The sequence below is a fragment of the Mustela erminea genome, chromosome 14, assembly GCF_009829155.1.
Source record: "Mustela erminea isolate mMusErm1 chromosome 14, mMusErm1.Pri, whole genome shotgun sequence".
Taxonomy (NCBI): Eukaryota; Metazoa; Chordata; class Mammalia; order Carnivora; family Mustelidae; genus Mustela; species Mustela erminea.
Window position 1 is genome coordinate 67,307,591 of NC_045627.1, and position 266,126 is coordinate 67,573,716.

General features: G+C 41.2%; 5 protein-coding genes and 1 long non-coding RNA gene across 15 annotated transcripts; 4 read left to right on the forward strand and 2 right to left on the reverse strand.

Annotated features, from left to right (window-relative positions):
- The first annotated feature begins 8,298 nt into the window (after positions 1-8,298).
- SLK (STE20 like kinase) lies at positions 8,299-67,137 on the forward strand. 2 transcript variants are annotated; one of them, XM_032311830.1, is made up of 19 exons: positions 8,299-8,475; positions 25,193-25,357; positions 27,562-27,610; positions 27,942-28,091; positions 34,266-34,338; positions 34,508-34,702; positions 35,538-35,619; positions 37,224-37,352; positions 37,690-39,060; positions 40,984-41,114; positions 41,332-41,455; positions 44,588-44,767; positions 47,164-47,256; positions 55,092-55,221; positions 55,910-56,034; positions 56,985-57,173; positions 57,730-57,855; positions 58,766-58,879; positions 63,408-67,137. In XM_032311830.1, the coding sequence occupies exons 1-19, from the start codon at positions 8,326-8,328 to the stop codon at positions 63,552-63,554; spliced, it is 3,723 nt and encodes a 1,240-aa protein (XP_032167721.1). In that variant the 5' UTR covers positions 8,299-8,325; the 3' UTR covers positions 63,555-67,137. The 2 variants fall into 2 exon arrangements, with proteins under 2 accessions (XP_032167721.1, XP_032167722.1); XM_032311831.1 differs by lacking the exon at positions 47,164-47,256.
- Positions 67,138-69,318: 2,181 nt separating this feature from the next.
- Positions 69,319-121,837, reverse strand: COL17A1 (collagen type XVII alpha 1 chain). Its single transcript, XM_032311829.1, has 57 exons — positions 121,635-121,837; positions 115,570-115,632; positions 113,594-113,638; positions 112,063-112,167; positions 110,957-111,088; positions 106,954-107,001; positions 105,759-105,794; positions 104,565-104,612; positions 103,040-103,183; positions 101,601-101,759; positions 100,923-100,994; positions 99,395-99,466; positions 98,580-98,648; positions 97,348-97,509; positions 96,899-96,979; positions 95,731-95,775; positions 94,645-94,824; positions 93,907-94,128; positions 93,580-93,609; positions 93,368-93,394; positions 91,965-91,991; positions 91,801-91,863; positions 90,958-91,062; positions 90,229-90,291; positions 89,593-89,628; positions 88,972-89,025; positions 88,683-88,718; positions 88,175-88,210; positions 87,465-87,527; positions 86,282-86,317; positions 85,948-86,019; positions 85,155-85,181; positions 84,196-84,231; positions 82,297-82,332; positions 81,972-82,052; positions 79,999-80,034; positions 79,395-79,472; positions 78,444-78,497; positions 78,273-78,314; positions 78,065-78,118; positions 77,349-77,408; positions 77,011-77,037; positions 76,701-76,733; positions 76,540-76,605; positions 76,189-76,239; positions 75,576-75,701; positions 74,696-74,833; positions 74,136-74,201; positions 73,693-73,797; positions 73,277-73,366; positions 73,062-73,172; positions 72,465-72,611; positions 71,856-72,215; positions 71,126-71,263; positions 70,824-70,886; positions 70,584-70,664; positions 69,319-70,217 (listed from the first exon to the last, which is right to left on the reverse strand). The coding sequence occupies exons 2-57, from the start codon at positions 115,619-115,621 to the stop codon at positions 70,165-70,167; spliced, it is 4,479 nt and encodes a 1,492-aa protein (XP_032167720.1). The 5' UTR covers positions 115,622-115,632; positions 121,635-121,837; the 3' UTR covers positions 69,319-70,164.
- On the forward strand, positions 72,608-79,401 carry LOC116572667. Its single transcript, XR_004278465.1, has 3 exons — positions 72,608-73,068; positions 74,477-74,623; positions 77,735-79,401. It is a non-coding gene; the product is annotated as an uncharacterized LOC116572667 (long non-coding RNA).
- LOC116572666 lies at positions 87,524-95,283 on the forward strand. The gene is made up of 5 exons (XM_032311832.1): positions 87,524-89,467; positions 92,217-92,321; positions 92,409-92,551; positions 94,457-94,688; positions 94,894-95,283. Exons 1-5 carry the CDS (start codon positions 89,171-89,173, stop codon positions 95,110-95,112), a joined length of 996 nt encoding a protein of 331 aa, XP_032167723.1. The 5' UTR covers positions 87,524-89,170; the 3' UTR covers positions 95,113-95,283.
- Positions 121,838-156,060: 34,223 nt separating the features above from the next.
- On the forward strand, positions 156,061-159,630 carry SFR1 (SWI5 dependent homologous recombination repair protein 1). 4 transcript variants are annotated; one of them, XM_032313466.1, is made up of 4 exons: positions 156,061-156,141; positions 156,911-157,032; positions 157,658-158,068; positions 159,325-159,630. In XM_032313466.1, exons 2-4 carry the CDS (start codon positions 156,937-156,939, stop codon positions 159,514-159,516), a joined length of 699 nt encoding a protein of 232 aa, XP_032169357.1. In that variant the 5' UTR covers positions 156,061-156,141; positions 156,911-156,936; the 3' UTR covers positions 159,517-159,630. The 4 variants fall into 4 exon arrangements, with proteins under 4 accessions (XP_032169357.1, XP_032169356.1, XP_032169355.1 ...); XM_032313465.1 differs by having other exon boundaries at positions 156,098-156,516; XM_032313464.1 differs by having other exon boundaries at positions 156,098-156,323.
- Positions 159,631-161,903: 2,273 nt separating this feature from the next.
- Positions 161,904-264,769, reverse strand: CFAP43 (cilia and flagella associated protein 43). 6 transcript variants are annotated; one of them, XM_032312947.1, is made up of 38 exons: positions 264,579-264,769; positions 262,765-263,018; positions 257,697-257,793; positions 254,791-254,958; positions 253,132-253,282; positions 247,675-247,834; positions 244,616-244,683; positions 241,572-241,703; positions 236,916-237,032; positions 233,193-233,273; positions 230,096-230,244; positions 227,675-227,778; positions 224,433-224,573; positions 223,481-223,662; positions 221,824-221,973; positions 219,600-219,730; positions 217,316-217,463; positions 216,501-216,602; positions 215,665-215,742; positions 202,395-202,520; positions 197,129-197,233; positions 195,978-196,094; positions 194,834-195,061; positions 193,027-193,233; positions 190,738-190,827; positions 190,362-190,442; positions 189,584-189,709; positions 185,086-185,205; positions 182,190-182,297; positions 179,433-179,519; positions 177,882-177,970; positions 175,932-176,145; positions 174,679-174,791; positions 173,325-173,484; positions 166,450-166,614; positions 164,515-164,595; positions 163,692-163,872; positions 161,904-163,462 (listed from the first exon to the last, which is right to left on the reverse strand). In XM_032312947.1, the coding sequence occupies exons 1-38, from the start codon at positions 264,641-264,643 to the stop codon at positions 163,296-163,298; spliced, it is 5,043 nt and encodes a 1,680-aa protein (XP_032168838.1). In that variant the 5' UTR covers positions 264,644-264,769; the 3' UTR covers positions 161,904-163,295. The 6 variants fall into 6 exon arrangements, with proteins under 6 accessions (XP_032168838.1, XP_032168841.1, XP_032168840.1 ...); XM_032312948.1 differs by having other exon boundaries at positions 161,905-163,462; positions 163,692-163,845; XM_032312950.1 differs by lacking the exon at positions 241,572-241,703.
- Between the last annotated feature and the right edge of the window lie 1,357 nt (positions 264,770-266,126).

A 266,126-nucleotide genomic window follows, 5' to 3' on the forward strand; every position in this document is an offset into this window, starting at 1 on the left:
GTTTGGCCGAACCCCTGGCCTCTACCCATCAGACACCAGTAGCATCCCCCTCCCCAGCTGTGACCACCAAAACTGTCTGCAGAAATTGCTAAATATCCTGGGGGCCTGGAGAACAGACAAAATCACCCCTAATTGAGAATCACTGGGCTAGAAGATACTATTTCTTTTATTATTTGTTTAAATCCCTCTTTTCCATCTAGAATAGCAATTCCAAGAAGCATAGATTTTTGTTTGTTTTATTAGGTCTGTTTTGATTCTGATTCCCCAGTCCTTAGGAGATTGTCTGGCATATAGCTGAAAATCATACTGTCAGTTCAGTGAGGGAGTGAATAAAAGGTAGCAATTCTTTTTTTTTTTTTTTTTTTTTTTTGGTATGGGTTCCACACCCAGCCTGGAGACCAAATGTGGGGTTTGACTCATGACCCTGATACCGAGAGCTAAGCTAAGGGGTACCTGGGTGGCTCAGTCGATTCAACTTCTGCCTTCAGCTCAGGTAATGATCCCAGGGTCCTGGGATGGAGCCCCACATAGGGCTCCCTGATCAGTAGGGAATCTGCTTCTCCCTCTCCCTCTGCCCCTTCCCTCCAATCATGCGCAATCTCTCTCTCTCTCAAATAAAATCTTAAATTAAATAAATAAATAAATAAATAAATAAATACCTAAGCTGAAATCAAGTCAGACACTCAACTGACTGAGCCATCTGGGAGCCCCTAATTTTAAATAGTTATTAAAAAGTCAATATGGGATACATATTTTGTATTCAGCTGAACACTCCATCACAAATAATCTGTCCATTTTTGTTAGAAATGAAGTTCACAGGGATATATATTGAGAAAAATTTACTTCTAATAGGAATCTATATTGGTTCATTTCTTCATGTAGCAATAAGAAAAATGAGCCATGGAAATAGAGAAGATTGTGATTTTCCAGACAAATGGGGAGTGTCTCATGATTGTGTTAATAATTTGCTGTAATAAACCACAAACGGGGGTTCGTAATTGCTGTGATAGCTTTGTGAAAGAGGAACTTGCAGTCACAAAGTTTTCATTAAAAACCTGGGTGAGATGTCAGATTCTGAAAGAGTAGAAGAGGAAATGAGGAAGAGTGCAAGAAGGTAGCAAGGACCTGGGAAGTTATTTCTTTAGAGCAAAAGCCTGAACATTTCTTATAGAAGATAGGCATTGACTTTACTCTGAAAATATCCCTCCTTCCCTAGATAATGCATGTAGTAGGATTTCTCAACTCACTTGGTAAATTTCTTTTTTTTTTCTTTAAAGATATTATTTTTTTAAAGATTCTTATTTATTTATTTGTCAGACAGAGATGATAAGTAGGCAGAGAGGCAGGTAGATAAAGAACGAGGGGAAGTAGGCTCCCTGCTGAGCAGAGAGCCCAATGCGGGGCTCGATCCCAGGACTCTGGGATCATGACCTGAGCCGAAGGCAGAGGCTTTAACCCACTGAGCAGAGGCTTTAACCCACTGAGCCACCCAGGTTCCCCTAAAGATATTATTTATTTGATAAAAAGAACATGTATGTATACGAGTTGGAGGGGGGCGAAGAGGCAGAAGCAGACCCTCTGAGCAGGGAGCCAGATGTGGGATTTGATCCCAGGACCCTGAGACTGTGACCTGAGACAAAGGCAGATGCTGAACTGACTGAGCCACTCAGGCGTCCCTCACTTGGTAAATTTATTAAGGGTCATCTCAAGAAAAATTTTCAGGGATGCCTAAGTGGCTCAGTCGGTTAAGCATCTGACTCCTGATTTCAGCTCAGGTCAGGATCTCAGGGTTGTGAGATTGGGCTCTGCACCGGATGTGAAGCCTGCTTAAGATTCTCTCCCTTTGCTTCTCCCCCTGCCTCTCTCTCTCTCAGAATTAAAAAAAAATTTTTTCAGTGTACATAGGATTCTCAATGATTTTTGACAGACACGCTCTGCTTTCTTAAGTTCCAGCTGCATTTATTTACTCTTTAGTCATAATTAGATCAGAAAAATGGACACAGGGTGCTTGGGTGGCTCAGTGGGTTAAGCCTCTGCCTTCGGCTCAGGTCATGATCTCAGGGTCCTGGGATCGAGCCCCGCATCGGGCTCTCTGCTCAGCGGGGAGCCTGCATCCCCTCTCTCTCTCTGCCTGCTTCTCTGACTACTTGTGATCTCTGTCTGACAAATAAATAAAATCTTAAAAAAAAAAAAAAGAAGAAAAATGGACACAGGTACTAATATGTAAGGCAACTGAAGTTAGGCTCACAATGAGAACAGAATTTTATAGTTGCAAGGGCTCTTAGAGATCATTTGATCATTTTGAAGAGGCAAACTGCTACAAAAATCTTACCTGATCAGTTTTCCTATTTTCTGGGTGATTCTGAATGGTTTCATTTCCCTGAAGCCATCTCTGTTAAAAACTGAAGCTCATGTGTAAGACTCAGTGTTGAGAAGCCACTTGCCCTTAGAGCCAGTTAATGACGGGACAAACAATTTTGAGCCAGTGCTCTAAAGTATCACATCCAACATATATCTTATGAAACAAAGACTGAAGACATATAATACATAAGAGTACGGAGCAATAAAATAGCACAAAGTCTTTCATCAACTCTAGAGGACTGACTTCTTGAATTCTGCAGTTAGTTAATATCTGGATGAAATAAATTCCATATTGACTATTCAAGCCTTTACGGTTCAAAAGATGTTAGTGTCTACGTTTTTTAAACTGTAATTTGAATGCCACTTGTAAAAGAAGTATGTCTGTACAATTTCATTTTTTAATTTCTCAAGATCTGAACATGTTAAGACTTGCCATTACACTGCCAAAAGCTTATGATTCATTTCAGCAGAAGTAGCTAGGAATGAGGAGAGGGTGGGAGTGTGAGTGTACCAATGTTGTATGACGCAAAAAGGGAGATGAAGTGGAAAGCAGGATATTTTTAGATTCCCCTTTTGAAACAAAAACAACTTAAATCAGGTGATTTGTTTACTTTAAAATAGGAAAAAATAACCAAAAATCGGATTTGGAATTCCTGAAAGACACACAATCCTATTTTAGGAGAACAATTGCTATAATTGCAGGTTATTTTCTTAAAATACCTGAAAAAAATGCTTTCTAAAAATATAACTCCACAAGGACAGAAAAAGGTATTTACACCACAGAGCACTTGAACACCAAAGGAATTTGCTACTTCCATGTAACCTATGCAGTAGTATTTAAAGAATGTGCTGGTAAATTTAGTGCCCAAGTCAGAAATAAGGAAGAGGAAAGAAATGGACATGTAATTTACTTTCAGTAGGCACAAAGTTCTTTCAGTTTCATTCATTATTCAACAAAAATTTATGGAATTGGAAGACACTGAGTTTGACACATGGGATGTAAGGGTGAACAAGAACCAGTCCCTGCCTTCAAAGCACCCTGGCCTAAAGAGACAAACATACACATATCATCACATATACACATTTTCACACAGGAAAGTACCTACACATACCCATATACACATATATTCACATACCTATACATACATTCACACAATATATGTACGCATGTTCATACACAAATATACATACATGTATACTCACGTACATATACACCCAGAAATACACACCCACATACATGTGTGTTTGGGAGTTAAAGACATAGAGACAGTGAGTAGAGTATGTTTTCAAATTAAGAAGGGCAGGAGAAAGAAATCTCAGCGCTAACAGTCCTGTGAGACAGCTATTACAGAAGCTCAGAAAGGCTAAGGAAACGGTCTCAAAGGACTTGCTAAATGCTAGGGAGTATGGTTTCCCAAGACTCAGATTTAAGTTCCAATCTGCTGTTATTACCTCTGAGGCAATGACCGTGTTATTTAACTCTCAGTTTTCCTTGCTTTTCTATCAGGTCAGCGATAACACCGGCCTTACTGGGTTGATAGGAGGTTGAGATGAGATGATGGGTGAAAACCACTTAGCACTTAGCCTGTCATGTACTAACCACTCAACACATTTTCAATTTTTGATGATATACTAATGGTTATCCGTGAAGGTTAGTCATCTCGTAAATGGTGAAGACGGGTCTCCCCTCACCCAGGTGTTAGTGAGAATGTTTTAAACTATTTTTAAAGTGGGTGGAGCCAAAATGTGTGTACTAAATGAATACATGGTCACTGCTTAAACTTCACTTTTACGGGTTAAAAAATTCAAGGAAGCCAAATTATAATTTATAAATAACATAAACGTCTTAATATCATGGTCATTACTGGGAAAATCTACATCTGTCTACATGACATCTCCTCTGGTATTATTAAATAATTTCTGTGGCTATAACTTCATGGAAAAAATGTATAAGCTATTATTAACTCCATGATCATCTCACCAAAACATGTTGGACTTCATCACCTCATTGATACAATACTAACATCATTTGATATTATTGATTGATATGATGAGTAAGAAACAAAGGCAGCCAACATACATTTGGAAAGGGGTTACACCATTAATTATCAGATAATTGCATATTAGAGGTTATTTTGGGTTATCAGCTTGGCAAACATTAAGAATATGGGACAATACCTTGGTGCTATCGAGGGTATGGTAAAACTGGCACTCTCATACGTGGTTGGTAGAAGTATACATTAGCACAACCTTGTAGAGGCCAATTTGGGAAAAAGAAGTTCTAATATGAATATGGTCCTTGACCCTGCAATTCCACTTGAATTTTGTAGTAAGGAAATGTAATACACAAATGAAATACAAAGATGTTTGCACATGCATGCTCACTGCAGTGTTATGATGACCCCAAATTGGAAACTACCTATACACATAACAGTAAAGAAATGGTTAAATAAATTATGGTAGAGCTGTACACTGGGACTCCCTGCACACATTAAAAAGGATTAGACTGATCTATTTGTCATGGAAAGATGTCCATGATCCATACTGGATACTGTTTTTATATTTAAAAAGGGTATGCATGGGGGTGCCTGGGTGGCGCAGTGGGTTAAAGCCTCTGCCTTTGGCTCAGGTCATGATCTCAGGGTCCTGGAATCGAGCCCCGCATCGGGCTCTCTGCTCAGCAGGGAGCCTGCTTCCTCCCTCTCTCTCTGCCTGCCTCTCTGCCTCCTTGTGATCTCTGTCTGTCAAATAAATAAATAAAATCTTAAAAAAAAAAGTGTATGCATAGAAAAAATATGGTTAAATATATCTCTATAAGTCTAACTTTTTAAAAGTAGCTTTATTATGGTTTAATTTATACACCATAAAATTTCCCATTGTAAGTGTACAATCCAATCATTTTTAGTCAATGTATAGAGTTGTGCAATAATCACCACAATCCAGGAGTGCCTGGATGGTGCAGTCACTTAAGCATCCAACTGTTGGTTTCAGTTCAGGTCATGATCTCATGGTCGTGGGATCTGGTGGTCTGTGGGGCTCCCATCCTCACACTCTGCACTCAGTGAGGAGTATGCTTGGGATTCTCTCCCTCCCCTTCAGTCCCTCTCCATGCTCTTGTGTATGTACATGTGCTCTCTCTGAAATAAATAAATCTTTAAAAAAAATGACCACCATCCAGTTTTAGAACTTTTTTGTTACACACCCATCCCCAAAGTTCCCTGATGCTCATAGGCTTAAAATTTCACAGTGTCTAGGATGGAGGTGAAGTTGGGGAGGGGAACGCAGGAGGAGAAAATGACAGGCAGCTTTGTAGTTGATAATTTCTGTATTATTTGAATTAATTTACAACAAGAATATGCTTGCTCTCTTTTAATTTGAGAAAACAGTAAAGGGTTTTCCGTTTTTAAAAGAACAAAAAAAAAAAAAAAAAAAAAAAAGGAAACAGGTTTATACCCTTTGACCCAAATCTACTTCTGGCAATTTATCCCAAGGAAATAATCAAATATGTGGAAAAGTATTTGTGAACAAAAGTATTTATCAGTGTTTTATCTAAAACAGAGAAAAGTTCTAAGTAATCTAAATATCTCATGATGGAAGAAAATAATTACTAATAATACTGGAATATGAAAAGTACAGGATGTAAACTCTTATATGCAATACAATTTTATCCCAGTTAAAAAAAAAAGTTAATGCACAGCCAAAAAATTCTGTTTGGAAATACTGTATGTATCTTACCAATGGTTATCTCTGGATGGTAGAATTACAGTACTTTTTATTCCTTGCGCATTTCTTAATTTTCCATAATGAGTATGTTACCTTTACATGTAGTGCCACCTACATAAATGACACTAATTAGAATGGGTTATGGTATTGTTTTCACAGGTGTATACATTTTTCAAAACATTAAAATGTTTATTTAAAATACGTGCAACTTATTGCATAACAATTATACCTCAATAAAACTATCTGAAAGACAAGGGGATCTTGAAAATAAAATCAGGGGCACCTGGGTGGCTCAGTGGGTTAAGCCTCTGCCCTCCGCCCAGGTCATGGTCTCAGGATCTTGGGATCGAGCCCCCACATCGGGCTCTCTGCTCAGCCGGGAGCCTGCTTCCCCTGCCCGCTCTGCCTCTCTGCCTGCCTCTCTGCCTACTTGTGATCTCTCTCTCCCTCTCTGTCAAATAGATGAATAAAATCTTAAAAAAATAAAATCCACAATCATCATAACCTTACTGAAAGAGGAGTTTATTGTGCCATTTTGGGGCTGGAGGGCAAAATGGTTGCGGGGGGTGTTATATAGATAGTAACACAACATTTTCTCTAATAACCAACCTACCTTCCTTCCTTCCTTCCTTCCTTCCAGGGATCTGCCTTGCCATTATATGTCAGGAAGGTTGCCAGGTTCTTGGATACCAAGATGAGCAACAAATCACTGGCCTGAAAGAGCTCTCGTCTGTGGGAGGAGGGGAAGGCAGGTCACCAGCCGCTTACTCGAGCCAACGCCCACATCAGGGCCCTAGGTGTCTTCCACTCAGGCTGCCCAAGGGGGCCGGAGCCAGGTCAAGAAGTGAAGTTCTTAGTCAGTGGTTCAGATGGAGTCACGAAGGGTAGCACCAGGGTTACGACTGTGGAAGTGGATAGGAGAAGGTGCATGACCCTCCAGGGAGTGTCGCGGTCATCACTTGAGAAGTGAGCTTAAGCTGTATTTATGTATCAATGCCTCTCTTACCGGCACACTTGTACAACAGCAAGAACGAAAACAACATTTGCCTGTGCAGGCAGCATGTTAAGGGCTTAGATCTATTGCCTCATTTATTCTTCGCCACAACTCTCCCGGGTCTGCATTTCACCATGAAGAAACTAAAGCTTGGAGAGGTTACCCGCCCAAGGTCACAGAGCTGGCAAGCTCTGGCTCCCAAGCTCCCAGCCACAAAACAGACTCCCTTCTCACAATACTCTGGCACCCCTTAGAGAGGAAAAGTTCCACCTTCGGGCCCCAAACATCAGCTCCCCTTTCACTCTTTACATAAATTTTCCAGATCCACAACGGAGGCAACATCGGCTAGCGCAACCAACAGGGTCGTGTCCACCCGGCAAAGCCACCAGAGCGGTGGGCTGACAAAGATTTGGAGCTTGGAGGGCAAACCTGTAGCGACCGTCAAGGGGCTCGGAGTCCCGGCGCCCATACTCCACGCCCCTCCAGGCGGCCCGCAAGCCCCTCCCGGCAGCCACAAGGCAGAGCTCAACGCGCGTGCGCGGGGCCAGAGGGGACGCCCCCGCGCGAGCGCGCGGAGAGCGGGGCGCGCGGCCGAGGGAGCGCGGGCGCGTTGCGGCGTCGGCGTCTGCGCGCGTTCCAGGACGAGGCTGTGTGGGCTGGGGAGCGAGCGAGGCGGCGGCGGCGCCTCAGAGCCGAAGGGACGCGCGGGCCTCGCGCCGCGGGAGCAGACGGTTGCGGAGGCGACCCTGGGCTAGTGGCCCGAGGCGGGTGAACTCGGCCTGTCGACTGCCCGGCTCGGGGGCCGCCGGCCGCGTCCGTCGCGCGGAGTGGTCGCCGCCCCAGGAGACTCGCCGTGACACGGGCCTAAGCCGCGGCGACCGCGGACGTCCGGACCGCTCGAACCCGTCGGGCCGGCCCGGGTGGGGACTAGCGTCCGGGCAGGTGCCGCCCCCTGAGGGCCGGCCGGGCGCCCGGCGCCCACCCGCACGGCACGCGGGCCGGGCTCGGCGGAGGGGCCGCCCGTGCAGCCCGCAAAGGCCCCCCCGCGTCCTCGCCCCGAGGGCCGGAGCCCGCGTCGCGCCCCGCCCTCCCGGGGCCCGGCCCGGCCGGAGCGGCGGGAGCCGGGAAAGCCCGCGCCCGCGGTCTCCGCCCGCCCGCCGGGCTCGCGCGGAGAAGAGGGAGGAGAAACTTTGCCTTTTATTGTTGCCTTTAGTCCTTAAGTGCAAGGAACTCTGCCAGGAGGAAAAATGTCCTTCTTCAATTTCCGTAAGATCTTCAAGTTGGGGAGCGAGAAGAAGAAGAAGCAATACGAACATGTGAAGAGGGATCTGAACCCCGAGGAGTTTTGGGAAATCATAGGAGAACTGGGGGACGGAGCCTTTGGAAAAGTGTACAAGGTAAGAAGGAGAAAACGGGAAGTTGCACTTGTTAAGATAAAACTGCCCCTGGTCCGGAGTGGCACGAGGATTTCTCGCTCCCCTGGTCCGTTTCCCGTCTCTTGCCCCTTCTTTTGACTTCGTAAAGGTACAGTAGAACTTTATTGAGGTTCTCATCCAAGGAGTAGCTAAGACCGGAGGGTGTAAGGTTGAACAAAATGGGGCCTGTTTTGTAGTTGAGACTAATAGCTAAAAGGAGGCAGGGTTATAGAGTCTCCTCTGTCAAACTTTAAAGGAAACGACGGGGTTCGTTAGTTTAAAGGAGGGGTCTGGTTTTTAAAATCAGAAACTCGGTTTGCTTTTCAGTGGATTTTTATTGGTCTATAGCTGTTCGCATTCACTTATGGGATGCTTGGACTAAAGCAGTCCCCTTTTAGGGTCCAGACGCATGTATTTGGTTTTATCTATGGCTAATACACACCCGTCTTCTTGGATGAGAGCAGAGTGACTGCTGCTTGCAGGCTCTTCTTCAGTTGGTTGCTTGACAGCATGCTCTAAAACGGAGTGGAATTTCTGATAGAAATTTTCCAGAAGAAAACCTGCATCTGGTACTAGTTTCTAAATATAATTACAGCAGTCCTTGACTAGAAGTCAATACTAGTGCTTAAGAAATTTTTAAAAATACCCATATATGCAGACATATTTTTATGTATGTTTATTTCAGTTGAGTTTTGATGTCTCAACGTGAAGGATTAGTGTTAACTGTTTGTTATTTCATAAGCAGTGTATGAATGATGTCATTGGAATATTTTCATCCTGAAGGGTGAGGTTTTTATGAGACTCAGTTCAGGAGGAAGGACCCACAGGGTTGCCTAGAAGTGAAAACATAAATAACTTACTTTTATACAGGGTTTTGCAGTTTTTAAGTCACTTTCACGTAATTCGGCCCCCCACCCCCAGACCCTGAGACTCAGAAAATTTTTAAAGTCACCTAAGTCACAGTCTAGATTTGAACTCTCATCTTCTGACCCTGTACTTACTGTTGTTTTTTACTTAATGTCCATTGGTGGAAATGATAACATTTTTCTCCTAAGTATCATCACACTTCTGCCTTTGCCCTGCCTCAAATGCCTGTCACAGCTCCCAGTCCTTATTTTTTCACTTAAGCTGGAATAGCTACTCCTCTCTGTGTGCTTTCAAAACATGTTGTCACATGGCTACTATAGCACTTGTTACATATTGTAGTTAATGATAAAACTAGGGCCCAGAATTATGATACACATTTGTGTGATATTCCTGTATTGCCTGAGCACATGGTGCATCTCTGTATCTGTTGGATTGAAAGAACGTTTGTTACCTGCATGTGAATGGTATTGAAGCTATCCTATGCTGTCAACGTTGGCAAAATAAACTTCACTGTTTGTGTGGAGGGTAGAGTATGGGTTGCAGCAAGATCTTACAGTATAGTGTAAGTAAGACAGGAAGAGCTTTTAGTGCTGTGGGAAGATCACTTTTGGGAGTCAAGAATTGTCTTTTAGTGCCGTCTGTCACAAACAAGCTTTGTGGTCTTGAACAGAACACAACTTCTGTGGGTCTTCATTTTCTTAGCTGGAAAATTCTGCATTTTCCTAAACATTTGTTTAGATTCCTTCACGAACTATCATACTGTGAATACGCAGTTATCTAAGAAAGGTAAAAATAAATCCTCAGGGCATATGGAATCCAGTAGTTAGAATGCGCTAGGTGATTATGGGCAGTTTTCATGGTATAAATGTTTTATCAAATAGAAACAGTGTAGTATTGGCTACACTGGCTCTGGAGTTGGACCATATATGTAGGCTCTCTCAATAGCAGCCTGTGACCTTGGACAAATTCCTTATTTTTAAATACTAATTTTTCTCATCAGTAAGACTTGCTTGTCAGTGTGTGAGAATTAAAGGAATAAAGATAAGGCATGTGGAAGGGCTCAGCGAGTGGTAGGAATTACTGTTAATTACATTTAGAGCTCAAAAGTAAAATATGGGATGAGACAGGAAAAGGAGCCTACAAAGATAGTAAACCATTTTCTTGTTTTCCCATGGCACAGGCAGATTGTGGGGATTTCATTTTTAATGACACTTTCTGCAAAATGTAACATATCTTCCTATAGTGAAACATCAATTGAAAATTTTCTGAAAAAATAAGAGACTTACCCCATGTAGTTGAACACTACAAAATTGTGTTAAAGATAATAATTGTGAGCTTGATTACTATTTAAGGGTGATATTTAAAGAGTATGTGTTCTTTGCATTTTACTTTTTCATTTCACTATTCTGTACTTCCAGGGAATGGGCTCTGAGTTTTTTTTTTTTTAAAGAAAATTTAAAATTTAAGCTTACATGGCCTGTTTTGCCTTTTTCCTAAAAGTTTTTTTGTTTTCCAAGATCTCTACAAATTTTAAATTTATAAACTTCCTTTTTGTGGAGGAACAAGCTAGCAAACCTTGATATTGTATGTAGTAGTATGTAGTAGAAAACTGTTTCTAAAACTGATTCTTTCGTTTGCTCATAAATAATAGTAATTGTTACAAAGATCAATGGTGAACAGGCAATCATCTCATTTACATATTTAGTTTATTTGAAACATTTTTCTGTCATACAGTTGTATTCCTTCGACTCCGTTCAGCACTATACAACTGTAACAGTTACCTTCTTGCCTGAAAAATCTTCACTATTTTAAATTTATTTTCTCTTTTAAATGTAGTATTATTTGACTTATTAACGAAGATATGTAGTATCTCTCACAGTTTTTTATGTTTGGATTGACATAAAATCATGTTTTGAATAGAAACTGAATTCCTGTGTGCTGGATGAAAGTGATTCTTTTTATGGCCCTTGATGGACATGTGCCTTTTTTCAAAAAATAGTGAAATACGCGTGTGAGGTTCATCGTTATCACCTACAGTTGTAGTTTATTTCCATTTTGCATGGATTCCATTTTATGATTATATCACCATTATTTACCATTGTACTATTAATGGATATATCATTCCTTTCCAGTTTTAGCTGTTATACAAGTTCTGGTGTATTTATATATAAGTTTTGCTAAGAGTTAACTCTGGAGGAGAATTGCTGGGTTATAGAGTAGTGTAACTTTAATATCACTAGTGATACCAAACTATCAATTTACATTCCCACCAGGAGTGTATGAGTATTTCCTTGCTTTGCATCTTTTTTTCCACATTTGGTATTGTCAGAATTTTTAATTTTTGACAATCTGATGTGACTTTTTCATTATGGTTTTAATTCATCTTTGACTACTAAGTAATTCTTTTTATAAGCTTATTGGTAATTTGGATTTCCTCTTTTGTGTTCAAGTTTTTAATTCTTGTTCCTATTGGATGCCCTTTTCTTGTTTATTTGTAGTGTATTCTGAATTTTAACCATTTACTAAATATATCCTTATTTTGTGACTTGTCTTTTCATTTTCTTTATGGTGCCCTTTTATGAATAGGAAGTTCTTGATTTTAATGTGGTGCAATTTGTCAGTTTCTTTGTTTCAGTTAATATTTTTTGTATTGTGTTTAAGAAATTATTTCCTAACCTGAGATCATGAAGATAACCCCTTGTATTGTCTTCTAAAATCTTTATGATTTTGCCTTTAACAGTTAAGTTTCCAATTCACCTTGAATTGGTTTTTATAAATGGTTTGAAGTAGCATTCTAATTTCATTTTTTTACCTTGTGTGAATGCCCAGTTATCCCAGAACCTATCATTAGGGGTAAACTTTTTTTTCTCAGGGTCCTATTATAAATAGGACCCTATAATAGGACCCTATTTGACAGGGTCCTATTATAAAACATCTGTTTCTGTGATCTCGATTTTCTTCCATTGATCTGTTTCTGTTTCTGTATGATTTCTTACTTATTTAGGAGAGCATTAAAATAAGTCCTCTGCTAGAGGAAACTTCCCAATGTTCTTCATCAACAGTATCTAGTAGGTCCTTGGCTCTTAGTGCTTGCATGTACATTGTAGAATTAGCTTAAGTTCCACAAAACCCTGCTGTGTTTTTTTGGAGAGATTTTATTAAAATTATAAATCAATTTTGAAAAAATATCTCTGATACTGAGTTTTCCTATTTATGCGTATGTTTTACCTCTAGGTCGTTTTTAGTATTTCTCAATAATGGAGTATAATTTTTCTTCCTAGAAGTGTTGGGAGCTCAAACTGCTTCCAGAGTGTCTTTTTTTTTTTTTTTTAAATGGATTTATTTATTTGTGAGGGGGAGAGAAAGAAAGAGAGCAGGATACAGAGCATGAGTACAAAGAGGGACAGAGGGAGAGGGTGAGAATCTCCAGTGGACTCCCTGCTGAGCACAGAGCCTTGACAGCCCGATCTCACAACCCTGAGATATGGCCTGAGCTGAAGTCAAGAGTTGAACACTTTTTTTTTTTTTAAATTTTCATATATTTGAAAGAGAGCAAGTGAATGAAAGACAGAGCAGGGAGAGGGACAGTGGGGGAGGGAGAAGCAGGCTCCCCACTGTGCATGGTGCCCAATGTGGGACTCAATCCCATACCTTGAGATCACGGCCCGAGCTGAAGGCAGACGCTTAACCAGATGCTTAACTGACTGAGCCACCCAGGCACTTCAAGAGTGTCTTAAATGCTTTGTATTTCCTTTTGGAGTTTCCTGTTTGTTTTGGTTTTATATAGTCTTGAGTTAGTCTTCTGAGAAAGGATCCATGGGAAGGTACTTTTTAAAAAAATCTTTTCTTTTTGAATACATCTTTATTATAATGTTATGTTTGATATATAGTTTGGTTATAGAATTCTAGTTCAAAAATAAGTTTATCTGGGGAACCTGCCTTTGGTGGGGTGCCTGGGTGGCTCAGTGGGTTAGGCCTCTGCCTTCAGCTCGGGTCATGATCTCAGGGTCCTGGGATCGAGCCCTTTGTTGGGCTCTGTGCTCAGCAGGGAGCCTGCTCTCCCCCTACTCTCTGCCTACTTGTGAGCTCTCTCTGCCAAATAAATAAATAAACTATTTAAAAAAAAAAAAAGCATCTGCCTTTGGCTCAGGTTGTGATCTGACTCGGGGTCCTGGGATCAAGCCCTGCCTCGGGGCTCCCTCTTCAGTGGGGAGCCTGCTTCTCCCTCTCCCTCTGCCCCTCCCCTTGCTTGTGTGCTCTCTCTTTCTCTCTCTAACAAATAAATAAGTAAAATCTTAAGTTTAAAAAAAAATTTTTTTGTTTTGTGATTCTTTGTGGTCTTTTTCTTATCATAGCTTTTAAGATTTCTTTTCATCCCCTCCCTGTTCACGGTGATAAATTTTTTTTTTTTTTTAAGATCTTACTTACTTGAGAGAGAGAGAGAGAGAGTGCGCACATGAGAGGGGTGAATGTCAGAGGGAGAAGCAGACTCCCCATGGACCTGGGCGCCCAATGTGGGACCTGATCCCAGGACTCCAGGATCATGACCTGAGCGAAGGCAGTCACTTAACCAACTGGGCCACCCAGGCGCCCGGTGATACAAACTTTGATGCAGGTTTTCCCTGTGCTTTTCATCTTGCTGGCCTCTTGGTTAGTTCTTTCAATCCAAAAACCTATATCCTTTGGTTCTGTGACATTTTTATATTATTTATTTGGATCAACCCCCTAGGTAATGGTTTTTGCTATGGTCTCAGGATTTCCCATGTTTCTATATTCAGTGGATACTTACACCATACTTTTATTCTCAGAAACATTTGAGACATTTGACCAGTCCTTTTCTTTAAAAAGCTCATCTTTTGGTTTTTAGATCACCACATTTTTTTAATGTTTTTCCCATTTCTGTGTCTATTCTTCGGATTTTTGCTAGCTTTTTTCCCCCTTTTGTAACTTTTAAGTATTGGGCTACCACAGGACTTGGGTATAGGCCCTGTTTTCTTTTTCTTTTCCTATGAGAGTCCATCTTCTCCTGTGGCTTCAGTTACCGTCTAAATGCAATTTATGTCTCTATTCCAGGACCTCCTCCCTTTTGAATTCTAGATGTAGTATCCAAGTATCTATTAGAGATTTCCACTTAGATATCCCACAGTTTTCTTAAACAAGTGCAAAATACAAACTAACCGAACTCTTGATGTCAGCTCCATATTTGCTTCTTTTATGTTCTCTGTACGGTAATTGACATCTTTATCTACCAGTTACATAGGCCAGAGACCTGGAGGTCATTCTTAACACCTTCTGCTTCCTTACCTACCAAACCCAATGTAATTACCAAGGCCTGTTAATTCTATAAAATATTTCGTGAATTATCTTTTTTCTTCACTGTCGCAGTACTATTCAAAACTGCCATTACCTCTTACCTAGATTACTGCAAGTTATTGGTGCATTTTGAGCTTCATATAAATGTAATTATTTATGTGTTCTTTTGTGTCTAGCTTTTTTTGCTCAACAGTTTAATTTTTTCTGTATAGGTATCCAATTATCCTGGCACTATTTACTGAAATGTCTATCCTTTTCTTACTGCTTTGCAGTGCCTCCATCATATATCAAGTGTCCATATACCCGGTATAAATTATTTCTTTAGAACAAATTCCTAGAAGTAGAATTGTTAGGGCAAAATAAAGATCATTTATTAATGCTTGCTATGAAATTACCCTAGAAAGGTTGTGCAAATTTATTTTTCAATTAATTTTTAATTATACAATAAAGAATGTCTATTTATTATAAAAATTAACTTACTAGAAATAAATTTAGTCGTCTTGACCATTACTCCAGTTACGGTTCCCTCTTTTATATCCATAATTGTACCTATTACCAGTTTCATATATATATTTACAGATTATTTTTGTGTGTACTTTTATATGTGTACATGAGTTCTACTTGTTAAGAACAGCCCAACAGTGGTCTTTTTCTGTTCCTTTCTTCCTTAACCTGAATTCAGTGTTCTTATTCTTTAAAAAAAGTTATTTGGTTTTTCAGTGGGCAAAGTATCAGTTTATTTCATTTTACATTTCTTTGATTTCTAGAGAGATTACACATTTAAAAAAATAATTGAATTATCCATATTCTAATAGAGTGTTTTCTTGTTGATTTGAATGTACTTTATTATTAATTTTTTAAAGATTTCATTTATTTGGGGGGGAGCACTGCTTGGGGGGAGAGGCAGAGAGAGAGAGGGACAAGCATACTCCCCACTGAGTAGGGAGCCCTATTCTGGGGCTCGACTCCAGAACCCCAGGATCATGACCTGAGCTGAAGGCTGACTGAGCCACCCACGTGTCCCTGAAAGTACTTTTTATGTACTATGGAAATGAATATTTATCATAGATGCTGCTGTTAGTTTATAGTTGCCTTAGTTTATGCTGCTTTTTTGATATAAAGACATACAATATTCCTTAATCTAGAAGATCTGTCAGTGTGTTACTTTGTTCTTGTTTTTTCTTTGCTTTCATGCTTAAGAGAAATCTTTCCTACCAGAAATTAGGTAAATATTTATACATTTTTCTTGACTTTTTAATAGTTCAGTTATAAAGAATTTTACTTTTAATTCATCTGGAATTTAATTTTCTCTGTGGATTGATATGAGGCTTCATTTCTACCCAAAAAACAAAAAAATGTATATTTATCATTTTCAGAAATTTAAATGCTATTGTTTTGAAAATATAGCAAAGTATAAAGAATATATAAAAAAATTTTACCATCCAGATAATTTTTGTTAGCAGTCTTTTAAAAACTCAAGGGGATAGGGGTGCCTGGGTGGCTCAGTGGGTTAAAGCCTCTGCCTTCTGCTGGGGTCATAATCGGGACCCTGCGATTGAGCCCCGCATTGGGCTCTCTGCTCAGCAGGGATCCTACTTCCCCCTCCCCCTCAGTCTGACTCTCTGCCTACTTGTGATCTCTGTCTGTCAAATAAACAAATAAATAAAATCTTAAAAAAAAAAACAACAAACTTAAGGGGAAATTAATATGGCTAGATTTTTGAGCAGTACAAAAATGAGAAAATTTAAAAATGAAAGCCTTCCCCATCAGTTCTTCTTTCCAAATGGGAAAGAATTCTTGTTAAATAGGTTTGTTACTAGTAGTTATATTAATAGAATTCTGAAACTACCTTTGTATATATTATAGGATAGAGCAAATGAGTTGATATATTGATGTTTTAGAAACTAGGGTTGAAGTTCTGGGAGAAAGGAGTTAGAAACTTAGAATAGGGAAAAGATGAGGAAGAACTCTGTGACGCTGATTTTTGAATTTGCAATTTCAGTTATTCAGATAATAAATATACACACACACACACACACACACACACACACACACACTTCTATTCTTTCTGAAATGGCCTACAAATAATTATACTATGACTAGTATTCCCAGCTCTTGGCTTCTTCTTCTTCTTCTTCTTTTTTTTTCTTTTAAAGGGACTTTAAATATCTGTTATTTAAGTTTTATTTATTTTTAAGTCGGCTCCATGCCCAACATGGGGCTTGAACTCACAACCCTGAGTTTAAGAGTCACATGTTCTACCACCTGAGCCAGCCAGGTGCCGCACTAGCTCTTGGCTTCTAAATACCATTCCCCACTAAAAAGAACCAGAGCTAATTGAAATGGCTCATCCAGGTGTACGGTAGGAAAGTACAGAAATGATAAAATTGAAAAGTGTGAAAGCCTTCCCACTAGTCCTTTTTTCCCCAAAGGAGCCTGGAATATGCCAGAAAGCAAGGACATGCTCAAAAACTAATGGGGACAGGCCAAAGATTTAAACAACAACAAAAAAATCAATGACAAAATAGTAACTTAATAGAAAAATGGTAGTTAATATACACAGATTGATAAAACTAGAAAAACCACCGTTTTGCAACCTTTCTATAATAATTCAGGCAAAGATTATTGATAGATGCTAATATCATTGTGTGAAAAGTTTTGGAGGAGCAGGATTTATATACATGGTTTGAAAGTATCACCCTATAAGGGTACTTTTTACATTAGAGAGATCTTGTGTGTACTGTCTTAAGTGATCAAATAAGGCTAATCACCAGTAAGAGGACAAACTGTCATTATGTGTTTTCTGATGTAATTCAATGGGAAATATATAATCACCTAATGTAGTATTCTTGTCAAAAATAGTTAGCTTAAATCTAATATAAAGAACAAACAAATCCAGATAATGGACATTCTACAGATAAAAGGTTAGGGGCGCCTGGGTGGCTCAGTCAGTTAAGTGCCTGCCTTTGATCCAGGTCACAATCCTGGGGTCCTGGGATCCAGCCCTGTGTCAGGCCACCTGCTCAGCATGGGGTCTGCTTCTCCCTCTGCCCCTCTTCTCTCTCTTACTCACTCTCTTTCTCAAATAAAGTCTTTAAAAAAGAATGTTAACAATAAAGGATTTTTTTAAAAGACATTTGAGGAGGGACAGTGCAGTCTGTTGAGCATCCAACTCTTGGTTTCAACTCAGGTCATGATGTCATGGGTCGTGGGGTCAAGCCTTCTGTCATTGGGCTTCCCGCTCAGTGGGGAGTCTGGAAGATTCTCTCCCTCTGCCCCACCCCTCATGCATTCTCTCCCTCCTCTCTCTCTCTAAAATAAATAAATAAATCTTTAAAAAAGTAAAGACAGGGTGCCTGGGTGGCTCAGTAGGTTGAAGCCTCTGCCTTCGGCTCAGGTCATGATCTCATGGTCCTGGTATTGAGCCCCACAGCGGGCTCTCTGCTCAGCAGGGAGCCTGCTTCCTCCTCTCCCTCTGCCTGCCTCTCTGCCTACTTGTGATCTCTGTCTGTCAAATGAATAAATAAAATCTAAAAAAAAAAGTAAAGACATTTGAGGACATTTGAATATGGAATAATATTAGATATTAGATCTATGTTAAATTCTTTGGGCGTGACAATTGTGGTTATGTTGGAGAATGGCTTAGTTCTTGGTGGACACATGCTGAAGTTTTGGAAATTGAAGTGCAGCTTACTTTCCATATGGTATAGTAAAAAAGAAATGCCCATATGTGTGTGTCTGTGTGTACATATCTATATGTAAAATATATGTGTATGTATGCTTGTGTGTGTATATGAGAGCCAGAGTACCAGATGTGACAAAATGTTAATAGTTAGTGACTTGGTGAGGGTTAATATGAGTGTTCAGTGTTCAGTTCATTCACTTTCTCTGTAGGTTTGAATATTTCAAAGTGAAGTAAATACTTTTATTATTAAACATTTTAAATTGAGGTATAATTGATATATAGCATTATATTAGTTTTGGGTGTACAGTGCAATTATTCCATATGTGTATATATTGTAAAGTGATCACGATAAGTCTAGTTAACATTTGTCACCTTACATAGTTACAAAAATGTTTTTTCTTGTGATGAGAACTTTTAAGATCTAGTCTCAGCAACTTTTTAAAAAATTTTCTTTTATTTTTTAAGATTTTTTTATTTATTTGACAGGAGAGAAACAGTGAGAGAGGAAACATGAACACGGGAAGGAGGAAAGGGAGAAGCAGGCTTCCCAATGAGCAGGGAGCATGATGTGGTGGGGCTTCATCCCAGGATCCTGGGGTCATGACCTGAACTGAAGGCAGATACTTACCAACTAAGCCACCCAGGCACCCCTCTAGCAACTTTTAAATATATAGGGCAGGGGCACCTGGGTGGCTCAGTCAGTTAAGCAGCTGCCTTCTGTTGCAGTCCTCCTGGGATCAGGCCCTGTATCAGGCTCCCAGGGAGCTTGTTTCTATCTCTCCTTCCGCTTGTGCTCTCTTTCTCTGTCGAATAAATAAAAATCTTTTTTTTTTTTAATATTTTATTTATTTATTTTACAAAGAGAGATTGCAAGTAGGCAGAGAGGCAGGCAGAGAGAGAGGGGGAAGCAGGCTCCTTGCTGAGCAGAGAGCCCAATGCGGGACTCGATCCCGGGACCCTGGGATCATGACCTGAGCCAAAGGCAGTGGCTTAACCCACTGAGCCACCCAGGCACCCTATAAATAAAAATCTTAAAAAAAAAAAAATACAGGGGCTCCTGGGTGTTTTAATGGGTTAGAAGGATTAAGGATTATGCCAGCAACTATTAAGTTATTGTCTTTCAGTTCAAACACACCCTTCTATGCTCTGTTTTATAATGCTGTTCTCAGTATTTGCAAACCACATTTCTGCCTTGTCAGCTGCTCACTTTTAGATTTCTCATGTACAGGGTGCTAGAGGTAGGCGGTAGGGAGGAGAAAGAAGGGACTTGCATGGATTTTCTCTTTTGTCTCCTGTGGGGTCCTTGTCTCTCTGCCTTTGTGTGTGACCACCATCCTAGTGGAGTTGTTCACCCCAGCAACAGCGGTTTCTTTCTGTAGCAGCAGTTGAATCCAGTTTGTAGTTTTCCAGGACTCAAGAACTGGCCTCATCAATGTCTTTCATAACACCAGCTGTATTTGGCTAGGCCTCTCTTCCTTGAAAGACACCCCACAGGAACCCCTCTTACAAATCAGAGATGTTGGCACCAGCCAAGCAGCACTTTCTTCTCAGGGATCTGAGTTCCAGCTGTGTAGAACCTTCCCTGCAAGCCCTGGGGTCTTACTGATTCCAGTCTTCTACTTGGACTCCTCTGGTCCTAAGGATGGTAGTTTCTCCTTGCACTTGTTACCTCCCTCATCTTTAATATTCTTTCTTTATCTTTTTAGTTACCTACATACTAACATAATTAATAATGATATTAAATTCTGTTGAGATACCTTTTTTCCCCCCTGTGTCTGGGCCTTTTCTGATACAAAGATTTGTAGTGAGATTTGTAACTTTTATTTATTACTTACAGTAAACCAAATGGTGCCATTGTTGGTTTAATTATTACATCCAGAGGAGTGGAATAATGGAGTTTGTTGCTATAAAGTACTTTAGAGATTATCTAGTGTTAATTATTTTTTCCCCTTTATGTCATCCATTTATAAGAGAGATCTTAAAAATCTCCAAGGACATCAGTAGAAGCATGCAGAAACCAGATGACTTTTAACACCATTTGGTCTCTTACCGGGGCTCATATTTTATGATGTTCCTCTTCAAGGACAGTTCCTCTAGTCTTTTTCCTCCCAAAGTGTTACATTAAAATAATGAGAGTATAGCTTATCTTTCACTGGCTTATTTCCTCTGACTCAGAGGAGGGTGAGTTCTAATTATTGTTGGTTCAACTGTAGTCTCTTTCTTTGAGAGACAAACTTGATGCCATGTTTTACTAGTTATGACAGTTTTTACTTTTTAGCATTTCTGAAATTGGGATATATCTTTTATCTATAGATGGCTTAGTATTGTTGGCCGAGTGACATTGTGATCTATCTGTCATTGCCTGTGCATGTGAATTTAGTTGTATCCCTAGTGTCATATAGTTGCAGCCCCTTGATGTTTCAGTCAGTAAACCTTTTGAAGGTAGAATGTGAGACCTGGTTGTTATCTAAAAATCTTTTAGCACCTTGGTTAAGATCAAGAAAATATCAGCTCTCTAATTGCAAAATGGGAGACTGTGGTTTCAGAGAAAATCTTGGTTGACAGTAGTAGAGAAGCACTGTTTTAAGCCCCAAAACTTTTAATGGCCAGAGAATGATATCCTGTGGAAAAACAGACATTAGATAACTCAGTGAAAAGGTGATTCAGAGTCAGACTTTAAGTATTTAACTTCTTATTTATGCACAAGGAGAATAGACAGACATACAATAACAGTTCTTGTCTAAATGTGTCCAAAAGAGCTAAAGAGGTATAACAGGGGGTGCCTGAGTGGCTCAGTTGGTTAAGCATCTGCCTTTGGTTCAGGTCATGATCCTGGGATGGAGCCCTGCTCAACAGGGAGTCTATTTCTCCCTCTCCTTCTGCCCCTCCCTCCAGCCTTGTGCTCCTTCATTCTCTCTCTATCTCAAATAAATAAATAAAATCTTTTAAAAAAATAAAAAGGCATAACATTAAGAGTTCAAAAAGAGGGGCGCCTGGGTGGCTCAGTGGGTTAAAGCCTCTGCCTTCGGCTCGGGGCATGGTCCCAGGGTCCCGGGATTGAGCCCCGCATCGGGGCTCTCTGCTCAGCAGGGAGCCTGCTTCCTCCTCTCTCTCTGCCTGCCTCTCTGCCTACTTGTGATCTCTTGTCTGTCAAATAAATAAAATCTTAAAAAAAAAAGTTCAAAAAGATAAAATCTTGTAGTTGAATTGACAGTTTTCTTTCCTTAGTGGAACGTAAGATGGTGCACTTTTTTTTTTTTTTTAAGATTTTTTTATTTGTTTATTTGACACAGAGGGAGCACAAGCAGGGGAAGTGGCAGACAGGGAGAGGGAGAAACAGGCTCCCCACTGAGCAGAGAGCTGAGGTGAAGGGCTCCATCCCAGAACCCTGGGATCACTGACCTGAGCTAAAGGCAGACTCGTAACCAATTGAACCACCCAGGCGCTCCAATTGTGGTGCATCCTAGATTTGACAAATGTGGTAGATCAGAATATTCTTCTGAAATGGTAGCAACGACCAGTATAAAGTCATCTTTTTATCCAAAACTTATTCTCTGAACCTTAAACATTAGGGTTACTTAATTACTTAATTAGTAATTAGTATTGCTTTTTACTTCTGTTTTTTCTTAAGGAAGTAAAACATAACAATAGTCTACTTAGGAAAATTCTGTATACAGGCTGATACCTGATGTGTTTATTCTTTTCATATCATTTCCACAGTTAGATAATAGGGCCCTAAGAAATCTTTCATATGCTGATGTATTTTAGTACTTTATTTCTTCTAATAAATAAGCTGATTTTATTTATTTTTAAAGATTTTATTTTTAAGAGTTTGGTATTCTTTTTCCTTTGTTTAAGGTATTAAATGGAGTTTCACTGAAGCAATGATAACATATAATATTGAAATGTCTTTTAAAAATACCTAATTATAGGGGCGTCTGAGTGGCTCAGTGGGTTAAAGCCTCTGCCCTCGGCTCAGGTCATGATCCCAGGGTCCTGGGATCAAGCCCTGCGTTGGGCTCTCTGCTCCGGGGGGGAGCTTGCTTCCTCCTCTCTCTGCCTGCCTCTCTGCCTGCTTGTGATTTCTCTCTGTCAAATAAATAAAATGTTTTTTAAAAAATTAAAAAAAGTAAAATAAAATAAAATAAAAACCTAATTACGGGTGCCTTGGTGGCTCAGTGGGTTAAGCCTCTGCTTTCAGCTCAGGTCATGATCTTAGTTAGTTAGGGTCCTGGGATCAAGTCCCCCCCCCCCCCCACATACCTTCATCAGGCTCTCTGTTCAGTAGGGAGCCTGCTTCCCACTCTTTCTCTGCCTGCCTCTTTGCCTACTTATGATCTCTCTCTCTCTGTCAAATAAATAAATAAAATCTTAAAAAGAAAAACCTAATTAGTATATTAAGATCTGATTCTTAACATTTCAACAAATGATCTTGGCTCCTACAGTGTATTTGGAAGCCTTTCATTTATAATAAATGGAAATGAGAAGTTATTCAGCTAAAGAAAGAAAATGGAAAAGTTAAAGTACTAAGTTCAAAGAAAAATAACCAATGGAAGTATAGGAAAACTGGAAAGTGTAATGATTCAGGTAAAGAAAGGGCTTTAGCAACAAACCTGGATTTGAATCCTGATTTTGTCTCTTACTACATGACCTTGGGAAAGCTTTTTAACTTCTCTAAGTTTGTATATCCTCTTTTAAGGATAATAATATATCATGCAGTTGTTGTGAGGATTAAACAATAGTAATAATTACACCTAACATTATTGAATCCTTACTGTCTATGGCAGGCATTTTGTTAAATGTTTATATGTATTTTTTTCATTTGGCTAATATATATTTTCTTAATTCTCACAAACTTGTAAAATGTTAATATGTCTTATTGATGAGGAAACTAAAAGATTTTGTGAGGTGCCCTAGGCAACACAGTTAGTAAGTGATAGAACAAGAATTTGAACCTTAACAGTGACTCAGCAGAGCCTGTGATATGAAATACTATTCTATGTGCGTATGAAGCACTTAGCACAGTGCATAGCTTTTGTTAGTTAATATATATGTTTAGGCTATCTTTTAAAAATAAGTATGTGAAGAGAATGAGAAGAGAAGCCACTGATTGGGAGAAAATATTTGCCAAAACATATCTGATCAAGGACAGTTACTCAAAATGTATGAAGAACTCTTAAAACATTGCAGTTGGAAAATCAACATTTTCATTAAAAAATTGAGCTAAATATCTGGACAGACATCTCACCAAAGAAAATATACGGTGACCAGTAAGCATGTGAAAAGATTCTTGACATCATATGTTATTGGGAAATTGCAAATTAAAACAGGTGGTACTACTGTACACCTATCAGAATGACAAAGAATTCTTACTGACAATAGGAAATGCAGGTGAGGATGTGAAACAACAGGAATTCTCATTCATTGCTGGTGGGACTACAAAATGGCATAGCTAGTTTGGAAGGCAGTTTGGCAGTTTCTTGTAAAACTAAACGTACTCTTACCATATGATCTAGTGATTGTGTTCCTTGGTATTTACCCAAAGAAGTTGAAAACTTACATCTAGGGGCACCTAAGTGGTTCAGTTGGTTAAGCGACTGCCTTTGGCTCAGGTCATGATCCTAGGGTCTTGGGATCGAGCCCCACATTGGGCTTCTTGCTCAGTGGGGAGCCTGCTTCTCCCTCTTCTTCTACCTGCTACTCCACCTGCTTGTGCTCTCTCTGTGTCAAATAAATAAATAAAAATTCTTTAAAAAAGGGGGGGGCGGCGCCTGGGTGGTTCAGTGGATTAAGCCTCTGCCTTCGGCTCAGGTCATGATCTCAGGGTCCTGGGATCGAGTCCCGCATCGGGCTCTCTGCTTGGCAGGGAGCCTGCTTCCTCTTCTCTCTCTGCCTGCCTCTCTGTCTACTTGTGATCTCTCTCTCTCTCTCTGTCAAAGAAATAAATAAAATCTTAAAAAAAAAAAAAAAAGAGGGGTACGTGGGTGGCTCAGTGGGTTAAGGCCTCTGCCTTCAACTCGGGTCAGGATCCCAGGATCCCAGGGTCCTGGGATCGAGCCCCGCATTGGGCTCTCTCCTTAGCAGGGAGCATGCTTCCTCCTCTCTCTCTGCCTACTTGTGATCTGTCTGTCAAATAAATAAATAAAATCTTTAAAAAAAAGAAAAGAAAAGAAAACTTAAATCTACACAAAAACCTTCACAGCTTTATTCATAATTGCTAAAACTTGGAAATAACCAAGATGACTTCAGTAGATAAATGGATAAACTTAGGACAATTCAGTCCTAAGAAGGAATGAACTACCAAACCATGACATGGAGGAAACTTAAATTCATGTTACTAAGTGAAAGAAGCCAATCTGCAAAGGCTACATACTATATGATCCCAACTATGTGACATTCTGGAAAAGCTGAACTATGGAAGCAGTATCAAGATTAGTGGTTGTTAGGGCTTAGAAAAAAGAGAAGGTTGACTAGGCTGAGCATAAAGAATTTTTAGGCAGTGAAACTATTCTGTATGATATAATGGTAGATACATGTCATACATTTGTCAAAACTGATCGAGTAAACTCCAAGAGTAACTTCTAATGAAAACCGTGGTCTTTGGGGTTGATGTGTCAATGGAGGTTCGTCAGTTATGACAAGTGTACTACTGTGGTACAGAATGTTGATAGTGGGAGAAGCTGTGCCTATGCAGGGGCTGGGACCTGTACTTTCTGCTCAGCTTTGTTGTAAACCTGAAACTACTCTAAAAAAAGTTTATTTAAAAAAAATGGAAAATAAAATTTAAAAAATCACGTATGCATTTTGTGACATTTGTGATGCTTTCATTTTTAGGCCCAGAATAAAGAGACCAATGTTTTAGCTGCTGCAAAAGTGATTGACACGAAATCTGAAGAAGAACTTGAAGATTACATGGTTGAGATTGATATATTAGCATCTTGTGATCACCCAAATATAGTCAAACTTCTGGATGCCTTCTATTATGAGAACAATCTTTGGGTAACTATTTTCTGTTGATCTATAAGAGCCAAAATGAGTTAATTTTCTGAAAGAGGTTTATAAGTTGTGAAAACCTATTACCTCTACTGTTTAATTACTTATGTTACTTGAATTGATCTGATGAGAGGGTCATTAACAACATAATTATCCCTAGCTTCAACAGATGTTCAGATGTGTATTTCCATTTGTATAGTATTTCATGATTGACATTGGATCCAAATAGAAAAGCTTGATTAAGAATATTAAATTTCTGGGGCACCTGGGTTTCTCAGTTGGTTAAACCTCTGCCTTTGGCCCAGGTCATAATCTCAGGGTCCTGGGATCGAGTCCCACATAGGGCTCTCTGCTGATTGGGGAGCCTGCTTCCCCCTCTCTCTCTGCCTACTGCTGCTCTGCCTACTTGTGATCTCTTTCTCTGTCAAATAAATAAATAAAATCTTTTTTTTAATAGTTAAAAATTAAAAAAATATATTTTTATTTATTTGACAGAGATCACAAGTAGGCAGAGAGGCAGGCAGAGAGAAAGAGAGGAGTAAGCCGGCTCCCTGCTGAGCAGAGAGCCTGATGTAGGGCTCCATCCCAGGACCCTTATATCATCACCTGAGCCGAAGGCAGAGGCTTTAACCTACTGAGCCACCCAGGTGCCCCAATAAATAAAATCTTAAAAAAAAAAAAAAAGAAAAGGATATTAAATTTCCCAAATTATGGAATTATACAGTCTTTTCTTGTTTGTAATTTAAATTTAGACATTTACTTAAAAATTTTTTTTTAGAAATATCTTTTGTTTTCTTAGAAATTATTTATAATTTCTTACTCTACACTTTTTGTAGATCATGTAATGAATTATAGAACACTTTCTACAAATGTTAAGTATTTATCTTCTGTATCTTCTATATCATCAGACTCACCTTTGGTGTATGATGTAGTGGTTAAGGCTGAATATAGAAATTTTGTTCATTTTTAGAAAATATTAGGCACAAATACATATAGAAATAAAATAATATCTGTTATAACTGGTCAGGCATTTTCTCTGCACTGATACTAATTTAATCAGGAGACCTTACTGAAATGGGAGTTTTTGTTTTTCTCCTTGAAGGAGAGTGTTACGATGGAAGTGTTAGGAGAGAAGTGTAGGTAGTGTAGTGCAAGTAGTACTTTGGAAATTGAAAGCCCTATATTTTTTTGATCCTGCTGCTAGGTAGGAGCTTGAATAAGTCAGTTAACCTCTGAGTCTGTTTACTTATCTATGGGATGAGTGAGCTACCTTCCAAATTATTTCTCACATGATACAACAAATTTGAAAACAATTTGTAATTGGCAAGAATCTGTAAAAAATTACAATATATACAAAGGTGAAAAAGTCAGGAAGCTACACAATTTGACAAAAATAATTTTTAATAATTATCTGTAGTTATCATCTGTGTGGTATCCTCTAATGTAGTTGTTCAAGGCTCTAGTAGAATGTTCTCAGAGATTATAGTGAAAGTGAACTCCTGGACAGTAAACAGGTAAGATCTTTACTTGAAATTGTTGCAAAATAAAAAGTTGGACATCTGTGAGGGACAGGCTAGTGAGAGATGTAGAATTAATCATCTATAATTAATACTTAAAGGAAGTATATATATAAAATTACAACTGTGATGGAGTAAGACGGAAAGGTACGTGGTGGTTTGTACCAGGGAGATCTGGGAAGACATCCATCATAATGTGATTGATAATTGAGCTGGGATTGGAAACTTTGTGTGTGTGTGTGTGTTTTGTGTGTGTGAGAGTGTGTGTTTGTGTGTGTGTCTTTTAAAGAAGTCTCTAAGTATTTTGAGGATTTATTCCTATTAGAAAAGTTAAAAAATAGGTCTGAGCACTTAAATCACAGTAGTTACATTAAAAATGAGTATAGTAAAATCTCTTGGCAGTGTTGAAATGGATATAAAATACTGTTCCCAAGAAAAATTGTGTACCTAGTACTTTTACAGAAGCAGGGACACTAAAAATGGTGATCATATGTCTACAATGTGTTTGGGCTTTTTCAAAATGTGTTTCATTAAGACTCATCTTTTTTGACAGGAAATCTTTATGGTGTAAAGATATCAGCATAGTATTATTTCCGTAACCTAGTTATTCCTTTATCTTTTTTGCTAAATTGAAAAAAAAATACTCAAACTCAGTGTTGAGTTAGACACATGCTTTTTTTTGTTTGCTTGCAGATCCTTATTGAATTTTGTGCAGGTGGAGCGGTGGATGCGGTGATGCTTGGTAAACATCATTTTGTTCTTTATGTATATATTTTAAATTATATTTAATCAAAGGATTTCAAACATTTAACCATATATATACATCTTGAATATATGTCCTGAGTGAAGCTCAGTAATCAGCTTAATTACATTATATATTCTTAAATAATTGTAACACAATTCTAAAATGAAATGTTGAATATAAAATATAAAGAAAATAATCTTTGTAGATATTTAGTTCTAATAAAATAATTCACTGAATGTTACCTTTGACATTGATGGTGAAGGTATACACCTTGTAAATGTGTTTTCACTGTATAACAATGCAGATTTGTTTACTCTTTTCGTTATAGAACTGGAGAGACCCTTAACTGAGTCTCAAATACAAGTAGTTTGTAAACAGACTCTAGAGGCCTTGAACTACTTGCATGATAATAAAATCATCCACAGAGACCTAAAGGCTGGCAACATTCTTTTTACCTTAGATGGAGATATTAAGTTGGGTAAGTTTCTTCCCTTAAATCAAACATTTAAATTTGTGCTGAGATTTTCACCTGAATATACGTGACTTAATATTGTTTTGTTATGACTTAACTGTGTAAAACATGGAGAAATTACTTCATGTTAATTTTTAAAATACTTCCTTGGATAAATAATTCATTAACTCCCAGAATTCCTAAGTATAGGCAACTTATATAAAGACACTTTAAAAAGAAGGTAAGAAAGGATGGACTTCATTTTCAAAAAGACAAACTTTAGAAAGCCGGCTAATTCTTTTTACTTCTTAATTTTTGTATGTAGTTACTTTTAATACATTTAGAATGAGAGAATATATAAAACAGCTAACTTTTTATCTTCATTTCCAAAACTCATGTCTAATGTGTTTCTTTTCCATTGTTTAGTTTTATACTCCATTTTATAAATAGAGTGTCCTGGCCAAACTAACCAAGTAGACCTGAAAAGGATGCCTAAAATAAGTATCAAGGACCAGAGTGTTTAATTTTGTTTTTTACACTGCGCAAATAAATGATAACTTCATAAGAAGAAAATAGATGTAGATTTTAGATGGAAAACTGATTAATTTCCTATGTATACAAACAAATGGAAGATACAGTTATCTTTAACTATACTCAAGATAAGAATTTAAAAAAAATTTCGTAATGAAGTCTAAATATATGTAATTTGGAAGGATGAAAAGGAAAAAATATATTCACAGGCCATCTTGTGATACCGTTGATCATAGTCATTTCACTTTTTTTATGACACCTAAACAGATATAATTTGGGATGCCTGGGTGGCTCAGTCAGATATCTGCCTTCAGCTCAGGTTATGATCGAAGTGTCCTGGGATTGAGTCTCGTTGCCTCCTCAGTCAGCAGGGAGCCTGCTTCTCCCTTTGCCTGCCATTCCCCTTGCTTGTATGTGTGTGTGCGTGTGCTCTCTCTCTGACAAATAAATAAAACCTTAAAAAAGAAAAAAAGTATAAGTTAATATACTAAATTTTAACCTTTTTATTGTGAAATAATACAGATACAGAAAACCACACAGGTAATTGTGTAGCTTAGTGATTTTGTAGCTTTGTAGATGATAGCTTTGTGACTACCACTAGGTCAAGAAATAGAACTAGCAGCACTTCCATGTGTCCCATCTTAATCAGTGTCCCTCTCTTCTCCACAGGCAGTCTGTCTGGACCTTTATAGTAATCACTTCCTTGAGGTTTTTTTTTTCTTTTTCTTTTCATTTCTTTATGGCTCTATTACCCAATGTTCATCTCTTGACTTTAGAATTTAGACTTGCCCATATTTAAAACCTCATTTTTGTTCTAAGTCTCTTAATTTATAGGATCCCACCCCCTCCCATCTCTTTCTTTTCTTTACATTTTATGTCATGCATTTTCATGGGGGCCAAAATTGGTTCTTTGGGGGCAAAAAAACTTAGATATTATAATATTTAATAATCCTCCAAATGGCCCACAGAAAACAAACATATAGTATGTCTGCGGTGTTAAAATTTCATGGAAGAAAGGAGGATTAGGAAAGAAAGTCTAAAAAGGCTCTGTAGGAGAATGATGATAAAAAAAAGGTTGAGAAGCATTGAACTAACTATGAGACCTGGGTATTGGACCTTTTGAGTTTCCCTCAATCTGCATTTTGCCAATTGTATACTCATGATCATTTTTAGTAAGTTTCTCTTTGTATTTCCTTTAGATGTGCGGATAAATGCAAAGGCCTCATCAGTCTCAAATTTGATTCTTTGGCAAGACTATATATAGGTGGTTTTGTGTCCTTTCACTGGGAGGCACATGTCTGCCTTTAGCTTTTTTTTTTTTTTTTTTAAATGTTAGCAACTGTTGATGCTTAATGCTTAGATCTGTTCTTTGGTTTGAGTTTGCAAAATGAGAATTATATCACTTTGTTTTCGTTTACTTTTTTGATAATAATTTTGATATAATTATTCACCAAGTATTTTATTATTTTTATTTATCATTATAAAATTAAGAATAATTATATAAGATGACACTTTCCTTCAGCTATTTGGTTCCTGAGGAATATAGTTCATATGGACGAGGAAAAATGCTTGATTCCTTCTTTATATTTATGTAGCTTTAAAGACCATGAATTCGTTCTCTCTCACCCTCAGTTGGTGACCAGTATTTTTAAAAATATTTTTAACTCATGAATATAATTTTATAGATGTGAAATCTACTATAATTTTTATCTTAATTAAAGCTCACATTATGCCATCTTTGATCAATGGGCGCCTCTTTAAGTGGTATGTTAATCCCTTTGATATGACTTTAGTACCCTTTGATAGCTTCCTTGTTACTATAGGTTAGGTTGAGGTGTTTCAGGATTATCTTATATATTTCCTGCCTCCAACCTGTAATTAGCCATTTCTTAAAGAAGCTCTAGTTTTGTTTTTGTTTTTTTTAAAGATTTATTTATTTCTTTGACAGACAGAGATCCCAAGTAGGCAGAGAGGCAAGCAGAGAGAGAAAGGGCGAAGTAGGCTCCCTGAGCAGAGAGCCCGATGCCAGGCTCAGTCTCAAGACCCTGAGATCATGACCTGAGTGGAAGGCAGAGGCCTAACCCACTGAGCCACCCAGGCACTCAAAGCCCTAGTTTCTTTTAGTAAGATATGGTGTTTCAAGACTGTGTGTGAATGTTAGAAGTGATTAACAGTTTCTGGTTTGGCCATGATTCTAAGCCTTTCCAGAGGACAGAGCTAGGCTCTCTGAGTTCGTATGTATTTCCTCATCAAATTCAGGATGTTTGTTTTTGTTTTGTTTTTTATCCTAACTTCTTCTGTATTACATGTGTATCTCCTTCTATCCTAAGAATCCTGGTTCTCAAGGGCATTGGTGATAGATTTAGAATATCCCATAATTACTTATTTTCGTTCCCTTCTCTGTATTTAATGCTCACCAGCAGTCCTTACTATGGTATCTCTTTGGTCATGTTGGTTGTCTGAAGTTTCTTCTCTGGTAGATAACTCTGGAGGGGTTCTCTGAGTTCTTACATAATGATAAAAGTTCTACCCGTATTTATACTTTGAAGGTCAGTTTTCTGGATAGAAAGTCCTTGGCTTACGTTTCTTTCCTTGAGTTATCTGAAATATGTTACCTTGTTTTCTTCTGTTATAAAGTGTTACTGTTGAAAAGTCTGATGATAATCTGATTTTCTTTCTCTTTCAAGTCATGTACTCTTTTTGCATAGATGCCAAAGAGTTTTTTTTCTTCAAGGACCAATAATTTGACTAGACTTTTCTCTAATATGTTCTTCTAATATTCAAGCCTTTTTTTTTTTCCAGGAAGTTTTTCTGGAAGTACAGGTTTGAGTATTTGTTCTTTTCCCTTTCATTGACTATCTTTTTTAGGAACTTTTTGGTTTGTTGACTTTTCCAGTCAGCAATATTTAAGAACTTTGTCCCAGATTCTTTTTATCTTTCTTCATTTTAAAAAAGTTGTGGTGAAATATAAAAGTTTACTGTTTCAACTATTTTTAAGTGTACAGTTCTGTAGCATATTTACATCGTTGTGCAACCATCACCACTATCCATCTCTAGAACTCTTTTCGTCTTTCCCAATTGACACTCTGTACCCATTAAACACTAACTCCCAATTCCTCCCTCCACCCCTTGGTCCTGGCAACTACCATGCTACTTTCTGTCTCTATGAATTTGACTACTCTAGATACTCATATAAGTGGAATCATATAATATTTATCTTTTTGTGACTGGCTTATTTTACTTAGCATAATGTCTTCAAGTTCAGCCATGTTGTAACATGTCCATTTCCTTTTAAAGGTTGAGCAGTGTTCTGTTACTTATATGTTCCACATTTTGTTTATCAATTCAGCCATTGACAGACACTTTACCTTCTACCTTTTGGCTCTTGTGAATAATGCTGCTATGAACATAGATATGCCAATACCTGTTTGACTCCCTGCTTTCAATTCTTTTGGCTATTCTAGAAATGAAATTGCTGGATCATGTGGTGATTCTGTATTTAATTTTTTGAGAAACTACCATTTTCCATAGTAGTTGTACCATTTTACATTCCCATCAGCAATGCACAAGGGTTTCTCCACATCCTTGTCAACACTAGCCATCCTAATGAATGTAAAGTGGTAATGGGTGTGACTTTGTTGTGCTTATTTGTTCTTGCATTTCTTCTAGTTTAGTCTTTGTTTCTAAAATGACTTTTTCTAATTTTTCTTGAGTTCTCTCACCTCATAATTCACGTTTTGTAATTCTGATGTATGTTACTCTTTTATGTTTTCTATCTTTTTTTTTAAACTCTGGTAGCTCTTTTAAAAATAGTACATTATCATTTTGATCCATTTTGGTGCACATTTTTCTGTAAATGTATTCAAAATCTTAAATATAAGAACATACTTTTGTGTAAAAGAGTGCATATCTTTAAAAATAAGTAAATTATTGAAGATTTAGGAATACCAAAATTGTCGAGTTGGTTGACATTTAAAACGGTTGCAGTTTTTGTTTTATTAATGTATAAATACTTAGAGAACCTACTATTTCTGCGATACCCTGTTACATGTACACGAATGTAAAGTACCATACTATCCTCAAGAACTATTTAATACACCACAGTAACAAAATTTTTATGATTTTATCAGGTCATATGGTTACAAATGGAAATAAATGGGTAAAATGTTTTTTCAACAGACCAACATATACATGCGGCATAATTATAAATAGAACTATAAAGCGTACAGCAACCTTAATTTTCCCCTTTGCACAACAATTAAGGTACCTTTTTGTCCATCTTTAGTTTACCTCCTGTTCATAAGGGTGCTTAGAGAAATGTGAGTGTTGACAAAGGACCGTTGTTTAGGTCTGTTTCTGGATCTCCTTCCCCAGTCATATTTGGGGGAGGAGAAAGTTGAAAAGAAAAGAGCATTAATAGCCTCTAGGAAAATACTTGAATAAGTACTGAGCTCATTTTACCTGAGTACAGAACCTCTTCTGGCAGGAATTCAAATTGTGGTTTCAAGTCCTTCCTCCAAAAGCATAAGAGAAGCTTGTAAGCTGAGGAGGTTTGGATAGTGGTAAAGAGTCCTGAATAAATCTATTTACATTGTATCTTCTACAGATAAATCTTCCAAGTTTAATATGTTTTATTTGCTTACTCATTTATGAATTTCATTATAAAACATTAATGAAATATCTGATGTAATAAAGGATTTTGTACACCCCATTAGGAAGCTTGAAATTCATTCTACAGGCAATAGATAGCTACCACTGTCTTTTAAATGGGAGAATTATGTGGTCCAACCCCCCCCCCCACCAAAATTATGTGGTTCAAAAAAAAAAACCACACCATATAATAGACACAAATAATTAGAACACAGTCAGTATTTCATGAGCTTTAAGAGTTCTACCAACAAAATAGCAGAAAGGTTAAAGTTACAGATATGACTGCTAATGGTAGCTACCATTTACTGAGTATATATTCTGTGTCACTTTTGGGGGTATGAGCACCAAATACTGGATTTTTGATATTTATTCATTTTGAGAATTATGGCATTTCAAACATGAAACTTTAAAGGTTATGTATAAATGGTCTGAGGTAATTATGCAGCAAGAGCAAATTGTGTTGCTGTTGTTCCCTAAGCTGAAAAGGTGAGATTAATAACTGATAAAGCTATAATGTTGCTGTTCTCTATAATTTAAATCAGAAAACATGGTTTTTGATTTTTCTCTTTATAATTTTATGAGGAAATTAGCAAGACATATGCTGTCATAAAGGCTACTTTGTAATTTCTGCTTTTCACCCTATAGAAAAAAATGTTTGTTTATCAATTTAATTATATCATTTACCACTAGTTGACATTTGCTTTGAGGTGTTATTAGACTGATCTTTTTTAAAGTTACTATTTGTTTTTATCAATTCTGAAGAATTCCTGATCTGAAGATGTATAAGGGTGGTAATATTAAGTGTATTAATGATAAGATATTTTCTTTGGCAGTTTTTTTTTGAGGGTGTTGTGGTGAAAAGGGTGCGGTCAGAATTAGGATGGTAGAGGAGTTACTCTATTTTGTTTACCCTTTAATAAGAGTGGTCTTGTTAAAGACTTGAAATGCTTTTCCCTATGTGAAGTACAGTGAGCTTTGCTAAAAACTATTAATACTTTGTATGATTGCTTTTATTTCTAGCGGATTTCGGAGTATCAGCTAAAAACACAAGGACAATTCAAAGAAGAGATTCCTTTATTGGCACACCATATTGGTATGTATTCAACTTTATGGATTTATAGTATTATGTCAGAAGCTCTTATCACCTATTATCACTCATTAATTTTGCTCACATAATTGATTATACTGTCTATCTTTTATGTAGCTTGCAATTGTTATTCTTATATTAAACATCTTAACTTTTCAATTCTCTGTCTTCATAGGATGGCTCCTGAAGTAGTCATGTGTGAAACATCTAAGGACAGACCCTATGACTACAAAGCTGATGTCTGGTCCCTGGGTATCACTTTAATAGAAATGGCTGAGATAGAACCACCTCATCATGAATTAAATCCAATGCGAGTGCTGCTAAAAATAGCAAAATCAGAGCCCCCTACCTTAGCACAGCCATCAAAATGGTAAAATACTCTAAATGAAGCCTTTTACAAAGCAAAACTTGATGTTTTATTCTCCCAGCTTCTCAAGGGTATTTAAGTTTCGTTACATGGTACAAAGTTTAGTTACGTGGTATTTAAGTTTAGTTACATGGTACTGTATGAGTAGAAGACTAATTTTTGGTAGGTTTTTTTTTTTTTAAGACTTAAGAACCACACAAACTCTTATAACTAACTTTTTCCATAAATTTGAAAGTATCAGTGATTTGAGGTCTACATGAAGCAACTGTATATAATATAGTATTTTTTTTTTTAAGATTTTATTTATTTATTTGACAGGGAAACATAGCAAGAGAGGGAACACATGCAGGGGGAGTACGCCTCGAGAGGGAGAAGCAAGCTTCCTGCTGAGCAGGAAGCCCAGCTGTGGGGCTCGATCCCAGGACCCTGGGATTAGGACCTGAGCCAAAGGCAGACGCTTAACAACTGAGCCACCCAGGCGCCCCTATAATACAGTATTTTCTATACTGTAAGAAAGTGAGGAATATATGTGGTTAATTTATATTTGTAGAATTTAATAGAAGAGTTTCTGTGATTTTTGGCATACTTGGGAATATATGACTATATAATGTCTGAAACTATGACTCTACATACATATATATTTAATTTTATATTTACAAACGATATCTTAATATTCATCTTAAATATTATTATGAAATCTTAGTATTCTCATTAACCAGTTTTGTTATGTTGAATAGTATTACATACGTTAAAAAACACAACTGTAACTTACCAGAGTTTTGTTTGATTTTAATAACAGAAAATAAAACAATATCATTGTTAAAATTTTATTTTGAAGGTCTTCAAATTTTAAGGACTTTCTAAAGAAATGCTTGGAAAAGAATGTGGATTCCAGGTGGACTACATCTCAGCTACTGCAGGTAAGAGAAGAGAAATATGATGACAGTGATCATGTCATTGTTTTAACATCTTGTTATGAAGAATACAATTCCAGATTCATTCAGTGTATTTTCTTTTCACTCAAGTTTCCCTGTGGAAGATTGGAATACGTTGTAGTAGTATACATTTGCTCTACAAACGTATGTGTTGCCATTACCAAAAGGCATTTAGCTTACAAGTCATTCCTTTTGTACTTTTTTGATTAAGTTTAATTGTATTTTTTTTATTCTGTTAGTTATTTCCATTTTGTTAGTTATTTCCACTTTGTCTCTCCAGTTTCTAGAAAGCAAGCCCCTTGGGGGCAGGGGTAATGAGCTAATTAATTTTTTTTATATCTCTTACAGTGAGGATAAATATTCAATAATATTTGACTGTTAAGTTTTAAAAATATGGTGTTAAAGTGATTGGATCAGTTTGTTTTATAGGAGGACCTATTTGTAATATCTGAAATAGAAACTTGTTAAATAATATTACAGGTAGACAAACAGAATGACAAATCTTGAGGCTGTTACTGTTAGATTGAGTTACTTTTGCATCCTAGTATTTTAGGTTGATCTGTTTATCTCGGGGAAAAAGCAGAAAAAATTGCCTTGCTCTGTGCAACAGGTGCATCCCTAGAACACACTTTCTCTTATTATTTTATTACCCCCACTTTAGAAGGTCTTAGTCTGTGACAGGCACTATTAAGTGATGCTGAGTGTACAAAAATGAATAAAATGTCTTCTTACTCTGAAGAATATTAGAACCATGTCATAAAACCAGGTATATGCAGACCCTTTTTTTTTTTTTTTTAAGATTATATTTATTTGAGAGAGAAAGGGCATGAGCAGGTGGGAGGGAGGGGGAGAAGCAGGCCCTCTGCTGAGTGGAGAACCCAGTGCAGGACTGGATCTCAGGACCCTGGGATCATGACCTGAGCTGAAGGCAGATGCTTAACTGACTGAGCCACCCAGGTGCCCTTATTTGCAGACACTTCTAACAGAACTCTAAAGCTTTTTGTAATTCTTTTATTGAGGCTTTTTCTAGGATTTATATATATTGTTACTTTTTTAAGAGCTAAAAATGTATCCATTTGAAGCTTGCTTTAAAATTTAATTTAGATTATGAAATTTCAAACATAGAAAAGTACATGTACCCAGATATGTTATCATTTTTGACATATTTCCTTCAGATTCCTTTAAGAAAGTACATAGTAGGGGCGCCTGGGTGGCTCAGTGGTTTAAGCCTCTGCCTTCGGCTCGAGTCATGATCTCAGGGTCCTGGGATCGAGCCCCACATCGGGCTCTCTGCTCAGCGGGGAGCCTGCTTCCCCCTCTCTCTCTGCCTGCCTCTCTGCCTACTTGTGATCTCTCTCTGTCTATCAAATAAGTAAATAAAAGATCTTTAAAAAAAAAAAAAAAAAAGAAAGTACATAGTTGCAGGCAGCCCTATTACTACTCAATCCCCTTCTCCTCCTTCCTTGCCCAGATGCAACATTATCTGAAGTTATGTGTATTCAACATTATCTGAATGATATGTGTATTATGTGTCTGAAATTTTATAAGTGTTTCAGCTGTTATTAAGTATGCTCTTAATGCTTGAACAGCATCCCTTTGTTACGGTTGATTCCAACAAACCAATTCGAGAGCTGATTGCAGAGGCAAAGGCTGAAGTAACAGAAGAAGTTGAAGATGGCAAAGAGGAAGATGATGATGAGGAAACAGAAAACTCTTTGGTCAGTATTTAGAAACGAAATGTTATTTAGGTCATATTTAAAGTTAGGTTTTGAGGTGTAATTGCACCTGTGTCTAAAGATTAATTGATAGGTAGCAGTATAAAACCTTTAATTTTAGGGGTGAAGATTAACAAGTTTGCCTTTTGCTACCCATTTTTGTCATATTTATTTGAAGATTTCTTCTTTAAATTATTTTTATAACTTCATCAAATTTTAATTAAGATATTAAATCATTATGTATTATTTAAATCCTTTATCTATATACAAAATATATATTGTTTTGGACTCCATCTTGAAGTTCTGTTTTAACACTAAAAATGTGTAAAATATTTTTTAGCCAATACCTGCAAGTAAGCGTGCCTCATCTGACCTCAGTATTGCCAGCTCTGAAGAAGATAAACTTTCACAAAATGCTTGTATTTTGGAATCTGTCTCAGAAAAAACAGAACGTAATGCTTATGAAGATAAATTTAGCAGCAAAGTTCTTAATGAAAATCTCACCACTGATGAACCTGAGAAAGCTCCACAGGGTGTTAATGAACATATTAATGATGCTCACTTAGAAGCTATGGCTGAACTTCATAATAGAACAACAGTAATCGAGGAAAATGGAAGAGAGGAAAAGAGACCCAAGCTTGAAAATTTGCCTGACACAGAAGACCAAGGAATAGTGGACATTAATTCAGTCAGTGAAGGAAAAGAGAATAACATAACTTTAGAAACAGATACTGAACAGAATCTGAAACCTGAAGAAGAAAGGGATCAGGAAAAACAACAGATATTTGAAAACAAGATTATGAAATCTGAAGAAACTAAAGATACTGCTATTCAGACAATGGATTTAGTTTCTCAAGAGACCGGAGAAAAAGAGGCAGACATTCAGCCAGTTGAAAATGAAGTTACATTTACAAAGGAAGACAGCCAAGAGAAATTGGGAAAAGATGACAAAATTCTAGAAGATGTGATCAGTGATACAAGCAATTTGATAGGAAGGAATGAGGCAGGAGATGTTGCTCAGAAGGCAGTTGAAAACAATGCTGAGGATGCTCAGGGTAATGATGGGAAAGAAGTGACTGAAGTAGACCAGAAATTAGTAAGTAAGCCCACAGAGGGTCCCGAGGCTGGTGTTACTGAGAAAGTTCCTATTAAAGATGTAGTGGAAACTAATGAGATAGATCAGAAATCTGTGGAAGGTAAAGATGAGGAACAATTAATCAACAGTTTAGAGAACATAGTGAAGACCAATGAGGAATCTGGGACAAATGAAGATGAGGAAATTACTGAGTCCAGTAGCGCTGAAGAAAGAAAGGTCAGACGTGCAGTAACTCATACGGACCACAAGGCTTTAGGAAGTGAAACTCGGGATGCTCATGAAGCCACTGTTCAGATAGATACAGAGCAAAAAGCAATTCCATGTGAAGTGCCAATTAAAACAGAACCTCAAGTGACTCCGTCTTCACAGCCCAGTGAACTTCAGCCTGTTCCAATACCGAGTATTAATATCAACTCTGAAGATGCAGAAAATAAAGGGGAAATAGGTGCTTTATCAAAAACTGAAACTATGCTGGTTCCAGAATCTGAAAATCAAAAGGAAAATGATACTGATTCAGGCACTGGTTCCACTACTGATAATAGCAGCATTGACTTGAATTTATCCATCTCCAGCTTCCTTAGCAAAACTAAAGACAGTGGATCAATATCTTTGCAGGTAAGTATATGTGGGTCCTTGTTTGGGTTTTTCATCATTTTGGCAATTTACAGCTTAGGTGAAACAGACATTTTGAAAATAAAACAGCACTAAATCAGTGTAGTACCAACCCTCTAAAACTCTTAAGGCCTCTGAAGGCAATCAACTAAAAAGAATGAAGGAGAGAGATGCTGGATATAATCTTTTGATTTTTATACATATTTTTGCCAACCTAATGTAAACAGTAGAAGTTACTTGGTGTGGTTGAGTTCTCTTATTGCACATATTTAGATATATTTTAGGAAGAATCCTTAATCTATGAAAGAATTGAGGAAAGAATGATCACTTTTTAAGCACATTTAGAGTATAACAGTCCTTGATTTACCAGTGGCCCATACATTGTTGCCTCCTCTGTCACAGTTATCACTACTGCTGTGAGAACCACTATGCTAAAATAAACGAAAAGTCAAAAACTAAAATGCAGAACACTTAGAGCTTTTAGAGCCATTCTCCAGTCTTAGTGTGCTTAAGAATTACCAGGGGTATATATGATTTAGGGATATTAACTAGACTTAATGGTGTTAAATGGTGATCATTTACCAATACATGCAAATGTTGAATTGTTATGTTGTACACCTGAAACTGATAGACTATTTATTATATGTCAAGTATACTCAACATGAATAAATTATTTTAAAAATGAGTTTCAAGGGGAGCTATGTGGAGGTCTGGGGTAGGGCCTAAGAATCATTATTTGTAACAGAAGATCCATGGAATTCTGATACAGGTGAGCCATAGACTTCTTAAATACTCTGGGTTGACAGCAGAAGAGAAGACTGTACAAAGCAGGAAGAACTTAGGAAACTGACCTTAGAAGCTCCAGGGCGTGACTGATGAGTCTGCCTCTCTGCACCAAATTATTACACTTATTACCTAGATTGTTTTCAGTTAAATTCCGTTAATTTGAACGGAATAACCTTTTTTAAAAATTCAAATACTTTTTTTGAGAATTAAGGTGATATTAATTATAGATACTTGAGTAGGGACTGAAGAAAATAGGATGTTTGGATTTACAGGGTGGCATACCCACTTGAGGTTTTAGGGGAAGCCTGGCTAGATAGGGTTCCATAGTCCAGGGCTTAGAAAGAGAAGCATGAGTATACTGGCAGCCTGGAGAGTTGAACACTAAGAGATTGCAGAAAGATGATTGGAAAGTGCTAGAGACAAACTAAAATCCTAAGGCATTTGAATTTAAGTACTTTCATATTCTCCTTTTGCTCCTTCTGCTTTCAAATCCTTCCCCCATTTCAAAATTATTTGCTCTCAGTATTTATATATATGCCAACTATCTTTTTTGAAATGTTATTCTTCTGTTATTTCTATTTGGATTTAAAAAGCATTTGGATACCAACTGAGGAATGGAATTTGGTCTTGATAGAGAATTGTAGGCAATAACTCAGGCAGTAGAAGCATTATCTTTCTAGTAACTCTAAAATCACATGTTCATCCCTGTTTCTGAGATGGAGGAGAGCTGTTGATATTATTGTTGCTGATGAAATGGATTTTGATTACAAGTCCTGGCAGTGTGTAAAAATTACCTGGGGAGTCTTTCTAGAATGTAAATTCTCACCACCCTGTTGATTCAGGTTCTTTAAGGAATGAGCCCCAGGCATTCATTTTTAAGTGTTTTTTCAGTGATTCTAAAACTGAAAAGCAGAGGTATCTGAGAACTTAAGATCAAAAGAGGAAGAAAAATGATTAACATGTAAAAGTTAGCTAATTAGTCATTTATGTGAATTGTTTTTTACCACCTGTGTCTAATTACAGTGTGGTGTCATAAAAATTATACATTCACAGCTCTGTGTTGTGTTTTGTTGAGGAGAAAATGTTTTCTGTCTCCAGTATTTTCCATATAAAGCCTAACTAAAATAAAATCTCACTCAGGAAACAAGAAGACAAAAGAAAACATTGAAGAAAACACGCAAATTTGTTGTTGATGGTGTAGAAGTGAGTGTAACAACGTCAAAGATAGTTACGGATAGTGATTCCAAAACTGAAGAGTTGAGGTTTCTTAGGTGAGTAGAGAACATAATTAAAACTGGTTTTATGACTTCCTTTCAGTCTCTGCAAAGGGTGAAGAAATAGAGAAACAGGAGTTAAGTCTTGGCTAATTTTGGATTATTCTTATTACTTTGGCATTTGAAAATATTGTTAAAGTTTTTTTTTTTAAAGCATTACTTCAAAGGTATAATTTTTGCTATCTCCCCCATTATTGCTGTTAAATTTTATCAGACGTCAGGAACTTCGGGAGTTAAGATTCCTTCAAAAAGAAGAGCAGAGAGCCCAACAACAACTCAATAGCAAGCTACAACAACAGCGAGAACAAATTTTCCGGCGCTTTGAGCAAGAAATGATGGTAAAGTCTTAGATTTTGTACCATTTTGTTAATACTGAAATTTAGTGCTTTAAAAAAACCCCACTTTTAGAACTTGTTCTTTGATTATGAGCTTTTCTCTGGCTTTGTTAGCATTTCTGGACTTTATCTCTTTGGTGTTCTAGTATGTCTTTTTTCCTTTTGCATGAAAGGATCTTCTATCTCAGTCTTCCTGTCACTGACTTAACAGTGTGATGGGTGTCTTCCAGTTTTCTTTGCTTAAAATTTATCATGAAAACCTGGAATCATAAAGCCAGTGGATGGTCTAGAAAGTTCTTAGGTGTGCCTATTTCTGCATAATTTTTCAGTGTTAAAATTTGACCTCTCAGACTTAGGAACCAAGATTTTAAGGCAGTCTAGAATAGTTTTCCTCAAGCCTGTCTGGGTATTAGAACTACTTGGGGCTTGTTCAAACACACTTACTTCTCTACTTCTACAGTTAAGCTTCCATATCCTTATTCACAACTCCTAGAGAAATTGGTGCTGATAAGCCAAGGGTAATTGTCATGGAGTCTTTCAATTTTTACCTTGTTTCCAAACTTGGAAAAGAAATAAGTAGTGTGTTAAAAAATTTTGGTAATTTATTGAAACATCTAGCTTAATGAAGGTTTTAAATAATAGTTCTTTTGCTGTTCTTATAAGTAGTAAGGATTGTTTTCTGTGAAATATGGCATTGTTGATTACATTTGTTGAATCATACCTGAGAATTCTTTTTTTTTTTTTTTAAGATTTTATTTATTTATTTCACAGTTAGAGATCACAAGCAAGCAGAGAGAGAGAGAGATAGAGAGAGAGAGAGAGGAGGAAGCAGGCCCCCTGCTAAGCAGAGAGGCCGATGCGGGGCTCGATCCCAGAACCCTGGGATCATGATCCGAGCCAAAGGTAGAGGCTTTAACCCCCTGAGCCACCGAGGCGCCCCCATACCTGACAATTCTTAAGAAAATAATGAACTTTTATTCTCATTGACTATTGTTATAGTACTCAATATTCTTTTTTTTTTTAAAGACTTTATTTATTTATTTGACAGAGATCACAAGTAGGCAGAGAGGCAGGCAGAGAAAGGGGAAAGCAGGCTCCCTGCTGAGCAGAGAGCCAATGCAGGGCTCGATCCCAGGACCCTGAGATCATGACCTAAGCTGAAGGCAGAGGCTTAACCCACTGAGCCACCCAGGTGCCCCAGTACTCAATATTCTATTTTCAAGAACCTTATAAAAATTACGCCTCTTTTCCCCCACAATATTTTCTAAAATGTTTTGCTTTTTACTTATTTTTTTCTTTTATTTTTAGTTTTTAGGGCTGGGGGGAGGGGTGGGGGAGAGGGAGAAAGAATCTTAAGCAGGTACCATGCCCAGGCTGGAGCTTATTGTGGAACTTGATTTCACAACTTGGAGTTTGTGTCTGTGCCGAAATCAAGAGTCAGATGGTTAATAGCCTCCCAGGAGCCCCTTCACTTGTTTTTTAAATAGTCTTTACAAATATTAAACTCTGCCTATATCCAAAATTATATAATATTCAAATATTAAATAAGCAGGAATCTTTTATTGAAAGAGCAGATTTATAATTTCAAAAGATTTGTCTCAGTGAAATAGGATGTTTAAGATTCTTAATGGGGGGGCACCCAGGTGGCTCAGTTAGTTAAGTGGCTGCCTTTGGCTCGAGTCATGATTCCAGAGTCCTGGGATCGAGCCCCGCATGAGGCTCCCTGCTCAGCAGAGAGCTTGCTTCTCTCTCTCCTCCTCTCCCTGCCACTCTGCTTACTTATGCTCTCTCTCTAGCTCTCTGTCAAATAAACAAATAAAATATTTTAAAAAAAGATTCTTAATGGGGGCAGGCTCAGTCAGTGTGTAGCTCAGTCAGTTAAGTGTTTGCCTTCAGTTCAGGTCATGTTCTCAGGGTCTTGGGATTGAGCCCCTTGTTGGGCTTCCCACTCAGTGGGGAGTCTGCTTCTTCGTTTCTTCCTCCCCTGCTTGTGCTCTTTCGCACGCTCTGTCTCTCTCAAATAAATCAATAAAATCTTTAAAAAAAAAATCTTAAGACTAAATCTTAATATGACAAATAATGGTACATTATTAAAATAAACTTTGGATAATACCTTTGATTTATCAAACATTTATTGGATAAATGTTGAAATTTTTCTGACTTTAGTACTTTATAGCAACTGGATATTCTTCTGGATGGTTTAAAAATTTTAAACATTCTACTTTTTGTATAATAGACAAAAGTATTTTCTGTGTTAGAAAAAAACCGAAATGCTCATTTTTTTTTTAAGATTTTATTTATTTGAGAGAAGAGCGATAGCGCATGCATGCATGAGTTGGGGGGCAGAGGGAGAGGGAGATGCAGACTCCCCGCTGAGCAGGGAGCCTGATGTGAGGCTTAATCCTGGACCTGGGATCATGACCTTAGCTAAAGGCAGATGCTTAGCCCACTGAGCCACCCAGGCACCCGAGAATTCTTACCTTTTAAAAAAATTCCTTTACGTGTTTTAGCACATCCAGCTTTTTCAATATTGCAAAGGTTCTGTGTCACATCACTAATTTTTCTCTTTAAATTTTATTAACATGTAATGTATTATTTGTTTCAGGGGTACAGATCTGTGATTCATCAGTCGTACACAATTCATAGCACTCACCAGAGCACATACCCTCCCCACTGATCATCACCCAGCCACTCCATCCCTCCCACCCCCCTTGCCTCCAACAACCCTCAGTTTGTTTCCTGAGATTAAGAGTCTCCTATGGTTTGTCTCCTTCTCTGGTTTCGTCTTATTTCATTTTCCCCTCCCTTTCCCTATGATTCTCTGTCTTGTTTCTCAAATTCCTCATATCAGTGAGATCATATGATAGTTGTCTTTCTCCAATTGACTTATTTCACTTAGCATAATACCCTCTAGTTCCATCCACATCGTTGCAAATGGCAAGATTTCAGGGTTTTTTGATGGCTGCATAATAGTCCATTGTGTATACATACTACATGTTCTTTATCCATTGATCTGTTAAATTTCATCACTAAATTTAAATGCCGGGTATGTACTCTTAGTAAACATCGTCATTATAACGAGTTTAATATGAATGATAGAAAAGTTAAATGATCTTGAGCAACATTGTTTTACAGAGCAAAAAGCGACAATATGATCAAGAAATTGAGAATCTAGAAAAACAGCAGAAACAAACTATTGAACGTTTAGAACAAGAGCACACAAATCGCTTACGAGATGAAGCCAAGCGCATTAAAGGAGAACAGGAGAAAGAGTTGTCTAAATTTCAGAATATGTTAAAGAACCGAAAGAAGGAGGTAAGTGTAACTACTGCTTTTAATTACGAAAGCTTTTTTTTTAAATGTACACTTAAGACCACAGAATTAGGAATGATACTTGAGAGTTAAATAGTAGTCATTCATTCTTTATTTTGGTCTTCCCAACAATTATGTAGGGTTGTAGGAAGGTGAGGTGTTATCCCATTTTACTGTCAAAAATACTGGAGTAGAAGAGGTTTTTAGTGGTCTGTTCAAGTTCACAAACTACCATTAAATGTCCAGCTAAACCTTGAACCAAGTCTTCAAATTAAGTCTAGTTCATTTTCCTTTCAGTCTGTCATTTTTCCTTTATTAATATAATAGTAGAAATTGTTCTTTCAAGAAAACAGTAGAAAATAGTAGAAATTGGTTCTTTCAAGAAAACTTACTATGTTGTGTTTCCAGGTGGCAACAATAGTTCATCTTATCATTTATTTGTAATATTTAATTCATACTTAAAGACTTTTTCTTGAAGAATTTTTTTTTCTTGGTTAGCATTGTGCCAAAACAAAAGCTGAGTACCACTGAAATTTGAAATTATAAGTCCATCAAATTGAGAGATACTTTAAGAATCACATATGGAAAATATCTGTGTAAAGTCGTTTCTTTATAGTGAATTATTAAATTTTTCCTGAAACTGTTCCATATTGTTAAAGAGTCTGTGCTGTTATTTACTATGAAAGATGGTCACTGATTCAGAAAGAAGATTTATATATTGTATTAATGTCTTTTTCTTCCCCAAATTAAAAGAGTTTTACCTACTAGTAAATGTGATTTTATGATTTATCCTGTACTAATACACTAGAGGTGTGGGGGAAGAATTTACCTTTTCATGATAGAAAAGACCCCAGGGATAATAATTATGATTTAGTTCTATTAGGATTGGAATAAAAATCTCAGCCAAACCTGTAAATGCATATTCACTTTTGTTGTACTTCTAAAATACTAAGGTTCATTGAGATTTAATTATGAATAAAACTGAATATAATATTAAGGATCTACTTTTAAAAGCATAGAATCTAATATTAATAAATATTATGCATTCTGTAATTTCTTTAGGTAAATAATGAAATGGTATATAATTTTATTTGAAGTAGCTACCATTTCTAAAAGTTAGTTTTCTTACCGCTTAGTATTTTATGTAGGTTTCTCTATATTCCATGATGTATGACTTGACTGAGGCTCCGTGTCAGTTTTCTTGAAACTATGAATAGTTTTTATTGAGAGGTTATTTTTTAATACCAGATTAAATTTTTAAAAGTGTATAGTTAAATATATGGCTGTAGTTATTTCCGCTGTTTTGGGTTTGGAGATTTTTAGCTGGTGAACATGTTTGAGATCATGATATGCATATTTTAAATAATTATATTAATGTATTTTCTTCCTTATCGCTAATTTCTTGCATTTGGGGAGTCTCTTCCTTTTAATGGTGATTTGGTTTCATGAGGGATTACTGATGGGGAATTTTAAATACACTCTTTTCAATCAAAATCCGTCTCTTTCATAGACCATCAGTAGCATGTGGTGATTTGGAATCTGATTGCTTTTGGTGCTTCTACTTGTATAAACACATGATTGTTTTTCATAGTTGGGTTACAGGTCTGCTGTTAGGTGGAATACATATCTAGGATTTTGAAATGATTAAAGAAGGAACTTTAAATTATACTTCATCTTATAATATATTTTACCTGGTGTAATAAATCATAGCATACTAAACTCTTATTTTGTGAGTGCTTATAATACTGACATTGACAACTAAGTCTGGCTTAAATTGTCAGCAAAGAGAATATTATTCTAATACAACACAAAGTTATCAAATACGTTCATTTTTATTGCACCATGTATAAAATGGTGTGTTTTCTGAAAAAGGAAAACATAGTCCATTTATTTCTTCTTTTGTTTTTTGTTTTTTGTTTTTTTGGACTCATTAAATGAATTTAATTTAGAGTTATTTCTTTGGTTTTATCAAGCCAATTATGAAATTTTGCACTTTCATAAGTGGCATTAACTTTGCTTATTTTCAACATTTCAAACGATGTCAATAGATATGTTTATAGTTTTATGATCTTCCAAGAAGGTCAGTTGAGTTTATCATCTTTAGTTCAGAATCAATGGTGCTGATAATCCTTTACTGATTGTTTTGGATCTTTAAGAGAGAATAATATGTAGGGATAATTAAGCATCTGATTAACCTTTATGTGGTGTGATGGCCCTTTCTGCACTGAGATTAAGCATGTTCTATCCTTTCATTCTTTTTCACCGAACTAACACCTATGTTATTGCATGTTGAACTTTTTAACAGCTTTAATCTTTGACTTGTAGCTTGTCTGCTCACATAAATGCTTGCTGTGGAGAAAGTATTATTTCCCCACCTCCTGCATGCTTATACACTGTAGGTTATAAATGAAGTGGAGAAAGCACCCAAAGAGCTGAGAAAAGAGCTCATGAAACGCAGGAAAGAGGAGCTTGCACAAAGCCAGCATGCTCAGGTAACAGCAGCAGCTTAATGCTACTAAAAACAGAAAGCAGTATTATTCTCGCAGCTCAGTAAACCATGGTTTAAAGGGCAAACTCCTGCTTTACTTATTATATGATGTTGACTTCTGCTCATACAAAGGTTCCCAGAGCATTCTTTATATAGAACTAAAATCACACTAATGGTGACATTTAAATGTTGCTAATAAGAAATTAAGTGGAATGTTTGGAAAGCTGACTCCAAATGAATTAAACAAGTATGTTAATGTGTAATCCATTGTATTCTTATTATAATCATGATGGAAGCTTATATTTTTAAGTAGTCAGTATTTGCTAGCAGATTTTTATGACATAATATAGAGGATTAGTGTACAGGCTTTGTGCATATGAAAAGAATGCCTCTTTAAAAGACCATTACTTTATAAAGTTGGAAGTTAAAAGAACAGGGTGAATGGTAATGTTAAATGGAGATCTGATATTTATTACTGTTAAACTCAACAACATAATTTAAAACCAGATTTTGAATATTAAGTATGTTTTTCTTTTTGATTCAGAATTGAGCAGTTAAAATATACTGCCTGTATAAACTTGATTCTAGATTATGATAAGCCTGGGCCTACAAAGAAGGGTGAATTATTTACAAAACTAAACAAGATAGTATTTTAAACAGATTTTTTTAGAATTCTCTCACATGACTCTATAAGGTCTTTTTTTACTAGGAATTGTTTTTTCTTTAAGTTTACGCTCAGCCTGGAAGCAAAGAGAGAAGTGAGGTCAATTTGTAGTTACATATCAGTTAAAGGAAGAAGAGACATGGATTATATATTAATGACTGTTTTCCATTATCATTTTAATGTGGAATGTGGTTTTATGTGATTTAAAAAGTGTTTCCCAAACTTTTACAGACCTGTGAATAAAGATAGAAACAAAAACCACTGGGGACCATAACAAATGGAATGACATTTAAAAATCTTCTCTTTTTGCCCAGAAGGATTTTTTTTTTTAAGATTTTATTTATTTATTTGACAGACAGAGATCACAAGTAGGCAGAGAGGCAGGCAGAGAGAGAGGAGGAAGCAGGCTTTCCACCCAGTGGAGAGCCCGATGCAGGGCTCGATCCCAGGACCCTGGGATCATGACCTAAGCCGAAAGCAGAGGTTTTAACCCACTGAGCCATCCAGGTGCCCCAGATTTTTTTTTTTAAGATTTTATTTATTTATTTGACAGAGACAGCAAGAGAGGGGATACAAGCAGGGTGAGTGGAAGAGGGAGAAGCAGGCTTCCCACTGAGCAGGGAGCCTGATGCGGGGCTCCATCCCAGGACCCTGGGCTCATGACCTGAGCCCAAGGCTGATGCTTAATGACTGAGGCACGTAGGCGCCCCCAGAAGGATATTTTTATTTTATTTTGAGAAGGGTGTTTGAAACTGCTGTTTACTTGTCACCATCATTTTAAAAGAGGGAATATTTTAACACCATGAAAAATAAGGAAGATATTTTGGAATTTAAAATTTTAACAAAACTAGCCTATTTTAATAAATTTGATGCTTTAAAATTTTTTTTTTTTATTTGAGCCAGTGAAATATTTTGTCTTAGCTTAGTGTGGGAATTACTAGTTAAAGTAAGGGGTTCTTGGAAGGCTCAGTTGGTTAATCCTCTGCCTTTGGCTCAGGTCTTGATCCCAGGGTCCTGGGATTGAGCCCTGTGTTGGGCCCCCTGCTCAGCAGGGAGTCTGCTTCTCCCTCTCCCGCACTCTCTCTGTCAAATAAATAAAATCTTTTGAAAAAATGATAATAGCAAGCACAGCATTTACTATGTGTCAAGCACTATTCTAAGTACTTCACCTGCATGAACTTAGTGAAGTCACAACATATGAGGTGGTTACTCTCACTACTCCTGTTCTGCAGGGGAGGAAATGAGAGCACATGTGAACCACCACACTCTACTGCTTCTCCTGTCTAAGCTGTTATTTCTGTGTCCAATCTAAACTCCTGTCAGCTTAGTGCAGTGGTCATTGGTCATGTGTGGGTAGCTGAAGAGGAAGTCCTTGCTTGCCACACATTTAATTTTGGATAATTTGGATTTCAAACAAGAACAATATGATTTTCCCTCCTATAGGAGTATAGACTTTTTCAATTCCAAAAGGTTAACGTTTCAGATGCTAGAGCTGAAATTGAGAATTTGGTATTGAAGGAGTTAGGTGATTCTTTGTTTACTAAACCTTTGTTGGTGATTTTTCATAAAATTTTGGACGCTAGCCTATGTTTTCAACTAAAGCTGAAAGCAATAGTGAAAATTTTTTTGTAAATTTAATGAAGAATTTAGCAATCTAACAAATTTAAAAATATTTCCCCTTTGCTGCTGCTTTTACGAAGGTGCTAAAACAATAACTTTGCAGAGTCTATTTTAAATTTTCTTAGAATTTGTGAATCATAGTTATACAGTCATGGAGCCAGGATGTATTTGATCATCTAGTTCAGTGGTTTTTAAACTACTCCCAGGAGCTCTTGAGTTTTGGAAGAAGCACCTCGAGGATCCTTGAAAAAGAGAGGACTGTGGAGCTCTGGATCCCGGCTTCCGCTTCATGTAACACAGCACCGTTTCATCTGTTTCATACATTTTATGGTATATTTTTTAAAAGAGGATTTGACTGGTTTAAGAAACAACAATACAAACTAGAGTTCAGAAACCATTGATCTAGTTCCAAACCTTCCTTTTACAGATGAGAAAGAGAACTGTCTGTTAAGTAAGTTGTTCTACACCTCCTGAAACTCAACATTTGTGTGATTATTCTTTCCATTTACAAAAAGTCATCAGCTGTGTTCTCACCTGGGAGGTGCATTGTATTCTAATCCACAGGGTGTTGCTCAGGTCATGATTCAGTCTTTTCAGTTGTCATCTTGTGCAGTCTTCAAGGCCCAGTTGCAGGACGTAAGTCCCACGTGTCTGTGGGAGGATGCCTTCTCTTGTTTTATCTGCTTTTTCTTCAGCTCACATGTGCCTTTTCATTGTTCGCTTCATTTGTTAAAATCTAGAAGACTGATAGATGATAATGTCAGTAATGACAATAATAGTAATAACCTGAAACAAACTTTATAGTGCGGTATTCCTCAAAGAGTTTCCACATTTGATTCTCACTGCCACCACCCTAATATGGGGATGGAGTGTATCCATTTTACAGATAAGGAAATCAAGGCACAGAAGACTAAGTGGTCTGTTTAAAGTCAGAAAAGACATTAATGGTAGAGCTGGAATCGGAACACTTATAATAGTGTTCATTTTTCTGTCTACCCTCACCACAAATTTTAAGATTGTCATCTTTTTCAAGAAATACCTTCCCAGTAGTATTTTATAAGCTTTGCACATGTGAGAAATTGAATGCTGTGAGTAGATTTTTATCTTTGTGTGAAGTGACATTTTGATTGCATTTATGTTTACATATATGTTTTAATTATGGATATGGTCAGAAAAGCCATATTAAAGTTGGTGATTGAAGTTCCATTTAAGTCTAGTTTTCACTATTGAAATTGTCCGTAATGAATAGTGAGTTTCTGTTCTCCTTGCTGTAGTTTTAAATTAAGTCTGGAATTCCAGGCTGTATTCTTTCTCACAGTTTCTATAGGGAAGTGACTAGCTCATTTAACTCTGTAATTTTTGTTTGTGATATTTGATATACACAACTGGAGTAGATAGAATACAGCTTGATTTCAACCCCTCCCTTCCCCTCTCCTGAAATTAGACTTTTTCTTCTTTTTATTGGCAACTACTGGGCTCTATTGTTATCTAAAGGGTAGGCAAAACACTAATTTTTTTTTTTAACGAGAGGGAGAAATTTTGAATTACGATCACTTTTCTGATCATTACCATTTTTAGCTTTTCTTTTGAGTTAGGATCAAATTCTGTACAAATAGCCCAATATATCATAACCCTTTCCTACAGTTTTCTAGAACCCAAAGTTGTACTTTTAATATTAATAGTTATCTGATTAATATGATAAAATTTCTTATCAGCATTTAAACTTGTACTTTGAAAGGGCATTCATTTTACAGTTTATGTGTTCATTCAGTTAAAATTATTTGTTACTTTTAGTGATCAATTCACATCTTTTTTTTTAAGGTAAATGTAATTTGTTCAATCTTTTTGGAATGTAAGATCCCTTTTCTTTTAGATCCTGAGAGTAATTTCTGATGAAAAATTCTAACATGAATATACTATACTTTAGGAAATTTAATGAAATTTAGGAAATTTAATGAAAGCTCAATAATATTAAAATTTCATTTCATGGGGCGCCTGGGTAGCTTAGTCGTTAAGTGTCTGCCTTCGGCTCTGGTCATGATCCCAGGGTCCTGGGATCAAGCTCCACATCAGGCTCCCTGCTCCATGGGAAGCCTGTTCTCCCTCTCACACTCCCCCTGCTTGTGTTCCTTCTCTTGCTGTGTTTCTTTTTGTCAAAAAAAAAAAAAAAAATCTAAAAAAATAAAAATAAAGTTTCATTTCTTTTGAGGTAATAAAATATATGAATTAGTATGTGAGGGACCTGGACATTTCAGGTAAATTTTAGCTTTTTTTTTTTTTTTTTTTAAGATTTTATTTATTTATTTGACAGAGAGAGGGGCACTTGGGTGGCTCAGTGGGTTAAGCCTCTGCCTTCAGCTCAGGTCGTGATCTCAGGGTTCTGGGATCTAGCCCCACATCGGGCTGTTTGCTCATCAGGGAGCCTGCGTCCTCCTCTCTCTGCCTGCTTGTCTGCCTACTTGTGATCTCTGTCTAACAAGTGAATAAATTAAAAAAAAAAAAAAGATTTTATTTATTTATTTGACAGAGAGAGAGAATAAGCAGGCAGAGTGGCTGGCAGAGGGAGAGGGAGAAGCAGGCCCAAGGCTGAGGCTTAATGACTGAGGCACCCAGGTATCCCAAATTTTAGCTTTTTTTTTTTTTTTTAAAGATTTTATTTATTTATTTGACAGAGATCACAAGTAGGCAGAGAGGCAGGCAGAGAGAGAGGGGGAAGCAGGCTCCCCGCTGAGCAGAGAGCCCGATGCGGGGCTCGATCCCAGGACCCTGAGACCATGACCTGAGCCGAAGGCAGAGGCTTAACCCACTGAGCCACCTGGGCACCCCTCAAATTTTAGCTTTAATATAGAAAATTATTTGAGTCACCTGGCTGGCTCAGTTGAAAGAGCGTGTAACTCTTGATCCTGGGGTCATGAATTTGAGCCCCACGTTAGCTATAGAGATTACTTAAAACGAATAAATAAATAAGTGAAGGAAAGAAAGAGAGCAAGAGAAAGAAAATTATTTTCACAGTATTCTTGACTATGTAATTATCCAGATTCTGCTTAATTATTTAAGTCTGTGACTCTGTAAGGCACCTGATGTCTTTGCTAACTCTTGTGATCAGAAGCGCTTGCATGCATAGCCTATCTTACCTGTTAATCGTTGTTTTATCTTCTGGAGCAGTTCTAACCACAATGCTAATTCTGCCTCCTCCTATATAACAGTCTTAGCTTTTCTTTTCTCCTTATGTATTAGCTGTTTCAGGACATACTTTTGTAGTTCCTCCTTTCATTCATTGTATGTCATGCTTTCCAGACCCTGTATCCTACCTTTCAGTTTTCTGTGGTTTATGTTTGAACTTTTGAAAATGCGATACCAGGGAAGGGGCCCACTGCTCTCTGTATACACAGACGAAACCAATTTGTAACCAATAGAGTAGAAGCTCCTTAAAGGCAATATTGTCTTTTTTTAATTTTAGTAACCCCATAACTAGTACAGTGTCCAACATTTACTAAGTACTTAGTAAAGGTTTTCTTTGAACTGAACTCTCATCTTGCTTAATCTAGACATAACTATACTACAGTAATATAACCAAAAATTGAATTGACAAGGAATTGCATTCACTTTTTTAGTGGCACTGGCTTATATTTACTCTTCTAATTTTCGCATAAATATTAGTTCGGCCCTATCTTAAACTTTTGCATTTGATTTGAGTCTACATGTAATGTTTATATCTAGAGTAATTAAATACTGAGCCCATTGTTTCTGTCTGCACAGATATATTTTAAAAGTCCTTTATGCAAATTAATGGTACAAATGTTGAACAAAAAGAAAACCCTTTGATATAGCTACAGATTATATTTTTATTATACAAGTTTACATTCAGAAATTTTACAATGAAATTAGAGGAACAATGTAATTTTTATTATAGGTGATATTTATTTTTGGGAAATGTAAAGCTTAAACAACTTTCTTTGTTATAATTGCTTAAAAGATAGGCATGGAGATTTTGCATCTCTTTAAAACTCAAAAGGCCTTATTCTAAATAGTTGAAATTAAATATTGTGGATATTTTTCTGTGATAAAGTATTGTAGGTGACTATAGTCTATTCACGGTTGTATTTTATAGAGGCAGTTCGTTAGTCTTTCTGCTAGTGTGTATTTGTAATTATGCTAAAGTACAAATTTTGACACAGATGAGAGAGCAGTATTTATTTATTACTCTGTATGATTTTAACAGGACGTCACGAATGGTACAACCTAGTTCTTGCCTCCAAAGACATAGTAGTAAAGCAAACACCTTGAGGAACACTGCTAGACTCACTCCTCATGTATTGAAGATGAGGCTGGTAGTGATCCAGACCCTGTCAGACTCTGTCCAATGCATAAAGAGTAGACCCACATGGATCTTGGGGTTTTGTCTTCTCTAGGATGTGCAAGGGGAGGGATTTTCGGTGGAGCGCTGCTTCAATCCTAAATTTCTAAATCCATACTCAAAATTATCAGAATATCCCTTTTCTAGTCACAGACTGCTGTAACTGCCAAGAGAGGGATGGAGAGCTGAACATTTACTGGCAAACCTTATGTTTCTTCATTTTGGATAGTATTTCTTCTTTCTGTAAATGTGTGATCTAGCACAAAGACCAAAAGTCACTTTAACATTTCCTTTTCTTAAACATTCACTTTAACATTTTCCTTTTCTTTTTCTTTTTTTTTTTTTTAAGCATAAATTTGGCACTTGGGCAAAATAGTATGTACTTAGTAAATATTTGTTGAATGAATGAGTGAATCCCCAACATGCTGGTAGAATTCTCTGATTATCAGGAATTTTGTATATATATATTTGTAAAACTTAACTCACTTTACTCTTCTTAGTTTACTTTTCTCTAGCAATGTACTGTTTCTCATTTTCTACAAACTGTTGTTTCTTTTAGGCAACTACTGTAGATATAGAAGCTGTATTTCTCTGTTAGTGTAGTCATGGTATTTCTCCCTAACTCTATTTCTTGGAAAAATAGAGAGATTTAAAATTCTGATATGTGTTTTACTTATTTGCTCTTTATTCTCTTTTTCCTAAAAGGCATTTCTTGTTTATTCTTGTTGTGTCCACACCATAGTGTAACGAACAGTCAGTTTTGAAGCTCTGAATTGTTTTTTTCTTAAAGCTGTTCATGTAATAGGGCATTTTAATTATGAGTGAATTGTAGATCTCTTTTGTATGTATTTTTCCCCCCTCTGGTGGGCAGCAAAACAAAGTTTATTGAGAGTTTAGTAAGGGTTATTGAGTGATAGTGCAAAGCTCCTGAAGAGGGAGGGGACCTTAGAGGGTTGCCTTGTGTATTATTTTTAATAGTGAGTTTAGAATATTTTCTATTTTAGTACTTTTCCTCTGGGCTTGAATTGAGTGACTAATACATTAATATTATATATGCTATATAATTGGTGAATTTTAAATCCAGTTAACTTGAGAAACTTGGCTTAGAAATCTTGTTAACCACTAATATAGTCATACAGATAAATGGATGTTTCACTCAGTAGATGCTTATTAACTGATGGTTAACTGTGTCTAATAGGAACAGGAATTTGTTCAGAAGCAACAACAAGAATTAGATGGCTCTCTGAAAAAGATCATCCAGCAGCAGAAGGCAGAGCTAGCCAATATTGAAAGAGAGTGCCTGAATAACAAACAGCAACTCATGAGAGGTATATGAAATTACACAGCATATGTATGTTGCAAAATGATACCTGAAGACATGGCTCTGGTGTGTGGATATATCTCATATCCATTATATCAAACAATTGGAAATTATTTGATTGCTCTTCTTTGAGTGGTGAAAGATAAAGAAAATTGAGGTTAATAGGAGGAAAAACTATGTTAAATTTTAAGAATTTTAAATTTTAAAATTTTTTATAAAGTTATATACTGTAAGACATGGAATAATTGCCTTTATGATAAGAGAAGTAAACAGCAAGCATTTATCCTTAAAACATCTTTTTGTTCAGATCATGCTAGAACTTTACCTGAATAGTTTTGGATACTTGTTATGCCTTACGATTGTTGGTATACTTAATGGCTACATAATGGAATGGAATTTTAAGCACTTACTTCCTTTAATAAAAAGCTGATATTTTAAAATTTCTCATTAAGGTGATTAAAAGGAATTTTGGTGTTAGTGATGGGACATTCTCTGTTTATAGGACATGAGAACAGAATGGTAAGGGGTGATAAATATTACCTGTACTCTGGTAATCTTTCATTTTTAGTTCAGAATGTCATTGTGTGTTTAAGTTAGTATTTATAGAACACTTTTATATGAATATAAAAATGAAGACCAAAGTACATGTGTAAAAAGAACAAAGTGACATTTTGAAAATTGCTTTCTTCTTCTAGCTCGAGAAGCTGCAATTTGGGAGCTTGAAGAACGACACTTACAAGAAAAACACCAGCTGCTTAAACAGCAACTTAAAGATCAGTATTTCATGCAAAGACATCAGCTACTTAAGCGCCATGAGAAGGTTAATGAAAGGAAAATTGGTTTACTTTTTAGGGGCACCTGGGTGGCTCAGTGGGTTAAGCGTCTGCCTTTGGCTCAGGTCATGATCCCAGGGTCTGTAGATCAAGCCCTGTGTGGCAGGCTCCCTTCTCAGTGGGGCGTCTGCTTCTGCCTCTCTTTCTATCTCTCTCGCCATCTCCCTGCTTGTGCTCTCTGCTCTCCCTCTCTCTACCTATCTCATAAATAAATAAAATATTTTTTAAAAAAATAAAAGTTTACTTTTTAAAGTTTACAGAATTTTTTCTGGAACTTCTACTTAGAGAATGAATTTTAGATTTCTTTCTTTTTTTTAATCCTAAAATGTATTTGGTGAGGTTTAAATAATTAATCGTGTCTTATCATGATCGCAAACTTCTTTCTGAATTTCACGGAACGTGACTAGTACAGTGCTTTAAGTCCTCTTCTACATTATAATCTTCCTGTCTCAAAGGTAGCTTTTGCGGCTCCATTTATGGTCCAAGTATTTTAAACATGTAGGCTCCCTGACTTAGTAAAAGAATTTCAATATAAGACTCATGAGGGGCCCCCGGGTGGCACAGGTTGGTTGGGTGTCCCGACTTGGTTGCAGTCAGGTCGTGATCTTGGGTTTGTGGAATCAAGCCACACGTCAGGCTCCTGTACTTAGCATGGAGTTTGCTTGAGATTCTTCCTCCCTCTCCCTCTGCCCTTCCCGCTTGTGCTCTCTTTCTGTCTCTAATATAGGTAGATAAATCTAAAAAAAAAAAAAGATTGTTATTACCAAAAGCTTTATTTTTATTATAAATTATATTTTGAGTGAAAGCTTGCTGGTGGTTGATAATGCAACAAAGGAAAGAGCAATTTTGAGAAACAACAAAATGACATGTTTGAGCATACATGTGGGTATTGAGTATTGAGTTATATCTACATCATAGGATTCTGTTTGATACTTAGGAAACAGAACAAATGCAGCGTTATAATCAACGACTTATTGAGGAATTAAAAAACAGACAGACTCAAGAAAGAGCAAGACTGCCTAAGATTCAGCGCAGTGAAGCCAAGACTCGAATGGCCATGTTTAAGAAAAGCTTGAGAATTAACCCAACAGCCACACCAGATCAGGACCGTGACAAAATTAAACAGGTAAATAAGCCAGTTACTCTCCTCTTTTTTAGATTTAAAAAAATTGAGTGTCCTTTAGAAGTGTCACGTAATTATGTTGTAAACATTTCGAGCCACCTTGGGCTTGTTGATGTTCTCTTTGGCTTTATGAGTTGGGGCTAGATATGTGGCATATACCAACTTAGTTTTCCTACACTGGTGGCCACAGAGGGCAAAGCCCTCTGTCCCGTGCCCCACACCAGATCTTGGGCTAGGCTGGTCCTAAGACCAGTCTTGCGAATTAGGTGACTTGGACAACTTTTGAAGTTAAAACATAGAGCTCAGTTTGCTTCTGTAGTCATGGGTCCCACACACAAATGAACTGAGGTCACTAAGCAGATAGGAGGAATAAGGTTTTAATCAGAAGCACCCCCTCTCCCCACCAAAGCCATAATGTAGATTCCAGCTCAGGTTACAGCATATTATTATTACTTGCAACTTTAGTTTATTTGTACTTTAAATCTTGTTAAATTCCTTAATTACTCCTTTGGAAGATGAAGAAATTACATTGCTTGTTAACCATTTTTCTTATTTATAGTTCGCTGCTCAAGAAGAAAAGAGGCAGAAAAATGAGAGACTGGCTCAGCATCAAAAACATGAAAATCAAATGCGGGATCTTCAGCTGCAGTGTGAAGCCAATGTCCGGGAGCTGCATCAGCTGCAGGTCAGAAACAGGAGCATGGAAACTGAGCTGGTGGGGACGGGGCCGCACAAGCGGCTGGTCCGGACAAAACGGTAGCTGACCAAAATAGAGTATGCTTTCCTCACGAAAATGCTGGGATTGAGAGGTTTTGTTTTCTGTATAGACCCAAATAAAGAGCAGGTTAGTATCGTCGGCACTTACTTAGCTCTTATGTAACATGATTAATATAAACATGAGGCTGCATTATAACCTAAGAAGTTGAGTCTTTCAAAAACAGTACTGAGTAATTTTAGTTTATTTTGCAGAGAAACTGAACCAAGTTTTCAAAATGAGATAGGTGGTTTTGTTATCAGCTTTTGAATTTAAAATTTCATTTAGGGAGAAATAGATCGTTTTCTTCTAGGTGTTTGAAAATGATAAACTAAAGAAATGAGAATTTTTCCCCTAAGAAATTTAAAGGTTACTTTAGGGGGACTGTTTTGGGGCCTTGCATGGAATATGCAGCCCATCTGGTATGTAGCCTAAAATGTTTAAAATTTCAGAATAGTGTGTACATTATGGATACTCCACATATTTGCTTAATTTACTAGAGTAGAATAGTTCCTAATCCCACATTCTGGTAACAGTGGGTAAAATCCATATAAGATGCCCTTAAGTTGTCAGTTTTATGAGCAAACCTTCTTAGAAGAAACAGGATCAAACTAATTCTGTTTAAGTTCTTTTCATATGGTAAATAATAGATCTAGCTTGTAAACTTGCAGAAATGAAGCTATGACTCATTTCATAGTTCTTAGCCTTTGGTTTTCAGGGGAGAGCCTGAATCTCAGTAATAGTTTGATGTTTAATAAATGCTTTATTATTTGAAGATAATTACATTTGTAAAAAATTTCTTAGTTGATCTGAAAGTTTTTAATACAAATTTTGTTTTCAGAATGAAAAATGCCACCTGTTGGTTGAGCATGAGACTCAGAAACTGAAGGAGTTAGATGAGGAACACAGCCACGAATTAAAGGAATGGAGAGAGAAATTGAGACCCAGGAAAAAGGTAATTTTTTAAAGCTTTAGATAAATATGTTTGTGTTCGTCCATGTATCCACCCAGTTATTAACTGTTTAATACATGTCAGGGACAGGAGATGAAGAGACCCAGTCCCTGTCTCCGCAAATGTTCAGAATGTAGTGACAAGCAATTACAGTTCAGTAGGATCATTGCTGTGAGGGAGGTGAGCACAGGAGATAGGAGCACAGTGTTGAGGCCAAGGACAAGGAGTACTTCAGTCTTCCTGGGAAGTTCGGGAGGCTTTACAGAGAAGATGCCTTATAAGCCAAGTGAGACTTCAGGGTGAGTAAGAGCTTGCTAGGCATACAGACAGGTTGGGGTGTGATGGGCAGTGTAAGTACAGAGAAGTGAAGGGGTGAAAAGGATGTGTGTAGGAATCACAAGTCGCTCCCTGCCGTTGGGGTGCTGGGTGAGTGTGCCTATGTGTAGGCATTAAGGAGGGAGAGAAGGAAGAAAGTGAGGGTAGCTTAGTCTGGACAAGTTGACAGGAGCCAAATTACAGGGCCCTCGTGTGATGGTAAATTCACGATCTAGTAAAATAGGAAAGGCTCCCCTTCCCCCATCTAGCTATCAGCCATCTTACCATTTTGTACTTCCTTTTTGACTCCCTGTTGGACTGGCCTGATTGGTCAACCTCTTCAACTCATTTTTTTCTATAACTATGTGATCTTCTCCCTTTGCTAACTCTCAAACTCAAACCTTTGTTTTCTCTTGGCTTTCCTGCCTGCTATAGCTTTCAGCTATTCCTTTCTTCCGTTTATCCAGTTAATCAGTCAATCTGTCAAGAAAAATCTGCATTTAGCACTTACTGTGGGCTAAATGTTTCTAGAAGAAGTGAAATGACCAACTCACTTATTAGTGGGGCTTTTTAATTTAAGGTTTATTTATTTATTTATTTATTTTTTAAAAAGATTTTATTTCTTTATTTGACAGAGATCACAAGTAGGCAGAGAGGCAGGCAGAGAGAGAAGAGGAAGCAGGCTCCCTGCTGAGCAGAGAGCCCAATGCGGGGCTCAATCCCAGGACCCTGGGATCATGACCTGAGCTGAAAGCAGAGGCTTAACCCACTGAGCCACCCAGGCACCCCTAATTTAAGGTTTATTTATTAAATTTTTAAATTTAAATTTTAAGATTTTAAATTTAAATTAAATTTAAAAAATTTTTAAAAATTTTATTAAATTTTTAAATAAATTTTTATTTATTAAATTTTAAATTAAAATTTTAAATAGGTAATACATTCATTTGGATTGGAATTCAAAAGGTGCAGAAGGGTGTTGTTTGTTTTTTCCTTAAAGATTTTATTTATTTATTTGACAGATAGAGATCACAAGTAGGCAGAGAGAGAGAGGGAAGCAGGCTCCCTGCTGAGCAGAGCGTCCAGTGCAGGGCTCAATCCCAGGACCCTGGGATCATGACCTGAGCCGAAGGTAGAGGCTTTAACCCACTGAGCCACCCAGGCACCCCCATTTTTTCCAGTTTCTTTAACTTTCTGTAGTCTAGCTTTCTCCTCAGACTCCCCAGTTGAACTCATTGACAGTAGACATAAGTGATGCTAAGAGCCAAATCCTATGGTATTATCTCACTGTTGTCATTAGAAATCTTGTTTCTTAAAATTCTCTTCTCAGGACGCCTAGGTGGCTCAGTCAGTTAAGCATCTGCCTTCTGCTCAGGTCATGATCGTGGGGTCCTGGGATCAAGCCCCACATTGGGCTCTCCCCTCATTGGGGACTCTCCTTCTCCCTCTGCCCCTCCCCCGCTTGTGCTCTTCCTCTCTCTCTCTCAAATAAATAAATCTTTAAAAAAAAATTCTCTTCTCGTCCGACTTTTATGACCTAACTTCTTTGTGCTCTTTATCACTTTTTCTTTGTCTAGACATCTCACAGCTTTACACCCTTGATGATCCTGTGCCTAGTCATGGCTTCATCTGCTGCATATTTAAGGACAGTCCCAGGACCTGTATAGTAGGGATTGTATAAAGTACAAATTCTGAAGTCCTATAGATCTGGGTTCAGATCTCAGTGGTGACATGAGTAATTTTGTCACTTAACATTCCTGCGCCCCGTTTTACTCATTTATAAAACAAAGATGACACTGGGTCCATAATTGGGATTGTTAAGACCCAAAAGAAGTGGTACATGTTCTGTGCACACATACCTGAGCTGTGGTCAGGGCTGGATAAGTAGTTGCCACTGCTGTTACTGTTTCTTGTTTGTTACTATTGGTTCATGCTCTAAGCAGTTGTTTCCCACCTAGATGTTCCATTTCTTACCTCATTCAGGCCTGTATTCCAACATCATCTCACAGAAGATTCCTTTTTCTGATGACTATATATGAAATAGCCTCCATGCCTACTTCAGACAGTCCCTATCTCCTCACCTTTGTTTTCCTTCACACCATTCTTCACCACCAGACACATTTATTTATGGTCTGTCTTTTCCCACAAGAATGCATGCTCTTTGAAAGCAAGAGTGTTATTTCTTGGTTCACTGGTATATATCAACTTATAGAATAGTTCCTGGCATATTGTACTGATCAATACATACCTATTGAACATTGACTAAAGATTGTAAGCTCAGTGGAGATAAAACTGAACTTAACAGGGGCGGCTGGGTGGCTTAGTCATTAGGCGTCTTGCCTTCGCCTCAGGTCCTGATCCCAGGGTCCTGGGATAGAGCCCCACATCGGGCTCCCACTCTGCGGCAAGCCTGCTTCTCCTTCTCCCACTCCCACTGCTTGTGTTCCCTCTCTTGCTGTGTCTCTTTCTCTGTCAAATAAATAAAATCTTTAAACAAAAACAAAAGCAAGATGCCTGGGTGGCTCAGTTGGTTAAGCAACTGTCTTTGGCTCAGGTCATGATCCTGGAGTTCTGGAATTGAGACCCACATCAGGCTCCCAGCTCCGTAGGGCTGCCTCTCCCTCTGACCTTCTTTCCTCTCGTGCTCTCTCTCTCTCTCTCAAATAAATCAAATCTTAAAAACAGACAAACAAAAACCCGCTGAACTTAGCAGGCCTTCTCTGTCATCCCCATCTCACTTTGTTCCCGTGTCCCCACGCAGCACAGTGTGCTTGCTGACATCCCTGCCCTCTTTTTTGTTTTTAAACATCCCTGCCCTCTTAATTGACATCCAGTCTAAAAACCTGAATTGTCTTTCATTTCTATCACATCTCATTTCAGTGAGATGACAAATAATTTTAACTCTCTTTGTGTTATTTCTTTTTCCCATTAATATCATTCTGCTGCTTAAAAATGTTCAGTAATGTCCTAATGGGCCTTCTGATCTCAGATTCCTTTTCCTTTCTTCCTACTTGTCTGCCATCAGAGTATTTATATTCAGGAACATCTCTGGCACTGGCCTTGTGGTGTTGATAAATCTTTAGTTCTATCAAAATAAAATAGAAATGCTTCAGTTTGACTTTGTGGCTGTCATATTGCCATACATTGGCCACCAGCAAACTTTCTAGTGTTACCTCCCACAAGCTGCTTTGTTCCCTATTCATATTCTGGTATTGGGTATAATCACCATTACTCATACCACATCTGTGGTTTCCTGCCTGTGTGCAGGAATTGTCTCAGGCCGCTCTGTCTGGCATGCCTTCTGCATCCTGTCAAATTCTTTTCTTTCCTTAAGATTGAGCTTATGTTTCACCTCTTGTGAGAAGTGTTCCGTCTCTTTCCATCTTCTGCTCTACTTTGTGCCTTTGCAGCAGCACGTATCCCTGAGTCACTTGTCTGCAAAATCACTGATCCCCCAAGTGTTTCTCCAGCCATTACTATATACACTCTGTATTATGGGGATGTAAAGATGATCTGGCTTAGGGCTTACTTTCAAACAGCTTAAAGTTCGGTGAAGAAGAAAAGACATGCACATCAAAAATCAAAATAAAATACAGAAAATGGAAAGTGCTGGGGTGCCTGGGTTAGCTCAGTGGGTTAAAGCCTCTGCCTTCGGCTCAGGTCATGATCCCAGGGTCCTGGGATCGAGCCCCACATTGGGCTCTCTGCTCAGCAGGGAACCTTCTTCCCCTTCTCTCTGCCTGCCTCTCTGCCTACTTGTGATCTCTGTCTGTCAAATAAATAAAATCTTTAAAAAAAAAAAAAAAAGGAAAATGGAAATTGCTATGTAGGAAAGAAAGGTAGTAGTTAATAAAAGGAGCCATCTGTTGAGTGTCTGGTATGTGTTGAGTATATCACGATCACATTTAATCCTTACATAACAACCCTGTGAGGTAGGTGATACTCTCCCTGTTTTACAACAGAAGATCGGGATGATTCTGTAATAGAGAGGAGTTACGTCATTGATCCAAGTTACACATTCGTATGGCTGAGCCAGAGACTTCAACCTAAGGCTGTGCGCAGCCTAATCTAACAGTTGAGCACTCTGGTCTTCTTTAGGAGAGGTCTTCCTATCCTTAGGATAAGATGCAGAGTGTTTGAGCAAATAGTTTTATTGTTGGCTGTCCGAGTAAATTCTGTTTGTAATACCAGCACATTTCTTTTTCCCTTCCTTTTTAAGACACTGGAAGAAGAGTTTGCCAGGAAACTGCAGGAACAGGAGGTGTTCTTTAAAATGACTGGGGAGTCTGAATGCCTTAACCCATCAACGCAGAGCCGGATTTCCAAGTTCTATCCTATTCCTAGCTTGCATTCCACTGGGTCATAACAACAGGAAGCGTTCTGTGGTTGGGTTTGGCTTTTTAGATATGTCATTCTGTTCTCTTCATCTTCTGCCACAATCTGTATCAGAGAGCTTATGAAGACAATCACCCGCCTCGCCTTCTAGGTGTTTTTTGTTTGTTTGTTTTGTTTAGCAAAGATGAAGGGAAAGGAACCCAGACAGATGCTGGGCCATGTTGGCAAAGTGGCATCTTGCAGTAATTCCCTAAGGTGATTTTGTATATTAATCTTAAAAATTGTGTTCTTTAGACACTGTTACCTGAAAAACTGTTAGTATTGATGTTTGAAGTTATTATTATTTTTTTAAAAAGCTGTTAGGCCATTGAGTATTAGTAAATATCTTTTTACCTGGCCTGACTTCTCAGTGATGCCTAAATTCTATAGCTGCAACTCTGCTGTAGAAAGTTGGAATAACTTTCTTTTGGTGAATCAGCTCTAAGTGATAAAGCTATGAGTTGCTCAAAATACCATATCGATTGAATAAATAAGTCTATTTTGTCTTTACATAGCAAAGACTTTTAAAAAAGAAACATTATTGAAACTATTTGTCTAAAGTAATTACCTGTTTAGTCATGAGTTAATAATTAAGGGTGCTAATTTTATTAAAATAGTGCCTAAAACACTAAATTTCAGTTGAGTCTGAAGTACTATTTCCTTTTTTGATTCAACAGGGACAAACATCCTCAGCATTAAGCATTATTGTTTTTTAAATCTTGTTCCTATTACCATTCCCCATAGAAATTTTAAACCTAAAACATATGTTGTGCAGAGTTGGAAAGATTAAAAAAAGGTAGCTTTGAGATACTGAAATTGGAAATATAACACTCACCAAATTGAAAGAAGTATAGACTTAGGGTCCTAGCTTATTGTCTACAATAATCCGTGAGCTGGTTGAGTGACCTCTCCCATCCTAGCACATTTTGTTCCTTGAAAACTCTGCCTGAGGCCTTCAGGCTCTGAGTTACACTTATAAATGTATTTTCTGACATTTATTGTAAAAGAGGCATTTGTTCAGAATACTTTTTTCTTATTCAAAAAAGGATTTAAATAAAATATTTAGGCAATGTCAGAAATGACTTTGTTGTTGAGAGAAAGTCATTTGTATTTTGGTTTTATTTAGTTTTGTGTTTAAATTATTTACTTTGATTTGAGTGGGAGAAGCCTGAATATCATGTGGTTGCTGATACATGTAATTATTAATGAAATGTTCACTCTTGGTCCCTCTTGTGACTCAGAATTCCAATCCCAAGTCCGGTCAGACAGTATTATGCAGTGTACTTCGGTGGCTGAGATGGCCCATTTGTAAATGATGCTTGCTGTTTGCCATTTTCAACCTATTCACTTTTAAGAGTACTAAGTACCAAACTGCAAACTTTTCAGTTTTTACTTATATGACATTTGAGGCTGGTGAAAAATTTAAGTGTAATTTTGTGGGAACACGGATTCATAATAAGAAAATGTAAATATCTGTAGCACTTTCTTGCAGTTAATTTGAAAACTTTGAATGCTGGACCTTATCTTGTCAGTGATTTAGATGATTTGAAAATGCATGTGATTTTAATTTTGTAATTGTTTTGACAAGCATAATTTCTTGGACAACTTTGTAGGTAGCCTTAACTTCTGGCCAAGTTTGTTTTTTATATAAATATATATACATATATATATATATTATGTATGGTTGTAAATTCATACACTTATCACATTGAATGTGTTACTGTATACAAAACTCTTTTAATGCTTTATTCTCAAATGCTGGGTTGAAAATGTTTTGAAAGCCTTTTAAAGTATATATCTTTATAAAGTAAGTAATATTCAGGATGATGATGGAAATTGTTTATATTATTATGCTAAAAATGACAGTATAATGTTACCCAATGTATTTAATGATTTATTTGCAGAAGGAGAGAGGAGGAAGGTTCTCATACCATTCTCTCTGTTGAAATTTTCAGTTTATTGGCTTTATAAAAAAATATTTCAGGTAGTGTACACTTATTCAGTATCTTTTAAAGAATAATCCTGTGTCTTAAATAATTTGTGACACATAATTAATTTGGTCTGAATATTTGATTCTTTTTACTCCTTTCAACTTGACATGAGAGTATTGAATAAAGAAAAGAGGCTCAGAGTAGAACGGTTGACACTCTGGTAAGTTTGTTAGCAAATCTTGTAAAACCCTTAAAACTGCCTTTTAGATTCAGTGTTCATGTAGGGGTTCTCTTTCAAATACGACCATATTCGTGTGGGGGCAGGACTGCAAAATGATACATGTGTAGAGGTGGAACATACATTTTAATGCTTAAAGTTACATAAATCTTTTCAAAGAAGGTGTTTTGTTATAGAATATGCTGTTCTAACCCAACCTTGCTCACTTCTTATTGGGCCCTATATCCAAATAGATAATAGTGATCATTTGGGGTTTTTTTATTTTTTTTTATTTTTTTAATAGTGATTGTTTGTTCTTGCATGAAGTGTAGGTGAGGAGTTGGGGAGGGGCACAGACTTCTTTGAAAGAGTACAGTCAGATCCATTCCTGACTTGGTGGTTTTGTTGGCAGTGGCAGAATGTGCTATGAAATGCGTAAAAGAAATTGTCCGTGTGCGCCTTGACGACAGCCTCCCCCTTCTCCCTGTGTGCTGTGGATACGCCACACACTGCACTTCTGCAGGCCTAGCTCGCAGAGCTGGTTGCACCAGGTTGCCTTTCCTTGTCCTGTCAGTCGTAGTTGGGTGTGAATTGCTGAATTAGCTGCTATTCTTTATGAAGTCACAATTAAGCTTTTTCCTACCCTTTTCAGTGGGGAAGCTGGGGAGGGGGGGCGGTGGGGATAAAGAGGAAATTGAGAGTGCTTATACTTTGTTGAAAATATTAGAACTTTCCTGTGACAGGATACAGCAAATTGTAATTAAATATAAACCAGAACCAGAGCTACCTCTAAGTAGTGTTTCCTCAAGCACAAAGCTCTCAGGCATATGAGACCCTCTTTAATGGAGAGTCTCTGATTTCTTGAGCATCAGTGAGTTCAGAAGTGACTGTCTTTTGTACTCTGTTAGTTCCCTGGTAACTACACACTTTCTCCCATTCCACACTGTGCTTAAATGACAAAGACTCTTCTGAGAAGCCAAATTCTGTCCAAGATGAGCTCTAGGTATTGTTGATTAAAGGAAAGCCAGGAACTGGAGTGGAGCAGGAGAGTTACTTACCAGTTCTGAGAGTCTTCCAGTGAAATAAATCACTTCTTTTCGGGGAAATGATCTTTTATAGAAAATGAGATATTTTAAGTGCTTTTCTTGAAGGCACAACAGTTAATGCCGCTATTGTTGCTAGTCTGTGGCTGACATGGTTTTGACATGGCTTTAAATTTTCTGCTAAGCTTGAGTAGAATGTTACACCAGTTTTAAATGTTGGCTGCAGCTTTTGGTGATTCTTTGCTGATTTTTGCATAATAACTTCATGAGCTAAATTTTCAGGAAGAATTCTGTTTCCTATTATGCCTCTTGTCTATTTGGGAGCAACATGTCTTTTCAATCATGGGATTGACAAATGAAAAATAAAGTTATTTCTTAATCTACTCTGGGAAGCAGTTTTTTGTTAAGAATCTTTGATACTGGGACGCCTGGGTGGCTCAGTTGGTTAAGCAGCTGCCTTCGTCTCAGGTCATGATCCCAGTGTCCTGGGATCGAGTCCCACATCGGGCCTCTTGCTCAGCAGGGAGCCTGCTTCTCCCTCTCCCTCTCCCTCTGCCTCTGCCTGCCGTTCTGCCTGCCGTTCTGTCTGTGCTCGCTCTCTCCCCCTCTCTCTCTCTCATAAATAAATAAAATCTTTAAAAAAAAAAAAAGAATCTTTGATACTGCGTTGTCCTTCTTGAGAACATTTTGCAGCATTTTTTGGTCCTAGTTTTATTTTTAACCCTCACAGTCCTCCAGGCCTTTGGACCCTTCTAGATTTACCTGCGTTCCTACCTGACCCGTCACCACACACAACAATGTAGTTTTTACTGGTAACTCAGAGCGGGGTGTCTTTCAGCATATAAACCTCTCCTTTGGGTGGTGCTTAAAATAGTTCTGTATATACATACTTTTGTATGTATATATATGTAAATTTTTCTTCCCTTGGAATGGATTATTTTTCTTGCCAAACATTTTCACTTAACCAAATGACCTCATTTCTAAAAATAATCTCGTTTCCTCATTGATATGTTCATGCAAGATTCATACAAGATCCAGGCACCGTCATCTGGCAAGTGTTCAGCTTGGCTGGAGGGAGGCATGATGTGTCCATTTCTAACCCAGGAGCATCACACACTATCAAGCTCATTCTTGACTTGTTGTGTTTTTTAAGTGAAACAAGAGGCTCAGATCCATCGCCGTCCAGCTGAGGACATATCTCATGTCTGCCCGTCTTCTGATTCTGTCCAGAGAAGGTAGCAAATTTGACTTTTACCCTTTTTCAGTTGCACATAGGACCCTGAAGATTCTGGATAACTTGGAAAGGTAAACAAAGTAACGAAGGACCACTCTGCTCAAGTGTGATTAATATAAAGGTAAGGGCCAATTAATGGGGATCTAATACTTGATCCCCCAAAGCTACTATTACAAAAATAACTTGATTCAGCCTTTAAACAGTTAAAAAAAGGTGTGATGCAGTCATTCATTTATACACAAGAATTTTACATAGTGAAAAGTTTGAAATTCTCAAGGTCTTACGAACTTATTTTGTAGAACTCCCATGCTGATTCATAGCAGGTAGCGGTCAGGTTGTGGTCAAGCTGGCCAGCGGACCACACAGAGTGTTTGCTCACCAGGTGTTGCTCTTAGCAGTTTTCAATGCACAACTAAATGGTATGTTTTTTCCCAGGATCGTATGTGAGGTACTTGGAAGAGACCACATGGAAAGTAAACTATCCAGACTTATAGAAGGTAGACCCAGAGAAGTCAATTCATTTTAGTCCCATTTTTTAATGATCCAGAAGTGGAGAGTTATCGCTGGTCACATTTCACAAGTTGGCCCAGTGTAGCCTTCTCTGAGGTTGAGTGATTTTACTGTGCATTTCTGTGGGGCTTTTGATATTTGTACATTTTTCTTTTAGGGAGTTTTGGTCGTTGGTCAAACATACATTGTTATGTGCATCCTACAATCAAAACTCTTTTGTTCCAGGATAAATCACTCCATTAATTGCAAATAATCTTGTTGCCCATCTGTTGCATATGTGTTTATCTCAAATAGTGTATGTTCAGGGAAAATCTTCAGATGCTTTGTAATCGTCCAGAGTGAATTAGTAGTTGATCAAGGTCTCCCTTTAAAATCTTGGTGACTAAACAAATGCCAAAAATCTGTGTTCCAAACACAAAGAGTTTTGTTTTCTTCTATGGTAGTATGAAGAGTTCATAGAATATGGCTGACCGCAAACTTTTTTCCCCTCTATCTTTCCCTTTCTTGCCCTTTGGTTTTCTTTCCCTCTTTTTCATTCTTACTCCTTGTCTTCATTTTTCATTCTTTCCTCGTCTCCTTATCTCCCTCTCCTTTTCCCCACTTTTGCCTCTCTTCCTCATCTTTTCTCTTTTCCACGTGATTACCTTTTTCACTCCCGTCTGTCCCCTCCTTGTCTGTCTTTCCTCCTGTCCTGCCTCTATTTCTGTCTCCACCTGCATCCCCCATTCCTCTTTCCTACTTTGTCTCCCTCCCCCGTCCTCCCCTTCTCTTTTTCATTCTATTTCTTCCTCTCACTTTGGTTAGATGGATCACACTAAACAGAATATTAAGAAAAATTTAATAGGAAATTTTTGCAATTGAAATGACTTTTCATCTAACAGACCACATACATGTTTTAGATACTTAAAAGTGCTTAAAAAGCAACTCTGCCCAGTCCCCTGTGCCATTTCCCAACATCGAGTTTCCTATTTTCCTTCCTTCTTCACTGCCCTCCCCCTCCCCCCTTGCTGTGGTCTAGTTCAGTAGAACACCTCTCTAAATGCTAGCGTGCCCCTGTAGAAGCAGACCATACCTACAATCAGACTTTCTAAGCAAGTGGGAATAGGATATGTGGTGAGAAATGACTATTAGAAACCCTGTCACCACTTCAGGGGAAGTGAATTTCTTAATTTTTTCAGTTGCAAGAGTTGCTTCTTAGCCAACTCCTTTCTATGACTAGAGAATGCAGAACAAACGGGGAGGAAGGAGCAGACAGCACAGCCTCGCAGGGATAACCAGAACAACCGCATCCCTGTCTTCCCTTCTCTGGCTCATTCATAGGCAAAGCTCAAGGACTCCTAAGCCTACTTCTAGGCGCTGGGCTTCCTCGGGCTGCAGCTAGAACTAAGAGCTAAAGCAGCCCAGGGCTCAGGTCGCTCGAGCAGAGCAGCCAGGCTTGAGCTCTGCAGCTGCGGCTGCTGTAGCGGCATGCTGTGGAATGGTTCAGGTTTCCACTGGATGATATGTCTATATAGAGAATGTTCCAGACTAACACAGGTGTTCTATTTAACTGTCTGGCTGTGCTGTCGCAGTAGGAAGGGAGCCTCCAGCTTCCGCCCTAGGAGAGATGCTGACCCGAGCGCCATCAGCCACTGCAGGAAATGGAGCCAGCGGCTGCTCTTCCAAGCTCATGGCTTGATGCCGACGCTTCTCTTCCTCCGCCCCACATAGACTTGGTCACCTGGAAGTTAGAAGAGGAGAAGGAAGTTAAATATCTTGTGGCCTGTGGGCCTTCAGCTTGGGCAATTACATAGCAACTGTAACAACTGCAAAACAGGCTTGAAAGATGAACTCTTTTGTAAGACTTGGTGTATTTAAATTGTTTACCCTATTTCATCACCAAGTGGTTAAGCTGTTCTCTTTTCCTGCTCTTTTCTGCTCGAATTGGCAGTCTTTCCTTTCTCCCTGGCTGTTCATTTCAATTGTTATGCAAATGATGCTGATGGCAGCATCTGCCGTTAGTAATTGGCATTTGCCTTACTTTTCCAGACTTGCTCTGCTCTGAGCATCAGCCTCCCAGCACTGCAGAAACTCAGGCAAGGCTTACCTTTGTCTCCTTTTTCTCCCTTGTGCCCTCGAGGCCCGGGTGGCCCAGGCCGGCCTGGTGGTCCTGCGGGGCCCCTTTCACCTGGGAGTACAGAGAGGGTTGTGCTTAGTCAAGGGAGGGCTTGGGGCCTGGAGAGGCCACACACATAGGTTCCCAGACAGCACTGGCAAGGGGGCGGCTTCCCAGCAAGAGGGGGTGGTTACACAGGATCCTGGTGGCGGTTTCCCTGCCACCACTTACCTTTGGGTCCTTGGGTGCCCACCTCTCCTTTCTGCCCAGGGGGGCCTGGAATGGCTCCATAAGCTGCAGGGGGAGAAGACTGGCCTCAGACAAGCGGTCATTCTAGAGCTTGAGAGGTAAAGGGATTTGTTCACGGAAGCACAGGAAGGGAGTGGTAGAGTTGGGACCCCAAAAAATCAGAGTTTATCAGATTTTCAGCCTATCAGGTGTTAATAGCCCAAGGTTTTTCAGGAGACTGGTTTCTCCCATGTGAGACTGTGCAGCAGAGTGAGTGTTAGGAAAGCGCCCGGCGCTGCCCTTACTTCGGAAAAAGTCCATGAGGTCCTCGGTCACATTGCTGTAGGCAGAGAAGACCTTGCTGATGCCGGGGGGGCCCTGGGGCCCTGGCTGGCCCGGCGGGCCCTGGACAGTGTAGGCCATCCCCTGCAGCAGGCCCTGACCTGTGAAGCACCAGAGTGTGGGCACAGGCAGCAGAGTCCCTCGGCCCCCTCCCCACAGAAGAGAACCCTCAGACTGCCAGCGTCCCACTAGACGAGGTGGCAGCAAGGGAGAAGCCCTGCTGGCCTCTTTTGTCGGCCTCCCCCGCCCCCCACACTGTGGACTGGCCTGGGACTCTGCTGCCACAGCCTTTCATCAGAGGCTTGCTGACAGCAAAGCTGTGCTGAGAAGGTACAGGGAGAGAGGACTTCTTAACCGAACAACCTTCCCTCAGCCCCACCAGAAACCATCCTTGTCATAAAGACTTTTCAGAACCAACACTAGTTAGCTGGGGAAGCAAGTCCAAAGACCCCAACATGCCCCGTTCTCCACAGCACAGGCCCTGTCCTGGGGCTCCTGAATCAGGCTGCCAGTGAATTGGGTCTGGGCCTCCTGCCTTCAGTCCCTGCCCATCTGATTTGAAAAGTGCTGTCCCCACAGCCTAGGCATTCCAGAAGCAAGAGGGTGAGTTCCTGGAGCCTATAATTTGAGCTGCCCACGGGCTCCCCGCCTCCACCCTCCCCACAGCACCGAGGCCTACGGGTCGGGACTTACGTTGCAAGCTCTCAGATACCCGAACAGCCAGCTCGTTGTAGTCCAGACCTCCGGCAAAGCCAGCTCCGAACAGTCCACCTTCACCACCGTACATGCCACCTTCTGCTGCTCCCCCGTAGCCTCGGTCCAGGCCCATGTCCAGGCCAAAGGCCCCCCCTTCACCAAGGGAGCCTCCACTGGATCCTCCTATGCCCATGGAGGAGCTGTAGGAGGAGCCCCGGCTGACCGACGCGCTGTGAGAGGAGGACCTGCTGCCCCGGCTATAGGAGCCGTCCATGGACACGAGGCGGCTGTCCCCAGGCGGCCCCTGGGGTCCCGGAGGGCCCGGTGGGCCCACGATGAAGCTCCGCACATCCGGGCCTGCAGGAAGGAGGCCGCATTAGTTGGGGCTTAGGTCTGGGGATGGAGAGGAAGGGAGTTAAGAGGCCTCTCCCAAGGTTTCACGGCCCCGAAGCAGGATGCGAACCTCAAGGCACTTGCGCTGGAGAAGGAGTGCTGGTGAGGAAGAACGTGGGCTCTCCCCGCATTTGGCATTTGGCCCCCCGGGTTCGTTCAAGCACCGGCTGCCCTCTCCCAGGGAGGAGCAAGGTCTGGGAAGGGGGCACCTACTCGTGAGGTAGCTGATCAGTTCACTCCGGAAGCTGTCGCTGTTTTCGGCCGCGTAGGTTGCCAGAGCTCCCGAGACCCCTGGAGGCCCTCGAGGACCCGGAGGGCCAGGAGGGCCTGGAGGGCCAGGGATGGAGGACACGCCAGCAGCTGAATGGGAGGCCAGAGAAAGAGAAAGGTCAGGGATGGCCCAGTGGGGAGGCTGAGTTTCCAGCCTGTGCTCAGGGGTGCAGCTCCTCTTGGAAAGAAGGGGAGGAGGGAATACCGGGGGTCCGGCTCCTGGCATTACCCGGGAGCCACTGCTCAGACCTGCCTTTCCACTCCCAGTTTGGAGCCTCACTCGACCCAAATCCCATCCCCCTCCCCCCGTTCTCCTGCCACACAATCACACTTCTGTTCATGACACACACCGTTCATGACACCTCTGAGGGCTGCACCTGCGAGTATGGCCTCTCCCAACAGTCCCCTTGTCACAGCTGAAAGCACCTCAGAAGCAAGGGTGTTGCTCTCCAGGACCTAGCCCTGTATGTGCTTTAAGAGGACCGGGTGACTGGCCCAACAGCTTCACCCTCTCTGGCTGCCCTCCTCCCTGAGCCTTACTGTGCAGGTAAGAAGAGAGGTCTTCCACGCTGATGCTGGACCACACGTTGCCTGGGATCCCTGGGGGCCCAGGGGGGCCGGGGGGCCCAATGATGCCTCTGTATTCAGACCCTGAGACACCAAAGAAGAGGCCAGAGTCCGTGGGGGGTCTGGGCCAAGGGCCTCTGCCTTCCATCCCCAAGCCACGTGGACAGATGGCTCCTGACCAGCCTTACCTTGAAGCAAGGAGAGGAGCTCTTCATAGGATGTTCCTGGCAAGCCAGGGGGTCCCGGAGGGCCAGGAAGCCCAATGCTGATTCCAGAACCTGAGGAACAAGACCCCAAGTTGTGACAGATTCACACTGCATGGGTGTGTGCGAGTTGTGTGTGAACTCCGTACAGGACAGTGGCCTAGCCACTCACTCCTGGCTTCCCTGGCCGGGCTTAGCGGGCGACCTGCTCTGGGGCCACAGGTGGGAATGGCTCTGAACACGGCCCAGTCCTCCTGGGCTTGGTGCCACCTGGCAGGGGAACATCAGGGGCCAGTGCAGACAAGTTCAGTGCCTCCCCCCCGCCACCGCCCCGCGCCGCCCTGCCAGGGCCCTGCTGACCGTCTGCCTGCAGGGGGCAGGCCTGGAGGGCAGACACTCACTGGACATGTAGCTGAGAACGCGACTGCTCAGCTCGGCGTAGTCCAAAGACTGGAGGGACCAATCTCCAACCAGATACTGACGCAGATACTGCCTCACGTCATCCCCTGCAAGGACAGGCTGCACTGGCGTGGGCCCCCCCAGGCCACAGGGCTCCCGCACCACCACGCGGCCATAGCTAGGTCCGCCCCCACAGGCTGGCCCCAGAGTTCTGGGGTCTCAGTCCACAGAGGGGAGCTTCCAGGTACCCAATAAGGCACCTGCTGGTTACCTAGCACTGGGGACGGGGACATCTGCTGCCCTCGTACCCCGGAGTATGGACTCAAGGGGCCAGGATGGAGGAGGGGCACCTCCTCCCTCTGCAGCCCTCACCGGGCTCAGCTCAGACCTGGACCAGCTGTGCCTCCAGAGCCCCCACCTACAAGCCCACGCTGCAGGCACTCACGTTTCAGCACAGCCACGATGTCCTCAGAGGAGATGGAGGTGGAGGAGCTGATGCTGTACCCCGAGGCTGTGGGGAAGGAGACTGTGTTACCCGCTCGGCAAGACTGAAGCACCCCCTCTCCCCGCTGCGGCCCCACCAGGACCGGCCAGCCAGCCAGTCCATTTGTGGAAATGAATCATCGGGGGCGGGAGGGGCTATTGGGGATGCGTGGAAAAAAAACAAAGATGGTTTTGGTTTTGTGTTTGTTTTGTTGGGTAAGAAATGAAGTTTGTCTTCCAGAGTATGCTTTAGCCCAACTCCTGCCAGATCCCGCCAATCTTGTTCCCTTTTCAAACCCTTAGGGCACGTCTGTTCATCACAAAAAGGCTCATTCCGTGTGGCTCTGCAGTGTGGCCTCCTCTTAACCTGAGCAACCCCTTCTTGAAGCTCAATCCCAGTGGCCCGAGAGCCACGAATTCAGAACTGAACTCCACATCCAGAAGGGCAAAGTAAGTGCGGGTGCTCTGGAACAAAGTGACCAAGGGCAGGAGAGGTCATTACAGGGGTGGGGCGAGGCTCACTCTGCAAGTAGCTCCCGACACGGCTTGCCAGCTCTGAGTAGTCAAAAGTCTCCCCTGCAATGGTGGTGACAGGCCCTGGGGGACCAGGTGGTCCAGGGGGACCCCGAACTCCAGAGAGATATGCCCGAATGCTGTCGCCTGCCAACAAAGAAAGCAAAGTCAAGCCTGTCCCCAAGAGGGCATGTCTTCCCCCGAGATGACCTGAAGCACTGGGCGGGATGCCCTCCCCGCCACATACATAGCCCAAGACGGGGCCAGCAGGAAGCCTAGACTCCTGGTTACAGACAGAGAAACTGAGGCCAAGCCCTGCACTGGGTCGGGTGCTACTTGAAGACTGAGCACAATGAGGCTCTGACAAAGCTCTGTGCCCACATTCGTGGGCTTCACAGCCTCACATACATGAGGAGTACAGGGATGAGGCTGGGGGCGTACATTTGTGTGAAAGTGTGTGTGTGGCTGTGTGCACATGTGGACAAGCGTGTGAGTGTGGGTGAGGACCGGACCAACCTGTGTGGGGAGCGGTGAGAAGGCGGGTGTTAGGGGAGCGCATGGACATGCGGTCCTGGCTGCAGGTGGATTTCTGACCTAGGCTTGGCCTACACACTGCTGTCCTCTGCCACATGCACGCACGTGCGCACTCATGCACATGCAAGCACACCCCTCTGGCCCTGCTCGCCGCCTCCAGCTCCCACCCACTCCCCTCTGCCACTGCCCCGCACTGGTACAGGCAGTGGGACCTGCCATGTTTCCTTACATAAGGAGGAGGAGACTGGAGGCTTCCTGAAATAGCCGGGCTCCAGAAAGCACTGGAGATGCCCCAGCCGGAGCAGACGTGCACGCACACACGCATGTGCACACACACTCAGACCCCGGTACTCACTCTGCATGTACTCAGAGATGTACTGCTGGATCTCCCGGCCAGAGCTACTGATGGAGCCTGGGGGCCCTGGGGGGCCTGGGGGGCCTGGGGGGCCTGGCACGAACATCGTGCTTGACGACGATCCCCCTGCAGGAAGGAAAGCCTTCTGAGTCTACTAAGAAAAGCCCACCAGAGGGTCGGAGAAGGGCGCAGACACTGCTTCCACAGCCCGAGGACAGAGGATCTCTCTGAGCAGGAGAAAGAGGGTGGTGGCAAAGAGGAGGGTCCCTCCAAAAAGAGGAAGGGAGTGCCTGGAGCAGCCATGTCTGAAAGGGGCTCAGAGTTGCGCTTGCCCAGGCCAGACCCTCCCTTCAGCAACCTGCTCACTAGCCCAGAGGCTCCCTCCCCTCCATGTCCCCCTGGCCCCAGTGTCTGTTCTGTTCCTCACTGCCCGTCGTTAGCCACCTTGCTGGGCAGGGGCCTCCCCTACCACCCCCACCAACTCAGAGCCACCGTCAAGGCAGCACCGAGGCCTAGCACGTGGAGAAGAGACCTGATCAACACTGAATCGTGAGTGAAGCGGTGTCCTTGCTTTAATTAGGGGAAAAGAACTCTGGTCGCCTTTGGTTCTTACCTTGAGAGAGACCACCAGGAATGCCAGGAGCCCCTGGGACCCCAGGATCACCTGGAATCCAAAACGAGAGGCGCTGTTGGCATCCCCTGGTCCAGGAACCCTGCCCTGGTTAAGCCCAACCGCGTCTATCCGCATGTGACTCCACAGCTGGCGCCGTCTCTCCGTTTCTGCAGTGCCGCCACAGGCTCCGCTCAGGCAGGGGTTGTCCTCACGGCCTCCTCCCCCTCCCTCCAGCCTCGCCTTCCTCCCACGCCTTGAGCATGAGTGCTCCCTGCCTTCTGTTCGGACTCTGGGTGGCATTCTTGCGCTGAGACCTGTAGACCTGTCTTCTTGGCTGTTCCCCTCACTGACCTTTGTCCCCCTTGGGTCCCCGGGGGCCGGGTGGTCCCTGCAGGTTGAGTCCAAGGGAACTGGAACCTGGAAGCCAACACCACACAGAGCCCACAGAGCCGTCAGCCAGGGCTGAGGGCTCCGGTCAGAGCCAGCAGTGGGGGCGGGGGCTTAGCACTTACCGGAGGTGGAGAACCCGGGGAGGCCTTGCTCGCCTGAGGGACACACCGGAGAGGGGTCAGTCAGCTGTGCTCCTCTCCCTCCTCCCCAGGCCCAGCCCTCAACCCCCCTTCCCTCCCAAGCTTCCCCAACCTAGAGCTGCCACGGGCACACGCACCCTGCGCCCGCCTTCCCAACCATTCAGATGCCCACACGTCCGCCCGCATTTGAACAAAATGCATTCACAGGATGCTCAAGGCTCTCAGAGGATCGGCTTTTGCCACCCCAACCCTCCCCCACCCCACATTTTGTCTGATGCCAGCTCTACTATACCTTGGTGTCCTCGGGGGCCTGGGGGGCCTGAGGGAAGGAGAGAGACAGGAGTGAGACGCATACCTACTGGGTGCCGTGGCTTCAGGGGGCCTGTAGGGGCAGGGCTGGGGCTCTGTGCTGGAGCAGACACGGGGCGTGGGGCTCCTTGTGCCTCTGCTCCCAGCAGGCCAGCCCACGCCGAAGCTTCTACCCACTGTGACCCTCACCCCATGCTCCCGCCGGCCGAGCCCCTGAGGTGATGCAGGAGGACACACACGTGTCCCAGGTCGTCCCCCCTCTCCTGCCCCCCTTGAGTAAGCAGGGGCACACAGCCTTCTGTGCCCTGAGACAGGACTCACCTTGGTCTCCCTTGGGGCCGGGGGGTCCCGGGGGGCCGGGGGGCCCTGAGAAGAAGGTCTCTGCGGAGGAGAAGGAGTTTGGAGTGCGGGCACGGTGGTACTTGTGCGACCACAGCACCCAGCACGGAGCCTGGCACACTGCAGCTGCTCCCTCCACGCTTGGCAGAGGCACGGATAAATAAACAGACGGAAAACCGGAAGGTTGGGTAGAAATGAAAATGAGAGAAGAAACTAACAAAGATGGTTGGATAGGAAGATGGTGGAGTGGATTTTCCATGAGGGACAAATTCTGGGCTAACATTTGCTCGGAAGTTATTTCCATGTGTTTCCGCGTCACACTGTCAACATTTATTTCCTTTCACGGGTGTGTCCTGTCTACTTCTCAGACCAAGGCTTCCCAAGGACGGAAACCAGGTGCCCAGTCATTAACCAGTCAGCCCAGAAGCTCCCCAAGCGCAGAACTGGCTCCCTCCCCTCGAACAGGTTAGTGGGCTCGCTCAGAGTGGCTGGGCTGGTATGGGTTCTTGTTCTACCTGCAGAACTCCTGCTCTATGGAGTTTATGCGAACACCCTGTGGTAGAAGGTCCGAAGGAGGAAGCATGGTGAGCAGGTCAGGAAGACCACATGCCTGGGACCCCAGCACTCCTGGAGCCAGGGCTGAGGTGGAAAATGGTGGGGGGGAGGGGAGGGCTTGACGCTTGACTCTGTAACATTACCTGAATTGGTCAGGAGAGATCCTGGTGGGCCTGGTGGGCCTGGCAGGCCTTCTCCTAGATAAAAGAACCACCAAGACTTTGTAAAGCCCAGTCATGAACCAAGATCCCTCTGCCCAGGAAAAGTGGCAGGGAAGCTCTTTCCTGAGAGCCAGGCCTGGGCTCTGGGCACCATGGTCTTGTGTCTCTCACCAAGGAGCTTAGCTCTCACCTGCTGGGCCTCGGGGTCCTGGCGGGCCTGGAATGGAAGGTCCTGCAGAAGAGTACAAGCAAGAGGCCATGCTGAACTCGGGGAGCTGACCTATGCTATGAACAGGATCTCAGCTTCCTAAGTGCCATGTCCCCCACAATTCCCCACCTTCCAATGACCCGAGATGCTCACCTGGAGGCCCAGGTGGTCCAGGTGGGCCTGGGGGACCTCGTAAATCAAGACCTTCTGTGGAGGGAACAAAAACAGAAATGAGCGGAAACTTTCATGAGGCTGTTCTCTGCCGGCCTCACCCCTCATTAGGATCGTCAGTGCCAGGGCCCCGCGCCCCACTCACACCCCAGAGGCCGGCTCTGAGTCATTGCGCAGGGCCCTCCAGGACCCCCTCTGCTAGCAGTGCTTCTCGCTCACAAGCAAGGCAGGCCAAGGCCGCAGGCAGACTCCCTGAGAGCTAAGTACGAGACTTTGGGATCAGTCCAAGTTCAAGCTCCTGCTCTGCTCCTTCCAGCTGGTGGCTTTGGGTGAGTTCGCAATCTCTTTTGGCCTCTGTTTGCTCTTCTCTAAACCAGAGGCATAAGACCTATGTCGAGCCCTGTGCAGACCCAGGGAGGTCCCGCAACACAAGTCTAGCACACGGTGACTGTTGGGCCATGCTTGGCTATGGTCTTTGCTATTCAGCTGTCTAAGTGGGAGGCCCAGTGCATGTTTGCAGGGACTCTTTAAAGGACTCTGGGAACAGAAGAACCAAGAACTCACCCTCCCAGGCCGGGCCTATGGCCAAGAACCCATGGAGCCCGGTCCCTACTGAGTGGGGATGCAGACTCTTGCCAGCCATTCTCCTAGCACCCAGCTCACTTCAGAATCCTGATGTGACCCCAGTTCCCCTAGAATCCCAAGAACCTCTGACAGCTGCCCCATCCCAGTGACTCACCCTCTAGAGCTGACAAAAGCCCCGCTGTTGCTTTGAGGCCAGCATCGCCTTTCAGAGCCACTTGTCATTCCCGGTCCCAACTGGGGCCCAGGATGACGCACTGGTCCAGCTGCTGTGGGCCCCCAGTGCACCACCACCCATCCCGCGCCCGTCCCGGCGTCACCTCATCCCCAGAGAACACGGGGGGCACTCACGGGTGGAGAGGACCTCAGCGATGGAGCTGCTGCTGCCCACGAAAGATTCACCAGTAAGTCCTCGCTCCCCACGTGGGCCTGTGTGAAGGACACAGGGTCACGTGAGCACCCTCTGCAGTGACCCCACCCTGCTTTCTGTCCAGAGGGCCTGGAGCCATGCAGGGGTGATGGCCGGGGCCGGAGAGCCCACTGGGAACATTCCTGTTTGCAGCCTTAACAGCCGCGGAGCAACTGCACCACCTTTTCCTAAATCCGTTTTTTGGTGTTTGGATAAATCACTCAACAGTGGCACAGTGATCGGGTCTGGTCACAAGAGGCGTGACACCTATGAAATAGCCAAGCTTGACCCTGACTGGGGGCCACAGAGCCTTGCTCCCCTGTCTGGAAGACCCCTACCTTCTCAGAGACACAGGAAGAAGAGCGGTGTTTCTCCTTGCAGTTGAGGCCCAGCGAGGCTCTTAGGGAAGCACCAGGTCACCCCCTCACCTCCCTTCCCCAAATGCAGGTCTGTCACCTCACTTAAAGATGGGGTCCCAAGTCCAGCCTGGGAAGGAAGCCTTCCCCACTGAGCCCACAGTCCTATGTTCTTGTGGGACGGACATACCTTGCTGTCCAGGGAGACCAGCTGGGCCCACAGGACCTAGAGATGAAGTTGGGAAGAAAAGGCTTTACCACACCTCTAGGGTTACAGTTCTAGAAAGAACTGAAGAAAGGGCAGGTTCCTGGGGAGACACGTAGCTTCCTCCCAAGGCACAGTACAGTGGCCCAAAAAGGTCAGCTTGCTTCCTTGAGAGGAATAAGCAATTTGAGACCAGCTCTGTGGTCCATCCTGTGAGAGTTCCTTTCCTGAACCCAGGGCTCTGCGACAGGCCGGGCTGCCCTCTCTGCCCACCCTCCCGCACCCTGCCGTGGTTAGGGCCTTTGCAGCGCCCTCAGTATCCTCCTCTCACGGGAGGGAGCGAATCAGAAGGCTGAGCCATACGTGCATTGGTTCTATTAAATCATCCACATCACTTACATGTAACATTTTTTAAATTAAAAAATAGCGGGGGGGGGGGGGGCGCCTGGGTGGCTCAGTGGGTTAAGCCTCTGCCTTCAGCTCAGGTTATGGTCTCAGGGTCCTGGGATCGAGCCCCACATCGGGCTCTCTGCTCAGCAGGGAGCTTGCTTCCCCCTCTCTCTCTGCCTGCTTGTAATGTCTGTCAGATAAATAAATTAAAAAAAAAAAATAGCTAGGGGCGCCTGGCTGGCTCAATCGGGAAAGCATGTGACTCTTGATCTCAGGGTCATGAGTTCCAGCCCCACACTGGGTGTAGAGATTATTTAATTTAAAACAAACAAACAAAAAGAAAACCCTTTATAAAAAATAGATAACACTTGGGGTGCCTGGGTGGCTCAGTGGGTTAAGCCTCTTTGGTTCAGGTCATGATCCCAGGGGCCTGGGATCGAGTCCCGCATAGGGCTCTCTGCTCAGCAGGGAGCCTGCTTCTCCTTATCTCTCTCTCTCTGTCTGTCTCGCTGCCTATTTGTGATCTCTCTCTTTGTCAAATAAATAAATAAAATCTTAAAAAAAAATAGATAACACAATCACAGGTATTTTGGAAAAATAGAAAAAAGTATCTATAATCCCTTAACCTGTAAGCATTTCATTTTCTTTTTTTTTTTTTTTTTTTTTTTTTTTTAAGATTTTATTTATTTATTTGTCAGAGAGAGTGAGCACAGGCAGACAGAGAGGCAGGCAGAAGCAGAGGGAGAAGCAGGCTCCCTGCTGAGCAAGGAGCCCGTTGTGGGACTCGATCCCAGGACACTGGGATCATGACCTGAGCCGAAGGCAGCTGCTTAACCAACTGAGCCACCCAGGCGTCCCAGCATTTCATTTTCTTACAGCATCTTTTCTCATCTTGTAAAAACACAGGTGCAGCCTCAAAGGACACGCGCTTCTCAATAACGGCTCGAAGGCTTTGTTGTTGCACAGCGACCATACTGTGGCTGGACAATGTGGAGAGGGTTTCTCCAGATTCCTAGCATTTTTTTTTTTAAAGATTTTATTTATTTATTTGACAGAGAGAGATCACAAGTAGGCAGAGAGGCAGGCAGAGAGAGGGAGGAGGAAGCAGGCTCCCTGCTGAGCAGAGAGCCCGATGCGGGACTCGATCCCAGGACCCTGAGATCATGACCTGAGCCGAAGGCAGCGGCTTAACCCACTGAGCCACCCAGGTGCCCAGATTCCTAGCATTTTTGTTGCCCTTAATGCATTTTATATAATTGTTTTCCAAAAGGCAACAAATTGAAGTCACACATAAGCTCCAGAGGCGGAAGGACGAGGGCCAAGTTGTGCCTCTGCTGCTTCTCAGCCAAGGGAGTCCTGGCCCTGCCTGAACCGCCACGGGTGAGTGGGGCCCTGGTGAAGCAAGGCCTGCGGGTGCATGGGGTACCTGCTAGGGTGTGATGGGCACTCGCTAGGCTGGGCCAGAGGGGGCTTCTTACTCTTCTTGGGGTTCAGGATTTGAGCCAACATTGCTGTCCTTCAATGCAAGCTCAGAGGTGCACTGAAGAACAAGCAAGAAAACGACTGACCTGGGGCACCTGGAGGTCCTGGTGGTCCCATGGCTCCAGGAGGCCCCGGCGGGCCCGGAACAGTGATCGTCGATGACCCCTCTGAAAACCGGAAGCACATGAACAGGGACCCTCAATCTTCTTGCTCAGAGGTGCTTGGCCCCAGCCAGCCTGTGGGCAGACCAGGCTGGGGCGTCCTGCCCCCACCCGCCCCCGTGACCTCAACCCAAGAGCCCTCCCCACAGCTGCCAGAAGCCCCGACTGGCGCTGCCTGAGGCTGCCAAGGCAGAGCCAGGGCAGACGCCCAGGACATGAGAAGGAGGACCACCCTCCCGGGCCTGCCCACCTGAGGTCACGATCCTGCCTGGAGCTCCAGGTTCCCCTGGGAGGGAAGGAAAAGGCGAACAGTTATTCCCAGGACCAACTGGTGGCTCCATAAATCATTGCCAAGGCTTCTGATCGAGTGTGAGAGCCACTTCTGGGCCTCCCACCCTTAGGCTAAAGGCCTTTTAATGACTCACAGGGGAGCTCGCAGGATGCATTAAGCCCAAATCTCAGGGCCAGAAACCCTGAGGCCACATCAGGCTTCCAGGCCCACATCAGCTCTTGGGAGCAGCTGGGTCTCCGCGGAGGGGCTTCCTCAGAGGTAGGAGAGTCTCCCTTTCCGCCAGGCCAGAGGGAGTCTGACGAGGAGTCATCCCCACTCCCAGGCCCGGCCTCACGGGCTCTCTCTGGGAGCTGCCTCAGATGGAAGAGTCCCAAGAGGCCAAGGGACAGAGGCCAAGAGCCTGGGAGGGGCAGCCTGGTCCGTGCAGTGCCCCTCAGGATGCTAATTCCTGGGACAGTAGTCACAGGCTGTGCAGAGTAGACTGTGGCTGGTAAGTCTAGGGGAGCTGGAGGTACACGGGGCTTGAGAGAGCTCTTTCCTGCCTGTAGCTGAGAGGGTCGAAAATGCAAATGTGGGTAGAGGACTTCCAACAAGGGGATTCAGGTTCCCACTTTCCCAACTTATGGACCACCGGACACTGCCTCCATGAGGCACCTCTCGGGACTGGAAATGGATGGACTCCAGGGAACTGAGTGAACAGAGTGGAGGACAGAAAAACCTTTCCCCTGGGAGCTCCTCGGTGGCCTCTTCTGTCATTTCCCATGATCTGTGGGCAAGCCCATCACCCGCACCATGATGGAGAGGAGGATGACCCTTGGAAAGTAGAGCGTGGTTCTGTGCTTCCTATCTGCCATTCCCTGCGGTCAGGGTCAAGAGGAGAATCTGAAATCCCTCCTGGACAGCAAGTCAGAGGCCCACAAGAAGGAGAGGGTGTCTGGTATCCTCAGGGATCCCCAATCCATGAATAGATCTATAGCCCCAGAGGTTAGTCTGCCTGAGATGCAGGAACCCAGCTGTTATCATTGTGGAATTACATTAATTTGTCCCAAATGAACTTCCTGGCCCAACTAGTCACTGGCAATAGTTTCTGGAAAGTAGTAATTTCATTCCTAGGTTCTCCCCAAGATGATAGTGACTGCTCATGTCAAAATAGCTCCACGGAATGTCAGGATTTGGGACAGGAAAAAGACAGATGAAGAAAGACTTTATCCCTGGACTGGCTCGGGGTTGGTATCTAGGGGTTGCAGAACTGAACAATGGCAGAGGAGTCGAGCAGGACAAGAGTGTCCCCTGCATGTGGGGTTACCACGCTGGCTCTGGTCAGACCCCTGCAGAGGACTTCCTCCTCTTGGAACTTAGACCTTGCCCTCTGAGGGGCACTGAGGTGCTTCTCCCCCGCTGGCAAAGGTTGTGGGGTACACAGGTACATGGAGGCCTGCGTGAATGAAAAGGACGAAGGAGGTCCCTGTCCCAGGGAAGGGTCACTCTGGGGGGGACCAGCCCTAAGCCAGGGAGACAGAATATGAACAGGGATGTTTTGAAGGCAAGCCACGAGATGCAAAGGCTCTGAGAGGCAGCACCCTTCCAGCTCCTGCTCCAGCAACGGCCTGGAGATGCCTGGTATCAGGCAGGGTGCAGGATGGAGGCAGGAGGTGTGGGTGTGGGGCTCGAGGATTCAGGACTCTGGATCTGAACGGAGTCCCTGGCTCCCCAGCTGCACTGCCTTCTGCTAACACCACTAGATGCCACTGTTGATCCAGACTCCGGCCAGAGAGGGGCTTCCCTCCTGCCCGTCTCTCCCTTCCCGCAAAAATGACTAGGAAAAAGAATGAATTTCTGAACTAGAAAACCACTTACCTTTAGCTCCTGGTCGGCCAGGGGTACCAGGAAGTCCTGATGAGAGGAAAACAAGTCAGTGGGAATGCTTGAGGACCTGCAGTTCCAGACCCCAGTGGCGGTAACGGCCATGGGGCTGTACCATGGCCCCAGGGAGACCCCAACAGAGCCACCTGCCTTTGCCTTCTGCTTTAGTCTGGGGGCCCCTCAGGGACTCCTGCTCTGACCGCTTCTCCCTCTCTGGGAAATGGGGCGGCCACTGGGTTTGAGGGAGGCAGAGGCCTGCAGATGCAGCTTTGGGGGATCCCAGTCGGTCTGGATTATAAGCCCCACTATAGCTGCAAGGCAGCCCTGGTCCCCACATTTCCCAGCCATGGAGGGGAGTAAGGGCTGGGCTGCTGCTTTCCACCTTGCTTTGGTCTGTTGAGCTCTACGAGGAAGCATGTCAAGGAGGCCCGTGCACTCAGCTTGTGGGGGGACACCTGCCGCTTGATTTTACTTCACATCTTCACCTAATTGCCTTTAGGAGCTGGGGCTGGGCATGGTGACAACTTCTGAAATCCAAATGCCAGCGCAGCTGTAGAACAGACTGCCACTGAAGTTGTCCCAGGGACACTGGGCCTGTGCATGCAGGGAGCCCCCTTTCCTACCCGGCCAGCGAGAGAGGGGGCCTCCGTGGGGCCAGTGCAACTCCTGTGCCTGGGGCTTCCTCGGGGCTCCTGCAGCCCGCACCAGGCAGACCCAAGCGGCCCATGGTTTAACTTCACTTTTCCACAAGGGCTTTCTGGATTGTTTTGTGTGTATTTATCGTTCCTCGGGTGTTTAAGACTCACAGTGAAAGGACCTGAACCAATCTGTGGGGGTCGGGGGGCCGCAGGGAGGAGAGGAAACCCCAAGGTGACTGGCGAGGCATTTGCCAAAAGCTGGAAGCAGGAGGCTGGGCAGGGGTCATCTGGAGGTGGGAGGGGCCCAGGACTCACCCTGAGGTCCTTGGGGTCCGGTGAGACCTACGGAGAAGGGGGAGGGAGGGAGAGAAAGAGATGGAGGAGGGCTGAGGAGCCACAACCTCAGACTCCAGGGTCCTCCCAGTGCCGGACAAAGTGTTGTTTGGACTTTGCCGTGACAGGACCATTGCTCCATCAGGCGATGGATCTTAGCCTGCTTGGGGTCACACACTTCGGCATCTGAGAGCCAAGAACCCAGCAAGCTGATACACTCATGCTGGCCCCCCAAGATTCCCTCCCTCGGTGCTCCCTATCTGAGTGCCCACCAAAGGAGCCAGGCGGCCCCCCGGCCCGGAGTAGGCCCCTCGACTGAATGCCGCCCTGCCCTTGCAGCTCTCTTGGCTTGCTTTGGTCTGACCTCCTGTGACCTGGTGGCTCTTGCTCCTACTGGGCCTTGAGCAGAAACCCTAACAATGGCCCCTCTTTTCAGACTGGGGGGTATTGGTGAGGGCCCAGGGATGGCCAGAGGGGAGAAGGACAGGGGTGCTCAGAGTAGCAGAGTATGGGTGGAAATGGCCTTAAACTCTGCAGTTTTTAAGACATTCCTTGTTCCTGCCTAGAACTCATTTTCTGTTAATCTGTCAGTTGTACATCTCTGTTGTCCAGATCTCCAGAGCTGGTGCTGTGACAGCTGAGATGCTGGAGGAAAATGGGATAAGGCACACGCACTGGTGCGTATACACACACAGGCATGCACGCACGCGCGCGCACACACACACACACACACACACACACACAGGGCTGTGGCTCCCTCTCCCCACTCTGTTACCTGGCTTTCCTGGGTCTCCAGAAGGCCCTTGTGGTCCTCGGGTTCCAGGCATCCCCATCAGACCTTGTTCACCTGCAGAGAGCAAGAGCAACATTGAAAGGTTTTCCTTTTAGGAAAGCTGAAGCAGCCAGCATATCTGAGCCTCTGGTTTCTTGGAATTTTACTGAGGAACTTGCTGGCAGGTAGAAAGAAGGGGAGTAAGACTTGGGCCTTGCAGGGTCCACATGATGCGTGCCCTGCTGGCATGAGGATCCGGGGGACTAGGCACAGCCTGCTGCGACGTGGGCAGGGCAGGCCTGGCAGGGAGTGGGAGGAAAGCAGGACAGTGACCCACCTCTTGGACCCTGGTGTCCATCGGGGCCAGCGGGTCCTAGGAAAGCAGAAGCACAGCTCATCAGTTACCCCAGGGAGTGACTTGGGGCCTCCCTCCCCCGATTGCCCTGCAGCCCCTGCAGCCTCTCAGCGGGTTGTCTCCCAGTGAGAGCCGAGGGGCCCCTCTCACAGCTGCCAACCAGGGAAGAAGCCTCCTCTTTGGGAACCCCCTCTGGCTGCCCCTTTCTCCCTGGCCTCTTCCCCTCACCCAGGAATTGTGTATTTTCCTGCAGGGAACTCACAGGTCAGCAACTCCCTGCTGCATCCCCAGGGCCTGGGAGATTCCGCTCACACCAGATGCCCAGCGCATGTCTGCCTCGTTCCCTCAAGGTCCTGGGAATCGAGGTCCTCCAAGCTCTCCTCTCCTCTGGGCATTACGCTAACCTCTGTCTGAAGGGGCGCCCTCCCCTTCTCCCCTCTTCCCCAACCTTTGTCTGTCCTCACTCATGTTGCCTCTCCATGGAGTTTTCCACGCTGACCACAACGCAATCTTCCTTCCTTTCTAAGGCCACAAGACATGCCCCTCCTCACCCCTCTGGCTGGAGGGAGACCTCCGCAGCGCTCTCCTAGCACTCTGTACCTCAGGGCACCTGTCACCTTGTACGAGCTTTGTCTTCCCTCCTGGCAGGTAAAGCATCTGACCTGCCCCACACGGCAGCCTGCGGGCGCCCAGAGCTTTCTCGCTTTTAAACAAACGCCAAAGTGAACACACCACAGCCCCACTGGTGGAGCTCAGACCCTTTTGGGACTTGGTGCTAAATGCCCCTCGGAGGGTCGGTGGCCAGCTTCCCCGTCCTGGTTGACAAGCACTTTGCTAAGTGTCGGAAGAATGCTTAAGCCCCGGATCTGGCCGGGACGCCCGCTCTGGAGGGCCGGGGCCTGCAACGCTACGGGTCCCGGAGGACCTCGATACTCGTCTGTCCTCCCCAGTGGCCAGAGAGGCTTAGAGGCAGGGAGCAGCGTACATGGGCCACTCACCCCCCAGGAGTGAGAAACCCAGAGACGACTGCCCAGGCCCAGCAGCGACCTGCACACAGGCCCTCTGGCAGGGGCCGGCAGACTGGGGAATAGGAGAGGCAGCTCCAGAAGCAGGAACTCAGCTCTGCGGCCATGACCCGTGGCATCGGTTCCTCTGAGACACTCACCGACTGCTCCTTTGGCTCCGGGCTCACCCACAGCACCAGGCAGGCCTCTCAAGCCCGGCTCACCTGCAAAGGAAACAGGCCAAGCTGCCTGGAGGCCTCCAAGAGACGCGTGCTAGACACCTACAGGACGCTCCTCTCTCCCCGCCCTCCCCCAAGACTGCCATCTGCCCAGCCAGGGAGCTTGAGGTGACCGACAGGGGTTGGGGACACAGCCTCTGCTTAGCGGCGATGGTCAGGGTCCCCAGGTGGGTGTAGACATGCCCAGAGCCATGTCGGGGCTGAAGCTTACTCCCCGGCCCCACACAGTTGCCCCTGCAGCCAAAGCACCATTGCTCTGGGTTCTGTTTTCCATCATTCAAGGTGGCAGGAGGGTAAGTGGATGAGAGGCTCCCAAGCCTCTGCTACTTTGGGAAGAGTGTCATTGTCCCCACGGGATCCCCCCCAAATCATCCAAGACAACCAGAAACTCCCTTTTCTGTTCCAAATGTTTTCCATCTGGACTACGCATACATTATGATGCTGGCTTCCACTCCCTTCACTATTTTATCTTGTGTTCTTGTTTTTTGTTTTGTTTTCTTAGATTACAGGTTTTCTGGAGGTTTTTAGACAGAGATCTGTCTCATGCTCCTGTGGTTCTCTCTGCCTCCAGGGCCCAATGGATTTGCTAGAAGTCTTTAATGGATCACAGCAGATGCCTGTGCAAGACTGACCTGTGAGGCCTCGGGGTCCTTTCTCTCCCTGGTCACCTGAAGCAAACACGGGGCAGGGCAGGGTGGCAGAAGCATTAGTCAGGAGCCAGGAAAACCCCCTCACTCAGTGGGACAGAACCCCAGCGTCGAGCAGTTCTGTGCCCACGAGCCTCGGTCAGGAGGATGATGGTGAGGACTGGGCACTGGTGAACCAAGGAGCAAGCCTGCCCTCCCCCCAGGGTCACCCACAGACCGCCCCCAGCCCTACTGGCACTCAAGTGGGTGCCACAGGTACGAGGAGAACCAGACTACAGGGCACATGCCTCAACCCCGTATCCCGGCCCCCTGTGGACCACCCGACCATAGTGCTATGACATGATGGCTGTTTCCCTTCTTCCTGCCTCAGTGTCCCTAGGTGAGAGGCTGGGCTGCAATGTGCCCTCACACACACCCCCAGACTTTGAGGCAGGGGTCCCTTCTGAGCTCCTAGCAGTCAGGCAACAGGCCTGTCTGAGCAGCAGTAACGTACCTTTGGGTCCTGGTGACCCCAGAGGTCCTTTGTCACCTGAAAAGATAATAGACAACTCTGTGTAAAGAGCCCTGAGTGGAGAGGAGCAGTGACCAAGAAAGGGCAGGGTCTGTGTGTGCAGACAGGCTCTCCCGCCATGCTGACCTCCCCTCTGCTCACGTACCTGTCAGCCTACACTAGCCACTGGTCACAGCTGCCAGACCCTCCCGGCCCCCCAGATGCTCCTCCTTGAGCGAGTGGCATCTACAGGGCGATGTCCCCTCCCCTCCAGGTCCTCTCCCAAGCTTACCTTTGATACCAGGAAGTCCAACTTCCCCTCGGAGCCCTTGGGGACCTATTGGGCCTGCAAATGAAGGAAACCACATAGGCAGATGAGGGGGCCCAGCTCTGGGGCTGAAGGGTGTGCACACGGGCACAGATGGGCATAGACGTGCACACGCAGGGGCACACGCACCCTGGGGCCACATTGGGGGCTGCTTTCTCCGCAGATGCCTCCCCACATCCCTGCTCCCTCGTCCGGGGCCAGCTCCCGGCCCGTGTTACCAGGCCCTGGGTGGGGAGTAGGGCGGACACCCACAGAGTGGGACCTGGGCAGAGACAATGGCCTGTGGTATGGTGTGCCCTGCGGCAGATTCCCATGGCGGCAGAGAGGCACGGGCCCCCAGGGAGGAGGTGCAGGGACTCTGCTTGGGAGCAACAGGCGGGGACTGCCTGCTGCTGGAGCCGGGTCGGACCGGATCTCACTGGAACCACTGGCAGCCGGACCTCAGCTTCAGGGGATGCACGTACAGACGGGTCTCCTGAAGGCTCACTTTATAACTACCTCTTTTGCTCTAAAAAAGGTTTTTCCCTTAGGCATCCCTTTCCTTTCCCCAGAAAGAGCATCTATTTATATAAACAGCACACTGACCTGGGACACCCCGTGGGCCAGGAGAACCGCTGGAACCTGAGAAGGACAAGACAGCCACCATCAGGGACAAGGCGCAGGCCAGGGAGGTCCGATCCCACGGTGAAGGGTGGGGGGTTGCTCACTCCCAGGTGACCCCACGTCAGTGGGTCTGAGGGTGACCCAAGTGCAAAGCTCTCCTTAGGGAGGCAGCTGCAGTTGGTGGGACCGGTCAGAGAAAAACGTCTGGGCCCGGGCAGCAGTACGGAGGACAGTTGGCCACATGGGCGTCACACTCAGAAGGCCCCGTTCGCCCTGAGTTGTCCACACGTGTTGCTTCGGAACAAGTGTGTCTGGGCACAGTCAGGTGTGGAACTTGTCTGACTGTGGACTTCTTGGCCCACCCACCCAGTTAGGGGCCACATAACGGGGCCACTGGAGAGAGATGGAAATATGGTCCCAAATTTCCATGGAGCCAAAAATACAACCCCAGTCCTGACCCCCAGAGACTTTTTCAGGGGGACACTCTTTGGGCCCACTGTCCTAGTGCAGGCCCGGGGCAACAGGTTCTGGCTGCCAGCATCCCTGTGCCTGGACCTCTGTAATCTATCCTGGTCCTGGACGTGGCAAATCTGGGCACCATCCTCGCACTTGACTTACCTTTGGGACCCACAGAACCTGGGACGCCAGGTGGGCCCTGAACACCAGGTTCACCAGCAGCCCCTGGGGAGAAAGGAGACGCCCCTCAGTTTGGTGTCATTTGTGGGGGGACAGTTCCCAGGCTGCTTGTGGCCTCTGATCCATCAGATACCTCCTTGAGACCACAAATCTGCAAAACACCTTCAGTTTCTGCCCCCAGAGCCTTTATTCACTTTGCACGAGGTCTGGCACCCAGCGGGTGTGCGCTAATTGTTGCCCGGTTGAACAACACTTTTAAGGGAAAGTCGAACTAAAACTAAAGCTTCTTGCTCATGCTCTTTTGGCGTTTCGAGCATTTCTGGTGTCTGTGCTTGGTTTCCGCTGACCAAAGCAGACTCGTGGTTAGGAATCTAATGTAAAATCTTCCCCACCTCCCCCAGGGCTGGGCCTGGGTCTCCTTCCCTGCCCAGTTCTAGCCACAGGAGGCTTAAGGACTTACACCCTAGCCTGCCTTCATCCAGGCCCTGCTCTGCCCAGAGCCCTTCACCTCAGCCATGACTCTGCTTCTCCCCCTGACCGTGTTCTTTGTGGATTCTATGCCCTGCAGGTTCTTAGCTTCAACCCGAATGCACAGCCCGGCCCACCTCCCCCATGAGAGCACAGTTTTAGCAGGGCCTGGCACAGAGCCTGGCTTGAGGTAGGTGCTCAGCAAAAGCGAATGAAGGGAAGGAGGAAGGAAGAGCCTCTTACCTCTGTCACCTTTCTCTCCAAACCCAGGAGGCCCTGGTTCACCACGAGGTCCCATGGGGCCTTCTCGCCCTCTCTGGCCCATGGGTCCCTCCATGCCTGGCTCTCCTAAAGAAAGGACCAGACATCTCAGAGTTCGGGTCCAGTGCCATGGCTCAGAGCTCCAGCGGCAGCATCTCGCCGGCAGAACACCTTCCTGGAGCCTCCGCCCTGCTCTCCTGGCTTCTCCCCTTACCCCTGCAGCCCAGGCTCAACCCAGAAGCTAGAGTGACCCTTAGAAAATCCAAGTGGATCACAAGCCACTTCTGCCCCAAACCTGCAGATGGCTTTGTAACTCACGGGGAAGAAAAGCTCAGTGTTACCACATCCTTCCAGGCCCCACCCCTCTGCCTCCGCCTGGACCCTTAGTCTTCTGGTGGGCTCCAGCCAGGCCTCCCTCCTCCCCCTGCCCGCCCCCCCCCACCATGGCACACTCTTGCCCCAAGGCCCGGGGCAGTGTTTCCCCCAACTCCTCACCCCAGCTACCTCACCCCCTTCCAGTCTGCTCAAGTCTGTTCAAAGGGCACCTGCTTCTCAGTGAGGCCTTCTCTACAACCTTATTTAAATTTACCCCCTTGGCGTTCCCAGGGCCCTGTCTGGCTCTGTCTTCCCCATTTCACGATCCATGATCCATGCCCGACCCTGCTCCATACTTCACTTATTTGTCAGGTCTGCAGACTTTCTCCCCAACCCAAAGATGAGCAGCTCCTAAAACGTGGCCTGGCCTGGCACACGGCAGACACTTAATAAACAGCTACTGAATCAACGAATGAATAAGGAAACGAAAGAATGGTCAGAGGTTCTTACCCACACTGCCTTTTTGTCCCTTTGGTCCTTCTGGACCCGGATGGCCCAGGAGCCCAGGGAGGCCTGTGGAAATACAAAACTACCTCAGCCCTGTTTTCCCCCTAGAACCAGAAGCCAGGGCTGAGCCGCCCACGACACCGGCCACGCCATCAGAGGTTACGCACCTGGAGTCCCAGGGAGCCCTCGGTCGCCTGTGGGGACAGAAAGAAAAGTGAGAAGTCAGAGGACCAGTGCTCGCTACCTCAAAGAGACACTGGTAGAACTAGTTGGTTTGCCAAATTTAGTAAATATACGGGACGCAGATAAACACTAAGTATGTTTGTAGCCCAAGTATACTCAACGCGATATTTACGACATAGTGACAATGATTTCTCTGAAATTCAAATGTGACATCTTGTATTTCATGGGAACTGGAGAGTCGGGGACTCCAGAACCAGCTGTCCTCACATCCAGCATGCTCAGGAGCAGTGTGTGGCCTGCAAGCTGGAGCCTTCCAGAAGGGAGCTCGTGTAGTGACCCAGGTGAGGGGTGGGGAGCGTGGGAGTCCGGAAGGGAAATAGAAGCCATCGGATGGAGGAACGCCCATTCCTGCACTGGACTTTCTCCAGGAGGAGGTAAAGCTGGGGACGGAGGGCCGCCCCGTCACCTTGAACAGTGGTTCTCAGAATGGACCATGCTCCCCTGGCCTCAGAACCACCTGGGTGAGCAAGACCCTGGACTCCCAGCGCCACCCACACCTGCCGGATCCCAGGTTCTGGGGGCGGGGCCCGGCCTCTGCTGGCACTTCTCTCTCCTACACACTGAAGCTTATGAACCCCACCCTGTTAGATCAAGGGGTGCTGCTGCGGTCATTGGGTTTGGAAACCTCTTCCACCCACAGGCCTGTCCCACTGATTGTCAACCACTTTTCTGAAGAAATAGATACATTTCCTATGGCAGATGAATGTGTGTCACACAAGTTAGCCCACAACTGTTCCCCAACTAAGACGGTGGGGCCCCCTTTCCTGGGAGTATGTCCCGCCTCCTTGCTATACACTGCCCTCTCCCCGAAGTCGGGTGGTGTTGCTCCTGCTGGATTCCCCCACAGGACCCCTCTTTCTGTTTGCTGGGAGTCACTTCCAGCCTCCCCCACGAAGACCCCTGGGAGCTGGCTGCCCGACCTGGGTCATCAGAATTAACTTGCGGGGAGAAGGGAGAGATCCAGTTCCACAGGATCTGATTCCTGGCAGGGCCCAGGAATCTGTATTTCTAGAAATCTCCCTAAGGATTATGTACAGTTCCAGGCCCTTGAGCTGCCCTTTGGAGCTGAGGGAGACGCAGGCCCTTGATACATTCAGAGTCCTTGTGGGGGGAGTTCCGAGAACCCTGAGGACGGATGAGGAACGGTGATGCCCCAGAGACACAGAGCCCTGCTTTGTCACTAAACCCCCAAAAGCCCAAGGGTCTGCAGTCCTGACATGAGGGAGAGTTGGCCAGGAAGACAGGGTGTTGGGAGCCAGAGCCTGGCTGACTGCCTTAAACCGGCCCTTACTAACATTCCGGGTCAAAAGCGCCACACTTGATTTACCTTTAGGGCCTTGACTTCCCATGTCACCTGAAATCAGACAGATAACGAAGAGTATGAGATGGGATGAGAACCCGAGGGCCGTTCTCCGCCCTCCCGACAGACACCGCAAGATCTTTCCACTACTCATCCCGCAGTCTGGAAAATTTCCAACCAGAAACCCCCGTCCAAGGGCAGGAAAAGAGACCAGGGTCAAGGCCCAGTCTACCTAGTACCTTTCGGGCCGGGGCTTCCTCGGAGATTTCCTACAAGGGAAGGTACACCTGGAGTTAGTGGCACATCCCGTGTGTGTCACACACATGCACACACACGGACACACAGACACACACCAGGTGGACTGTGGTGGGAACTAGCACCCAGACTCTAAGGGGTGCGGGCTGTGTGACCTGGGGCAGTCTCCTCACCCCGCCTCCAGGCCGACGTTCCCAGCAGTCAGATAGGATCGCAAGGCCAGTCCCCCTCCCCCTGGGACCCAGCCCTCAGGTCCCAGGCTCTACCCCACCCCCCCGCAGGAGCAAACGAGGGGGAACAAGGATGCTCACCGCTTTCCTGCTCAGCCTTCAGCTTGTCCCTCACGAACAGCCAGAGCACCTCCTGACTGTGGTGATCAAGCCCCAGGCCCCCGGCATCTGTTCCCACGCGGGGGGCGGTGCCCAGCAGCCGGTCCTTATTGGCGCGATCCATCTTCTGGTCGTAGAGCAGGACGTCGCCCCGGCCCTGCTCCAGTGCGGCCACCCGAGCCTTCAACGCCCGCACCTCCTCAGCTGCAACAGGGGAGACAGGCTGTCAGGGGGTCTCCACGCGGCCCGAACTGGAGCTCTAGGGACATCGTGCTACAACCCCTACACACAGGGCACCTGTCGTGATGAACAGGGGGGTGGGGGGGTGCACGTGACATGGCACTGGGGGGTCGGCCTTGTCCTGTGCTGTGGCTGCGGCGAGGGCCCTCCTCATCCTCGTCCTCCCCCTCCTCCTCCCTGGGGGTGGGGGCAGGGGCCACACAGAGGCCCACGCAGGGCAGGCAGAAGGTGCGAAGCGGCTCCGGGAAGGCCTGGCCTGGTTCCTAAGAGCCGCCCTGTGCTTGCTTCACAGGCTGTTCCGCGGACAGAGGGCCCCCGGCTGGGAGCCACACCGGGACCCCAGGGGCTCGGAGCCCCATCTGCTCATCCACAGTAACAGGGGGTCCACACCCATCCTCTCCAGTCCCTCTACCCTCCACACCCGGGAACTGCAAACTCCCGCCCTCTGCACGGGCAGGGGGGCCCCCTACAGGCACGTACCCAGAGCGATGAGGCCGAAGAGCAGCCCCAGGAGCAGCAGCCAGGTGAGCAGCAGGCCCAGCAGCCACTTCCACCAGCTGCAGCAGGAGCCGCAGGGGCACCAGGCGGGCGCCGCCCCCCACGGACCCCCACCGCCCCCGCCGCCCCCGCCACCCCCGCGGTGGTTGTAGTTGTGCAGATCTGTGGAAGACAAAGGAAGGGTAAGGTGAATGCAGTAGACTCGTGCCCTCTTCCCTCCGAATTCTCTAGGTTTTGGAGACTTCGCAGGGGCTGAGCCAATGCTGGTCGGGGCTGCAAGGCCCTAAAGGAGAAGCCGGGCTCAAGGATGGAACACAGGCCCCGGCTGGTGAAGAGCACGCACCCGACCAGCCTGGCTGTGCCGACCAGAGGGGGTCCCTGCACCTCGGTTTCCTTTCTTATAAAATGGGGTTAAGAGCTTGCCTCCTTCTTAGAATGATTGTTGGATGAAGGAGAAAAGGCACTTAAGGTAGTTAGCACAGGACAGGGCACAAAGTTTAAAAATCCTGATGACGACCCCGGATTTCCTACCACTTCCTGCATTTGATTATGGCCAAACCCAAAGCCTTCCCACCTCCCCATCTCCGTTCCCATGGCTCCTTCTTCGTAATCCCTGCTGTGCCTGGAATTAAACTCAGGGTGGCCAGGAAGTTTTGTGGGTTTTGTTTTTAGTGGAAAGGGTTTTTAGTGTCTAAAATAGGCTGATAACCCTTGACCTGCTTCTCTCTCAAAACTGTGGAAGCAAGTGAGCCAATGCAAAGGGCGGGAGGTGTGCAAGTGGTCTCTGTGGCCCTCGAGGCCCAGGTTGGGGCTTCTGGCTCCTGGCCTGCTGAGAGACCCTGGACTCTGGGCGGCAGTGCCCAAGGGCACACGCGGGGCCTCCTGCTGCAGCCCTGCTCCAGACCCCAGCCTGTGGCCCTGCCGTCCTCTACCCGGCCACCTTCCAGAATGATTTAGAGGTGCGGCTCCCATGTGCCCCAGCTGTATGTGAGGGGGCAGTCATCCTTCCGTTCATTACCACCAGCCCCATCAGCTCCTGTCCCCGCAGGACCTGCTGTTGTCACCCACCTGCGGAGGCGGCCTTGCCCTTGGTGGACACAGTCTTCACGTCTCCTGGAAGGCAAACACCAAGAACACAGGTTTGGACCTGAGCTTTTGAACTGCAGGAGCCCACAGGACAGCCTGTGAGCTGACTGTGGGCAGAACCTGAAGAAACGATGCCATCCCAGCAGCAGGGACATTCACTCACTCAATCCTTGTTGATAATGTGTTTGCAACAATTCCATCGAGAAACACATGGCTTGACAAGCCATTAATGGTTGGTGGGAAAAGCAGGGTCTCAACCTTCTTGTGACCTTAAATCTTTCAAGTCAAGACACTTTTGGGGTTCCACGTTAGGGGCAACATTCGCATCCAAACGATCAAGGTGCTTGTGAGAAAGGACTCTTGATTTCTTGGTTCAGGGACTCGGAACACTTTCTTCACCTGGGGCAGGGGGCTGGAGGGCTAGTGCGGGAGCTCCTCCTGCTATCCAACCACGGAATGCTTGTGAGCACATGTGAAGTTTTTTGGGAAAACTGTTTACAGCTTTCTTCAGCTTCTGCAAAGCCTCTTTTAGCTCCACAGCCCCATTTCCACCCTAAAATGTAAGTCTTCTAAGTGAGCATTTCCTTAGAGTAGGGCCTGCTAAAGACTGTAATGGATTGAATTTGCATTTTGAAAAGATGTTCTACGGCCCAACTCTCCTCTTTCTTTACTGACCTCCCTGTAGTCAGTGATCTGGGGATAGTCTACAGGGCCCAGCTCATGCAGAGAAATGCAGCTAGCTGGGACAGAACCCAAGTATTTGGAAAGAAAAAAAAAATAATAAACGTAGCAAGTGCTTTGCGAAGCATTTTCTAGTAGTTCTGAAAATTATGGGATAGGGAATAAGCAGAGAAAAACAATCCCGCCACCCTGGGAAGGCGTCTGCTGTAGTCACATGCGTGTGTGCACACATACACATACACATACACATGCACACACAGCCCGAGACCATTGCAGAGTTTGTAGGAATACAGCCTCTGATTCAGCAGGTCTGGGCCAGGGCCCGGCACTCTGCATTTCCAACAGGTTCCTGGGTGGCGCCCGTCCTGCAGGGCCAGAGGCTGCATTCTGAGCAGCGAGGTCTCAGAGGATAAATAAATGAGAGGCAGACAGATAAAAGTCAGAGGGACAGTCTCCGATTTCCTCTCACCATTAGCTTCTGATACCAGGCAAGTGTCAGCTGTGTAGGCAGCTTGCTTCTCTTTCTTGAGGGTGTCATCTGAAAAAGATGCTGTGAACACCACCCAGGATCACCCAAGGTATTCTGTGCTCCTGCCCCCACCCCAGAGCCGCTCCTGGGTGGACACGGGGTAGGAAGAGGGCCCAGCTTCCCTGAGTTCATCTCCCGCATCTGTGTTTGTGCATAGGCTTCCTGTTGCCCAAAGACCCCTCAGGGAGTATTTTACCAGAACTTTCCTGAATGTTAATCTACATTCAAGGCAGACCCTGGAACACCCTATTCAGGCAGGCATTTTTCATTTGAATGGGGTGACTGGGGTTTTCTTATTAAAATGTCTCCAGCCACCTTGCGGGGGACATTCGGTCTCCTACAGGGTCTGCCTTTCTTGGGAAACCTGCCTAGAGTGGGCCCCCTCCTACTTGCAGCGATGCTGGCTGGGGAGGCAGTGAAGACCTTCCCGCTGTCCTTGGTCATGATCAGCAGCTCCATCTCCTTCTTGGCTGGCGTGTTGTCTTTCTCCAGAATCAGGAATTTACAGTCCTTGTGCAGGACATCATCACTCTGGACATTTGTGGTGCAGGCTGGAAAGGAAAGGAGCCAGCAAGGAGGAGGACAAGGGAGAGAGAAGAAACGAGAAGAGGAAGCAAGAGGACAAGAGGAGCGGGGAGGGAGGGAAAGAGAAGGATCAGCGGGTTTGCCCAAAGGCCTGTTCTCGCCTACAGCCGTCATGAAGACCCTACTGGGGACCCAAAGCACCTCCCCTGCCCGGCTGGGCCTGGCCATCAGAGGTCAATGCCAGAAATGCTGGGCGGCTGACCTCTAATGCTACCTCCCCACCTGGATGTTACAGGATCTTTAGTGAAAGGGCCACAGTCCCCTTGTCTCTCAGGCACTTCTTTAATTAATGTGGCCGGTTCACGTCTAGCCTTCAGCCTCCAGGGTTCCCGTCCTGGGTTGGCGGGAGCTCTTCCTGACCACCTGATCTAACGCGCATACTATACTCCTGTCTCTAGCGAGCCACCTATTTCTTCTGGTGGGTGTTATTTTCTCTCATCCTCTCCTGTACTTGGTCTCCTGGTCTATCGGCCTCCTCCACTGGGTGGTCAGCCTGGTGAGGGTGGGAATCTAGTCTGCCTTGCTCGCGGCTCTGCTCAGTCCCGGAGAATAGCGTCTCATACAAAGCAGGTGCTCAGTCTTTTTTGAATCAACCAATTGTTGAATGGAAGGAAGCAAGGGGATCAGATCAGTCGAGGAAAGAACCCACCAGCTGCAGGGAGCCCAAGTTGATGAAGATCGTAATGGAAATGTGTGCGGAGCTCCTGATGGGCTCCCTGGTTCTTACAATGGGGAACATACAACAGGAGCAGGCTGGGGGCTTGCAGACGTGGGTGGGGACTGGGGCACAAATGCCTGACCCTAGGCGGGTGTGGAGCATGGAGCTCCCTGCCCCACCCCTTGGACGGGAAGGCCAAGGTAGGGCCAGGGCACAGCTGCCTCTGCTCTGTCATGGCAACGGGGAGGCCTCAGGGTGAATCGTGTTTGCAGACCTCGGACCAGCAGTGGGTTCTCTTTCCTCTCATATAGCAGGTGTCCCCATGGAGCACTTCTCCACCTGCACAAGCTGCCCTCAGCAGACAGAGATCATGCTCACCCGCAGAGGTGGACACACCAGTGCTCACAACACCAGGGCTCTGGGGCAGGTTCTTCTTCACACTGTACGCTGCAAGAAAGGAACCACGGAGTGAGCAGGCCAGTGTGGGAGGGTGGCTCCGTGAGGCTCAGAAGTAGTCTGACCAGCCCTAGCAGCCTGGCAGCCTCCCCAGGTGAGGAGAACACAGAATAAATAAAATGAACAATAATAAGGAAGACAACTCTCTCCAGCCACAGGGGTGGCAGTGAATTTAGATGAACTTTCTTGGTCTAATGCTCATCCTTTAAGGTCTGTTCCAAAATTCCTCCTCCTCCATGAAGTTCTGCTAGGATTCCTTCCCCTCAGAACACCTATAACCTTAACACTTGCTCTGCATACCTGGATACATGTTGTCTTACAGGATGCCCAGTTGTTTCACATGTATTAGACTCTCTACTCCAAGTAAACAGTAAGCAAGCTGAGGGCAAAGGTTAAGGGTCACACCTCTTCTGCTCCCTGTGCCCAGGCCTGCACAGGGGCTACACCAGAAAATCACCCAGGTGATCAATGTACAGTGACAGGGACCATCAGAAACAGCAGTGAGACAGGGATATACAGGGGACATGCCACAGCACAGGGTCCCCTGTGGTTTCCCTCATGTCTGAGCCCGCACGTGACAGAAGTTGGCACCTCTAGGTTGAGAGGTGGGGAAAGGCTGACTAATTTTTGGAGATATTTTGGTCCCTCCAGTTTGGCTGCTGAAAGGGAAGACTGTGAGTTACAGTTGCTGAGACGGGTCCCTGCCGGGGCCTGGAGCGCCAACCTCGGCTACAGACCTGTGGAGGTGGTGGCCGTGCCGTGGGACAGGGCGGACGAGCTGGGTGCCAGGTTGTTCTGCATGCCAAACACTGCGAAAGCAATTGAGGGCAGGTGAGCGCAGGTGGAGGGGGTCCCTTAGCTTGAGGCAGCCTCCAGAACCCCCAAATCACTTCCACAATGAAGGCCTTCACACGGGACAGATTACCCAGCATTCTCAGTTCTTACATTGTGAGGGACACAGGGATCCCCACCATAGGCCAATGCTCTCAGCACTGGGTCCTGAGCTACCCTGGGTAGTGAGTGCACACGACTGAATGGTGGTCACTTTCACGGGGTCTGAATAAGGTCGCTGTATCCCAGGACATTTAAAAATATCCCAGGGGTCCAGACTCCTGGGTGGCCCCACCAGTTAAGCGTCTGACTCTCGATCTCAGCTCAGGTCTGTTGGGCTCCTCACTGGGTGGGGAGCCAACTCAATATCCCAGGGAGTCCGTGTTTGCTGGGGGATCCTGGGGCACCCTGGGGCACGGTGGGGAACTGTGGGCATAGGACGCAGATGCAGAGGGACTGAGAGGGCTGACCTGGCATGCCCCTGGTTTTCCCTTGAACACTTCCTCCTCCAGACGCAAACACATAAAATTCCCCTGGCTCCCATTAGGATTTCAGAGGCTGGTTGTTGGTCTTTAAATAATGATCAGAAGCTCAATCCTCCCGGGGGAAGAGCTTCTCTTATTTCATCATCTGTAGTGTTTGGGGCACAGATCCTGGATCCAAGATCTGCTCCCTTCCTCAGTCAGGACTTGGCAAAGCAGAAGGGCAAAGGCAGAAGGAATGAAACATGAACCTGGTGTCTTCTGGGTTTGGTGGGGCTCTAGTCGAACAGAAGTGTTGAAACAAGAATGCTACATTCGCACTTGTGGGCGTACCTGCCAGCTAAATGAAGAAGGCCCACTTTATATTTACTAATCACAGTAACAGAGAGGGAAGGCAGAAGCCTTTTAAAAAAAAAAGAAACGAAACAAGATGTGGCTGGTAACATTTATATAACGTGTGGTTGTGACATATGTGGAAACAGAGTGAACGTGTATTCCTTTAAAATGGTCATGTTTGCATTGGAAACTAAGCAGTAAGATTGGCTGAGCCCCCAGGGACCTACAGTATTTACGAAAAGATCTGAAGTTAAGATCCTTCTAACGTAACAATACTTTCCACCTGAAAAATGTCCGGAGCACTGACTCGGCCCTTTTGCTTCCATCTCTCCACTGCTCACAGAGGAGAAAGGGACCAGCACAGGACAAGCAGGTAGGTGAGGTCTCTGGCCCCTCCACCTTAGGCCTCGCCCTTGGGGGCTGAGCTCCACCTTTGACCGTGGGCGGGCACCCCTTGGGCCCCGCGTCTGTGTCCCCATGCACACTGAGGAAGGTCCTCATGCTCAGGGGTGTAGAGGACATTTCTGCGGAAACCAGTTTTCCTCAGCAGGAGGGATCATCCTAATGTTTTAAGCAAACATTCTGAAAAAGGCCACGCAAGCTGGCGAGCACTGACCTGAGGAGCAGGTGCTGACCCCGGGGTGCAGCGTGGGAGAGCAGGATGCCATGTTATTTGGAACTCCGAAGACTGCAGGGGAGGAGGAAGGTCAGTGAGAGGGGCGTTGGGCCCAGAACTGGGGCGGGGGGGGGGGGCACATAGAAGCCGGGGAAGGAAGGGCAGGGCTGCATTTTGAGCTTTTGTTACATTTCTGGTTTTAGGAAATCGTGGGCTCTTGCCTTGCAGCAGAGAACCGATTTGTCTGTGGTGCGCCTTGGGTCCTAGCCAAGGGATGGTCCTCGGATGGTCAGGCCTCGAGTGGACATGGGGTCCAGCCAGAGCCCCTCTTGTTAGTCGCTACTTTGCAGAAAAGGCATCTGAAGCCCAGAGAAGTTAACTGACATACTCAAGGTCACAGTTTATCTATGCAGAGGGCAACGAGGCTCTTCAGATCTGTTTTCGTGTTCTTTCTCATGACACATTTTTCTGACACACTGTGCTAGACAGTCTTTCTCATATGGAACCCATCAAAAGAAACACCCGGAAACTGAACTAAGCTGGGAAAATCATGGGATGCCGGGCCACAGAAAGCCCCTCAGGGAAGCTGCGGAGAGGGCCAATACCAGAGGGTCCCTCAGCTCCAGTAAAGGTGCAAGGGGCCCAGCAGTGGGAGGGGAAGGGCCCCGTACCACATACCCGATCCCGCAGAATAGGCGTTGGTATTGAGCAGGGATGAGCTCTGGGTTGTCACGTTGTTGTGGTAGGTCCCCATGGAGGACCCCGCCGGCAAGGTGGAAGACCACACGTGGGAGGGAAGGTTGGCGTCCAAGATGGTGGCATCATAGGTGCCGGACACTGGAATCACACAGGCAGGCCCGCATCCCTGTGAGAGCCCAGTCGGCGCTCCGTGCGTGATAACCCAGGCGGGCCGGTGTAGCCCAGCTGGGTTTAGCCTGGAAGGTCCCATGTCCAGGAACTCCCTCAGTCCAGGGAAGCTGGCCAGCCCACTTCCATCTGAAACCCTGGAGCTGGTGAACACTTGGTCTCTCGTGTTAGAAATTCTTGCTGGCTCTTGGCGAAATTTGAAGTAGGTCAATTTTGCTCTGGGGTTTGCCCATTTTTCCAAGAGGCCCTCCCCACCTCCTGGGGTGTTGGTGACCAATGGTCTCTCCCGTCTGTTGCTGATTCCACCTTCACAGACACCCAGGAACAGCAAATCCCACACAGACCTCCAGGCAGAGGGCAGCCACAGACAGCAAAGGCCTGGGTCTATGGCCATACGTGCTCAGGGCAGTCTTCCCTGGTAAGACCCTGTCAACTTTCCTACGTGCCCACCAGACCCGGGGCCACTCTGCCCCCGGGAGGGGGCTTTGGTGCTCCTGCAGATCTGAAGCAGTTCTGCCTCCTCACTATACTGGGGGAGCCGGCCAGGCAGCCATGCACACTGGCCCAGCGTTTGTCTTATATTTACATAAGAGACAGGTCACTATCTCAAGGGATTTTTCTTCTTTCCAGGAGTCCAAGACCGAAAGCTCCACATCACAGCACACCTGGCTCCTTCCCTCCTCTCCCTCTGAGGATCTGCTTATTCATCTCTCTGCCCCCACCCCCCACCCCACAGAACCTGCCTGGCACTCGGTAGGCATGTGAACTCAGAGGGTTCCGCATCACTCCTCCTATCTGACTACCATCTCCTGGTTATCGGTCTGATTTCCCCCCGAGGCCACCCCGCCTCCACGAGGGGAAGTATCTCCTCTCTCTGCTGCTTCTCCTCAGTGCCTGGTACTTTGCATAGAGGAGGCAAAGGATAGTCACTGAATAAATGAAGGGAAACACTACAAGGGTCCCCAGGAGTCTTCACTTGGGGAACGTGGCCAACACATTCCCAAGGGAGGTCAACAATGTCCCAGGAGAGACTCTCTAGGATGTAGAGCCCAGCCCCATGCTCACGGGACGGTGGGGCAGACAGCGTGCAGCCCACATGGTCACGCAGCACAAAGCACGAAGGCGCAGTACCTTGTGAGGCCTTTGCCACCCGCCCCAGAAGGCCTGCTGGGGTGGCTCAGCTCCTGGGCCAGGCCACCTCTGCCACCTGGCTCGCTTCCCTCCATGGCAGCCGGAGCCACGGGACTTACCCGACTGGGAGCTCGCTGTCACCATTTTGGTCTCCACTGTGCCTTTCTTGGGGATCGGGAGGGTGTTGGAGGAGTTCCGGGTGGGGCTCACGCTTGCTGATCGGCTCCCCTTGAGCAAACGCTTAACATCATCCAATTCTGTCCCTGTAAGGTGATGCCCACATTTTCCGTTAGGCCCAGGGTTCTTTCCCCAGCCCAGCTGCAACGGGAAGGACATTAAGGGTATCTGGAATATGAGGGGGGGTGGCATCTGCTTCACACGCCGGGATATTTTTGGTCAGCACTGTAATTTTCGCATTTTGTCAATTTATAGCACATATTAAGCTGATACTTTGTAATATTAATGCCTCATAAATACAGTGCCTCCACGGGGAGGTCCTCAGTATGTATTTCCTAATTAGACCTCACCAGGCACCATGGGGAGAATTCTGTGGCTGGAAGACTGTCCTCCTAGACTGCCAGACTCGGGGATTTATGCACAGGGCAGTGAGAGAACCGGATCCCTGGAAACAGACTGTTCAACAGTGAGCTCATCCCCTGCCAGGACACCCCACATGTTGAGTCGCTGACCTTGTATGCCCGGGGGGGCCACCAGGAACCCGTGGCCCCTAACTCCTTGACAGTATGCTGCTTTTGTGGGAGTTGCAGCCCATGTGGCCACTGGGACCTGTCGCTAGCTCAGTGAGGGATGCAAGCCCCCCGCGCCTCCCAACAGGTCAAGTTAAGAGAGAAGGGAGGCACCATGCGAGGGCAGCGTGTAACAGACAGGTTTGCACACAATGTGTGTTGGAGGACTGCCCAGGCACCTCCTTCCCTGAAAGCTCCAACCTTGGCTCACCCCGCCCAGCCTAGAAGGATGCTGGGGAGGACAGCATGGGACCCATTGGCCCAGGGTATGGAGTGCTCTGGGCCAGCCCCTGTCTAATTCCTGGGCCAACCAACCTGGCTCTTTCTCCTCCTACTCTTTTTACTTGGCCTCCATCCTACCAGTTGGGTTCATTTCAAGATGTCAAATCGCCTATCACAAGAACAGGAGTGTAACAGAGTCGATGGACAGGGGCTAGGGAATCCCAGACATGCGAAATAAAGTTCAAACTCTCCCACTCCGCTTACGCTTACTTCGGACTCGTCTCCCACCTTAAGTACTCTATCGGGTCCTCCTATTCCTTTCCCTTGGGCCACATGGAACATTCCTCCAGTGTCTGAATATATGTTCCCCAAAATGTCTGATGCCGGCTCATCCCACGGAGCCCTCGGTCTCCCTTCAAGTGACCCTGACCCTGGAGGTTTCTTTGGCTCCCTGCCCCTTCTGCTCCCAGAGAGGCAACGGTGGGTTGGTTTTCTATCTCCCCTTCAGCAGCAGGGAACAGGAGTTATTCAGCTCCTGACCCGACACCTAGTCTAGGGTCCCTCTCACAGAAGGCCCTTCAACACGTTTTATGATCAAGTGACCACACACACATGCACGCACACCATGGTGACCCTGGATTCCTGGATCCTTTGTTTGCAGACAGTGAACACTTACATCGGGTAGATGGGGACGCGCTCTGCAGTCGAACCCGGATTTCGCTCTCTACAGGGGAGGAGAAGGAGAAGGTGTAAGTGAAGGAGCTTGGATCACGGGGCCTGACCTTGAGCTCTGAGCAGCAGAAAGAAATGTGGGCTGCTTGGAGATCTGTCCTGGGAACGGAAACCTAAGAGTGCCCAGAACGAGTGCTGCTTAAAAGGAGGGGTCCTCTCCCCACACCCCAAGCTGCCCACTGCACACCTCCCAGCACCTGGAGATGCTCTGATGAGATCGCAGGCTGAGGGAGAGGCTCGATCACCATCAGCAATGACTAACCCCCTTCCAGGGACCTGTATCCCAGCTACTCTGAACCACTCTGTTCTCCTGCCTCCCGGGTCTCTGATGCCTGAGAGAGAATTCTAAAACCCATACCGTTTACTTAACCACTTGGGCTTCGTCTGGGCAGGAAAGGGTGGTTTCACATTCTGTTAGCTTCAGGTGGGCCACTGACATCTTTCAACTATTAGCCTTCAACCTGGGTGGTTGGTGTGTTCCTAACTTTATAATTACTGATGCAATAAGGCCCCTGGAAGTCTAGAGTGATTAGAGAGAGCTCCAGGGCCTGTGCAGAATTCTGCATTTAGCACAGCGTGGACACACTGCTCCTCCCCACCCTCACCAGACCCATCCAGGCCAGCTCTCCCCAGGACCCCATTTCCCTCCTAGAGCCTTATCTGTGGGCAGACGTGCAGAGTGCAAGACTGTCACGGAGCCCTCTGTCCCTTGGAATAATATGAAAGAGACAGACTTTCGTTCCTTTCTCACTACATAAAGGCAATTATAGTGCATCTTGTTGAAGTCAACCAGGGGACTCCAAGTGAAACCTTGGCACACCAGATGTGTGCCAGCCAGCAGATGTGGCGCCAGCATCTTTGTAACCCACAGCAGGACAAATTAGTCCCCAGGTGGTTACTGGGTGTTTGTACCCTTGCTTTCCCTTCCATGTTAGATCAGTGCCCCAAACTATCCTTCCCATCCTGATGGGGCCTGTGGAAGAGTCCGAGGACGCAGTAGACTCCCTGAAAGCAGGAACCACGCCTTATTTATGCTTCTCTACTCCTCCCATTTTCTGGCTCAGGTCTGGACACACATGTTAGATGCACAGAAAAAACTTGTTGAATGAACTGCAATGACCCCAGCCACAGAGCTCACCTCGTGTCTGGCTCCTTCCTCTGGTTGAAGAAGATGCTGAGGAACAAAGAAAAGTAATCTTAAGCATCGAAGAGGTGGCACACTAGATATTTTTGACCTTGAAGGAGATCTATTTGAGCAGGGGAAGAGACTGTTTTCTTTGTGCCTTTACATCCAGATGGGAGATGCAAGCCTTCCTCTAGGTCTCTACCAACACTGTGTAAAGTCTTCGTAAAGGACTCCAAATGAACTGTCTTGCCCTGCCTTCTTCCTGGAGGTCAAGCCCTGGGCACCCCACTTCCTCTTTGGGTTCCCCTCTTTGGGACCTGCCCAGCCCCTTTGTGCGGCCAGCTGGGCTTCAGGACGAGATGATGGAACTTATCCACATGGAGGCCACCATCTGGCTTCTCTAGTTCAATCACAGGCCCCACAGTGAACCAAACCACCTGCGTTCGATGGGCAAAGCGAGTTCTGCCAGGCTCCACGAATTCAGGGCGTCAGCTAAATCAATGTTAAGTTAGCTCACACTTAAGTGTTAACTAAAGTAATCATTTGGAAGCCTAGTCGTTGGGGCTGGCTGTCTACACTGACCAAATATATTTAAAAAAAAAAAACAAAACAAAACCCAGCCAGATCTTCCCTTCAGCTTTTTGTTAGACTGCCTTGGTCTTCCTGGTATGAGCAGATAGGTGAAATTACAATCGCTGAACAATGACCACATCAGCTCATACGCACAGGGAGGATCCAAGGCCATGGGCCACAAACTGGAGGCCAAGTGAAGACAGCCTAGGGTTTCGCTTGGCATAAAACGTGTCCCTTTGCAGTCCACTGTGGCGGACTTGCTGGGATGTTTGGCGTGTGTGCATTCGAACCCCTGCTGCTCTTGGCTGCGAGGTCTCCGTGCATCCTGGGAAAGGATAAACCCCACAGCTGCTGCCTGGCCTTGGGGCTGCTCTGTCCAAGTCTGAGCCTTGCATGACTAACTTGCCGTTTCACCAGGGTCAGGAGCAATAGCTCAGGGCAGCAAGTGAACCCGGCTGACTGTGGCCTGAAGATGCTTCAGGATAAAGAGCAAAGGAAAAAAACTGCTCAGCAGGGGTCCAAGTTTTAGAAGAATCCACTGAGCTCACAGTGTCTCCCCCACCCTCCACCCCTGACCCCAGGCATTTCCCCAGCGCCTTTGCCCATCCCCTCAGACAATAAGGAAAAGACCTACCGAGTTCCTTCCGAGGGTACTCTGGGGAAGAGTTGCCACTGGAGCTCCCTGCAGGGCGAGAAAACGCTGAGCACCCATGGCCACACAAGCCCGTGGCTTCCCTGGGGGACGGTGTGCGGGATGCCCGCAGCCCGCTGTGGGGAGAGCGGTGGGGGCTCGGCAGAGGGCTCTATCTTAAATAGGACACGCCTGCGGGCCGCAGTTCCCGTGGTTCATCTGGATCACTGCTCTGCTTCAGATGGCGAACGGTTGGAACACAGGAAAGCAGGAGGGTTGCTTTGCTTTGTTTTTAAGCCCTCCACTGAGTTCTCCCTGTACCAGTGTCGTTCAAATACATGTGCTGTCAGCACGGGAGCGTCACTGCTCTTGTGAAGTTCGTCTTGAACGTGGACCCTGTTACAGTGAAGGCACCGGCCCCCAGGAAGGCCTCACATCACACGGCACTGTGGTGACACAACCCATCTCCCCTGGATTTTGTTCCCTGCCCTCCCAAGCCCCTTGGCCGCTCTGGGTCTGAAATCACACACTGGGGAGCGCAGCCCTCAGTCCTCTCCTTCTCCACCACCATGACCCATCTCCAGTCAAGGTCAAACCCATTGCTGCCTGGCTCATCTGTTTCCCACCAAACTGGCTTCTGTAGTCGCCAGCACTGTGGGGACTTCAGGAGCCAAATCCAAATGTCCTCCTGCCTCCTGCTTCTTGACGCGGAGCGTGTTCCTGCACTGACTTCCATGCCCCTGCCTGGGTCCTGCTCTCCCCGCCCCCTCAGCCTCTTCCTCCTGTGCCCTCTGGCTCTTCCTTCTGTTGAGGGAACAGAAAGCTAGCTGAGGACAAAGCAGAAGCTGAGACCCCACAACACCCCTGCCCATGGGATAAAAGTGACATTCCTCCTGCAGTCCAGGCTGCCCTAAAGGAAAAACAAATAGTTAACTTCTAGAGATCACAATCCTGCACTACAGGAGTCTCCCTCAGTTTACAATGTCTTAGCAATTTACAAGAACAAAGCATTTCTCTCCATGGCCTAGCTTCCAGAAAGGAATGCAAATGCAGTTCAATGTCCTTATACGGAGCAGCCCATTGACAGATACTTGAAGCCCCGCAGAGTGTAATGTTCCTCCAGGAAGCTTCCAACTGTCCTATTGTTAATGCTTAACTATAAGGAAAACCACCTTCACTTGACAATAGCAAAGCCCCCACTGGTATCCTGTGTGTCTTCTTTAATACAGGAAAATACTTTCTCCCTTTTTCCTTAGCTCCCCCCAACCCCATAGTATATAATCAGGCACTCCTCACAACTGCCGGGCAGCAGCTCTTTCTGCCCACAGGTCCTGTCCCCGTGCTTTCATAAACCACTGTTCTGCACCAAAGACTTCTCAAGAATTCTTGGCTGTTGGCTCCGGACTTCACCCCACGGAACCTCACCTATATTCCAAACCACATCACTTCTGCTTCATCCCCAACCTTTTCTTTGCTCCCTTCTGCTTTCAGGCTCCCTTCTTTGACTGATTCCTTAGTTTTCCATCTTCTACTAACCTTTTTGTAAATGGCTCCAAACTGGGTATCCTGCCGGACTTCTTTCCTGGGCTCACGTGCCCCGCTCCCTGCCTGGGAGCACTACTGAGCTCCTGCTCCTGCTCCTGAGCCTGCCTCCGGCGCCCCCCTCTCAATCGTTGGCACCGCCATGGACCCAGCCACCTGTGCTGGAGTCTCAGTGGCACAGACTCCCTGGCCTCCCTCTCCCCTCATATTTAATCAGTTGTCAAATATCAGTTCCATCTACTGCTCCTGGTTTCCTCTCCCACTGCAACCGCCCTCGTCCTAGCCAAGTTTGCCCTTGACTATAAGCATCTTCTAACTTGTCACCTTGTTCAGCCTCTTTCCTCCCTGTTCTTCCTGCGTGTGCCTTCCAGAGTTTTAGGAAGGATCAACTCTCTACTCAAAAATCCCAGTAGCTTCTCACTGTTGCAGAATAGAGCCCAGACATCACAGGCCAGCCCTCAATTGGAGTCCCTCCAGCTGCCTGCTGCCTGTCTGTGCTGAGTGCGCCCCCTGAAGCCTGGAGCGCCCCACCTCTCCACCCGGCCTCCAACCTCACACATCTGAAGGCCCAGCCTCAGGCCCCATACTGTTTTCTCCGAAGACTCAGCTGGAAATGCTCATCCCCTTCAACTTTACATCAGTTTTTATCCGTCAGCTTAGCTTATCTATCAGACCACAGGCAACGTAAAGACAAGATCCACATCTAGTTCATTACTTCTTTTTAAAAAAGATTTACTTATTTTAGAGAAAGTGGAGAGGGCAGAGGGAGAGAGGAACATTAGCAGACTCTACAGTGAGCGTGGAGCTGAACCCAGGGCTCAATCTCACGACTCGGAGGTCATGAGCTGAACCTAAACCAAGAGATGGACACTTAACTGACTGCCACCCAGGCGCCCCTCACGTGTAACTCATTTAAGTGTTGTTGGGGAGGAAGAATTTCCTCTACCTTTCAAGATCTTTCTAGGAGGACTAGGAATCAGATGGACATAAGATAGATTAACAGGAGAAAGGAGAAAATCAAATTTAGCTTTGTACATACAGGGAATCCACACAGACATGGAAATTCCAGAAACGGGCAGTGTGATGCTTGTGTGAGTTGAGGAGACGGGTAGGGGCCTGAGGATACAAAGGGCAGAAAGACCATTTGCAGGAAGGTGAGAGGAGATGGTTGGAGAAAGAGATGGCTTTACGGAGGTAAGTATCTTAGGACGAAAGGTCCCCCAATAATGGGTCCGTGATTAAAGGAGCGAGACTGATATAAAGCGAAGGTCAAGCAAAGCTTTATTTCGTGCCAAGCATCAAGAATCAAACTGAGCGGTCAGGGCCGTCTCTTACAAAGAGGCGACCTCTCCCTGCCTTACCGGCTAACTTTTAAAGGACAAGGGCCATGTGGTTGGGCCTGGCCACACACAGGTGGCCAATGAGATTGCAACACACAGAGAAAGCTGCACAGTCATGCTAGGTCCCACACGGGTGGCCAATTGAATTACAATTCATCCCATAGTAGCTATTTGAACTAGCCTATCACCTTGGTCAGAATTAGGCGCCCAAAAGGTGGGGCCCACACTCCTTGGTAGCTAGGGAGATAGTATGCGTGCTCTACTGATTGGATGTCTCCACCTGACCCGCCCCGCCCCTGTATTTGGGCTTTGTTACCTGGGACTGGTTTCCCCGACTTGCTTTTAAGTAAGTTCCCCTTGGGAGTCAATTTAAGTTTTACTGCATAAACAACAAAATGGTTGTTCAACTGAGGTGGGGCCACTTTGGCTACAGAGGCCCTTACAAGGAGAATCTCTGGTAACCGCTCCGTTCTTGGTACAAGCAGGCAGCTGAGGGGGAGGTAAAGTGCTTTTCCTGAATCTGCTGGGTTTGGACTGCTTTTAACTCAAAATAATGTTCAAGCCACAGTGGCCGGTTTTGAGGCAACCAGCCCTTGGCCCCCACGGTGTCCACTAAGGCATTCCACACGGTGTTAAACACACAGTAGATATGAGATAAAACTGAATGGATGAATGAATAAGGGGGCAGGTCAATCAATGAAATCTCCAAGTAACATAAGCCCATAAAAGAAATGAAACTGATGTGGGAAGCAAAGGCAGAAAGAAATGTAGATTAAATTAAAGGTCCTTAAAAGCCCACTGATAAATAGGCAGAGTAGGAGACAAGAAAGCGCCCACCAGCACTACTGTCTGCCTTGCTGGAGGGAAAAACCACCTTAGCTTGGCAATAGGCAGGCCTCCATTATCCAGTGAGTCTTCTTTAGCATATGAAAGTCCTTTTGGAACGTCCCTTTGTCTTTATGTCCCCCAACCCCACAGTCTGACCAGTTGCTCTTCACAATCCCAGGGCAGAAGCTCTTTCTGGCCCTGGGTCGCATCCCCAGGCAATCATAAATCCACCTTTCTGCACGAATGACATCTACAATGAAATGAAATGAAATGAAATGCAATATACAGACTGATACCTTCGTATGTTCCATGCCGAGTGATGTGCGTTTTCCTTTCAAAGGTGGAGCCAGGTGAGTTGGGCAGAGTGGAGGCGGGGGAGTGAGCCCTCCTGTAACTGGACGTGGAAGCATTGCCTCGCGTGCTCCCACCTGCAGAGGGGACAAGCATCAACTCTCACAGCACCTCCGACTGGCTTTGCAGTTATGCTAACTGCGCTCAGGCTGCTCAAGGTTAAAGAGGGTCCTACGGGGGGCCCAGAGGTCCTTCTGAGAACACCGCTCAGAAATGGGAGGTGAGATCATCGCTGTCACCGCCGCTGTCCTTCCCCAGCCGACCACAGAAGGAAGGCAGGGGGGCCCTTTGTGGACGTGGTTGCACATGGCAAGGGAGAGGCTTTGGCGGGATTTTTCTTGAGGACCTGGCATTTAATTGTAGCTCACTGCCGGAGGGACTAGGATACAATCCCACGAAGTGTCCCTGGACTTTGACAGCTAGCGGCAACCACGCCTCTTGGTCAACCTGGCTATTTGCGTCTTGGGTCTTCTTTTTCAGTGTCAATGGAAGATGGTTTAAATGGCCTCAGGGGTTATACGTGTGCTTGTTTTTCGTTTGTTTTGCCTCACTCTGTCTCGTTTTGGTTTGCAAGCTACGGTGAAAGAGTGCTTCACTGGGAACAATGAGCCTGTGTCGACGCTTGCCCAGTGGAAACTCAGTGTGGGATTGTGTGTCACTAGACTCCCTGAGCGGAGTAACCCAGTGGTTAATTTTCTTTTGTTGTTGTTGTTATTGTTAATTCAAACTGTAAACCCTCTTGGGTGCACACCCTTCCCTAAAAGAAAGGGCTTCTAGACAGTGACTCAGTGGGAAAAGAGCACCTCCCCACAAAGCATTCTTGAGCATTGTTATTTATATTAGAGACTAAATGAAAACTGATCCCATTATAATGAGGCTTCTAGTGCATCTTATTTGAAAGTATCCCCTTGGCTGGTTTCTGTGTCAGTTACACCACAACTGGGAGCACTTGGAATGGATGACAAGCAGTTGTGACCCTTCCTCTCTTCGTAGGATCCCTCTGCCCCTGTCCACCTGTTCTCCCCCAGTCCCTCCACCAGCAGGCACTTACTTGAGTTTATGTAGCCACTGCTGCCATGGGTCAGGCTGTGCTTCTCCAGCCGGCTCCCTCCACCCAGAGAGCCCGTTTTAGCATAGCCGTTGCTGGTTCCCCCTTCTGCACAAACAAGAAGCGGTGACAGTTTATGGGTGGAATCAGGCCAGGAGAGGTCCTCTCCCGCTCCGCAGCGGAGACCACCCCTGGCTTATCACGCACGACCCTGCTGGTTTGGTGTCCCTTTGCAGGTGCAAGCTGCCACATTCCCCTGTGTTTGTTTGCGATAGAAATGTCAAGAGCAAATATTCCACCTGATTTAAAAGGAAAGTCTTCTGGGCAGAGCATAGCAAGTTGCTCATTAGGAAAGCTGAAGCATTAGAAGAGGTAGCTGAGTGATGAACGGCTTTGTGAGGCCAGGACGTGGGTTGGGCTTGCTTTTTGGAGATGGCCCGGTCAGTGCCATAGACACGGCATCCACTAGAGTTGTTGAAGGGATAAGTGACAGCTCTGTGTCGCTGGTGTTCCCCATGGCAGCTGTCATGCTCTGACCTCTCGTCCCCATCCTCTGTGAGCCATGCTGCCTGGCAGGTGCAGGGGTAGCTTTAGGGCTCAGTTCTCCAATACAGAAGCCACTCAACCTAAGGACTGCCCCAGAAAACTAGTGGACTCAGACAGAAGCCTGGCTGGTGGTTCCCTTCTCCCATCCTCTGCGCAGGCTGGATAAGGTTTCTGATATGAGTATCTGATCAGGTAAATCTCTAGAGACAGAGAATAGATTCACAGTTCTCGGGGACAGAGGAGAGAGGAGGTAATGGTGAATGACTGCTCATGGTCATGAAGTTTCCTTTTGGGGTGATGCAATGTTCTAAAATTAGATTGTTGCGTTGGCCGCACAACTCTATAAATATACTATGAAAATTAATAAAAGGAAACCTCGCTCAAGTGAATTGATGCTGGAGGGGGAGGTTGGAAGGGGAGCCATGCCATTTAATGTCAATTACAGACACAACAGAAGAATCCTCACCAGAAAAGAGTCATCAATTACAGGCCTCAACAGGGAAAGATGTACATTGCATTTCCTCCAGGAAATCTACTACATCTGCAACTTGGCCAATGAGAAACCATCCATCACCCTGAACTGCTTTTCTCCAATGGTCTTTCATTTAAACACCACCTCTTAGTGTCCTCTTTATTCTCCATAAAATAATGTTTCTCTCCTTTGTTTGTTGGACTTGCCTATGGTCATCTTAGCTTGTTTGTTCCAGGTTGTGATTCTTTGCTATTTACGAATAAACCCACATTTTGCTGGTGAAATAACTGGCCAGTTTATTTTTAAGGTTAACAGTACCAACAACCATTGAATTATATATACTTCAAACTGGTGGATTTTGTGGTTGTTATAAGTTAATGTCTATATAACTGTTAAAAAAGAGATTTCAGATATTTTGGTTTTGCTCAACTGAAGAGTAAGTGCCCACGGGAAATGTTGCATGTGGGGTCCTTCAGACATGCCTTACTGAGAAGAAAGCTCTCGACAGTCACTTACTTGGAGGTAAGGATGTAAGTCTTGTAGTTACTGTTTCCGTGATAACTAGAAAAAGAAAATAAAAAGATCAGATATACTACACTGAATTCCCTATATCCTGGCAAGGTCTAACATCTGTCATAGGCTCAACATCCTAAATTAGGTTTAACATAGATTTTTGTATGCTCATGCTTTAGGGTATGTGCTCTGACTCTGCACATGAACATATGTGCAATAATGATGGGATTTAATGGACCTGGAAAATACATTTATATCCTTTTGGAACCAAAAGTAGTTACCCACAGGTTATAAGGATGACTTACCTTGGCATTCATGTCTCTCATTGAACAATGAGATCCAGTCCAGGCCTGGATTCACCTCTGAAGGAGGACCAGGGCCTCAGGTCACTCCAAATGTGTTGAGCCACACTCTGTCTGAACTGCCCCTTCCAAAGGTCACCCAGTCCAGCTGGGGCCATGGCATTATCCTGGCTGATCTCACTGTGAAGTGGATAATCACTTTGTACTTCTTTTTTAGCTGGAGGTGTCCGAAGGACATAATTCATGCTAAAATCTGCAGGGCCATCCCTGAATGTGGGATTGTGTAAGAAGGCCGGGGGTTATTAGTAAGTCACATTTGGTGCTTGGTGAAATTAGAGACAGATGCATCCAAGACAGACTTCAGGAACCAGTGCCTTTGCCTCCCCCCAGGCTGAGTTTCTCTAGACTCCCAAGTGAAGATGAGTCTATAGAGGTAATAAAAGCTTCCAGAATGTTTTAAACACCAGTTAGAAGAAAAACCTATTGCCTTCCTGAACCGCTCTCTCTCCTGCAGCAACATGGGGAGGTGGGCAGATTGCTACAACCACAGCGGGGCCAACGCTGTTCTCTAAGGGTGACCGTCATTACCACCTCCCTCTGTGCCAGACATAAAGGAGCAGCAGTCTACTGACGTCACACACTTGTGCGGTGTGTGCATGTGTGCGCATGCCCAGGTATACGTGCATGCGTGATGTACATGTGCACATGCTCAGGTATATGTGCATGTGTGCTGTGTCTGTGCGCATGTCTATCGGTACAGGAGGCTAAAGGGGAAAAGGTGCAGGATCCTTTGCACCAGTTTAAGCCGTTGGGCACGACACTGCTCTGTCCTGCACCAGTCTTGCTGCCCCCACTCCTTTCCTTCTTCACACGGTACTTTTCTAATTGATTTTCTTGTCTTGGCAGGAACCTGGGGTGAGGACTGTGGCAGAAGCTGCATTCCATGCATAACAGGAAATGGTTTTTCAGACTAAAATGACAGCTTGATTTGAGTAACAGTCCTTGAGCTTTGACTAAACCTCTCATTGTGTGGACCTTTGGGATTCTTGGACACATAAAAATAAATGATTTCTTAACCTAACATTCCAAGTCTGGGAAGCCAGAATTTTTTTATTAGAGATATATGAAAATCACAGGACAAATGAAAGAGTCGGAACCGTTTTGGGGACAATTTAAATGTCTCTGAATTTATGATTTGGGCAGTTTCACAAAAGAAATGTGTCTATTTTCTGTTTCAGTGTAGATTGTGACTGCGACACCAGTGTTATCCTAACTTTGTCCCCGCAGTAAGCAAGATATTATTCTTTTGGATTTCTGTTGCCCTGTCTTCTAAATAAATGGTTAAATGCCTTTGGCAGATTCACTTCACAGAATATTATGCAGCTATTAAAAGTACTAATTATGAGAACTATATGTCAAAATGGTAGTTTTCATTTTTGAAGAAAAAGTGGAACACATTTTGATTACAAGTATGTTAAAATAAAAATCAATAAAATCCATCATATGGGAATAAAGTCTACTTAGGAAAACATTTTAAATGATACAGTGAAACAAAAGAAAAAAAAAGAAAGACTATAAATAATTTAGAAATTAAACAGTAGTTGTGATGGAATCAGGCATGAATTACTCTTTCCAAATTTTTTATTACTTTTATAATGCTATGTCTCATGCTCTTACTTCTTTCAGTGACTTCGGTGCCATCTCGCTTGTTTTTCTTGGTTACATCCATACCATAGCCACCTGCAGAAAAGCCAAAAACCATGATCAGCCATGACACTTCCCGTCACTTTTAGGAAGTATAGGTCCCTAGTATGCAAGCTGAGAAACAAAAACACTTGACTCCCAGAATTCAAGGCATAATTCTTTCTTGTGCATATTTTTTTACAGAGTCCCTCCCACTCCTTGTTTCAGTTATAAGAGGGAGTCCACTTTCGACTGCACAAAGTGGTTAGTTCTACTTTGGATTCTGTCCTCTATGGGGAGCTCTTTTTTAAGGATCTCATCGACCAGACTGCCCCTTCCTGAGTAGTAGTGGAATTACATGGCACCCTGACCTTTGACTAGAAAACCTCCATTCTTTGCTAAAGTAACAGAGAGGGGTGCCTGGGTCGCTCAGTGGGTTAAAGACTCTGCCTTTGGCTCAGGTCATTGAGCCCCGCCCCCGCCTCTGCTCAGCAGGGAGCCTGCTTCCCTTTCTCTTTTTGCCTCTCCACCTACTTGTGCTGTCAAATAAATAAACAAAATATTAAAAAAAAAAAAAAGTAACAGACAGCTGAAGGATATCTGTCTTGCAGATATGCAAGACAAATGCACATGCTGCTTTTAACGAACTCATTTTGTTGTATTCCATAATGTTTAGTGTCCTACAGGGAACTTGATGAATAGAATACTTCATTATTTAGAGTTTAGATGGGAGAATGATGTTTGATCGATTTTTTTTTTTTAAGATTTTATTTATTTGTCAGAGAGAGAGCGTGTACAACAGGCAGAGGGAGAAGCAGGCTCCCTGCTGAGCAAGGAGTCTGATATGGAACTTGATCCCCTACCCAGGCATCCTGACATTTGATGGATTTAAATCAGGAAAAAAATTACTGTATTACTGGTACTTGTAAGGCACTTAACACTTATTACAATATGGAACTTTCCCTTTGTAATAAGCTAGCCCCGCTATGCTTATTTGCAGGCACAAGTAGGAAAAGTATATGAAGATAACGTGTAAAATCTACAGAAATATGTAGGAAAGGCATATTTTTATGTTATCTGTGTTACCCCCCACTTACTGCTTCCAGAAGGGAAAACCATTGAGACCTTGTCCACTGTGTCCTGAAGTGTAGATGGACTGAAGCCATCTGACAGCAAGAGGCTGGGGTGGGGGCTGAGGCTTAAACACACAGGGGAGCACAGCAGGGAGCCCCTTCCCAACTGGGTTCTTGATGTGGCTTCCAGTCCCATGTCTGGGAAGACTTGAAATTTGGCTTTTTCTGTGTTTTCCCTCCTCCCCCTAACCTTCCCTTTCTCTTTTGGATGCAGTTCAAATTGGATTCTGGAATTCAGGGAAAGCCACTTCTGCCCAGGATGTGCCTTGCTTAAGATTTCTCCTTTCAGATTTTTTTTACCTGCCTGGTGACTTCAGGGTCACTTATCTGTTAGGCACACAAGGCACAGTACCTAATCCTATCACACTTTTTGGGGCCCATGAAAGTGTTTTAATTTCTTTTTACAATCAGAAGAAGAGGGGCACCTGGGTGGCTCAGTTGGTTAAGCATCTGCCTTTGGCTCAGGTCATGATCTCTAGGTCTGGGGATGGAGCATTGGGCTCTAGGCTGAGTGGGAAGTCTGCTTCTCCGCCCTCTACCCTTCCCTCCTGCTCATACTCTCTCTCTCACTCAAATAAATATATATATAGATTTTTTTAATTTAAAATCAAAAGGAGAAATGGGGTGCCTGGGTGGCTTAGTCAGTTAAGTGACCGACTCTTGACCTTTGGCTCAAGTCATGATCTCCGGGTCCTGAGCTCTAGCTCTGAGTTGGGTTCTGTGCTGAGTGGGAAGTCTGCTTGAGGACTTGAGAATTCTCTCTCTCCTGCTCTCTCTGCCCCACTCCCCTGCTCATGCACATGTGCACACGCGCACTCTCTCTCAAATAAATGTTAAAAAGAGTATCTTTAAAATCAGAAGGAGAAATGAATATAATCCAACCTGGTTTATATTCTTTCAATGCAGTTATAAAATGTAATATTTTAAGTTTTTTGTTTTGTTTTGTTTTTTTGAATAGAGGAAGGGGTCCACAAAATCGAATACATCCAGGGCCCACGAAAGTCATAATGCAGCCCCAGGTGACTTCCCCATTGAAAACCAAGATCACAGGAAACCGGCTGCTCAGCAGGCTGGTGGAATGAACCAAGATGGGCACAGTTAGCTTCAGGGCCTGGTTGAACGTGCCAACTTCTTGCTCACTGGAGTTTCTTAAGTGCAGCTCTAGGCAAGGAATGAGGCATCATGCAAAAACTCCTGACTGGATCTGAAAAGCCACAGAAGGTGGCTTTGACTCTGGTATGTTTCCCAGAACCAAACAGGAGGGGCTCCATAAACAATTTCACAACGGAGTCCAGCCTCTTGAGAAGGCCAAACCTGGCCTGTGTCTATGTCTGCATTCCGGCTAGAACATGTTTGACTACTGTCATACAAACCTACCTGCCACTAGATACCCTTTTTGAAAGCTTTTAAGCAGTAATTGCCTTTGGTATCTCCGAAGCCCCTCTGCTTTTTTCTTTTTTTTTTTTTTTTTAAATTGGTCGTTAGCTGTGGACCAGGAGGCATTTTGGAGATTAAACACTCAAATGCACCTGGCCGCTTACGGGGAGCCACCTAGGGTGGTACCCGAACTGATAGGAAACACTATCCTGAAAGGTACTGTTTATAACAGGCCCTGGAGGCTTTTACTTCCCGCAAGTTATTGTGTGTTTTGATCCTGTAAAGAAAGTGGCTGTCAGCAGCCATCCATTTGGGTTTGGCTGGGTTTCCTTTACTTGTCGCCATCAAGGCAGGCTGAGGATAGCTCCCATTGATGAAGGTCTCAGCGTCCAGGCAGTAAATCTAGTGAGTGTTTCCTTGTTCTTTCTATACCCAGAAAAATAACCCACTGTCCTAGGCACTCCCAATCTTTTTCTTAAGTGGTAATGATGGAGCTTTGATGTGTACAGCACAATGCCATGGGTTCCCCAACTTCCAGAGGGCACAAGGAGAGGGGCCATCTGCTAAGAAATCAAATAGTCGCCTCCAGGACCTGGGGAATCCTTACTAGAAGGTGCTCAGGGAGAGAATGGGCCTGAGCTGGGTGTGGGTGGATGGGCCGCTGCCTCTCTTTCAGCCCGAAGCCCCTGAGAAGGCTGAGTCCCATGGCTGCTCAGAATGATTTTCTGGGCCTGGAACACTCAGGCCAGAGTTCTGGTGACTTTGCCACCGAAAGTCTGAAGTGGCAGGGTTATGCTGGGAGGCAGATTCCTCTAATTCAAACACAAGATGAAAAATTTTTTAAGTGAGTCATTGAAAGGAAAGTGATGGGTCGAGGCACAAACCTGGACTGGGATAGTCCCATAGGGCCTATCCTATCCCTGCAGGACTTCCTTTTTAAACATTCTCAGTGCGGATAGTTTTAAGAAGTGTAACGCTAGGGAAAGGAAAGTTACAAGCCCTGACACATGCCTGAGCCTGTGCCTCCCTGCCCAGCTCACTCTCCTCCCAAAACACTACTTAATGGAAGTACTGTCAAGTAGCATACTTTTTAACTCTTTAATTTTAACTTATTTGATGTTTAGGCCACTGCACTAGAACCAAGGAAGAGCAGGTCTCTAGGTTCTCAATTCCAAAATTATGCTAATTTCACCTATAGTGCTAAGGGGCTGCTCATGGTGATGTCCTAGTTAATGCTCTTTAGAAGATGTAGAAAAATGATCTCATGATATTTTCTTATGCAGAAAGACACAATTCAAAATCATTTTTCTACTCTTTAGAATTTTTTCTTTCCACTGCATTTAAATTATGTCACATTCACCTAAAACCATTCCAATGATGGCACGCCCACGAATCAGGACAAAACACTGCTACGGAGAGTCAGCTCTCACAGTGACCTTACTCTAATGACCTATGGGGGCGCCTAGGTGGCTCAGGTGGTTAAGCATCTGCCTTTGCCTCAGATCATGATCCCAGGGTTCTGAAATCTAACCCTGCTCAGAGGGGAGCTTGCTTGTCCCTCTCCCTCTTGTGTGCTCTCTCGCTATCTCTGTTTCTTTTCTTTTTTTTTTTTTTTTTAAGATTTTATTTATTTATTTGACAGAGAGGCAGAGATCACAAGTAGGCGGAGAAGCAGGCAGAGAGAGAGGAAGGGAAGCGGACTCCCTGCTGAGCAGAGAGCCCCGATGCGGGGCTCGATCCCAGGACCCTGAGACCATGACCTGAGCCGAAGGCAGAGGCTTTAACCCACTGAGCCACCCAGGCACCCCACTATCTCTGTTTCTATCTGTCTCTCTCTTTCAAATACATAAAATAAAATAAAAGACCTTATAAAAAAATAATGACCCACGAAACACTTAGTCTTCAATAAGGAAGGGAATGGAGAAGCTAAGTATTTTCTAGTTCCTATTTTAAGAATTAATCCCTAGCTTCTGCTAAGGAACCACAAGTATTTTTTTTACAGCTTTTATTACTCCCATCTCTGTATGCTTCAAATCTAAAAACAAAACAACAAAATGGTCACAGGGTGAGAAAACCATGCACTACTCTGATCTGTTAACACGGATGGAGCAAGCAGTTTGATGCCAGGAAAACCAGCGCCCTAGGGTGGATTGTCTCAGAGGCTTTGGTCTCTACAAACCTCAGCATCAGGTGTGCCCCTGGCTACATCTGACACCCCTGGTTTCCAGAATTTGGGGTCGATGGAGTTTGGGCACCAGGTTTGTGATGCTGCCTCTTGTTTACAGCCCTTTTTCATGAAGTCCTGCTGCTGTTAGTAACAGCAGATGAGCCAAACCGCATAGACCGAGGCTGCTTCTGGTCAGGCATAATCTGAGTGAGAATGAGCTTGGTTCTTAGGTGGCATCAATTTCACGAATCTGAGTTTCTATCCAAGCTTGAGGCAAGACTCTGTCACTGTCCCCAGGTCAACTCTGATCAGATTTGTGTGAGTGTTTTGAAGAGGCTCAGAGTAACGCTGGTGCCTCCAATTTTCTGAAGGGCAGCCGTCAGGAGCTGACTTAGATCTGTGCCTTACTTCTAAGATGCAGCAGACAGCGGTGAGGAGAAAGAGCTCGGCTTTTCGAATTATCTTTTAAAAAAACCTCACTATATTTTACGGACATTAGCAAATCTGACTATTACCTACTGATGAACTGAGACTCACATGAAGCCATGTGCCAGGTGCTCTGTCTACACTTCAAAAAAAGCAACATGGTCATTTGTCATTGAGCAGTTAAGGCCGTCCAGTGAGATACTGAAGGTGATAATTCTCACCCCAGAATGATCTGGGGAGAGGGGCAAATTGGCCAGGAAAGGTGTGTTACACAGACAAAACGTTCCCTTTCTTTTTTTCCTTGTTCTAAATTTGACTCCAGGAAATTCCTGGATTATACTGTTTCAGATATTACACTTTACTTTAGATTAGAGGCGGTATTTTGAGAGCGTGGTAAACAACAATGTCCAACCATCCTCTCCAACTTAATCAGGACCTGCAGGCGCGAAGCCCAGGCGGTATCTCAGCTCTTCGCGCTCAGGGGCCGTTTCTACAAGCCCCCACTTACCCTCTCTGTGACTTCACCTCTGAGCTAGTCTCTGCTTCAAGGGAAGAGAATGAAATGGAGGGAGGGGGGAGAGCAAGTGCCAGAGACTGAGATCGAAGGAACCATAACTCTCTCCTATTCTGAATAAAATAATTTAAGAAGCCATTTTACAATACTGAAAATAATTCCAAGAAAGAAAACCCAACTGGCCACGAGAGCCCACTTTATCTTAACCGGCCTTCTTCTTCGCCCAGAGGAACCTTTCTGACTGTTCCTTTAAAAGACCTCCCCCAAGCAGAATGCAGAAAGCAAAGGAACATTTGGATCAATTAATTGTGTTCTGCTGCAATGCTTGAACCCTAACAATTTCATCTTATTTTCTCTAACAAACACGCAAATTCCAAGTAGCAATGCCAAGTCAAAGTCCCAGAGGAAGGGAGACGAAGGACAAATACCTCCTGGAACTTACCTTCTTTGAGATTTGGAAGGGACTGGAAACAACTTTGAATAAAACCCCCTCTCTCTCTCTCCTCCTGACGTTTTCTCCGAGACGTTTGCAGACCCCCCTTTTTTTTATCCGGACCCAGCCTAGGTGTGTTAGAGCTGAGTGATCTTTCAAAAATGTTTACTTCTCCTGCTCTCCCCCTCGTTTCTTTTAGTTCTTCACTCCCTAACAAGTCCTGACAAAGGTGTGTCGGGCTTCCAGTTACTCCACCCTTCCAATTATCTGACACTTGGGCATTTAAAAAAGATCTGCCTCCAGGAATCAAACTTTACGGTGGGGGGGGGGGTGCGCAGAACATTTCTCAGACCAGGGGAGTCCCATTAACCATTTTATGGGTCTGTGGGGAGAAAGGAACAAAGGTAAAGGAAATGCCCTTTATTATGTTTCCTTATCTTTCATAACCACAGTCCTGCCACAACGTGGCATTCCCCTTCCTTGTGGCCAGAGAATGGTAGAAATCCTAAGGTGTGTGACTCACAGGGTGGCCAGGCTCGTGGGGGTGCCTGTGGGCAGAATGTCCGATTCCTAGAAAAACTATGAAGTTGGCCGGATTTATATTCAAGACCTGTTTTTCCTACATCGGCCTTTGCCCTCTTTGCTTCATTCTGACCCAGGCCCGGTCAAGCCCACCTGGAGGAAAGGGGTGAACTCATTTAAAATCAGATGTCAGTGACTGAAAAGTGGGACAATTGATGACATAGGGATTCATTTTTCAAAAGGGGCAGCCAGATATAGTGATGTTTACTCCAAAGAGTGACAGGTTAGTGACAAGATTTTAAGCACTTAGCCACCAAATAATGGAGAGATACTGCTGAGGAGGGTTAAGTCTCCATACACCCAAAGACGTGGGTGGACTCCCAGAAACTTTCTATTTTCGGCTCATTTCCTGGAGCCATTAGACTTCCCTAAAGGGTCAATTTATACCAATCTGCATAATGCTCAAATACTTGCTTAGTATCTGGCTTTCGAGGACCCTAACGTCTAGCTTGAGACTCATGCTATCACTAATAATGGGGAATCTGAACTTGGAGCTCACTTAGATGGGATTCCCAATCCCGAGGGGAGCCGCTGGATTCCCGCAGTGTCTGCGCCCTGCTATGGTGGGCACTCACCCACGTGGAACGGCATAGACCACCGCACACCACCTGTAGGGGGGTCTCACTCCTAAGCCCCCAACGTTCAGCCCTGGAGTCATGCACTCAGAAGCCTTTCGGTGACCTAGAATGTGACACTCCTGGGTTCTTCCTTTCTGGGATGTTCCTGCCTACCCGAAATAAATACTTACTCAATGTGTCTGCTGTCAATCTCATAGGAGAAGAGCTTTGTGGATCTGGAAGATGGGGAGCTTACAGCACAAAATCAACATCAGCCTGCATCAGTCATTCATTTACTCATTCATTCATTTTTTTTTTTTTAAAGATTTTATTCACTTATTTGACAGACGGAGATCACAAGTAGGCAGAGAGAGAGAGGAGAAAGCAGGCTCCCCAAGGAGCGGAGAGCCCGATGCGGGGCTCGATCCCAGGAACCTGGAATCATGACCTGAGCCGAAGGCAGAGGCTTTAACCCACTGAGCCACCCAGGCGCCCCTTACTCATTCATTCTTGAATTACACAAAAACAGGCTTAGAGCCAGACATTAAACTGTATGTTGAGAGTTCAGTGATGAAATATGGACATATTCCCTGTCCTTACAGAATTCACAGTCTAATGGAAGAAGGTAGGTCTTAAATAGTGTACTACTCTGCTAAGGCTGCCGGGACAACATTCTGGTGGCTTACACGAAAGAAATTAGTTTTCTCACAGTTCCAGAAGCTGGAAGTCTAAGACCAACATGTCAGTAGCTAGGTTTTTCCCGAAGCCTCTCCCTCCTTGGCTTGCAAGAGGCTGGCTTCCTGTTGTGTTCTCAAGCGGCCTTTTCCGTGTGTGTGTGCATCCCAGCTGTCTCTCCGCGTGTCCTAATCTCATACAGAGACACCAGTCAGATTGGATTAGAGCCCATCCTAACAGCCTCACATTAACTACTTCATTAAAAGCCGTATCTCCAGATTGCGCTCACCTTCTAAGATACTGAGGGTGAGGCTTCGCCATCTGAATTTGGTTGGGGGGGGCACAATTTATAACAAATGAGGTTCACAACAAACAATTATGCATTGATACACAATTAAGAATGTGGTAACTACTATAAAGAAAGAATTCTGGATTCTATCAGAGAGGAGAGGTCATCTGGAGGAGGGATGGAAGGGCAAGTCCCACAAAGAAGATAACATTTGGACTAATAAGAGGATGGTTGAGCAGAGGTCATACAGGTAAAAGGAGGGATTGAGATTGTTCTAGAATCTAGACAGGGAAGAAAATATTTGAGAAGGCTCTGAAGTAGAAGAAGCCAAGTAAGTTTGAGGAAAAGTGATGCCACTCTATGTAAGTGTCCTAAACGAAGTGAGGATGGCAGTAGGAGAGAAGCTAGAGAGCGAGCAGGGGCAAGATCACACAAGGCCTCATGAGCCATGGGAGGGAGGTGTTTTTAGGTATTAGAAAAATGTTCTTAAATTGACATTAGAAAGCAACTCCGGGGGCGCCTGGGTGGCTCAGTGGGTTAAAGCCTCTGCCTTCGGCTCCAGGTCGTGATCCCAGGGTCCTGGGATCAAGCCCCACATCAGGCTCTCGGCTCAGCAGGGAGCCTGCTTCCCTCTCTCTCGCTCTCTGCCTGCTTTCTGCCTACCTGTGATCTCTGTCTGTCAAATAAATAAACAAAATCTTGAAAAAAGAAAAAAGAAAGCAGCTCCATACTGTTACCGTGTGAGTGTTTGGATTATTAAGAAGGAAGAGAGACTGGAATTAACCTTTTCTAAGGTCTATTGTGTACCAGGTATTTTATATACATTATTTTACTTATTCCCTATAGCAACTCTAAGAGGTGTGTACTACTGTGTTTTTTTTCTTTTATAGCTGAGGAAAGTGAAATTCAGTGAGGTTGAGTAACCAGGCCAAAGATTTTACATCTAATAAGTCGCTCCAGAAAGGGCAGAGGGCCTGTAAATGGAGTTAATGATTGATCATAGCTACCTGATGAGGGCTCCTTACAAAACCAATGGTATGGGGTTCAGAGAGCTTCCAGGTAGATGAACACATCCACATACCAGGAGGATGAGACATCCTGGCTCCACAGGGACAGAAGCTCCTGTGCTCAGGACCTTCCCGGACCTTGCCCTGTGCCTCTCTTCTTCTGGCTGTTCCTCTGTACCCTTTATCATATCCTTTAATAAACTGGTAAACATAAATGTTTCCCTGAGTTCTGCGAGCAACTCTAGCAAATAATTGAATCCAAGAGAGAGGAGATCATGGGAACCTCGGATTTTGTGCCACATTGGACAGTAGATGTAGGTAACCTGGGGACCTATTATTTTTTTTTAAGATTTTTTTTAAAATTTATTTATTTGACAGAGAGAGATTACATGTAGGCAGAGAGGCAAGCAGAGAGAGAGAGAGGAGGAAGCAGGCTCCCTGGTGAGCAGAGAGCCCGATGTGGGACTCGATCCCAGGACCCTGGGATCATGACCTGAGCTGAAGCAGCGGCCTAACCCACTGAGCCACCCAGGAGCCCAACTGGGGACCTATTATTGCTTGTGACCAGTGTCTGCAGTGGGGGGCAGTCTCGTGGGACTGAGCCCTGATCCTGAGGGATCTGACACTGTCTCCAGACAGACAGTGTCAGAATTGAAATAAATTGTAGGACACACAGCTGTTGCTGTGGAGTTGCCTGATGTGGGAACCCCTCCCCTTGTCTGCCCCCATTTGGTAAACAGAGTGTCCAAAGTGCTGTAGGCTTGTAGACATGTGAGAGTAAAGGAAGACACAAGAGGAGGACTAGGTTGGGGTTTTTGGTTTTGTTTTGTTTGCTTTTTTACACACAGTGACAACGCCTATATTCCATTCAACTCTTGAACTCTCATTTCCCACTGCCTGGTGTATCATTGAAATTTAAATTTGCCCATAGCTTTGAACTGAAAGAAAATAGACATTATCAAAATAGATCAGGCCAAGAGCAAATGACAACTTAAATCAGAATGAAAACCGTCTGAATAGTGGGGATATTTGCCGCCAACAGCATTATGGTGTTGATATAATTTCTTGATGCATTTAGATAAAAATCTATCTATTATGACTTGGCAACCATAGACCAATTATTTAACCATAAGGACTGTATAACATGCTAACGAACCGTTGGAATCAGCATGGCTTTTTCCCCCCTTGGGGTACTGTAATAACATAATTCTCCAGGAACAATGGAAAAGTCACACCCAAAATACATAAACTCCAAAGTAATTCATCCAAGATCCTCTGAGCTAACTCAATAGCTATTAAGTCTATGTCTATGTGTGCATGTGTATGCTGTTTACAGAGTCCTGCACTAAGCATTCTGGAAGAGAAGAAAATTAAAAGAACTTTAGCATTTATATTCGTTATTCAACATTCATCATTTTTTAAAAAAGATTTTATTTATTTATTTACAGACAGAGATCACAAGTAGGCAGAGAGGCAGGCAGAGAGAGAGGAGGGAAGCAGGCTCCCCACTGAGCAGAGAGCCAGATGTGATACTCGATCCCAGGACTCTGGGATCATGACCTGAGCTGAAGGCAGAGGCTTTAACCCACTGAGCCACCCAGGCGCCCCTCAACATTCATCATTTACTGTACTTAGCAAAATCATTTATAAGAAGACATTATCTTGGTACATAGAGTGAAAGAAATCTTACGTTCATTAAACATTTGTTTATCAAGCTCCTACCATATGCCTGGTACTAAGGCAGCTGTCTTTTAAATGTTTTGAATTAACCAGAAAAAAACAAAATCCTTGCTGAAACAAAGGAACAGAATCATATTTAGGATAGAGCAGTGACTAAGAGACCGGAAAGGTGTTTCTTGTTCCCCACTCCTTTCAGAGCTGTGTTAATGAGTCATGTTTAATCAATGTGTGATGGACTAGAAAGAAAATTCCCTAAGTGGCAACCGGAAAAATATTCATCCTCCCCAAATTATTTACTGACTTTTAAATAGGTTGGGGAGAAAGGATGCCTGTTCACGTGTAGCCCAGATTGGCACTTGGTGACCAGATTCTCATCACTTGCTGAGCAGCATTGAGTATAGGTGGACCCCATTTTACATGGCTGCCAAGTTTCTGAAAAGTGATGTGTAAATCCACTTTTTGGTGACAGGGTATTTTTGTCAAATGACTACTCACTACCTTGTTAATCTATGTGAACACAGAGTTTTCTTTATCTATTTGGTTTAAAGGAATGTACCCTATCGATTTCCATCGATTTTGTGACTCTCCTTTCATAAAACAACATCACTTCATAGTGATATGTTGTTCTGATGATACTTTCCTCCAGGAATCCTGAAGTTTTGGGATATACTTGCCTTGTCTCCCTAAGAGACAATAAAAAGTTCACTGAGAAGGAGGTGAGGGAAAATCATTTTATATTTAATGAGATAATTCCAGTACCTACAGTCAGTGATTCAGCTCTTTTGTTGGATAGTAAATTCACTGGTTTAAAACAAACAAACAAAAAACACCGAATTCCTACATATTAAAATAAAAATGATACAATAATTATTGCAGTTTGCTATTCTATTTCGAAGACCAGAAGACCATATTTCTGCATGGCTCTCTCTTTGGTTGCATATACTCCTGGATAGTAAGACTTCCCTGTAAACAATGAGGACAACAGCATATGTCACAGTTTATGGAGCAGTCGGACTTTTGGAAGGATGCAACTGAGACACAGTATACCAACTCCTGCCCTTCACACATGGGCTTAAAGTCTCCATCTGCTTTTCCTGTCCATAATGGTTCCTGAATTGTTCTCAAACTGTGTTCTTTGCTGCCTTTTTAAAATAATAGCAAAGCACCTGGTTTCTTTTCTTCCATTTCTAATTTCAGATCTATTCGTTTATCCACTCAGAACCCATACTTGTTTGTTGAATGAGTAAACTAATATGTATTGAGTGTCTACTCTGAGCAAGGCATTGGGTGTGGCGATACAATTGAAGATGAGATGTAAAGCATGCCTTTAAGGAGTTTACAACATGAAAAAAATATATGGATACCCAGCTGTGGGCGTCAGCTATTGTTTCATACAAGAGTTGTCATCTGAGCTGTACTTAAAAGGATGGGTGCTATTAAGAAACTGAGGGCAGAGTTGAATTTTCAAGCACAGAGTCCAGCATGAGAGCCACCGACCTAGGAAAGAGTAAGGCTTGGGTGGAAGATGGTAAAACATACCATGAAAAAAAGAGTAGATGGGAGAGGTTGGAAGTGTAGGGTGTGCCAGTCGGATCATGGGAAATCTGAAATGCCAGTCTGAGGAATGTCTACGTCCTTCCATGGGTGAGAGGGATTTATGGGAAGTCGAGAAATGGAATGATGGGAACTGGGTGGAACAAAGATTAGTGTGATGACCATGTAGAGTGGACCAGAGAGATGAGACAGAGAAACTAATAAAGGACACCGGGGTAGTAGTTTAGGTGAAACCTACTGGCTGAAGCTTAGGAAGGCAAAGATGAAAAGAGGAAAGGAACCAAGGGAGCCAGTATCGGGGAGGTTGGGAAGACACAGGGCATTGAGTGATTGCTGTTAGGATGAGAAAGAGGGTAGGACTTGGGATGACAATGAGATTTTTCCAAGCCAGCCACTGACCCCAGCAATTTCCTTCCTTTTCCCTAGTTCCAAAGGCCTTCCACCTTCCTCAGAAGACCACCTTACAGCTTACAGAGGTATATGGGGTCCGGGGAGGGGGGGATCATTCCCTTGACTTTTTCCTGCCTCTGTTTTGTCCTATGTTCATTATCTAACACATGGGAGGTTTAAAAAAATGGTTTTATTATCTGTCTTGGAGAATTTAGAACTAAGACAATAGGATAATATTAAAATATATCACCTATAGAAAATACACTTAAATAGTTTAAAAATGCCATGTGTTATTTTTAACACGTGCTCTACCAGATTATCTGTAACTTATTTCTTTTCTTTTTTAAAACATGTATGTATGTATGTATGTATTTGTTGTTTTTAAGATTTTATTTATTTGACAGAGATCACAAGTAGACAGAGAGGCAGGCAAAGAGAGAGAGAGGGAAGCAGGCTCCCCACCAAGCAGAGAGCCCGATGTGGGGCTCAATCCCAGGACCCTGGGATCATGACCTGAGCCGAAGGCAAAGGCTTAACCCACTGAGCCACCCAGGTGCCCCCAAACATGTATTTATTTATTTATTTATTTAATTTTTCAAAAAATGTATTTATTTTTTAAAAATTTATTTGAGAGAGAGAGAGTGCATGCAAGTGGGAGAGAGGAGCAGAGGGGGAGGGAGAGAGAGTCTCAAGCAGACTCTGGGTTAAGCATGGAGCCCAACATGAGGATCAATCTCATGACCCTAAGACCATGACCTGAACTGAAACCAAGAGTCTGATGCTCAGTCGACTGCACAACTCAGGTACCCTTTAATATTTATTTATTTAAGTAATCTCTGGGGCACCTGTCATTCCTAGTCTTCTGTTTGGCACTGTTCACCTGCCCACCCTGGCACTGTTAAATCTCTCTAAGAACTGGGATAAGCCAAGTGATTTGTATTCATAGGCTCAGAAGGGACATGGAAGGGATGTCAGATGCATTGAGGAGATGAAAAGTTCAATAGTGCTCAGAGAAAAAGATGATCTCTAAAAAAGGAATTACTGAATATAAATAGGCCAGTTGTTTAAAATGTGTGTGAGGCTTGATCTCTACTGGGGAGCAAGGAAAAACAATTCAACAAAAAAGGAGGAAGGCACTTGACAGCTGAATTTGTTACTGGATTTTAATGGCTTTTAGCCCAAAGATCTGCAATGTCTGTATCAGGTGATGAATATTCTGTTGTACTTTAGGCCATGATTCAGAAGATGGGCTTGGTTCTCACAAACACGTCCACACAAGGACTATCTTTATTAAGATGAAGACCACACCCTATTATCTGGTCTGTGGTTACCACTATTTTCCTCATGGGTATGTCTCTAACACACAGATTCATGCTGAAAATCACATCTTATGGCCTGAACGGCTCATTGACTCAACATTCCAGTGATTATAAAACTCATCCCCCCAATTTTTTTTTTGAAGATTTTATCTATTTATTTGGGAGAGGGAGTGAGAGAGAGAGTGCGCACGGAGGGGAGGGAAAGGGAGAAGCAGAGTTCCTGCTGAGCTGGGAGCTGGATCCTGGGATCCTGGGATTCTGGCCCGAGCTGAAGCTAGACACTTAACTCACTGAGCCACCCAGGCGCTCCTCCTCTAAAAAGTTTCAAACTATTCTTTTTCATAAAACAACTTCCCAACTTGTGTTTGCAGCCCCTGGTGTTTTAGCCATTTGCCAGAATCAGATACAATTCAGATCATTTAAATTCAGTAAAATTCACCTTTTTTGTGCTCTATGAGTTTTGACAAATGCTAGTAGTTGTATAACCACTCTTCAAGATCTAGAACAGTTCCATCACACCCCCCAATTCCATTGTGCTCCACTGCAATTTACCTCCATCTCCAGCCCCTGGCGACTAATAATCTGTTTTCTATTCCTATGGTTTCCCTTTTCCAGAATGTCGTGTAATCATACAATACATCGCCTTTCAAGACTGGCTTCCTTGACTAGTATTTGAGATTAATCCGTATTGTGTACATCACTAGTTTGTCTCTTTTTATTACTAAGTCATATTCCATTGTTTTGATATATAATTTTTATACATTCATATTTTGATGCCCATTTGGATTATATCTCGTTTTTGTCAATTACGAATAAACTTGCTTTAAATATTATGTAATTATATTGCATGAACCTAAGATTTTATTTTTTGTGGTCAAATACCTATGAGTGGAATGTTGACCTAGGTAAATACAGATATAATTTGTTAAGAAGCTGACAAATTTTTTTAAAAAATATTTGTGCCATTTTGCATGTCCACCAGTCATATACGAGAGTTTATTTTGTTCCACATCTTTGTCAGCTCTTGGTATTGTTCGTTCGTTTGATTTTAGTCATTCTAATAAGTGTGGAGTGGTATTGCAATATGGCTTTAATTTGCATTTCTCTGTTGACTAAGATGTGGACCATCACGTCATGAGTTTATTTACCATTCATGTATTTTCTTTGGTGAAGTGTCTGTTAAATTATTTGCCCATTCTCAAACTGGGCTGTTTTCTTATTATTGAATTTTGATAAATCTCTCTATATGCTGAGTGTAAGTTCTTTTAGAGAGAGGTGTTTCTGCGGGTATTCATCCCTGTCTGTGGTTAAACTTGCTACTTTCTTTCCTTTCCTTTTTTTAATGTTTTATTTATTTATTTGAGAGAGAGAGCATGAGTGAGAAGACGGGCAGAGGGAGAGAGGGAATGTTAAGCAGACGTGTTGCTAAGCGCAGAGCCTGTCAATCTCACAACCCCGAGATCACAGCCTGAGCCAAAATCAAGAGTTGGACGCTTAACCAGCCAAGCTGCCCAGGTGCTCCTGCAGTCTTTCATTTTGCTTATGTACAAGCGTACACTATATATATAGCATAACCATACATAATTGCATGTGTAGTTGGTATTAGGATTTTAAATAAACTTGTCTATTAGATCAATTAGTAGTAAGAAAAATAGAAGTTTTTATTTTACCTTCATTTATTCCTTTTTCGAGGTTCTTCCTTACTTTATGTAGACCTGAATTCCTGACCTATAGGATTTTCCTCTTCTGCAAAAAACTTCTTTTAGGGACATCTGGATGGCTCAGTAGGTTATGTGTCTGCCTTCAGCTTAGGTCATGATCCCAGGGTCCTGGGATCAGGTCCTACATTGGGCCCTCTGCCTGCTGTTCGCCTGCTTGTGCTCACACTCTCTCTCTCTCTCTCTCTCTCAAGCTAAAAAGTAAACAAAATCTTTAAAAAAAGGTAAACAAAACCCACTTCTTTTAACATTTCTGGAAAGACCGGTCTATTGTCAACTCATTCTCTCGATTTTTGTTTGAGAAAGTCTATTTCTCACTGACCCCTTTTCTTACCACTCCTATAGCAGAAATGATTGGCAGTAATGATATCCCATCATAATCTCTGTGATCTCATTTGAGATTTGTTCCTTGGGCAGATCCCTCTGTTTTTCTCAGTAGCAACATTAAATATTAAGCATGACATGTGCTATTTTTTGCAGCTATTTAAGATTTATCCTCTGGGGAAGATGCTTATGCAGGGTGATCTGCTTTAGAACTATTAATTTCATCTTTTTAATCCATAAGCGAATTCAAATCATTAATAGTGTGGTGAGTGTCAATTGGTATTATGGACAGGATGTGATCAAGGAGCTCCAGAGTATTTGGAAGAAGTGCGTAGCACATGCCAACTTCTCATGGCTCTGCAAACAGCGTTCTGTATATATAGACTGAGGATGGATCATCTGTCATAGCGGTCACGGTGGTGGCCTCCCAGTTCTACCCCCAAACTGTTTACCTTAACCTCCTGTCCTTGTTAATGATTTAGGAAGGAAATGTGATCCATTTGTGGCAAATTCTACGTGAAGAAAGCCTATCTAGGGACTTCAGGGAAAGGCTTATTGCTTCTAAGGAGACAAGAGATAACCCTTTTCTTTTTCAGGGTATTGTTATGTCTGGACGTGGTGTGGACCTGCTGTGACTTGCAGCCACAAGAACGAAATCATCACAGTGAGGAGATGAGAACTGAAAATATCCCTGCTCCTCATAACAACACTGAGTGCTGGAATAAACAGTCAATGAGCCACCCCATCTCTAAATTCTCCATATGTTGAGATTATAAACTTCCTTACCATTTAAGCCAATCTGAGTAGGTTATTGGAGTTGAAAGCATCCTCATTGGTTATTGGAGTTGAAAGCATCCTCACTGAAACTTAATAATAAATAATGGTATTCTCAGATACATAATAAGTAATGGTATTGTCTAAATATACATAGATGCTGTTGTGAATAACAAAATATAAATTTACTGTAAATTTTAATGAAATCAAAGTGTTCCTCTGGTATTGCCTAATTTTTAATTTTTTTAAAGATTTTATTTATTTATCAGATAGAGATCACAAGTAGGCAGAAAGGCAGGCAGAGAGGGGGAAGCATGCTCCCTGCTGAGCAGAGAGCCCAATGCGGGGCTCCATCTCAGGACCCTGGGATCATGACCTGAGTAGAAGGCAGAGGCTTTGACCCACTGAGCCACCCAGGTGCCCCTGCCTAATTTTTAATCAATTGGTTCCAAAAGTACCTATATTATCATGTAAAATATTTTTTATTTTACATTACTTGTAAATTACTTCGACTGTAATTACTCTGTAAAATACTTTGACTTTAGATATTCACTTTTCAAAGGTTGAGAGTGATTCACTCAGATGTAAACACTCAAATATAGCTCCCTCATTGTCAAGACCACAAACACCCAAGACTCACAAGCACCAAATCTCAGAAGATGCCAGAATCTTTGAATTTAATTTTAGTAAAAATGGGCATACTTCGAATATTAATATCATAAAATCTTGGAGGTCTTAGAGATCACCTAATGATAATGCAAGTGAGAAAATTGAGACCTAAATAAACTAAAAATGTTATTAAAGGTCATTAATGACAGACTCAGGACTAAAATGTAGGTTTTTGTTTGCTTGTTTTGCTATGGCTTGGGGAAATGTTCAAGATGTTTTTGGGCACTCTTAACTATCCTGCCTACTGAGGAGCTTGAAGGATTACCAAACCTTAGGGACCAAGCACGTGCCTCTAAAGTCCTGTGCAAGTTTTAGCAATTCTCGATGATGAACTAAAGCAGAAAACCCCTGCTCTTGATGATTTTACCAATCACCCATTTCTCCTGGGAGTAAGAAGTAAGCTCAGCCGTTCTGTGTACTAACAAGATATTTGGAAGGGCAGGATAGTTAGTGTGGCATAAAATCAAATTTATTTTACGAGGTAATTTTTTTGGTATGTACTTTATCAGATTATGCTCTTTTCATCGATATGAAATAAAGCAGTCACAGCAGAAAGAGTACCCGAAATGGGTACTAACATTTAAAAGGAACTGTTATCATTTCTGATTACCTCAGACCTCTTCAGCCTCTTCGGCCTATAGAGCACTTAATTAAAATTTTAAATGGCCAAAAAACTATAAAGATCCAATTATCCAATGCTAAACCTCACTGATCATCAGGGAAATACAAATCAAACCTACAATGAGATAGGACCTCACACAGAATAGTTAAAATCAACAACACAAGAAACAACAGGTATGGGCAAGGATGTGGAAGAAACTCTCATGCACTATTAGTGGGAATTGTAAACTGGTGCAGCCAGTGTGGAAAATGGTATGGGGGCTCCTCAAAAAGTTAAAAATGGAATTAACCTTATGATCCAGCAATAGCACTACTATGTATTACCCAATGAATACAAAAACACTAATTCAAAGGGATACATGCACCGCAATGTTTATAGCAGCATTATCTACAATAGCCAAATTAAGGAAACAACCCTAGGCTCTACTGACTGAAGAATGAATAAAGAAGATGTGATACACACACACACACACACACACACACACACACACACACACAGAGGAATATTACTCATCCACAAAAAAGAATGAAATCTCGCCATTTACAATGACATGGATGGAGCCAGAGAGTAGAATGCTAAGTGAAATAAGTTGGTTAGAGAAAGACAAATACCATATGATTTCATTCATGTATGGAATTTAGAAACAAACAAACAAAAAGAGCAAAGAGAAAATAAGAGGGAGAGAGAGACAAACCAAGAAACAGACTCTTAACTATAGAGAACAAACTGGTGGTTACCAAAGGGGAGGTCCGGTGGGGGATGGGTGAGACAGCAGATGGGGATGAAGGAGGGCGCTTGTGATGACGAGCGCCGGGCGATGGATGGGGGCGCTGAATCACCATATTGTACACCTGAATCTAAAATGACACCGTATATTAACTACCTGGAATTTAAAAACTTAAAGAAAGAGTGAGGAAAAAAAGAAATATCTTCATTAAAAAAATCCAGTAATCCGGGGCACTTGGGTGGCTCAGTGGGTTAAAGCCTCTGCCTTCGGCTCAGGTCATGATCTCAGGGTCCTGGGATCAAGCCCCACATCGGGCTCTCTGCTCGGCAGGGAGCCTGCTTCCTCCTCTCTCTCTCTCTCTCTCTGCTGGCCTCTCTATCTACTTGTGATCTCTATCTGTCAAATAAATAAATAAAACCTTAAAAAAAAAAATCCAGTAATCCTCCTCCTTCCCCAGAACTAGCAAGAAGTAATTTACACTTCACTATAATTTTTTAAAATAATAATCCCACATAGCTTGGAAAAGTATCATAAATAAAGTTCAGGTAATATATCACCATAATTGAAACAACACTGGAATAGGTAATTTTGGAGGGAAGTAGACAGTCTACATCCAAAACCTGGAAAAACAGACCTAGACTGAGCAAAAATATCTGAGTTGATTGCAGTCATATTGACTTAACTATATATAGAACCTCACAGGACTGTTCAAGTCTGCCTGTTTTCTTAGCAATAACTTGTGGCTAGAAAGCAGTGTTGTTGGCAAAGGAAAAACACAAAAGGGGACTCTTCCTTTAAAGGGATAAAAATGCAGCAGGTATGTGACCTTTGGGTTTCCTTTTTTGGTTTGTCTGAGTTAACTCGGGTATCCGAGAAAGGGCTGGGAGAGTTAACTTGTTTGTGTAAACCTTAACTTAGTGAGACTATGAGGGTGTTTTGGGTTAGGAGAGATACACAAATGGGTGAGTGATGAAAGACAGGAGAGTTTCCTCTGATGCTTAAACAAATGGGGTTGGGAGTAGGTAGCGTGGGAGGGAATTTCCATCAGCTCAAAATAAGATAAATCAAAGGGGACTTTACCACAAACGCTGGGAAGGGATTTTGAAATATAAAGTTAATTTTGTCTGATCTTACACCACTGAAAAGCCTCACAGCAATTATCTCCTTGTGTTCTCAGAAAGTTCTTGCAACCCATCAGAGTGCTAGCTCATTCAAGTCTGAGCACTCACCCTAGAACACCATCAGGCTTATTCTAGGGCTCAGGAAATGCATGGGGAAAATGTAAACCATCATTGATTATTTTGGAAAATCTACATAGTGTTTAAGCCTAACAATAAAGCCAGTTTAAGCTTCTTGTAGCAACGTGGGCAGGAGGCCTTATACAGGTAGCCAGATTCCCCCTTCCCATGAAGAGATGGAGACTGTTCTCCTCCGGGATATCAGTGCCCAGTCAGAGAAAGAAGAATACAAATCAGAAAAGCGAGTCCTACCCCATGGGCAAGATTGGCTGGGACGATTTGGTATCAATAGAACTTAGGGCCAACTGCAAATGTAATGCCTACGGACACCATCCTTGCTCGTCTGGTTAATGAAACTTGGGGGCCAACTTTATCTCCTTCCCCACATTGGACATTGTTCTTTGTGCCTCCTCTGCACCTGCCCACACTTTCTCTGCACCTCTAATACTTGAATGCAGCTGTTTGTTTTCTTAAAGTCCTTGGAGAAATGGGCTGGGTTTTACTTTTTTTTACTCCATTCCCAACACCAAACACAGTGCCTATAGTGTAACAGACAATCAGTAAGTTTCCTCTTTCCTGAGCTCCTGATTAGTTTTTTCCCAACCAGTACCGTCTGCTTCCATAGATATCCTGTTGGCACTTCGCTATCCACATGCTAAGACCTGGACCTGTCACAGTCCCCCATCCCCTCTTCTAGGCCATGTCTCTGATGGCTGTATTCATCTTTGCATCTACGGAGCCTGGTCTGTATCCAGAGATTACTGTAGTATTCAAAAAATATTCCTTCCAAGTGGAATGAAAGTAAAGAAAAAGAGAACCGAAAAGAAGTATGAGGCAGAAAAGAAGGAAAATTAAGAAGGGAGTCATGAACGTAGCAAAGAAGGGAAGAGGAGGACAGTGCATGGGAAGATGAGAAAGATTATTTAGACTGGGTTTCCCTAAATTAGGAGGGATAGAATGCATCTAGAGCCCTCAAGAGAAGAGCTAGAACACTCTTGCAATTTCTTCCACTTCCCTTCCAGCATTTTCTTAACTGTGTTCCAATTTGGGTTAGACTCTTGATGTTTCGTGAGTGCGATGAGAGAAGGGACTTGTGGGTGTGTTTCCACCTTCTCACCCATTCCAGCATGCACAGGTAATAGCAGCAGCTGGGCTCTTTTCCACTACAGAACCTGGTACCAGTTGGAGAAAATAAAGCGTGATCAGACTCCTTATTCCTAACCTCAGAGTTCTTGAGATGAGGCTCTGAAATGAAGGTCTGGGGTTAGGTTTCATTTGCTTTTCCCATGGGGAATGACTCCCTATTTTGCCTCAGGTAAAGGGACAGGAACTTGCTTGTTCTTCTGGTTCTGGAGTTTTTACAGTCTTGTTAACTTAGTGTATATTTCTTTTTGGGGTTCTATTGCCAGCTTATTCTAAGTCTGATGCTCTAATCTCTTTGAGTGATGACATGTCATAACTATAACCCCAAGACATTTTCAGGTAAAGGCAGGATACAGGCACTCCTTGATTTTATTTGTGGAGGTACATTCTAGCCCACAGCGAAATGCGTAAGAAATAATCTGTCATCGTAAGGGGTTTGGTAGAATCATGCTTACATCTGGTAGTTGTGAAGGGTGTTTAGATCAATGAAAAGAGCATATTCCAAAGAAATTATCTTTTTTCAACATTTTTTCCAAAAAGAGGTTTAAAGGACTCCTGTGATTTTTTTTTTTTTTTTTTTTTTTAACCAGTGAAAGCACCTGCCGTTCCTAAGGGAGCTGTCCTTACATGTTTAGTTTCAATCTCTACACCTCAGATTCCTGGCATCCCTGGGAGAGGTTTTTCTATGGGAATGGAGAATTTTGCTGAAATATAAATAGGCAGGAGTTTGTGAACTAACTCCCTCAGTCAGCACATGAGACACAATGTGAAAACCAACAACAGAAGGTCCCTTCCTTCTGAAAGCTCTGGCCCAGAGACTTGAAGGATATTCTTTTTTGCAATCTTTTAAACAAAACAGTACAAGTCCTCATAAAAATAAATTATTTACATGATACAAACCCTATTAAGAGATTTCTGTAGATTTCTAATTTACATGAATATTAAAAACAATTCAACCTGTTGACTTCAGGCATGGTGCTCTCAAGGAAATTAGGCAAGAGTATAGGGTAGGGCTCAGTACAACCCCATACAATGCACCAATTGTCAAAAAGTTGGAGTTCATGGGTAAGAATCTTTCTCATGTAAGAAGAACAACACATTCTTCTTCTTCTTTTTTAAAGTAGGCTTCACACGCAGCATGGAGCCAATGTAGGACTTGAACTCACAACACTGAGATCAAGACCTGAGCTGAAATCAAGAGCTGGACGCTTAGCTGATGGAGCCATCCAGGTGCCCCAATACATTCATTCTTAATAAAACAAATGACATCCCCCGTACAGCAGAAAAGTGAGCACACAGTTCATTTGCAGATGAGTCGGATATTCAGTAAATCATTAACTGCACAGATGAACCCCACATTCCATTAAGTGTTTACTTTTGTGCAGCTCTATTTACCTGAACACATCTGAGAACCTTGCATTTCCAAAGGCAGCTAACAGGTTTGGCAGAGAACAGACATGGGCTCAGAGGTGAAGGCCTGTTGATATCTCAGAGACCTTCTCAGTTACACCTGAATTCCAAGATCATGGTTTATCATTGGGTAAGAATATTTTCAGAAAAGAAGTATAAGTCTATATATTTGTTATTTTAAAGTAATATTTAGATCTGGTAGATGGAAATCTCTAACAACAGAGATGGGTGATAGAGGATGAAAATATAATTTAGGATACTTTGAGAGCTCCTGTGATCTTCATACAAAAGAGTGTGATATAGGAGAAAACCTGAACTAATGAATGAAGAGTTCCCTTCTAGCTTCACAGCAACTCACACTCAGGTAACACACTGCTTTGTTGTAGCTAGCAGTTGAAGGCACTATTTTACTGAATAAGCATCTATCACCATGTTTGTATGCACACAAATAGGTATTAAAATGTTTAACAATGGGTATCTATCTACAACGGAATATTATTCTGCCATAAAAAAGAATGGAATCTTTCCCTTTGCAATGACGTGGTTGGGGCTAGAGTGTATTATGCTAAGCGAAATAAGTCAGTCAGAGAAGGACAAATACCATATGATTTCATTCATATGTGAAATTTAAGGAACAGAACAGATAAATATGGGAAAAAAAGAGAGGCAAGCCATAAAACAGACTCCTAACTATAGAGAACAAACTGAGGGTTGCTGGAGGGGAGTTGGGTGGGGGATGGATTAAATGGGTGATGGGGATTAAGGAGGGCACTTGGGTGCTGTGTGTGTGATGAATCACAAGTCTTGCTCCTGAAACTAATATTACACTATATGTTAACTAACTAGAATTAATTGATTACTTTATTTATTAAATATTTATTTATTTATTCTAGAGCACAAGTAAGCAGGGAGAGGGGTAGAGAGGGAGAGAAGCTGACTCTCCGCTGACTGTGAAGCCCAACACAGGGCTCAATCTTAGGACCCTGAGACCATGACCTGAGCTTAAATCAAGAGTCAGATGATCAACCTACTGAGCCACCCAGGTGCCCCCCTAACTGGAATTTAAATAAAAGCCTGAAACACAAAAAAAGAAAAAGAAAGAAAGAAGGAAAGAAAAGAGAAAACCAATCATTTTCTTACAGTTGTAAATAACTTCTCATGATTTTGTTGTTTTAATATTTTCCACGAAGAAAAAAATTCATTAAGCCTAGAATCGGGGCGCCTGGGTGGCTAAGTGGGTTAAAGCCTCTGCCTTTGGCTCAGGTCATGATCTCAGGGTCCTGGGATCAAGCCCCACATTGGGCTCTCTGCTTGGCAGGGAGCCTGCTTCCTCCTCTCTCTCTGCCTGCCTCTCTGCCTGCTTGTGATCTCTCTCTGTCAAATAAATAAAAATTAAAATTAAAAAAGCCTAGGATCATTAAATATCAATCTAATCCTTTCCAGTGTTTTGGTTTAGCAGAATTAGTGTTATAATGAGACCACACTAGTGGTCTATATAATTTATATAATTATATAATTTCTATATAATCTTGCTTAAAATGTTGTAAACCCATCCTGCCTCATGATAACTATGAGCTGCCTTTGATGTTATTCTTGACTTTGGATTTCATTAATTCTGTTTATGAACTGCATTTATATGACGTGCTTTTTTTGGTTGTTTCTGAACACATTTGAGTGTTATCTGCTTTCTCTTCTTCTAATATATAATCAACACTCCAGTATGTTGTTCTCAATGACTGAAAAGTGGATTTCTCTCTTACGCAGTGCTCATAACCACACATCCAACAAAATTCACTCTAAGAGGGACACCTGGGTGGCTCAGTTGGTTAAGCAGCTGCCTTCAGCTCCGGTCATGATCCCAGGGTCCTGGAATCAAGTCCCACATCGGGCTCCTTGCTCAGCAGGGAGCCTGCTTCTCTCTGCCTCTGCCTGCCACTCGGTCTGCTTGCACACGCTCTTTGACAAATAATAAATTAATAAATTAATTCACTCTAAGACCAAAATGCAGTCATTTAGATTTTCCTCATTAGTCCTGAGTATTTACTGGAAGCCACACTACATGCTTCTATGTGAACTAAGGCAGGTGAGAACAGTTACCTTCTTTTCCTGTCATGATATTAGTCACTTCTGAGGTGCTTCCCTGAGGAATGGAGGGAAAATCTGCTGTCCAGACCTCCTCCAGGTTGAATATGTTCAATATTCACATATTAAGGAATACGAAACCTTTTGGTATGACTGTGCCAGGAGTAAGAACTTACACATCCTGTCTTGAGTCTTGTGTTGATTCAGAGCATGGTTCAGTAATCCTCAGTGTGGGGCTGAGGGTTGACAGCCCATGGCAAGCCCTGAAACATTATTATAGAATCTTTCACTGGGAACATTGACATATCTTCTAATTGCCAAAGACAAATGCAAGATAGGCTATCTCTGAAATTTCAGGCCTAGAAAGCAACTATTTTTGCCCAGTACTTGGTAATAAATCCTTAACTTGATGTTACATAACTTAAACCACTGGCTAATGACATAAAAAGAAGTTTATAACCTCTCTGGGAAATAGCTATAGTTATAAAGGAGACAAAATCAATCAGCAATGGGAAAGCATAATCATTATAGAAACTGTAGGAATCGAAAAGTAAAATTTAAAATCCATTCTACTGTAATGGTGGATACAAGTCATTATACATTTGTCAAAACCCACAGAATACACATCACAAAGAATGAGCTCTAATGTAAACTATCCACTTTAGTTAAGAATAATGTATCAAGGGACGCCTGGGTGGCTCAGTTGGTTGGACAACTGCCTTCGGCTCAGGTCATGATCTCGGAGTCCCCGGATCGAGTCCCGCATCGGGCTCCCAGCTCCACGGGGAGTCTGCTTCTCTCTCTGCCCTTCTCCTCACTCATGCTCTCTCTCCCTGTCTCTCTCTCAAATAAATAAATAAAATCTTTTAAAAAAAAAAAAGAATAATGTATCAATATTGGCCTACAATTATAACAAATGTATCATGCTAATGATGCAAGATGCCAATAATAGAAGAAATTGTTATTGGTGGGGAAAAAAGATGGGGGGGATATATGGGAACTCTGTACTTCCTGCTCCATTTTTCTGTAAACCTAAAAGTCTTCTAAAAAAATATAAAGTCTATTAATAAACAATTTTTCAAATTCAATAAGTATACATAATGCAGCTAATATGTAGAAATGCTTGTTGCTACCTCAAAACTTCTGGATTTGAAAAAGGAATAAATCTTGAAACATGAAGAGAAAGTAATTCATTTATGGGCCACTTGTTTTTTGTTTTCCTTGGGCGCCTGGGGGACTCAGTGGGTTAAGCCGCTGCCTTCGGCTCAGGTCATGATCTCAGGGTCCTGGGATCGAGTCCCGCATCGGGCTCTCTGCTCATCAGGGAGCCTGCTTCCCTCTCTCTCTCCCTCTGCCTGCCTTTCTGTCTACTTGTGATCTCTGTCTGTCAAATAAACAAATAAAATCTTTTTAAAAAACCACACACATAGAGAAAGGTATACAAATTATAATAATGCAGCTTAATGAATAATCACAAAGTGAACATATCCTCATAACCACCATCTATGGCAACAAATAGAACATCACTAGCCCTTAGCAACTCTGCTTTTCAGGAACTTTCAGTACCATAAGTTAATTTTGTGTGTTTTTGAAATTATTAAAATGGAATTATATGATACATAATCTTTTGTGTATGACTTCTTTTGCTCAACATTATGTTTATAAGATTCGTCCACATTGTCATGTATAATACTGTGCAGCTTTCCACTGTAGGAATATACTACATGTTATTTCTATACTGATATTTGAATTCAGACTTCGAGTGTTATGAAAAATTCTGCTACTTTCTTATACATGCCTTTTGTTGAATGTGTGCACAAAATGCCTGCTGGACCTACATCTCAGAGTGCACTCACTAGCTTATAGGATACGTACACATTTAACTTTAGTAACGAATGCCAGATAGTCCACAGGACAGGACATTCCCACTAGCAATGTCTAAGTGTTTCACCAACCAACCAAGAGTACACCAACACTTAGTATGGTCAGTCTTTTTCATTTTTGCTATTTTGGTAGGTCTGTAGTAGTATCTCATTGCAGTTTTATTTTTAATTTCTCTGTTTACTAATGAGGTTTCCTACCTTTTCATGAATTTATTGGCCATTTGGATAGACCCTTTGGTGAAGTGCCTGTTCAAGTTTCATGACCGTATTTTTTTTTAAATTTTATTTATTTGAGAGAGAGAGTGCGTAAGCAGGAAGAGAGGTAGAGGGAGAGGGAGAGGAAGCAGACTCCCCACTAAGCAGTGAGCCTGACCATGGGGCTTGATCCCAGGACCATCCCAGAACTCCAGGATTATCACCTGAGCTGAAGGCATATATAGGCTTAACTGACTGAGCCATCCAGGCACCTCAGTGCTATCTTTATCATAGGTCAAGTCTCTACTTCTACATGGGTATACTTTGGACTCTGCTTCACTGTTATGCATGGCTCTTTGCTCCAATTCCACACTGCCTAGATATCATGATATCTTTATATCAATAAGATATCAACAACTTGTTCTCTTTGTTTTTGTTCCTCTTTGTTTTTCTTTTTTCAATGCATCTTGGATGTTCTTGAGCCTTTGGATTTCCGGTTAAACTTTACAATGAACCTGTAAAACACACCCATATACACAAACATCTGCTAAGAATTTTTAAAAAATGAAATTGCACAAAATCCATATACCAATTTGAGGGAACTCAATGTCTTTAAAATGCAGTCTTCTAATTAAGGAGCCCTTGTCTACATCTCCATTTACTAAGGTCTATCAGTTCTTAAAGTAATGCTATATGGCTGCATATATTTTATAGTTTATATGCTTTATAAACATACAGTTAGTATGTCTTAATGTTTATAGTTTATACGCATATATGTTTTATAAGTTTATAGTTCCATAATTTTATAGATTATACATTTCATAGTTTTCTGTGTAGAAGTTTTACGTCTCTCCTGGATAGTAATGTTTTTGATCCTATTTGAAATAATGTTTTTAAAATTTTCATTTTATAAGTTTAATAGATTTTTTTTTATCATTTTGACCCTATGTGTAGTAATCTTGCTATATTCTCATATTATTTAGAATAATTTATTTGCAGATTCTTTTGGATTTTCTTTATAGTCAGTCATATCATCTGCATATATTTTGTTTTTTTCTTTCTAGTCCTTCTATATTTTCTTTCCTTCTTTTTTGCTTTGTACTTTTTAATAAGAATTACATCACCACTCAGAACGATGAATAGAAATAGTAAGCATTCTTAGAATTCTCAATTTTAAAGGAAAAGTTTTCAACATTTCACCATTATATTTATTATAGTTTTTAAATTAAATACTTTATAGGTAAGTTTTTAAAAATTACTAATTTGCTTTTACTTAGCATGAATTAATGTTGAACTTTACCTAAATGCTTTATATTAACCATCTATTTAGATGGTCATATGATTTTTTTTTTTTTTTTTTTTTTGGCCAATATGGTGAACTATGTTGACTATCAAGGGCTAAAATAGCATTATACTCATGTAATAAGCCCACTTTGGTTATTCGCCTTTTATATTTTGTGATTTGATTTGTTTGTTTAAGAATAAAAAATATTGGGCGCCTGGGTGGCTCAGTGGGTTAAGCCGCTGCCTTCGGCTCAGGTCATGATCTCAGGGTCCTGGGATCGAGTCCCGCATCGGGCTGTCTGCTCAGCAGGGAGCCTGCTTCCTCCTCTCTCTCTCTCTGCCTGCCTCTCTGCCTGCTTGTGATCTCTCTGTGTCAAATGAATAAATAAAATCTTTAAAAAAAAAAAAAAAAAGAATAAAAAATATTAAGATTCTAATTCCTTAAGCTCAAGGTTGTCAGAGTGTAGAAAAAAATTTTATGGACTAAAGGATTTGCTTGTGGTATATTCAGCAATATCAGGGCTCACATAGCTACAGTAAGAGAGCTGTCCAAGAAATTCTTCCAAGAGCGTTCTAAATTTACCCTGTTTAAAGCTAAGGCTAACCATCAAGCTTTACTTATAAACCCAACTGTGGTCTGGGTACAGAAGCCTTAGGAAGAGAGACTCTTCCTCCTAATTTTTGTTAGGGCTTCAGATTCACTTCACAGCAAAAAAGCCAGCCCTTGAGATAAGCAGTTAATAAAAAATACCTTCTATGTGAAGCATTACTTGCAAAAATGAAACTTGATTCAAACAGAAGTGTTCATCTAGGCCTTCAGTGGTATAAAGTATCTGGAGAAGCCTAGACTTGGGTCTCAGAATTCATGCCATACTCTTTGAGCCATTTTATTTATGTCTCGATAATTAGATTTCCAAATCCTTTTCTTCTACGCCCCTGAATTAACATGGAAGACCTAGTGAGAGAGTCATGATGGAAGACGTAATGCTGAGCCACCCTGTCAGAGGAGGCTGCCCCAGGCTATTCAGCAGACTGGCCTCCTACCGTCCTTGTTAATCAGTTCTGCCAGTCAATACCTAGAAACGTGCTAGATTCATCTACTTATCAAGAACAAGCAATCAGTAAGTCACTCTGAGCCTCAGAGGATTTCTGAGAGGAAGATGAGTCAAGATGTAGTCATTCGTGTTTTCTGAAGTTTGAGCAGCTAGTTGAATAGCGCTGGCTGTTCTCTCTTTTTGGGGATGACTAGTATAGAGCGTGGGCTAAAGCAGGACGTGTTTCCTCTATGTTTCCCATTTTTTCTTACTCTCACTCTTTAGGACATCCTCGTATATAGTGACTCTAGGAGATATAGATGTACTTATCCGTTCATAGCGTGTAGCACAAGTAACAAGTGTAACTCTTGTTAAACTAAGATTTCAGTTTTTTAAAAGAGACTGTATTTTTAAGATAGTGTTCCTTTAATATAAGAAGGGGGTTAGGTGATAAACAGTGGGGCTCTCCATGGATATTTTAGTAATCTTAAGTGTGGCCTAAAACCCAGGACTCTCTAGTTTCAAACAATAGCAGATCATGGAATTCTGCAAGTGGTCAAGTATGGGGGTGACATGGGCTCTTTGTGGAACAAAATAAAATAAAGCTATATTTTGTTTTGTCATACAAACTAAGAACAATAATACTATCAAGAAAAATGACCAAAGTCTTTTCCCCAAGAAATCCCAAAACTTCTATTAAACAAATATTTGTTAAATGTTGAGTAAACATTTAAATCAGTTTACTGATGTTTCTTCTTAATATTCCTCTGCTACCAGGCGCCTGGGTGGCTCAGTGGGTTAAGCTGCTGCCTTCGGCTCAGGTCATGATCTCAGGGTCCTGGGATCGAGTCCCGCATCGGGCTCTCTGCTCAGCAGGGAGCCTGCTTCCCTCTCTCTCTCTCTGCCTGCCTCTCCGTCTACTTGTGATTTCTCTCTGTCAAGTAAATAAATAAAATCTTTAAAAAAAAAAATTCCTCTGCTACCTATTCATTTGTTATCTGTTGTCCATTAGCAGACAAAAAAGTGTTAAGAAGAGTGAATAGAAAAAATTATAATTGGAAGCATCTTATATCTTTATTTTTTTCTGCAAATTTAGAAAAGATCACCCTAATTTCGATTTTACCTGTAACACACCTTGAAAAACTAGCTCATGGAACAGCATTGTTCTACTGGAGCACAATTTGAGAAAATTTGGCTAAATGAAAGATGAGAAAAGCTCTCTGATCAAGTCACTCTCTTGTCCTGCCCCTGACATTTGTCCCCATCCGCAGCTTCAGGGTAACTACCACCAGTATCACTATCTTTACCACCATTATGTGAAGAGTAACTATCTGGAAAGTTGCATATTAAACACTTTATCTGCATCATTATAATTCATAAAGTAGATATTATTACCTCATTTGATAAATGATTTGAAAGACAGAGAGAGAGAGAGAGAGAGCCAGGGGAGGGGCAAAGGGAGAAGGAGAGATTCCCAAGCCAACTCCAAGCTGAGCACAGAGCCGAATGCAGGGCTCAGTTTCACAACCCTGAGATCATGACCTGAGCTGAAATCAAGAGTCAGATGCTCAACAACTTGAGCCATGCAGGTGCCCTTGTTTACCAGTTTATTAAAGGATATGATAAAGTATACAGATGAATAGCTAGATGAAAAGATGCATAGGGTGAGATCTGGGAGGGTCCCTAAGCAGAAGGGTTTCTGTCCCTGAGGAGTTGGAATGTATCACTCTCCTCGTACATGAATGTGTTCACCAACCTGGAAGCTCTTCAGATGCCGTACCATTGGGAATTTATGGAACCTTCCTCACATAGACATGATCGATTATTAACTCTGTTTCTAACCCCTCTCCCCTCTCTAGAGAAGTGGTTGGGGAAGGGTGAGTCTGAAAATTCCAAACTTCTAATCATGACTTGGTCTTTTTGGCAACCAGCCCCCAACAATAATCCAAAGAGTGCAGTGAAAATTCTGCCTGCTGTTAATATTCCCCCATCCCTTGCTCTATTAGGCAACCACCCTGTAACTTTCTCTTCTTACTTCAGGATTTTCACCTTTTGAGTGACTGATTTAAAAATTAATCATTTATCCTTAAGTTTATCCATTCATAACACACTTATTGAGCACCTATGGTAAGCAGCAAAATTTAACAGAAGCGAGGACATGAGTTCCAGAAGATGACAGTAAAAATGAGCAGACCAACCAGGAGTGTTTCCTGCCATGGCAAGTGGCAGATAGTGAGTTAGCCTGAAGCCCCAGGGCTGGGAGACTGGGACTCTGATGATATGGGAGGGCTTCTGAGGCAGGAAAGGTCATTGAAGGAAAAAAAAAAAAAATCCTCCATATAACAAATTTCCCGAGGGCTCAAACTGATGGAATCTATGTGATAAATACTGACGTGTCCAATTTGTCTTTGTAAATTCCTTAAAAAAATATTTACTTTTCCACATTTAGCACCTAGCACATCTTCCAGAGTGTCTGTTTAATTGTCGTTTCTACATGGATTTTTATCTGTAAGTTTAACTTTCTGTGAACTGAGTAATGGTGGGAACTGGTTAATTTCAGGTGGACCAAAATGTACCCAAACTGGAATGAGAAAACCTCAGAGCTTGGAAAGATTACTCTTTTTTCTACAATTCATAGTTGAGAAAACAGAGACCACAGAATTTAAATGAATCTGTCAGAGTCACACAGCACGTTAGTTGTTAGTAGCAGGGTCAGTAAAGGACTCAGCTGCTCTGATTCAGTCCTATACTCTGTGCAGCCTTATTTCCAGGAGAATGAATGAATCAGAGAAAAACAGGTGTACACATCAATGTGTATCATTTGTATTCATCCAAAGTTGTATTCAAACAAAAATCCCAAACGACTTTTCCATTTTCCCCAATTTAAACTGACAACCCATGATTATGTCATATGTAAGCAACCTCACCTTCACAGTTTGTGACCACAGCCCATTTCTTCCCCAACTCACTGCACACAACAACGAAACTCAACAATGAAAAGGTTTGGAATGCTAAAGAAAATTGAAGCAAGGTCTGTGGCTTTACAGCCTTACTCATTTAAAATTTTACCTACTATAAAATGTGGCTTATCTAATTTACAAGATATAATCAGTTTTACCCTGATTATTATAATACTGCATAAGTCTTAAGAAAGTATAGGTATATCTATAATGCATGTTTACATCTTTATTAATTATAAAATCTTAAACTTCCATAATCCTTTTTATTCAATAGTATCAAAGGCCTTAAAGAACATGAGGTATGCATTTCTCATTAAGAAAGGAGTCATTATTTTCTCAGAATATAGTCCCAGTGAATATGCCCAGGTTTCATGGTGTTTGATCTGCATTTGGACCTCAAAATCCAGATTAAATTTGCAGCATAACCTGCAGTATGGCATAACCAAGCCTAGTAATCAGTAATAAGTTATTTTAAAAAATGGGGTTTTTTTTAAAGATTTTATTTATTTATTTGACAGAGAGAGATCACAAGTAGGCAGAGAGGCAAGCAGAGAGAGAGAGGAGGAAACAGGCTCCCTGCTGAGCAGAGAGCCCGATGCGGGACTTGATCCCAGGACCCTGAGATCATGACCTGAGCCGAAGGCAGTGGCTTAACCCACTGAGCCACCTAGGTGCCCTAAAAAATGGTGTTTTAAATACAAGAGTTTTATTCTCCTTAAAGGCAAGAAACATATAGTAAAGATATCTTCCTCCCCCCTTTTTCCTCTCATTGTTTCTTCTCCTACAAAATTCTTGGCACTGAATTTTGAACTCTTGAGGATGGGTTCAGTTATCAATGTAGTGATCCAGAAAAGTTTCCTAGAATCTTAGCTTGAGCAGTTATTGATGGGTTCATAAAGCTTGCCTTCAGAGCTTCTAAATAGTATGCAAATGTTCAATTTTAGCTTTTTAGTGCAGACCTATGATGGTTCAACTTATGATTGCTCAGCTCTACCATGGTGCAAAAGCGATATGCATTCAGTAGAAACCATAAAAATAGAGACTCTTAAACTTACAGTTTTGAATTTTGATCTCTACTATGCAGTGACAGGGAACCCCAGCTCGCAGCCAGCCATGCAGCCATGAGGGTAAACAACTCCTACACTTAAAACTATTCTGTACCCATACAAATCTTCCCTTTTCAGTATTCTGTCTACCCTTTTCAGTATTCAGTAAATTAGATGAGATATCCAACATTTTATTATGAAGTAGATGACTTTGCCCAAGTGTAGGCTAATGTAAGTGTTCTGAACACATTTGATTCAGGCTAAGCTAAGCTAGGATATTTGGTAGTTTAGGTGTATTAAATGCATTTTTGACTTAATGATATTTTCACTTTACAGTGGGTTTATCAGGATGTAACTCCACCATAAGTAGAGGGAGATTTATATTCTCATTTGTCCACATAATTCTAAGCTGTAGTCTTTCAAACCTGTAATAATATGCTATTTTCACTCCCTAAAGTCAAGTCACTTCAGGTACCGGCTCACTACATCCACGGTTTGATATCAGTGAATTTTCTTTTTCTGAAATGAATTCTCTTCTTAAGAGTTTATTTTGGGAACTTAATCCCATTCTCAGCACAGAAGAATTCTATTTAGGTTGAAGGGATCAGCAAGTCTGATTCTTTCAAACTATAAACATGGAAATAGACATAGCAGATTACACTGGGGGGTAAAATTGGTTTGATTAGGATTGATTCATCCTGAAAATTAGTGACTGAAAATAAATTGTTATCCCTATAGACAGTTACTGGAATGAAACAAAGTTAGCTAAACAAACCTAAGGGAAACAGCTCTGAGTAAAGATAATATGTACTGGTGAAGCTGCTTTTTTAAAAAAGAGGAACATCTTGCCAAAGATTCAAACTCATTCCTTTTGGGGCAGCTTAATTGCACAAGCTTTATGTTAATTATTGTTATGTTAAAGATTTGGCATCTTTACAAAAATCTTAAACTTGTACGTGCAGGTTTAAAGTACCCTATTCCAGTGGCCCAGAGTTAGGCTAGGAAAGCATTTCAGATAATGGCAACCTACAGTAATGCTTTTTTTTTTTTTTTTTAAACCTATGGGCAGTTTATAATTTATAGTTTCATAGGAATTTGCTTAACAAATGTGGACGTGATTAGTTGCCTGCCTTCCAAAACCCAAGCCTATGTTCTTTGGTATCATGGTATGCTATCTACCCAATGACAGGCTTTCAAAAGTCTGAGAAGACCATGTTTTTTGATGAGTGTTATCCCTGCATTTGGTGTGAATTTCACTCACAGTAGATCTTTGGTAACATAGAAGTTGAGTTTTCAATATCCAGCATTCATAGAAAAGCATAGATTCACAAGTTATAACACAGTATAAGGAAGAGGGTAAGCAATGTGATGGAGGTAGACTAAACCATCATTCCCATGCACTGTGGACTACTGGAAAACAACTGAATGACCTTCTCTTGACTTAAGAATAAGATAAAAGGAAAGTCTGTAAATGGTTCTAAGGAAAGGATAATATGACTTACGATGTCACATCAAAAACTGAAAAATAACTGAGATACTATACTTGATAGCTGCTATAATAATAACCAGAGGGGCACGTAAGGGAAAATTTTGGGAGGTGGGAGGTTTGGGAAGTTTGAGTTAAAGGTATACATTGTCGAAGGATAAGTATTATCTGTCTTAATTTTGTGTTAAGGACATTTAAATAGCTGAGTGAAGTCCTGGAGGACCAGGTCAGTGTGAATGTACCCATGTTCTATGCTTCCTTCCCAAGATCTTATCCATGGGAAACACATATTTTCGCTATAAAAATATGGCAGTATCATTCGTCAGTTGAGGATCACCGGTATTATCATCAAGTTTCACACATTATTTTTTGGTGGCAACGGAGGGGTGACAGAGTGGAGAGTTGGGTAATGTTGATGTCACTGACAAGTTAGGCATGGTGTGGGGGACATGGGAGTGAGGGAGTCTTGGAGGTGCAGGAAAGAGGATCAAGGAAGAAAGGTCTTTGCTCAAGCCACCTCCCCCATCTTTGATTATGCCTCCCTAACGGATCCACCCTAGGGATTCCGATCTCTTGGTCAGGGGCTCTCTCTGCATTTGGAGGGTTTGGTACTGCTCATAAGGCCCATCATGAAAATCTAAGACATTTTTATGTTGCCTTTGGGAATGGTGGGAAAGGGGTGAAGCTTCAATCTTGCTGTCAGATCCTGAACTGGACCAGAAAATTCCTGATTATAGGCTGATTCACAGATTTTCTCTACTACTATGCTTATCATCAAAGTTGCCAAGGGGCTAGAAGAATATATGAAAAAAGATCAGTAGCATCCTAGAACATGGTAGAATTGTCTCTTCACTCCTTATTTTCCTGGTATCATGAGACATTCTTGCTTCTCCATCTAAAAGAAAGCTTTTATACTCTCAAGACTGAAACAATAATGAGAGTCAAGGGTAGAAAACTACACTGACTTCTCTGCCAGCACTTCAAACAGATTTCAATACTGTGAAATTATCTTGGGAGTTGTTATCTCTCAAACTTCAGGTAGTTAAGGATGATTATAAGACATGTTCTGTTGCTTAAGGATTTGCTGAAATCTAATGCCTTTTTTTCCCCAAATGAATGCAGCAGTGACATTTGAGTTAATTAAGGATCTGAGAAAGATGTCGCCTTTAGCTATACTTTTATTACCATTACCTTCCCACAGTCTAACTCCTGTGCCACGACCCTCCCTCCCACACACACCCTACCCCCTTCCTCACCATTATTAATCTAACCTGAATCACTCTATTCTTCTCCAAGAGAACACACCCCAGTGACAGCAATGAATCACAGATGCTCTTGCTCCTCTAGTCTCTAATAGACTTGACAAAATGCCAGGTCTAATAAAATAAAAGGACAGGAACACCAGGTGAAAGGAGCTCTTTAGGTTCTTGTTCAGTATATGACCCTCACTATTAGTTACCAGATAAGTTTTCTAGTTGCCCAGTGGTGGGCAAGTTTTTATTACCCAAATGCTATTGACCCTCCCATGTCTTCACACTCTAAGTAGCCATCCTACTCAGTAAGGCAACCTCTCAGGGATGCCTAGTAGCTAAGTTAAGGGCTCTTTCATCTTGAGGTTGAAAATAAAATTGCTTTTGCTTAATGTAGCTAGAGAGAATTAAACAGTTTACCCACAAAGGTCACACTTGGATTTAAAAAAAAGTCTTCAACAGTCTCTACAAATCAATCAATTATACGTTATAGAATTCCATAGGAGGTCTTTAAAGAAAAGAAATAGAAATAGTCTGTCAGTCATTTAAAGGGAAATGTATAAGATGACAACACTAAAACACATCTTCTTTACCATGGATAGGTCTGCAGGAGTTGAATTCATGGCAAGAGAAACATAGGGAGGTTTTTTGATTTTCAACTTATATAGAAATGTCAGAAGAAATATTGAAAGCCACTTAAGAGAATTTAGGAGAGTTTTTGTGAGTGTTATAAATTTGTATTAAATTTTGCTTAACTTGCCCTAATGAACATTATAAATCAACTTAAGCATGTGGATTTTATACAATACCTCACCCAATTAGATTTTAATCATGTTTTACAAATTTATATTTATATTTATTTATTTTTAAAAAGATTTTATTTATTTATTTGACAGAGAGAGAGAGAGATCACAAGTAGGCAGAGAGGCATATAGAGAGAGAGGGGGAAGCAGGCTCCCTGCTCCCTGCTGAGCAGAGAGCCCGATGTGGGGCTTGATCCCAGGATGTCCTGGCCGAAGGCAAAGGCTTAATCCACTGAGCCACCCAGGTGCCCCACAAATGTATACTTATATTTTTAGTTGTTAAAAAAAAATCTATGGATACTAGGTATATCTACATAATATAAAAATGGTATTAATACAGAAAAGTCAATGGAATGGAATTTAGGTCACTCTGAGATTACCGTTAAGATTTATAAAATAATGCTACACCTAAGAATTTTAAAATAAAGAAACCCAAAGCAATGAAATTTTAAATTGTGCCTTAACCATGGTGTGTGTGTGTGTGTGTGTGTGTGTGTGTGTGGTTTATATGGAGAAAGAGAGAAAGACTATTTTCTTCTTGTCATTAAAAAAGAATAAAAAAGCCTCATAAAGATTTTTAGGCCTATGTCATCATCCCACTGACAATAATCACAGACTAAGGAAAGAAACATTCACCACTCCCTAATGAATAACAAAGTAGCTAACAGTAGCCTTGGGTATTGGAGAAATTTAAAAACACAGGGAAAGCCTGCCTTAGGTTAATATTAATTACTATTATCATAGAATTCTATTGTTCAAATTGTTCTCTATGGTAGAATAAGGAGCCCTTGCCTTTTGGCTCTCTAGGGCAGTGTTTTTCCCACCCTGAAAAATTTCAAGTAACATACAATGTCCTTTTTCACAAACAACAAACTACTTACATAGATTTTGGGCACTTAAAGTCATGGAAGTGTTTGCGAGGCTTTATCTAAAGATAAAATGAAAACTGTATGAGGGCTATATTCCAGATTCCTTACACCAAGTCGAGAGTGGAAGCTATGTTTCCACTTGTGGATGTCACTGGAGTAAGTAAAATACAAACTTAAATGTGGGAAGATCATTCAGTTGTAACAACACATAGAAGCCAGAGATGTAGGTCAAAAAATGCACATTTCTAAAATACAGGTTTTTCTGAATAGTTATTCTGAAGTTCTTTGAAAATCTGGCCAAAACAATCCCATTTAATATAGCAGTTCACATAATAAGCAAGTCAGAACATCTGCCAGGCAAGATGTTGTTTTCCTTTATGCAGCCAGCAAAAACACAGCTCTAAGCTTGGGCTGTCCTGATAAAAGGATTTTGGAGCAGCTGATTTTAGAGAATCATAAAAACAACCCAACCTTATGCCCCAAGGTATAAGGAATATGCAGAGTCTGCATTGTGCTTCTAGTGTCAGGACAAATCAGTCTGCTCTTTTCAGCGTGAGTAACTGATGCCAATGGATGAGTTCAGGGAGAAATAAATGTACAGACAGACCTGTGGCTTGATGTGGTAACACTTGTGTCAGAAAATCATGAGTTTGGGGTACCTGGGTTGGTCATGGTTAAGTGTCTGCTTTTGGCTCCAGTCCTGGTTCCAGGTCCTGGGATCCAGCCCCTTCTGCCGGCTCCCTGCTCAACTGGTAGTCTGCTTCTCCCTCTGCCCCGGCCATTCCCTCTGCTTGTGTTCGTTCAGGTGGGTAAATAAAATCTTAAAAAAAGAAAAGAAAAGAAAAGAAAATCGTGAGTTCTCTCTTTCATTTTGTAAATTCCTTGAGGTTAATTTACTCAATTTTTTAAAATTTAGAAGGGGAATATATATTAATTATATATGGAGCCACCAAGTTTTCTGCTACTTTCAGCTTAAATTGTGTGGGGTTTTATGGATTACAGCATCTTTAAAAAATCTGGCCTTTTTTGGGGAGATAAAGCAGAAGGATAAAAGAATTACCATGCATACTGTTGTATCAATTAAGGAATGGTGAATATAGAAGCATTTATAAAATAACAATTATGGAGTGGGTCCTAAATATCTACTGCTGTTTTCCTTGCCCCTCATGAATTCTCATTTAATCCTCCAATCCCTAGGAGGTTGATATTATTATACCTGTTTTTACAGATGAGGAAACCCGGGCATAGAGACACTACTTGACAAAGCATATAAAATAATGGTGTCAGGATTCGAACCTGGGCAAATCGCCTCCAAGGTTTAGGTCCTTAATCACTGCACGGGGTTGTCTTCAGTTTCTCTGGATCTGACTACTTAGGGCTCAGTTAATTCCTCAGGGTCCTGGCACCTCTAAGCTATTAGCTCTTTGCAAAGAGACAGTATCAACGTTTAAAATGGACATTCAGGTCGTCTGGGTGGCTTAGTGGGTTAAAGCCTCTGCCTTCCGCTCAGGTCATGATCCCAGAGTTCTGGGATCGAGCCCCGCATCAGGCTCTCTGCTTGGGGGCAGCCTGCTTCCTCCTCTCTCTCTCTCTCTCTCTCTGCCTGCCTCTCTGCCTACTTGTGATCACTATCTGTCAAATAAAGGAATAAAATCTGAAAAAAAAAAAAAAGCCATTCATTAGGTTTTAAACACCAGCTCCTTAAAATTCCCAACTTCCAGGTGACTCAGAAATTACTAATTGTCGTTCCCCAAACCCAATGCTCCACCCGATTTATTTAACTTTGTTGTTGCACAGCAACAGAACATTGCTACCAGGAAGCGAGGTGTTTTTTTTTTTTTTTTTTTAACGTTTTATATTTAAAAGTAATCTCTACAGCTAAGGCGGGGCTCGAACTCAGCTCCCCCCGCCCCCTCCCCATCAAGACGTTCGCTCTGGCGACAGATCCGGCAGAGGCCCCGCGGGACGACGATTTTCGACGAAGGCGCTGCCCAGTATTCAGCAAGGGCTAGATCTGCCTCCAACATCAGGATTCTGGAAAAAACAGAAACAAACATCTGAATTCAGGACCAACACAATCTCATTCAGTGATTGGTCTGCTTCCTGTGTAGCCCAAAGGGGTTGGACCCAAATCTGACCAGACTTGAAGCCAAGCTACAGAATCTAAATGTGGGGGTAGATGCAGTAGAAAACCTGTGAGAGAAGCGCCGTTTGCACATCAGTGACTGGAGAAGAGCTCGACCCATCCGCCGGGCCTCTTGGAGCGATTTCTAACATGTCGGATTCTCTCAACAGGCCGCCTAAGCCAGCGCTCCCCTCTTTTGCGGTCTCTGCTTTACGAGAGTTTAGCGCCCTACATTTAACCCGGAGCCCGGTCTGCGGCTTCGGGTCCTGCCCGGTGTGAAGACGGAGGTTTCGTGTGGGGAGTGAGGACAAGAGACTAACGGCGGGGGGGAGGGGGCGGCAGCGAAGACAGGAAAACCTAGGGAAGGGGGAGGGGCACGCCCAGGCGTAGTTCACACACACAAAAACTAGGAAGGCAAGGCCTGGAAAGAGGAGGTGGGGGGGAAGCCGCGAAGAGAAGCGCAGCGCACTGAAAATCCACCCGTCTGGCGTTCAGTGACTCTGCCCCGGCCCGCCCCCAACGCGGCTGAGGCTCGCGGCCGCGCGCAGACAGCGCCGTTAACACTCCGCCGTGCTCCGCCCTTGGGCGGAGCAGAGCGGAAAACGTCAGTCCACCGGGCCAATCACGCGTCTCTACGGACCTCGCGTGACCCCGCTTGGCCTCCGCCTCCTCGCGGTCCCCGGAGGCCGCGCGTGCGGGCGCGCGCCGTCTCGCCGCTCTAGAGCGCCCAGCCCCGCGGAGCTGCGCGCGTCGGTCAATTCAGCCTATCGCGCGTCTCTTCCGCCTCTCGCGCGGTCCCGCCCCGCCGGGGCAGCGCGCAGGTTCTGTGCTCTGGGGATGGCGGAGGGTGGTGGAGTCTCGGTTAGTGACTGAATATCTGAGAGAGTGGGGCTGCTTCGGACGTCTGTGGTGGAGTCTAGTAGCGCTCCCTTTCTGCGGTCTGGGGGCGAGAGTGAGCTGGGGTCTCTGGAGGGCTAGTGTGGGTGTTCTGCAGTGGTGGGAGGTAGGAAGCAGCTCCCCTTCATACCCCATTACAGTGGACGCCTTTGAGGAAGACGGCTTAAGCCAACTCTTTTCTAGGGTCTCTTCGCCACTTAAACGACACACACGGGCGTATGCTTATCTGCGCTTGTGTTCCTTGTTCGTCAGGCCTGAGTGGTCATTGGCGCTAGTCACACAGCTTTGTAGGGTTTAAGGTACTGTGACAAGTCTGATGATGTTTTTCGAGTCAAGATTTCAGTTGTATTTCATTATAAAGCCGGCGTAACGAAATTAAAGAATTCCCGAAGAATTACAGAATTATTCTCGCTACCCCCAAATGGCGGATTTGAGGATATTTTGATAGATAAAACAAGTGTTTATGTGAAATGCTTATTTGTCCTGAAAAAACCAGGAGTCACGTGGACCAAGTCTTACTTAGGAAAGTAAACGGGAAGCTGCAAAAAGAGCAACAATGAATCACAACTAAGTGAAGTTGTTGCTGGCGTATTTGTGGATGTTATGTGTACAAGAGTAAAAAGTTCTTTCACAAAAACTTAATATATCGCCTTATCAGTTTTGTTTACATTCTGATTTTTTTTTTTTCCCTAGAGGTAGGCGAAGATTTCATTTCCAAGATGGAAAGCCCGTCCGACTCAGCTGTGACTTTACCTAGCACTCCACGGGCCTGCGCCAGCCCACCATCTCCCCGTACAAGCAGTTTAAGAAAACAAGTAAGAATATCTTACTTAGTTCTTTCGCTGGAGCTACTGTATTTCTACATATTGTGCCAGTAGTGGGTTTAATTCTACAAAAAAATGTCAGTTAACATAATGTGTAGATCAGTAAATAGATAACCGAACTATTAAATAATTTTAGGTCTTTATCCTAAAATAATCCCCGCCCCCTCCACTCCACCACCCCCCCCACGCCATTTTCATCTTGAATCAGTTATTTTCATTTCGTTTCGATCAGGTTACTACAAAATTCCAAATTGAGGACGTTTGAATCTGCAGTATTCTGAAGGTCTTTGGTGGAAGGGATCTAGGTCTTTTACTTAATTTGTAACTGAAATATTCATTAGCGTCAGGAATGTGCTAGTTGCTGAACAGATATTTGTGATGACAAGGATAGGGGTCTCAACACTGTTTTAGAAGGGTTCTGACGTTTCTAAAACAAAAATGAAATTAACAGGGCTTGCAGGAATTACATTTTGTGGCGGTTACTTCAGGTAAGTGGAGATACAAAGCCATCTAGTGGTGTCAACCACTTCTGTCAAATAAATACAAGGTTTTTATTATTAGTGGGTTTGTTTACACAGGAATGTTTTTCTTGATTAATGTTTTGTGCTTTTTTCAGCCTATGAGTGCAACACTTAGAGAACGATTGAGGAAAACTAGATCTTCATTTAATTCCCATTACAATGTGGTAAAACGTCTTAAAGTAGAGAATGAAGAAAACGATCAGACTTTTCCTGAGAAACCAGCATCTTCAACAGAAGAAAACTGTTTGGAACTTCAGGAAAATTTTAAACACAAAGATGGTGAATTCAAAGAAAGTACATATTTGAAAAATACCTTCAAGAATATCAGTGCGTGTGAATCTAAGTCTCTTGATACTGAGTCATGCAGTGATCTCCAGAGTGACTTTGTGAATGAGGAACTTCCCAAACAGGGATTAAATGAAGAAAGAACAAAATTGATGAAGCAGATTGAAGAGAAAGAAGACCTTCTTCGGAGGCTAAAACTGGTCAAAATGTATAGATCAAAGGTGAGAATAATTTCAGAACCACTTCTTAATATTTATTTTTAAATAAGCGATAGGAAAGTAATTTCAAAGAGAAAATATTTAAGCATAAGCAATAAGCCATACATTGAGAAACCTGGCTCCCAACAACTGTAACTCAAATGTAAGTCATAGATTTCGAGTAGAAGAGGCTCCTACACACCAGATACAACTTTAGAAAGTCCCGGCTCTCATTTAATATGCAGTTGAAGTTTTTCTCTCTAGTTTCCAGCCTGTAGCAATATTAGTATCAAATGATAGAATCAAGTACAGTGAGAACAAAAGTGACAGCTGCCAGTGAATGATTAAAAAAGCTAAAAATAGACCACAAAGTACAATAAAAAAAAATTTTTTTTAAAGATTTTATTTATTATTTATTTGACAGAGATCACAAGTAGGCAGAGAGGCAGGCAGAGAGGGGGAAGCAGGCTCCCTGCTGAGCAGAGAGCGGGATGCAGGGCTCAATCCCAGAAACCTGGGATCATGACCTGAGCTGAATGATGGCAGAGGCTTTTAACCCACTGGGCCACCCAGGAACCCCAATAAAAAATATTTTTAGTAATAGTCTGTGTTCTTCCAGCTTATTCAAATGTTCCAGGTACTTGATTTGATAAAACAACAAATACAAAGTAGGTTTTTAGATTTCATCTAGGCATTTGGGAGAAGATAACCTTTCCTGACCTGGGTTATTCATGTATATGTAGTGGCTCCTTCCCCAGCAGCGTGGTATAAATGGTGGAATATTAGATCTGATATGCTGTCTTGAATTTTTGGAATTTTTCTAAATCTAACTACCCGGGATTTATGAGATAGTTAGTGATGTTGGAAATACAAAGTTGAATATTTTGATTTATATTAATTGAATATTTTCATTTTTTAAAAGTATAGCTATAATACTACATATAATACATATGTACAATACATATAAAAAGTACATGTAATATAATGTTTTAATCTATATTGTTTCTTCTCTACATAGTTTTGCCCTATTTCTTGATTTGATTTGTCCCTGAGGGTAAAGATGGTCCAGAGGTTGGACCAAACAAAATAGCCATAGAACTCAATTTGAGTGTCATTGCAGTCATTCTACTTAAAACCGTCTTACTTTTTCCTGGGTAGAAGTCTCAATCCTGACCAAGTGTGTTACTCTTTAAACCTACGCATTTACTAATTTAAAAACTTTCATTAAGTTAAAATAGATGCTTAGCTAGGTATTGACCTATTTTTTTTTCCTCTTTTAGAATGACCTGTCTCAGTTACAGTTGTTAATACAGAAGTGGAGAAGCTGTAGCCAGCTGTTGCTTTATGAGTTGCAGTCAGCCATGTCTGCGGAGAACAGGAAACTCAGCCTTACTCAGTTGATAGACCACTATGGGTTAGACGATAAGTTGCTACACTATAACAGAAGTGAAGAAGAATTTATGGATGTTTAATTCATAATTATTTCCCCAGAATATTTTTGAGAATGGTAAGTTAAAAGATACTTAATACATTTTAAAAGGAAGGTAGAAACCATTATGTAAATATAAAATAAGATCTAAAATGAAAATTTAGTAGTCTGGATAAATTTACCGAAGAAAACTTCTTATTTAAAGAAATGTGAAAAAAAATTAAATCATGTTTAAAAAATAGTTTGGTCATTTCTGTAAGTCAATTTTAATATATTGTTTATTGTGGTAAAAATTCTATTTTTTTTAAGGTTTTATTTTAAATGTTAAAAAATAGTTCAGTCAGGTGAATGTCTAAACCTAAAGTGGTCTAAAAATGCCTGTCTCCTAAGTTTATGGACCGTGTTTCTATCCATTTACCACATACTTCCATCTGGATGGTGTAGCAGGTAATTAAACTTGTCCATATGTCATTTTATTCTTCCCTGTCTTTTCAAATTTGTTTATTCTTCATCTCATTTAGTGAAATGACCATCTACCTCTTAAAAGCAACATGTCCTCATCGCCCCCCTTCAAGGCATACAAGGTCCTTCACATTTATCATCCATTCAGTTCATAGTGACTCCTCAGCTAGAAAGCCACTTTCATAAGGCTGTGTTTCGGGCTGCTATTTTGTACAAAGTTTAGCTCTCCTTGTGGTTGTGCACAGAAATATGACCCAAGCTGGCTCAGTCTGAGAATTGGAATTGTGCTCAGGAAAAGAAACCCCATCTCTTTTTGTGGCTAAAGCTATTGTAGGCAAATTTGGAAGCACAAAAGCTGGTGTGCTAGAAGGATAGTATGTGCCCTTATTAAGAAAGGCAAAGATGTTAGATGGAGAGAACTTGGTGGATCAGTGGCTTCCTGGTTCCATCCTCTAGTCCTTCCTGAGGGCCTTCTGGATTTCTGCTTTTGGGTCCTGTTAAAGGCTAAAGCAGCTTTACTTACTTTAAAAAAATCCTGAAAGAAAGTACTTTTCTACTAGTAGATAAAGAGCCACTACCCTGAGGCCCCTCCTCCAAGCATACCCTGTTTTTGGCCCAGTCCCATCCCATGATCTAACAAATCAATATTTGACCTAGCAGGACATTAAGATGGCTGCTTTTGCATCCATTCTAATTGTTAGTGTCCATGCTGGTACTACTCTTCCCCCTTGCCAAACATTCCCCTCTTACCATACACAAATTCCTACCTTCTAGACAGTGGTATTGTCATTAGATGCCATGAACCCAAGAGGACTGACCCAGGCCTAACATGGGCCTCTGACCCTGAGATTTCTAGATGGGTATCCCTAGGAAGCTGTGCTGTTGGGAGCCTATCAGCCTCCACTGCTGCTTGCTGCATAGCTAGAAGGTGTAAATGTGGCATGGGAAGTGGTTTCCCTAGTGATGGTGCTGGTATTTGGTTGCAGCTACTTATTGTTGATTAGCACATCCCTGGAGTCACCCTCACATGTCCACTTGGAGGAATTATAGCATCAGTGGGACTCGAGTTCTGGGAAAGTTGGGGAGAGCAGTTGGGGACATAGTAATGGACATTTCCAAAGCACTGACTGGGTGCTAAGGGCTCTAGCAGCACAGTGGACACTCCTGCAACAGGAGATGGTTCATGGAACATGGATCAGGCTTTCGGGAAAGTTTAATGCTCAAGATGCCCATGAGGCAGGACCCTTTTTAATATAATTTCTGTTGAATTTCACCTCTATTTAATGGGATGCATTTGTTTTAAAAATAACTGGATACTATATTTTTATTCACAAAAATGAAGACTACCACTTAGCAACTGCTTTGTGCCAGTTTACAAATTATGTTAATCATTTGAGTATTAAAATTATTGGCATCCCAATTTTAAAGATGAGAAAATTTAAGATAGTTACTTAATAACTAGATAGTTATTTAAAGCTCAAGTGGCAGAGCCAGGATTTGAAACCAAGCAACCCAGCAAGAGAGCTCTATTAAGAACCATGCTATATTTGACCCAGTTAATTATCTTACTATTTAATATAATTTAAAGAAGTATAAAAATACAATTGCTGTTAGTTCAGCAGAAGCTGAGAGGAATCAGTACCATGGACAGTATCAAGAGTGAGTTGGTGTGAATGACCCAGGTGCCCTTCCAGAACCAACCCCCGAAACCAGAAGATATCTTCTGTTGAAAAGTGCTGCTAGTAGAATATAGCTTGCAGACCAAGAGATTTCTGCTAACCTCCACTCTATCCATGTCTCAAAGCAAAAAGCTTGAATTGTCAGAGTCTCCCAGGGTAGCCACTAAGAAATAGAAATTACATAGGCTGTTAATAGGGTGGTGGGGTTATGGACATTGGGGAGGGTATGTGCTATGGTGAATGCTGTGAAATGTGTAAACCTGGCGATTCACAGACCTGTACCCCTGGGGCCAATAATACATTATATGTTTATAAAAAAGTTTAAAAAAATTACATAGGCTGTTAAGATCTAGGAATCCACGGAGAAATTTGTGGCATTGACTATTAGCAAATGGAGCCTAATAAGGCAACCAATCCTGGTCATCTGGAATTTATATCACTAGAAAAAATGGAGAGGAAAAAAACACCTAGCAGAATCTTGATTGACTCAAACCAGCAGGACAGAGAACTTTGATGATCTCATCCTAAGTACAAAGCATTTGTACTCTTCACACACTTCACCCTTGGGTCCAGGCTCCCACCCCCAACAATCACCTTCTCAAAGATAATTTTGAAGGATCCAAGATGTAGAGAATGTTACCAGTGGGCACTTGTCTGCTGAATCAGCCAAATTGACTACTTGAGGAGTCATTCTGGTACTAAGGAGGGCCATCAAAAGTGATGTTGGGCCTATCACTTCTCTTACATTCCCATCCAGCACTTATCAGTATATGGGGGATCAATCATGGTACTACCTGAGCAGTCTCTAGAATATTTTAAATCTCTTAAAGATTTTTTTTTCTAAATAGAAGCTTTTTTATGATAATAGCTCTCTTGCTTTACCTACACCTACACACACTGAATATGCTGTTGCAGATTACACTTAACATTTATTTCACAAATTTCAGAAGAATGAGACCATGACATGTGAAAAGATTGTAAGGACTGGTCAATGAACCTGATGGTATCATCTTGGAATGTAGCAGTTCACAGGCTATGGAAGGGGGAAGCAGTTTTCTGAGCATTTAATCTTTTCATTGTTTAATTATCATCATGTATTACAAAGAATATGCAATGTAGAAGACTATGTTATGTTTATGCAGAAAAAATATGTTGTACTTTTCAAATGATTTAAGGCTTAGTAAAAGGAAATGGTTCACTTTGTTCTCATTGCTAGAATTGGGAAGAAGTGTCCTGAGAAATGTCCTAAATGTTCTGAGAAATTTTTTTCTGCTGAAGAAAACTTGAGAAATATAGAAAAAAATATAAAAGTCATCCATTAACTCTTAAGTTTTCTGGTAATTTTATAAAATTAGAAATGCCAGGAGTAGCGAAGAATTTTTTGTCTTTATGACAAAAACTAAGACTATATGAGTAAGAGAGACATACATACATCTTGAATATTTTCAGTTAATTCCTGAATGAAAACAATTCATGATATTTTACACGTTCATACAAGACACATTTTTATAACGATTAAGGTTAAAATGAAATAATTTGCTATTAAAAATATGCAACTAAGAAGCAGCTCTCCTTAAATTTCCTGATATGGGGGAAAAAGAAATCATTTTAATAAAATCATTTTAATAAAATGAAATTATTTTTTAAATGATTGATTGCCTTGTGTTTCCCACCAGCATTTTTATATTTGAACAAGAGCAGGGAATGTTTTCATCCTTAATCGTTCAACTTCAGCCTGCAGTATTGAAATCTGTTCAGCTTGTTGTTTTGCAATTTTTGTTAGCTTTTGGTGTTGCATCATGTTTTCATATCGTTCTTTGGCAATCTTTTCACAAGTCAGTTTAGACCCTACCCCAAAAATGAAGAAGGAAAGAATTAGTTGGATTATCATCTATACTTTCAAATTATAGAAATAGAATTCAGAATCAATTAAATATTTGGAAGAAATGCTGGTAGCTTTATAACTACTAACCAGATTTCAGGAATAGTGATTACTATTTTTTTGAATAATTTTTTTTATTATTTTATATTAGTCACCAAAGAGACTGACAATTGAATAAAGAAAAAATATTCTTACCTATTGCATTACAGATGTCTTTTCTCTCTGAGACAGCTACCAATTCTTCTCGTAAATTGCAGCTTAGAGTATAATTTGCTACATCTTTTTGATTGCTGTATCTTCCCAGTTTTTTTAGTAGTTTTTTGCAATTTTCCACATTCTTTTTGTGGGTCTGAGATTTTGTTCCCATGACACCCCACAAAAATAATTTAAAAAAAAAGTATTTTTACAAAGATTATTTTTTTAACTTAAATTCATTATCATCAAGATACCATCTTATCCCCATATCCCTATTGCCTAACATAATGCTTGAACATAGTAGTTAACTAAATTGTTTAAAGATAGAATGGTATTTTAATATGACATTTTAGAAAAAATCTTGTATATTCTTAAAAATGAGAGATTAAAAAAATAGAAAGCCTTGAGATTACTTTGTTTCCATCTTATATATGTTATACAAGCTAAACTGAGCATTTCTTTCTTTTTTTTTTAAACTGAGCATTTCTTAAGCAGTAATGAAAAAACAAAGGCTTTACAAAGCCAAAGAAAGACTATCAACACTTCTGTTACATAAATCACAACTTAATGTAAAATTAGAAATTCATGTATACTCAGATATCTCCCAAGGGATTAATTCTAATAGTAAAAGAAGTACTTCAGTCTACCATACTTGTTATGGTTGCAAAGATACTATTTTAGGACCTCTAATTAGATCCTGATTGTCAATAGTGCACCACGGTTTTATTAGGTTCTGTCTGAATACATGACTTGGAATACTATTACTTTGTTCAAATAATTCACAACTGTTGGGATTATAATGAACAATATCTTTGAGACCTACCTTCTCTAAAACAGCAATGGTTTGCTCCATTATTCCAATCTGAATGGCAATCAGAGTCTCATAGTTTGGTTCATTTAGGTACTTGGAGAAGAAAAAGACCCCCAAAAATATGTAAGATACTTTACTCTTTCAATAGACAACTTTATAAAACATTCTTAGTTTTCAAAGTTACCATTACCATAAAAATTATCTAAGATTGATTTGACTTTCATGCCATAATGTTTACTTGCATTTAGCTATTGATACACTTACTTGTATTTTAATAATCACAAATGCCTAGAGTTTATTTTCTCATTTATTCAACTCCCCAAATATTTATTAAGTGTCTCATTTGAACCCTATATTAATACTGTTCTAGTTAAAGATACTAAGGGAGAAACAAAGATAGATAATATGACTTTAGCTTTCAAAAAAAAAAAAAAAGCATGTAGATATGATTAGTTGCCAGAAAATATGTAAAATGACATGCAAATTCAAAGGTGGTTTGGAAAAGGATGCGGTTTTTCTGGACTAGGAAAATCCAGAGGCTTTGAGAGCAGGTGGCATTTAAACTAGACCTTGAAAAATAGACTTGGGATGTGAAAAATGTAAGGAAAGATTTTAGATTGAAGAACCAGTAAGGAGCAAAGGCACAGAGGTAAAATCTGAGAAAATATTAATCAGTTTGTTTTGAGAATACTAATGTGAGGAACAGTGGGAATGAATTTGAAAAGTTAGTTGAAGGATGCAGATCACCCACCTAAAAATTTCATAATTCATTTGCTAGGTAAGAGGTTGCAGTTTAAAATGTTTGAGCTGAGTAATAAGGTTATCAGGGCTGAACATCAGTATTAATCTGGTAGCAACATATAGTACAGATAAGTAAGAGTCCAAAGGTCAAGAGACCAGATAAGAGGGTTTTGTTTGTTTGTTTGTTTGTTTGTTTTTGTAAAAGTTTATTTTTTTTAGTGATCTCTACACTCAACTTGGGGCTTGAACTTATGACCCTGAGATCTAGAGCTGCATATTATTCCAACTAAGCCAGCCAGGTGCCCCCAGCTGGATTATTATACAATAGGCTAAATCATGGAAAAGAAAAACTGAGCCAGGCTAATGGCAGTGGGGTCAAAGAATGAGGGAATAAGCAGATAAACTAGGCAAGACTTGGAAGATGGGAGAGGGGAAAAAGATGACTACAACTATAAGCCTGAGTAAGGGGTTGAAAAGAACAGAAATAAGCACATTAAGAAGGGTTGGTGTTGGGAAAAGGGAATGTAGAAATAGAGCTTGAGGGAGATCAGGAACAGAGAATTTGGATCAGTCTTTTAGAAGTGATCACTGAAGTTAGAAAAATTGACATTAAAGGAGAGGGCATGGAAGGAAACAGAGCAAAAGGCAGGATCATAAAGGATAGTTATATTTAAGAGTTAGGGGGCACCAGGGTGGCATAGTCAGTTGAACATCTGACTCAGGTAGTGATCTCTGGGTTGTGAGATTAAGCCCCAAGTGGGGCTCCCCACTCTGCAGGGTCTGCTTGAGATTCTTTCTCCCTCTCCCCCTCCCACTTGTCCCCTCTTTCTCTCTTAAATAAATAAATAACTCTTTAAAAAGGGGTGGGGTGTTAGAAGCAAAAGAAAATTCAGTAAAAGAGGCAGAGTGGCCTGACATGTTGGAAGAAAAATAGCAGAAAACAGGATTGATAAAAGTCAGAGAGTTGGGCAATTAAGGTGGTCAAATGCTACCAAGAGTTGAGGAATGGTGATGACTGGAGCTGAGACCACTAGATTTGACAATTAGGAAATCCTCAGAAGACAAAGAATTTGTAGACACATGGAGAAAAACTACTGGCTTATAATGTGCTTGATACTGCAGAAGCATCTTATTAAACACTGTTTGAATGAAAGAAAACATTAATGAATGAAATTAAAATTATATAGTGAGGCAGGGAGAACTCACCTTTTGACGATCTCTTGAAAAAAACAGCATCTGAATATCCCAAGCCTTCTGATTTAGATCTTCCATTTCCATCTCCATTTTCCTATGTTCCCACTCAATTTGAAATATTCCTTTGTGGACATCTTTACTTTCCATCATGCTAGCAACTTTCTTTTGTCCTTGAGTCTTGAAAAAAAAAAGTACATTTTGATATTCATAGGACTCTGCATACAGAATACAGAATATCTGAAACTGAATGCTCTTCTTAGGAAACACTTGGAATCACGGAGGTAATTCTATCTTTTTTAAAAAAATTATTATTATTTTATTTATTTATTTATTTTAAGGAGAAGGAGTACATACCTGAGTAGGGGGGAGCAGAGGGAGAAGGAGAGAGAACCTTAAGCAGGCTTCATGGCCAGCATGGAGCCCCACTCAAAGCTGGATTTCCCGACCCTGAGCTGAAATGATGAATCAGCCTGATCATCTAGGTGCCCCTTCTTTTTAAAAGTGTAGCAGATATTAGAGAATTACTGATCTGGGGTGCCTAGGTGGCTCAGTGGGTTAAAGACTCTGCCTTCAGCTCCGGTCGTGGTCCCAGGGTCCTGGGATCAAGGCCTACATCGGGCTCTCTGCACAGCAGGGAGCCTGCTTCCCTTCCTCTCTCTTGGCCTGCCTCTCTGCCTACTTGTGATCTCTCTCTCTTTCTATGTCAAATAAATTTTTAAAAATCTTAAAAAAAACTAAAAAAAAAAAAAAAAATTACTGATCACTAAGAAGCTGATAGGCCAAAACAGAAAGGATTATAAAATACATCTCAATGGCATAGACAGTTTACTTTATATGTCAATAATTAGGCAGAAACTCTTTTTGCCATCACTGATCTACCAGTCTGTATGTGTTTATACCCCTACTGTCTACCCTGCCTTTCTGACAGTATAGACAAAGGACTGTAGTTTAATGCAGCTAGGCACAACAGTATCTGGTTGGTAGCTAGTGGAAAAGCAAAAAAAAATTTTAAATTTATAAAATTGAGTAGATTAAATATATTTAAACACCCAGATTTTTGCACTTCACTTCAAATTGCCTACATGAAGTTCAGGAATATTTTCATGAAGTTGTTCTCCCAGATTGCTATTAGTGAAACTCTTATGTTTCTAAAATAAATTTTATGAGTTCCGTCAGTCAACATTTTATATCTTTCTTCTTCAAAAACTTAGCTTTTTGAAGTTCATGCCATTATATTATACCATACCACCTGTTACTCTTTTTAAAAATTATTTCCATCTTCTGAACACTGCTAAGCCTCTCAATTCCTTGAATTACTCACTTTCAATGATATCCATCTCACTTAGACACCCAAATCCCACAATTATACCCTTGGGGGATCTTGTTGTATGTCACAACTCCAACATCCTAAGTTCAAGCATTTCTCTAGGGTAGTGTTTCTCAAATGTTGGAGATACTTCCTTACCATAGGAAATTAAGATTATGTTTGCAGAAATTTTTGGTTGACATAACTGGAGGGAGGTGTTGCTACTGGCATCTAGAGGGGAGATGCCAGGGGTAGTACTAAACTTTATGCAATTCACAGGACATCTCTCCACAACAAATAATCATCTGACCCAAAATGTCAGCAGCGCCAAGGTTAGAAAATATTGCTGTAGAGCTACCACATCTCCTTTCTGTTCTCCGTTCAGTCAACTTTTTCCCCTAAGATTTATTTATAGTTACCATCTCTACAACCTCACTTCATATTATTTCTTCAACAATAGCCAATTGACCTGCCCCAACTTTCCACTGAGACTGCTCTTGTCAAGTAACTAACATAGTGCATGAGTTTGTTGTCTTTGGAGCCATTTCTTTTTTTTTTTTTTTTTTAAAGATTTTATTGATTTATTTGACAGAGAGAGATCACAAGTAGGCAGAGAGGCAGGCAGAGAGAGAGAGAGGAGGAAGCAGACTCCCTGCTGAGCAGAGAGCCCGATGCGGGACTCGATCCCAGGACCCTGAGATCATGACCTGAGCCGAAGGCAGCGGCTTAAACCACTGAGCCACCCAGGTGCCCTTTGGAGCCATTTCTCTCATAGTTTTCAGGTTTCCTCCTTCATTGGCAACTCTTTCTCAGTTTTATTACTTGACTCATTCTCTGCTAGATCTATCAGAGTTGGACTTTGGACATTAGCCAAAGTCCCATTCCTAGCTGGTCTCAAGCATGTTCATGGCTTAAATTATCCATATGTAAATATCTCTATGTAATAATTCATATGTCGTTATCTGTATGTGATCTGTATCTAGAATACTTCTAAATTTATATCTCAGCTCAAAATTCTGTCCAGTTGATATTTCAACTGGAATGGCTTTTTAAAAAAATTTATTACTTGAAAGAGAGGGAGAGAGAGAGAGAGAGAGAGCATGCATGGGAGGGGGGAGGGGCAGAGTGAAAGGGAAAAAGAGAATCTCCAGTAGACTCCTCACTGAGCAAGGAGCCAAATGTGGGGCTTGATCCCATAACCCTGAGATCATGACCTGAGCTGAAATCAAGAGCTCAAGTTACCCAGGTGCCCCTCCATTAGAATTTTTTACATGCATCTCAAATTTAACAAAGCCTAAAACTCTTTATGTCCCAGCCAAAGCTACGTACTCCTAGTTGTTCTTGTGTCAGTTAATGACACTATCATCTATTCAGTTGCTCAAAAGCCAACATTTTAAAATTTATTATTGATCCTTCTCTTTATTATTCACATTGAATCCATCAGCACTTTTGATAATGATTTTTGCATTTACACTAACAACAAAATATGAAGGAGACTTTAAGATACTCTGAGAAAATAAAGCTGATGGAATTCCTCATTAGTAGACCTGCTGTATCAGAAATGCTAAAAGGAGTCCTTCAACCTGAAACCAAAAGGCCCTAGACAGTAACTCAAAGTCATAAGAAGAAATTTAAAAAAAAAAGCTAAATTTATTATTATTTTTTAAAGATTTTATTTATTTATTTGAGAGAGAGATAGTGAGAGAGAGCATGAGCGAGGAGAAGGTCAGAGAGAGAAGCAGACTCCCCGTGGAGCTGAGAGCCCGATGTGGGACTCTATCCGGGGACTCTGGGATCATGATCTGAGCCGAAGGCAGTTGTCCAACCAACTGAGCCACCCAGGTGTCCCCAAAAAGCTAAATTTAAAATGCAACTATACAGGTAGATATAAAAGTCAGTATTATTGTATTCTTTGTTTGTAAGTACTCCTTTTTCCTCTATGATATAAAAGAAAAATGCACCAAACAGTAATAATAAATCTATGTTAATGGACATATAATGCATAAAGATATAATTTTTGACAACAACAACAGAAAAGGGGAGGAACAGAATTGTACTGGAGTAGAGTCTTATATACTAGTGAAACTAAGTTGGTGCTTATTTGAATTAGTTTGTCATAAAACTAAGATGTGGGGCACCTGGGTGCTCATTGGCTCAGGTCATGATCTCAGGGTCCTGGGATCGAGCCCCACATCAGGCTCTGGGGGAGCCTGCTTCCCCCCCGCCCCTGCCCGCCTGCTGCTCTGCCTACTTGTGATCTCTCTCTCTGTCAAATAAATAAATAAAATCTTAAAAAAAAAAACAAAAAAAACAAAAACCCTAAGATGTGAATTGTAATTCCCATAGTAGCCACTAAGGAAACAATTACAATGTATATAGAAAAGTAAAAGACAAGGGGATCAAAATGGTACTCTGCAAAAATATATAAAACAATACAATAATGGAGGGATTGAGGAACCAGAAAATACGATAGAAAACAAATAATAAAATAGTGAAGTCCTTTTTTTTTTTTTTTACTAGCAATTACTTTAAATGTAAATGGATTAAACTCTATAAGTAAAAGGCAGAGATAGGCACAATGGATTAATGGATCCAATGATATTCTGTCTAGAAGAGATTCACTTTAGATTCAGTGAAACAAATAACTTGAAAATGAAAGGATGGAAAGATACCATCTATGCAAATTATAATCAAAGGATTGCTGAGGTGGCTATACTAATACCACACAAGCACATTACTTGCTGATCTTCAAGAAGATATAGCAATTATAAACACATATGCACTAAAAACAGAGCCCCCAAATATATGAAGCAAAACCCAATAGAATTGAAGGAGAAATGGTTGCATAATAATAACTGGAGATTTCCATCCCACTTTCAATAATGAATAGAACAAATATACAGAATATCAGTAAGGAAATAGAGGATTTAAACAACATTATAAACTAATTAGACCTAAAAGACATAGAACAGACACACAATAATAGCAGAATACACATTCTTTGCAATTGCAATGGAACATTCTCAAGTATAGACCATATGTTAGGTCATAAAATGAATCCTAATAAATTTTAGAAGATTGAAATCATATAAAACATTTGTTGTGACCACAAGGTAATAGAACTAGAAATCAATAACAGTAAGAAAAGAGGAATGTTCACAAAATATGTAGAAATTAAATGACACATTTAGAAATAATCAGTCAAAGAAGAAGTCACAAAGGATATCAGAAAATACTTTGAAATGAATGAAAATGAAGACATAATATACCAAAACGTATGAGATTCATCAAAACCAGTATTCAGGGGCGCCTGGGTGGCTCAGTGGGTTAAGCCACTGCCTTCGGCTCAGGTCATGATCTCAGGGTCCTGGGATCGAGTCCCACATGGGGCTCTCTGCTCAGCAGGGGGCCTGCTTCCCTTCCTCTCTCTCTGTGATCTCTTCCCTCCCTCTCTCCTACTGTGATCTCTCTGTCAAATAAATAAATAAAATCTTAACAAAAAAAAAAACCAAAAAACAAAACCAAACCAGTATTCAGAGGGAAACTTATAGCTATAAGCACCTATGTTAAAAAAGGAAAATGATCTCAAGTCAATAATCTAATGTTATACCTTACAGGATCATCAAAAGAAGACCAAACTTAACTCAAAGCCAGTAGAAGGAAGGAGATAGAAGATTAGAGATAAATGAAATAGAAAATAGGAGAAAAACAGAGAGAATGAATGAAACCAAAATCTTTGAAGTTAAAATTGACAAACCTTCAGCTAGAATCAGAGAAAGGAGAAAAGACTCAATTTTCTAAAATCAGAAATAAAATCAAGGACATTACTACTAACCTTACAGCATTTAATAAGATTATAAAAGATTATATATTATATATAATATATTAAATAACAGATTACTCTGAACAATTCTATGCCAACAGACTAGATAAACTTAGGTGAAACATTCTAGAAATACACAAACCACAAAAACTGACTCAAAGAGTAACAGAAAATCTGAATAAAATATACTAACTAAATATTGAATCTGAATAAAACCGTCCAACAAAATAAAAAACCCAAGACCAGAAGGCTTCACTGGTGAATTCTACCAAATATTCAAAGAAGAATTAATACCAATCCTTCTCAAGCTCCTTAAAGAAATATAAGAGAATGAACACTTCCAAACTCATACTACAAGACCAGCATTACCCTGATGTCAAAGTCAGACAAGGACACCACAAGAAAAGAAAATTACAGGCTCATATCCCTGATGAAAACAGATGCATAAGTCCTCAATAAAATATTAGCAAACCAAATTCAACAGCATGTTAAAACGATTGTATACCCATACACATACTCCTAGGCATATATTCAAACTGCTGAAAACCAAGATAAAGAGAAAAGCCCAAAGGAAGACATATTACATTAAGAGGAACGAAGATTTAAAAATACATAATAGACTTTTTGTCAGAAACTCAGTAAGTCAGAAGAAAATGAACACATTTAAAGTGAAAAGGATGAGTAAAAAAGATAAAAAAAAAAAAAAAAAACCCTGCCAGTCCAGGGAACCTAGCAAACTATCAACAATGAAGGTAAATCAAAGACAATTTCAGACAAAGAAAAACTCAGGAGAATTTAATACAGGCAAACCTGCAATTCAGTTAAAAGAAGTTCTTTAAGCAGAAGATATATGGTACAAGATAAACACTTTACTCCGCACAAAGATCTCTTGAAATAGTGAAAATGAAAGAAAATTGAACATGCTTTCTTCTTATTTTTCATTACTCTAAAAGATAATTATCTAAAGCAAAAATGATGACAGTATTTTGTGGGTTTGGAGTATTTATAAAAGTAAAAGGTATGGCAACATTAGCATGTAATTCCCAAACAGTACAAAATCCCCAAATATTTGGAAATTAAATAACATTTCTAAATAACCCATAAGTCTAAAAGGAAGTTACATGGGAAATTAGAAAATATTTTAAATGGAAAGAAAATGAAAACACAAAATATCAAAATTTGCATAATACAACTACAATCATGCTTAGAGACAAATTTATAACATTAAATGCTTATATTAGAAAATAAGCAAGGTTTGAAATCAGTGAGCTAATCTTATCTAAAATTATCATTAGATAATTAGATTGAGCTTAACAAAATGATGGCAAATTAGAATGAAAATTTAACTTTGTAGTGCTGAGCTTCTTATACCTTAGAATCATCTGGGAGGCTTTTAAAAAATACCATGCCTCAGGGTGGGGCCTGGACACATTTGTAAAGTTCTTCGGGTGACTCTAATGTACAGCCAGAGTTAGGAAACACTGATTTAACTGAATGAAAATGATTTATCATGGTAATGGAAGAATAATGAACAAATTTGGTACAGCAATGATAATTATGGGGCACCTGGGTGGCTCAGTGGGTTAAAGCCTCTGCCTTCAGCTCAGGTCATGATCCCAGGGTCCTGGGATCAAGCCCTGCATTGGGCTCTCTGCTCAGTGGGGAGCCTGCTTCCCCCTCCCTCTCTGCCTGCCTCTCTGCCTACTTGTGATCTCTGTCTGTCAAATAAATAAAATCTTTTAAAAAAGTGATAATTACCCGAATCACAGAATTCAAGTCTTCAATTATGTTCTTGTTGATAAGAATTGCATCAGGATACTCCAGCAATAACTGAAAATTTTCCAGCTCCACTTGTCCTTGTTTAAGGAGAACTTGGATTGTCAAATTCAACTGGAATCTCACTTTTTCTTCCTGTAATCTACATTGAAAAAAATTCAAAGTAAGTAGCTGTAATATACTTATATTTCAAACTTCATCTATTATTTGAGAACCTAAAATTCAAACTTAATCTTCAACTTGAATTTCAAACTTAAGCTGAAGGAAAACCTGCTGGAGATAAACGCAGAATATCTTTTCCTGATGATGAGATTTCTTGGAAGTCTCTGTGATACCTCATCTTGTTGATATGGAATTACACTTGGGCTGCTCAAAGAATGGCATGGACAGAAATGCAGTCACAAAGTTTCACTTTATGATTAAGAAAAAAATTAATATAACTTTGGTTGTAAGTGGAAAAAAATTGAGATGCTACCAAATAACACAGCTATTTAAGTTCTGACTTTTTTTAAAAAAAATATTTTATTTATTTATTTGACAAACAGAGATCACAAGTAGGCAGAGAGGCAGGCAGAGAGAGGGAGAGGAGGAAGTATGCTCCCTGCTGAAAAGAGAGCCCAATGCAGGACTTGATCCCAGGACCCTGAGATCATGACCCGAGCCAAAGGCAGAGGCTTAAACCACTAAGCCACCCAGACACCCCTAAGTTCTGACTTTATATATTGACTTCTGATATTTTATTAACAATGTTTAATCTGTATGCTACTTATATCTATTTCTGGCTAAGTCCCATTCCTCCTAAGAGCCTAAGTTTGAGGATGATGTATAATGATGAATTTGGAAACACCAGAGAAGCATTTATCAAGGTGGCTATAAAAATGGAAAAAGTGAAGCAAAACTTAGAACAGTATCCCAATCACTCAACAAAATACAAGCTCTCTTAAAGAAAAAGATATTCTCTGGTTAGTTGCCTATATGGGAATTTCTTGGATACCTGGTTAATTTTCCACAGAGTTTGCTTGTGTGGCTTGAGCCCGAAAGTGCCGACTAGCAGAAACAAATTCTTTGTACTGTATGTATGTGGAAGGAGCAGATTAAAAAATAGTAAGGTTTTCCCCAAACTTGCCTCTTTCTAATAGGAGCAATGGAACCTACAGGTAAGTTCCATTCTCAAGCAAGGTCTTTTGTAACAAAATGCACTTTTTCAAAAAGAATTTATGAAGCCCAGCAAGAGAGACCAGTCCGTACAGCGAGTAGGCTTTCTCCCCCCATGACAATACAAACTAACTTAGCCCTAGCTTAGACTCTGTGTAAATGAATGAAAAGTTCAAATTACACCATCTGTTCATGTAACACTTTTTCAATTTCCTGTTGCAACTTCTCATCATCCTCTGTTCTCCTCCGGAGGAAAGTTATCATTTCCATTAAGCCAGCCGCTTTCTGCTTTACCTGAAGGAACCAAACCACAATCGTCTTAGAGCATATGGGGCTTTGGAGATAAAAGCAAATTAATTTTAAAGAACTTAAGAAAACATAGATGTTTTATTTAGTTACAAAGCCTTAACAAGTCCATTTTTCTATAAGAGTAGTAAAATTTAAATCCCTGCCATTATGTAATATACAGTACCTAAAATTTACATGGCACATTCTGTGAAAATTTTAAAAAATATTCAATTTGCTTCTCACTAAAAACTAAATATGCAAGAAAATATAATTTTCCTTATGTCTTATTTTATAATTTGTTCTCATCATCTCAGATAAAAGGATAAAATTAGAGATTCCTGAGCAAAAATATGCCAGTCTGATGTTTGTGGCATTTTGGGAATTTAGGGAATTTTGGACGAGGGGAGGCCCAGGGTGGTCAAGGAACAGCAAAAGGAATGAATCTTTTCCCAATAAATACATTTGTAAATCGCTACATTTGCCACATTAAAAAATATATATTCTAGCAATATAAAGTAAGTTCCAGTGAAATATATTCTAATCTGTGCAAAAAGGGCAGAGGACAACTCAAGACCAGGGCAGAGAGAAAGGCAGTTGTGTCTATGACAGTACTGGCCAAGAGAAATACAATGTGAGCCACAAATTCGAGCCACATATTTAATTTTCAATTTTGCAGGAGTCACATCATAAAAAGTGAAATGAAACAGGTGAAACTAATTTCACTAATACATTTTATTTAATACGATTTATCATTTCAACGGTAATGAATATAAAAAAAATGTTGAGACATTTCCATTCCTTTTTCATAATAAGACTGCTAAATCTATGTCTATTTTCTACTTACAACATGTCTCAATCAGAACTGGCTACATTATTTTAAGTAAATAATAACCATATGTGGCTAGGGGCAACTATTTTGGACAACATGGGCTTATAAGTATACACCTATACTTAGCCCTCAATACCATTAAGGTTAATATTTTATCTCATCGATATTATTACTAGTGTTACTAACTACTACCCTAGCAGGAAAACCTAAATAATTAGCATTTCTGGAAGCTGTGATCACTAGAAACTACATATTTGATATTAGTACACTAAGTGAAATAAAATTGAAATGGAGTAAAATAAAATGTTACTATATACTTTCTGTTCATTTTCCACTTTCGCTCGTCTGGTCACGCAGAAATGATCCCATACTGAGGGGTCCAAGCCTTCGGGCATGTTATTAATATTGTCCAAGTCATCCATGGCTTTCATTAACTGGGCAAATGCATCCTTATTCAATTTCCCAGATTCTGGTCGCTCTCCAAAAGGCACAATACCGGCCGTATCTGAGTGCATTTTTTGTTTGTGAATCCTGGTATTACCAATAAAAATCCATCATCCTTTCATATTCTCACACACAAGAAATCAGTCTTAAATTATACAACTCTTAGCATCAGTATGACATTGTATGATGTTTTCTTTGGCAAGTGGAGGCTGGTGGGTGGATTTTTCCAAAGAGAAAAGTTGTCAGCACTGGCAGCTTTACCTGCACTAAAGAAATCTCCCTTCTGTGTATTTTAAGCAGGCAAGTAAATGCCCAAGGGGAGTGTGGATAATCCCTGGTTATGTCCCACATATTCTCTTCTAGTATCCTTTTTGCAGCTGAGTAGCCTGGAATATTTCTGATATAAACTGAACTGGAGAAGCACCTTTTAAAATCTACATTAAAGATGTAGCCGGGGCACCTGGGTGGCTCAGTGGGTTAAGCCGCTGCCTTCGGCTCAGGTCATGATCTCAGGGTCCTGGGATCGAGTCCCACATCGGGCTCTCTGCTCAGCAGGGAGCCTGCTTCCCCCCAGCCCCGCCTGCCTCTCTGCCTACTTGTGATGTCTCTCTGTCAAATAAATAAAAAAAATTAAAAATAATAAAATAATAAAAAATAAAAATAGGGAAACCAAGATATGAGTCATGTTTTAGGTTGAATTTCCTGGGTTGCATGTAACCTGTTAAAAGTTAGAGAATGAGTCTGTGTCTTAGACAAATATCAGCCTATACCTTTGTAACAAATTCCATGGCTTCTAGCTTATCTTCCATTGAAATTTATGGAAATCTGAGTATGTAAAACTTTGGAAATCTGTGAAATGAATTCTAATGCTACTCTGAGTATAAAAAACCCTGATTATTTTTTAACGCTTTTTGATAATGGTTATTTTCAATCATTTATATTGGCATTTTCCAAACTTTGTCTTGAATACAATCATGTGATATGCAGAGAGAGCATGCATGTGTACATGGGTGGGAGCGGGGAGGGGCAGAGGGAGAGGGAGAGAATTTTTTTTTTTAAGATTTGTTTATTTGACAGAGAGAGAGACAGAGAAGGAACACAAGCAGGGGGAGTAGGAGAGGGAGAATCAAGCTCCCCTGAGCAGGGAGCCCGACGTGGGGCTCATGATCATGGGATCATGACATGAGCTGAGGGCAGATGCTTAATGACTGAGCCACCCAGGCACCCCGGTGCCTACACTCAGTGCTGAGCCTGACTTGGGGCTCAATCACATGACCTGGGCCAAAATCAAGTGTCAGATGCTTAACCAACTGAGACGTCCAGACGCCCCTCTATTTTTTATACTTGATGATCCAAAGGCCAAAAACAAGTTCTGAGAAGTTCTTTAGTAAACTGTTTAACCTTTTCTTTTAACCCAGGATTTTCTCAAACACATTTTGTCCTGGTAGCCTTTTACATGTAATTCCAGTTCATACAACAAGGGCCTCATATTTGCTAGAACACACCTTGGGAAAAACTATAGATCTGTATACCATCAATATTTTAAGAAGAATTACTTTCACAGGACTATGATAGCACAATGCTTACTTAGGTACTTAACTTTTTGAATAATGAAATTATTTTACTTCATATTTTACCTTAAGATGTATGAATAGTCTAAAAAACCCCTGAGTTATAATAAAGACACTTGAACATTTTCACATAAAAGATGTTACACTGAATATTTCTATCTAGTTGGGATTAAAAAAGCCAAAATCTAACAATACTTCTCTTCATTTATGAACTTTTTTTTCTCGGAAAATGATAGTAAAGGAGAAACAAACCTTGGCCGGCGTTTAAAAAGTTTGTAGAGTGTATCCACCTGATGGCTGGGAATTTCGGAAAATTCTTTTTTAAAGCTGCGATCCAGAACCTAAGGATAGAGAGATTATTGCTTGGATTGCAATCTTTTCAGAAGCCCTTTCTTTGTTGACAGTACTTTTCAAAATATAGGACTGAATCACTTTGATTTTAAAAAATCCATGAAAATTTGGTTTGTAAAGTAGACTTATTTGAGGGTCATACTTGCTATGCAAGGATCTTTAAAGATTTATTTTGAATAGGAAGTATCTCTGTGAATTACAAATATTATTTCATATAAGGTTCTAGAAATCATTTAGAACTAAAATTTTCACAAAATAATATTTACCAGTAAAATATGCAAGGGATTCTATTCTATTCTTTATGTTTTTTCTATCCTGTTTTTTTCCATTATAAAACTACTGGTCATACATATGATCCAATAATTCCACTATTAGGTATTAACCCAAGGGATATGAAAACACTAATTCAAAAAGATATATGCACCCCTATGTTTACGGCAGCATTATTTATAGTAGCCAAATTTTGGAAGCAATATAAGTGCCCATTAATAGATGGATGGATAAATATTATATGATGGCATATTACTCAGCCATAAAAAGAATGAAATCTTGTCATTTGCAACAACAAATGGACCTAGAGGGACCTAGAGGATATCATGCTAAGTGAAGTAGATCAGTCAGAAAAAGATGAATGAATTCACTTATAAATGGAAATAAGAAAACAAATGAACAAAGAAAAAAAGAGTATGAAAAACCATACTCTTAAATATAGAGAACAAATTAATGGTTACCACAGGGGAGGTGGGTGGGGGGTATTAGGTGAAATAGGTCATGGGGATTAAGAATATACTTATCATGACCTATACATAATGCATAGAACTGAGCAATATTAGAATTGTTGAATCATTATATTATACATCTGAAATTAATATAATACCATACACTAATTATGTTGGAATTAAGTTTTATTTATTTTATTTTTTTTAAGATTTTATTTATTTGATAGAGAGAGAGCACAAGTAGACAGAGAGGCAGGCAGAGAAGGCAGGGGAAGCAGGCTCCCTGCTGAGCAGAGAGCCTGATGCGTGGCTCGATGCGGGGCTCGATCCCAAGACCCTGAGATCATGACCTGAGCTGAAGGCAGAGGCTTAACCTACTGAGCCACCCAGGTGCCCCTGGAATTAAGTTTTAAAAAATTCTGTTCATAGCCTTCTAAATTGATTGCATGACCAACTAGTGGGGACCACAACTTAAAGTTTGAGAAGCCCTAAGGTCTAGGTGAGTGCTCTCTTTTTCTGTACAAGGGAAAATTTAAACCAGACAAGTTACAGAAATTTATTTTACATACTGATTATCAGAAATATACAATGGCTCAGAGTGAAGTTCACTGATAACTGAAAATTGTAGCAGGATATAATCTATGAGGAAGTTAAATTATATTCCTTTTCATCTTCCCTAAATTGAAGCAGCAACGCTATTGCATTGGTGAATGGGTAAGACAAGAGTTCTCACTTTGTCTTCTGCCAACAAGTTGTCATAGTGTTCCTTGTACACATCAAGGTCTTCTCTGGCTTTCTGGATGGCCTCTGAAGTCTGGTTCTACAATAACATCAAGAAGAGGCAATTGGAATTGAGTTTTTTCAGGATAAACAAACATATTGGGATACTAAGAATAAGAAATTTCCTAATACAAGATAAATGTATCAGTGAGATATCCATTACAGATAACATTTATAGCAGAAAATACATCAGTTGGAGACTTTGAAAGAAAAAACATCTAATCACCTGTTTCTTTTTTTTATATAATGTATTTTTTTAAAGATTTTATTTATTTGACAGACAGAGATCACAAGTAGGCAGAGAGGCAGACAGAGAGAGAGGGGGAAGCAGGCCCCCCGCCAAACAGAGAGCCCCATGTGGGGCTCAATCCCAGGACCCTGAGATCATGACCCGAGCCGAAGGCAGAGACTTTACCCACTGAGCCACCCAGGCGCCCCTAATCACCTATTTCTAAGTACAACCAGCTATTTGAGTGTGTAGGTGACTGTGGAGCAGGGAAGTCTGATGATGAAATTGCACAGACTTGGGATTCACATGGCCTGGCATCCGAGAAATTGAATATATAAACAGATAATGGCCAGACCATATATACAAACAGAACTCTGACCCACAACCCCTATAGCAACTAGCTGGGAAACTAAACCATATCCTCAGCAGCGATCAGTACCAGACTATCAGGATTTCATCAGTAACTTTCAGCCTTTCCTAATTTTTGCCACAATTTCCAGTTACGACCAAACAGAGAAAGCCGAATATGCTCCTCAGATTAATCACATAGGTTGCCTGTCTTCTAACTAACTCACCCCTGGCTTCCCTATGCCAACAACTTTTTTTTTTTTTTAAAGATTTTATTTATTTGACAGACAGATATTACAAGTAGGCAGAGAGGCAGGCAGAGAGAGAGGAAGGGAAGCAGGCTCCCCGCTGAGCAAAGAGCCTATGCAGGGCTCAATTCCAGGATCCTGGGATCATGACCTGATCCGAAGACAGAGGCTTCAACCCACTGAGCCACCCAGGTGCCCCCCCCCCCTTTTCTTAAGATTTTATTTACTTATTTCACAGAGAGAGACAGAGCACAAGCAAGCAGGAGTGGGGGCAGGGGAAGCAGAGGGAAAGGGAAAAGCTGACTCCCCACTGAGCAGGGAGCCCCCTGGGGCTTGATTCCAGGACCCCAGGATCACAACCTGAGCCAAAGGCAAATGCTTAACCAACTGAGCCACACAGGCGCCCTCCCACCCCCCTGCCAGCAACTTCTAATCAGAGTGAACCTGAAGCCTTCTTTTCTTTCCATTTTATAGCTTTCCCATGCCTGTGTCTGCCTTTCAGTGTCCACCAAACACAAGTGATGGTGGCTGACTTTTAAACTCTTATCAAGTTCTGAATAAATAGTCTGCTTATTCTTATTTGGATCGTCTTTATTTATTTTATTTTATTTATTTTATTCACAGTTCCAATTCCTGCTCTAATGGGTGACAGGCATGTTACCAGCATCTCTGAGATGGTCTCCTCACCCATGAAAGAAATCCGGTTCTTTACAGGGTTGTTATGAGTAGGGCTGCATTCATAACTTGAAGCAAAAACTAAGTTCATATGTCATATATATGATACCTTAAATCATTCATTCATAAATGTTCTTTATTAATACTACTAATAAAAGCTGAATGTTTTGTTTTGTTTTATTATTATTATTAATTTATTTTTTAATCAGAGAGAGTGAGCACAAGTAGGGGGAGTGGCAGGCAAAAGGTGTAGCAGGCTTCCCACGGAGCAAGGAGCCCGATGAGGGACTTGATCCCAGGACCTTAGGATCATGACTGAGCCAAAGGCAGCTGCTTAACCAGCTGAGCCCCCCAAGCCACCCAGGTGTCCAAAATTGTTTTGAAAAATATTATGTGACAAGCATTTTGCATTCATTTCATCTTTAATGAAACATATCTATTCCTGCTATTTCCTAGAGTTTTCCTGAATACGACAGTTTTTCATTCTATAAGCTAACACATTATTTACATGTTTAGTAAAACGTAGGGTTCCAAATGATCCAGAGAGAACAATATTCCCAGAGCAGAGCTTGCATAACCTAAAAGGTTTACGCCTTGTCCAAGGTCCCACAGTGTCACAGCCAGTCAGTGGTTAAAAGTGGGTCCTTTCAACCATGAAGCTATGTGGCATTTTATAAACCATATGCCATAAGAAAGCCACATGGTTCTTTTGACTAAATGATGACAGATGCAGAATCCCATAACTTCAGTAACAGATAAGAGCGGGTGCTTTCCCTGACCCTGGAGCCGAGTCCCTGACAGGGAGCCAAGGAACACACACAGCTGAGAGGAATGTGAAAGGAAGGAAGGGTCTAGGTGTGTGACTTCTTGTTTTGTGTGTGCGTGCGTGTGTGCGTGCACGCGTGTGTGTGTTTATTTTTTAACATGTATAGATTTTATTTATTGTTTGGGAGAGAGAGAACATGAGCAGGGGGAGGGGCAAAAGGAGAGGGACAAGTAGACTCTTGTGCTGAGCTCCACCTGACCTGAGGCTGGACACAAGGCTTGATCCCAGAACCCCAGGCTCGATCCCAGGACCCCAAGACCATGACCTGAGCTAAAGGGAGACACTTAACCAATTATGATACCCAGGCACTCCTGAGAGCTTGTTAAACAAGGAGCGTGTCTGTCAGAAAATCCTTTTATTCAAGGTATCAGGTCCTATCCTTACTTTCTCCTCCTGCTTCCTTGTAAGGTAGTTGTTTAGGAATGCTTCTCTGGAGCTTATTTCTTCATCCAACAGTAAAGAAAATACAAGATTATTTATTTTCAGTTCCTCCTGTAGAAATATTTAAAAAGGTGATCAGTACATCTATTTGAGAAAGGATTTTCTGCTGAGGGTCATAGACTTGACACTCATCGAACAGGTTAATCACATACAAATAAAAAGAATTCTTTTTAAGAAAAAGGGAATATACACTGTGGCACTAATGACTCAGTTATTTTAACTCTTCTTTTCATTGTAAGATAAAACATATACAGAAAAATACATAAGACCATGTATAGTATAATGAGTTACTATAAAGGTAAGACATACTTGGGATCACCACACCGTTCAGGAAATAGAACTTTCCCATCCCAGAAGTCCCTTCCATGTGTTCCCTTCACAGTCTCAACCCTGGTAATAACTACTTCCCCGACATTCATAATAATCACTCCCTTGTGTTTCTTTACGGTTTTATTATCCACGTAGATCTCTGTAGGCACTACAGCATCACTTGTTCATTTAAAAATTGTCACATTTTACAAAATCTCTTATAATCCAATTTCTCTTGCACCCCCTTCCTTTCCTCACATTTTCTTGCAGTTTTACCTAGTCTGGGTTTTGAAATCTGCATACTTACAGTGATTTCATCAGTATCCTTCATGTCATGTACTTCCTGAAAACTGGCAGCTGATCAGAGGCCTGATCAGACACATATTTGATCCTTTTGGCAATACCGTAGGTGATACTATGTTCTTTGATCAGTACACATATAATATTAGGGTCTGACTTTTCGCGATGTTAGTAACTGTAGACACTCCATGCCCAGGCCCATTAATCTATGGAGAATTGCAGGATGGTGATATTCTATTCCTATCATTCCTTTTTCAGTTATTAAAATTCTTTTATAAATAGACCAATGCTTCTCCTTATTTGCAATGTAGTTACCTAGTAGTACAGTTCACATAGGAAGGTGGAATCAGTACTTGATGGTCTCTCTTTATCAGTTTTTACATAATGAATTTGTTGTTATCCTCTGCAGGTGAATTATAGGCATTCTTCTTTTTAAAATAACCACAAACTAACAAATTTAAACAACTTTTGTGGGTTTCAGATAATGGCAATGATTATCATTATTGAATCTTAAATTATTCCCTTTAGGGGAGCTTTTATTTTTTATTTTTTAAAGATTTTTATTTATTTATTGGACAGAGAGAGATCACAAGTAGGGAAGAGAGGCAGGCAGAGCAGGGTAGGGGAAGCAGGCTCCCTGCTGAGCAGAGAGCCCAATGCGATGTGGGGCTCCATCCCAGGACCCTGGGATCATGACCTGAGCCGAAGGCAGAGGCTTTAACCCACTGAGCCACCCAGGTGCCCTAGGGGAGCTTTTGGATATCCTTTGGATAATACCTGCTAGTCTTTGACAGTTTCCTCATTATCTTGTATGAAAAGATGTTCTGAGCTCGTCTTTTTAAAATAACAGCTTTAATAAAAATACATTATATGTTTATAAAAAAATTAAAAAATGTAAAAAAAATAACAGCTTTATTAACACATATTTCATAAATCATTCATTTCATACAAGTCAGGGTTCATCCATGTTGTACTGCGTATTAGTACTTTTTATTGCCAAATAATATTCCACTATATGGATAAGCCATATTTTATTTAACTATATGTAGTTGTTGGACATTTAGATTGTTTCTATTTTGGGGGGCATTAGGACTAATGTGGTCCTTATGACTAGTGCTAGGGCATTTATTCCCAATGTCCTCCCACTCAACCACCATATACACACTCGTTCCCTGTGGGGCCAATGGTTATGTTCTGTCTAAGGTCACGACTCCTGAGGGGGCAGGCCCTCTCTCAAGGCCACAGGTCTTGCTGGGTCCTGGTAGCAGCTCCCTTCCTTTGCCTCTTTAGCTCTAGATAACTGCCTTCCTGCTATTTCTAATTTCTAAGTTTTCACCATTCCTTGCTGTTTCCCCTCACCCTGAGAGTCCTTTCATTAAACCCTCTTAAATGTAACTCTTTCAATGTACCATTCCTGTTGGGACCCTGAGGACAGAGACAACCTCCTAGGGGTTGGGAACCTAGAGGTTCTCTCATCTTCTCTCGTCTTTTTTGCCTGACCCGCTTGCTTTGGGAGAGACATATAAATTTTTGAAATCTTGTATTTCTCGAAATATCATTATTCTCCTCTTATACTCAGTTGATAGTCTGACCAGGAATAGAAGCCAATGTTAGGAATAATTTTTTCTCAGAATTTAGAGGCTTTAGTCTTTGATCTTCTTGCTTCTAGTTACTGTATACTTCACTTATATTCTTCCTGCCGGATCAAATTAAGCCAGGATTTCTCATCGTATCTTTTGGGGGGCAAGTGGATTATTCATTCATTTAACATGTAGTATGAGCCCAGTCCTTTGTTATTTGCTGGAGATAAAGGAATGAATAAGACGGACTTCATGGAACTGATAGTTTTGGGAGCATTAAAAAGTAATCTCACATAAATTAAAATTCAGTTGCAGTAAGTTTTAGAAAGTAAAAGAGCAGAGCATATATTAGGAGGCTCCAGCCTAGTCTTGAGGAGCTGGCTGGTAAGCTGGGGCCTGCCGTACACAGTTGAGTAGACAGGCCAGGAGGCAGAGCTGGAAGGAAGGAGCACTCACGTGAGCTTGAGGCACCAGAGGAGGAAGCATGGCAGTGAGGGGGAGGGTGGCACAGGAGAGGCTGGAGCAGGGAACAGGTCAGCATGAGCTAGAGCATGGTGCCAGAAAGGCTGTTGGGTCTTTTTCCTAAGAACAAAGAGGGGCCCTGGAGGTTCCATAAAAGAAAGGGCCCTGTAAGTAAAGCTTTTACTTACCTGGTTGACAACCATCTCCGCCTTCACTCTCCTTTCAAAGAGTCTTTTCAAATGTTCATCAAAATTCTGTGTGCTTTCTTGAATGGAGTTTTGAAGTTTCTTCATTTCTGCCTCCAGTGACTGAAAAGAAGTCGATAACAAAGTTAACATTTAGGAACATCAAATGCTCCAAGGAAGGGGTGTTCATATTTTGCTGCGAGGGAGGGGCAGGGGGAGGATAGGCCTTGGGAAGAATCCTGGGTACATTTCACCTTCTTTAATCAGAGATGTTTCACTTAGATCTCTAATATATTTTGAATCTGAGATTTTTTTTTGACAGAGATCACAAGTAGGCAGAGAGGCAGGCAGAGATATGGGGGGGGAGGCAGGCTCCACGCCAAGCAGAGAGACTGATTTTGGGGCTCGATCCCAGGACCCCGGGATCATTAACCCACTGAGGCACCCAGGTGCCCCAAATCTGAGATTTTTGTTTTAAGAAGGTTATGGGGGGGGGGTAGCAAATAACTAACCATGGCTAATGGTGCAGGCAGAGATAGGCCTGTGAAACAAAATCCCTGGTGGTACATCACTGACAGGAACACTACATGAATCATGTTGTATCCTCAGTGCTCCACATGAGGAGATATGACATTGGTGATGTTAACTGTGGTCACTTGGTTAAGTAGTGTCTGCCACTTTCTCTACTGTACAGTTACTGTTTTTCCATTTGTAATTAATTTGTGGGAGGATACTTAGAAACCATGTAAAAATCTCATTCCTCATCAAACTTTTATCCACCAGTTTTAGCATCCACTGATAATACTTACTTGAATAAATTATTACGATAATGGTAATAAAATTATTATTTTAAATTTACTTTAAAAAGCCAAGTTCTGGGGTGCCTGGGGGGGGCTCAGGTGGTTGTGTCCAGCTCTTTAAAAAATTTTTTATTTACTTCTATTTTAAAATTGTTTTATTATTATGTTCAATTAGCCCATATTTAGTACATCATTAATGTGTCCAGCTCTTGATTTCAGCTCAGGTCATAATCTCAGGGTCATGAGACAGCCCTGCATCAGGCTTCATGCTGGGTGTGGAGCCTGTTAAGATCTTCTCTCTCTCCCTCCCTCTGCCCCTCCCCCACTCCTCTTGCACACAAGTGTGTGCATGTGTGCATGTGTGCTCTCCCACTCTCTCTCTTTTTTTAAGTTAAAAAAAAAAAAAAAGCCAAGTTCTGTCTATGCTGGTTTAATGGAGAAAGGGACTAATTCTGGGAAGGTGATGGAATGAGTTTAGCAAAATGTAGAGGCACTTGACACAAGGATAAACACCACTCACATTAAGCTAATTAAGCAATGAGAAAACATTAAAATAAAACAAATACAGGAAAAGCACACTGCAGGGTCAGTTTGCTTCTCACAATTTATGACACAATCTCATAGAAATGGAAAAAATCCCAAAGACTGTGGGCCCAGTAGTTATGTATCAAGGCCATGTGTTCCTGGACAATGGAAGCGTCATCACATGGCAAATGACCAAAGGCTCAGCCTGCTGAGACCAGATGGTCCAAGGGTCCAAAGCCCACCGTTCTCTCCAGTCTGAAAGGAACTCTCTCAGTGTTAGAATGGCGGTTTGTTCTGTGCTTCAAATGCCACTGCATTTGGAAGGGGTGTTCATATTGGAGGGGGTCCCCCTGCTTCTCACTGCAGGCTCTTCTCATGTGCTTTTCCATCTGGCTGATCTCCATTCTCTGCTCTTCAACCTGTCATTTTTCTCATTCTTCCAACTCGAGCATAAAAGCCACTTTTTCAAGTGAACCTCCCTTGGGTCCTGTTTCAGGCACTACCTTGAGTCTTAGAAGCAAAACATGGAACAGGATTCCGGTGTATGCAATTATAGGAGGGAGTGCTTTTTCAGAGACACCTGTAAAATGTGGAAGGGGAAGCAGGCAGGGAAGGGGCAGGAGCTGAGCATCAATGTCTCTTAGGTGGCCCAGTCTTTAGCTGATTCCTAGGGCTCAAGGCTAATGGAGAGCTCTGCTGAGCTGTCCCAATTTGGGCCAACTGGGCGGGAGTTCTCTATCCTCATCTCTTCAGTCAGTTACAGGCTTTTCTGGATAGGGGCAGTAGGTATAACCTGGTATGCTCTAACAAGGATGCCCCCTTGATGAGCCAAGGACAAGGCATCAGAGGTCTCAGGTTTGAGCTTTTAGCTGCAGTATGCACACAGTGAGGGGACAGGCATGCCAGCCTGAAAAGGGGACCTCATGAAAACCAATGGCCCCAATCTACATCTGTGCCTCTATGTTTACTGTCATAGATGGTACCTGAACTTGTCCATTCTGATTCATCATACTGCAGTTAAAGAACTATTTTGTGAATGTCCAGTTAATGTGTAACACCCTCCCCTCAAGGCAATGAGCACCAGGAGCGGGCAGGGCTGTGTCTGTCTATTTCGCAAGTGTTCCTTGGGACCTGACACAGTGGCCAGCACATAATGGGAACCAAAGGAATATTTGTTAAAGAACTGGGTGTCACTTTTCTTCAAACATTCCTGGGAAAATCTCATTTTAACTAAAACTGTATCAGATGCTGCAAAATGAGAAGCAGGGGAGATGAAAGGTGGGAGACTCAATAGGAGGGTATGGGTGAACAATGCGGAATCCATTAGACCAAGAATTTATCACTTAGATCTCCTTTCCAATGCAAGCTCTAGTTCCCCATACCTATGTATATTTATTCATTTGCTCAGTCCTACAATATACATATAATACCTCTACCAAAAGCAAAACATCATGGCAGGTTTTAAGATTTCTTTGCACCTTGGGGCGCCTGGATGGCTCAGTGGGTTAAAGCCTCTGCCTTCAGCTCAGGTCATGATCCCAGGGTCCTGGGATGGAACCCCGCATTGGGCTCTCTGCTCAGTGGGAAGCCTGCTTCCTCCTCTCTCTCTGCCTGCTTGTGATCTCTGTCTGTCAAATAAATAAATAAACTCTTAAAAAAAAAAAAAGATTTCTTTGCACCTCTTCTTGTTCTTAGGATATATCTCATGGAGGGCAGGTCATCTGCACATTATATTCAGAATTTATTTGGACTAATCCTTTCTTTTCCCTTCGGTGCGAATAACATTATCAACTTAAGGGACAGAATAAAATCGACATTTTTGACAAGATCCCCCAGGTGGTATGGACTAGGCTGGGGGTAGGGAAATGGAATAGCATCACCAAACAGCCTAAAGACCCGGTAAAGATAAGGTCATTAGAGGGAAAGCTCTGTTTTTTTCTTTACCCACTGTGTGGTGCCTGGTGCAGATGCAGAGAAAGAAGGCTGAGTACTGGCTTTGCCACGTCTGGCTTCTACCTGAGGGCGACCACAGAGCAGGGAGGTGAGAGTGTAGGCACCAGACTATTTCAAAATATGAGACCATGGAGTAAATGCCACCCACCACCTTAGCCATCTACACTTCCTAACTGCTTGAAATTTTTACTGCGTTCAAGACTGCTCATTTTGGCTTTTCGGGAAATACCATCTTAGGATGAAATGTGAGGGCACTGTTAGAGCACTGTGGTGAATAAAAATGGGAACAGGTTACAATCAGTCCAAAGAAGTTGCTCAGGATACACAGCCACAATAAGGCTGAAAAACTGCCCTGCCTCAGACAATGCCATGATTTTACTTTCTTCACAGAGGAATAGATGTTTTTTATTTGGTTGTATACCATCAGCTTTTATATCTCTATTACAATTGTAAACAATTTTATTTTTTCCTTTTTCTTCTTAAAAAATTAATATATAATGTATTATTTGTTTCAGGAATACAGGTCTGTGAATTTAGGGAATTTTAATGTGGGAACGTCTCTTTGTGATGCAAGGAGATAACAGCAGGAGAACTGCTTCGCAAATATCTCAGGCTAGAACTGTAAAGTATGTGCTATTGATTGTGTTATTCTTCGGTCAAGTCCTTTCCCTGAGACTGAGAGGAAATCAAGCAAGAGTTATTACTGAACTCTAACAGATGTAGAAGATACAGAGCAGTGCCTAGAATGTATGCTAATAGATGTTCATTAAACATTTGAAGAATGAATGGAGGACCAAATGAGCTCTAACAATCTGGGAAATGTTGAAATCAATAAGAACTGTAAAAAAAAAAACACATTGTAATACATTCTTTCTGTTTTAAATTGTGTTAACTTGGGGCACCTGTGTGGCTCAGGTCATGATCCCAGGGTCCTCCCTGCTCAGCAGGGAGCCTGCTTCCTCCTGTCTCTGCCTGCCTCTCTGCCTACTTGTGATCCCTCTGTCAAATAAATAAATAAAATCTTTAAAAACAAACAAACAAATAAATAATTTGTGTTAGCCCTTCAAAGTTATCTCTACCCAATTCCCCAAATTCTCTTGAGAATGTAAGTTGAAACAGTACCCTTAAGCTACTAACAACACTGAGGGAATAAAGAACACTTAATTTGAAGAGATACTGAAACAAAGTCTTGGCAGGGTGTATTAATTCTTTGCTCTTCTGACCTTTCTGTACTTATCTCTTTCTTCATTTAACTCTCTGACTTTCTTCTCATAGTCTTTGAATTGTTTCCTCTCTTCTTCAGACCACAGAGCATCAGGTTTTGCCATGAAAGCAGGTTGAGGAATCACCTGAAGATAAAAAGGAAAGCATACGCTGTGGCTCAAACATAACTATAACAGTACAGTAAAAGGTCAGAGTTATCGTTACAGTTAAAAAAAGTAAAAGAACCCTTTCAAGGGATATAGTTCTTCAGACCGGCAAGACAATGGCCTGACACTGTGATGAAAGGGCAGGAAAAACGTTACAACTGTTTTTCTGTGACAAGCAAGAGTGGGCAGTTTGGGATGTACAGAGACTCTCAGGTGACAGGTTCAGACATGCCTGTTGATATCTTCATAAATTTGAAGTCGATAACTTCACATGTAGTTCATAAAACTACACCTGGGCTCCAGGCACATGTAAGGCACGTATCAAAAGGAATGTTTCCTTGCTACATCCAGAGAATTACAGATGCAACATTATCACCGCTTTCTACAGAGACCAGAACCACTATGGTTGGTTGTTTTGTTCTTTCGTTTGTGTTATGTAAGATGGGGAGGCAAGTCCAAGGTTTCAAATTTCTCATTTACCTAATGTGATATATTTATGAAGTACAGGGAGGTTGTATATTTGTTGTTGTAGAATTTCTCAAACTTGGGCCAATGTAGACAAGAATGATCAAATTTGTGTAGCTCTCTCTACCCCCATTCCATCTTCCATAAGAACGTCCAGAAGTCTTACCATTCTCAAAATATCCTCCTTCTTGACTTCCAGAACTCCTCCCATCATGTCCATCAGGGCTCGGTGCCTTGTGTTGGGCCCCTAGAGAAGAGCCACGGTCAGGGAGGGCAGCTAAGACAGAGATCTGGCCCTCTGGTAGAACCAGAGGCAGTCTCCCACCCAATGTTAGAATGACTGCATTAGAATTGGGCAGGGTGGTAAATGGCACGGAGGGAAGAGAAGAAAGAGGCCACTGAGATTCCCGGGACTTCTGACCACAACAAATGCCCCGATGTGTTTCTATAGTGGAGTAAAGTACAAGACTATTCAATCAACTTAGGAACAAGTATCCCTAAAGGAAAGAGGGTCATAGGTAAGTTTGAGCAAAACTGCATACCCGTGTCTGAAGCCATCGCTCCATTTCATGGGTCACGGTCAGTCCTGTTTTGGCTTTCAGCCATGGATTAATAAGTTTCTGAGCTGTAATCTGAAAGAGAAAATGTGGCCCCATAGTGTAATAGTCAGCACCCTGGACTCGGAAAGAGAAAATGTGGTTTTCTGCTGTTGTTCTTACAAAATTTAAACCAAATATCCCTTCCACACACCAGGGAGGAGGTTAAAAGGTATTATGAGGATAAAGGAACCATCCAGATTTCATAATCAATTTCCTATCTTGAAATAAAGAATGAGAGGGTTGGGAAAATTGATCGTGACTTCTCTATTAGTTCTCAAAGCTCTTCTCCATCATTGAAGATATTGTAACAGGGATCTAATTCAGATGAGAGGGGCAGGAAAATGGTTTAAAGGAGTGTCATCTAAGCCAAATCCTGTAGGATGAGGGTCCTGAGAGGTTAATAGCTTGAAGCATTCAAGGAATTGTGGGAACACAAGTGTGGCCAGCCCAGAGCAAGGTAATGAGAGCAGCTGAAGAGGAAAGGAGCCATGGTTGGCAGTCACAGAGGAGCTTGTTATCTGGAGTGAAATGGGCAGCCACTGCAGGGGTTTAAGCAAGAGAAAGACATAATATAAGTTTGGCTTGTAACAAGGTCACTCTCCTGATGTAGAAGGGATTAGAGAAGAAGCAAGTGTGGTGAGGTTATTTATGCACATACAAAGACTGCCCACAGTAGGATTTTGGTGACAGCCGCAGAGTGGGGTCCTTGCTCTCACTGTGCTCCAGAGTCTTAGGTTACACGGCAGGAGTCTGGTTCTGGATGAAATAATTTCCTTAAACAAGTACAGTAGACTGTAGAGATGAAGACATACTCTGAAGGATAGGGTTTAGGTTCAAACCCCAACTGTGTCACTTTTTAGCGTTCTAACTGTGGTCAAGCTACTTAACCTCTCTATGCCTTAGTTTCCTTACCTGTAAAATAGAGGTGTTATTAGTACCTACCTTGTAAGGTCTTATAATGATAAATTAGTTTCCATTGATCTAGGGCACTTAGAACAGGAACTGGCTTTTAACAGGGACTATAAAAGAGTTTGTTATTATTTCTAAGCAACACTATTAGCGTTTGTCCCAAAGCAATCAAGCTGGTTTCATACAAGCAAGGATTTTTTTTTTTTTTTTTTTTTTACATTTGGCTATATTTTAATTATTTTCTTTAAGCATTTACTTGTAACCACTTCGGGCCAAACACCTTTTTTTTTTTTTTTAAGATTTTATTTATTTATTTGACACAGACACACACAGACACACACAGACACACACACACACACACACACACACACACACACAGCAAGAGAGGGAACACAAGAGAAAGACATAATATAAGTAGAGGGCAATACAAGTAGAGGGAGTGGGAGAGGGAGATGCAGGCTTCCCACTGAGCAAGGAGCCCAGTGTGAGGCTCAATCCCAGAACTCTGGGATCATGACCTGAGCTGAAGGCGGATGCTTAATGACTAAGCCACCCAGGTGCCTCCAGCTAAACACCTTTTAAGAAGGCTGAACAGCGGGGCATCTGGGTGGCTCAGTTGGTTAAACAACTGACTCTTGACTTCTGCTCAGGTCATGATCTCAGGGTGGTGAAATTGAGCCCTATGTTCATCCCTGGACTGGTCATGGAGCCTGTTTAAGATTCTTTCTCTCCCTCTCCCATAGCACCGCCCCTTGCCCCTGCCTCATACTCTCTCCTAAAAAGAAAAAGACTAACCATTGAGGCCCCTTTCTCTGGGATCCATACTGCCTTAATGACCCAGATAATTACTGGAGCTTCATCACGTTCTCTTCTACAATGTGATCCAACCTTTTCCGATATAGGTACTGGACCTAGGTTGGGTCAAGGAAAGTCTTCCTACCCAAATGTGGAATTAGGACTGAGAGATTCTCGTTTGGACCAGCTATCTACTTGAGTAAGGAGAAACAAAGTAGAAACTGCTAAAAGCGAAATGCAGAGAGAAGTGAGCTAAGAGATAAAGAAAGTGGACTTCTTGACTCCCTGCAGGATTCCGGTCTTTGGTTCCCTGTTTCTTTCTAGGTTTCCAAATCTTCCCTAGATTCCACAGGATTCCAAAAGAAATTCTCATTATTGCTAAGGCAATGTCAATTGTTTTTGTTTCTTGTGACCAAGGATACCACCTGATACAGTCACTTCCAGTAGCGCACATGAGGAGATGAGGAGGAAAGAATGTGGGAAAATGTCCTGAGAGAAAAGGGAAGGGATAGCACAGCTAGCCAGTACCTCTTTGTTTTCCACAACGAGGGTTCTCTCTGGCTTCTCACAATCATCAAATTCTGGTTGCCAGATCACTTCTTCCAAGTCCAGATCTAAAATAATTTCTCGAATTCTTACATTTCTTTCCTTCACACGTGCAACTTCGAACTCTTTTTGTTTATATGCAGCATCAAACTCACGGTTGAAAGCAGTTTTTACCTTGTAAATGACATCCTGAAATACCAACGTGACACTGAGAACACATGCCATGTTATAGGTCATGACTAGTAACAAGGTCCCACGGCTTTACTTTCCTTCCAAAATCAATTTAGAAATTATCAGGAAGTTAATCTTTCTAAAATACTTTATATTTTAGTTTATATTAAGTCATTGATTAGTTCAGTAATCCACAGTGGCTTCCTACCAGGGGTAGGATTAAGGCAATGGCATAACCGTTATGTCACAATCTACTTCCCGAAATGGAAGCTGTAACTCAGTATACAGGTATGTTGATAGATGCTGAAGTAGATGATGGATACTTGGAGACTCTTTGGGTTATTCTCTCAATTTTTGTATATGTTCTAAGAAAAAAATCCATCATAAAATATTTAAAAAGTGATATGTGATATTTAAATTGGGAAATGGCTTTTCTTTGAAACCTTGGTTGGGGGAGATGTGTTAAGGAAAGGATGGCCTATAGAGGTTGTTTAGAGAATTTCCCAGAAGAGCACCACCACACACAATATTCTTCCTCCGTATGGTCATATCATTCTCAGGTAGGAAGGGGACCTGAGCTGGCTAGCTGCATCAGCCAGTTGTCCAGATGGCAGTGGGTCCGAATGGACTGCTCCCACCTGCGCGGGTGAGCGGGATGACGGTCAATTCAAAGTCGTCTTTATTTTACCATCAGATTCAGTCTATATATCTATCCTATTGAAGATGAAACCATTAAAGCAGGTAGAAAAATGATCTTAACAGCGGACAAGAGAATCTCTCTTGGGCTGAGATTAACCTGCTTATAGGAAAATGTCTTAATAAAACAGCAGAAAGGTGAGGCACTGAGGGTGTGAGTCAGCAAAAGCTGAGCAACAAGAGAGATAACGAAACAGTTTTGGATAGAAATGCACAGGAATTTCAGGGGGTGGAGGAGAAGAAAAGAAAAACAATAGTAAGAGAGAGCAGGTAGGAGGCTGGAACTCAAATGGCAGATACGGTTGGAGGACTTTCAGGAATAGGAAGAGCCAACATTACATCTAGAACCATCCACATTGGTGCAATCTGTCACCGAAATTTCAAAAACTTCTGGTAGGCATAAACAGCTGTGTTCTGAGACTGACTCATTCAGTGGAGAGTAAGGAGTAGGAGCTTAGAGCTTGGGGAATACTGCACCTTATTCCTGAGTCCCAGAAGAGAAGTTATGGAAGTCTTAAAGAGGAAATTGTATTTATCCAGGTTAAGGGGATATGTAGCAATCATGTCTTGATCTTACAAGGAGGTCCTAAGGGACATCTGAGTTACCTACAAGATGGCATTCGAGAACCTCTTCTATCTTTGAGCTTCCTGAAGATCTAAGCAGAAGAAAAGTTTGTTTGTGGTGTCAGCCAGGGTAGGTATTCTTTGGAAAACCTGTTATCATAGAACCCAGTCCAGATAGATGAAAGTAACTCCTGTACACAAGTTCCTTTCGAAGAACATGGACATACTAGCCATCTGGATATTTCTCTATGTACCTTAAATACATCATAAATTAGCATTAGACTTCAGTTTGAGCCTTTGCAAGATGCCTCATGGGGACTTTTAAAGATTTTAGAGGATATAGAAAAAATTCACCCACTTTCAGTAATATAATTTGGTTGATTTTCTCCTCTCGGGAATGAAGTTCCAATTGGCTTGACAAGAAAGAGGCTTGTACGCCGAAATCAGTACTGAGACTGCCAAGCAGGTAATTGGGCAAGTTGGGATTTTTTACTGCCACTTCTTCTTCTTCTTCTTCGTCCTCCTCTTCATGATGCTTTTTGGCCAAGGTAATTGCAGACTGCGCCTCTATAATTTCTTTCCGTACCTAAATATAGAAAAAGGTGACACGAAAGTTATGCAATAACAAGAATTCTCTAAAGGGCAATTTTGCGACAACTTAAATATTTCAGTCATTTTAGGTGTTAAATTGTCTTGCCAACAACTGAATTCAAAGTTATGGATAGATCCTGAAACTGATTCAGAAGAGATTTTAGCTTTGGAAATTGACAAAGTGCAGATAAGTCAAGAAAGTAAAAATTGTCCTTGATAGTATGTAATATTTATCTTTCTGTCAGGATGACAGTTGCTTATAAATATCTTGAGTTTTCCTTGGAACATAAACATTAAAAAATATACCTTCTCTTCATGTTTACAAAGAAACTTATTCACAGAGGACTGGTGAGTGTAGGTTAAGAAGACTTGAAATATGCCTTCATTTTATGTTTCAGAAAAAAAAAATGGATGCAAGGTTCTGGCCAAAACTACATTGATGGGGCAATGTTTTTCTAGAGATCTGATAGAGATTGCTGCTTTAAAACAAGCAAACAAACAAACAAACAGCTAGAATTGCTCTAGGAAAACCATAATTCCACCAAAACAGATACTACTTAATCTTTGGTCAATTATTTAAAAATATAATGCCTCGTGATACAAGAAGATAAAAAGAGTACGATAGATGAAGACCAGTTCTGACCAGAGCAAGAACAAAACCCTATATCTAATTTTTAAAAATTATGTCCTCTTATTTGAGGGCTAGCTAGTATTGTATAGGACTATAGGTGTCTTGATTTATTATGTAGATTTAGTTCCTATATTTATTAAAATATATTCTATAATTAACAAGAAATGAAAATATAAATAATATATAAATTATCTTGAGTTGTATCCTAACTCAAATCTGTATGGAGACCCTAAAATAAAACACATTACTTATATAAACACATATATATTTAAAATTGTACTTTAAGACATTCTGTTTCAATCTTCTTTTGCCACAAAACTCTCTTTAATTCTTTCAACTCTTCTTCCGTGCGCTCTTTCATTGGAAAGTTCTCAACCACGTAGGGCAGGTGAAAGCACTTGGGAAAAAAAAAGGCAAGATGAAATAAATTCATTTGTAGTACAACTGTGCATATCAGAGTTGGAGTGAGGGATATCCCTGACCAAAATTAATTCATAGGTCATCATGCATGAGTGGAATTGACAGTGGAAACTTTCTCTAAAATAAAACAATGTACACCATTAGTATTGGTGTAAACTTTGGGTAGAATTACTGAGCTTTTGTGAAGGATTTATTTCTAGAACACTGGTTCTCAACTGGGAGTGATTTTGCTTGCCCTGTTCCCCTCCTCCTCCCCAGCCCTCCAGGAACATTTGGCAATGTCTGGAGATACATTTGATTTTCATTAATGGGAATTTTGGATGTTACTGGGGCCTAGTAGCTAGAGGCCAAAACATCCTAAAATCCACAGAATAGCCCCCACAACAAAGAATTATCCAGCCCCCAAATATGCCAGTCTTACAAAACCCTGTTTAAGAGCAATACTCAATCACAGATATGTAGTGCGACTATATACTTCATTATCCAAATTGGTGGTGGTGGTGGTGGGGCAGATTTGAAAGTGAGAAGGGTGTTCTTAATAGTTACTTAAGGACCACCAGCATAAACTGGGACTTCTGATCCCCCTACACAAAGAAGAAAATTGTGTTGGGAGGAATCTCAATGAAAAAGCATTAAATAACCCAAATGTTTAGAGGGCACAGGTAGAACTGTGAACAATATTATGTCTAGTTTTCAATCTGTGTGAATGTGATGGAGGTGGCCTTTTGGAAGGGACAGATAGGAAGAGCAGAGGCAGGTGGTTCACAGAGGAAAGAAAATCTTAAGAGATGGTGGCTTGGAAGTGCATACGGAATAAGCAGAGCAGGAAGAATGAAAACAAGAGAGATGGGGGCGTGAGTTCGTGGAATTTGGTACGGGGAGGGTGAGGATGCTCTGAATGCTTTTCGATGTGTGAATCTTCTTAAAATTATTTAAAAATCTTTCTGCCATGAGACTTTCAATGAAAGTTCTCATTGGCTAAGGTGGGTTACCTGGAATTTTGTCTGTTACCTTAAGAGCTCGACCTTTCACAGCCATCGAATTCCAGCATTCTTCTTTAATAAGTTCAGCCAAATAGGCCTTGGCGAGGTTTTGCATCTCTGCATCCTTTCTTATCTTGCAGAACGTAGATGAAGGGAAACAATGAGCACAAATATGTAGCTTCTTAAAAAATAATCTGAATTGCAAATTCACTAATCAGTCATGGCTGCACATTTAGTGGCTGTCTTCTTTCCCCATTACACGGAACTGCCTTGTGCTGGGAGATGCACCTGGGGACACTTTCCTGTCTCAAGGACCTTTCCTAAAGTTTAGTCTGGAGGCTTGGAATTTCCTTCCTGGAGGACCAGGGTGTCAACACAGAAACCTCTAAAGGCAGGCAGGTGCTAAACATGAGCCAAGGTGGTATGAGGCCAATTGCATAGTGGACTGGACAGCTAAAATGCCCACTATCACAGGTCTGGTGGATTGGTGCAGGGCTGGGCAGCAAACCCACTATGCCAGATCTTCCTGTTTTATTAGAGAAGTTTAAAAATATGTATTTTTAATGAAACTACCAGATATCTAAATGTTGGCTTAATTCTTGTCAATGCATATCAATGAAGTGCCAGTTTGTGACCTCTGTCTTGGGGGCCATTTAATTCTTCTATTATTTATGTCTACCATAATTAAATGCTCCGTGACTCAAAGGGATCATATGCTTGACCTTTTCTCATTTAGAAACATATGTTACCTTAGTTGGTTTTATCCGCTTAAGTAAGCCAACTACTTGATCTTTAAGTGATTAGGAATTCTTGTTTTAATGGAGTTTGCTGAAAGACCTAATATGAAAGTGAGGACCAACAATCTCTAGTCCTTAGGATCCACTTCAGAACCTCTTTCGCATTTCTCTTTGTTGGCAGAATTATCAGCAAACTAGTTAAGAATAATATCTCCCGGATTAGAAAATGCCTTATTTGTTCATTCAATCATTCATGTTTCTTTTATTCACTGTCTGATCAAAGGCTTTGTTTTAATTTGTATTTGATTTCTTTTTTATCCATTGAGTTAACGGCTAATACAGTTTTAAATTATTTTTTCCTTAAATAAACAGCTGTTTTGGCCTGTCAGTTGTCAGAACCTGTCTGATTCCCAGCCTACCCTGCCCTCTCCTCTCCACTGCTGAGGTTATTTGATCAACCCCTCCAGACTTGGTCCCTAGTTCTGTGTCCGGGTTATCATTACTGGGCTTTGGTCTTTCTCCTATGGTTGAGATCCTGACCAGGGCTAACTAATATTCTTGTCCCTTTAGGACTGGGGTCCCTGACTGGGATCCACTGACTCTTCCCAGGGACTAGTATTCTCTTCCAAATGTGCCTGGGTTTGTGCCATCTGCTAACACTGTTCTGTGCTGGACCATCTGGTTTCACTATCACATCCAATCTGAGACCGATACTTCTTTAAAGTCCAGAGCTCTAACAAAGGTAATAATATTGGGGAAATAACTATATGGAGAGTCTTTCTCTGTCCCAAAGACTGCCTCAGAGGATTAAGAAGGCTTCTGGGGGAATATGCAGGAATTTGGTAAGCAGCAAGAAGCATCTGGAGCAGAGGCATGGGGTGGGGGTAATCAGGGTGGGTTTATCAGTGTTCTGTAGGTCAACAGGCCAGAGGAGCAGGTTTGCGCGGATGAACGGTCACACCTGAGCTTGGAGGGAGAAGCAACGTTAGAGTGAGGGGGTAGGTATCCAACCCAAACTCATTGCAGAGTGGTCAAGCTGAGAAGCTTTTAGGAGAACCTGGTACCCAGAATGGGAGGAGGCATTCCAGGCTTGGGTGAAGCCCAGGTCAAAGGGGAAAAGCCCTAGTAGGCAGACTGGGAATGCTTCGTGGCTTTTATTCAAGTTATAAGACCTTAGCCAAGTGATTCTAGGTCTAATTCCTTAGTTTCCTTAAGTCAGGACAACAACAACCTACCTTTTGGGATGGGTGTAACCATTAAAATAAATAACATTCAAAAAAGCCTCTAAATTGGTGCCTATTTATTATAATAATACAATGGGACCATTTCTTTTTAAAATTATTTTTATTAACATATAATGTATTATTTGCCCCAGGGGTACAGGTCTGTGAATCATCAGTCTTACATAATTCACAGCACTCACCATAGCACATACCCTCTCAATGTCTATAAACCAACCACCACCCAGCAATCCACATTTTTTTTTTTAAAGATTTTATTTATTTGACAGAGATCACAAGTAGGCAGAGAGGCAGGTAGAGAGAGAGAGGAAGGGAAGCAGGCTCTCTGGAGAGCCCAATGTGGGGCTCGATCCTAGTGATGAGGGAGCAAGAGGCTGGCTGAGAACAAAGCAAAAGCTGGCGCCTTGCACCCCCCACCTTTCGTCCGCTCCCCTCCATACGTGTGGCATTCCTCAGGACCCCTGACTGCCATAAAATGATAAATAGTTAACTTGCAGAGATCACAGTCCTGCAAGGTAGGAGTCTCCCTTGGTTTGCAAATATCCTTGAGATTTACAACAAAGAAGTTACCTTATCAATAGCCCAATCTCCAAAGACACAGAACTCAGTTCCTCAAGCCTAATGTTACCCTCCCCTCCATAAAAACCGAAGGAGGTGGAAGTAGAAGGAAAAGTAAATAAAGTTAAATTTCTTCTAAACCTAAATCTTATTAACAAGGATGCTTGATAGCAGGAATGGAACATTCCACCAGACTTCCAATTGTCTTTACTCGATAACAACTAAGCCTTCAATATCCTGATAGTATTCTTTGCCCCAATAGCCCTTCTGAACACCCCTTTGTCCTCACCTACCCAACCGTGGGGTATATAACATGCCCACCTTCACAACCCGGGGCGGCCGCATCTCTGCCTGCCCACGGGCCCTGTCCCCGTGCTTTAATAAACCACCATTTTGCACCAATGACGTCTTAAGAATTCTTTCTTTAGTCGTCGGCTCCGAACCTCCTCACCCCACCGAACCTGACTTAGGTTCTGGGACTTCATCACTAGGACCCTAAGATTATGACCCGAGCCAAAGGCAGAGGCTTTAATCCACTGAGCCACCCAGGCGCCCCCACATTTTTTTTTTAATGATATTAAGAGTCTCTTATGGTTTGTCACCCTCCAGATCCCATCTTGTTTCATTTTTTCCTTCCCTACCCCATAACCCCCCGTCCTGCCTCTCAAATTCCTCATATCAGAGAGATCATATAATTATCTTTCTCTGATTGACTTATGTTGCTCAGCATAATACCCTCTAGTTGCATTCACATTGTTGGGGATCATTTCTAATAGCTTTCTGTTGACCGTAACAAAAGCTGAATTCTTTACTGTGATGTACAAGGTCTTTAGAGCTGGCCTCTGCTCCCACCTCATTCTATGAAGCTCTCTCCTGTCCACTGTGCTATTGTCCTTCTGTCCACTGTGCTATTGCCCTTCTGGCCTTTCTGTTCCTAGATTTCTCCACTTCTGCCTCAGGGCCTTCATTCATGGTGCTTCCTTAGTCTGCCATTCTCTTCCCCCAACTCTTTGCATAGTTAACTCCTCTCCTTTTGAATCCCAAATGAAAGGTCACCTCTTTCAACTGTCTTTGATCACAGAAGTAGATGCCCCACATCTATCACAGAATTCAGTTTACATCATGCAATATAGAGAGATTTATTTAGGGTCTGTCTTCGCCAGATCAGCCCCATGAGGGCAGAATCTATATGACTCAGTCATTGTATTCAAGGCACTGACAATAGTGCCTGGCATGTAATAGGTGTTCAATAAACATTGCAGAATGAATGAATAGATAGACGAATTTTACCTCCTTAAGGTAAATTTTACCTCTTTGTGTCAGTCTGTTAAGGTCCTTTTGGTCCTGATTCTGTTATCCAGTCTGTTCCCTTTCATTCTCAGCCTCACATCATTCACTAATTTGACAAATATGCCTCATTTCTAGATCTTAATTAACTAATTAACATGTTTAACAGGAGAGCACATGACTAGAAGCTTCTCTGCTACAGGCATCAAATTATCAGCCTCTTTTTGATGCAGTTGTTTAACCAATTATAATTCACTTAAATGCCTTTGAATCCAACCATATTTCTTTCTCTTGTTTAGAAAAAAGTGTTTTTATACTTGCACACTCAAAAAATCAAATATGATGTGCAGATTGAGAAAAAGGTAGCTTAAGAACATTCTGTGTAAAAACATAATTAGGACTTTTACCTTAAAAAAAAATCCATTCAAGTAAACAGTGTAATGTCACCACCAGAAAGAGATACAAAGGCTATAGTAATAGAAGTATAGTATCTGAGAAATGGAGGTTTCAGTTTATACTTTTCTCTAAACTGGACAGAAAATACTTGAAATTCTTTTGTGGATGCCATACTCAAAGAAATGAAGCCAGAGGGAAAATGCATGATGATGATGAAGCTATTAAAACTACCTTATTTGATGGCCATAAGACCTGGAATCACTAGCATAGATGAGAGAAGATACATAGGGAACATGCTAATTTTTAATCTTCTCTATTTTAGGGGTGGCCATAGAGTAGATGATGCTCAAAGGGTAGAAAAGTCAGTAAATAAAGAGAGGAAGATATCAACTGTCATTAAGAAAGGGCTAGTGGTGCCTGGGTGGCTCAGTCAGTTAAGTGTCCAACTCTTGATCTCAGCTCAGGTCTTGATATCAGGGTCATGGGTTCAAGCCCTGCATTGGGCTCTATGCTGGGTGTAAAGCACATCTGAAAGAAAGAAAGAAAGAAAGAAAGAAAGAAAGAAAGAAAGAAAGAAAGAAAGAGCAAGCAGGCTCACTAAACTGGAAGGTCCAAAGTTGGCATAAGGTGGCTGAGAGGATTTCTAAAAATGTTTAAACGTATGGTGGAAGATGGTTGGAACAAAAGTCATGAAGGAGAGACAAACATCAGATGTGTGGCAGGCCTAGACACTCCTCTTTCTCCTATCCCCCTGCAATTTTTTATAAAGATTTTATTTATTTATGTGAGAGCAAAAGTGAGAGAAGCAGCAGGCAGAGAGAGAAGCAGGCTCCCCACTGAGCAGGGAGTCCGATGTAGGGCTCAATCTCAGGACTCTGAGATCATGACCTGAGCCAAAGGCAGATGCTCAACTGAGCCGCTCAGGTGCCCTCCTCCAACTCCCAAACTTAATAATTCTCTGACTCACTGCATTTATATGCACTAGGTTTTGTTTTGTTCACATTATCCTAGAAAAGTTCTCCTTCTCATTTTCTTTTTACTTCTTTAATTATATTTCAATTAGATTTTTCAATACCTTTGCCACTTCTTCCTCATTTTCATCATGAAGCCTTTCCAGTTCTTCAAGATCTAGGCCAAATTCCTTTTGGTCTAATTTTGCAATATTATCGACTGTTTCATTTTCTTCCATCATAGCCAGAACCTGAATTTTTCAAATAAGAAAGAACGATGACAAGTAAAGAATTAAACTTTATAGACATGCTTTTCTGAGTCTCTTTAGACAGAAGTCAGTAAAAAAGAGATGTTTTGTTTATCTGAGTGTAACTATCAAGTAAAGCATTAGATTATGGGCTTATTGTGGTCATTTAAGTTTTCAGATTTAATCCTTAAAAACTCATTAATTAAAAAACAACAACAAAAATTTAAAAATTCATCACTTCATTGAATGAAATTAAGGAATTATTGATATTTAGGTGTGCTGGTGGTATTGTGGTTATGTGTTTTAAGAGTTCATATTTTGGGGTGCCTGGGTGGCTCAGTCAGTTAAGCATCTGACCCGTGATTTCAGTGCAGGTCTTGATCTCATGGTTGTCAGCTCAAGCCCCCTGTTGGGCTCCATGCTGGATGTGGAGCCTACTTTAAAAAAAAAAAAAAAAAAAAAGAGTTCTTGTCTTTTAGAGGTACAAACTTAACTAAAGATGAAATGATATGATATCATTTACTTCAAAATGATCAGGAGAAGGGATAGTGGGTAAGGGTGTAGATGAAATAATATTGGTCACTGGATTTATTATTTTATTATTCTCTCTCCTTTCCTACATATTTGAACATTTCTAAAATAAAAATTACCTTAAAAATTATCTTTAAAAGTTTATAACTTTGGAAAATTCCGGGCCAAAGGATATACATTGTAACATATATGACAAAGTATTATCTTCAATATACATAGAACTCTTACAAATCAACAAAAAATTCAGAAAATATAATAGAAAAATTTAGGACTTCAATTTCAAAATGGTTGACTAAGAATGGGCTTTACAATCATCTTTTCCTGCTTCAATCCATAAAATTAAGAGGAAAGACATGTATAATAAATAGATAAATCTATTATTATAATTATGAGTAAAAAAAGTATCCTTTAGTACCATGGAAACTGTAACATCTAAAAGATGAAAATCAGATGGATCCAAATCATACATGATAGCCCCAAGTGCCCACGAGACAATACTTGAGAAAATGCAGAAGCTACACCAGATATAGGAGCGCGGGGTAACCTAGAAGTAACTGGCAGAGTGACTAGTTGGGGGTACTATATCGGAAACAGGCAACAGAAACTGTATGTATCTGCGCTGCCACTTGATAAAACTCCCCGGGGGCCCAGCAATGGCAACATAAGGGTTTGCTGCCAAGTGGAGGGAACTGGAATGAATATCTGGGTGGGAGACAAGGACAAGACAATGACAAGGAGTGTGCTAGTGGCTAGAAGAAATTAGAGAACATCTCCCCCTGCCATAAGATAGGTGGCCAAGCCACTTCCCAATACCACCCACCCCTTCTCATTTGACCAGACCAGAATACCTGCCGAAGTCACACTCCTACACATCTTCCCAAGCAGGTTCAGCTGGTGTGGTGGAATTACAATGGAGTGTGTCAATTTTAAAGATAAGCATAGAATAGTAAAAATAATATTAGACAACTAATATTTGGGGAACAATAAGACCATTGAAGAGAGACAATGAATTCAATAAACAGAAGACTTGTTACACAAACAAAGAGAGTTAGTTAAACAGAAGTGGAATTTCACATTAACTAGGGATGCAAAAATAATTGTATCTCAAAAAAAGAATCAAGAGATTATAGAACTTAAAAGTTTGATCTTTGAAACAAAAAAAAAATTCAATAGATTTGAATGGACAGGATGAATAGGATGAATAGGATGGACACAATTGAAGATAATTAGTGATCTGCAAGAATCAGTTAAGAATTCTACCAAGTATAAACAAAAAATAAATAAAGAAAGAAAAAGTGTGAAATCAAACTGGAGCTACTTGTATGACACATCTTGAAGGACCTCTAATAAATGCACTTCAGAAGAAGAGAATAAAGAGAAGAGGGGCCACAGTGTTGAAAGAAATGATGAGAGAATTTTCGAAGATATAATATAGCATCAACACTCGAGACTGAAAGGGCATAACCAGTGTGGATGAGGGCCAGGTCTAGACACAGAAATGTGAAATTTAAGAACCAAATCCAAAACATTTCTAAAGGGGAAAAGAATTTTGCCAAGTAGAAGAATCTGTCTCATAGAAGACCCACCTTAGCAACACTGGATGCAAAAATACACTGGATTGATAGTTTTGGATCAAATTTTTCAGGGGAAGAAAAACCTTGAATCTGTAATTCTATAGTCATTAAGCCATAGTTCATGTGCAAGGTTGATATAATTTATGGAGAGTCAGGGGCTGAGAAAGTTCACCAATACCCATACCTATGAGAGGATTATTAAGGATGTACTTAATACAGAGGAGTTTGGGTAGAAAGACTTAAATCCAAATAAGATTGACATGTTTTTAAGAGTCTTAAAAACTAGCAATTTAGAGCTATCATTCCAAATGATATTATTAAGAGAAGGTGAGGGAAACAGAGGAAGCTGAAAAAGTAAAAACTAATAATAATACACGGAGGGTCTCGTCTTATATGAAGAGTGAATATGGTATGATACACTCTAAACCAGAGCTTCTCCAAATTTAATGTGCCAAAAATCACCTGGAGGTCTAATTAAAGAACATATTCTGATTCAGGACATTCAGGATGGGATTAGGATTCCAGGTGACATCAGTGCTGCTGTGCTCTTCCATGGACTAGGAAGGCACCAGATCACACAGAAAAATAAAAAGTCAAGTATGTGAGTCAGAATCTTAAAGATAGAAATAGAATTATGACTTCCAAAATAGAACAATAATAAAAAATAATATGAAAATTATAGAAAAATAGAACAATAATAAAAAAAAGTATGAACAATCCAAGAAGATAGAAAAAAGGGGAAAAGAAATAAGTTTAAAATATGTTAAATAGAAAACCAAAAATAAAATGGAATAATTTTAAGCATATCAATAATCACAATAAATGTGCCTAAACTCACCTATTAAAAAGCTCAGACATGATTTACAAAACCAATCCAGTTGTATATTAATTACCAGACAAAAGAAAGTTGGTAATAAAGGAATGGAAAAAGGTATATAAGTAAGTGAAATACATAGCAAAAAAATTAATATAGCAAAAGTTAATATAAAAACCAAAATGTAGATTAAGAACATTAAAAGAGAAAAAGACAGATATTTCATTAGGATAAAAGGAATAATTTATTGAGGGGCTCTCTTGTGCACATTTGGGCATCTAATATAAATATTGATAGAAATACAAGGATAAATTGACACACTGCTAATCAAATCCTAGAAAATAGCAGTTCAAATAGCAGAAACATAAATATAAAGAACTTGACACAATTAGATTGATCTAATAGGAAATTAAAAAACAAAAAACCAAACAAAAAACCCCCCAGAGAATAAAACATTCTTTACAATGCACATGGAATAGTTACAGGGTTACAAAAAGCAACTGGATACAATGCTACAAAGATAATTTCAACAAGTTTTATTTACTGACTACAGTGAAATAAATTTCAAAGTTAGCAAAAAAAAAAAAAATATATGTAAAACAATCTATAATAATATACAAGGCAATCTGAAAAATGGAAACAGACAGATGCATACACTCTTCTAAGAAAATCTTTGGTTGATGTGTTCAAAATGGAATTACAAATGTTTACAACTAAGGAAAGATTAGAAAATTAATTATCAAAATCAATGCAATATAGTCAAAGTGGTACTCAAAGGTATATTTATAGCCTTTCACACATTGGAAAACAATAGGAAATAAACCAAGTTCTCAACTCAAAAAAGTAACAAAATGAGGACAAATAAACCTGATGGAACTAGGGAAGAACAAATAAAATTCTCAATTGCTAAAACCCTAAAAGAGTCAAATGTATTGGTATAAAATTATATATAATGTTCTCTTATCATACTAGTCACATCAATAAAAACTGTCCCATAAAAACACAACTGTACCATATTAATAAAATAGAAATGCTATTATAAAGTGTGAACAAGAAAAAAGATAAAAGGCATAAATATACAATTAGGAACAGAAAGCTATAACTGAAAAATCAGAAAGACTTGAGATTAGAATATTATACACATTTATATATTTTAAAATCTAGATGAGACAATTTTCTAAGAAAACATAATTTACCAAATCTATACTTCAAAAGAAAAAGAAATAGAAAACCTGACAAGATTAATTATTGTAGAAAAACTTGAAACAAAGAATCAACTCCTGTAACAGAAACCAGGCACAGATGGTTTTATATGTTTGTATGAGTTTTTGTTTGTTTTTTAATGAAATCTTAAAACAAAAAGAGAATTCACACTTCATTTTTTTTTTTTAGGTTTTATTTATTTATTTGACAGAGAGAGAGATCACAAGTAGGCAGAGAGGCAGGCAGAGACAGAAGGGGAAGCAGGCTCCCCACTGAGCAGAGAGCTCAGATGCGGGGCTCACTCAGATACGGGGCTCTATCCCAGGACCCTGAGATCATGACCTGAGCTGAAGGCAAAGGCTTAACCCACTGAGCCACCCAGGCCCCCCAAATTCACACTTTATACAAACTGTTCCAAAGCATGGGGAGGGGGAAAAGCTACTCAAATCACTTAAGACTAGTATAAGCCTGATATCATAACTAGAAAGTACAAGAAAACGATATTACTTGTGATAGAGATACAAAAATACTAAACAAAATATTAGCAAATGGAATCTGGTGTAAAATGACCAATGTCTATGGGAGGAATATAGGGTATTTGATAAAGTTTGCACCAAAATTCACAATAAAAACTCCTAAGTAACAAGGGATAGAAAGAAATTTTACTTGTGAAAGGATATCTAACAGATGCTGAGGCAAGTATCACACTTAAAAGTTAGAAACTTTCCCATTAAGTTCAGGAAGAAGATAAGCATGTCCACTCTCATGACCACTATCCTATTAGAAGCCCTTGGCATAAGACAAGAAAGAAATGAAGCATAAAAATTAATAAGAGACATGATTTCCAGAAGATATGATAGTTTACCTAGATAATCCAAGAGAAACAATTGACAAAAGAGCAGAACTAAAAAGAGAATTTAGCAAGGTGATCAAATAAAAAAAAATAAAATCAGTAACATTCATATATACTAGTAGTAGCCAATTAGAAAATGCAATAGAGGGCATCTGTGTGGCTCAGTTGGTTAACCTCTGCTTTCAGCTCAGGTCATGAACCCAGGGTCCTGGGATTGACCCCTGCATCAGGCTCCCTTCTCAGTGGAGAGTCTGCTTCTCCTTCTGCCTGCCACTCTCCCTGCTTGTTCTCTCTCTTTCTCTCTGTCAAATAAATAAAATCTTAAAAAAAGAAAGAACATAAAAAGAAAATGTAAAAGAAAGATATTCCATTCACAAAAGCAAAAAAACCCAAAACTGTAACTAAAAGAAACCTAAAAACAAAATTAAACAAAGTCACTTTTAGACTAAAATGTCACTGAAGAATTTTTAATTGAATAGACATATATTTATTTACATATAAATATTAAATTTATATAATACATATTATATATAAGATTTATATTATAGGGGGAGTGGTAAGATGGTGGATAGTAGGGTGACCCTAACCTGCTTCCTCACAGAGGAACACAGAGAGATAAAGATTGGATCATTCTGAACATCTATGAAATTGGTCAGAAGTCTTATAGAGAAGAAAGCTGTACATCTATAAACCAGAAAAATGAACTGTGGAAGATGGAGAAATTCACCCCAAAAGAAAGAATAGGAAGAAATGATGGCCAGAGACTTAATCAATAAAGATAAAAGTAAAATGTCTGAACAAGAATTTAAAGCAACAATTGTAAGGATAGTAGCTGGGCTTGAATAAAGCATAGAAGATGCTAGAGAATCCAGTACTACAGAGATAAAAGAACTAAAATCTAGTCAGGCTGAAATTAAAAATGCTATAACTGAGTGCAGTCCTAAGTGGAGGCCATAAAAATGAGGATGAATGAATCAGAAAAGCGAATCAGTGATAGAGAAGATAAAATTATGGAAAAATAATGACGCTGAAAAGAAGAGGGAAAGAAAACTATTAGACCATGAAGGCAGACTTAGGGAACTCAGTGACTCCATAAAGTATTACAGGAGCCCCAGAAGATGAAGAGCAGGAAAAAAAGGCAGAGAGTTTATTTAAACAAATTATAGCTGAGAACTTCCCTAATCTGGAGAAGGAAACAGGCATTCAAGTCCAGAAGCATGGAGAACTCCCCTCAAAATCAACCGCCCCCCCCAAAAAAAGGTCAATACTTCAACATATTATAGTGAAGTTTGCAATTTATAAAGATAAAGAGAAAATCCTGAAAACCGCTTGGGACAAAAGATCCTTAACCTATAAGGGTAGACACATGTGGCTGGCAGCAGACCTGTCCGCAGAGACCTGGCAAGCCAGAAAGGGCTAGTATGCTATATTCAACAAGCTAAATGGGGAAAATATTCAGCCAAGAATACTTTATCCAGCAAGGCTGTCATTTAGAATAAGAGAGATAGAGTTTACAAGACAAACAAAAACTAAAGTAATTTGTGAATACTAAACCAGTCCTACAAGAAATATTAAAGGGGACCTTTTTAGCAGAGAGAAATCCCAAAAGTAACAAAGACCAGAAAGGAACAGAGACAATCAACAGGATTAGCAACTTTACAGGTAATACAATGGGACTAAAATCATACCTTTCAATAATTACTCTGAATGTAAATGGATTAAATGCACCAGTCAAAAGGCATAGAGTATCTGACCCATATCAATATGTGCTTATAAAAGACTCATTCTAGACCCAAAGTCACCTCCAGATTGAAAATGAAGTGGTGGAGAGCCATTTATCATGCTAATGGACATAAAAAGAAAGCTGGAGTAGTCATTCTTACCTCAAACTAGATTTTAAACCAAAGACTGTAATAAAAGATGAAGAAGGACACTATCTCCTAATAAAGGGGTCTATCCAAGAAGAAGATATAACAATTCTAAATATTTGTTCCCCTAACTTGGGAGCAGCCAAATACATGAACAAATCCATAACAAAATTAAAGAAATCATTGATAATAATACAATAATAGTAGAGTACTTTCACCCCACTCACAGCAATGGACAGATCATTTAAGCAGAAGGTCAATAAGGAAAGTTGGGCTCTGAATCACACACTGGTTCAGATCGACTTAACAGTTATCTTCAGAGTATTTCATCCTAAAGCAGCAAAATACACACTCTTTTTGAGTGCACATGGAACATTCTCCAGAATAGATCACATAATGGGTCACAAATCAGGTTTGAACTGCTACAAAAAGACTGAGATCATACCATGCATATTTTCAGACCACAGTGCAATGAAACTTGAAGTCAACCATCAGAAGAAATTTGGAAGGACAATAAGTACATAGAGGTTAAAGAATATCCTACTAAAGAATGAATGGGTCAACCAGGAAATTAAAGAATTAAAAAAAACATGTGGAAGCAAATGAGAATGAAAACATGACAGTTCAAAACCTTTCAGATGCAGCAAAGGTGTACCTATGAGGAAAGTATATAGCAATACTAGTTTTTCTCAAGAAGCAAGAAAAGTCTCAAATACACAACCTAACCTCACACCCAAAGGAGCTGGAAAAGGAACAATAAATAAAGCCTAACTCTAGCAGGAGAAGAGAAATAATAAAGATTAGAGCAGAAATCAATGATGTAGGAACTTAAAAAAAAAACAGTAGAACAGATCAATGAAACTAGGAGCTGGTTCTTGGAAAGAATTAATAAGATTGATAAACCCCTAGTCAGACTTACCAAAAAGCAAAGAGAAAGGGCCTAAATTAATAAAACTATGAATGAAAGAGGAGAGATCACAACCAATATGGAAGAAACGTGAATAATTGTAAGAGAATATATGAGCAATCATATGCCAACAAATTAGGCAATCTGGAAGAAATGGATACATTTCTAAAAACATATAAACTACCAAAACTGAACCAGGAAGAAATAGAACACTTGAACAGACCCATAACTGGCAAGGAAATTGAAGCAATAATTAAAAATCTCCCAACAAACAAGAGTCCAGGGCCAGATGGCTTCCCATGCTCATGGATTGAAGAATAAATGTTAAAATGTCTATGCTTCCCAAAGCAATCTACACTTCAATTCAATCCCTATCAAAATACCACCAGTATTATTCTCAGAGCTGGGACAAACAATCTTAAAATTTGTATGGAAACAAAAAAAGACCCTAAATAGCCAAAGTAATGTTGAAAAAGAAAACCAAAGCTGGAGGCATCACAATTCCAGGCTACAAGCTGTATTACAAAGCTGTCATCATCAAGACAGTATGGTACTGGCACATAGATCAATGGAACAGAATAAAGAACCCCTAAACGGACCCTCAGCTCTATGGTCAACTAATCTTGGACAAGGCAGAAAAGACTATCCAATGGAAAAAAGATGGTCTCTCCAACAAATGGTGTTGGGAAAATTGGACAGCCACAAGTAGAAGAATGAAACTGGACCACTTTATTACACCATATACAAAAATAAAATCAAAATGGATGAAAGACCTAAAATGAAACTGGAATCCATCAAAATCCTAGAGGAAAACACAGGCAGCAAGCTCTTTGACTTCGACTGCAGCAACTTCTTGCTAGACAAAAAGCAAGGGAAACAAAAGGAAAAATAAACTATTAGGACTTCATCAATATAAAAAGCTTCTGCACAGCAAAGGAAACAACAAAACTAAAAGGCAACCTAAGGAATGGGAGAAGATATTTGCAAATGTCTTATCAGATAAAGGGCTACTATCCATGATCTATAAAGAATTTATCAAACTCAACACCCAAAAAACAGATGTCAAGAAATGGAGAGAATTCAGGAACAGACATTTCTCCAAAGAAGACATACAAATGGCTACAGACGCACAAAAAAATGCTCAATATCACGAGCATCAGGGAAATACAAATCAAAAGCACAATGGAATACCACCTCACACTGGTCAGAATGGCTAAAATTAACAACTCAGGAAACAACAAGTGTTGGTGAGAATATGGAGAAAGGGGAACCCTCTAACACTGTTGGTGGGAATGCAAACTGATGCAGACACTCTGGAAAACAGTATGGAACTTCGTCAGGAAGTTAAAAATAGAACTACTGTATAACCCAGAAATTACACTTCTATGTATTTATCCAAAGGATACAAAAATAGTGACTTAAAGGGACACATGCATCCCCATGTTTATAACAGCAATGTCCACAAAAGCCAAACTATGGAAAAAGCCCAGAGGACCATCAACAGATGAATGGATAAAGAAGTGTTGTATATATACAATGGAATACTACTCAGCCATCTAAAGAGTGCTATGGTGATTGCTGTGAATTGTGTAAGACTGATGATTCACCTGTAACCCTGAAACAAATAATACATTATATGTTAATAAATTTTTTAAAAAAGAATGAAATCTTGCCATTTGCAATGGCATGGATGGAACTAAAGGGTATTATGCTAAGAGAAATTAATGAGAGAAAGATAATTATATGATTTCACTCATATATGGAAATTAAGAAACAAAACAGTTGAACATAGGGGAAGGAAAAGAAAAATGAAATAAGATAAAAACAGAGAGGGAGGGCGCCTGGGTGGCTTGGTGGGTTAACCTCTGCCTTCAGCTCAGGTCATGATCCCAGGGTCCTGGGATCAAGGCCTACATCGGGCTCTCTCTCTGCTCAGCGGGGAGGCTGCTTCTCCCTCTCTCTCTGCCTGCTTCTCTGCCTACTTGCGATTTCTCTCTCTGTCAAATAAATAAATAAAATATTTAAAATAAATAAAGTAATACATAAAAATATTTGTTTATGTAATATTTTATTTATTTGTTTGTTTGTTTAATTTAGAAACAGAGAGGGAGGCAAACTCTTAACTCTTAACTCTAGGAAGCAAACTGAGGGTAGATGGAGGGGGGTTGGGGGGAGGATGGGATAACTGGGTGATGGGTATTAAGGAGGACACTTGATGTAAGGAGTGCTGGGCATTAGATGCAACTGATAAATCACAAAATTCCACCCTGAAACTAATAATACACTATGTATTAACTAAATTGAGTTTAAATAAAATATTTTAAAGATTTATATCATATATTTTTATATATATTATGTATATATAAACTTTCAGAAATAGCAAATAAATTCTTACCCAAATCAAAGGTAAGCAATGTATTCTCACAGTCAAATCAGAGTTTTACATTGAGCTTGACAAACCAATCTTAAAATTCAAATAGAAAAATAAATGTGCATAAAAAAGGCCAACATTTTTCTCTTTTGAAAAAAAAGAGTAAAGGGAGAATTACCTTTCAAGGCATAAAAATATTTTATAATGTGATAGCTATCAAAATAGTTTGGAATTTTCCTGGGAAATGGTCAATACTCTATTTCAGAATAGAGAGTCCAGAAACAATAGTGCATATATGGGAATCTAGGGACTGACAGAGGAAGTACTCCCAAGTCATTGGAGAAAAGGTGGTACATTCAATAAAAAGCACAGGCAAAATGGGCTAGTCATTTGAAAAAATAAATTTAGATCCATACCTCATACCACTCATGAAAATAAATTACAGGTGAAATAAAAGGAGTATTAGAAAAAAAATTGTGAGACTTTGGAAGACCTTTTTAAAATCAGATATAGAGAACAAAACCTCTAAATAAAATATCAGTACATTTGGATCATAACTTATAAATTCTGCATTTTAAAAGGCACATTGTAAAAGGTAAGGCACAAGACATAAAATATTTGTAGTATTTGTAGGTTGAACCATATAAAACTGTGATTTCACATGGTTCAACCTGATAGTAAAGCCAGCTCTAGATTTTCCCCTTGCACACTTCTGTGCTTGTTCTCCCTCCCAGCTGACTGTGTTGAGCTCAAAAAAGGCAACCTCAGAAGGCTTTGCTGAAGACAGCAGGATCTCCTCCATTGCATCTCTGAACAACTGCATGGAACAGAGCAGTTAATGACCAGTTAATAAACTTCCAATCCCTATGCCACTCTATTTTTGGAGTTTAGTTATTACCACAGCTTAACTAGCCTTAATTATGACAAATATAAATTTAAAATAAAAATAAAAAAGAACTCCCCAATCGAAAGGAAAAACACCAACCACATGATAGAAAAATAGGCAAAGGATATGAATAAGGAATTCACAGAAGAGGAAGGTCCCTTAGAGTTAAGAGAGGATAGTCAACCCAATTAGTAATAAGGAAAATCAAAGAGGAGGAAATTCCCAAAGAAAAATTTGAGGACATTTCCCAGAACTGAAGGACAAAGATTTTTTATAGAAAGTGCTCACCAATGTCTAGCACAAAAGAAAAACAAAAACTAGCAAATGAACTAGGGTCCTGGTACAAAACAGATGACACACCCAAATGGAATAACTGGGGAGAGGGACTTTTATAAAAGTATTGTCAGGGTAAAGGAAACCAACAAGGCATGATAAAGCATCTCAGGGTAGCAACACAGAAGTGATCACTACGCCTATGTGTGAAGGGTAAGGGTTGGGAGTAGTTACTGGAACCTGGAGAGATCGGTAGTTGCAGGAAAGGGCTGGCTGTCACTGCCAAATCATAATACTACAAAGAGGCCACTGAAGGAATAAAGACCCTGCCCTCTGATCTGCCGCTGCTCCTCACTGACTATGCCCAGCCGGAAGCGAGAGGCAAGATAGCACATTGATAATATCCACAAAGGCCAGCCTGTTGGGGCTGAGAAGGGTGGGGGTGGGGAATATATCTGCACCAGCCAACCAAAAATATCCATCAAATCTATCAAGGTACATAATTGTGAAATTTCCTAACAGCTGGGATAAAGGATCCTGTAAGTTTGCAGAGACAAAACCTGGCTACCTAGAAAGAACTGGGAATCAGAAAGGTATTGGATTCTCTAAAGCAAACACTGAGAGCTAGAATATGATGGAGCAAGCCTTCAAAATTCTGAGGGGAAATCAAGGAACACTGAGGCAAGCTATCAAATGAGTGTGACAGTAGGATAAAGAAATTTTAAGAAAAGCCAAGTTTCAAAAATATCCCTCCCACATGCCCTTTCCCAAGAACGGAGACAAAGCATTGTAGAACTCTAAGGGGACAGGCACCATCCACACTGCATTACCTTTCCAGAAGCACAGCTATCTGATAAATGATGTCCTCAAGCAGGCAACAACACAGCAGTCCTGCTTAGGATGCTACTCAAAGATGTACATCAAGAAAACAAAGAAAAATGCATTGGGCCTTGGAAAGAGGGGCTCCAACTCAGCAGGCAGAGGATTTCCCAGACGTATAAACAAGAGGAGCTCCTAGGACTCATGCTCCCTCAGACATGTACCTGGTCTAGGGAGCAAGGTGCTTAGACTAGAGCTGGGAGATGGAAAAGGAGGTCATAAAAACAAACAAACCACTGACAGCTTGACTACCTCAGGTATCTGACTATGTTAAGAAGAGTTTTTAGCATTTTGAGAGGGTCTAAATCAGTGAGTAGGTACATAGAAAGGCTTACTTTAAAACAAAGGCAATTATTCCAGGGAAAATATGATTCTAAAAACGGAAATGTAATCATAACATACCATGTGGCTCAGCTTTGAGAGTATTTATGTAACTCTCCTAGTGTGCATACTGATACGGATTTATGTGTATGTTGTAGGGAAGGGGTGTAAAAGAACCTACTCATCTTCCATACCGGGAAGTCCACAGTTAGTGCCAAAATAGAAATATCAAGAAAAAACAGCATTAAAAAAACCATTTAGAAAGATAAAGGTCAATACCCAAACGAAAAAATGATGAAAGAATTGAAAACACTTATCTCGGGAGTACAGGAATCATAGAGAAGAAAAGTAGGGCAGGTGCTGTTTTAAAAACACTATTTTTAATTATATACCTCATTATTTAACCTGTAAAAGTGTATACATGTAACTTTGATAAAAATACATATTAAAAAAAGAAGGGAGACCCAGCGTCAGGAAGCCCAAGAAGAAAACCACTGTTTACATATGGTGTGGAATGAGACAGATTCCACCATGTTACAGCACTTCAGAAGACCGAGCTTACTAAAAAGGAGTACGGCTCCTCATGCGGTGTTGGATAAAATGAAGTTCAAAAAAGGAATTTTAGACCGAGGGCCAGTATATTCATTTATGAATTCGCACCACTTACAGTTTTAGCAAGTGCTTTGATTCCTGTTTTTATCTCTTTCCTTTTTCTGGAAAACCGTTTCACCTCATTTTTGATGGCCTGAAATGGAACAAGTACATCACTTAAGCAGGCAAGAGAAATTATAATTGTACGACGGATAGGCAGATAGATGCACACAGAGGTACACAGATACACAGGTAGTAATTCTCTGGAAACAACTTTTGTAAAGACTAAGAATACGGAGTGTGCATGAAATACTGCCCCTGCACTGCATTGCTTAAGTCCAATGCTGCTGTGCAAGTGACCCTGGAAGCAACTTGCAACTGATGTCATTTCAAAGGCCAAAGGAAAGAAGATAAATAGTGAAAAAATTAAATAGAGAATAGCTGACAAAAGCAGCCAGTCAGCTATTTTATTGGGAACTTGAGTGAAACTAACAAGCTAAATTCAGACACGAGCTGCTAGTTTTGTCACTTTCCTGCACATCTAAAGCCACCATGTCCTTTCTCCTGTTCCTGGCTCACCTGTTTTCTTCAAATCAGCTTTGCAGCAGCCCCCAACATTCACCCCAACATGAAGTATCTGATCATTCTTCACTTTGGCTTCCCTAGACATGTTTGTTTTGTTTCATATTAGCTTAAGCACTGTTCCTAAAGCTAATAACTTAATCTAAAAGCTTGGGCTAGATTAGGGTGTTTGCTTTCAGGAAAGTTATTACACTTGCATGTAATGTAATGTTCTGCCCAGTGGTATCTCATTCTACTTTCTAACTTTCCAATGGGTTTTCATAGGAAACTAATCTATTTGGCACACATACGGAGCATTATTTCAAGCCTCCTCCTATGTTTTATAAATACCTCTTCACTTTTTTGTTGTATCCAGGGAATTTCCTTTATGTTATCAACTTGGACTAATTCCTCTTGTGATGAATCAATGCTCGGCTTCAGAGTCTCATTTATCTTAGAAGAAGACAGACATTTCTTAAAATTAAAATGCTTTTCCTCCCACTCCACTTCATATAATTGCTTTGGATCTCTTTGTTGCATTTTTAAAATAATACCCAAAATTTTGCCTGCCCAAGATGTAATGTTTTATTAATTTAATTCATATCATTCTGTCCTTAGGTCAGTCACACCTTTCACTGAGAAAGCAAAAATGATCAGACAGGGCACACATTCACCAAGTCACTCTTTGCTTCGTTCCTGTCATTGCAGACCACATGCTCCTGCCTATCAAGCCTGGCCCTGCCATTTGTACTAAGGATCTCAGTCTTTTCTTCCTGCGTGGGGTCTTTACACTTAAAAAAAAAAAAAAAATCCTCTTGCCCTCCTGCACCATCCATTCCTCCTTTCTTCTTCTTCTTTTTTTTTTTTTTTTAAGGATTTTATTATTTGACACAGAGAGATCACAAGTAGGCAGAGAGAGAGGGGGGAAGCTGGCTCCCCGCTGAGCAGGGAGCCCAATATGGGGCTCCATCCCAGGACCCTGAGACCATGACCTGAGTCGAAGGCAGAGGCTTAATCCACGGAGCCCCCCAGGCGCCCCCATTCCTCCTTTCTACTGAAAACTGATATCTGATTTCGAAAGGAAGAGAGAGTGGGTGGAGGGAAAAGGGGAAGGAAGGAAGGGAGGGAGGGAGGAAGGAAGGACAAACGCTGTATTGGAACTCAACTGTATGTTCAGATTTTGATTCCAAATTCAAGGACTCTCCTTGTTGTATACTTAAATAATCGTTCTCCTCATTCATGGTGTTGCTCAGAGAAATTGAAAGTTTCTGGGAATAATGGATAATGTCATTGGCTAGGTTTCCTCCAAGCCGCCTATATTAATAAAAGAAGAGAAAAGGACTACAAAATCCAATTTTAAAAAGTCACATTTTAGCAGCATTATTTCCAGATACCTAACCATTTCTACACAAAGAAATATGGGGCTAATTCTCCACAGTGCCCTGTAGTTATTAGGACTCTACTTCTTAGATAGGTGAGTCCTTTCATAGGCTCCTGGACATGATAGCCCTCTTGACCTCTCTGAGGTGACCTCTTCTCACACTGTCCCTGGACCCTTACCCTACGCATCCTCTGTACCTACCTGCCTTGGCCACTGTACAGAAGAGCCATTGTTCTGGTGGAGCCTTAGAATATACTAGGCATTTTACTGCTTCATATACATAATCACACTGTCATATTTGTTCCTCATAACCCCCACCCGCCACTGAGGGAAGCATCACTCCCATGCAATATGCCAGGGCATTGCAAACCTTAGACATATCAGTACTGCATGGGTGAGGGATTGTTAAAAACAGATTTTTGGGCCCCAACCACAGAGATTCTGATTCAGAAAGTTTGGGAAAGGACCAAAAATAAGCATTTCTAACAAGTTTACAGTTGCTGCAGACCCCACCTTTGGGCACATTGTTATAGATGATTTAGAGAGGGTATTATTATGTGCCTGAGGTCACAAGTTAGTAAGTCCTGGACCAACGTTTCAAACTCTACTTTGTTTTGAGTCAGAAGTCCACATGATTAATGACCCATGGATGAAAATGCCCTTACTTCTAGAAAGAGGGCTCCAGCATTTGTTTGTTATTGCTGGAGATGCTGTTCGTTCACTTACTGTACAGGATGTGTTAGGACTTATATATGAGAGACAAGTTAGTATTTTACTCAGATTCCATGCAAAAAATGGGCATGAAGATGCAGTGTTCAAATGAGTCTCTGAAATTAGTGATGACCAAAACTGTTATGATGTAAAATCTCATTTACTTTTATTTAACATTTACAAATATTTAACATTTTCAGTGTACCATGTTTTGTTACTTTTTTTTAAAAAAAGATTTTATTTATTTATTTGACACAGAGAGAGAGACCACAAGTAGGCAGAGAGGCAGGCAGAGAAAGGGGGGAAGCAGACTCCCCACTGAGCAGAAAGCCCCATGCGGGGTTTGATCCAGGACTCTGAGATCATGACCTGAGTTGAAGGCAGAGGCTTAAACCACTGAGCCACCCAGGCACCCCTGTTTTGTTACTTTTTTAATCATAGGAAGCACCATGATATTTTTTTTCAGCAATAAATTGCACATTAACTAATGATATCCATCAATAGGCCAAACAAGACAACATATAAAGTCCAGGTTGTCATCTTTAGGCTCTCTATCCCTTGGTCATCATTTATATGTTCAAGCAGTATTTTACTTAGAATTTTAATTTTAACCTAAGCAAAGTCTACATAATTTGATATTGTCTAAGCAAAGTCCTGCTAGGGAAGTATATCTACCTGTGTGTGCACATGCATACAAATCTATGTCAGACTTTTAAGGGATGAATAGGAGCTTAAAAAAATGATCTACTCTTCACGATGGTCCTCATTCATTGTACTCCTCCAACAGGTGTTATGAAAGGGAGGATCATCATCTCATATGTACTATGTCTTGTTATTTTTTGTATTTTGATGCTTTGACATCTGTGGCCCTGCTGACCCTGGTGGGACTGCCCCTTCCAAGACCCACCAATTGGTACAAATAGGAAACCACTCAACCTGGAGCCACCTCTCAAAGGCAAGCCAATCAATCCAGAGCCCTCACCTCCAACTCAGGGTTGCCATTTCCCTACCTTAATCACCCCTGGACCAAATATCAGACAACCAGGGACAGCACCCATGCCCTAGAACCAGCTGAAATTAACCAAACTAACTAATGCTAAACCTGTCTGCTCCTTCCCAAGGAAACCAAAATAAGGCTTTTGCCCATATTTCCTTTGTTCTTTCTGCCTCGTTATCCACGTAGGTGCCTTCCTCTGCCACATATGTTGGCAAACCTCCTTCTTTTGGGCAGTGAATATAATAATTTTTTTGATGGCAGTTGTCTCCTGTTATGATGGCCTTGCTATACATAAATAGTAACAAAATCTCTATTTTAAAACACTATACCCATAATGTTGCTTACTGTATACCGTACACACCTCCATTTTAGGTAAACAAGGGTGCCATCATCTCTCCCATTCACCAGAATGTTTTGTCCATCCATTGAAATTCTCACTGATTGAATACCATGCCCCTGGTGAGAATGACTCCGACTTCGAGCAAATATTTCCTTAATAGTTTTAGGAACAAAGTGCAAAAATTACAAATGCAATTTGACCATATGGTTTTTCTAAGAGGGTCACATGTACTTTTGCTTATGGATAAATCTTTTTGTACTTGCTAACAGCAAATTTTTATTTGGCATGGAAGTAGTCTCTTAGTAATACATAGTACTGAAAAGCCCTAGTTCAAAACATGCTCACTGATACTGATTTACTTTCTCATCTGTGTTGAATGGAGGGAGAGAGACTATTATCACCAATTTGTAATAGGAAAACTAGACACACAGAAGCAGCTTGCTGAGGGCTACAAAGTTAGGGGAGGGGACTTGAGTGAGCAGAAATGGCAGATTCAGATGCCTTCAAGAGTAAGGTAGGTTTCATTTCTGTGTGATGAGTGTTTGAGAGAGGAAAAGGCACTGTGAAGAATGGAGGGTAATATGCCCCACATGGAGGATGCTAAACCAGTTCAAGTAGAACCCAAACAAAACATATCACATATCTGTTACACAGAGCAACAGTTTAAGCTCCTTGACTAAAAATTGGGATTTTTGTGTCACACTGGTTCTCAACCATGATTTTATTTTAATTTAACTTTTTAAATAGGTAATACATTCAAATGGATCGAGATTCAAAAACTAAGAGTATGCCGTGAAATCTCCTTCCTGTCTCCATTCCCCAGCCACCTCCCAAAGCCGATCGGCATAATTAATACTTTTAATATCCGCTCAGAGGTTTTTAAATGTATATGAACAATTTTTATGTAGACATAATTCTAAACATAAGTTGTAGCATAATATATTGTGCGCCTTGCTTTTCCTTATTAAAAGTAGATGTTGAGGTTCTTTTCATATTTTGGCATAAAGATTTTCTCAGTCTGCATAATATTCCATATTTTCTTTATGTATTGTTTATATAACATTATTTATTTAGCCAGTCCTCCGTTGATGGTCATGAGGCGGCTTTTATAAACAGTGCTGCCATGAATAACCTCATATATGAGGTGCTTTACATAGAATTACCCAGAAGAATTCTGATGCCATGCCACCATCAGCAGTAACATCTATAATAAATCATTTGAATAAGAGACAATGTAGCAAAGTTTGCAAATTGTCAACTTCAAAATAATCTCTAAATGATTCAAGATTTTTCCCATGTAATAATGGTATCAGTTTTGCCCAGTTGTAGTCCAAATATGGTTTCTTACACAGATGCACAAGGAGAGCCAGATGTGCATACCAGGGCCCAGTTTATCTGTGGATCTGTAAGGAGAGTTTCAAGTAGTAGTTGCAAGGCTTCAGGTGTGTGGGCAGAACCCTGGGTAAGAATCACTGACCTTATTAAAGTATACAGATAACCAGTACAACTTGGTCTCAAAACCTAGAAAAGGATCCTCCGCATCTGGGAGAGAAGAAACTATTTTCATTTTCGCAATGGAAATCAGAACTGGTAGCACTATGGGTAATGTTGAGGTCTCCAAGTGATGAGGGAAAGCTCAGTAAGGGCCACACCCTCTCCCTTACGCTCTTCCAGCATCCCTTGAAGAACTGGGTTGGGGGAGGGAGAGTAGCAGCAATCAGTCCAGAGTCGCTCTAGGCCAGGGAGACAGGAGTAATAATCCCTAGGTTTGCACCACAATGCACCATTTCCAAAGCAGTTTTGCATATACCCTCTCCCCGGCTCTCATCAGAATCCCACAGGTTGAGAACATAGACGGTTCCCCCAATATTATAGATGAGCATCTGAAGCTCAGTGAGTCTCCAAGATACACAACCAAGTGGTGATGGAGCTGGCCTGCAGCTCACCTACAGTATCTCTGTCCCAAGCTCTTTATTGGCAGATCTTGACCTACTGGTTTCCTCCCTTGGAAACCCGAACCTCAGTACATAAAATCACCTGTAAAATGTTTACATCAATACTACCACCAGTGATAAATAAGTTATGAATTAATTTACAAATTAATTATGAATTAATTAACAAATCAAATTATTTAATTAAATAAATTAATAAAGAAGCCAAATTCCTTCCCCAATGGCCTTTGTTCTTTATATGAGATCAAGATAAGCACCCCAAGATTTAAAAAAAAAAAAAAAGGGTAGCTTACCAAAGTATGAACATCTCGGATACACAGAATTCCACCTTTAGCTATTGTTATAAGCCACAACCCATGTGAAGACAGAGAGAGCATTCCGGGTCCATAGTGTTTGCTTTGCACTCTTTGGTATGGCTTAAGAATGCAAATACCACTGTGTACCTGCCAATTAAAGAACATGACCCCATTATTGAAAAGATCAGGGGAGCAGCAAGCTTGCACTTAAAGCTTGCACTTGTGCATATATGGTCAGATTCAAATCTGCAAACACTGCCAATAGAAATAAACCAATACACCACATTTCTTGCACCACATTTTCATCTGTTGGCAAATTAAAGTTTGTTCTAACCAACTAAGAGAGTCTTTATACATTAGCTACCATTAAATATCCCAGCCTACACCAACAATCTTTTTTTTTTTTTTTTAATTTATTTGAAAGAGAGAGCACAAGCACACAAGCAGGGAGGAGGAGCAGAGTGAGAGGGACAAGCAGACTGTCTGCTGAGCAGAAGCCTGACACGGGCTTGATCCCAGGACCCCCAGATCTTAACCTGAGCTGAAGACAGATGCTCAACTGACTGGACCACCCAGGCATCCCTGACAATCTTTATTTTTTACTAATTCTTTTCACATATCCCCATGCTCAAGTGCGGTTAAGTGAGTCAGTATTCCCTCATGTACTTCCACCTCCAAGCCCCTACACATGCCATGACTTTTGTCTGGAATGCTCTTCCCCACTCCATTTCCACCAACCTGTCCCCCTCTACAGCAACTCTCATCTCCTGCCAAAATTGTACACAATATTTCTCCAAGTCTAAGTTTGACCTATTCTTCAAAAGCCAATTCAAATACTACCTCCTCTGTAAAGCTTTCCTTGAATTCTCCTTGCCACAAATATTTCTTCATTCTTGGCATATCTGTGTCTCCTACCTTGCTGACATTGGCTACCCTGGGAGAGGAGAGTTTAGAGAGAAGGGGGATAGATAGTCTGGGCCAGTGTGTGTAGCAGAAGTGGTATCATATGAGAGATGCTTGCAATGAGTGTAATGTAAGGATGGCAGAAACATAGTTTATCTATTTTGTGCAATGTTTCATATGGCTCAGGTGCAAAGTTCCATGGAAAACTGCCGACACCTGACCCCTATGGAAGAGATGTTCTGAGGCTATGTTGTATGTAATTACACTAAAATAATAGTGTTACCTGCATGTTAATCTGACAAGTAGGATGTATGTAACACAAGTATGATGGTGCTCAAAGGTATGCATGACAGATTAACAAATAATGCTAACAATGTATCTAAGTCAAGAATATTATGCTACTATAATAAAGCCATTTGTGGGACGCCTGGGTGGCTCAGTTGGTTAAGCAGCTGCCTTTGGCTCAGGTCATGATCCCAGCGTCCTGGGATCGAGTCCCACATCGGGCTCCTTGCTCCGGAGGGAGCCTGCTTCTCCCTCTGACTCTGCCTGCCACTCTCTCTGCCTGTGCTTGCGCTCTCTCTCTCTCTCTCTCTCTGACAAATAAATAAAATCTTAAAAAAAAAAAAGTTTATAATAAAGCCATTTGTTAAATGGACTATAATGTTAAAGCAGGGATTGTGTCTAATTAGCAAAGTGTGTGAATCGTGGTTTCTAAGCTAAATAAGAGCACACTTAAGTATTGGCGTACTTTTTCAGGAAGAAGGTAGCTGCAGATGTACGACACTTGGCTACAGAAGCCATATACTTGCTGACTTTGAAAGTCCAGCACGGCGGAGGACAGGCTGTGTTCTATCTCATACTGGAACCTGTGAATGAGCTTATCTTTTAGTCTCCCTCTTTCATCAGTAAAGCTCGCAGAAACTGTAAGATCTGGGGAAGAAGAAGAAAGATCATTTGCACTGTACATTGATTTTATTTTGTAATCATTATGAATACAAAAAATGAAATAAAAATTTAAATGCTCAATCAATAATGCAGAGGCTCTTGAGAGGATAAACGATTCAAAACAACTTCATTAGAACTTCATTAGAACTACTTGAGTATTAAATGACTGATAGTGCATATTGGCTAATTTACTCAATTAAGTAGAGACATATTAAAAGATACTGAGATTCTCAATTAAGACAAAAGAATACTTGGAGGTTTTCAGCTCTTTTATACTCTGTAATTATGTATTTGCAAACTAGCTACCCAATTATATTTGTTATTTAAAAGTCTCTATTTTATCAGACCTCTTTATCCAAAAAGCTTTCTACAATTCTATCAGTAGAAGTAACTACACAGTAACCTGTCTGAAGTTTACTATGTATATTAGAAGCCACAAAACAAGAGTTATCAATCAAATATCAAATAACATCAAAATGACATATCAGTCTGACAAAAGTGCCAGTTGATCCTGTTTTTCTTCTCTTGTAATAAGATATGTTCATACGAATGACAAGGCCTAGAGGAAAGTCCACTTCACATTGCTAGCTACATCAATTTTACTTTGTAAGATGCACAAAAGATGGCCATTTTACCTCTTCACATGGTAAATGGAAGAAAAATGTAATTACAAGGTGGGAAAAAAAAAAAAAAAGAAAATTAAGCAACTACTCATCTGGGCCTAGCACAAAATTGTTTGCTTGATTTTTCTTTACCTCGCGGTAGTATTTTAGGCAGAGTAAATATTTCCAATCTGCTTCTTCCTGTTTCTGGAAGTGGGGAAAGCACCATCACTTCTACTATGTCTGTTTCCAAAAGAGACACTGTGGATATTTGTAAAATGTCTTTGCTCACCTCTGAAAGCAAACAGAAATCATCCTAAGTGAACTTTCATAAGTTAAAAGGATCTTTCATCTTCCCAAGTAAGATACCACATTATAGAATTGCCTTCCATAAATCTTTAGATTTCAATTTATTTACTGCATATTTAAAGTGACCTTTAAGTATAAGTGATGGGGACATTGTTGATGAATGATGAGGAACTATCATGATTAGATATCTGGGTTGGCAGATTCAAGCCCACTCAGTGCGACTCAGCTTCTTTCCCTGTCAAGGAAAGCTCTGGAGTCTGTGATTTTCACCCCATCAGCAGCACCTCCATGCTCCAGCCCCTCGATGCTCCTCTGTGGCCTGTTCGTCCACTCCTGATATTGGATCAACTCAGGCATCAGAGTTCTTTGCATCTGTAGTCAAGATATTGCAGGGGTGGTGGAAATGACCATGGCATGATGAGTCTGCCCCCCTGGAAATCAGGTCTATGGAAGGTGCCATGCCTGGGGCACACCTTCAGCTCTCTCCCAAGTCTTTACTCCCCCTTTCCCCAGGGGCTGTTTTATATGTGTCCACTTTATCTGCCCCTCCCCTCAGGTGTTCAGCGGATGATCTTTCCCCCGACATAGCAAAGAAGACCAAAGACATCTGATACAAAGTGGACCTCAATGTTCTTATCCGGAAGGCATTTTTGTATGAACAAAATGCAGTCCTTTGCATCTCTTATTTTGAGTCCATGCCACCAATCTCCTATTGGACCATGTGCACTCAAGGATCACATCTTCTTGTGTCTTTTATGGTTTCTTCTATTCAGCTCTCAAGACTCCCCAGTTCTCAAATTGAGTCCTTGCTGTAAGCGTGCTTTCCCACCACAGTTGCCATCTATGTCAATTCTCTTTTTTCTGCCCCAAACTCCTTAAAACAGGAGTTGCTACTTCCTGACTTCACTTTCTGACCGCCAGCCCTCACTGAAGTTGCGTTTATGTCAGTCCACACCCTCATCCAGCCTTCCTCCCTCAAGCTCTTTCTGGAGTGGGTGACTCCCAGTGCTCTCATTACTCTGGTCTGTCCTGTTTGCTTCATGGCACCATCTTCCTTGGTCCATACTTCAGTGGAAGTTGCTTTTCCCATCCCACACTCTGACTGACCAGATATATTAAAAAATGTAATATTTAGGCGGGATGTGCATTCACTCTGAGGTAAGCCATAGGTCCTACCATGCTCTAGGCCTTCAAATTTACATATTTAGCTTAACTGTTTGGTCTCATTAAGCAATTGGATTTGCTTTTCTCTGTCTTCTTAAGCCATCTCATCAGCTTTCATAATTTCAAGATCAGAATTCTATCATTGAGACTTGAACTAAAAATCTCCATTTCCAAACATTAGCTAAATATCCCCCACTAAAGAGCTTATTAGCTTCAACTCTACGGAGCTTGTCATCTCACACTAACCCTCAAACTTTTGTCTTGAGTTTTTACTTCATTTGATGAAATCATGGGCTAGAAATTTTGGGAGTCATTGCCGACCCTCCCCTTTCACATTTAATGGAGCGCCAAATTCTATCAATTCCATCCCTTAGAGCTGTCCCCTCTCTTCTCTTTCTATGACTGCTGCTCGGTGTGTGCACTGTGGAGAAGAGCAAAAGCCTGAGGACAGACATCTTGATTTTGAGTCCTGGCTCCACAACTACCAAACTACATGACTCTGAAGAAGTACTTGATGGTGCCTCAGTTGTCTCATCTGTAAATTGGGATAGTAATAGTCTCTACCTCATGAGAGTTTTCTGTAAGCGTTAAATAAATTAACACATGCCAAGTTTTTAGAACACTGACTAACACATGTCAAGGAATCCCTCAATAAATGTTGGCTGTTGTTATGATTCATATCACCTCTTGCCTGGGCTACTCTAATTATTCCTTAACTCATCTTTTTTTATTCCATTCTCTCTATCCTTCACACTTGTGGCAGAGTCGTCCTTTAAAACTCAAGTCAAATCATACCTGTCTCATCTTGAAAACTTCTGATTGTGTCTCATTACCCACAGAAAAAAGTCCAGACTCCTTGGAATGATATTCAAGACCGTTGTCTTCTTTCAGACTTCATTGCCATGTTCATCATCTAGTAAACTTTTCTGTTAACCTATCATACCAGACTTCCTGCCATTCCAAGTGCCTTTGCTCAGTCTTTTATCTTGAGCTGGATTACTAATATGCCCTATCTTCCACAACTTACAACCTAAGAGAACTCACCCCCAATCCTCTACACCTCCTTATCTGTATTCTCCTCTACCCCTACTCCTTCCCTCACACTTGGCAGAATTAATTGTTTCTTCCTCTGAGACCACACAGCACTCTGCTTATTCCTCCAGCACTAAATTGACTTCTCAACCTTCCCATCCCGCCACTGGCCTAGGTTTGGCATTTTTACACCTAATAGTCATCTAACTTTACACCTAACACACCTAATTTTAAAAAGTCAATAATAAATTTAATAATATGTTTTGGGGAAAACATACATGTATATTTGGTCCTTAAGTCAGAAAAAAAAGTATTAGGTCTTACTTTTATCATATAAGTGTTACCTCACCTGCCAGGTCTATAGTTTCCCTGCGTATGGGGATGGAATTACTGAAAAAGCTGGATATAATCTTGTTTAAAGAGGAAATATTAAAGATGTATGTATTAAAGCTTTCTTTAGATATCTTTATTAAATAGAAATATTTAAAAATATATTTCATGGATAAATCAACCAAACTTCATTTTGTAATGACATTAGAAATATCTAGCATTATATATATGCATATAATATACACATATATTATACAGTATATAATGTATATAATATGCATATATATACTATATATAATGTCTAACATTAGAAATATCTAAATTCATTAATTTATTTAAGAAGGTTTATTTAACATCTATTTAACCAAGTAGATGTACCAAAAACCCTTTAAATATGATGTAGGCATTCTCCTATGTAACTTACAACTGTTATTTAAATGTCTCTTTTTTTAGAAAATATACCACAAATAATTGTTTCACTAGAGCTCCATTTTCACAATTTTAAATTCTTTGGAATGAAGTGACCAATAATTTAAATTAATAAGCACTTCACGTAGTACCTACAAATCCAAGAATCTGGAACGAGCTTGATGGATTTGCATTGATAACAAAGATGTAGCCTTCTGATGTCCCAGCTAACAGATAGATTCCTTGCTGGTCATAACTAGAAAGGAAAGAAAAGAAGAAATCTGAGGATCCAATTTTGTTTCACTAATAAGATGGTAAACAAATTTACTAGATGACAGCATGGAGATACACTCAAAACTAGTCACTCTTATGATTTGTGACTTTTAATACTATTCCATCTTATAAAAAAAAGCTAAGTGATGACATATAAATGCAATCATGACATTCTAGGTTAATGCTGTTTCCAAACTGTAGCTTGTAAGTGCACAGTCAAGAAGATGCAGTAGCACTGGGTAAGCATTTCATCATAAGTGAAAGGTATTTCCAGGGGAAATAAACAGCCCTCACACCAGTGATCAGTGTGACATCGCAGCCCTCTGCAGTACCAGTGCCCCACAAGGGGAGGAAGAAAGTAGGGAAATGTTCCAGCACCTTCATGAAATTAGAAAAATGAGAAGATCCAAATTAAAATAATAGAAGAGGATCTGAGGCAACAAATGCATAGATGGAGGCAGGTGAGGGTCCTCTCCCCCTGAGAGGGAGGAGGCCTCTTGTAGGAAGCAAGGAGGTGGGTGGAAACCCCACTCCTCCAGGTGCTTGTTGGGCAATTCTCCAAAGGCTTCTCTCTTCACTTCTCTGAACCTGCATTCCTTCATTTGTGGAACAGGGACATGCTTAATACCTTTCTGACCGGTGTAGTGAGAATCACATTCAATAAGCTACACTGTCTGCCAGCACCTCAAACTGTAAAGCAGGGCACAAATGTCAGTTCTGATAATACTTACTATTTTGATAAATTAACAAAAGAATGAATAATGGCAACATATGGGTTTAAATCCAATGTCTTTGTGCTGTCTTCTAAAAAGTATTACTTCAAAAGATGTGAAATCATCTAAATGCCCATCAATACAATCTTTTAAAAATTATGGTATATTGGGTATTTACACCCCAAATACAAAAACACAAATTTAAAGGGATGCAGGCACCCCTATGTTTATTGCAGCATTATCTACAATAGCAAAATTTTGGAAGCAGGCCAAGTGCCATGGATAGATGAGTAGATAAAGATGTGGTGTATGTCCATGCAATGGAATATTACTCAGTCATAAAAAGAATGAAATCCTGCCATCTGCAACAACATGGATGGAACTAGAGAGCATAATACTAAGCAAAATAAGTTAGTCAGAAAAGGGCAATTAACATATAGTTTCACTCATATGTGGAATTTAAGAAACAAAACAAATGAGCAAAGGAAAAAGAGAGCGAGAGAGGCAAACCAAGAAACAGACTCTTAACTAAAAAGAACAAACTGATGGTGACCAGTGGGGAAATGAGTGGGGGAAGGGTGACATAGGTAATGGGGATGAAAGAGAACACTTGGCATGGTGAGCACTGAGTAGTGTGTAATAGAATTGTTGATCACTATAGTGTATACCTGAAACTAACATAACACTGTACGTTAACAATACTGGAATTAAAATTAAAAATTATAGTATATCCCTATAATGGAATATTATGTAGCTATAAAACAGAATAAGGAAGGTCTTTATGTGTGAAGAGAAAACATGGTCCAAGAGATACCCTGAAGTGAAAAAAAGAAAGAAAAAGAGGTATAGAACATTGTATATGGTTTGCTGTCTGTTTAAAAGCAAAGACATTTAAATAAAAACTTGAAAAAAATAAAGGCAAGGGCAGTGATTCTGGAGCCCAATGCCTGGGTCTGCTCCTGACATTTGCCATTTCCAATGTGTGTAACATGAAGCAAGTCATTTAAACACTTTGTGTCTCATCTTCCTGCTCTGTAACGGAGACAAGAACATCCATCTCATGGTCGATAGAACCAACTACATAGCACATTTTAAGTGCTTGACAGCTATTTGTGTAATTAAAAGGAAGTGTAACCTTTCTGCTTATTTATGGGTGGACTATCTCTGGAAAGAAGAAATGAGAAATTGGGAACAGGCTGTCTCCAGGAAGGAGTACTGGGTGTCTGGGGACAAGAATGGGAGACTTTTTGCTATGCACCCCTCTGGCCAATGTGTTCATTTTCAAAACAAAACAGATAAAACTTATTTTTGAAAGAAATTATGGCTTGGGGCACCTGGGTGGCACCGATGGTTAAGCGTCCAACTCTTGGTTTTAGCTCCGGTCATGATCTCAGGATTGTGAGATAGAGCTCCCCCATCGGGCTCTGTGCTCAGTACAGAGTCTGCTTAAAACTCCCTTGCCTTCTACCCCTCCCCCCTCAAGGGAATAAATAAATCTTAAAAAAAAAAAAAAAGCTATGGCTTTACTGGAATTTGACAGACAAACCACTACAATATCGCTGGAAGTAGGAAGCAGGAAGTACTTACAGGAGGTGTTGCACAGACCATTCTGAGGGGAAGGCCTTGTGAACCGCCTTAGGGGCCTCAGCATCCCTGACATCGAGAAAGTGGATGGAGCCCCCCGTGGTGCCCACGGCCGCAGAGAGGGAGGAAGGAGAGCAAGCCAGCACTGTTGCCTGTTTAAAATAACTCCAGATGCTTAACTTCACCGTGCCGGAACATGAAGCTTTACCACACATAAGAACCTACGGTTTATTTGAAAAGTCCTCTGAACGAGGAGCACGGCAAGTGTTGTATGGTATTACAAATTAGACATGCAGCATTCCCGAGCTAATCGACTGCACAAGTCACACGATTCTCTACATGTTATTCTTTTATCCTAACATTAGAATCACAAAAATATAAAGACATTTCTTGAGCCTTAAACCATGACTTCATTTTTATCCCCAAATGATTATGAAATGATTATACCAACCATAATGAAAAAACAAAATTTAAAATACATTCGTAGCATCTTTTGGACATAGTTACCAAATGTTAGTGATTTTTAAAAATCAGCATTCATCTGTTGGATAGTAGTAGACCCTGGGAGGCTGGTATGATGGAGGAAGACAAGAAAATAACCGTATCACCGCACTATGGAACCAAAGCCCTGCATCACAGGGCTCATCTCACAATCACTTATGGAACATGATGTCTAGGAGAATACATTTGCTTTCATGACACTTAAGCAATCAGCTTCATTCTCTATAATCATACTTTGTAGGTTGTTTTGAGTAAAATCAAAGAACATTAGAAATAGAAAAGACCTTAAGAGATAATCATTTTTGTAGAAGAGAAAATGGAGGCCAAGAGAAGAAGAGCAATTTGCCTCAGGATCCTGTAGCTGATGATGAAGCTGAGAACTCAGGTGTCCAGCCTCATTAAAATGCACAGTTGCTCAACCAAGGAGGTTTTCATTTGATTTTCAAGATGAATTTTAAAGCCTGAGTCTTCAGTGGTATCTCATGCGCAACTGTAAACAAAATGGCAAGGGTCTTTTTTTTTCTTTTTTTTAAACTGGAAGTCTTTAATGGGGTGTGTGTGTGTGTGTGTGTGTGTGTGTGTGTGTGTGTGTGTTTTCTCAAAATAATCTGTTGAAATTATCTTCTATTCCAGGGCAATAGTAGGCTAAGGCTAACCATGGACAGCAGTATCTGGAAGGGTCTTATGTACCTTAGCAAATACCATCAAGGGAAGCTGCTAGTGCCCAGATATCCTCCCATCATAGTACTGGGCCAAGTTCTCTGAAGCCTGCTGCCTGAAATGTTCATGAGGAACACAGTCTCAGGCATAGCAGGGAAATCTGGCCTCAGCATTGCTGGGTCAAGTATACTTATCAATATCCCACAAGGCATCAGTGTTCTCCAGTAAGGAAAAACCAGCCATTATCCCCAACTCAGGCTGAACCACATGAGTATACCATGCCTGGTTTGGAGCTCAATGAAGGTTTGTCAAATTAAGTATGAAAGCTGTCTGAGCTTCACCCCTTCGCTCAGGTGAAGGCAAGATCGCTGGTGCAGAAAGCAGACCTTCTCATGGTGCCTATCTCTCTCCTTAGCCAAGAAGAGCAAGGTTAAGTCCAGACTGTAGAAACTCTCGAGTGGGTTGTTAACCATTTGTATGTCTCTCGTCTGTGAAAGGAGGTGTGTGTGATCAGATGAGTTTTAAGACCTCTTATAGTTCTAATAGAATTGAATACATAGGAGCTCTTGTCACTAGAGTATAAGAATTTTTATATTTACTTGTCAAGGTGAGTTTTATATATCCCATTGAACTGTGTATCTTTTGTGTCTTATAATTTTCCTATGTGAGGTATGAAGCTTCCTCTTGTTTTATAATTGAGATTTTAATTTTATAAAGGGAAAGGATTGTAACTTCCATACCTACTACCAAGATCCAAGATCCATACCTCATCTAGAACTGTGTAATACAACAAATGATGACAATATAAGGGGGAAATAGCATTGCCATCATTTCTTGGTTCTTTCATGTTTTAATTTAAAGTATTATTTTATGTAAAATGTATTATGAACATGGCAGAAATAATGGTATCACCCTTTGGCGAGTGTTGTGAACTGTTGTAAACCACAGTTGATACTGTGGTTTATTCCCCAGTATCCAAACACCTTCTTTCTGGAAAAATTTCTTGAATATCTACTGAGAAACCATCTCTCCTATTCTGGGAGTTCAGAGAAACAGATCTGACTCCCATTTTCAAGGCTGAGCTTAAGCCAATTAGCATTTCTCATTCCCCTGTCCACAGTGATTAGTTCAGAGATGTTATTAAGACATTAGAAGACATTTAGCTTGATGGAAAAGAGAAAATTCTTTTCTCTTCCTCTTCCCACTGGAGGAGGCTTTCTTCCCTGATGGTCTGACACCTGTGAGGTTGACACCTGTGGCATTTGGGTATCGCTAAAAGAAGCCTAAGATGAAACTAGAGACATAGAGAGAAAAACAAGATCCCTGGTAATATCATTTGAGTTGCTGGACTGAGTAACATCTGAGGCCAGACAAGCCCTATACTTTATAGCTGATTAAGCCAATAACCCCCACTTTTTTATTTTTGTCTCAAGCTGGTTAGAGTGGCAATTTTCTTTCATTTCTAACTGACCTTCCTGAGGTTAGATGGGGCCATTTAATTAGTTATAGCCAAGGGGGTGATTCATGTCTGAGTAAAAGCAACTAATTGCTAGTTCAAGACTCTCTGGCACTCCTTCCCTCTTAGGAGCTATTATTAGGTGGTGGCCCCTCCCTCAGCTTGGCTCCCTGGGAGAGGGACTCTGGAGCAGAGACGCTACTACTGCACAATGAAGTTTTAGCACGAGTGAGCTATAAACCACTAGGACTTCGAAAATAGCTGCCCCCGCAGAAAAAACATTCCTGTACTCCAACTCAGCACCTTATGTTCTACCCTCTGGGCTGTAGAATACATTTTATACACAAGAATTATTCTAAATATATAGGGTAAAAATGCAATAAGGCACCTGCAACAAGTATTTCCGCAGACTTGACATGTAATTATGAAAACACAAATTGGATTAGAATTTAATATTTTAATCCATTTATAAGGCACACTTACCGGGGTATTCAGATAAATCCTGCTGGCACAAGTACCATCTTCTGTATACCAAACACAAACTTCCCCTGAATGTGTGAGTGTCTATTAAAAAAAAAGAAAAAGAAAACTCAAAATGGAATATAAGACTCTGTTATGGAACCATGTTCTAAATCCCTTTACGGTATGTCAGTAACTCTGATGATTTAGTATAAAATTTCATTTTACTCATATGGATTATAATGACACTCACAACACCAGTACTTCTGATTTGAACAAAAAATAACTATTATCTTTTTTTAAACTAGTATGTTTAATACAATTTAAGTAACATAATGACTAAGATTAGAAAAGTAAAATAATTTTTTCCCATATAACATAATTGAGTTACTTGGAAATTGAACAGGATTATTGTTTAATGAATAAAGCTAGAAATAGGAAATTAAATGTGTATTTTTTTAACTAACGGACTTTGTTAAAAAAAAAAAAAGCAAATCATGGGGCTTGAATTCAAGACCCTAAGATCAAGAGTCTGGCATCAAGAGTCAGACACTTATCTTTAAAAAGGGGGGGGCATCAGGATGGCTCAGCTCGTTAAGCAACTGCCTTCAGCTCAGGTCATGATCCTGGAATCCCGGATAGAGTCCCATATCCAGTTCCCTGCTCAGCAGGGAGTCTGCTTCTCCCTCTGACCCTCACCCCTCTCATACTCTCTCTCTCAAATAAATAAATAAAATCTTAAAAAAAAAAAAAAGTCAGACACTTAACTGATTGAGCCACCCAGATGACTCTAACAGACTTTGCTTTTAAGGGCAGTTTTAGTATTAAAGAAAATTTGAGCAGAAACTAGAGAGTTGCGTACCCTCCCCCCTACATATACATACTATTTCCTCTATTATGATCTTGCATTAGTGCGGTAAATTTATTGGAATTGATGAGCCAATATTGATTCATTGTTATTGATAAACCCCATAGTTTACATTAAGATTCGTCCTTTGTGTTACCCATCCTATGGATATCCATTCTATGGTTTTGACAAGTGTGTGATATGTATCCACCATTACAGTATCATACCAATACATTGCCCTAAAAATTCTCTGTTCCCTCACTGAGCCCCTGGCGACCCATACTATCTCCATAGTTTTTCTTTTTTCCAGAATATCATATAGAGGAAATCATACATCTTTCTCAAATTGGCTTCTTTCATTTAATGTAAATAAAGCTGTTCTATGTCTTCTCATAGCTTAATAGCTCATTTATTCTTAGTGCTGAATAATATTACATATATTCAGCACTATTACTTAGTGCTGAAATATATTATTAATAATATAGTATTGATATGCCAGAGTTTATCAATTTACCTATTAAAGGATATCTTGGTTACTTCCAAGTTTTGGCAATTATGAATAAAGCTGCTATAAATATTCAAGTGAAGGTTTTTGTGTGGGCATATGTTTTCAAATAATTTAAGTAAATAACAAGAAGCTTAGTTTCTGAATCATAAAGAAAGAATGTATTTAGTTTTGTGAGAAACTGCCAAACTTCCAAAGTGGCTGTATCATTTCGATTCCTATAGCCAATGAATGTTTCTGTTGCTTCGTATACTTGCTAGCACTTGATATTGCCAGTGTTTTAGATTTTAGACATTCTAATACGTGTGTGGTGTCATCTCATTTGCAATTCTCTAATAACGAATACTGTTAAACACCTTTTCATATACTTATTTGCCTTTGGTATATTTTCTGTGGCAAAGTACTTGATCTTTCGCCCATTTTTTACTGCAGTTGGTTATTTTCTGATTGTTGAGTTTTAAGAGTTCTTTTTACATTTTGGAAACCAGTCCTTTATCAGATACAGGTTTTGCAAAGACTTTTCTCCGAATCTCTGGCTTTTCTTTTCTTTCTTTTAAGGGTGTCTTTCCCAGAGTACAAGTTTTTTATTTTAATGAAGTCCAACTTACCAATTTTTCCTTTTGTGGATTATGTTTTTGTATTGAGAAAGTCATTGCCAAACCCAAGATCACTTAGATCTTTCTATTTTTCATTTTACATTTAGGTCTATAATATTTAGGTCTATATCCCATTGTGAGTTAAGTTTTGAGAAAGGTATAAAGTCTGTGACTAGATGGTGATGATGATGATGATGATTTTGCATGTGGATGTGCAGTTTCTCCTGAAACAATTTGGTGAAAAGACTAAGCCTTCTCAATCGAATTGCTTTTGCTCCTTTGTCTAAGGTCAGTTAACTATATTCATGCGGATCTATTTCTACGTTCTCTATTCTGTTCCATTCATCTATATGTCTAGTCTTTCACCAGCACTATTCTGTCTTGATTACTGTGGCTTTGTAAATCTTGAAATTGGGTAGTGTTAGCTTTATACTTTGTTCTTCAATATTGTACATGTTTTTTCTTTTATTATGTTATGTTAATCACCATACAGTATATCATTAGTTTTTGATGTAGTGCTCCATGATTCATTGTTTGCATATAACACCCAGTGCTCCATGCAATCCGTGTCCTCCTTAATACCCATCACTGGGCTCACCCATCCTTCCACCCCCCGCCTTCTAAAACCCTCAGATTGTTTCCTGGGGTCCACAGGAAAAGTCCATTCCTTCTCCTAATGTCCTCCATGCTATTCCTTATATCCCACAAATAAGTGAAACCATATGATAATTGACTTTCTCTGCTTGTTTTATTTCACTTAGCATAATCTTCTCCAGTCCCATCCATGTTGATGCAAAAGTTGGGTATTCATTCTTTGTGATGGCTGAGTAATATTCCATTATGTATATGGACCACATCTTCTTTATTCACACATCTGTTGAAGGGCATTTCAGTTCTTTCCACAGTTTGGCTATTGTGGACATTGCTGCTATGAACATTGGGGTGCATATGGCCCTTCTTTTCACTACATCTGTATCTTTGGGGTAAATACCCAGTAGTTCAATTGCTGGGTCATAGGGTAGCTCTATTTTTAATTTTTTGAGGAAACTCCACACTGTTTTCCAAAGTGACTATACCAACTTGCACTCCCAACAACAGTTTAATAAGAGGGCTCCCTTTCTCCACAATGTCTCCAACATTTGTTGTTTCTTGCCTTGTCAATTTTTGCCATTCTAACTGGCATAAGGCGGTATCTCCGTGTGGTTTTGATTTGAATTGCCCTGATGGTTAATGATAATGAACATTTTTTCATGTGTCTGTTAGCCATTTGTATGTCTTATTTGAAGAAGTGTCTGTTCATGTCTTCTGCCCAATTTTTTGACTCGATTATTATTGTATTTGTAATTCTGAGTCTTTTGCCTCTTCACATACATTTCAGAATCAGTTTATTGATATCCGTAAAATAACTTGCTAGGATTTTGACTGGTATTGCATTTCATTTTCGTCCTCAGAGGGTCTGTATTACTCTGAAAGAGGGTAAACAGTAATTGTTTAATGAGTTTTGATAACTCATTGGCAATGAATGTGTTGAAAGATGTGACTTGAAAAACTTGGATGGTGAGTATAAACAGGATGGCTCCTAAGATTTCAATTGCTTTGACTGTTTTCAGACACTTAATATTATGAAGTCACAATACAATGATGTCATCTAACTGGGGAGTATATTTGATGATGGAAGTGGTTGGCATTTCCTCCACATCCTCAAGAACACCCTCTGCCTCCTATTTGTATAAGGTTGCACAAGATCTTTCAAAATCATTTTTAAAAATCCTACTGTGAGATAATAAAGTATTCCTTACCATGCAGTATTCATTTCCGGGTGGGATAAAGTCAATTGCCTGAAATTTCCCATCACAAGCCTCTAGGACTTTATCAAAGGTCGGCTTCTCACCAGGAGTGTAAATATAAACAGATCCCTGTTAAATATACCAAAAAAAAAAAAAAGAAAAGAAAGAAAGAAAAGATGTAATTGTTATATATGCAGTTCAACAAGTATTTATTAAATGTCCCACTGTGAGCAAGGCACTGTGTCGGAAATTAGAGATTAACCTAAGTGAGGCCCTGACCTTGGGGAGCTTAAAATCTTGATGCTTAATTTGTTTATCAATTCATTCATTCATTTAACATTTAAAATAATCAATAAATTGGGCTTTCTTCTTTTCTCCAAATCCAAATATTTGGTTTTTAAGTTATAAAACACAACAAAACATTTTTCCAGACTTCAAAAATAATGTCTATTTATACAAAAAACTTGGAAAGTGTGGAAAACCAGGGAAGTAGTGGAGACGAACTAAGTCATCACATACTAGACCATGGTGGGCATTGATACAAACTTTTAAATAAGCCCTTGAGGAAATTGTGGAGGTGTAGCTGAAGATGTTACTTCATGATTTTTTTGTAATTCTCAGCTGCCAATTCACCTCAAAACAAAACAAAACAAAAAAAAAACTATCCTGTCAGTTGGGACTCTCTGCCAAGTAACTGTAATATGGTGTGAGCACATAAGTAGCAATAAGTCTGTTTTCAACTAACAGCAAGTTTTTCAAGTTTGAGTTAAGTGTGAGTATTTCTGTTCTTGTTTATCTAAAAAATTCAACTTTGTAGAGTCTAAATTTGACAGATATTCACTGATTTTACCTTGTACTCATTCCTTCAACAAATATTGAATGAGACACTGCGCCAGGCACTGCTCTGGATCCTGGGCCTATATCAGAGGACAAAACAGACAAATATTCCCTGCCCTCATGGAGCTTACATTCTGCTAGGGGATTCAGACAATGGACAAGGTATCTAGATAAACAGCAGCGATTGTAAGAATCAAAAAATAAAGCAGGTTAAGAGGATATGACATGGCAAAATAACATGAAATTCTAAACCAGGTATCCAAGAAAGGCTTTACAGAGATGACTTAAAAGACTTGAAGGAAATGAGGAAAGAAAGGATCCATGTGGAGTCTATGGGAAGAACATTCCAGACAGACAGAGTAGCCAGTGCACAGGGGGAGGAACGTGCTGGGTGAGTTAAAGAATACAGCGTGACAGGGCACCTGGGTGGCTCAGTGGGTTAAAGCCTCTGCCTTTGGCTCAGGTCATGATCCCAGGGTCCTCCTGGCATTGAGCCTGCATCAATGGGCTCTCTGCTCAGCAGGGAGCATGTTTCTTCTTCCCTTTCTGCCTGCTTCTCTGCCAACTTGTGATCTCTGTCTGTCAAATAAATAAATAAAATCTTACAAAAAAAAAAAAAAAAAACAAAAGAATACAGTATGATGGCTAGCATGCCCGGAGCAGGGTGAACAGAAAGCAGGGTAGGGGGAGATAAGGTCCAGGGGTAAGTAGAATCCACATTAAGAAGGGATTGTAAAGCATAGTGAAGATGCTGGCTCTTAGTCAGAATAACATGGGGAATCACTGGAAGCTTCTGAAGAGAAAATGGAAAAGTTGTTCTCACTTTGCCTGCTGTGTTGGGGATACAGTTTATTCCATCATGTACTGGGGAAAGTGTATTAAAGTCTCCCATTGAGATTACAACTTTGTTTCTCGTCATTTTGCCACATTTTGCTTCATATATTTTGGGACTATTTTACTTAGTACCTATATATATTAAGTGTTGATATATTCCTACTGAATTTAATCTTTTAATATTTTTGAAATAAGCCCATTTATCTTTAGTAATATTTTTTGCCAGAAAGTCTATTTTGTCTGATATTTAATAGAGCTTTCTTTCTATTAATGTTCGCATGTTAGATCTTTTTCTGTCTTTTTACTTACTTTCAATTTTTAAATTTACTTTCATTACTGTACTTTTTATTTTTATTTACTTTCAATCTTACTGTACACTTATGCTTTAGCTGTGTCACTTGTAAACAGTACATAACTGGGTTTTGCTTTTTTTTAATCCAGTATTGCAAACTTTGCCTTTTAACTACATCTATTATGTTTTACTTTTATTGTAATTACTAATATTTGAGTTTAAATATTACATTTTAATTTATGCTTCTGCTTTCTTATTTGTTTTATTTTTCTTTTTCTCTCTTTTCTTACTCTGTTTTGGGTTGCTTTCTAAAAACATTCTGCTTTCCCCATCTATAGTGTAGATATTTCATCTACTGTTTCAGTTCTTTATTGGCTACCTTAGAAGTTACAATATGCATACTTAATTTATAAATACCACAAGGTTACTTAAAACCTTTATCTTCTGCCCGGGAAAAGTAAATAATGAACTTGAAACACTTGAATCCATTTACTTTTTCCCCTGAGTTTACATTATTTCTGTCTGGGATTTTAATTCAATGTTATTATTAAACCCAACCTCACATTATGTTTGCTGTTTTATACAGGCAGTGTTCATTTCTCCACACTACTATTCATTCCTGCAACACAATCTTCCAACTGGGATCCTTTTCCTTCTGCCTGAAGTACATTCTTTAGAATTTTCTCTAGTAATGGTCGGTTGCTGACAAACTCTCAGTTTTGGAACATCGAAATTATCTTTTTTTCACCCCTATACTGAAAAGTAATCTCACTGGGTATAGAATTCCAGGTGGTAGTTACCTTATTTCATTAATTACATCAGCATACTTTTTCTATAAATGGACAGACAGTAAATATGTTAGGCTTTGTTGGCCACATGATCTCTCACAACTACTTAATTCTACCATTGTAGTGTGAAAGCAGCCAGAGACAATACATTAATGAATGGTGTGACTGTGTTCCAATAAAACTTGATTTATAAGAACAAGCAGCAGGCTGGTTTTGGCCTACAGGGCCATAGTTTGCTGATGCCTTCTGTTCTACATGGAAGGTAGCACTCCATTATTTCTTCCATTATTGTCACAGGGGAGTCAGTTGTTAGTCTAATTGAAATTCCTTTGAAATAATCTGTTTTTCTTTCTGATTGTTTTTAAGATTTTTTGTCTTTCATTTTCAACAGTTTCACCTTGTTAAATCTAAGTGTGTTTAACTTTTTAGGTATTCCGCTTGAGATTCACTGGACCTCTTGAATCTGTAAATTTGTGTTTTTAATCAGTTCTGGAAAATCTCTCTTTAAATATTGTCTGTACCTCACTCTCTCTCCAGTCTGGGATTCCAATCAAACGTACACTGTACTCTCCCTTCTGTATATCCTACCCTCCTGTGTATCTGGGCTATATTCTAGATAACTTCTTTTGATCTATCTCCAATTCACTAATTCTCTCTTTGTGTCCAATCTTCTGTCAGACATATTCACTTAATTTTTACTTTTTCAGTATATTTTCTCTTTTAGAAGTCCTATTTTAGTCTTTCTCTCTTCTGTTATGTTACATTTTTTTTGTTGATTCCTGTTCTTTATAGGTATTCTAGGATTTTCATTTATTTGTTATTTATTAAAACACAGTTAGCCAGTTGTTCTAACTTCAGGTATTTACCAGCAAATGATATCTTTCCATAGTTAAATTTAAGTTTCCTTTAGGCAGAAAATCATTGATCTTTCCTTATAATCCATCTAAAGTCACTGCTTAACAATATAAACTACTGTTGACCCTGACTTTTGAGAGTCATTCCATTAATTAGGAGTCTAACAATATAATTGAGATGGACATTTCATTTTATTCTGCATTTATTCCCCTTCCCTTCTTCTTTTACAGAACCCATATTTTCCTTAGAAAACCATCCATGACCCCAATCTCAGTAAATGTTTGGTTGGGTTGACTCTATACAGGGTTCAAGTGTAGACATGTGACACAGGCCTGGCCAATGACAGCTTAGAATCCTCCTGGACATAGTAATTGCCACAGGGGTAGAGAGGTGACCAAGTAAGTACAATGAATCTAAATTCCAGGACATTTTTTCATGATGTCTTTCCACTAGGGTCACCACCAGGGTAGAAATATAAACTAGAGTTGCAGGAGGCTCTCTGCACACCTTTCAGGAGAATCTTCATGAGAAGGGTGACAGCAGAGAGAAAACAGAACCAAGAGATGGTCACAAAAAAATGTCAGGAGCCACTAGATTCAGATTAACTCCTTGCCCTTTTACTTACATGCACACACACACAAAAAACCAAACAAACAAAAAAATGAATAAACACAACACTTTTTTTATTTAGATCTTTTACGTTAGGTATTTTTCATTTGTAACTAAAAGAGTCCTGAATAGTAGAGTATCACTATGAAGCACTATGCCCTTCATTCCCATAGTGCAATGATAATAATATTTGAAAACTGTATATCAAGAAATCACCATCTGGGGCACCTGGGTGGTTCAGTGGGTTAAGCCTCTGCCTTTGGCTCAGGTTATGGTCTCAGAGTCCTGGGATCGAGACCTGCATCAGGTTCTCTGTCCAGAGGAAAGCCTGCTTCCCCCCTCTCTCTCTCTGCCTGTCTCTCTGCCTCCTTGTGATCTCTCTGTCAAATAAATAAATAAGTAAATAAATATCTTTAAAAAAAAAAGGAAGAAAGAAATCACCATCTAGCATACCTTGTCTGTTTGAATCAGCAACATGCGGTAATTTGGAGAAAACATCATATGTACCACAGGCTCTTCAATCTCTAGAAAATCCTCTACTTTGTAAGTTAAATCTTTAATAATAAAAGAATACACAAAGCCATCCTAGAGACCAAAAACAATGAGATAAACAAAGAAAATCAGTCTCAGTCAATGCAGAGTATAATTTCCATGTCAAATGAGCTAAGACTTATTGACTACCATCCATAGTTTATTTTTGGAATTACCTTCAATGTTTACATTATCTAGAATGCCTAGTCTTATCTCTATTAGGCAACTTTTAACCACCCTTCCTGGCCAAGTTTCAATTTTATCTCTTCTGTGACACAAAATTTTGTGGCTAAAATTTATGGATCTCTACTTTCTTTGAACTTCCCTAACATTTATATTTTAATTCCCAAGTAATGTCTTTAATAAAGTTAGAAATTTTTTTTATTAGTTTCAAAGGTAGAATTTAGTGATTCATCAATTGCATATAACACCTGGTGCTCATTACCTCAAGTGCTCTCCTTAATGCCCATTACCCACGTATCACTTTTACCCCACCAATCTCCCCTCCAGCAACCCTCAGTTTGTTTCCTAGAGTTCAGTGTCTCTTATGGTTTGCCTTCTTCTCCATTTTCATCTTATTTTTCTTTCCCTTCCCCATGTTCATCTGTTTTGTTTCTTAAGTTCCACATAAAAGTGAAATCATATGGTATTTGTCATTCCCTAATTTTGCTTAGCATAATACCCTCTAGTTCCATCCACCTAGCATCTATCTATCTTTTTACCACTTTCTTCATTATACAGGAGGTAGGGCGAATGAAGCAGTTCATTATGTGGCTTGTATATAGCAGTCTCCTTACTTCAAGGAATACTAGCCTTAATGTATATTATTTAATCTTTATTATATGTCTTTCTTTTCTCCCTAAATTACCCAAAGGTAGGGAGTGTGCTGTTTATTCCTTTTATATCCTCCTTTTGTATTTCTTTAATAGTGCTAGAAGGAGGGCAAGTATCTAGTAAAAATCAGCTGGTTGGCCATAAACAAATTTAGGCTCATTTAACTATTCTCAAGAGGAATTTGAATAGTTTTCACAGTAGTGAAGAAGCTTTGGACAAATTAATCCATCATTTCTAGATTGGACCCCACTGTAACTAAAGTATATGCATTAGTGAGGTGGCTGGGTTCACATACTTGGGACCTGGAGGATAAAACATGCAAGGTGCTTTCTTCAAACTCATCATCATTCTCCATTTCTTATAGAGTAGATGCTCAAACCATTCCTTTAAACTAGTTGTTTGGGTTTTTTTAAATTTATTATTATATATTTATTATAATATTTTATATTTATAATTATTGTAAATTATAATTATTTTATTTCTAACTTGATTTATTTAATTTAATTAATTCATTTATTTAATAATTATTTTATTAAATAATATTTAATAATTAATAAAATTAAGTATTTAATCAATATAATTTATTTTAATTTAAATTATAATGGTATATAATTATTATAATAATTACAAAATTAAGAAAGAATTCATTATTATAATTTATTATTCATTTATTAATTTAATTTTAATTTTTAAAGATTATTTGTTTGACAGAGAGAGATCACAAGTAGGCAGAGAGGCAGGCAGAAAGAGGGGGAAGTCAGCTCCCTGCTGAGCAGAGAGCCTGATGTGGGGCTGGATCCTATGACCCTGGGATCATGACCTGAGCTAAAGGCAGAGGCTTAACCCACTGAGCCACCCAGGTGCCCCATTAATTTTATTTTTTAAGTAATCTCTATCCTCAATGTGGGGCTCGAACTCACAACCCCAATACAAGAGTCACATGCTCTACTGACTGAGTCAGCCAGGCATCCCTAAACTAGGTTTGAAAAAATATTAAGGGTGAGGGGCACCTGGGTGGCTCAGTTCGTTTAGCGCCTGACTCTTGATTTTAGCTCAGGTCATGGTCTCAGGGTCATAAGATGGAGCCCTGTGTTGGGTTCTGTGGTGAGCATACAGCCTGCTTAAGATTCTCTCTCTCCTTCTCCCCTCTGCCCCTCCCTATGGCTCTGTCTCTGAAAAAAAAAATAAATAAATGAAAATAAAAGTAAAAAATGCCAAGGGTGACTTTGAGAAGGACAAGAGTCATAAAAGGCCATAAATGCAAACTAAATGTAGGAAGTATGGTGGCAGTGGCGGGGAGGGGGGCAAGATGATGGTCTGTTGCAAGACTGCAGGGGAGGGGGATGGATTACCAGCTGAGAGTACATCTCGGGACATCTACAGGTAGACCTGAGATTTTAGGGTGGGTGAGCTCCAAACCTTAGCATTGCTACAATACCATGTAAAAGCATTGTAGTCTGACCCCTTTTCATACTTAACTGAGACTGTATGCTCTAATAAATGAGAGCAAAGACTTTGGAGTTTACACATCTGGGTTCAAGCCTCAGCGACTCCATTTATTGGATGGTGAACTCTGTAAGGCTTGGCTCCTTCCTCCGTATAAGGAAGATGTCAATATTCCTACTGATAGTGTCATTATGAGAATTGATAAGATAATACGAGCAAAGCACCTAGCATGGTGCCTGGTACAAAGTAAGGACTAAATAAATGAAGGCCATTAATGCTAATTCTAGTATTAACAATAACAGTATAATACAGGTAAGCTAAATGAGTATGCACAAGCGGTTAAGTGAAGCTTAGACAAAAGGTTCTATTTGTGTCTGACAACCTAATATATTAAGTGTACAAGCAGGCATGAAGTTGGGTGTTCTGGGGTCCCAGAGTTTTTAATTCTATTTTTTATTTTTTGCAATTGTCTAGATATATGGCAGTCCATTATACTGTTCTTTCTTTCTTTTATACATTTGAAAAATTCTTCATATAAAAAGTTTTATAATAGTATCCAAAAAGAAAACAATTAATAAGCTGACAGAACCTGAATCCCAAATTGTGATGCATAATAGTAAGTAACAGCAAATGGAAATTGTATATATTCTTTAAAGCAATTAAATTTGAAGACAAAAATACATTACAATTCCAGAAATCAGCATGCCTCCCTTCTGATATACCATGGTGACTGGACTGATAAGATTTCTTCCCTCTTTTGGAAAAGAAAAACAAGGTAAAACAGGTGACACATAATTAAAAGTGCAATACAAAGTAATTAATCTCTTTGCTTTCCTAGGACTATTTATTTCTTTGTAACACTTTCCAAAAATCAACTTCCTATCAGAACATGTGCTATCAAAAAAAAAAAAAAAAAGAATATGTGCTATCATGCCTTCCAAACAATAAATAATAAAACTGTTCAGCATTGATTACTAATGTAAATCACATGAGTTTTTTAAAGTTCTGTATCATCAGATCCATGTAACTAACATTACAGAATTATATAGCTAATATATTTTCTTATTTTAGGAAAGCATTGTCAGAGATTTTAAGATGCCAGGAAAAAATAAATTAAACCAAACCAAACTTGTTGTCAAGCTGCATACTTAAGATTTATACCTTTTATGTATGTAAATTCCAACCTCAGTAAATAAATAAAAATGGATAAAAATAAAGTAAAAAGAAAAAATGTTCTATAAGAATAATCATTATTAATAAAATATTGTCCCTGGGGAAGAAGAACAAAAGCGTAATAACTTTTATGTAGCTAAACCAGAAGAACTATAAGATCAAAAGCTCAGAGAGCAACCATCAAATTATTTGCTTACTATATACTATGTGCTTGGCATCATGCCAGATGCTCAGAAGCATACTGTCTTTTCCTTCAAAGACTATTTACCTCCCAGAAGTTCCTTCCTTTCCAATCCAAGTACCACTAGAGTCCAGGTTCTTATGACTCAAGGCCTAGTCTAGGAGCCTGATGCTTATAGCCACCTGCTTCTAGGGTCATCCTTTCTTGAATGATGGCTAAACTAATCTGCCCATACACAATTCCATTTGGGGTACATGTCCATTCAGGAGTTTTTTTTTATGTCTGCCCACTGTCAGCTGAATTGAGTATAAACATCTGAGCTGGACATTCAAGGTCAGACGTGGTATGTATGTCCCTTTGTTTCCCACTACCCTATGTAACACTCAATGCTCCAGACAGACTGGACACTTCTTGTGTCTCAACCTTCCCCGGTTTTTCTTGTCTCTGCAGACACCATTGACTGAAACTCTACCTACCCTCATCTGCCTGTGAACCCATCCTGCAAGGGCCATTTCAAATGCCATCTTCAAAATGACTTAACCTGGCCTGTTTCCCTCATTTGAATTCCCACAGAACTTTGTTCAGTTTCCCTTGAATAAAATGATCTTAATCTACCTGGCTATAATTATCTACTTGTTTAATTCTCTTTAATAAAAATAAATCCCTCGAGGGTGAAAATTATAAGATCACGTATTTGCCATTCATGTCACCTCTGAGGAACCTTGATTAGTGTCTTCCACATTGTAGAAGTTAGACAGATAATTACACTAAAGCATTTATAATGTACCATGAAAATTATTAGGAATAGTATAGAAGAAGGAAATACTAAACAATAAGACTATACATGAATAAGTCCTAAATTGTGTATAATATATTACAGATGTGACAGCAGCTTGGAAATGAGAAACATTGCTTTAGAATTCATTTTACAAAAGACATATAGGCACTAATTTACTCTGTAGCAGTCTCTGGGATTAAACTGTGGAGCCCAAGGATGAGTAACACAGTTCTTAACTTCAAAGAATTAATACCTGGTGGGAAAGACAGACATGCACACAGGAAATTCTGACATCAAAGGCTGAGGCTGTAAGAAGGAAGTGAGTCTAATGGAATCCCACACAGGGGCACCGAAATTTGCCCTAAGGTTAGGATGGCACTGTGGATGCAAGATTAGAGAGAACTTAGCCTGGAGGGTATAAGTGACAGTAAAGTGAAGCCATGGTGGGGGCAGGAAAGTCAAACCTAAGGGCCCCATTGAAGTCAGAACCAGGGAATGGGAGCAGGAGTAGATGAAGGGCACTGTCCTGGAGAAAACTTGCTGTAGAAGGTGGCATTGAGGTAGAAGCATAAGGATTCAGAGAGAAAACTAGCAAGAGAGTGAGCTAGGAGGCAGGTCTGTGAAATGACAAGAAGAAATGACTGGCTAGATCAGAAAACTCGTCCTGGGGAGTAGAAAGAATATGATTAGAGCAGGTAGGAACAAATTAGAGAGGGCTTGGAATCAAGGCAGAGCACTCCCTGAATTGCAATGAGATGCCTGTTTGCAAATGAGATGCCTGTTTTGGGTTACTATAGATTAAGGCCAATGAAGTCAGTCCTAAGGTTGGTGCAGAAATCAAACTGTGAAATAATAAAGGAACTGGAATGGAGAGGACATTGGACAGATTGGGGAGCTTTCCCTGTAAGGTTTCCTTCTCAAAAGGTCTACACCTAAGCCCTACTGAGTGGACATTAGCTTCTGTGACTAAGGCCCAACCCTGGCCACAGCTGATGGGACCAGGAACGGACACCAGATCTAAGGAGAATAGATCAAACTCTAACCATGTTTCTAACCAAGGAACAGAGAGGTAATTTTTAAGATGGCAGTTAAAAAAAAGTCACTGTGAAAAAAGGCCCTGAGAAAGGTGGAGGGCAGGAAAGGGCATAATTTGCTGACTAAACAGAACAGGCAGAACAGGCTTATGTATGGGAAACGATACAGCATAGGAGCTAAGAACTTGGGACTCTGAAGTCTTACTGTCTGGGTTTAGGAGTCAGCTTTACAGTTTACTAGTTATGTGAATTGGGGCATTTTTTCTTATTCTCTCAGTGCATCCATTTTTTCCCACCTGTCTCATGGAAATGAAAACATATCTTTCTATAAAGTGTTTTGAGGATTACATGAAATATACATACAGAGTACAGGAGAATGCCTAGAGCATAGAATAGTCAATAAACACTAGCTATGAGGAACACCCACAGGACTTGGTAACTAACTGTGGGATAGAGGAAAGAAAGAATCAAAGATGGCTCTAAGAAGGAGAAAAATAGGGAACAAAGAGCCATCTTCAAGTGTAAAATGATCACCAGTGGCTACACTTCTAGGAATAATGAAGTAAAGCAGTTTCTCACCCTTTGGTACTGTGTCTTCTATCTTATTAAGTACAGTCACCTTCAAGGTTTCTCCATTAATCATTAAAAGATGACCCTCTTCACAGCCAACATATATGTCACTTGTTGGAGTCCAGCAATGCATAGATGGGTGAAGCAAAGGATACAGATCATCTTTAGGCTTCAGAGAAAGGTAAGAAACCTTGTGTTAAGACAGCATACATGGTTTAAGAGCCAGAGAAATACCTAAGAGAGTAACTTTCAAAAAGAAACAAATGAATATGGACCTATATACATTCATTGGTCCTGCCATTTACCAAGATCTAAGTGAGCTTATCCTTCCTTGCTCCATTTATCTCTCTATATTTTAACTCAGTAAGAATATAGAGATAGTTCTTGTCAGCACATTTGGAGTTCTAGTGTCACAGATTTTCATGAAAATTCTGAGTAGCAACATCTACAATGTTTCTTGGTAGAGTTTTTTGGTGTCTTGAGTCTAAGGAAGTCATTATCTAGCTAAAATCACCCTTTTTGAGGAAGATTTTTGTCAACATTTCATCCTCCTGATTCTGAGCGGCGGTGGGAGAGGGTGGATATGATTTTTCTTCTTTTTTTTTTTTTTCAAGATTTTATTTATTTATTTGACACAGAGAGAGAGATCACAAGTAAGCAGAGAGGCAGGCAGAGGGAAAGGGGGAAGCAGGCTCCCTGCCGAGCAGAGAGCCTAATGCAGGGCTCGATCCCAGGACCTGAGATCATGACCTGAGCCAAAGGGAGAGGCTTTAACCCACTGAGCCACCCAGGTGCCCCGGATATGATTTTTCTTGAGTGGTTATGGAGAGGTTGGCCTAGATCCTTTGGTTAGTTAGCTTTTATGGGAAATGAGAAGAGGACACTCGTCTGATTCTGGGGGCCTTTCTAATGGGGTTCATGAAACATCCTCTGTGATTTTGATATCATGGAAAGCTCAAGGAGAAATGCAGAAAATCTATATAATGTACCTCAAAAAAGTTGGCTTTGGGGAGTAAAAATAACATGGACAAGGATCTAAAGCAAACTTTTCTTGTAAAGGAAAAGGCAGTGAATATTTTAGGCTTTGTGGACTACATAGGTCTCTGTCACATGTCCCTATTATATTTTTAAACACCTCTGTAAAAAGTATACAAGAACATTCTTAGCTTGGGGCCAAACAAAAGCCTGTCATGGTTTGTCTCAGCCTTAGACTGTAATACTTCAGTCGTACGTCCCCTGCAGTCTTAAATACTCATGTCTTGCAGGGGAGGACCCCCTTTGTCAGCATTGAGCAGGTCTCCTTTTAAGTACAGGCCTACCTGTTCTCCTTCCTGGAGGTCAAGGCAGCTGTGGCAGCTTTTTAGGGCATTTGCTCCCCACAGCACTGATTAAAATTCTGAATTCAGGATATCATAATAATAGCACTTCTTCCTTTTTAAACAAGTCAAATGTACTAGTTTACTTATTTTATATTGAGAACATAGCATATAGAACCATCTGACCTTTTTGTTATGCTATAGCATTATTTAGAATTACATTAGCTATAACATAATGCTTTGCTTTCTTTAGGATCCTTATACCCACTGGAACAGAAAACATCTTTAATAAGCTATTGGCCAAATTAACAGAATTTTTAAGTTCCCTGAGAGCTCCATGTTTATTGCATTCTTTTGTTGACCCTTTCATTCACCTAACAAATATTTATTGGACACTTACTACATTCTAGTCACTGTTCTAGGCACAGGGATGTAGCAGTGAACAAAAACAGACAAAAAAAAAAAAAAAAATCCCTGCCCTTATGGGGCTTACATCCTGTTGAGGGCAAACAGAATAAAAATAAGTTAAGAAGTTAAATATAGGGGTGCCTGAGTGGCTCAGTCATTAAGCATCAACCTTCAGCTCAGGTCATGATCCCAGGGTCCTGGGATCAAGCTCTGCATCCAGCCCCTGGTCTGTGGGGAGCCTGCTTCTCCCTCTCCTACTCCCCCTGCTTGTGTTCCCTCTCTCCCTGTGTGTCTGTCAAATAAATAAATAAAATATTTTTAAAAAAGAAGTTAAATATATAGAAGATCATATGCTGAAAATCACTATGGAGAAAAATAAACCAGAAGTTGGGGAATACTGCAAATCTATATAAACAATCATTTTTCCATTAAAAACTCCTCAATATATGCAAGCCATCTTTCTAATAAATACTCAATAATTTAAATAATGTATTATATACTATTCATTTAGGACTGGTTTGTAGATTCAAGGTAAAGCAGGTATGGTGCTGCCAAAGTAACCATTTCTACTAGATTCTCAGCAAATATAAACTTGTTATGTAACTTATATTTAAACAAATATTTATTGGATGTTGGTTATATATCAGGCATTGTGTAACATCTTAAGTGATCCCTCTTCTCAATAGGATAATCACCTGTTGAGGGAAAAGAAGTATGAACAAATATCAGAATCAGAAAACATGGTAGATCATAGTAGAGGGGCGTTAAGTATTACGGGAGCATTGATGAGAAAGCACTAGGTTCTTGGTGGCGCGAAGGAAGGGTGGAGAGAGAATTACCATTTGGAATGGACCCTGAAATATGACTAAGGCAAAAATCATATACAGCAGCCATCACCATGATAATTCTTTTAAAGGATATATTAACTTTGGTCAATGATTGACATACTTCACGCCCTGGTAGTCTTGGATTGTTAGAAAACAAATACTTGATTAATAATCTGGCCACCCTATGGGCCAAGAAAGGGGGGCAAAACAACCCAAGAGGATTAAACTACTGCTGATTAATAACATTTTTGTGGTATCTAATTGAGATTTGACTCACAGGGAAGTTACTCACTGGATGCCATTATTTAAAAGTCTCTTGGGCGGTCTTGATGACATCTAACCTTAGACTATATATCACAAGGGGACAGATTCTTACATTATGGCAACAGATTCAAAAATCTTTTTAAAAACACACATATCTGGTTCTCACACCAGTGGACCTATGTGTATGCAACAGAAGGTGAAGATTTAAAATTTGGACTTTTCTGGCTATATAATGTTAAACTGGTATTGTGTTTGACTTTTCTTACTTTAAGATAAACATGGGCTTATCTTTCTATTACTCTCTTTCATCAATAAATATGTTCTATTGGGCTATTTAAAAATGAAAGTGATACAATATGGATTATGTGAGCAGAAGCAATAATTTTTAACTCTAAAAATTCTAAAACTTTTAAAAGAAAAATGTGCCAAGAGTATTTAAACACATTTGTTGATAACACCACCTTGCTTAGCTCTCTGGACTCATAAATCAAACATTCTGATCACTTGAAGACTGAACATGAAAAATTAGAATCCAATTTAATATTATTGCTTTAAAAAATGTAAGTATCCAAATATGCTTCAACATATTTCAGTTTACAAAAGAAATTCCTATTTAGTGACTTCTGTTAAAAAACAAAAAGGTAGATGGAAAAAGAAAACCGTACACTTGAGATCAAATTCATTATCTTGGATCTAGTTTTTCCCCAGATAACATCTGCCTTTGATTTCCCCCATGCTACTGCTAGATACTGTTTCTCTTGCTTTAAATAAGTTGTATAATGTGATGCAGGCCTATTTAAAGGCGTATAATGTGCCTTTATAGTGTTAGCTAAGAGAGACATAATGGGAGTATTTAATGTTTGTAGTCTTGTGAAAGTCCACGGCCTGTCAATTTTTAAGACTCTTATATGCATTAGTTTATTACTGATTTCTTTGCCATTCATTGATACCCAGGTCACAAGAAATGTCATTCAAAGGAACAGAATCAAGACATTTGAGATTTTTGGTTATGTTTTCACTAACTGTACAGACATTAATCAGTATTTTAGCCATTTTTTTCACCTTACTTATCTATAAGGTAAAAAATAAATATTGGAAAAATTAATTTCTAATGTAAATGTAAACTATATGGCTTTATTAACATTCCCCATGTGATTTTAAAATGTAGAATTTTAGCATTAAATTTCTGTTTTCAGAAAAAGATTAAAATGCACTGAGTACCAAAAATCCTAGGAAACAAAGATGTCTGTTTATTATGAGCATTTAAAAAATGCTTATTCCACATTCAAGTATTTAAGGAAGGCATTTCATAGCATTTTTCAAATGACAAAGACAGATGACTGAATTTTGTGGGGTTCATCCTGTTGTGCAAAATGTGAAAGATGAGGGCGCCTACGAAATTTATGGTGAAGAAAAGATTTTAGATAGTTGAAAATGTGGGTTCCTAGGCATCAAAGACTAAACATAGAAGCATTTTTTTCAAGTTGCAAACCTTGATGGCTGATCTATTTGTATTTACTTTGCTGCCCCATTGTGGCTGAGTTTGGTTGTATTTCTAAGGCTGCGATTTGTGCTATGAAAAGGAATCAGTCATCTTCTGTATTAAAAAAGTGAACAATGATCATCCTTTAGAGCTTTAGAGGAAATACTAAGAGCATACACAACCTAATCTCTTGCCTCTCAGAAATTTTAAACAAATTAATTACAACACTGAGTTATTTTTAACATTTATGGCTTAACTCTCTGCAGTGGCCAAAATATTTGGGAGCTTCTAATTCCTTTATCCTTGGCTTAGAGTTTTAACACAAATATTAGCGTAACATAAGTTCAAGAGGCTCAGCAGAATCAAGCTCCTGTTTCCCAAAGGACCTTCATGTGCTATCTCTGCTCCCTGCCTACCCCTTGCACTGCACCTGCACCCCACTCCATCTCATTTACTTTGCTGCAGCCCCCACAGGTTTTCTTAGCTCCTCAAACCTACAGATTTATTTTCTTTCCCTCAGGGCCTTTGCATATACAGCACCCTCTGCCTGACCACTCTTGACCGGTTTGTAGCACTGAGCTTCCTTGTCCTTTAAATCTTGATAAATATGTTGAATGAATGAGTGTATAGCTGTTAATAAACTCCCACTGAAACTTTCTTCCACTATTTTCCAAGGCCGCCTTCTCTCCTGGATTTTTTCCTACTTGTGTTCCTTGTCAGAGCTGTCTTCTAACTCTCGATTCTTAGCAAATCAGTTTCCTCTCTGGCTCTCTCCCCTGACATCCTTAGTCTTTTTTCTATCATCCCTCTCCCATTCCAGTGCTCCACTAACCCCTCTGCGGTAATGATTCTGCTGGCATCAGAGTCTTCAGTCCTACCTTCTCCATCCCAGCAATAGGTCTGCTTGCCCAATTTCCACCTGGCATCTATGCCCTCCCAGCACCCCAAATTCAATATGTCTAAAGCTGAAACCAGGTCTGGGCCCCTTCTTTCTGTTATCATTGCCATTCTTCCAGGTAACCAAACTCAAAACTTCAAAGCCCTCATTTCTTATCATTGCCAAGGCTAATCTGTATTGAAAACCAGGATGATCCTCTCTATCCCACATGTCTCACGGGATGGTTATGAGAATCAAATAAGCAAACAGGAAGAGGTGCCAGGTAATTACCCTGAAAGTTTCTGCCTCTTCTCCTACTAGCCCAGCAATGGCTGACAGTGGGAGCACAGGTCCATAGATAAGATCCTTGGGCAATGAGGTGGGGAAAATTACATCTGTTTCATTACAAAATGACCCATCTTCCATAGGAAGTTTTGCTGACCTTTAAAAAAAGAGAAATCAGAATAATCAGATTAACAAAAACGAGTCACGGATGTAACTACTACATATTGGTGATAAATAAGGTGGGGAGGTATTAAAACTTATTAAAAACAAGCAAACAAAACCAGTTAAACACCAAAAAATAGATATAAAAATATATATCACAAAAGGACAATAGTGCAGTTATAAATTAAGTACATAGGAATTTTCCAAAATTTTCAAAGTTAAAATCTAAAGCAGGAACTATACATTTGAACATTGGCAGGACCAGGCAAATGAGCTGTGGCCAGGTGGGGGACTGTGGCAAATGGGAAAGTACGCTCCCTCCTAAAGGGGGTATAGGTACCACTCAGTTCCAACTAAGAGGGTTTGTTGAGAATTCTGGTTCCAAAATTTCAAGAAACTATCATAATCTGGATATTCATGAGAAATCTCTCAAATACTAAAATTTGCAATTAGTTCAAATAAAAATCAATGTGAGCCAAAATAAACCTATAGATCTTCCTAGGTTTATGATGGGGTTATGTCCCAATTAAGGCTTGAGTGTTTTCTAATCCTGCTTGCTTTCTGAACAAGGACAGTCCACTTACTTTGCCTCTCATTTCAGTCGCTTATAGAAAAATCACAACTCATCATTCAGAACTAGAGGAGAATATTTAAGGCAAGCAAAAGGAGAGAATGCCAAGATAAATTATTTGCCCACCTGGCAAGGATATGATAGAGACATTACCCATTTAATCAGTGTCTCTGCCTAGAGACAGATTTGACTACTCGCTGGGTTCTTATAAAAAAGAAATTGAGACATGAAGAGTACTGAACACAAAGACGTGTCTTTTTTAGGGCTCTCCAGTTAAACAACTTCAAATTTTTCTTAAGAAGGCAACTTTTCAAAAATTGTGATTTCAAGAATATACATGTCCAATATCAACTTAGTCTTTAACATGGTGGAATATATTGGGAATAGTAAGTTTAGAAGCACCTTGAGTCTTTGAACTCTCCTTAAAAAACACACCATTATCATCAATCACCATGGCACTGGTCATAAATTTTCTTTTTGACCCAGTGCTATTTAAACAGGTAACTCCCAGGACTCCACCATATGCAACTGCCCTCTGTTTATAGATTGTGTGGCTGAAGGAATAATATATATAATATATGCTTTTACAATTGGGCATCAAAGTAACCGGATCAAAATTCATAACTGTCCTTTTTATAAATAAGCATGTTTTGAAATACCAAAAGCGAATAAAATTCTGACAAATTAAACCATGTTGGGAAAAGCTTGAGAATGCCTTGAGATTTAAAAGAAACTCATTAAGAAATCAAGTCATAAAGAATCCTTGCAAAATGCAAACAACCACTCCATAATTATATATGTAGAAAGATGTTATAACTTAAGATGTTTAATACGTACATGTAAAGCCAGTTAATTCATCAAATTGATGCAATAACATTACATGAATGCAAACTAAGATCTCCACTTTGCTCTGTAATAGCTAAGTCTCTTACTTCGCTTTGAGATGATGCTCCTCGTTACATCTTTCAATGGTCCACACAGTCACTGCACTTGGACTTGATAAGCACAGCTGGCGCCAGTTCATAGGGTTAAAAGTCATCTGGCTTACATCTACACCAGGTTGTGACTTCTTACACAAAATGACACCTGCTTCCCAGTTCCTTAGAGGGAAATGTTGTTTTGCAAAAAAATAATTCATTTGAATTTCACATCTTGAGAACATTTATCTAATTATTTGAAAACAATCTTAATTCACAATACAATTTATTTAATCCATGGTGTTAAATATAAAATTTATTAATGATTATGCTTATCATTATACTGTACCTGTCTAAGAAAGCAAAATACCTATGTGTTTTAAAAATATTACTTTGTCTCAACTAATCTTTGACTAAGCAGGAAAGACTCTCCAATGGAAAAAGACAGTCTCTTCAACAAATGGTGCTGGGAAAATTGGATAGCCATATGCAAAAGAATGAACCTGAACCATTTCCTTACACCATACATAAAAATAGACTCCAAATGGAAGACCTAAATGTGAGACAGGAATCCTTCAAAATCCCACAGGAGAACACAGGCAGCAATCTTTGACCTTGGCCACAGAAACTTCTTGCTAGACATGTCTCCAAAGGCAAGGGAAACAAAGGCAAAGATGAGCTATTGGAACTACATCAAGATAAAGAGCTTTTCCACAGCAAAGGAAACAGTTGACAAAACCAAAAGACAACTGAGGGGATGAGGGAAGATATTTGCAAATGTCTTACCAGGTAAAGGGCTAGTATCCATGACCTATAAAGAATTTATCAAACTCAACACCCAAAGAACAAATAATTCAATCAGGAAATGGGCAGAAGACATGAACAGATATTTCTTCAAAGGAAACACACAAATAACAAACAAACACATGAAAACATGCTCAACATCACTCCGCATCAGGGAAATATAAATCAAAAGCACAATGAGATACCACTTCACACTGGTCAGAATGGCTAAAAATAACAACTCAGGAAACAGGTGTGGGTGAGGATGTGGAGAAAGGGGAACCCTCTTACACTGTTGGTGGGAATGCAAACTTGTGCAGGCACTCTGAAAAACAGTATGGTGCTTCCTTAGGAAGTTAAAAATAGAACTACCCTATAACCCAGCAATTGCAACTTCTAGGTATTTGCCTCTCACAGCTAATCTCTGGTTGCCATCATTATGATCTCTTAATTAAATCTTCAAATCTGCCATTTCTTTTCTCTGACCTCATGACATTTGCACATACCTTTTCTCTGCTTAGAATCTTCTTCCTCATCTTCACAGGTTGGTTCCCACTCATCCTTCCAGTACTGTTATAGGTTGAATTGTGTCAGATTTATATGCTGATGTCCTAACCCTCAGTACCTCAGAATGTGACTGTAATAGGGTCTTTACTAAGTTAAATGAGGTCATTTAGTGTGGTCCTACTCCAGTAGGATGAGCATCCTTATAGAAAGGAAAGGGGAAATATGGAGACTGACCCATATACAAGGAAAACACCATGTGAACATGAATACAGTTATTCACAAGCCAAGGAGAAAGGCCTAGAACAGATTTTTCCTCATAGCCTTTAGAAGAAACCAACTCTCCTTACACCCTGATATTAGGCTTCAAGACTCCAGAACTGTGAGACAATAAATTTCTGTTGTTTTGTCCATTCAATTTGTAGGACTTTGTTAATGACAGCCCCAGAAAACTAATCTATCCATCAATAGGTGAGTGAATAAATAAACTGTAGTATATTCATTCCATGAATAGGAAGGCATGAACTATTGATACATATAGCAGCATAAGAGAATTTCAAAATAATTATGCTACATGAAGAAAGTAATTATGCAGCATAAAAGACAGACCAAAAAAAAAAAAAAAGTCCATAATGGATGACTTCCATGTATATAAAATTCCAGAAAATGCAAACAAATCCAGAGTGATAGAAAATACAACAATGGCTACTTGGAGGCAGGGGCTGAGGGATGGGGCAGGAATGGTGTAAGGGTGTGTGGAAGGGCCTATAAGGAAGGATCAGAAAGAGACACAAGGAAACTTTGGAGTGACAGATATATTTATTATCTTGATTATGGTGATGGTTTCATGGGTGTGTACACAAGTCAAAACTTACCAAATGATATTCTTTATATATGAACAGTTTTTTAATATGTCAGTTATACCTTGAGGAAGCTGTTTTTTAGAAAAGAAACTACATAAACTGAATATGGTTCTCTGAACCTAGATTATTATATTTTTGGATAAGAAATGCAGGTGTGTAAGGTATATCCTCAATCATTCCCAAAATGGTTTGTACTTCCCCTTAAAAGAAAAACTATCCCTCCCACAGGAGTTTATATTATAAACAGAAGAGTGAGTACGGCTTTAAGTTTGGCCCTATGAAAGGCCCAGCGAAGACCACAGATGTGTCTTATCCACAGGTATTTCCTATGCAGCTGGCAAATGTGGTATAATATTCCACTCTCTGAACATATAACTGTTCTAAAGTCTCTAAAAACAATTACTTCCAATTTAGCTCTAATAGTGAACACATCTTAATTTCATCATTAGTAGAAAACAGGCAAACCACTCAAAGCTACCATTTATTTGAAGGGAAGATGAAACTTTATGCCTTTATTATTCTTTACCCAACAAAGGAAACATTATAACACATCAACAAAAAGATTATAATTTGCTCTCATATAGCTTTTGCCCTGCCAAATTTTATGCCTCAAAGTTGCAATGTTATTCAACCTTCTGAACAGAACTTCTATTCCTTCCACTTTTTTCCCTCGTTCCAGATTTTTCACATCTATGTCTTTTAATACAACCTAGAAGGACAAGACTAAAATGAAATCCAATGAAAGGAATTCTACAGCATGCTGTAACTTACCAAAGGGCCAGTTCAAATTCTGGGAGAGAGGAGTAACTAGCCAGGTAGGTGCCACAATAACTGAATGAAAGTAAAGTGTAGTCTAGAAGAACATTGCCTAAAATATAAAATCCATTACAAGGATTTAATTATAGTGTTCAGATTAACTAGTCTTACAGTTTATTTCCCTTATCTAATGGTTTTCACATAATTCAAAGGCATTTAGCTCTTGGAATAACAGATCTCCTACCTGATTTCTAAGACTATGAACAAAAACTAAGAGCAAATTTAAGATTCTTTTTTTAAAGGCATTAGAGCTGGGGTGCCTAGCTTGCTCAGTCAGTAGAGCATGTGACTCTTGATCTTGGGGTTGTGAGTTCAAGCCCCATGTTGGGCATAGAGATTACTTAAAAAAAAAAAATTTAAATATACTAAAATGAATTAAGACCATGAGGTCACTGTCTCTAGACTTTAATCAAAATTGAGCATACTGTACTGTGTATGTCCCAGTGTGATTTGAAATGACCCAAGAACAATTATGTATTCCATAAATATATGAAACATTATAATTAGAAGAGTTACTCAAACAACTTTAAATACTCTGGGGTGTTGTAATCATCCTAGCTTACTTCCTGATCTCTATACCTTGGGCCACAGCTGGCCCTTTGTTCAATATCTTCCAGTTCTTGGACCAGCTATAAAATTTCTTTCACATTTGTCCCTGCAGTTGAGGACATGAAACAGAAATTCAAGCCTTAGTAACAACATGTTTAAAATGTGCATCGTGAGGATGCTTCTGCCCTCCTGCGTATGAGGATCTGATTTGTCCTCTATCTGCTGTTCTTCAGTGTGGTTCCATAGCTCCCAGCTCTGTCTTCTCCCATGTCTGTCTTTTGACATTCGTATCTCTTTTTATTCTATGTACTTTTAATGGTTGTTTCCTGCTTTTTTGCCCTTCTCACTTTAACTGACTGTAATAAAATGCTAAACTTCATCATTTATTGAATTCATTTAGCATAGTCTGATCAACATAGAAAACTTGTATTTATTGAGCATTCAGTGCAAAAATAAATATTTTTCTATGGGATAGAGGCCTCAATAGAATAATTTTCTATCCTTCCTATTGACATTTCATCTCATGACTGAATATTATTACTTTTTCATTTTATTATTTTCAATTCTAAAAAATACATCGTATTTGAATAAAAAAATAAATCTTTACAAGAAAATATATCCTCTATAATCTCACTATAAAATTTGGTAAATTTCTCGTATTTTCTTCTGTAAATGTACATTTTTTCTTTAAATATAACCTTGAAAAAAATGTTGCTTTTTATAACTGTAACAGTCATGGATTAAATATTATATACAACAATTCATTTAAAAGACTTGGGTCATACAGTGTTACTCCTATTTACATTATATTGAGCATTTTATCAATAATTCTTTAAAAATGTGATTTCTAATGTTTATATAATGTTTATATAATACTCTTTTATGAGATATTTTAACTTATTTAACCATATTCATATTACTGGAGATGTAGAAGTTCCTAATCTTTTGCTATTATGAGAGTGCTATTAACTCCAGCACATACAAATCTTTGACTATATTTCTGATTTCCTTAAAATTGAATTCTAGTTCCTCAGCTGAGTTTAACTGGGTTAAATATGGTAATATTTACTTCCCAGGAAGATCATATCGATTATTCCCACTTTGGAGGGATGGGCTAAATGGGTGATGGGTATTAAGGAGGGCACTTGTGATGAGCACTGGGTGTTACATGTAAGTGATGAATTATTAAATTCTACTCCTGGAACCAAACTACGCTGTATGTTAATTAACTTGAATTTAAATAAAAACTTGGAAGAAAAAAAATTATTCCCCCTTTCAGCAAGAAAGTGTGCTACCAATTTCACTGCACTCTGCCTAGCAGTTATCAGCTTTCAAAAATCATGATCTTGGGGAGCTTGAGTGGCTGAGTGGGTTAAGCCTCTGCCTTCAGCTCAGGTCATGATCTCGGGGTCTTGGGATGGAGCCCAGAATCAGGCTATCTCTGCTCAGCAGGGAGCCTGCTTCCTCCTCTCTCTCTGCCTGCCTCTCTGCCTGCTTGTGATCCCTCTCTCTGTCAAATAAATAAAATATTTTAAAAAAAATCGTAATCTTGATAAGCAGAAAAACTTGATCTTGGCTCAAACATTAAGTTTTTAAGTAAATATTGAGAGAATATCTTTGATATTCGTTTTTTTGATACTAGAATATTTTTGATATGTAGTTTTGTGGTTTGGGCAGTTACTTTTTCCATTGTTCTAATGGGATGTCTTGTTGTTTCTTATTGTTTCCTAAACACTCTGAAAATACTTGATTGTATTTGTCCCAAATATCTTCCTCAGTTTATTTTTTGCCCATTAATTTTTCAAGGTATTTTTGATGTTCTTAAGTTTTAAATTGACATGTAATCAGTCAGTTTTTCTATTTTTTTTTCCTTTGTGTGAAAGGTTCTTCCCCATCCTGAAGTCATTTCAATATCCCCATACTCTCTGCTTCTCAAATGTGTTTGTTGTTTATATTGAACTCTTTTTTGTCTGATGTATGTTTTGATGTACAGTATAACATGAATATCCAACTTGATACTTTTGTTCAAATAATTTTTTAAAGGTTTATTTATTTATTTATTTAAGTAATCACTACACCCACGATGGGAATCAAACTGATGACTCCAAGATTAAGAGTCGGATGTTCCATCAGCTGAGCCAGCCAGGCGCCCCTCAAATAGTTTTTTTTTAAGATTTTATTTATTTATTTGACAGACAGAGATCACAAGTAGACAAAGAGGCGGGGGGCGGCAGGGTGGGGGGAAGCAGACTCCCCGCTGAGCAGAGAGAGCCTGATGCTGGGCTCCATCCCAAGACCCCGAGATCATGAGCTGAGCTGAAGGCAGAGGCTTAACCCACTGACCCACCCAAGTGCCCCCAGTTTTCTTAACATCAATGTTAAATTATTAAATAATCTATATTATCTATTTTGGGGAGGAGGGGAGAGTATACTTAGCTTTTAAATATTCAAGCCCATGCCCTGTCTTCAACTCTTCGACTGATGTGGTGATCTCTGCACCAACACCACACTTTCAATCACTATAGCATAATATTTAAAGGACCCTGTCTTACCATCATTTTTTTTTTCAATTATTCCTGTTCTCTAATTTTTGTTCTTCTAGATGAACTTCAGTATCATTTAAGTCCTCCTTGCTCTCTAAAACATGATAAACTTAGGAATCATTTTCTGTGAAGAACTATATATTAGGCTTTCCATCCAGGAATATATCTGTATATACTTAAATATTTTAAATCAATGATATTCTTGTAGTTTTCTTCACTGAGGTCACTCACATTTCTTCCTGAATCATTTCTAAGTATTTAAATTATCTACTGGTGGGGGTGTTTTGAAACCAGCATCTTAATAGCATTCTTTCATTAGTCCTTGTAGACTGTTGCATTACCCATAATCTCCTTTTCCATAGCTATACTTTTTCTGTTCCATATTTTATTGCATTGGCTAGAAATTTCGGGTTGATACTAAATGATTGTGGTAACAATAGGTATCCTTGATGACTTAATCATCATTTTATTGTGAATACCTTCAGAGTTTCATTATTTATAAATATAAGTGTTTGCTACTGGTTTGAGTTAGGGTGTTTTTTTTTTAAAGATTTTATTTATTTATTTGACAGAGAGAGAGATCACAAGTAGGCAGGGAGGCAGGCAGAGAGAGAGAGAGGAGGAAGCAGGCTCTTTGCAGAGCAGAGAGCCCGATTTAGGGCTCGTTCCCAGGACCCTGGGATCATGACCTGAGCTGAAGGCAGAGGCTTTAACCCACCGAGCCACCCAAGTGCCCCTTGAATAACTTTTAATTGCTTGGACAGGGCTACAGTCAAATAAGCAAAATGTTAAAGATGAAGAGTAATTACAGTCCATCTGGACAGTTACCAACATATGAATATATGAATATATGCCTTAAAAGTTGTTTCAGGGGCGCCTGGGTGGCTCAGTCGGTTAAGTAACTGCCTTCGGCTCAGGTCATGATCCTGCAGTTCTGGGATCGAGTCCCACATCAGGCTCCCTGCTCAGCAGGGAGTCTGCTTCTCCCTCTGACCTCTCCCCTCTCATGCTTTCTCTCTCAAATAAATAAGTAAAATCTTTAAAAAAAAAAAAAAGTTGTTTTAATATGTTGAGAACACAAATTTCCCCACAGATGTTATAAATTATATGTAAACTCCCTGGCTTAATCCAAAGACTTATTTGACCCATAAGGCTTATTAAATAACCAAGACCAGCCTCAAGCTCTCCTGAGCTTTCTACCCATGATGTGTTAAATGAGGTAATCATTAGATGGAAACTCCAGTATGTGCAATGGCCCATTGTGGGTCAGCTGTATCCATGAATAAGTCAATAATAATAAGTGGCGGGTAACAATGATTGATATATATGTGTGTGTGTCACACTGACATATCAATTATATGTGTCAACATGACATATAATTGATACATCAAATATATATGTAACCTATATATTTATACATAATTTCATTTATCACCAAAGCCTTAACAGTAGATCCTACCATTATCCCCACACCTAAGGAAATTGAGGCTCAGAGACTTTAGAACTTGTATGGTATCAGTTTACTTGGATTTTCAATGAATCATCAGAAAAGGAAAAAAAAAGTATTCTGAAAAAGCACTAAACTGCATTTAGCGCTGTAATAGTCTTCTAGCCCCATGCTTCCTCACCCAGGGAATCTTGTTAAAATGCAGATTCTGATTCACTAGACCTGGGATGAGAGCCATTTCTGCATTTATAACAGGCATCCTAGGTGACACCAATGTTGAAGGTAAGGAGACCGTAGACTTTGAGTGGCAAGGCTGTAGCCCACTTCGTTAAATTCTCTCTGATCAGCCTGATACCTTCTTTAAAAGTGTGTATTGTGAAAAACAAAAGTACGCATAAAACACCCTTCTTTCATTTATGAGAACTAGATTTCATCACATAACAAAACCCTTCAGTTATGGCAGATGAAGAGTCTTGCAGGTTACCTTTTAATTTGTTCCTTCTGGTCAATCCAGGAAAGTTGTATATGTAGATGACAGGTTTGAGCCTCCGGTCAGAAAAAGCCACAACTTCATAAGGAACGTTAGTTGCCACGACACCCACAACTCCATTCATACACTGGAGTACAGTCTTTTTCTTGGTTTCGATATTAATAAATATTACAAAATTCCCACAAGGGTAGCAGATGGTGCTCTTGTTGATAAAATGAACATTCTGCTTAGGGAATCCTTGGACCCATCTTTGGGGGAAAAAAAATGTCACCATTTCCAATACTTTTTTTTTTTTAAACAAAGTAAACAAAAAGGCATCAAAATATTTGAAACACATCTATTCTATTCCCACACACTTTCTGCCCAAAACCATCTCTAAGATAAAAGAACACATATATTGGCTGTGAGACCGCTTTGAACGCAGGCACTACAGAAATTTAGTCTTAGGTCTTCACAGCCTTCTTCAGAGAAATTTTTCAGTGAAGCAAATCCTCTGATCAAACCTGAGAAAGTCTCAGAAGGATTTCTGGGGTGTTTAAAAAGTAAAAACCACAGAGAGAGAGAAAAGATCTGGATAGAATAGAAAACAGCGTGTCAGGCTAAGGTTGTTCTATTAATCATTAGTTTTGATTTTTAAACATAACTTTAAAAAAAAAACAAACAAACACAACTTTGAATGGGGCAGCTTGCTTTGTAGTTGTGAGCCAAGCAGAAAAAACCGTTTCTTTACCAAGATGAAGGGTGTATGCTGTTATTTCAGATCGAAAAAATACAGATAAATGTAGACAATAAATGGAATCAAGTCAACACGAGTCAAAAGGTTAGGACACAAAAGGAACGCATTTTTCAAGGAAGGGATGTGTGGGGGATGTATGCTTCCGAAGGAAAGCCTGATTCTACTTTTATTTAAATATTAAATTAATGGGGCGCCTGGGTGGCTCAGTTGGTTAAGCAACTGCCTTCGGCTCAGGTCACGGTCCTGGAGACCCCGGAATCGAGTCCCGCATCAGGCTCCCAGCTCCATGGGGAGTCTGCTTCTCCCTCTGACCTTCTCGCCTCTCATGCTCTCTCTCACTGTCTCTCTCTCAAATAAATAAATAAAATCTTTTAAAAAATATATTAAATTTATGCTTCAAGATGGTGGGGAAGGAAAGAAAGGGGCACGCGTCTGGTGAGCGACTTCCAGAGCCTAGAGAGCAGAGCCGGGGCCGGTGGAAGTTACTGTAGGAAACTCAGCTGTGGAAGCCAAGAAATACCCGCTCTGTGCAGCTCTTTACGCTTTTCAAAGACCATAAAAGTGCAAATAACTCCGAAATTAGTGGATAGTATAGTTCGGAGGAAGGGACTGACTAAGGGATTGACGGCCCTAACTTGGGGGGGGGGGTGTCACCAAAGATGATTGGGACGGGATGGTAGGATGGGTGTGTGTGTGTGCGGGGGGGTGGGGGGTGGGGGGGAAGGTTATGTATGAAAGGTCGGGGGGAAATGGAGTACGGAGCCAGAAAGAGGAGGCAGGAACGAGGAGAGGAGGACAACCGGGGGTAAGTGAGAGAGGGGGAAGGTCGCAGAAAAGGGGGAGGGGGTGTGAGCAAACAGCCGGATGTGGTCCCTGAATGGGGGGGACGGGGGATGCAGACAAGAGGTCACCCAGGCAGTCTGCAGGAGAGAACTGGCGGGGTAAAGAGGAGGTCCAAGCTTGGGGAGAGCAGGTCTAAAGAACAGGAGGAAGAAGAGGGTAGTGAGGGGATTAGGTCAGAAGCAAGTTTCCGGGAGACCCCAGTCAGTCGCCCGGCGGCGGACGGCCGCACCTCACAGACAGGGACGCGCCGACGGTGGTGTAGACGTTCTCCTCTCGCTCGCGGCCTTGCGACATGAGCCGTGTTTCTCTCAGCCGGGTCCTGGGTAGGAAATGTCCGAGCCCTGCTCCGCTCTGACGCCGTTACTTGGAGGTCCAGTCGCGGCGCCCGCAAAGCGTCCGCCGTTACCACCGTATCCAGGAGACTGGAACCCCTGCTCCCATTGGCTCTGTCCCGTAGCCCTGCTTCGTCTCCAGCCTAGCGGATTGGTGGAAGCGCTGCCGCGTCTCAGCCAATGGAAGAGCGGCGAGCGAAGCGAGGGGCGGGCCCCTCGGCGTAGGCGCCTCACAAGGCTAGTCTCAGCCAAATAATTACAATATTAATAATATCAATAGCAGAGATTAATATTGTGTGCTGACCACGCCAGACGTTGTTCCAAGCGACATGCAGGCATTATTTCATTTAAGCTTCAAATCACCCATCAGTCCCATCTGCCGATAAGCCAAGTGGAGTGGAGAGAGGCAACGTGCCCCAGGCTGCGAAGTTGAGGGGACTTAAAGCCGGGTGTTATCTAAATCTAGAGCTCCGAGCCTTTAATTACTGTATTACTCTCCAGTCGGTCCTCCGCGACTTCAAGCAGGCAGACAGCTTCAGGAAGCAACCTGACCGAAAGGCCCGCATCTAGTCCTGGTTTCTTCCCTTCCCTCGTGTACCCTCTCTTCTCTCCCTCCCTTCTGTCCTCCGCCCCCTTCCATTCCTCTCCTCTTTCCTGCCCTCCCCTTCTCTTCTTGGTCTCTCTTTCCTGTCTGGCCACTTTTTCTCCTTCTTTTCATTCACAAATATTTACTGAATATCTCCCATGCATTGAACTAGTCACTTGAGACAACATAATGAGCCAAACAGATAAAATCTCTTCCTTCTTGGAACTTAGAGACTGTTGGGAATCCAGGAAGGGGAGGATTGACGTCCACTTCACTACACCAACACAGAATTATAGACTGAACTAGAAAGAAGAGGGGTATGGTACTGTGAGTAAATGTTTATGTTGAGGTCCCTGAGGTAGGAAACAAAGGCAATAGAAAAATTAAATTTCTTTATTACTTACAGCCCATTGACAAGTTCTGGAAACAGGCAGAGTGACATTCTTCTAGAAACTCAGCTGCCTCAATGTTAATACTTTGCTAAAGGCAAAATGCAACCTTAGCCTGACCTCTGGATCCTGTAAGTCTACTTTAACATATGAAAATTCCTTTGGAAACTTCTTATATCTCTACCCTCCAAAATATGTGTTGGCAATCACCTCCCAAACATATGACTCAGTGATATACACTTGAAGGGTCTCATGACTAAGGTTTTATTGGACAATAATAAATGACCTTTTTCTAACAATAGCTAGCCCCCTCAAGGTCTTGGAAACCTTGCTTGCAAATTCCTTAGAGACTTTTGCTATCCCTAACCCCCTCCCCACTTGAAAATATACAACTGGCCACTGCTCATGACCACAGTGAACCTCTTTTTGCCCACAGGTCCAATTGCTGTGCTTTAGTAAAACCACTTTTT

What these genes read in the sequence shown, in the direction of transcription:
- SLK (XM_032311830.1), top strand. Translation starts at nt 8,326, where the DNA reads ATGTCCTTCTTCAATTTCCGTAAGATCTTCAAGTTGGGGAGCGAGAAG. An exon ending in GGTGGATGCGGTGATGCTTG is followed by an intron (nt 27,611 to 27,941) that starts GTAAACATCATT and finishes TTTTCGTTATAG; the next exon opens with AACTGGAGAGACCCTTAACT. An exon ending in TTTATTGGCACACCATATTG is followed by an intron (nt 34,339 to 34,507) that starts GTATGTATTCAA and finishes CTGTCTTCATAG; the next exon opens with GATGGCTCCTGAAGTAGTCA.
- LOC116572666 (XM_032311832.1), top strand. Translation starts at nt 89,171, where the DNA reads ATGCCTCCCCACATCCCTGCTCCCTCGTCCGGGGCCAGCTCCCGGCCC. An exon ending in CCACACCTGCCGGATCCCAG is followed by an intron (nt 92,552 to 94,456) that starts GTTCTGGGGGCG and finishes CTTGCTTCACAG; the next exon opens with GCTGTTCCGCGGACAGAGGG. An exon ending in GCCCCAGGAGCAGCAGCCAG is followed by an intron (nt 94,689 to 94,893) that starts GTGAGCAGCAGG and finishes CGAATTCTCTAG; the next exon opens with GTTTTGGAGACTTCGCAGGG.
- COL17A1 (XM_032311829.1), bottom strand. Translation starts at nt 115,621, where the DNA reads ATGGATGTAACCAAGAAAAACAAGCGAGATGGCACCGAAGTCACTGAA. An exon ending in AGGAAGGAGCCAGACACGAG is followed by an intron (nt 104,613 to 105,758) that starts GTGAGCTCTGTG and finishes CCTCCCCTGTAG; the next exon opens with AGAGCGAAATCCGGGTTCGA. An exon ending in CCTCATGGACTTTTTCCGAA is followed by an intron (nt 70,887 to 71,125) that starts GTAAGGGCAGCG and finishes CTCCCCCTGCAG; the next exon opens with CTTATGGAGCCATTCCAGGC.
- SFR1 (XM_032313463.1), top strand. Translation starts at nt 156,158, where the DNA reads ATGGCGGAGGGTGGTGGAGTCTCGGTTA. An exon ending in CAAGCAGTTTAAGAAAACAA is followed by an intron (nt 157,033 to 157,657) that starts GTAAGAATATCT and finishes TGCTTTTTTCAG; the next exon opens with CCTATGAGTGCAACACTTAG. An exon ending in TCAAAATGTATAGATCAAAG is followed by an intron (nt 158,069 to 159,324) that starts GTGAGAATAATT and finishes TTCCTCTTTTAG; the next exon opens with AATGACCTGTCTCAGTTACA.
- CFAP43 (XM_032312947.1), bottom strand. Translation starts at nt 264,643, where the DNA reads ATGTCGCAAGGCCGCGAGCGAGAGGAGAACGTCTACACCACCGTCGGC. An exon ending in AGAAGACACAGTACCAAAGG is followed by an intron (nt 244,684 to 247,674) that starts GTGAGAAACTGC and finishes CTTTTCCAAAAG; the next exon opens with AGGGAAGAAATCTTATCAGT. An exon ending in CAAGGAAGCAGGAGGAGAAA is followed by an intron (nt 179,520 to 182,189) that starts GTAAGGATAGGA and finishes ATGTTATTGTAG; the next exon opens with AACCAGACTTCAGAGGCCAT.